The sequence below is a fragment of the Scatophagus argus genome, chromosome 18, assembly GCF_020382885.2.
Source record: "Scatophagus argus isolate fScaArg1 chromosome 18, fScaArg1.pri, whole genome shotgun sequence".
In the NCBI taxonomy this organism is placed as follows: Eukaryota; Metazoa; Chordata; class Actinopteri; family Scatophagidae; genus Scatophagus; species Scatophagus argus.
In genome coordinates, this window is record NC_058510.1 from 8,225,201 (window position 1) to 8,447,966 (window position 222,766).

Consider the following 222,766-nt stretch of genomic DNA (forward strand, 5'->3'; position numbering starts at 1 on the left):
GATTGTAACTGACAAAGTTAATGCAGGATGTTATGAATCATCCTCAGTGCGTAATATACTTTAGCTTGCTCATAGGCCTTTTAAGGGCTAATTGAAGCTTTTAGGCTTGTTTATTTTGCTGCAGTGTGAGGAAACCTAAAAAATCAGCTGAGGATAAGTGCAGATTGTAGCCTAACTTTGCACAAAATTACTCCAAAAGTGCAAAAAAGTGGCCAACACAGAGGCATTTCTGACCAGTTAATCAAACGTGATTCAGTCTTCAAAGAACAAATAACAAATCACGAGACAGATTGACATTCATTGGTGCTGGTTGCATCAAAGAGAAAACGTCCTGCAGGCCTTCCATCTTTTTGTTATAATGCAGTGCCATCTGGTGGCCGACCGTGGTACTGTATGGGGAACATTTCAAACAGTAAGCTTTTATCATGAGCGTTCTTCTGCCTCATCCAATGTTAGATAAATGAAACTGATTAAATTAGAGCTCACTGTCCTGGTGACCCCTTGGAAACTTCTTGGGCTTTCAGGCAAGCTTAGTGATTAATCTGGCATCACGGCGCATTGGGACAGTATCACGTGTGACAGTGCAGCGCTGTGGGTGTACTTCATGCCTGTCCAGACATGAACAGGGAGTGGGCCAACCTTATTTCAGGGTTTCAAAAGTCTGCATGTGAACAGAAGTTCAGCGTGTTTCGGCCAACTTTACAGTCTACATTCACAGAATTATCATTGTCTGTCTTTAACCTTCCACATTTGTCATCGTAGTTAGTAAGCCTCAGCCTGCAGTCACAACAATGAAAGAAAAGATTACCAAAGTATACGCGAATATGAAAGCTATCGACTATGTGATAAAAATGACCTGTGCTTGACTGATTATATTGCCGTGATTCCTCCTGCTCGATGAGTCTAATTAGATAGTGACTGCCCATAATGTCCAGTGTAATTAATAGCCATCTGTCATTTTCATTGGGCCTTGCTTAGCTGGCAAAGAGCTCTGGGTGGCCTTAACTGCAAGGACGACCTTCATTTTCCATTTAAAATCAATGTGAGTCTGTAATTCCAGGCTCGGTTTGGTTCAAAATTGCAATAACCCGCACTGCTTCAGTCTGTTTTCTTTGGGTTGTGATGAGTTCAGCTCGCTGATTTTCTGAGTTTTGGGAGCTGCAACCTGAAAATATGACAGCTCATTCCTGCCAAGAGAGTCAGGTGGGCTATTTAATCTATTTTGACCTGATATCATCTAATACAGACCCTATACACCAGTGGTGCATCCACTCAGGTCTTTGCACTTATTTTGCCTGGTTATGCCTCTTCTGTGTGGGCAGGTACACAGTGACATCACCCCTGACTGTGCTGACTTCACTTCACACTTTATTTGTCAGAACCGATGACCCTCTGCTCACAAGCCACTTCTCCAACCTCTAGACCCCCCTCCCCAATGGTAATATAATGATAAAATGTGTTTATATGGCACTCAAAATCAGTGAGAACAGGCTGCTTTCAAACATAATGCAATTTGAAAAACAAACAATGAAGTGTGACAGTGAACAGTGCAAATTGAGGTTAAATAGCAAGAACAAAACAAGGGAAAGGCCTAAATAAAAGCCTTTTGGTGAAGATTTTGGTGATCCCATGTATGAATTAAAAACTGCACTTAAATCATGTTAGTGTCTCTAAGTTTTAACTCAATAAGTCAAAATTATGTGAAGAGAAAAGAGATTTTTTTAACCTCTAATATTTTGCCATAGTATGAAAAGCTAGATCAGTGATGTTGTACACCATTTAAGTGTCTCAGTAAGCCATAGCAGTGAGCTGGCAAAATACAACAACCCAACCTAATACCTGTCCTTTCACTGTGTCAAAAACTCCCCTGTGAAAAAGGACTGTTAAATACCAAATAATATTGCGACATAATTTTTTGACTTACTATGAGAACTTTTAAAATACATATCAACATAATAACTCCTAGCTTTTCAGAATTTTTTCCCTCCTTTATTGGCAGGGATGGTCTTTCATGGAAGCATCGTGGAGGCAGAGGCTAGTTATTGGTCATAGGTCACCTGTTTCCCACACCGCACGACAGATGGCGCAGAAAGTCTGGTCTTGATGTCTTTACGACAGAAGTTCCGATAACTCACACAGTTTCTTGACTCCTTCACACAAGTCTCACTTCATGCACATGTGTACAGTAAAAACTGTCCTCTGCGCTCGTTGCGCTGGTTGTGTTTAGTGTCATCACGGGCTGTGAGAGCAGGGCAGTCACAGGGGGGGCTGCCGTTGACACTCAAAGTGACGTGGCGCTTTCAATTACCCCTCGTAAAAACCTGCGTCGTTTGATCATAGTCCCAAATGCGACTTGACAAGCAATGCCTTCTCAGGGTACGAGGTGTGACAAAGGTCAGTGATGACACTTGATCAGGTTTCAAGCACTCTAATCTTATTTTGCTTTCCAGGGCCAGAACACAACAGCAACAAAACAGATGAAATGTCATAGCTGAATGTAGACCATAAAATACAAATAAACTATCACAGAACTGAATATCTTAAATGCAACATTAGCCTTCTCGAATATTCCAGATTTCTTTTCTTCACCTTGTGTTCGTTTGCTGTCAGTGCATTTGCAAATTATTTTATTAGCTTTAGCTGTGGATTTTCTGTGTAGTATAGTAGTTGTTTTATATAACTTAGTTAACATGGGTTTGTTTAAGAATATGCACAGTGAAAATATTGATATTTCTGATATAGGTTCTGATGTCCGACAGTACTTGAAGGCCACATCACCATAGTGGGCTAGTCGGTGTCAGTAGCCACATCACCAGCAACCAGCCACCACCAGCGGCTGCAGTAGGTACAACACTGAGACGAAGACAGGGAAATTGCAGCAACACAGAGGGCGGTTGGCAGCGGACATTTCCTTCACATAGGTGAGCTCTCGTCTGCTTTATTAGCAGAAATCAATAATGAAAGCCTTACGTGTGTTCATGCGGGTTTACTTGGCTGAAAGACTGCTGAACGTGTTTACCATTTCCCGTCGCATAACCTTGCATGTGGGGATGCTGTGGTGTCGCAACCTGATGTCTCTTACTATCGTCGCTATCATAAATTATGTATGACAATTATTTTACCGCCACTGTAGTTTTCAGTGAAAGGACAGACTGCCCGCTAATGTTAAGTTGGCCTAAAACATAACAAATGAGTGGATCTCCCTCGGTATTGCTTGGCTGTAGCTATCCCCAACCACCGGTAATGATAACTTAGCAACAGCTAGCTTCTGCGTTAGCTTTACCAAACCCTAATTCAGTAGTAATTATGAGTAAACGAATTGATGCTAAAAATGCTAGTAGCTAGCATATGTTTGTTACCAGTCCAAACGTTGGTATTGAAGGTCTGGCAATACGAGACTACAAGTCCAAAATTGAAGTAACGACGCCACTATTTTTAGAGATGTTTTAATTTGTTACGTAACGTTTTTGCGATATTATTAATATCCTCTCACTGCACGTCAATGGAGAGCTGGAAAATGTTAATTCGGCTTTAAGACTTTTCTGGAAGTTTCTGTTTATGTGATAGGTCTCTGCTGTGTGTCACAAGTGAACGTTACAGCAACGGCTGTGATGTCCGACTGGCCTGTTGATGTTAGCTTTCAATAAAGTGCACAGACGTTACCTACAGGAGAAAAACTCCTTTTCGGCTGCTTTTTTCCTCAATGTAGGCTACAGTATGTTTGTTTTTTTACTAATAGTTGCCTTTGGTTACACAGCCATGGGAGAGAGGAAGTAGTTAAAGTAAACGTTACATTTGCTAATATAATAAAATGTTGACAAAAACACCAAGGTAAATTTGGTATTTTTACTTGACATTTGACTGAAACTGTTGACTTTGAATTTATTTCTATTGTATGTTAAAGTAAACTACAACACAGTGTAATGACTAACAACAGGATAATGACTAACAAGTAGAAAGATAATGCATGTGAGATCAAACAAACCCTTCAGAGAAATACTGTGTTTTGCAGTATGTTCTGCAGTGTCTCTTCTTGGCATTTGCGTCAGAGTTGGGTAGAAATATTGTGTGTACTGTGTAAATACCAGTATTTAAAGGCTGGCAGCTATACAATGGCTTGTCATGCATTTGTCTTTAAGTGACAAAAAATAGGCTGTTTTGCCTCATGAGGCTGACCAGTTTGACTACTTTTGTAAAAGAAGCTGGTCAGGTTCGACTTGTGGTCGTCCCATCTTTGTGAGGTAAAATCTAACACAATGCTAATAACTATTTGGAGAACCTGTGTTACATGCAATCTGAAACTGATTATAGTCATTTTATATACATTTGACCAGTTTTCACAGAAATAATTCTCCTCCCTGGATTTTATATCCCACGCATGCAAATTCATGACTGTACTCCATGTTCAGTCAGACAATGCTTCCTGCTGTTCGCAGTCCAAGAAGTCTTCTGTGGATGAGAAAGTAAAGAGAAAAATTAACATGAGTGGCTGATCGTGTCCACAGTGTTTGAATAATAAACACTCCACTCGTTGCTATGAATCATTTCAGGTAAAGCACCAGCTTATCACTGTGTTGTGTTCAGCTGTCATCTCTCTTCTGTCAGCTGCGATTTGTGTTACATGTTGGTTTCCAGGAGCCTGTTTGTCCGGTGCTCTTGTCTGTCCAATGCCACTTTTTTAGTGGTGTTTGAGTGATCTGGGACACTTACAGACCTGCTCCAGTCGCCTTTGTTGATTGCAGTCACAGTGGGGGTGACTATGTGCTTACTCAGTGTTGAGTTTGTAACAGTGTGAGGCTGGGATTGCAGGTAATTATTCTAAAAATGAAGTCTGTAGGGACAAATTGTGCCTGAAACCAAAAGGATCTTGGGGAATCTAATCAGAGACTTTAATCAAGAGATAAGACTTTGCTTTGCAGGTAGTTATCTGGGGAGTTGCTGCGCAAATGGGAATCGTTAAAGCTTTGAAGATAGTGTTGTGTCTTTTTTATGATCCCATACCTGAATTGTCCTCTGAAACTGACGTGAAGTTCCTACAGTAAGTTGCAAGGCATAACTTTCAGCACTGGAAACTTGTGATGGCTGTCACTGTTCAGGAAATCAGTCACATTGTTGCTCTCCAGTCCTGGTCTGTATACCACTATACAGAGTTTTTGGGGTTACTGAGTCTTACCCAGCATTGATTTTTATTAAGTATTTATTTATTTTGTTCTAAATAACAGTGAATCTGTGCACACTTAGCCTTCAACGGACCTACATTAAATGAATAACTCAATGTAAATATGCTTGATAGCCGCTGAATGTCTTTGCATTAAGAAACTTAACATGCTTCACAACTCTCATTTTAATATATTTTGCATAGGAAATAATGTTTTTGTATCCTTTGTCAGTATGGGAGTGTTGTGAGAGGAAGGTTTGGAAATATCTCAGCAGGCTGATTTTATTTAGCCACTGTTTACTTATCACTAATATATCACAGATGATGGAATTCTTTTTTTGAGCCTTAATGTTCTGTTTTTAAATTAAAAATATATCTCAATTTGTGGTTTAATAAAAGTTATTTATACTTGCCAATATAAGTTAATATATGTAGCTCACCAGTCATAATTGCTGTAAATTTTAGTTCACTGTTTAATATTTAACAGTAAGATTCATAATTTAACTGCAAAATATACTATGATCAAGAATTTATATATATTTATAGAGAGAAAGAGAGAGAGAGAGGGAGAATATTGTTTGTAAAAATGTGTATCCCAGCTACTACAGAATGTTTTCAAATTACTATCTACAGTAGCCTAATATTTAATATAATGTCTAATATCTAACCTAATTAGCCTTACATCTTTGTATTCTTGGCTTTCCTGTTTGTGATTCAGCATTGCAAGAATTTGACATTAAGCTGAATTTGTCTCTCGCTGCTCAACTTGGCAGGCAGTGTTTGCTCCAAAATCCCATGTAGATTCCTATAAAGTCAAAGTTTCACACTGACATTAAACCATTGTTGACTTAGGTTAACTGGCTCTCCCCCATTATCCCATGAAAACTAGTTTCATGATGACTCATAAGGTCTTCCTCTGGCACACTTTTAAAAAATACAAATATTGCAAATAATAATTTATGATTCTTTCTTCATTCATGATCCATCCATTATTCTTGGGATTGCTTTCTCCCTTGCATCCTGCACCCGCTGCTTCTGGAAATTCCTGATTTCAAAGCCAAATGAGTGGTGTTTTGTTCTGCTCTGAGATACTCGTGCAGCTTGTGGTCATACATCAGGGTTCAATTCAAAATCACCTGCTAAGACTTGCTTTGCGATTCATCTGTCTTTAGAACCATTATATGATACACTGCCTGCATATTGCATATAGTTGGCTTTTATTTTCGTGATTACTTGAAATCCCAAAGGTACTTAGTCTTTAATTCAGCCAGTTCTGAAAGCACAAGAAAAACAGAAAGAGATGCTTGAGAGAGACAACCATGAGAGTAACTAATAATCACTGTAATTTCCTCTTAAAATAGGCTTGCATGGGAAAATGACTGTTTAGATAACAACAACTGTTCCCAAAGTCAAGTTGCTAATAAAATCTATAAAATCATTTTTTTAAAGACTGATCAAGGATTACTGCATTGTCAAAATTATGGTATCAAGTTTATCTTTGACTATGCTCAACATATGTCTTGACTTCTGCTAAAGTAAGTCTGTGAACAAATAAGTTTTATAACCATTGCCTCTGCTTTACTGAGGCATGTCTGACCCATGTCTGTTTTCTCACACTGAGGCTTGGTTCACGCTGAGTGGAGCAGCAAATCATCGGATCTGGGTTAGCTGTGTAACGCTGCTGCAAGGCATCAATATGCACATACATGCATGGATACACATGCTGCTCAGAACCATGAGTGAACTGCTCTCTAGCAGGCACTAGTGTCCATTAACCCCCAGCTACTGCAGGGGACTGGTGACAGGTGAGTGGGTCAGTTAGCTAGTAATGGCTGAAGTAAAGGGGATAAAAGAAAGTATGTTTAATATGATATGAGTCAGAAAATTGGGTTGTATGTTTTTACCTAGAGGAAAATTATGGCTTTCTGGGTCATATCTTTTTGTATTTATATTTAGTTCTATGTACTGTCCATACTATGTTACTGAGGTCCATAACAGATAGAATTAGATAGATTTTAAATCAGTAAATGTAACACGAAAAAAGGAAGGTTTGGAGTTTTGTTTGGTGTCTGTGCCATGTCCCAGCCAGGAGTCACCCGCTGGCACTGCTGTGTGCCAAACACCCATACCACCCCCCATCCCCCACATGCTCATAACACACACACAAACACAATCTAACCGCAAAGGCCACAGGTTATAAATAGCAAACAAACAGGACACAGTGGACTCCCAGTGTAAGTAGTCCTTTAGTGCGATAGCTAAGGTATCTCTTAATGAATAATGCTTGACTGGATTTGTTTGCCATTTTCCTCTTTGTTTTAGTTGGCCTGTTGCCGTCAGATGAATGATTTTGGCTGTCCGAGAGAGACATACACAAAGCGTTGTTATTGAGATTGTTAAGGTCAAGGTGTGGAAGGGAAGGCAGAAGGTCTGTTTAGATGTCGCCCTTTGGGTGTGATTTGTCAGGTTTGTTTGATATTTTGGGTTCTGTTATGAAGATGCAGATTTTTACCTTTTAAACAAAGTGTGTTTATTAATGTACAAGAGTGTTGTCTCTTCTTAACTATGTTTTAGTATGATTTAATATTTAAAAAGTCCTAAGATGTTGAGTTATCCCTTTTTATTAAAGTGAAATAGGATATACAGAGTCAACAGATGCAGAGATCAGCCTTTAAATTATGTATCTTTAATATGCGTATCTCTCACTTAGCTCCTCTTAAGACACACCACAGACCAGAGACTGAAAACCACCGCTCACTCTCTTTGTATCAATGCTGAAAGAAAACTTTCACAGACATAAGTTAAGTGTTGAAGTCCAACCCACAGTAAAAAAAAAAGTGCCATTGCAGTGGGAAGTCCTGTCTGCGTATTTGCAAGCAATTATAAAAACTTGTTTCCCAGTGTGATTTGCATGTCACATCAGTGGATTACGCACAATATCACTGACAAGTCAAGCAGCAGGACCGATCTAAGAGGGGAACAAAGGTCATTATTAACTGACATTGGTGTTTTAAGAGAAGATTTCCACTGTGAAATGATGTTGATTTTCTGTGTGAATGACCGTTCTCACACAGCACGTTCAGTTTACCGTTAACAATGGACAACAATTAACACAATTCTCAGTGTTTTCTGAAACAATGGCTGCTTGATATTTGGTGGAGAAAACATTTCGGCAACTTTATCACTCATGTGGTGCTGGTAATCACATTTGTGTTATGTTTTCTCTTTCTGCATAAGCAGCTGTGAACAGTCTAATCTCTGCTGCTTTTAGGGGCTATATAATATTCCCTTGTATCAGGAGTATGTTGGCTGCAGGTTTTATTATGAACCCAGATAGGTACAGAGAGTGGAAGATGATATGTTGGTGCAAAAAAAAAAGATGTCTTTGGTTGGTCGAGACATCTTGAATATCTTCTGATACTTTTTTATCAGACCTGTTCAGTCTTGTTTTTGAGAGCCTATACTTCATAACTTCAGGGTTAGATCATGTTTTTTTTTGTTTATTTTTTTTTAGCTTCATGGATTTTATCTCCAAATTTCAAAAGCCAAACATGATTCACATTTTCTCTGTTACAGCAGCCTCAGGGTGAGGGATGATCACCCACTTATTATGTAATTTTTCTGGGCTTGTATTAGCTTAACTGTCGTCCAATTTGCATCTCTATTTCAGCGCAATTGATTGCATTCTTGGGTATTGCCACCCCAGGTTAATGCTGTTCCCTGCCTCCCCTTTACAAATTTACCCCTAAGGTTTGGAAGAGAGTTTTCTCACGTCACACATGGCTACGCTCACTCGCAGACTGTTGGGCTTTATCTCTTCGAGCTAACGTGTCTTAACAGAACTTAAATTTCTTTCCACAGAGGTCACGCAGAGGACCCTCACAAAGGCCAGTCACTGCAAACCCACACAGACAGAGCCATGGTAGAATACTATCAGATATTAGGAGTTCAGAAAAATGCAACGCCAGAGGACATCAAAAAAGCGTAAGTACCCTTGAGTGTTTTCCTGTGCTGGTTTTCCCCTGGTGTTGTTGTTAGAGAGAGACTGCAATCACAAAGTTTCCACTCATCATCCTGTAACCTTGCTGCTATCTGTCTTCCCCTGACCACCTCCAGTTAATTACACTTGCTCAGGTTTCTCACTAACATGTTTTGTTTTGACAAGTGAAGTTTCCATTGAACTGAAGTGTCTATTTTTATGTCAAGGGCAGAAATAAGCCTGTAAAATTAGGCATATGTCCAGAGGAAATTCAAAGGTATCAAGGATAAATCAGATGAAGTCCAATCTTCTGAGAGAGTTGAACATTGCTGATTACTGCTAATCAAGTCAACAAATGTAAGACCAGTCAATTTGCCAAGAGACCAACACAGAAGGTAGTGAATATGCACAGTGGGCTATCTGTATGCACTCCATTGTGGGCTGCCAAAGTCAAAAGATATCTCACCTAACACCAAACAGTAAGTCTTTTTTTAGCCTGTGATCCCAGCTCTGTCTTTGAAACTCTGAATCAATCATTTGCCATGCCATCCTCATGGCTGTGGGATAGCATTGTTGGCCGATCGCAACACCGCTTTGGTCCAAACTGAATATCTCCAAAACATTTGGATGGGTTGCCATGAAATTTAGCACAGACAGTTATGGTGTATGGAGGACAAATTCCAGTGAAATTTGTTATCCTTTTAGATTCTTGTAATGCCATCAGCAGTTAAAAATGTTGACTCATCTGGTGAAATATCTCAGCATGTAATGAACGATTGTGGTGGGTGTGAAATTACAGATAAGAGAGCAAGAGTTGATACTGTCCTCTTTTGAGTATTCAGATCAGGATAATGGTTGCTGCTGCTTTTACTAGAGAACATACATGCTTCTAACTAAAACCCTGTGTCCGCATTGTTCAACTTAGCCTGGGCGATTGACCGGGCTTTAGACAGCCAGATAATGTCGCGGATTACAACAAAGACACGGACTACAAAGTCTATACAATATAGATCCATAAGGGAGTCAATCCAGGGATTGTGTTGATTCTCAGTCCCTGGTGTCGTCCACAGCATGTGCGTGTCCGCTGCTGGTGCTGCTGCTGGGCTTAGAAACAAACAGCTGATGCAGCGTAAGCTGCTGTGTGAGCCTACACTGTTCAGTTCAGGCTGTCTTTGTTATTTCTGCTTGGGTGGGGAGAAGGACGCTGTGCGCATGTATGCATTTGTGTGTGTGAGCATAAGGGGATGATGGGAGTCCGTGTGTGTGGTGTAGGAATGTTTGCCTCCCTAAAAAAAGACTTGCATGTGGATGTGTGTCACTGACAGGGGAACATCTGTTAAGCAGACATATATGTTTTCCATTGTCCCATTTCTGTATTAAGAACTGACCATATCTGCAGTATATGTCAAGCATTGTGTGTTTGTCTCCATTTCGACGTCGATGTCCTTATTTCAATTATATGATATTTGTGTCTCAGCTACAGAAAATTGGCACTGAAATGGCATCCAGACAAGAACCCAGACAACAAGGAAGAAGCAGAGAGAAGGTTCAAAGAGCTGTCAGAGGCATATGAAGTGCTCTCCGATGGTGAGAAGAGTCTGTTACTTACAGTGGTCATGTTGATGATGACTATTTGAACATAATGAACTATTTGATATTAATGTTTCTAATGTTAGCACCTCAAATTTAGCAGACATTTTTGGTCATCCCCACTGCACTTCCATGTGTGAGTACTAGGAAAGACTGTTAGTTTCCATATTTTCAAGTGATTAAAAGTTTGTTATCTGTAGGTTTTGTAACTTGTACCAGAATCATGTTTTTCTACAGCAACCTTTTTTTTCTTTATTAAACAAAATGAGACAAAGTTTTTAAATGTTTTTAAATGCTTTCTGAATGTGACATTTGAAAAAGCTTTTCAGGAAAAAAAAAAAATACAGCATAAAATTGATTATGAAATATATAAGCAAAACTGATTTTGGTCAATAAAATCGTTGAGACCAAGCAGTTGACATGATGGAATCAGTCTTGGAGGTCTTGTACAGCGTTATTGTGTGGTGGATTTCATTTTACTTTCTTTTTGATGTCATAAACAGTTATCAGTTTTAAGTTTTGTGCAGCAGCTTTGCAAAGTTACAAATACTCTGCATGCAGATGGTCATGCATAAAACACACATCAGCTGGAAGTGTCTAACTGAGGTTTGAAATACCACCAGAAGGAGAGTTTCTCTTTCTGTTCTGTTCGGCCCTGTTTCTGTCTCTCTGCCTTATCTGTCTGTCTTCTCTGCTCTTCCCACAACAGAAAACAAGAGGAGTATTTATGACCGATACGGCAAAGAAGGCCTTTCAGGAGGAGGAGGAGGAGGAGGTAAGGAGACAACTTTTAAAATAACAAAAAGCCACGGAGACCACTGTTACGATTTCAGTGGTTAATTCTAAAATGGGGATGGCAAAGTATGATGAAGATTAGAAATAAGCTGTGATTTTGAATGAATTTATGCTTTTATTGGCCTGATACAGGTACAAAGAGCTTGGCATTGCATTGGGGTTTTTTTTTATGACTTGCAATGATAGGCGTTTGTAATCCTGCATTTAATGAATCGTTGTATGATTTATGAACTTTACCCTTGTTTATTGTTTTACAGGAGGCCATTTTGATCACTTTGGCGGCGGCGGCTTCACATTCCGTAATCCTGAGGACGTTTTCAGGGAATTCTTTGGTGGCAGAGATCCATTTGGAGATTTTTTTGGTAGGTCCATTTGCTTCTGCTGAAGCACTGATGGGATTTCTTGTTTTCTAAGAGCTGGAAGAGTAGAGGGACTGAATATAGTCCTGAGAGTGGGGGAGTACATAGTGACTATTATTAACTTTGCGATTTTGTCTGGTCAAAAATATACACAGATGAAGGCTCAAGAGAGATGAGGCGAAAAGAAGGATATCCTTTATGTCCCAGTTTTATATAATGTAAAATACTGTTATTTGCTAACTAGTTGGTCTGGTGGCTGTTAGCCAGCAGCTCCTGCTGGGTAGAAAAGTGGAAGGTGGAGCAGTAGACCCAGGAAACCTTCTGTAAAGCCTGGTGCAAATCCCCCACAGCACTGCAATGGGAATCTCTAATACACTAAGCACTGTTCCCTTTGCGAGGTCATCTGTCACTAAATGTCACCTGATGGAAAACACTGAACACTCTGCTGGATATTGACCTCTACTTCAGCTTGTGGCCTTCATCTACTAAACCAGGGTTTAGACCTCCTAATTTTTTTTTTTTTTTTTCAAGAAAAACATAATCTTTAATTACGATTAAAGAGGACTTGGATATTATCTTTATCATCAGGTCACACTAGTGTGTGATTACAGAACAGTTTTTCAGTTTGTGAAGAAAGTTTTTAAAAAATGTATAATAAAAGACATTAGAAACATCTACCTGTAGAGGTATGAATAAACAAAGCAAGTTTACCAAACCCAGAAGATGATAGATCATGTTGATTTAACATAGCTTAGCTTTTTCATCAGTTTTTTGCTACATCTTAATAGAGTGATGGTCATTTTTCAGTGTCATCTTTCAACCTCCTCAAGTTTTATTGATGGATCGATTTTAAAAAAAAAAAAAAAAAAAAAAAAAAAAAAAGCGAGATTAATCACTAATAATAATAATATTTAATCATCATTGGCAGCCCTACCTCTTATGTTTTATGCTCAATCTACATTTTGAATTTGCTTTCATCTCTGACAGTGGTGGACATGTTTGCCTTTTCAGTGATTAGCAGTTGAACAGATACTCTTCTCTTTTGTCCTGCATTTCTCTCTGCATCTGTACAAAATGATCATCATAATTATAAAATTATACACGGTAATTATATATGATTATATACGGTTGACCAGTGGCTGTTCAGTTGATTATAATCACATCCTGATAGTTGATTGTATCAGAAGTGTCCATAGATGTGTTTAGTGTAGTTACAAGTGTTCAGCTTTCATAGTCCTTGGTTGTCTGGGTTCAGCAAAAGGCTGATTGGAAGGCATGTGCAGTTCACCCCGTGTAGCTCTAAATATGGAGTTCAGACGCAGGCAGAGGATGGATTTGTGCATCTACATCACTCAACTGGAATGCTTTCAAAAATAGCTTCCGTATTAAAACAAAAGCAGATGTAATAACGGCAAGTGTGTGCGCGCTGTGTGTCTCCATGTTTGTGTAACGCATGTAAGACGTGGTGCGATGTGAGCGCTCGGGCACAACATGCAACTTTGTGAACAAAGTGTCTGATCTGATATGCAAGTTATTAGTTATACGTGATGCTTGACTTAAAACATGTAGGAAAGTTAAGTGCTCATCTGCCATCATGCCAGATTGTATATATAAACTGCTGTGTGTTACCGTTGTGTTTGTTAACATGGATAAGAGAGAGTGATGGAGCACAGCTGTTGTTGTTGTTGACTGTGTTTAAAAAAAGCCGAACCATAAAGATGTCTGCACCGTCGTGCAGAGGAGTTAAGTTCAAGTCCTATTTTAACTGGGGACAGCCTTTTATTGTGCTTGATTAGTATGAAACAGGATACGTCCATCCATCTTGTCCATTCTATTTCAGTTCTATATTAAGTGTTGTCTTGGAGTGTTGAACCATTTTGGTTTACTTGACTGTCCTTAAGATGGCAGACACAGAAAGAGGGTCCGGATTGGTCTTTAACATCCTATCCGGGCCTCGAGTCCTGCATTGTCCAGGAGCTCGTCTCAGAGAGCAGCAGCTGGTCCTGTAGATCTGTCACTCAGTCGCCAACAGATTGAGGGGTGTGTGTGTGTGTGTGTGTGTGTATGTACATGCTGTTGAAGCAAATAGAGATCCACACAAAATGACTTATTTATATGTTCTTTTCCTTTTTTATATTATGTTGTTCTAAGCTTTTTTTTAAATTATGGTTCACATTTTGAAAAACCTGCTGCCGCTTTCATTTGTCATTTATTCTTTGCTATTACGCTCTGTGTAATGTCATATAGGTGTGGCACATTCTTCACAGACTTTAGTCTTAGTCTTGGTGCTTGACTGATCTCTTAGAGAGCGCTTTGCCTTAAGTTTTCTCCCAGCCACGTCTTTGTGCACACTCGTAATGTACACAGGAATTAAATCAGAAATCCAGTGTTTAAGCAGCCTTTCTCGGGCTTTACATCTCCCTCTTTTCCTTCCACGGACGTCTGCTGTCTTACTGACAGCTTTGTAAGAGCTGAGCTGTCGCCTCTAATGTCTTCTTCTAAGTAAATGGACAGTAATGCAATTACAACAGTGGTCAGGGGACACTTTTATTTTAAGCTTTCTGTCAGAAGGAACAAATGAAGCTTTCTTGTCGCTGTCTCGGTACATTCAGGATTGAAAGTCTTTTTTTCTGCAAATGGTGCCAGGGATCCAGCCTTATCCTGCTGGGGTGACCCAGATTGGTAGTGCACAATTAGTAGCATGTCCATGGGGGATGAGAGGATGAGAATCAGGTGGTGGGCACTTTGACAGTTTAGGGTTAAGGTTGTTCCAGAAAATGCAAACTGTCTGCATGAGCTTTTGGAATCTAAAATCCACCTTAAAGCTTCTCTAATCACTATTCTTAAGTATGTATCAGATGATTATGTGTAATGTGAAAGTGGTCAGTCACAGTGATAAAAACCCACAGAGAATTTTCAATTTCCAAATCCGCAGTCCCCCTCACGAGTGTTGAAACGTCCTCCAGCTAAATGTTTTGGTCCAATATTGTAGATGAATGTGCTGGTTATGTAAAAACTGTTTGCTACCAAATTCATATCAGGTACAAAAGAAAAAGAAATGAAACGTTCGCAGTGACTTTGCAATAGAACATGTGATGAAAAGCGCCTGAATTTGTACTGCGTTTCCTTCCACAGCTGATGACCCCTTTGACGATTTCTTCGGAGGCGGCCGCAGTCGCCAGAGGGGCGCAAGCCAAGGCAGGATGGGAGGATCGCTCTTTGGTTTTGGTGGCTTCCCAGGGTTTGGATTCTCAGGGTTTGATTCAGGTGTGGACATCCCTGACAATAACTCCATATGTACTGGATTCATCACAAATTTATGATGCTTAAGACGCTGAAGTTTTGGATGTGTGTGTGTTCTGTTGCAGGTTTTACCTCATTTGGAGACATGGGTGGAGGAGGAATCACTTCCTTCTCTTCTTCATCTTTTGGCGGTGGGGGAGGAGGAATGGGTAACTTCAGATCTGTGTCGACCTCCACCAAGTTCATCAATGGCAGAAAAATTACTACAAAACGGTAAATAAATGTCAGACTCTCTAGCGTGTTTAATCGTTCCACATTGAGAAACAGGCCTACTTTCTCAGAGGTAGATGAGAAGATCGATATTGCTCTTGTGTCTGTACAGTAAAGATGAAGCTACATCCAGTTAGCTTTGTGTAAAGTGTGGAAACGGGGAAACTGTTGCCCAGCCGTGACTTGCTCACTAATTACCTTATATCTTGCTTTTTAAATATGTACAAAAACCAGCTGTAAAAATGACCAGCTGTGTTTTTCGAGGGGATAATGTTCAGGACTATTTCTTGAGAAGGCTCATACCAAACTTGTTGATCATCTCATCTAACTCTTGGCGAGAAAGCGAAAAGGGAACTTTCCCAAAATAACTATTTATTTAAGACCTCTTCGACAGCCTGACTTCCTGATCTCCGAAGAACCTTGCCAGCTCTTGTGTCTTGTTACAGGATCGTGGAGAATGGCCAGGAGCGGGTGGAAGTGGAGGAGGATGGTCAGTTAAAATCCCTAACAGTTAATGGTAAGGAGCAGCTCCTAAGACTGGATAATAAGTAATTATTCTTACCACCACATTTGGTGAATGTGCAGCTTTCACACCTGGAAAAACTCGCCCAGTGATTATGTTTGCTACTGGCAGTTGGTCTCTCATCTCTCTGTCCTCCTGCCTCTCATTCCCAAAGAAGAAAATTTCGTATTATAGCTTAGCTGCAGTGGAGGCGAGAGGAGTGTTCACGGTATTTTGTATATTTGTATTTATTCCATTATTGTTTGGGGGGAGGGGGGTGGACCATCTTGCTGGAATTTGTGTTTTTTGTTTACTACAATAATTGAATTGTGCTTTTTATTTCTGCCATGCAAAATGCTGGGTACCTGATATATTTATATAAATATTTTTTTTTTTCCTTTGGGGTGTATATTGTCTCTTGCAGGAGAACAAAATGCTGTACATTTAGACTTAACGTGTCTTTTTTTTTCACTCTCTTTTCATTTGACCAATTTAACAAGTGAATGATGAAAGCTTAATCCCATTGCCCTAATGTCTTTGACTTGAACTAACCTGTTAGCTGTTTCCATGTTCACACGTGTGTAATATGAATGACATAGTTTATTAATAATTAATTATAAAAATGTGCATTTTTTTTCTTACTTTTAAATTTGTTTGTGTATTTGAGTAAAAAAAAACAAACAAACAAACAAAAAAAAAAACACGGTATGTTTCTTTTGTTTCTGCATGACTGCTGATCCCGGGAGGCTGCTTTTGTAGTTTCACTGTAACTGTCAGCAACTCAAACCACACGTAACAGTTAACGCTGTTTACCGGACAGACAGGGGAATTTTCATTCTTTGTAAAAAAAAAAAAACAAACAAAAAAAACAAACAATAATAAAATAAAACCAAAATAAAAGAGTTCAGATTTGGTGAATAAACTTCAGTCGGTGAAACAAAAGGCTGCTGCAGTCACCTGGTGTCTCCTGAGTGATGTTTCTTTTGGCTTGAGTGGCTTTTTATCTTCTGGATGTTTAAGGTGTGTGCTTCCTGTGCCTGATTACATTCTAAACCTGCTTTCACACAACCGCTCATAAGGGAAACCACAGCGGCTGCATTTTTTCTTTTTTTTTTTGTACACTCACCCCATCATACAGCTCACCGTGTGTGCATTGTTTTAACCTCACTAATGCCTCCATGTCAGTGTAAGTGACTCACGTTAGGGCTTGGTCCGTGACATTACAGAAAACTGGTAATGTGCTTTGTGTGCTGTGGCTAAAATAATCCTTTTAATTTATCCAAGAGGTCACATGGAAAGAAACAGTTTTCAGAAAAGATACTCCTCTACTATAAGCTTTTCTTTTTCTGTGTGGTAAGTAACCTTCCCCTTTATGATCCAGGTGAGAGAGAGAGAGAGGAAAAAAAACACCACTCTACTCCTTCCTCATGCTTTGTCATTTCTCTCTCTTCGCCCCTCCCAAATGGACATTTATGGGCTTGTAAAAGTGCTGATAGTGCACTTCTTTTGAACACAACCTCAAACAGGAACTACATCCAGCCAAGCTAAGGAGTCAAAATTTAACTACCTTCAAAAAAAAAAGAAAAAAAAAAAGGAAGATGCATCATCTGCTAAGTCTAGAAAATCCAGTCGGTACTGGAACTTAAAGGTCTGCCTTGCTTGTGTGGACAAACTCTGCGTCCTGTCTAACAGTGGGAGCGATAGGCTCAGATTCAGGCAGCTCCGAGGTCACCGCGTACAGAGAAGACAACTTGTGTGTGTGTGTGTGTGTTTCTTCAGGAATGTGCTCGGGGCTAGTTTATTGACACAAGCCTCGCTGCATATTTCTGAGAGAGAGAGAGACGAGTCAGGAGTGGGGAAACAGAAGAGAAAGAAAAGGGCAGGGTGAGGCCTTTCGCAGCGCCGAAACGGTTTACAGAATCACATATAACTTCACGTCTATGAACGTGTTCTGGTGGTGTGAAGGCCCCGTCCTCCACTGTTTGGTTTGTATTCGTTTCCTTCATTGAATTTCCCTTTTCATAAGCGTTGATTGAGGCTGCTTTTGCGCTTGCGCGGTCCTGTTGCTAGGTGACAACGGGAGACCCTGCGCCCATCTTTATGGTCTGTGTTGCTTACACGGTCTATATGCCCCCGGCCCCACCCCAACGTATTGTGTGTGATTGTGTATGATGATCGATGAGTAAATTAGGGATGAATGTTGTAGATGAGGACTACTACACGATCTAACAATAAAAATTAAGCAGCAATATTTTAACACAAATAAAACCTTAATCTTAAGGTCTACACAAATGTCAGTATTATACTTCCATGTTTTAAATATATATTTTACTTGCTAGAGGCTGTAAAAGTCACTCAAATGATTAGATTACTCTAAAGAGGAACAACTGGGACTACAAATAGATGTTGCAGAAGCAGGGATTATATTTGTGGTGCAAGAGCGCCCTCTCCTGGATAAATAAAGTTTTTATGACAAGCTATAAACTACAAAATTACTTTTGATAACTAAATGGTATTATTCCATGTCCTACTTTTATTTAGGGGAAAAACAACTTTTACTTTTTAGAATTATATATCTTCTATAATTTGATGGTGTAAATCGATGGAGTCAGTAAATTATCTGTGGGCTACAACTTGAGCCCCGTTTTTATTTATTTATTTATTTTTCTTTTGCCTGTGTTTACATTTTGGTAGACTTTCACCATTTACAAGTATGCCGAATTACCTATTAGCAATTTCCATTTACAGTGTACGTGGATACATACGAACATCTGTCGTTAAATTACTCTGACACACAAAAAAAACTTTAAAACGAGAAAATTGTTCTGGAGTGTGGTTTGCAAGTGGATTTATACATGGACACTGGAGATACGGATGTTCTCAGGAAGTTTGAGTCATACCGAAGTTGATAATATGTGCGTCATGTCTGGATGTTCTGATTAGGGTCGCCTATGACTCCACGAATGAGTATGATGTTTATTAAGTTACCTCCATGAGCTGCATGATTGTGGCGGTTCCAACTGCTGACCGGGCAGACTACAGCAACTAATTTATTCATTCAATTCATGTTTAGATGCCCCCCCAAAAAGGCAAATAATAGAGAAAAATTAGAGTTTTTATCTTTCCCTCCTACCTCTTACTACATTTTGTAAATCAGACCCATTTCATTCGTACATTTCCCTTGAAAAGACGAACTATTTCTCAGACGTTTTAATTTGAAGGTGGACCTTCATGTGGCCACTAGGTGACACTGTTCACATACAAAAGACAGCGTAACATCATGCAGTTGAATGATCTTTTCCACATGAGGAATTACAAATATTGAAGAAACCAGACAGTGATGTGGTAAAAAAAAAAAAAAAAAAATACTGGAGAAACACGTGACTTACGAAGAGATTTATTCAAATAGATTTTTAATATGAGAAATTCAATTTCAACCTTAATTTAGTCATCATTACTCATATTTAGGTGTCAGTATAGCTGTTATTAGCGGAGATAATTTCATAAAAAAATCTCTATTTCTTGTTGGAATTAGCCTTGCAGCCTCTTTTCCTGAATCCATCCATTCCAGTATGACACACAATAGTGTGATTTCCTGTTCTTGACTTTCCCCATGTAATGAAAGATGGCTTCCTGTTAGCAGAAAGCAGCATCCGGTCTCAGCTTCCACCTTGGTGTCTTGACAGCTTAGCATGAAACATGAACCCGGCCCAGAGCCGCTAGCTACTTTATTGACGATGGCAAAGATAAGCCACCAGTTTCTTTTTGGCCATGTCTGACCAAGGACACAGACTGTTATCTCTCTGTGCTCAGCAGCAGAATCGCATCAGGATGACACAGCATGTCTTGAACCAAAGAGAGGTGGACTGTTTAAAATAATCTGGTCCACAGTTGTACTTGTCATGTAGGGTTAGCCTCCTCCTGAACAGTGATTTATTTTGGGCTTTAGGCTGCAGCCTGCTGCAAGTCAGGCAGCTTTTGTCTGCCACACAGATCTTGTGTCTGTGTGTGTTTAGGTGTTAACCCGGGTGTTTGTGCCTGTGTACACGCTCCCATATTGCAGCCTGGACAGTGTGTGGGAAACAGCTTTTACAGATACGCGCAGCATTGTTTAGGTCGGAGACAAATGACAGACACTCCCAAGACAATAGCTGCAAATTAATGCATCCAGGAACTCAACTGTGTTCACTCTGATTTTCAAATTAAGTCCAGGAAATAAAAGGCTGTCTTTATGAGCACTAACAGATCTCATTATCATCAGTGCTCTTTGATATTGTTTTTGTTGAAATTAATTAACTGATGATGGATTATGTGACTTGATAGCGGAAGGAATCTTATCACCCATGATAGATGCAAATATTGATCCTCTGCAGCAAAGGATGGCTCGGGCAAAGTGCACAAGCCTGGAGTCACATAAATGTTGGCTTAATCAGCTGTCGAACTCCACTTGTTGGGATCTCCAGACAAATGCAGCTTTTGGGATTAGTTGTTTCTCCAAAGCTGGAGAGACGGCGAGCAGCACAGCTTTGAGAATGAAGGCATCAATTGTCCTGTTTCTGTTGCTCCACCGGGCGCTGGTTTCTCCTCGTGTTCGATTTAAAAAGCTGAAGTGTTTTCAGCGAGAAAATACAGTTTCGACCTACGACACACTCAAAAAGGATTTGTGACAAAGAAATAGACTTGGTCCTGCACTAGCAAGATGCACAGTTAGGGAGAACTGCAATCCAGTGATGCTTCTGCCTCTGAGTCGAGCACATGTAGCCTCTAAACCCTCGAGCTCCACCTGAAAGCATCGAAAGAGAGCCACCTCCCTCTCAGATCCAATCATCAAGCATAGTGTTGCAATGTAGCCACAATCCTCTGTGTTGAGTTTACTTTCTGCATTAATGATTAAAACGACAACGTGTTTATGTTGAGGCTCCCACAAGTATATGGCAATATGTCAAACAAAGCTGCCGTGTCTCTAATGACTTCTGACGTCTTTAAGGCCAGGCTGTTACACACTGTGCCGGGGATTTTGAAATGCTGGTGCAGATCCTCCTCTAAATGGGACCAGGTTCAGCACGGCAAGCATCTGGCCCCCTTTCTTCTCCTCTCCACTGCCTTAATTACACAACACAATGGCGATGAGATCTGCCTGTAATCTCACAGCATAATAAGTCACCCCCCGCCCTACTCCCCACCAACACACGCACACACACACACACTGTTTGCCACTAATTCAATATAAATGTAAATTACCTAGAGAAAAGAATAACCAAATCTCATTTTATTTACATGACTAATCACAATAAAGTCAGGCAGATGAAATATGAATGAAATATACGGTTGGCGTTTGAAAGGAAGGAGGGGTTTATATGGCCTTAGGGACTCTTTGAACTTCTTGTTTTATATCATCTTTGTTGTTTCATGTTGGTTTCATCAATATCCCTTTTTGTGCTCAACCTACTGTAATAGATGTGTGTATCTGTTTTTTTCCCCTATCTGATTGTACTCACACTGCCAAGGGCATCACGAAGTAATATGTTTTCCTTTTAGCTGACTTATTTTTTGCACCACACACACCTCGTGTCAGGAGGCTGAAATTCAGAGATGCTACATAAGGAAAAAAAAAACAGATTTAATGTTGGTTTGAACACCTCAGGCCGTCCATCCAGACAGCGAGACGAGAGGGTTTTAGGTGTGATTCATTCCCCACTCTGCTATGCCCACACTCACAGACGTTGCAACCGAAGACCCCTTAGAGGAAGAGTTTCGTCGCCGCAGACAAAACACACTTCCTGTCCTTGGCTTACACCAACGCTACCTGAGGAACTCCGCCCAAAACCCCTCAGAGGAAGAGGAGGAGCACAGCCTACAGAACATGGGACTAACAAGAGGTCTGCCCACCACCACCATCACTACCACTGCAGGGCTGATTAATTACCAGCACACAGAGCTCTGCTTTAAAGAGTGGAGTCTTAATAAGCGCAGCTAATTGTCTGCTTTTGTGTCTGATGGCCACACAAAGGACAATGACGAAGAGTGGTGTGTCAGATTGGCAGATGTAAACACAGAGGACAAAGGTGTTCATTAGGCAGCTCTGTTCCTTGCTGCAGTAACGACCAGGGGTCAAAGGTCATCCTCTGTGTTTTTTTCACGGGGTCAGGAAGCCACACACAAAGCTGCGCAATTATCTGCAACACACAGTCGCTGACTGTTTTATAAGACCAGTTATGCTAGTTTAAAGAGCGAACCTTTCATTTAGCCGTGCATATTTCCTGCTGGAATGCAAATTAAGGATGTAATTTTACTTTTGAGGTAATGACGCAAACTACTCCAATACACTCAGGGAGTGTATTCAAATACTGCTGCTGGCTGTAACTGAGAAAAATCTACACTCTGTACTCCCTAATAATTCACTCTTTATATAGTCCTTATAGCTCATGGCTTTATTATTAGTTAAAATCAAAGATAAGTTACAAATCATTAATTAAAAAGATAACAAGATAATATAGTGAATAATGGCAAGATTCTTGATGAATTATTCAGTTGTTGAAAAAGAGTTGGTGTTCAGCTAGAAAAATTCTTAAATTCTTAAAATATTTTAAAAAATATTTCGCATTGCTTACAGAGAGGGAAAAGACGATGGTGTACATAAAGTGCAATTGGTACAATAAACAAGACAAACAAAAATGCTAAACAGGAGGGATATGTGTTGGACTGTTTCTTGGTCAGGTGCTGTAACATCCAGATTCTGCACTTGGTCAATCACATAAACCCCTGTAACATTGACAGATTAGCTTTTTCCCCCCATGTCCAGTCTTTATGCGAAGCTAAGCTAAGCTAATTAGCTGTTAGCATCACATGTAACTGAAGGACATAAGAGTATTTTCAATCTCCTTCAATCTAATCTAATGCTCATATTTCCGTAAATTGCATAATATTTTTTTCAGAGATTCTTGACAACCTGGCAATCTCAAGTTGATCTTATTGATGTCTTCTAACAGATCTACAAAGATTTATTTTAATTAATAAAGTCATTAGTTACAGATAAAATACTCTACACTGAGAGACTGAAAATCAAAAATGATAACATTTGCTCTTTTATTTTGTAGGACACACAGACACCAAGAGGAAGAAACTGTGGCTGAAGGAGGCAGAGTCCAAAAAGAAAAGGGGTCCTCGACTCTTCCCTCGGTTTGGTGGACTTGGTGCCTTTTTTTAAACACCCTCAGCCAAACATTTAGACACACACATATGCAGTATTTGTTGGCAGAAGTGCCACCAGTCATACGAGGCATTAGTACGTTGTTGCTAATATGTATCAGAGGCCCAGCATCCTGACTGCTGCACCATATCTCCCTTTGTCTACCAGCATCACTCCTGCCTGCTTTCATCAGCCTGCAGAGACCTGCCTTCAGCGTTTTGTTTTGTCCTGCATTGTCCTGCATTGTCCTGTATATTTACTTCTTTTTTTTTTTTTTTGCTACATTGCTGTATTTATTGTGGTGGGTCCTGTGGATGTACACTGAGCATTCAAAACCTTAATCAATCTCCTGTGAAGTGTGTCTGAAACAGTTTGGGTGGAAGTAGAATTACTGTAGCAGCCTTGTTTGTGATAGGGCTGAAAATATTTGCAGTAATATTGTATAGCATGTGAGAATATGTGAAGGTCGAGCTATTCAGTGAATTCTTTTTTTTTCAGTAGAGACATGGAGAGAAAGGTCTGTGAAGGTAGAGTAAGAGTAAAGCAGAATGAAAGCATTAAAGAGTGAGTTTTATGATGGAAAAGAAGTAAACATGTTGTCTTCACTCCTCCATCACACATGGAAAGTGACTATCAACACTCTGGCAATAACACTCTCCATTCATTTACTGCTACCCCCACAGGGTCAATAACAGTTATTATCCCCCTTCAAATTCATTATTTTCTTTTTTTTGTGGGATTCTTTGTACTGAGTGGATTCAGCAACAAATTAACCTTTCATAGGTGTTTTTGTAAAGGATTTCTTAAACTAAAATGTGGTCTCGTTTATGTGATTTGTCCTTGACACGAGGTGGAAGTGTGGAAATGTTAAAGATATTTTTTATGGACTCCTCTCAGATTCTTGAAGAAAAACATTTTCTCGTGGGTAGTCAACTTTTTCTTGTTTTGTATATCAAGGTTCAATTCAATTATAGTTACATGACACAGGATTGTATAATGTACGATTAGAGCCCTCCCGTTCCGTTCTCATCGCATGCACAGGGACAAAATGATTTTGCTGTAAATTGTTCTGTGGAGCCTCTGGGCATCCATAACTGACACTCAACATATTTTTAGGTAAGTAAAACAAACATTTAAAATAAAAACTGGTTCAAACTCTCCTGATTCTTTTTTCCAAAACTTTTTTTTCTAAAGAATCAGTTGTTAATCAAAAGAGTCAGTTGTTAAACATCATCTGCAAATTTGTTACGTCAAGGGCATAAACGTCTGACCACAAAACTCTGATGAAAATAAAACAAAACAAAACATTTTCTACTTTACAAAGTTTTTATCTGAGGAACAAGAAATTGTTCTGTGGGGTTGATGAACAGGCGTATAGTTTAGCTTCATCATAGGACATCATAGGTGTTTACAGGGCAAGCTGTAAACTCAGCCCTGACATCAAAAAATTGTTTGTTTATTCAACTGAGAGCAAACATTAGCAACAGTGTCATGTTTTTAAACAGTATTCTAAAAGTCCAAACTCTAATTTTGGCTCAGGTTTTGGTCTCTACCAACCTCTGAGGGAAAAGCCTGGCTCTTTAGGTGCTAGCTGCTTTAGCTGCTCCAGCTAAGTGCTAACTTTAACTGTTTGGTGCTGGTCAGGTGGCATACAGTGTTTTTTTGCTTTGTTTTTTTCCCCTGAAAACACTTGTTTGCTGTGCTGTGAGAGTAAACCCTAACAGTAAGGTTGCTCACCCTACAAAACCAAAACAATGAGCTGAAAGACATTAAACTTCTGTGTGAGAACTTGAGGGGAAGTGCAAAGTCTTGTCATAAGTCTCTGTGGATTTGTTGCTATGGAAAACCCTTTTCACATTATGCAAGGTAACTTGCTCCACTGTTCATATAATTAAAAAAAATCCCAAACTTACAGCATCAACAATACCTTTTACACAAACTTAAAACCCTACAGCACAATAAGTTTAATCAAGCAAGAAAAGCATCAAATATTGCTATCTTTAAATCAACTCATATTTCTTCTCTATTAAGCAGAGATGCAACAACCTGGATTATCCTGTCACATGGGCAGAGCCCTGAAAGGAGCAGGATTCTCTTATTTTGAACGAGACTGCAGTGGTTTGTATTATTCATGTGGCAGAACGCATGCACATGACCCAGCAACTCATTTGGCCCTTGTTCCCATGCAGCCAGTAGTCTCTGAGGGTTTAATTAAACAGTTTGGAGGCAGTGGCCCATCTCCCTCCATTGCCTTACTTTTTACAGCCATCCTCCTCCCAGAGTCATTACACAACTGTTTCTTACTGGGTTAAAAAAAAAAGAAAAAATCAACTGTGAAATCCTCCTATTGAGTTTCACTCTGAGGGCGTCTGCCTCCTGAGAAGCGAAGAGCAGAGTGACAGCTCACTGTCAAGTTCCCAGTCAGTCGCTGTTTGCCTCCTTTCGGAGACAGACAGAAAAATCACCCAGTTTCACCCGTGCGAAGCAGAGCACCTATCGACACACATCACTACGTGGGAAGGATTGATGTTAAATGTAAGTATGTAAGCCCAATACAACAGAACGAGAGTAAAAAGAAATGACATAACCCTGTATGCTGGATAGATTGATACATAATATGACACATAATAAAAACACTAAAAGTTAGGGACTGTATAAAAACATAAGGCAGGAACACTCTACCTTTATATTCTTGGCACACTCTACTTATAAATAGCAAAATTTGTGGTACAAATCAGTAGTGTTAGTTTGTATTACTTTGAGATATTCTGGTTAGTATGCAGGGCGTCATGGTGGTGTAGTGGTTAGCACTGCCGCCTCATAGCAAGAGGGTTCCAGGTTTGACTCCCGGTCCGGGTACACCGGTTTCCTCCCGCAATACCAAAAACATGCACGCTGGGTTAATTGACTACTTTAAATTGCCCCTAGGTGTGAGTGTGAGAGTGTGTGGTTGTCTGTCTGTGTGTTGGCCCTGTGATTGACTGGTGACCAGTCCAGGGTGAACCCAGCCTCTTGCCCATAGCTGGGCTGGGATAGGCTCCAGCTCCCTGGCGACCCTGATGGATAAGAGGTATAGAAAATGGATGGATGGTCAGTATGCTACAGCATGGTAAAAAAATTAGGTGCAAGGTAAAAAATTATGTGCAAGCAGCTCAGTGCAGTGTTAGGTGGTGACCCCTAGAGGTCATAGTACTTATGGCGGTAGCAAAGGAGGAAGTCAGGTGAGGTAGTATGAGAGGAACGAAGTCCACGTTCAAGTCCTGTGTGAAAGCAAATGGGGCTTTTCCATCACCAGTTTAGGATATGTTGGATGTTTCTGTTAAGGCCCTTTTACATTGTGTGAATTGGGCCCATCAGAGACAAAAGCTGACAGTGGCACCATGAGGCACGTCCACCAAGAGCCCATTTGAAGTTTTGCCAATCAAAGACAGCTGGTGGCAGCAAAATAACAACAACAACAACAACAACGACAACAACAAAACAACATGAAATGATCTGGAACTCACTGGTCAGTGAGACATTTGTGAGACAAATGCCATTTTTGAAAAAAGTTCAGGAAAGAAATGACACACATGGAATAACACAAATCAAAACAGTGGACATAACAGGAAATGATGTTTCCTGTGATTCTCCAACTACAACTTTAATTTGTATTAAGACTAAATCAAAAGCTTATTTATTGTTTTTCTGCCTTTACAAAGCATAAGATTATGTGCTGACAGATATATAAAGGGATAGTCCACAAAATGCTGAAACCGGGAAGAAAAAAACAAGCAGTTGTATTCATCGATTCTCAAAAATAGGATCTGTGAAATCAGTTAGCTACACTGTGCTTACACAAATAAAATGCTAAAACAAGGCGCGATGTGAAGAAGTCAAAGCTATGTCCCAGAATATGATGAAAAAATATCTAACATGTATAATAAGTACACAGAAAACAACATAAAATGAACCAGATAAACAAAACAGGCTGTTGTGAGGCAACAGTTTGATTGAAGCACAAAGTTTGTCTTCTGCAGTATCCCAAATTGCATCACCCATGTTTTATTCATATTATGCAAAAAGCAGGGAAGTGGGTGCAGTTCAGTGGGTCAACACTTATTATAATAAAACGTGCCATAGCTTTTTCAAATAGGGGGTTGTGACCGCAACAAACGTATAGTGCTGTTGAAATTAATAAAAGTAATTGCATTTATGACTGGATTAAATCAACATGAACCTGAACAAGCCAATAGCACTTAATTGGTTTGGTGCAAAAAAAAAAAAAAACTGCTCATAAATTCACTGTACATCAAACAAGCTTTGAGAGAGAATTTGTTACTCATCCACTCGTCAGAAGGCTTTTGTTGTGCTCATGGTTTGGTTTAGCTCAAGGACTTAAGACGACTTAAGAAAAGAAGAAGCCAGGGTCAAAGAAGCTCGAAGCAAGAAGATTTTTTAACCGTATTTTGTTCAGAACAATTTGGCTACCTGGTGCCATTGAAAGGAGGAAGGAACAGGACATGCAAAGTGAAACAAAAAGCCACCTGTGTGTGCTTTATTTCGGAACAGCTGTTAGACAGGGATTTAGGTGGAGCTAAATTTGAATGAGGATTTTTTTTTTCCAAGGGTGCACTCAGCAGATTAGGAGAGAGGAAACATCACAGCAAGTGTCCTTTTGGTAAACCAGTGGAAAGATTCACACACCAACCTACAATAATGGCTTCCAACAAAATGGTATGAAACAGTTTCTCTGAACTGTCAAATGAATAACTGTGAAACATAATTTAACATCAATCTGTAGACATATGGGTAGACTCTTCTATTCTTTTGTGGAGCACATTTTGGCAAGTGACTTGTTCTTGACTCTGGTCCAACTGAAACATAATAAATCTCCAAATTCTTCAGTGACTTATTCTTCAGACCTTGTCTGTGTGTTTGCTTGTGCTGCTTATTATTGAATTAGAGGTATTAATGCTGCTTTGTCTTGGGAATGGAGAATGGATTTATATAAGTCTGAACAAAAGCCTTAAGTTTTGTATACCAGCTGGATGGTTAGTACAACAACGATGGATCCCATGTGGTTAAAGTCAGTCTACAACTGTAGAGCACCAGACGACAGCCTGTGGGAACTCTGTGACTGGAGAGTAAGTGACGTTCTCGTCCGACTGAGGTGGCTGACAGAAATCTGTCTGGACAGTCTGAGTGTCACTTAATCCCAGTGTAGAGGGGCTCAGTGGGACCAGGATGTATTGCATGTACTGTAGGTGGGATAAATCTAGGAGGAGACACAGAAAATAGAGTTTAGATGCTGTCATAGTCTCTAGGAGGAGGAGGGGATTCAGAGCCAGAAAGTCTAAGTCTAAGGCTAAGTTTGGTGCTAAATGCTAATAGCAATGTGCATCAGACTGACGCTGTTGACATGCCCAGTTAGATACATTGAGTCATCAGCACTGGTGGACTCCCATTTCACTGTTCAGTACAGCAACATATTGCTCTTAAAGCTCTAGAGTACCCTTCCAGTCCACTGACTCAAGTACCACAGTATTTAATGCAATGTTGAGTATTTCTTTTGTATGCTGCTTTACACTTATACATTTGAATGGGAAATACAGTACTTTTTACTGCACTACATTCATTAAACAGTGATACTTAATACCTAAATAGGAATAGTGTTTAATTTGGCCACCTTTTCAGTCTAGCCAGTTAGCATGCTAATGTTTGCTAATTGGCCAGAAACACAAAATACAACTTAGATGTGCACTTATTAGTTTTGCTGAATGTCAGCTTTGCTAGAAGAAGAGTCAGGGGATCACCAAAGGCAGCAGGATACATCCAGAAGGGGGTTTGTTCATACAAAATTTCATGTAGCGATTATCAAGATGATTTAGTCTAAATCAAAAATGCCTATATGATGAGCAAATGTCAGGGATTCACAGTTATTGGGATTTGCCATCTTGAGAGAATGGATGTCCATATAAAATGGGAAGCCAACCAATAGCTGTTGGGGCATTTAGTCTTATCACTAAATTCAATTGTCATTACGCATTTATACCTTCTTCTGTTTCTTGAATAGTTTCTCCACCATTGTTTTGTCTTCTTCAGCTTTTCTTGCTTGTATCCGTCTCTTTGTTTCCCCAAGGTCTTCAGGACAGCATCTGTTGGTGATGACATTGTTTAGTCGTGTGACCCCCACGCCATCTCTATCAGTTATCGATTGATGGATTCCCACAAATGATTGACTCCAAGCCACCATAAGAACCGAAGATTAGCAGGTCAGAATGAAATGCTGCAGCTGCAGGTGTGAGAAAATACAGTCAAGATCTTACATGAAATGCAACTCATGTTGCTTTTACTTTCCTGCTGGCAAAGAGTCACTTCTCTCAAATGTTGGATGCTATTTTTGGAAAGGAATGATCTGGGATGTGTTTCATAAAAGACAAGTAAAACAACAGTCTGCTGATTGAGCCAAGCCCTCTGCCAAAAAAAGTGTAGGCTCAAACTGTGAGACAAAAATATAGAGTAATCTACAGGCTACTTTAATGACAAAAAAGTCCCTCTCCTGCTGCGTGCAATCAGCAACCACTTGTAAGAAAACATACATGCAGTGAGATGAAGAAATGAGAGGAAAACAATGTGTAAATCATTTTTAGTTGACTCTGAAATAAGCAAATTTACACACCATATGCGGAAGCTCTTATTAGAGTTATAGTGCTGTGAAATTTTGAACTTTTTCAGGAAGTCTTTATGACTTTTGGCTCCTACTGTAGCTCACAAAATAAGCTGGAAACATATTCAGCCTCATGCACGAGACACAAGTCAGTCGACATTAACGTGCTACAAACTGACCGAACACAAGAAAGCTGTAGAATCTCAGTGTTGCTTTCTATGTGATAATGATTCAATGACTCCGTATGACCTGTTTTGTTAGTGCCAGTACTCCAGAAAAACATCCGGTGTAGAAAATTACAGACCTATGGCACATATTTTTCAAAGCGTTATAGAAAATTCTCCCTTTAGGTTTCAAACATATATAATCACAGCTGACAATAAATTTCGTTTTAGATATAAACGCAGCACACACTTTTGTATATACGTGTACAGCACTGAAAGAAGCTGTTAGTAAGCATTTAAGACATAACTTCAGTATTTAGTGTTTTAGTGTTTCCTGGATTGAATTAATCATGGTAAAATGTTTGTTAAACTTCAAGAGTGAGGGTTTCAACCATATCTGATAAGGGTCTTGCACTTTTGGTATTTGCCTCAAACCGTGCCAGCTAAAATATCACCAGCCTTAACGAGTAATGTTTGATGACCCCTTCCAGCGACCTGGACATGATTTCAAAACAACTGGTAACATTAAAATGGGAGCACCTTGTCGCTACTTGCATAATAAATGAGTCATCTTTCAGGGTTTATAACTTGAACAGTCCACAGATTTCATGTGAGGACAAACAGACAAAAATGATCCCAGGACGTGTCAGGATGCATAAAATAAGTGTTTGGGGATCAAGTGGTGGATTTCGGATGTTTGGATTTTAAGGCTGACAAAACGCAAAGTTGTGAGGTGGTGATTCTTCAGTCGGTTCCTCCAGGCCCAAATGACCTGCAGAACCACGTACTGAACGGATTTTTGACCATTTTGCATATAGTTTTCTTCATTTTCTGGTTATGCTGGGAGATGGGAACCCTGCCTTTGTACACAGCACAGCAGGAAGACCAACATCACTCTGAAGTGGAGAGAGAGACATCAGTGAACATTATCAGACCATTTGGGCCAGCACAGAGCATGTCCCTTTGAAGTGAAGATCAGGCCTCTCTGACATCAGATGACGGTCAAAGCACTCTTTGAATAATGATGTATGATTACAGAGAAGTAGGTGAACAAACATCCTACACTTTTGGACCATTTACATGGGAGGGGAGTGCATGCTGTAAATCACCATTATCACCATTATGTTGTGTTTAGCCTGCCGAGGAGACGTTTACAATCAGGTACAGAAAGTGAGGAATTCAGTCACCAAATGTGTATGCACAGCATGTAGGAAATAAAACAGATTTTTCTTGCAGGGCTACATTTTCAGACTACATATGTCCTCATCAATCATCCAACTGAAGCAAAAAAAATAAATGAATCTAATGACTTTTTATAGTTTATGTTTGTCACCTTTTGTTGGCAGTACGGAATGGAGTATTTTTTTACACCCTGGCAATGTTAGATAACAACATTTGGAGTGATTAAAGATTCTTTAACATTTTTATTTACACCTGTCATTTGTCATGTATTTTGGACTCAACATGGCAACTTTACACTTTGTTAAATTGATAAAATAAGAAGTCAGACTTACAGCTGAGATGAAGGAGATCATGTATGTGGAATTAAGGCTATTTAAAAGGTGTCTAACAAAGACAAAAATTAATGCATATAAACTTCAAAGCTGGCGAAAATGAGCAAAAATCAACCTGGATTCCAATGCAGAATTTAATGAACCTAAATCTAATTCTAATCCTAGATCTAATCGGCCTCTCTGATACATAGCTAAAATGTTTATAAAACACAGCTAGGCGATCACTAAATACACAGAAGACAGTAGTGAATATTAGTTTAACACACAGAGGCACACAGTTCAGAGCCCTAAACACACACACAGTCTGGTCACTAGAATGAGGAAGCACATCATGACGCTTTCCGCATCTCCTCTCCTTTTCATTGGCTAAATTTTGATCAGGCATCAAAGTTTCTGATAGGCTCCTGCAGCAGCAGAGTGTTCTTGCTGTTGCTAGGATCCTTTTGCGAGGACGGTTGCCATCTCAGAGGCTCAGCAGGAAACATGTAATGAATCATGGATGGTTGATTTTTCTCTAAGCACCCTAATCTGTGATGCAGATGAGCCCAAAGCTCGCCTCCCTGTCTCCACCCTCGTCTTCCCAAAGGCAACACCCCCACCCCCATCACCCTCAAATCTCTGGATGGATTCATTAGAAAAAAAAAAATTAAGTTTGAATTTTGAGGAGTGGCATTTTAAATAGTCCTGCAGTTGGATATAGAGGAGGCCAGGGAGGGGGGATTGTGGAATACTAATATCAATTCTCATGCAAAAATACGGAGGTCAAAGGTCATTATCAGTTATTTGTTGAAGGAGAGCCAGAAGGAGAACGGCCACGGCCCCCGCTGACCTCGGGATTATTCTTAATGCTGTGACTTCTGAAGTTTGGACAGCCTCACACCTCCTGAGGGGGAGATATGTGCGAACTGCAGCTGCAGAGCCGCCATTCACAGAATGCCACTTCAGTGCTTTTAAGTCAGAAAAGAAGACAAGAAACTAATAGCTGTATGTGCAAGATTATGCTCTGCAGAAAAGTGTGTTTTAAATTCCTGCTCTTCCCAAAAGCCTATGACTGGAAACTTTTCACACAGCAGTTATTATTCTACATGCTACTGTATATTTTGCTTTTGGAAGTCATGAAAAAAGCCTCATTAGGATTCACAAAAGGTCATCCATCGTGGTGCAAATGTGCCGCTGTGACTTAACAATCGCTGTGGGCATTTTTAATATCATGCTATTATACTCTGCAGAGGGTACACAGGCCTGTGTTTAGTGGAGAACACGGGGAGGCCATTTCAACCCCCAATTGAACCATAGTGTGCATGACTTATTTATTCCTGTCCTGTAAAAACTGCAGCTGTTTCATATAAAGTGGCAAGCAGTTAAACTATTCATACGAAACACTTTTCGTATAGACGCTGAACATTATCCACAGAGGGTAAGACAGTGTAAAAAGTGGTAATTACTGACAACAGATGACAGACAATATGGGCCTGCTGCTTTAATGGTACACAGCAGAAATGCTGAAATGAGCAGCTACGGTGACTCTGCTGTATGTAAACATCTTGTGTTGTTCACCACTGTGGGTTTTGCTTCTACCGGAGCATTATTTTTTCTTTGATGTAATTATATGTTATATTTCAGGCTTGGCTCTTCATTCTGCATCTTGCTGCTCTGCTGCTAGACTTAAATCCTTTGAGTGTTTTGAGATTTTTTTGCTTATTATTTCACATTTTTCCTGTAATTGCATTCGTCTGCAACTTTATATTCTTTTTTTTAAGTTTTGTAATCTTTTTGATACACACTCTAAATCTCAGTGGGGCTTCCTGGGTTAAACAATGATGTTAAACCACAAAAAAATATCACACTTCTCCATATTTTCCATCCGTGGCCCTTTAATTAACCTCTTCCCTTCATGCGAAAGTGCATCCCTTGACAGTGTTGCTCTCCTCTTCCTACCCTTTGCCCTCATCTTTCCTCCAGCCACGTCACTAAACGTATCCTTTAGAATCTAGTTGTATACGTGATGCTAATACCTTCTGACACATTTGTTCACCGTCTCTTTATCATTAATAATTATGCAAAGGAGGCGCATTCTTAGCGGAGCAAAAGAAAGCAATCAGTTAGTATGCAAATGGTTAAGGTCCCTGCGGAGTGTGGCGATTAGATGTGTGTTGATAAACTCACTTATGATGAGTGACAGTGAGCAGGATTGAAGTCGCGCTGGTCAGCACCGCCGCAGACACTGATGAAAACACCGCCACCAAATGCCAGGGTATCCCCAGATGCATGATGGGACAGGGATGAAACAGTGTAAAATGTCATTGTGGCTGCTGTGCGCCCATTAATAACCAGAGAGGAGGAAGCAAGGCATGTGGGGGAGGCGAGTAATGAGGGGAGATTTGCTTCCTGATTGAAAGCTTTGCCTTTTTCTGCTCAGCCAGATGTTGGCTCTTGTTGAAACTTTTCACCTTCAGCTGCAAACATCCAAAAACCTTTCACTGAAACTATCATGACTGGACCATAAATCCCATGAAGGATCCAATTTTACATCTGACCCTGTAGTTGTACACCTGGAGGTGGCTGCACCTGCTAAATCCTCCACAGAGTTTGAGTGGTCTTAGTAACATGCACATTTTTAGTAACTAGCTTGTAGCTGGTTTCAAACTAAGGGGGGTTACACCATAGGAACATGTTAACTGTCTGAGCTGCTAAAAATGTTGGCAATGTGTGAGCGGTTGTTGAAAACATGCAGCAGCTTTCAGTAGAGAGAAATCAACTAAGTAAAGATGCAGTCACATTAGAGCTGACAAAAAAAATCTGATCTATATTGTGTTTACTGTGAAATGTTATGTAAAGTCCCAATTTCCATCTTTTACAAACAGTATTTAGATCAGGTTTTAGGTCAGATATTCCCTATTACCTCTACATGAGTTACATTAGCGAGTTTATGTTAATTCTGTCAGTTTAACTAGTCCAGTTAGCTAACAGCAGCCTACCAAACAGTTACAGCTGGCAGTTACTTGTAACCACTACATGAGAACTAGTTGTGTAGTCAAACCATTATAATTTAGTAGGCTAATCTCTACTTTGTAAACACTTTGGTCATAACTAGGCTAACTGGTGCAACCAGCTTCTGAGGATAAATCATCTCAGGAATGATGAAATCTGTGTCTGCTTAATATTGTTGCCAGTGTAGTTTTAATCTCTGTTTGCTGCGAGCAAGTCAGATGTTTGAATCATTGTTTGTAGCTGATTAAAACTCTTTTGTTTGTGGGCTCAGTAGTTCAAAAGAAAATAAAAAAAAGAAAGAAAAAACACAAGCTTTTTCAAATATTTTTTCATAAATCTGCACACTGTTGTGCTGTGTTAAAATGTGCTAAAATCACTTTTTTTTTTTAATCTCAGCTATGCTTACTTAACATTTTAAACCACAAATCATTGCATCAGCATTGGTGTGCAAAACTATTCAGGCAAGATCAATTTTCTCAGGATCAGCGTTTTGAGCAGAGAAAGAAGAAGAAGAAGAAGAAGAAGAAGAAGAGATACTAGCCGGGAGTGCCAAGTTTAAAAGCTTGTTTGTTTCTTAAGAAGATCAAAGGTATCAAGGCCTTGGACAGACATGAGAGGCACAGCCTCTACAATCTGCTCTCCATTCACTCCCAACAACATCAGCAAAGAAAAACAAGGCTTTTCTCTTTGGGAAATCCTGGAAAGCATCCCAGACAGTTTTTCCAACAAGCAAACACTCTGGGATCTCCCAACCCTCTCCACAGGGAAATGACATGTTTGTCAGCATGTTGGGTGTTATCATTCAAAGGTTTAAAGAATCACAGGTGTTTTGTTTTTTTTTTTCAGTGCAAAAAGTCAATAAGAACGCTGAGCGCTTTTTTTATGTACTCAGCAATTACTTTTTAAGCAACCAAGTAAAACTGATTAAAGCTGCAATCAAGTTCTCCACCATAATTCAGCAGGACGTGGTTTAATAAGCAAAATCAATTATTTTTGTTGACTTGCCCACAATATCTTAAGGGGATATTTCACCCATGAGGCTATCAGAGCAAACACTAATAACAACATTTCTCTGGAAGTCAACTGAAGTATATCTAATGCAGTGGTTACATACCCCCACAGTCCTATGAGATGGGCTCAAGTAGACACTCCTCCACTGAACTGTTCATGAAACTAGCAGCTGTGGTTGATGGACATGTGCACGATGACATTGCAACTGTACTAAACCTTGGGATGCATATAGCTTAGCATTTCCCTCGGATATGGTTGTGGTTTGCTGAAACTAAAGATCTTGAAAAGGGTATGAGATTGAGGCTCCTGAGGCAGCATTTCAACCACTTGCATAACATTTCCTTGTTTATGGTTATCCGACCAATAGAGTGAATATACATCCCCTTTTCATCATTTTATTCAAAGACTTCACCTAGAATGGGGTGTAAATTATCGATAGCATTCCCTAAATTGTATAGTACTGAGGATCATCCCTTCAGAATTGAGGTGACATCACACACAGAGCTCTGTTTGGATGATTCCTCTTTTCTGCTTGAGCTCAAGCTTCAATAAGTATCTTTAGCATAAGACATCTGGGCTTCCAGCACTCTTTCTTCTGTGAGAAACCCTCTACTGCCATACAAAGAGTTTCTCTCTGACACCTTTCAACTTCTCACTCAGCTTGCTAACTACTTTTGCACTCTCAGTTGCAACAGTTATTGCAACTGTTATTGTGTAAGTGAAAAATGAAGAGTTTGCTATATGCCAAAAAACCTTAATTATGGACAAACCATAAATGGATATTTGTACTAATTTTTGGAACTTGTTAGCTTACAGTTACATATTCAGCAGATGGGGTGCAAGATTAACATTCACTGGAAATTGTATTTGTATCTGTCTAATAAAGGTCTCCTTTTAGCTTATTTTTGGTCTCCACCAACTCAACAAAAAAAAAAAGACTCTTTAATTGCTAAATGCTCCACTATAGTCCCCCGCTAGTTGCTAAGTTTGTTTTTTTTTTGTCTTTTTGATGCTGAGCAGGTGAAGTGGAATCAGTTTCTAGAGCCTTTTCACTAAAAACAGCTGAATGTTTAATCTGTAAACTATGTGATCACGCAACAGTAATGTTTCAAGTTGTAAAATCAATGAGCTGAATGACACTAAAAAACCTGCACTGTGCCCACGGAAACTGCAGAGTATAGGGATAATTACTTCTGCCGAGGAGATCATGTTTTTTAGATCTAGTTTGTTAGCAACATCATAGAAAAACTACTGGTCCGATTTTCATGAAATTACGGTAGATGGAAGGGTGTAGCAGGAGCCAAGAAAAAAAAAAAAAACAACATTCAATTTTGCTGCAGATTCCAATCAACGAAATTATTTTTCACTTCAAATACAGAATGAATGAAGAGAAAGAAACGCATTAGGGACAACAAAGCAGTGAACCAGAGAAGTGAAACATTATTTTCTGATTGTTTCATTGTGGTTATGTTCAAACACAAATAAACATGACCGCACCTCCACACAACCCTGCAGGAAGTTGCGTGAATTCAGACGAAGCGTATATCAAACAGACCTGCAGCTCTAGAGATCTCTCTGCTCAGTAGCGATCAGGTGGTGGAGCCATGGGATTGAGATGTGGACTACTGGCCTCTGCGGGGTCGTGAACTCTTTCAGTTCCCTTCTTGTTCTTTGTCAAGTCATCACTACAAGTGACCACTTTGTTGTACAAGTTAGACGACACATTATTAATATAAAATTATTGATTCTAGCCACTTGCAAGTTGAAATGCTAGCATTTAATACGAAGCTAAGTAGTCTGATGTTTGTTCACATAATTGCAGAAAATTCATAAGTAATTTTAATTTGTCTGCAGGTGAGACTTTTTGTATTACAGCAAGCAGCTTCTTCATTTTTGATTCTTTTCATAATGCTTCTGATTGAGCAGCATCTGTATTGTATTCTTACTCAAAGGATTTGGGGATTTGGCTTGGTATGAATGTGTGCAAAGTGACTCAATTTGGTGATAACAAGTTTACCAAAGATCAGCTTCATACCATTTTGAAATCCTTTTTGCATATTTGTTGCCCTCCTGAACACAAATATGCCTTATGTTGTAATACATGAATCTATTTTCTTAATCAAATTTCTATTTTTTTTTAAATTAGCTGAGCTGCTTCATTATCGTTCCACATACTAACTGATAACTGCAACCCTGGGCTACAAGTACTCCTGGCTGGGAATCACTACCTCTAATGAAAACAGTTATCCCTACTGGTTGATGCATTTCCTTTCAAGACTGCATGAATATACAAGTGTGTCAGATGACCGAGAGCCAACAGTGATTACAACAAACCATAGAGAGATCATCAAAGAGTGGGAAGGGGCTGTAAGACTCACTGAGGTCCATGGCTGAAAGGGCCCACTCGACGTTCTTGGCGGTATGGAGGCCCCTCTGAGGAACCAGGCCTGTGTATATTTTAATCTGCTTGTTTCGGGACTGAATGATTCATCGGCTTTGAGATGGCTCTACTTCAAAAACTCTCTCTTATAAGACGTGTTTTCTCATTTCATGCATGTGACTTTTCACTTTTGTGTTGCTCCTGATTTCACAGCTGTTCTATTGGTGGTGGAAATTTAGTCTCCATGATGCCAGGCAGGTTGTGTGAGTATTTTCTGGTGGCATCAAGATTACACAGGCATTTGCCTACTTTGCAGTCATTTATATCCCTGCGATATGCCAGCACTCCCTAACAACAGTGAGATATGCTGATTTTGACGGATCTCTCTCCAAAGACTTATCCGAGCTTAAGCAGTAATTTAGAAATCCCTAAATTAAAAATCACTTTGAGTTAAACCAAGCATCCAAAGAGATGCACAGTATCTAATTTTGTGACTTTTTCAGAGCGCATTAATCCTCCCAAATGGGAGCTGACATGGTATTGTGGCATACCAGATACCTCAGGAAGCAATTACCATGAATACATTTTCTAATAAACTTGTACCCATCAGATGATAAGCAATTAAACATGCGTAATTATGGTTTCCATACAGTAATTTCTAAGCTGATTAGGTTTGTGTGCTTTACAACCTGAATAGGAGAATATTAATAGGGCTTTGGTTTGGTGTTGCTGGTTAGCAATGGCAGCAAGTCATCAGCAAATCATATGCAAATGAGGTCTCAGGAAGTGCATGAAGCCTCATTCCTGTAGCTATTACAACTGTCAGGGGAGGGAGGGACATGTCAACGGGCAGCACACACACACACACACACACGAATATGAGTCCATCCATGAAGGACACAAGCACACTGCTGAAAGGTAGAAATTATATATTCTCTACACATGCTAATTGCATTCATGTGTTTGCACGTCTCTATTCTATGGTAAAAGAATCCTCATTGTACTTTGTGTTCATTTTATTTTGAGTTAGAGATGCTCCCTTATTGAAAGTTTTATTGATGATCAATAAAAATCCATGGCTGTAGACAATACATGGTATCACGTGATATGTAGTGGAAACAGATACCAATACAGATACTTTTAGTTTAATTCCAGTATTTATTTTTCTACCACTCTTGAATAAAGCGCCGTTTATAAACAACTTATAAGTTGAGGGTAATGGCTTTATTTTTGGTTTAAAAATCATTTAATGATGCTTTATAGATCAGTTATAATACTGTAGACATGTTGGCTTATTTCTGTTTAGTACTAACTTTTTTTACTCCAATGTTGGAGGATAAACACAAGTAATAACACCAAGTTACAACTATCACACGTTTGAATGGCCTATGACTCATCCATGAAGCATTGATAAATGGATTATTAAATGGTTTGTTAGAGCCATTAGTTTAATTTATAAACTGATAATGTTTCTAATCACAAAGAAATTTACTTCGCTCAAATGTAGAAAACACATCACATTTACAAAGCATTATCATAAGAAAACTAAACCATTTCCATCATCTGACACAAACCCAATACTGGACTGATTACTCTGGCAAATTTAACTGATTAGAAAAGTGAGCGCCATCCATTGAGGAAGGTTGTGAAATGTGGACAGAAGTTTAGTGGAGCTGAAGCTGAAAGCCTCATTTACAGATGTTGACTGTCACAATGTCATTTTGGGGGTGAAGAACATCTTCTTGTTAATATAAGAACTGGGGGATCTGCTCCCTTTAGTTATTATAAAACAACATTAAATGATTGTGGGACCTCTTGAAGGCCAAAAACTTCTTTTGGCCAACACAGCTGCATAAAAAGTTGCAGACAAAACAACAAATAAAATAAAGAAAAACAATACTAACATACGCAATTACTCTCTGACACAAGCAAGTTAAAAGTTACATCGCTCAGTAAATATTGATAAAAATTGGACTTGGAGCGGCTAAGCCTCCTCTGCTCTGTAATATTACGAGAGGGCCTTGGTGGCTGAAATACATGACTGATTTCATTTCCAATCCCAGCCTCTTTCTCCTCTGACAGAGCTGGTGAACCAAACATTTCATCTGTGCAAACCTGCGAGTCTCTCCCAGACACAAACCCTCAGGGAGCATGATACATCTTTTCTTTGTGACTTTACTAAGGCTACCATTCAATCAAATGCCGTTTGCTGTAACAGCAGCCTTCTCCCTCCTGTTCGTGCATGTGTGTGTGTGTGTGTGTGTGTGTGTATCAGAAACAACATTAAACACCAGACAGGAAAGCAGTATAATCTGTTCTGATTTATTATCAACCTGAATGTTACTTTTCACACAAAATATATAGTTCTCATTGAGGCTCTCAGTATACATTTCAGATAGCACTATATAGGGATTCATAAAGTCATTCATTGTCTCTACAGTACATAGAAGGAATATTCTCTCATGTTGCACAAAATATCACAATATACCAGTGATGGACGGCCAAACAAATTCAGCAACAATCCCAATATAAGTTCTGCTTAAATATATCATATTGTTTCTATGGATATATAGCATCTATATCAGTTGGTATATTCCTAACACATTTAATATTAACAGAGGTGTTCATGTAACAAACAACTCATGGTGTAAAACGTAAGATCGATGCAACGAGGAATAAAAAACACAAAACAAAACAAAACAAAACATCTGATATGTTGTGAGAATCATGACCTGAGAGGCTTTTCTAAGAATCAGAGCCTCCGCAGGCTTGAGACATGAGTGAGATGTGTGGATGCGAAATACAACAACACACACACACACACATACACACACACACACACACACATACACACACACTTCAACATGTGATGATGAGTATACAGTGTTTGATTCAGATAAACATGTGAGGAGTTTTACATCCAAAAAGCTATCCAATACATTGATTCAGAAAGAGAGATGTAAGCTGTACAATATCAGGATCTTTACATATTATTTTTCTTGAAGCGCTATAGCTGAGAGCTGCAACCATTTGTCGATCAGTCGACAAAGTGGCAAAAAAAAAAATGTCTGACAACCGTTTGTTGAGAATGGATTACTGGTTTCTGTCAAATTTTCAAGCAGAAATGCCAAATAGTTTCTGGTTCCGCTTTCTCAGATGCGACAGTTTGATGTGTCTCTTTGTCACATGTGGCAGCAAATCGAATATTTAAAGATTTTCGACTGTTCATCAGAAAAACTAGACATTACCGTGGCCTGGAGAAATTACGAATACCAGTTGTTTTAAAGATTATTTTTAGGGCTTTTTTTTTTTTTTTGCTTTTATTTGACAGAAACAGAGAGGAAAGGGGGGAGAGAGAGACACAGGAGGAGGACATGCAGCAAAGGGTGTCATAAATGCCATTTTGAATCTATTTTAAGCATTTTAAAGACTAAACAATTAATCGTGGATAAAAATCAGCATATTAATAAAGAAATTCTTGCAGCCCAACCACAGTTTGTTTAAAAACGTGCCTCAAGTCATTATTAGAAGTGTCTGTATCAGTTTTTGTGACAGCAGATAGCTGATTTTGGAACAAAAACCTTCACTTGACATCACGTAAACATCTCGTCAGTGGCACTAAAACGATATGTTCAGGTACAACATCACAGTTAAAGAGGACCAGGGTTCATATCGACAAAAAGTCTCACAGTAGGAGGGCTGATCTGATGTCCCACATCAGGTCTGCTCTCTCCTCAGAATCCCTACAACCACACAGATCCCAGATCAGCAGTCGTACTCTGAGGAAAAATCTTTGCGAATATGGATCCAGGTGAGATATCTGGCACGACATTCATAAGTATACAGTATATATAGAGGTGAAGAGGAGGCAGAGACAGAAGAGAGAAACAGAGCGAGGAGAACGAAGGGCACAGAGAGATGTCAGTCTTGAGTGGGCAGAGGAAACCGGTGCTCAGCGAGCGAGGAGAAAGTGGGGGATGCGATGCCTTCACTGAGGAAGTGCTTTCAGGATGGCGTTCACCTCCTCTGCCACGGCTGTCAGCGCAAACTCAAACTGCTCCTGAGGAGGAGGAGGAGGAGGAGGTGGAAAAGATGCAGGGAGAGAAAGGAAAAGAAGAAGGAAAGTTTAAGTGTGTAACGGCTCAGGAATGCCATTTCAGAATGATTGGCAACTGCTGCCGAATCCTCTTACTCCTCCTCTTCCTCCCTCTCTCCTGACCCTACTCTGGATGTGTTTGGCCACAGACTTGGGGTGAAGGTGAACCACTCGCTGAGCTTTCAACTCGGGAGTGCACAAGCACCCGGCACCGCCATCGATCCAGCCAGGTGTGTCTTAAAATAAAGCTTTTGAGTCAAGCTGTCTCTCAGCTCTCAGTGTAAGTGTGTGTGTGTGTGTGTATACATGTGTGTGTGTGCATTTGTTTGTGAATCCGACTCATAGTTTTCCCAGAGGAGCACAAAAGGGGCTGATTGATGTTCGCCCCATGGACCTGGTGTTTTTATATTCCTCTCCTCTCCCCAGGCTGCAGGCTACGGCGTCCTCTCACAAAGAGAAAGTATGTAGGAGTTTGGAGGGAGCAGTCTTTAGATGTGTCAACACATAGCCTGCCATAGTCTGGCCTGAGGATAGGCTAAATCAATACGGAGGAGTCACCGGTGGCCGTGCCATTCGCTTTGCAGTAGAGATTATGTGGAGTGATTAGGTTTCCATTTCTATGTGTTCTTATGTTGTGGTGGGGATGTGAGTTTGTCCACCTATATCGACAACAGAGTTATATGCACCAGTATCTAATCTCAAATTGAGTTTAAAGATCTGTATCTTAAAAAAAAAGAAGAGAAACTTTTAAAACCGGGGTTTGTGCATGCGGTGCTGTTCACATTTACGCCACTAGGGGGAGATCAATCTCTGCTTGACAGATGAGAAATGGATGGTTAGTGAGGAAGAAAGATGGTCACGCATGCTGTAATTACTGCATGTTGATGGCTGTCAAAAAGGAGTAACCAGAGAAAGAAGGGAAATAAATGTTCCCTCTACCCAAAAATAAAGTGGAAACATTAGGATGGAGGGGAAAAAAAGTAAAAGGTAATTGGTCGTCCAATCCTTGAAACCTAATTCTAAATTTCTTACCTCATTACAGTCTAATTTCTGTGTAGACCCAGCGTGAAGCCACAAAGTGGAATAAACAATACCCCAATATAATTTCACTTAGACTTGTCAGAAAACAAAAAGAAAAGAGTGCTTGAAAAGCTTTTCTGCACTGAACAAAACAGGGCTGTAAAAGCAGCATTAATGAACCATCCAGGAACACTGGAGTCTGTTAGCAAGCGGCGTCCATAAATATTATCGCCCACTGCTGCATGAGATTTATTATCATTATTATTATTATTATTATTATTATTATTATTGTTCTTTCCAATTACAAGAGAGAAACAAAAGAGACGTTCTACCTGTTGTTTGAATTAGTTAGGAGGAAATCATCTAAACTATCGCTGAAAATATGATGGTGGGGTGAGGGGACTTCTGTGATAAAAACAGCTAAGACTAAATAAATGTATGAAATCTACAGCACTGAACAGGTGAACTGAACAAAGGTGAGAGAGCAATGAATGACAAAGAGAGAATTATTTGATTAATTGTTTTGTTTTTTTCCAAGCAAACATGCCAAACCTCAACTTGTTGTACCTTCGCAAACGAGAGGATTTGCAGCTTTTCTCTGCTATATGTTGTTACAAACTGAATATGTTTTGGTCTGATAAAAACAGGCATGTGAAGACCTCACGTTTTTTTCACTATTTTGTTCATATTTCACAATATACTGCATTAGAAAAAATGTAACACTCAGGATTCATAAAGTGTGTTTATAACATTTGTTTAAGTGAAGAGAAAATCTTAAAATGCTGCAGTTTCAGAGATAAAATATTTCTGCAACAGAAGATCTTGGTCAGTCTCTCTGTGTCTTGTGATAAATGTGGAACAGTGAGTTATTATCTTCCAAGACAATGTTGCTTCTAATCCTGAAGCAGTTATCAATTACCACATCATTTCCCCTGATCCTGTGCACATGAAGTAGACAATCGTCTGTTTGAATGACTGCAGCCCCTCCTCCCTTCCTCCTTCCCTCCCGACTCCCCTCCCCTCCCCTCCTCCCAGCTCCCCTCTCCCCCACCTCTCTAACTCAAAGCTGGGGACCTTACCTTTGTCTGGACCATGCCAGCTCTCTGGTCTCTCAAGTGCTCCAGGGTAGCGGCAATATCAATCTCTTTAGCACCTGCAACAGACCGAAAATTGGACTGAGTTCAAAGCAGAGGAGTAATCCAGCTCACATCTGTCAATCTCTCTTTATACTGGGCTCCCTTTGGAACAGCACAGCGAATGAAAATTATTACATTCATCCCTCGAAAGAGTTGGACGAGAGCCACAGACTGTTTCTCGATAAAATATGCAAGAGAATATTTTTGGGGTTTTGGGAAATATGCAATAATGCATTGAAAAACCCTAAGCGCTGGCTTCTCTGTGAGAATCTTGTTCAAAAATTGGTTAAGATTATGTTCAACTATAAAGAGCGCTAAGAGCTTTTTGATATTTCAACAATATCTGAGCGTGTGTGCACGTGTGTGTGCATCTGAGAACCAACAAAGTCTAATTAAAATGATTTATGGCCTCTACAGCAGCCATTCTGATGATTCACCTGTGCAACAGTTGCTCGCCTTCAATAGTGATCAGGTGCTGCCAAACTAAGTCTGTTTTGGCTTCAAAAGGGTGCGATGTTTATCTGAAAATCTTATTCTACTTTCAGATTTATGGATTTCAAGCAGCAAGCCAAAGATGGGGTGAAAAAAACCAGGAGGGACTGGCTCAACTCTCAAGATGCTTTTTTGAAAGTGAGGCAGAGAAAGGAAGCGAAAGAGATGGAGGAAGAGTAAAAATGTATGCAAGTGTGTGTGTGTGTGTGTGTGTGTGTGTGTGTGAGAGAGAGAGAGAGAGAGAAAAAGAGGGATTTAATGCTGCAGGACTTAGTACTCAAAGTACTTCAGTGCTCCGACAAGACTTTAATGTCTGAGAAAGGCTGGATTCCAAAGTAAAGCTGAAGAGAGGCTCTTTGAGCAGAGGGGGAAAAAAAAGCTTTGGAGTGTGAGATTATGTTCATTTTATAAATTCGATGCTGGAGCAGGAAACAAAAGGTGAAAAAGAGACCGGGTGGCACCTTTCATCACCGCGGACAACGGCGCATTCGTCACTGAACCACACGAACTCCCACCAGGATGGGTCAGTCTTATTACTGTTATTACAGACAGTGAGGGGTATGTCTGCGCAAGAGGCAGTCGTCCTCCTAACGTGCTCTGACGGGCAGGGATTGCAGGCGGAGGCCATGCAGGGGGTGGGGGTAAAGAGCAGAGGTCAAAGGGCGGAGGGCAGAGGGCAGGCTGAGCAATGGAGGGCTTTAAAGGTGACGTAAGGCAGCATTTGGAGGAGCCCAGCAACAACACAGCACATGTCCACACCCAGATGGGTTTGTAAGAAAAACTTGGGAAACTTCTATGCTGCTTTTTTTTCTTGTTTATTCATACAAACTCTTCAGCTAGATCTGCTGCTTTAAGATTCAACTCAAAACAAGAGTTTGTCTTGTCACAGCAGCCTACAATTTAGAGACAAATTCACCTTCAAACCATTCCTGGTTTACACGGAATGACACCCGCACAAAGATAATGTTCAAGGAGCTTTTCCTGCCCAGCGTTTTAAAAATATGTGTTTTGTCTTTTGGATAATAATTTCTCCGTTAGAGGTCCAAGATGGCAGCAAGTTACTGTGATCTGTGACCAATTGCAGATTATCTTCCTTGGCTGTGTTCCTTTGGTTATGCAATGCAAACAAGGGTCTGACTCGATAGATCAGAATCACAGAAAATAAATTGCAAAAGTGAGTGGATAAACTGGAAATCCTGGGCAGTTTAATTTATATTTGTGTAAAACAGGGAAAACAGATAAAAGTCGGGAGAGTAATTCAATGATAAAATAAAATAAACCTACTGTTCCCATTAAATATTAAATATTGAATCAAACCATTGGAGCATCATTTTCAAATTCTGATTTTCAATGTATTTTGCCTTTAAACATTTAATTTCCATGCATGTGCTATCTAAATTCATGTCGCAGTTGTGCTGCAGGTCAATACGGTGTGACGGCAGCTTAAATAGATAATTACTAATGTGGGTGCAGGTTTCTTGCTCATTTTCCTTCACTCTGTCGTCTCTTTGTTCCACTCTCACCACTCCTTCCAGCTCCCTGTGTGTCTGCTTCTGTCTTCGCTGCCTCTCCAGGCCTCAGAAAAAGTCACCCTCTAATGCATCCCCAAGACCCTCTGTTGAAAATGAGGGGCTTTAGCGTTGCCAGGGAAACACTTGAACGCAAGCAGAAAGGGTGAAAGAGAAGCCATTGATCGTTACCTTTAGCCATCCTATTGAGGACCATGTCAATCAGGATGTAAGTCCCACTCCTGCCAGCTCCATCACTGCAGAGAGTCAGAGGGACAGAGAGATGGAGATCATTAAGGTGGCAGAGTGATGCTTTAATCTCAGAGTGTTTCTCTTAAAAGAAAACAAATTTACGGCCGCTGTGAGACTGCAGAGTACATTTAAACAGAAACGAATGCATACAGATACACACACTTTAACTTAACAGTAAAAACAGAATACTTAAATGGAAAAAAAAATCAATAACAATCTTCAATATTCTTATGAAAATACCTGAACAGATCTGATTATTTGATATTCAAATAAATGAGACTATGTTAAACCTTTGCACACGAGTGCATGTGTGGTCTTGAGACTTGCTCGGCTACTGGGGAGAGGGGAATGGTTTCTGAGGCACACTGGGGACAAAGGCTTTTAAATGAATGCACCTCAGGAGCAGAGGAGAGGTTGAGAGGCCAGGGGCGGTTCGAGAACAGCTTTTGGAGAGCCTTGCTTTTCCATTACTCCAGAGATAGTCTTATGAAAAGCCTCCCTTTGTGCCCGCTGGCCATTCAGCGGCTCTGCATGTTAATTGCAAACAAGGCGTGCACATTTCTCTAATAAAGGCGAGGCCAATAAAACAGGAGAGCTGGCCTGAGCACCACTGCTTCATTAATCCAGTGCTAGACACTCCGTACAGCTCCCTGAGAGGGAGAGCGGGCTGCCTGAACCCACGCCTGACTTAACAGGATGTGACTATTAAAACTGGTCAGACAGATACCTGTGTGCTTAATACAAACCAATCAAGGCCAGTTAACTAACTCAACCAAATGGGAAATGGATGTGTCTTCGGCTGAGTGTCTTCGCGCCACACCATTTCCATAAAGACCCAGCCGGTGGAATAAACAGCAGCTCCAGCGGACTCACACAGAGTAAATGGACTGAGCGAGTTTAAAATAAACAGCCTCTCCCCTCCAACACACAGACCACGACAAACAATCGCTATCCCAGTTCAGCAGGGTCAGCCACTGTCACAATGTCACAATAGTTATACTTGCCTGCAGTGAACGATTATCGGGCAAGATCGACCCCGGTAGCACTTGTTAACCTTTCTGCAATAAAAAAAAAACATAAAAAAAACAAAAAACAAAAAAGAGAGAATTGGATGTGATTGCAAGCTTGATGGCAAGTGGTCTTAAATGCACAGGCTGCTAAGTCAAAATCTGAAAGCAAATTATTTTTGCTGAATAATAGCAGTGATAATTAAAGACTTCTGTGCTGTGGTCAGGATGAAATCAATGACAGCAGTAATCAAAGGAACAAAGAACGCCCTTCTGTCAATCAATCACTTTAATTTGAGGATGGAGGAAGAAATCCGTGTCGCACCACCTAAATAAATTGAGCATCATTTCGAACAGCATTATTGTGACATGTGGGGCTGATGGATGTGCTGGTGTGATGTTGTGATTGCCGACCGCCGACGCACATTAACCCCGGCCAATTATGAGTGTTACACACCACAGGCACGCTGAAGGCCAATGAGCCTTTTCACACCCCGCTGTTGCCATGGAAACTACACCGAGAGCTTCCCTCATTTTTCACCTTTCAACGACAACACGAAAAATAAATGTCTGAATATCTCATCATATCCCTGGTTTATCTTGCCTATCTAGTGTTCATTGTTAGTTTTAAAAATCACTAATACGTATTATCTATTATTAAGAGATCTGTAAATAAAACAATAAATAATGGATGTGTCAGTTGTACTTTAGCACTTCTAATGCCGCTCATGGTAATAATGCATTGTAGGTTAAAATTTCATTACATTAAGTGTACGCAAGTTATCATACTGACATAAATATTTATGTCAGTATAATAATTTTATGTATATTGACTGATGCTAGCCTGTGCAATATTTTCTTTCTGAGTATTTCTTCTGATATGTATTTCCTTTTCCGGACTCTTCTCTGTTGTTTCACCCTCAGCTTTTCTATTCTGTATGCTGCATTCATGAGCTTATATGGAGCTTAAGAACTACAACTGTGGACTGCATTTCCCGCATGTATGTGCACTTCAAAGCACAGGTGTGCTCTATTTGATGTCAGTATGGGCTTTGAGGTTTTTTTATGTCATGGTGTAGGTCTGTAGTGACCGAAAGCTTGGCTTCATCCTTCATCATACATGCACTAATCTGACTAAATATTAAAATATGATAAAACTGCTCATGTTTTAAGAAAAGCACTGTTCATTTGGCAGGAGGCAATGTTTTCTTTCTGATATTTTATGTATGTTGTGCACTCACGTTTGTAATTTTACATAAAATCACAACACATCAAATTCATATCGTTTGTCTTTTAAGCAAACAAAGTACAAAACACCAGAAAAACCATAATATTTCCTTGGTTAAAGAGCAAATAGAGATGTTTGAGGTTCCCATGCAAGCCAGAGGAAGGAGCAGTGAGAGGAGGAGAGGGGAGACAGAGTCAGGAGTGAGAGAGAGACAGTTTGTGCACAGGCCTGGCTGAGGAGACACAGTTTCCAATGATCACTTTTGTGACTATGCAACTGGGCTCATATTACTAGCTGCAACATCACAAAAATGACACTGGCAACCGCAAAATACCGAGTTGGCCGAAACCGTGAAAGGAATGAGTGTGCAGGTACATTGTGTGGGTCTGAGACCTCTAAATCACATAATCAGAGAGCTTTAGATTCCCAATAACCTACAGCAACATTAATGAGCTTACATCAAAGCAATCTAGGCGTCCTCAAAATCACATACGTAACCGAACATCAATAAATGATAATAAGAACTGACTGCAAGTTACCCCCCCCTCCCAAAAAAAAGCAAAGGATGACATGATAACACTGCACATCCTCTTTTTCTCTCTCTCATCTGCATTACAAACCGAAGGGACAGACTTCCATCCACAAATCAGATGCACCTATTCTCATTTGGAGGGCTTTTCCTATCCCTTCGGGTTCTCCCAGAGGAGCTTTTGCTGCTCTTCTGCCAGAACACATTATATGGAGAACAGAGAGAGGTTACTCAGTCACACAGCTTCCCCCCTCTCCCATGTTTTTAGTGAGACAGCTCTCATTTAATTGGGTGTTTGAATTAGGTGTTTTTTTCTTTTCTTTTCTTTTCTTCCCAAGCCAAGCCAGGCAGTGCGGGGCTGTTAATTTGCTGCATCACATGTGCTGGAGGGAGGTGAGGGAAATAGGCCCACGATGAAAGAGACAGTACAGAAACACAGTCCTTATTAGAACAACCATTCTCTAGGACACCAAAAGGCAGAGGGGCAAAGGGGGGATGGACCAGAGAAGCTGACAGAATACAGAATATAAGGGGAACAAGCTCAGGACAAAGGCCAGTTGTAAAGTTGGAAATTTGCCTGAATTCTGCTGAGCTCCAGTATCTGAGAACAAAGAAAAAAACAAAATCTACAGGATCGTTAATCTACCTGCGGAAGTCTAACAGGGTCCTGGCCGAGTTGGGGATCCCGCGGTCCATCCAGGACAGGAAGTGAAACTGGGTGACGGTGCGTGTCTCGTTGGTCTGCAGGTTCTTCAGGTAGAAGCTCCGCACCAGGAAGTCCTCACACCAAATATGCTCTGACACCAAGTTGACCTAAAGAAGGAAAAAGGGATAAACAAAGGAAGTTTCACACTAGGAATTATAACCAGGAATGCATGTATAACCATGCAACCTCCTGCAGGAATAAACTTGGTATAAGGGCTGGTTCACCCATGTTACTAAAAACATATTACGTGACTTACTCCTAACTAACTTCTGTGGTGATATGAGATGTAATTACATGAGATGCTAAAGAATGTGCGAATAGTTTGCTCATCATGAGATCCTTTATGCTACAAAGAACTGAGGGATTACTGTAAGAGCAATCTGAGAAATGAATATGCACTTGGTGGCCACTGTTTGGTGGTCATATATTCTACCTTCACAGAGAAAATGATGCTCAGTTTTGTCTTCCTAAATGTAGAATTTTGTGGTGGGATCTGTTTTACTGGATTACATTAAACTGTATTGGCGAACAGAATAAAGTGGCCAGTGTGGAGTGTATGTATTTCATTCCAGACTGCTTGACTTTGATTGGCTGGTTTAAACTGGAAAGGCGAGCTCTAATACCACATGAATATGTTTACAAGGGAGTCTGTTTTGACTGCAGCATCAATACAGGATTCAAAAGTTACTCATTTACAGTCAAATTAAAACTGTTGGTGAATGAATTTTGTTTTGGGGGGGGTAAAGTTATATTTGAAAAACTCAACAGCAGGCCCTATTTGTAAAAACTGTGCCCTTGTTAACTCAACAGCCACCATAGGGACTATTTTATTTAGTAGAAAAGCATTTCCATTTCCATTTCCTCACACTGAAGTCTGTAAATCACAGACGCTGTATTCTGAAGAAGATGTTGCTGTTGAATTTTTAAACATCTTTTTGCAATGCTGTGAGCACCACAAATAAAATTAATCTTGATTGTACTGGGGTGGAGACAGAAATCTCATAAACTTGGAACATAAAACCTAAACTATATGCATGGCTAGACACCACTAAAAGGAGAAAGCATGTTTTTTTTTTTAGCAATTTGGGTGACCCGATTCTTCAAACTTTACGACATCCGAGCTTCGTAGCTCGCCGTTAATCTCTCGCTGACGTACCTCGTAGATGTGGTAGACATCAGATCCTTCATCGGGCCAGTAGTGGTGACACTGCTTCACCCCGTTTTCAGAAAGCGGGGTCAGCATGACGATAACAACGCAGCCACTCTCCCACACCATCTACAGACAAACGTCAGACATCCCTGAAACAGCAGCCCCTTTTATACCCATCTGTGTGACATTACAACAGCACTAACATGTAGCTGAACTGTGCCACTAGGAGCAGCATATTGCACATTAGCATTTCATGGCAGCCTTGTATTAGAGTGAAATTGATTTGTTAATCTTGGTCCAGGAAGTATGAATAAATGTCACCTCTCTGCGTGTGACAAATGATCAATGTTGGGCGGAGCAGCGGGAGGGCGCGTCACGTGTCGCCGTTGCGCTCTCAGTCTCAACATCTACTGAGCTGCTGCTCCATTTCATCTTATCACAATCTAATGTGTCCTTGGGAAAAAAAAATACAGGCCCACGGCGGCCATTAGGAAAATGAGGAGGAAACACGGCTTTTATGATTGCTATAAAACCACAATGGCCTTGACAATACACTAATCACAAGCTTATGTGATCCAACCCAGTGGACACATTACATGCCAAGTGTGCCAACTGCGCCAAGATGTGATGATATTAGGCAAGGCAATAATGTGAGGGAATATGACCCATTTACTCTTGTAAGGTTTGGCAAATATTTGTAAGGTAGTGGGGTTTTTTTTATGTGATAAACAAAAGGGTACACTTACCATACATGATTTGTGTAAAAGAAGATAAGATAGAAGAAAAAGAGGCCTGAAAATGACCTGAAAATTTGCTGCTCTGTGAACTCTGATTGGCTTTTTTTGTTTTTAATTCTTAGCGGAAGTGAGCAGGGAGGCAAGGCCTAGCAGTGCTAAGGTAATAGCCGGGGACGGACAGAGAGGGAGGGGGGACAGATGAAGGAGTGAAGGATGAAGGGATGGAGGAATGAGGAGTGGAGGATTAGAGCAGAGCCGCCATTCACAGAGCTGCCTGGGGCTGCCGTGGATTAGATAGGACAGAGCAAAAAGATTTGCCTCATGCACGGTCCATTTGCATTAGAGTGGCAGTGTTTCCCCTGTTTGTTTACTTTTAATGGGGGGAAAGAGTGTGTTTTTTTTCCTCCAAGGTTTACCATATTGAATAATGAAAGGCTACTTCTTATTCCCAGACACAGAACTGATGTTCATTGTGTCAGTCAATCTGTGTCTAATTTTCCATTATTTTCTGCTTAATTGGGATTTAGTTTAGTTGAGTTCATGGCTAAATAGTCAGTTTGATTAGATAATGGACATGCATGTATTCATCAGACACAAAAAAACGGCAGACAAACAAACAAATAACCAAACCAACTAAGAGATAATTATCAACTGTTTCATATGAGGCACTTTACAAATTAAATACAGGAAAGAGGGCTCCTCTCATTCCTATTTGTCCTGATGTAGTCAATTAAGATGCACTTTTTTGGATAATAGGGACAGGATGGATTTTTTTTTGGTTTGTTTTTTTGGGTTTAAAAGGTGATTTATAACAAAAATCAAAGGCTTTTTTTAGGGGGTTAAGGAGAATCAAATTAGGCAACCACCCTTCCCCAATCACAAACTGGTGCCAAAGTCTGCGGCAACACAAAGTCAGCATTATCATGACGACTTGAAATGAGTACATGACGCAGAATGCAGGGCCAGCTGGTCTGCCAGGATTTATGCTTCACACTTCTACATCCTGGTCACGGCCAGCAGAGTTACTTCACCATATGGAGGTGATGGGCCCACTAATTACTACAGTGCTGTCCTATTAACACATAAGAATGCCATTTGGCAACCATGCATCATTTAAAGCATATCTCCACACAAGAAAACATGTTTTACAATAGCCTATATCCAGTGATTAATGGCAGGTTCATCTGGCATTTATGGATAAGAGTAAGGAATGCATAAAAGAATGGAAGGAAAATGCAAATATGAGCAAACATCAGCATTCAGCATTATTACCAATAATATTAGACTTCCTGGGGGTGTAACTGGACAACAACATACAAATATATGCTCCAGGTTTAGGAATACTCCAAAGTTTGGAACCGTAGTTCCATAATCTGGGGGATGTAAAGTAAAGTATAAATACTGCCATAGATTCAGTGTTTTTATAGCCTTTATGTGATTGTACTTCTGTGATCTGTCACCACCAGTATGCTGAATTAGTATTTAGTAGTTCCTGTTTACAGTGTAGCCACAGATGGACAGACAGCTAGGGACGGATTAGTTTATTACCTGAGAAAACTTTAAAAGTGATGATTCTCAGTGATGTCTTGGAGTTATGAGGAGTGACCTTTTTATAATTTCCAAACAGGTTTGTCAATGTTTATGTGTAAAGGACATGGAGGTGATGAGCCACATTCAATCTATATGTGAATCTTGTCTGTGAGTTCACTGAGTTTTACTGAGTTATGAGTTAGAGAAGTATGAAGTATGTCTTTTTTGCTGCTAATTGCAGCAATCAGGTTTTAAAGGTTAATATTTTGCTTGTTTTTACAATAAAGGGCATAAAAGCATATGCGATTTCCAGTTACCTGGATGAGAAAATACAGTCACAGCTTCAGAAAAGGATTAAAAAGCAGAATCCAGATGATTGGAAGAGCCTAAATACCTGTTAACTGTTGTTAAATGACCTTCAGGATTTTTCGAGGTAGAATGGGATGCTTAGCTTTTTGTCTTGAGAGACACTAACTGACACTACATCAGCTCACTGATCCCACAATTCTACAGTTTCTTAAAAAAGAAAGGGAAAGAACAGTAATCTAGACACTCTTGTCTTGCACCAAGAAGACATGAAAATCACACAAGAATTGGTAACTCACACAAAACCAGAGACAATGCAGCTCTGCTGTGGTTCTTCCGCACCCTCATCTCCGTAGAAACAAACCAGTAAAAGATGAAAGCCCACAGTGAATGAAGATGAGTATTACCTGCCAGAAGTCTGCGACGGTGGAAGGAAGCGGGCCCTGCGAGGCGATGTAAGTAGGGTTGCGAGGGTCATGGTCCATCTGGGAGAGAGGGAGCAGAGTGTGACACAGTGTTTGGGTGGAGACCGGTGGATGAAAACACACAGTACGGGTAAAAGACTCACATCAAAGCCTCCATTTGGGTGGAGGACTGAAAACGTTTTGCCTCCGCTGTTGTCCTTCTGTTTTATTCATTGATTCGCTCTCTCTCATTCCTCCTTGTCACTTCACTTCTGTCCTCGAGATCTGACAATTTTTTTAATGGGCCTGATTACACTAAATTGGAGTAACAGAAAAAGACTACATGCTATAATTGGTAAACTGTGAACATCACACAGTCCCACGCTAGACAAGATTTGAACACGTCTGAAGGACTTGGTTTGTCTGGTGAACTTGTTTTTGTGACTCTTGGACTGAGTGGTCTATGTGGTAGAAAAGTATTTGTGAGAATTAATATTCATCAATTTTCAACACAAAGTCCTATTTATTTATTCCATTAGTGCTACTTTTATATACTTGGTTCTACTTTATTTTTATTATATTGTAATAGAGATATAATTGTTTTGTACAATGTGTATGGGGATTGCACAGCATAATGGCCATAAAGCAGAACCTTGAACTAAACTGAATAAGCTTAATAAAACACTTCAATCCTTTTCACCCTCAATAACGTTAGTTTTCCATTCGTTACGTCATCATTAAGGAAGGTTTTCACCTCTGTTTTAACGAAGTCGTGTACAGGCTTCTCTACAATGTCCACAAAAGCTTCATGAAGTAGCTTTCAGATCTCAATTTCTGCCAGGCTTTGACATCCTTTTGCATGAAACATGATGTTGTGGTGGGCTTTTCAAGCCCGTAGGTGGCTTGAAAGCCCCCCCTCCACCAACCACCACCACCAAAATCGATGATCAAATTTACAGAGGGGAGTTTTTATGCACACCCTCGAGTGAGTGATGCATCAATGGAAATGTGTTGACATATTTTGCAGGAAAGCAAAAGTGTGGCTACATATGTGTGCACTTTTGATGTACATTTGGCAATTTAATGATGGATGAGGCACCCAAACAGGGCTTATTGTTATAAGTCAAATATTGATGGTACACCTACCACAGGTAGTCTTATATATGGAAAGTTCAGTAGAATATTTATAAAATTAAGGTGCACCAGACAGAATTTCTTTCCAGATTAACGTGACATTGAGTGACATCCACCAATAGAAATGGAGGCTTTTTTGCAGCACATCTCCTGTTTGTAACAGAGGGATTTAGGGAAGGAGACATCTCTGAGCGTAACAGCAAAAAACACTATGACAGTAAGCCACAAGGTTGTACTTAATGGCTTTTTCATACTTTTTTTTTTTTTTTTTTTTACACTGATGAACAACTTGTCAAGGACACCAAACATGAGCTTAGGAGAACATTTTGGTTTTTCATTTCATGTTTTTTTGTTTTTATTTGACTCATTTATCAAGCTCATAGACCTTAATTATGGAGCATTTCTTTATGGCTTTAATATTGCCATAATGCTTTTCTCTCATCGTGTTTAATAACCTCAACAACAGGATTAATTCTTAATACTCTGCTCACAAAAAAGAACATACAACTTCAGTCCAAAATTGAAAAAAAAAAGTCAATTCTTTTATTATTTATCTCTTTGTAATTTATTTTCATTATTGTGGATTAAAAATGTCAAATTGTTTTCTTTTATAAATGTACTTATGATGTAATTTAAAGTGATGCTCTCAGACTATTGAGCTCGTTTTGATGAGTCACTTTCTGTTAAATACCTTTCATAGTACAGTAAATTATTTCATTTTCCATCACATCTTTGGTAATTTTTGGTAATTTATGATTTCCAGCTATATTATCTGTATCATGTGTCTCTGGTATGTAGTTCAGGATGCCAGCATTCACTGTAGTTGTTGTAGATGTAACTAAATGGACAACAGGGGCAGAAATGAATCAAGAGTGACTGAAAATGTTCTTTAAATACACCTACACAAGGGCTGGCAAATTTGAAAATGTAGCCGCCTCTCTGCTGAAGAAAATTTCCCAAAAGGACACACAGGAATCGTTATGTTCATTACCCAGCGTTCTACTTCAATTAGGTATAACTATGTTGTTCAATTTTCTCTTCATCCTTCCTGGTTGAAATTCCTCTCATGGGTTTGTATCAAAAAAAAAAAAAAAAAAAAATCCCTCCCCAACAGAAATGAAAGGGTGGTGCCGAATGCTAGTTTAGCCAATCTCAAGGACACAGACATGCTGTAGCTGTGTGTGTTGACAGCCCTGCATGAATACTAAGGCACAAACATTAAAGAGTAGTCCTGCGTTTCAGCTGTCCTCCCCTTGCCATTGTGGGTAGAAGATAAACTACAAAAGAAAAAAAAAAAGAAAAGGAAGTGCTCTTTGGTTTGAAGTAAAATAGCTTGTGCTAAAATAGCTTGCACAAATATCTGTTCCTGGAGAACCGTCTCACCTTTCAACACCTCGCTGTAGCGCCTTGATCCTGTGTTTATGAAAGCTACAGAGTTCGGAAGCTAAACGCCGGATTGAGCTCGTCCCAGATAGTTTGAAAACAAAAGCATGGAGAACTGGTGGGAAATGGAAAAAAAATCCACACAGTAGGAAAAAAAAAAAAGGTCGGACAAGACAAAGACAGCCAGGCTTTGACTGCATTTTGTACCACTGCGCATTCCTTCAAAACCGTTCAATGGTGCACATCTGGGAGCCCCTGCATCATTTGTGGTCAAGCATTAGCCAATGTCCCCGCTTTTCCCTGTGCACATCACCCTCTGCTTTGCAGGGAGCTCCTTCCCTTTGCCTCTCTGACCCCGCATTCCCAGAAAGAAGCGACAGATTATTTACTTGTAGGCCACTGCCCCTGAAGCTAATGAGGAGGAAGAAGCCGCATTGAGAGACATAATTATCACAGTTTTGCTGGGCTCAGCCAGGGGTCCCTTTTGTGGTGTAATTACTGTCCTTTCATCCACACACCACTGCATCCGCCATTACTTCACCCATCTTCAACATTCGTTTGTGTTTCTAGATGCTTTTTTTTGTTTTTAAACTACACCAAAACAGTCTTGGGTAACTTTATACCCATTTGTCAAAAGCACCTATCTGATGTTTTGCTAACTTCTTACCCTGATTGATTTTGTTTATTATAGTATTATTCTATAAGATGGCAAATATCACACATCACACCACTGTTTAAATAAGCTAAAAAAATCTCTATGAATATGCCATCAGAGAAAATGGAGGAATAAATATAGCATCTAAAAGTCTCCATTGTTTGTTTCTGAAGAGTAATAGGCTTTTAGTGCCCCCCCCCCCCTCCCCGGCCTATCTCCTCAGAAATTTTGGCACTGTATTTGAAATGCATAGTTTCCTGTTCCCTTTGATGGAATCCCTTTTCAGCAGCCTCAGGGGAAATCATGACTGGCAATGTTTGGAGGAAAATATGAAAAAAAAAAAAAAACCCAAAAACCTTAGCCTTCTGTATTTGTGGCAGGATACATTTGTTTAGTCAAAAATAACATCTAATTTTTTTATAGTATGGATGAGAAAAAAAAGGAGCTCCAGGGAGCGGCCATTTTGAAAGCAGTGAAAGTAGCAATGTGATTCAGCAAAAGACAATGACTACACTGAGGCTCCCAGCACGGAGAACAAAGTTTTAAAAAAAATGATCAATGCACTTGGATCAATGACAAGTCCTTTGAAAACTGGAACTTTTTTATCTCAAAGTAAAATGTAATCACAACAGGTGCTCCTGCTACTTCAGAGACAACAGATATTAGCCACAACGTAGAGCTATAATGAATAAACATTACTCACGATTGGACTTGCATTGATGTAATCTGAGTTGCCGTGGTTATTCTCCGCTTTCAAGGTGATCCTGGAATGATCGTCTGTAATGGAGATGCATAATTCATCAACACACAGTTTTTCCTCCCCCATACAATAACAACAGAATTCTTAGCAGCAATGCAGGAATATGAAACTGAAAGGGCTGCAGGGGAATTTCACCACACTTTCATCATATGCACACACACTACTCTGAATTGCTCCACCTTCAATAAGGAATGTTCCAAGTGAAATAATAATAAAATATTTTATTGTAAGAAGTCTGTTAGTATTGAGCCTTAAAATCCTGCTTTTTCTTTAACAAGTGAAACTGTTGCAAGATTCATATAATATCTTTCCACTGGAGCTTAACCCACTTTAATAGTCTTCTTAAACACAGTTGCTTCGAGTTAAATGGTCCAGAAACTTGGCTCCAAATCTATTTCTTATATTCATGACTAAATAAGCACAAATCAAAACCAGGAGGTATTATTTTTGATCAGAAATGTGAGTTTAACAGTTAAAAACTCTTCTTCATCATGACTGTGCGGGTGTGGCCTTCTCAGATTTGACGCACTTTAACCGAGTGACCCACTAGCTGACAACAGATTAAAAAGTTTTGTTTTTTTTTTAATTTAAACTTTATTTACACAGTGGAACTCATAACAGGTTTATCGTACCAACAAACAAGGCAATGTATGCTTAAAATACTGCATAGATAATAACAAATAAAAATCACACATAACCAAGTGTGACCAAGTATTTTAAGATATGAAAACAGAAATGCTGGCTTTCTGTTTTGCAAATTTGCTGGCGCATATCAAATGTTGCTACATCCTGATTGGTTCATGGCCCCGCCCACCTCAAACCAGTGAGGGGAACTCAGAGAAATACAGAAATCACATGAAATAAATGAAAACTGCTAAAACTTCGGAAGAAATTAGTATGCTCTTGTAGATCCTTTACAGTAATAGGCTCATTGAGGAAATATATTTAAATAAATAAATGATTCTTTGCTAAGCCCTGCGCTGTTCCCTTGTTACTTATACTTATTTGCATTTTCATACAGAAGCAAACAAATGTGCCTCATTTCTGGCCCACAACAATGGTTTTTGTTAGTAGAAAGACGATTTTTACTAGCTGATTTTATTGCCTGTAGCTAGCTAGTTAGCGTAGCTGACTTTTAAATGTTTCCAACTGACTCATTTAAAAAAATGAGGATCCTATAAAGGATTCTTAAATACACAATAGCACACTAAAATTCTGAGGCTAAAGCTACATGTCCCCCAAAAACGTTGTGGAATCGAGAATCTGCACTGTTCCTGTATAAAAACCTGGTGGTTCGATTTATGCTTTAATAAACATATTTTCAAACAGTAAGCCTCACTTTTAGAAGAGAAACAAATTTGAGATGAGAGATAACTTCTTGGCAAACACAACACTAATAAATGGAGGTTTGGCTATAGATGTTGAAATTTAAACTTTCCCAAACCAAAATAAGAGCATGATGGAACCAGTATGGCTCCTCTAAACTCTAAGTTGATTTCCATTGACAAAATACAGTTTTCTCAACAAAAGTGACAGAGGCCTTACTAATTTTCAATTAGTAAAGTAAAACAATACAGATTATTTGTCTGTAAACATATTTTTATGGAGTAATTTTGGCTTGTTTACCCAGCTGTCAACAGCGGTGACAGAGCTGCTTTAGTTGTGATTCTCACAACTGACGACAGAAAAAAATAAATAAATGAATGATGAATGGACATCTGAATGGACTCACATACGACGACGGCATCTGAGCGGTTCCTCTTGGAGTTCTGCTCGCCCCGTCCCACACCGCAGGCGCTGGGCTCTGCCTGGTAGGAGCACAGGGCCTCCCACTCACGCTCCAGACGGTTCTTGTTCTTCAAGTGGTCCTCCATGTATGACTAGAGGAAAACAGACACCACCTTAGCCACCATTTCAAACAGCAAGACAGAACCATGCAAAAGTCAACTGAATTTATCCGTTAAAAAAGACGTTTTGTGTTTGGTTTTGCAGCAAATTTCAATTAAATAAATAAGAAATCCGGAAACAATACATCATCACTATCCATAGCAGCCTTGAGATGGCTTGTTGTGTTTTCACTGAATCTTCTTTACCATGAGCAAACCAATAAACAAAGTGCAGCAAAACATTAAACCTTTGACAACAGCATATCTCCATTAAGGCCATGATCAGCTGTCATGGAGCATTGTTGTCCTAAACCACTATACAGCATAACAGCTGTGTGAGGAGGAGGCCGCTGAAGACCTAGGTGGGGAAGGTGTGCTAATGCGTCTATGTGTGTTTGACCGAGGGAAACACATTCACACACACACAATTAAGACTCCTGAAAGGTTTGTCTACATTGGAAATACTTCAGGGGTGTTTCAATCACGTCTCTCACTGCTTGCACAGCCACTGATAAGATTGTCTGCATTTAAGCCGTCACTTGGAGAAGACAAAATTGAATCCGCTAGAGAGACAAAGATGGAAAAAGAGAAGGGGGAGGGGAACAAGCCTGTGTGTGTGTGTGTGTGTGTGTGCATTCTCCCAAACCAGGGCAAGTCTTAGGGAGCTTAGTGGCTCTAGCTGGCAAGACGGTCTTTTTTAGTGTAACGCGTGTTTCGCTTTCACTCCTGTATCATGGCTCCCCTCCCAATGGGGTTAAATGGTTTAGTCCGCTATTGTGTGAGGCAGAAGATTACAGACTCATAAACTGATGTCAGGGATCAGCTGGCTAATACAATGAAAGTGATACCCAGATGTGCTGGGTTTTTATCCCATATTAAAGGCAGTATAGGTAGGCTGAGCAGAGAGGTGACACTCCTTTGTTACATCCGACTTATTCACTCCTGTCTGTCAAAAGGAAATCCAAGCCTTTACAGAATATATACAATTCCTACCTAGATGATAATCACAAATAAGCTTGTCCAACACATAATAGGCAATTACCCTTTGATGGCTCATGAATTCAGACATCTCCTGCATGCACACAAAAGATATTAGGTGACTTATAAGAACATTACAAATCCTACAGACAATGGAAATCAAGGTTTATTGTTAGATATGGCGCCAGAAGGTGTCACTCAGGTCTTAAAAGCCACAGTGAGAACAAAAAAAGCAACACTTCAGATTAATGCAGCTGCATAATGAGAGAACACAACAGCACAACGTGTGCTGTCTGAATCCATTAATGACATCCAGTGATATTTCTGAAACATTTCTGTAGATTCTCTTTTTTTTTTGTCCTGTAGCTTTTAATTTCATGCAGGCAAAATTCTCAATTGCAAAAAAAAAAAAAAACCCAAAAAAACCCACATCTAGTTAATGTCAATTTTAATAGCAGGCAACACACGTATATTTGCATGTGGGTTGTTGTGCATTGCCTACGCAAACACACAGTGCTGTCTTCCCAGAAAAATGACAGCATGCCATTATGGCCACTTGACAGGGCCTGTCACCACTATGCTCTTGTCACCCTGTACAAGTACTCTCTGCATGCCAGCCTGACAGCATTCCACCTCCCCTACCAATATTACATCTCCATGTACTTGATAAATCCACTCTGAATTGCATCCCATTCTATTCAAACGATGCCCTGAATCGATTGCATTCCAAATTCATATTTTTGCAGCTTAATGCAATGCAGCCAGCAGGCCCTTATCAAGCCCTCCCGTTCCTAGGGGGAGGCAGTGGACCATGGCGTATTCCAGAGACAGGGTAACGAAGGTTTAGTGAATGGGGGGATTATGTCTGCCAATCAGAGGGCTGGGATGGGAGGCCTGGGTGTCAGGGAAACAATGTCTAATCCTTCCTAAGCAGTCTCCTCGGCAGCAGAGGGTGCCGGGTGAAATCAGGATGAAGGGACAACCAGGGGAGCCAGACACAACAGGTAACACATTACTGTCAAGCTCCGCTGTCAAATTAAAATGAACAATGCCGGTAACAGTTTGTACCTGGCGCTTTATCACATGACAAACAGAAAAAAGCTACTAATGTGTATATTTTGTGTGACTAATAATAGTTAAGAACACACTGCTTGGACTTAAATGGAATTTGGTCTTCAACTAAATTTAAAATTGTGATTAAAAGCCACTGAGGGCAGAACATGTTGTGCAAATCAGTGGCCATTTTCCTTTTCCTGAGCCTGTTTCAAAGTTTCCAAAGAAAAAAGGACAGCAACTACTCAACATAATGAAAAAGAGCCTCAAGCTTGTATAATTATTGTTTTTTTCTTTCTTCGGTGGAAAGGTGAATATGCCAAAGGAACACCACAGGAACCGTATCAACATTTTGACCCTGTTTGTGGACATTAGATGTGTTTTCATTTGTTTGTGAGGAAAAAACAAAACGAAACAAATTTAAGTGCTGTCCATGGTGCTGAATGCACTTAGCACTGCAACAGTAAGCACAGAAATACAGCAGCAAAAGCAACACATGCTTCAGTGCTGAATCTAGCAATAATTTTTCTGGATTTTAATCAGGTAGGGTAACATTTGCATCATACTTCAGCCAAAAAAAAGATGAAGAAAAGAGAAGATAGAAAATTCAAGACAGATAAGGTGTGTCAGAGCAGATGACTCAGCGCACGGACGCATCCAATTTCTGTTTTCAAGTTAGATGTCGTTGTGCAAGTCTTTTCAAGTCTTCAAGTGGGCTGAACAGCAGGCCGCAGTGTCGTAGTTCATTTATCCTGACGGCACTTAAGTCTTGCAGTAACATAGTTGTTATTTGTGTGTGTATACTGCACACTGTGTGTGTGTTCGTGTGTGTGTGTGAGCCCTAAAAAAAAGGACCTCCAGCATATGTGCTTTGGAAAGCCAGGTATTCATCATCCTTCTCCACACGGTGTGAGCTCCAAAGAGCAAGAGAGGGGAGATGAGATGAGATGAGACGAGGGGAGACCAGAGATGGGAAAATACAGGTCTGAGATCAGTGATAACAAGGCAATCTCACACATGGTTTCATGAGAGATGGCAGTGGAATTTTAAAGAAGAACCCCTATAGGAGATCTGTATGTCAATCAAGGCATGAAAGAGAAGTAAAGGTCCTGTGTGTTTTACCTTTCTAATTTGCAATGCCTGTGCTGCTGCTGCTGTGAAGAAACTGGGGCTAATAATAACAGCTCCTAGAAATGATTCACAGTGCCTCTTTTGTTATTGCAGGGCTAAATGCTTTTCTATTGTCAATGTTTTCAAAAGGGGCTTCACAAACAAGCCTTGACGAGTGCAACAAAACCCATCTATTACCACCAATACAAGGCATTACTCAGATTCACTCTCATTCATTATAGCCTCCCAATATAAAAGCTAGACATGCAGTGTGATGAATGCTCTCTCCATTAATGGAAACACTGCAAGGCATCTATCCATCTCTTTTATCAAGCTTGTCTCAAATGAATGAAGCGAAAGTTGTGCAAAATTAAAACAATCCATTGTGTGTTTGTGGAAGCATTGGCAACCAAAAGCTTTTTCACCCAAAATAAAAATATAACGAAATTTCTAACACATCCAAATGACAATCAGATGGGTAATGTTATTTCGGTTTTGAGCGGCTCCCATCACACAAAACAATGTCTTCCTTATTTTGCTGCAGCAATGAGAGAGAAGGAGGGGGTAAAAGATGGAAATGACAGTGGGGAGAGAAACAGGACGGAATGATAAAGGGGGAAAATGACACAGTAAAGGGAAGGAAAAGTTGGGGGAGAAAAAAAACAAAACTAAGACAACAGAGCCAAGATAAAGTAAGAGGGAGAAACAGCAGGAAGAGTGATGGAAAGGAAAAACAAAGATAACAGGGTTCTGAGGGAGATGATGTGAGAGAGGGATGAAAAGGAGACACATCCAAACAGATAAACAGAGAGAAATCAGGCTCTTGGTTTTCAGTGCAGAGCCTAGAATATTCATAGACACAAGCAGCTTTAAAAGCTTACACATGAAATATCTGAATAGTCTGTAAATCTGTGGTTCCCAACCTTTTCCATCTAATATATCCTCAAAGGCCCTCACAGATGATGTCAGCTACTCCTACATGGTCACCTCCCATCATGCTAAAAATGTCTTCATCTGCATTGATTTTCAGTTGATGCTTATTGTTGCAATATTTGTTTTAAAAACTGAACTGTTTAGCTTCTGTTTATGTCAGTGTTTAAGTTGTCTGCCCTCGTACTACACCACTTGGAGAAGCAGAGGACGTTTCAAGCAGTAACCCATTATTTTGAGCTTTCTGTTTCAACCGCTTAGCCATGACTTTTATTTAACGATGCCAATCATTCAATCATCGCTTCAAGCTAGCGTGTAGCTATTTAGCGACTTTTAGCCAACTCTGTCAATTATTGTTCATTATTTTAAGGTGTACCAAATGTTTATCCGTTATTTTAAGCTAACTGTTTCAGATACTTTGGCTTTTTAGTTTTTTAGTTTTCTCTCAGTTGTGACACATGGTGTACATAGGTTACAGCTCACTGAATATTTAGATGCATTTTTATTTTTCTAACTTAAATCCAGTTTTAATAGCTATACATTTAATTTAGCAACTCACCTAACCTGTGAGAACTGTAGTCTACCTCTTGGGGTAAATGTAGCTCTGGTTGTGAATTGCAGATCTATGACCTAATGTATTCTTACAAAGGCATTAGAGTTTCTCAAACTACACTAAACCCATCCTGGGAGGTGCATAGTCAATGAGACATGACATGTTGTGGTTGTTTGGTTGTAGCAATCTGATGGTAAAAACCACAAAAAGTCTCTGAGGGCCCGACAACAAACCTCAGCTTAGCCACCTTCCATCTCTTCTCCTCCCTCCACACTGTGGTCAAAGTGAGGTCCTTACCAGTATCATGTGACCAGTGGAGATGTCCATGTTGGACGGCACTGGCTCTTCGCACCAGGATGAGGTGCTGCTGCGGGTGGATGGGCTGGCTGCGGGGCCGTCGCTGAACTGGGACGAGACGCTGTTGAGCCGCGAGTGGCGCAGGGTCTCTGGCCGCTCGACGCGTTCTGACGTCCTGATCGCCATGCGCTGGCGACAAAGCTCCTGGGAATTATAGGAGATAATGGTGAAATGCTGTTCATCAGAAATGCAGTTTTTTCAGACTCTTTGAAAGGTTTCATGTTTTTATCTTCCTTTCATGCATATAACAATAGTTTTGTGTCGGTTATGTGCTTATCCTTGCTGTTAGGGGCTGAGCTCTTAAAGTGCACCTTGTAAAATCTTGTATCTCAGCAGCCTTGATTTGTCCTCATTCGTCTGCAGATTAATGGCTTATCCTCATATATTGTGGAGCTTAAACTAATTATGTCAAAAGGCCATGGTTGAGGAACCCTATATGATTTACAGAATAAATTCAGCAAGTCACACCTGGCTGCAACATACTTCACTGTTAATGAATAGATTTTGTTGTAAAATCTTTTGAAGTAAAATCCTGCACAGTCAAGCTCTATAGAGCAAAAACTGTAGCCTTGAAAAAGAGGAATTTGCAAAGGTAGAAACATAACAGGAGGATTCATCCATCAATCAAATAGGAGTTCCACTGTAAATATACAAACCACAGAGAACCAAAGGATATAAAAATGCATTGGCACAATTGTAAAGTATAATTTTCTATTTTGATTGATATCTCCAGGTTTCTGAGAGTTGCTAAAAGACCCACAGCGACAAAGATTACACTTCTCCCAATGACTCAGCTGTTCTCCCATCATACCTCACAACAGGGCATCAAAAATTTGAAGAGTAGGCATTATCTACTCTATACACAAAATGAAAAAGGGAGGGAAAAAATGAAAGAAAAAAAGCCTTTAATGCCAGATTTGTGCAATCTTATGAATGTGTGAACAAAACAAACACAGTAACAGTGACACACTTTGTCTGGTTTGGTCCATAAGGTGTGGTCACACTTGGTTTTTCTATGTTAAATTCATAAACTGCAAACCGCATCATGTTTAGTTTTAGGGGGCAAAGCCAGTCATCTCCAGAGAATCAATTTCCATACTCAATTAATAAAAGCAAGGGCAGGGCAGGCCAGAGAAAAATGCCCTGTGAAAGCACATGCTATCTCATGATCCATCATAGTGATATTTCCCTCTGGAGCACAGGCCTCTCTAAGCCCTGGTCTTGGATCAGCTTTCCCGCCGTCAGACTTTAATGATTAGAGCCATGAAGTGGTGCCCAGGGCCTTGGCCTCAGGGCAACATCCAGGTCCACCTCATAATTCATCCGACTTCTCAACATCTCTGCAAAGCTCTGCGCTGTGTGCTGGCTCCGAGAAATCGTCCCAGGAGCAGGCAGGGAGATGCAGTTAGCACCGGAGATGGTCAGAGGAGGCACATATGGAGCCCAGAGAGGAGCACTGGACACGGGATTACAGATTTACCTGTCCCCCTCCACCTCTAATAGATGACGAGTAAGAATGAAAACAGGCCAAGAGGAAGTCCATGCATGTCATCAAACAATACCTCAGTCCCACAGCACACAAACAACTGTATCTGTCAAACATAAAGAGCACACCCACAAGACCATCTGACAGAGCGGTTATCCCATCCCTAAAGGTGTACTGAAAAAGAGCAGGTGATTTATATAACCAAAGATTTGCACAGAGGAAAAATATGATAAAAATATACACTTATAATGAACACAAATTTATATAATCCTGGTGGAAAAATGAGCTCATGTTTTTTGCTAAGAATTCTTGCTTCTCCGTGGCCATTGTTACCACACTGTAACACCTCCAGCTTTTGATAGCTAGAGCAGTGCTGTCAAAACCTGATTAAATATTGAAAATGTTAACGCGACATGCAGATAAATATGTTCTGAGTGCCATGCTGGGCACAGCTGAGCCCCAGCACTGAAAATCAATACAGCCCTGGCTGCCCATGGCCCTGGAGGAACAGAGGGAATAGGTCACAGTGGCAGCCTGTCTCCCTGTCAGTCTGTCTCTCTCTCTTTCTTTCTCTCTCTCTCTCTCACACACACCTTCTCAGGCAAGGGAGAGTATTGAATAATTGGATTTAGCAAATATCTATTGGAACATTCAGTCAAACATGCAATAAAGCACATAAAAATGTTGTAAATAAACACAAACCAGGGTCTTCCAATGTATAAACTGCTGCACTGCGCAACAAAAACAATAAATTTAATCAAACAAAGCCAATCACTATCATCACCAAAGCCGAGAAAGCACGTCATAAAAGCAGGTGGAAGAGAATCACTCAAACATATACACACATTAACAAACACACCCTCACAAACCAATGAGAAAATCTGCCGTATCCAAACCGAATGTGTGTTCACCCAATGGCAGAGTGCAGGGAAAGTGTCCTGGCCCTTGATTGGCTCATAGCGAGGGGGCTGGACTAACCTGATAGGTTGCGGTGGCATCAGTACTGGTGTCAGTTCCCAGGCTAGCCAGCTTCTCCTTCATGCGGAGGTGGGAGCGCTGGCGCACACAGAAGAAGGTGGCGGACACAGCCAGCGCCACCAGGATGAAGAGCATGCAGAGGACGGAGAGCAGCAGGAACTGGCCCGACTCCACCCTGGTCTCTTTCACCACGGGGATCTGGGTCAGGCTGCCCCTCTGGAGGACACACACAAACAGAGAAGCACACAGTTAGAGCAGTACAGGATGCTACTCTGTCATCTTTCTGATTGATGTGGTCTATTTTTGATTTACGGCAGCCTCCGTATCAAGTCTGCAGTGCATCAATTTTCACCTGAAGGCTTACCCTGACTTTCCCGTGAAAAACTCAACAACACCATGACAGCTACCTTACCTTACCTTAGCTCCGCTTCCACTCACCACTACCATCTGACCTGCGCCCACACTTTAGCCAGCTCTAATATTGGCCTTATAATATGCACTCAGGCACAGTCAACCCCTATTACCAGCCCCTGTACAGTGCCGCCTCCACACTGTGCTCCACTATAGATATTTACAACCCCATTTAGTGTTTGCATGGGACGGGCTGGCACTGTGCAGCTACAGGAGGTTGGGATACTAAAAGCTTGTGCTTAATTAGCTCCTCTGGTCCTGAGTTTGGCTGGATTAGGCCCTGAGCCCAAGCCGCACAACTAATGGCTACCAGGACTGGAGAGACTGAGGCAGCCCCAGACTGGACCTTCATACATCCATCAGCGGGTGAATAGGAAAGCCTTTTTAAATATTCACACTCGCACTGCATGTTAATTCAAACAGGAGGGCATAGGGTTTGTCTCACTATGGGAGACTTGCTTTATTTAATGTGCTTCACTATCAACAGAGATTTGTATCAGCACAGGTTAAAAAATTGGCCTGCTTGTTGATAACTGGTCCACTCATGTCCATTTACCGTAATGATAAAATCCCTGTGGGCCCCAGTGATATTCTGAGAGCATAACAGTGATAATTAGGAGCAATAACTGGGAGGGATAATTAATGATATCTAAAATGTAGCTACTGTTAAAGATTGTGTTTGCTGATTGCATAAAATATAGACATCACGCCAGGTTAGTTTTCATTTAACTCTCAAAAAGAGAAAGATACTTCACATAAATCATCCTTACTGTCCCCTGTGAATGACACATCAGCCTTTGATCTAATTTTATCAGATGCATACATGCCAATAGCTATACGTCTGCAAAAGGGCAACATCAATAACAGTGCACAAATACATCAGCAGGCTCCTAATTGTCTGCATGCAATATTGAAAGACGGACGGAGAAAGTGAATCAAATCTGCAACATGAAGAAAAAAAAAAGAATAGCAGAGCTCTGACATTAAGCCTGAGGGGTCTAATGGGCTGGCTGAGGGACAGCTACATCTTGTTATACCATTTTCAAAACAAGACACTTTACCTCGGACCAGTAACAATATGGTTTGACCTTGTGGCTTGTAATTGCCAATGTTTTAGTGGTTGTGCCGATGCCCAGGTCTTTTCGATTACTCTGTTGGGCCTGACGACAGTTGCTGCTGATTGCATTTGCTATGGCTCGAGCATGTAGTTTCAATCAAGCATTAAGAGGTTAGTCAACAACTGAGAGCTTTGAAGAGGCTCGTGTACGGGTAGCAGAGGGGAGAAATGGCCTCGATCCAGTGACTCATCTGCGTTCGGGTGATCAAATGAATATACAGACAGCAGGAACAATATTTAGAAATTAACACAATTATCGTGTGCTAGAGTACTTGTTGAGAATGCATTTCAGCCACTACCCTCTCTGACATGATCACACAATAAAAGACTGAATATGTAACACCTGAAAAACCCTCGGTAGATCTAACATTCAGCATATTTTGCAATGCAGAAACAGTATGTCATAATGGTGTAGCGCTTCAACACGCCTGCTTCTGCAACCAAAGTCCCACCTTACAGACCCACTGTTTCGAACCTGCTCATCAACTCCAAGCTGTCTGATTTGACATATATTTTCTCTCTTTTGAGGAAGAAGAAGAAGAAAAATCCCCGGGTCTTATCGAGTTAACCAACAACGTGGCCCTCTACAATCTGTGGCTACTCTTTAACACTTATTCAGGTAAACACTGTAAAATGAATGAAAAAGCATTTCAATCGTGGGAGCAAAAAAGGCTTAAAATACACTGCGAGCATAAAAGAGTGTTTGAAGGCCGTAATTGTGTTAGACAGAAACCAGAGGAGATAAAGACAGAGAAAAAGAGAAGGAAGAAAAGGGAGGAGGAGAGGCTAACAATCACCTTCATGGGCCTTTAGACTTCATCCATTTGCGTTTTTATTTTGTTTGTTTTTGTAATATTTTATTTTACCCTAACTGGAACTCATCTTAAAAACAGATTTGTCAAAGTAAAATGTTTAAAACATTTGAAAACACTTAACTAAACTGAATCACTTTAACTGTAAAAAAAAATTAAATAAATATATATATATATATATATATTTGAGTGGTTCAATATCAATTTGTGAGAATTATTTTTTCACTAAACCAGACTAATTATTAGCATAATCAATACCTGCAAAAATATTTTGATGTGAATGTTATGAGCAGGATTTTGCATTGACATTTAAGCTCGACATGAAATAATCAAAAGATTTTTTTTTTCCCTCCATGAATTCTATTTCCAATCAAAATTCACCTCCAATAAATTCTTCACTCTTTCTTTCTTTAAAATGATGTTCCTCTGTGATATTTGAAGGATCCACACTCAGTGGACATATTACTCTCTGGCAGACTTTCCTCTTGTGTTTCTCTCTTCTGTTCGTTTTGCCCCTGTGTGGTGAACTGGCCAATCTGAGAGGAGACAAGGGGCAGATGGATTTCGGTGCTCTGGATTATTCAAATGGTAGAAAGAGGGTCAGGCAGAGAGGTGTTGTTGGAGCGGCTGGCTATCCATTCACACACCTCACAATACTTTTAAAAAGTATAGGAGGAAAATGATCCCAAGCACACAACTGCCAAACCTCAACCCTAAACCAAAGGTGTTTCTGTTTCCGTTTATTTTTTTTTTAAATTTTTTTTATTTTTGCCCTTACAGTTGGAGATTTAAGATATTTGAAATCAGCTACATTTAGATTGGTTTCTATGCAATAAAATACGACTGATAGCCCTGCAATTAATAAAACAGATTATACATGAAGTGGAAAATTCATGCCAATTTTCAAAAATCTAGAAAAGCACTGGCAACACCAAGTGCCTGATAAAATTTTTTAAATGCAGAAATTGTTTGATCCATTTTGCAGACAAAAAAAAAAATCAGTGAACCATTGAGAATAAATTTTTAAAGAAATAAAGCAATTTGATCAGGAAAAATTACCACAAAAACTGTGATATTTTTTTTTAATTTCTGCCAGTCCTGCTCAAGATTTTTGGAAGTGAGAGAACAACAAAAGCTCATCTGCATCAGAATTAAATTAGAAAAAGATAATTCAGTGTATTTTTTTAAACTAAACAAATGATTGAAAGAGGATAACTTGTGCAAACACCGGGCGGATTAAGCAGCTTTCAGTTCTCAGGGTTTGAGTTGGAGCTGCCGGGCAGCATCAGGCAGGTTGATCCTGCACACAAACTTTGTCCCCTGCAGCCAGATGTGCTCACAGCAAACCACCGGACTCAAACTCCATTTTTAATAGGGAGTTTAAATGAGCTTAAGTTTAGATTGACTATATTTTCATGCATAAGTTATTTTTCCGAAGCTCGATCATATTTTATCCCATAAGCTTTTGGAGAGTCACTCTCCAGCAGACTATCGCAGCAGGAGGGATGAAACAAAATGAAACCACGTAACCAGTAGCTCCTGAAAATATTCTGCAACACACTAAAAATCATGTTCATTCACATGGGAAACAAGACCAGCCTTGACAAGTTTTCAAAACCGGTCCGTTAAGGCGCCTTTTTACGCATAAGACACATTAAAACTTGCACAAAAAAGAGACAGAGAAAGAGAGAGAAAGAGAGAGGGGGAGAAAGAGAAAAGAAACAGGACAGACACACGTCTGAAGCCAGGAGATAATTACCCAAATCCATGTCGCGGGACAGAGCGCACATTTCGCTGCAAACGGAGGATGCTATGTCTTGTATTCCAGAGAGCTTGGTTAACCACTGACGCCCGCCGCAGCTCCAAGAAGCGTCTGTGCGTCCCGGCCGCCCCACAGTCCGCGTCTCCAAAAAGTTCCCCTGCGAGGGTCCCATGCGTCCCCCAGCGCTAACAAAAGACCGCGGCTTCAACACGAAGATGAAGAAAAAAGAAAAAAGGGGGGAGAGTCGGAGAGAATAAGAAAAGGGAGAAGAATGCGGGATATGCCCGCCTGATTTTCCGAGCCACGGAAGAATGTGCAGAAGCCCCACTAGTGAGTCCTTTCAGCGTCTCTGTGCCAATGAAAAGAGATGGGGAGGTGGTGGGGTTGGGTTTTTTGCGATCATTTAGTTAAGGCTGAGCCCCTCCTTATATTCAGCAGCTCAGGAGTCCCCGTCCATTGCACATGTCATATCCACTGGTTGCTATAGCGATGCCTCCACATGTTGTCGACAGTGAATGTTCAAGGAGCGATGCCTGGCTAATAGGCTTGCGGACCGAGGGGCGATATGAATGGACATAGGGCTAGACACTCATTTGTTGAGCTACTAGGGGTCTCTGTGTTCGGTGTGTGAATTGCTGTTTTCTCAGGCTCTCCTTTTCCTCTGCTCCCTCTCCCAGGGATTCAGTTATGTGAGCAGAATAAGGGAGATGGGGCAGTCTATTCTTCAAAGTAGGCTTTTACATTCAAAGCTGAAGTGAACACTTTAATAAGAGGCTACCACACAGTACAGTAGTTGTAAACTATATGAATGCTGTATGGGATATTGGGTGCAGTCTGAAAAATGCCCAGCCTTAAGTAAATTGTGTATAATTGGCTAGGTCTTTTCTCTGCTTCCCTCCAAGATTTGCCAGAATAAAAAAAAAAGAGGGGGGGAGAGGAAATTGCAAGTTTAACAAGTTTTATAGATAAAACTCACCAAAAAGCTATCCTAATTAGCAATCAGCCTGGAAAAAAAAACAGAATCCAATGGAGAGCAACAGCTGCACTTAGCAGGGAGAGAGAGAGAGAGAAAGGGGGATTATGGAGAGCACAGGGAGAGAAAAGGAGAAAGAAAAAGAAAAGGGGCGGTGTAGAGAGGAGAACGGGGGTCCTGTCAAATGCAGATGACGAGTCTTGGGGAGGGGGGGAGGGTGGTTTAGCTGTGTGATGGAGGGGGGGCTCTCCAGTTTATTTTTTCCATTCAGAGAGCACCCCCCCCTCTTCTCTATTGTCCCTCTGTGTGACAGCTGGAGTTGGCAATGTGAAGGGGAGAACAAAAACGAGCTCGCTGTCCAGCCTGAGTCCGTGGCCGCATCGGACGCCACCCCACCTTCAAAAAGCAAAGCCAACCAGGCGGTCCGCAGGGACTAAATCTAAAGCAGCACACACTCAAACTGACTCGACAAATTTTTTTAGCACCTCTAAAACTCTTCAATACTAGACTTAAAGTATGATGCAGCTGCAAAACTGAAATTACCCATGCATTTTGTTATTTTATGCTTTTTTTCCTAAAAGAATCTACACAAAGGAAAGCAAAGCAGCAAAATTTTGTTCCTTACTTACATGCCATAGAGTGACACTTTCCACGTCATGCTTTCTGCACACTGGCATCCTAATTTTTCAGGAATTATTCAGAATCCAAATTCAGTTTTTCGACTGCTGGAGGCCAAAAAATGATCCGACCGCCCGTCGTTGGTGAGGCAAGGTTTCTATCTTGCAGCATTCAGTTTAAATACAAGAAAGAATCGGCTGCAGTGCTCGCTGTTGCATGAATGCACGATGCATACAAGTGTAATGCATGGTGCGAGTCTTTTATCATGACCGCCAGTGAGTGGTTTTATTACTGGAAAGAAAGAAATAGTGGCCCCCAGAAAGTTAATCCCCAGAAAATCAGTCCTTACATTAAGTCAACCATACGATCATATCTATCCTGTTGTCTGGCGAACTGGAAGAGAGCCCTGTTCGTTCTTTTTCATACGAGATAGTCTGGTAACCCACCTGTCAGTCCTATCTAAATCCACACTCATCCAAACAAGGGTATTCCCCTGACACCACAGTGGATGGAAAAAAAAAAGAGGAGGAAAAAAGAAAATGTCTACCATGAACCAGACACCATCTTCACCTGCTGTTTGAAGGAAAACCTGACTTTGGCACCTGTTGTTTTCCTTCACTTGAACTCTGTGTAAATGGACACATTTTCACACATTTCAGCAACCACTACGCACTGCACGGTACGATTTCACAACTCATGTCACAGCCCCCATTGAGGCCAGTGCTAATGGTTATCACACCAGGGAAGGTTTTGACGTGCATTGATTCATTCTCACAAAAAAAAAACCCCAAAACAAACAAAAAAAGACCTATGAGCAGTCACATTCATGAACGTACTAAAGTCATTCTTATGGTCACTGGCAATAGTCGCTGATGTTGTCACGCCTGTGTGTTCCTGTGGTAAGTACTTCCTCGGGGGTAACACATGTTCGAACAGTCGCTGTGAGTCCTGCAAGGCTTATCTGTCATCCCCTCCTGTGCTCACTGCCCTGGTGTTTGCCTCCATGACATACTTCACATTTCTAATAAAAAAAAAAAGACGGAGAGAGCAGCAAATGTGTTTAAATAACAGGGGAAAAAGGTATATGGCACTTTGCCGTGTCGCTCAGAGAGGGAGGATGAGAAATGTTAAACAAATGTCAAGATCAAGTGCACTAGCTGAGATGGCAGAGCAGAGACAACCACTAACGTTCATGCATGCGAGTTGAGAAAAGGGGTGAGGAGACAATAACATGCTTAGGCATGTGCTTGAACAACCAGGCTGCCCAATTTTGAATTTATTTACATGCCTGTCCCTCGGTGTGCAATCTGAATATGCACAGCTGTTAGTAGATATTTTCATCCAAAATGCAGGTACGCATACATCTATGAGTACATACACCTGCAAGGATACCTCAGCCTGGACACAGAGACTGTAATATGTTTGAGCAAACAGAAGAGAACACCAGACTAGCAGCACACTGAGCCAGTGGTGGTCCACACACCAATCGTACTATAATGATATCAGTGAGCGGCTAATGGCATTTACACTGCTACACACCACAGTGCTCACAAGAAACCAACAGCTGCAATGTGTACCTGCAGACTTAACGAACGCATGATACCGTTACACCAAAAATAGTTGGGATTTCTGCTCGGCTCTTTGAAATGGGGTGCAATAAATTATTCATAATAATATCTGAGCAAGACTGTTTCTGCAGCTCCATTTGGGAAGGTGTTGGAGGATTAGCTTCGAACTGTAATGCAGAGATAAATGCATGCAAAACAAAACACATTTGGGTGTTCTGCATTTTTTTTTTATCTGATCCACCAGCTGTTATTGTTATTGCTGAAATGATATTACAAGATGTACGTGAGAGTTTAAGATCTAGAATAATCTGTGTAATGAAACAACGCGCTTAAATAGGCAGAAGCCAAAGTTTGTGTGAAAGTCTATCTATTTGGATTCACAGTACAGTGATGTCATTTTGGTATACTGTTCGTTGATTCACTGCATTTTGATTTTGCACTTATGCTGAGATCAAGCAGAAAAGGTGACACTTGGCTCTCCCATCTAAACTTCCTTTTAACATCACTTAAGGTGCAGAAACTTGACAGCGAGGTGAGTGTCTTAAATGCATTGTCTTGATGAGTGTGTGAGAGGGAAGGGAAGAGAGGGGGAGAGAGAGAGAGAGAGAAACACCATGTTTCCTAATGGATGATGTTCAAAGACACGAAAAGGTCCCATTTCTGGGTTTTACTTGAAACATCTGAATTGCTGTGTCTTATGCTCATCACTTGCTCAGAGAGGAACCATTCAAAGCCTCTGTGTGTCAGCCATGTCATTCTGGTATTTTCCCCACATGAGCTTGTTCAAATAGGCCTCTTTCTTATGTGAATCCCAGCCCAGGCATTGCCCATGCCAAGTAGTTCAAAGCCGTAAACATCAAGGTAAATGCTATGCCTGTCATCTTTACTATATTTAAAGCAGAGAGGCAAACCCACACACATGTAGTGCACTTCAAAAACAGTGTTGTGGCGTCATAGCCTGGAGTAGAAAATCACACCATATCTGTAAAATGATAGAAAATGTTGTAATCTATGAGGATGACAACAGAATGGTACATATTTAGTGCTTGTTTTAATCATTTTACATGTGGTTTGTACTATAGTTTTACTGATGATTTGTAATGTATGGGCTTAGCAATACGCCAGAAAACTCAACAAACAATAGCAGATGTACTGCTCAAAGGTCTTATAAAATTTTTAAACCGAGGGTCCTCATTTCAAACAGGCTGTATTGACAATTGTTGCTAGCAGAGTTTATCAGATGTAGCATGCTAGCTAATTAACATTAGCTTGTTTAGTTGATTGAAAACATTGGCTTTGGTTGCCTCATTCTGAAGCAGAAAGCCTAAAAAAGGTCTTAGATATACATGATGGTTGCATTACATAACACTGTGGGAAAAGGCTAAAGTTACATTACAGAGGAAAAGTTAGCATCCTCGTCAGGTGATGGTTCATCAGGTGATGATGCATCCATGGAACTAAAGATGGTGCTAATGTTGCTGTGTAGAGCTTAGTCTTATTACAATAACTACCGTATGTTTTCACTTTGGACTATAAAGGTTGACTGATGTGTTGTTAGCGTACTGCTAACGTTACACTAAACTCTGATAGCACCCGGCATCAGCTTCCACACGGGGAAATACAAGACACAGATGTGCTAGTCTGATTTTTGCTTTAATTTATCCTTTAATTCAAGAAAGTTGTGCTGTTTTAGATCAACGTCTCCCCTCCCCGCAATTTGTTTATGGTTCAGCCTTAATTCCCAACTGGTTTTAGTCGACAATTATGATCCTTCCTACCTGCTGCTGTGTTGACAAAAACAATATGTCTGACAAGGATAATGTTGAAGTTTGCTACAATGCCATCCAAAATTAATTAAACTAAGTTAGCACCCAGAATTTAAAGTAAAATCAGTATCAGTGAAGATGAGTGCACTGTAGTCTGAGAAAAAACAAATTATGCTCAGATTTGCATTACTCAAATTGACAAGAATTATTTTCAAAAATGTAATTAGTTTTTGATGAGGGATATTGGGGGTGAAAAGTCATTAGACAACAAATAAAATGGTCAGGGCCAGAATGTGATCTGAGTTTGCTAAAACACAACTCAATCCCAACAGGTAATTGAAGGTAATGCTTCATTCTATTGAGTGAAAAGATAAAAGAAGAGCAGCCACTAAAAATCTCATCCAACACTTTCACAGACAGAAACAGCCAGAAAAACACCAGGGTTTTAATTGTTTTGTTTGAATAGAATCCACACTACTTTTAGACTATTATGTTCTCAGGAAGCTTTTTTTTTTATCTTTGGGAGAGATAAAACTGCAATTAATTTTGAAAGGGGAAAAACAGTGAAACAATACATCAAGTCACACATGAATGGTGGCAGGCAGGGATATGTGGGCTGCAGCGGAATAACAGAGGTAGTCAAAGGTAGCATTCATAATTGAAACCCCAGTCACAAGAGACTTAGTGGGCTGGGAGACTCTGATACTGAGACTGACAGTAAAGGGACAAAGAAGTGTTCAGAGGAGAGCACAGAATAACTTCACGGGTTCAGTACGATGTGTCCTCTCCACACCTGGGTCCACATAACATCTCAAAGCCTCTGAAACACAGTATTTCTCCGTGGTGCAGAATTTGATTGTCTATAGAGTTGCTATCACAATCTCAGAAAAACATAGAAGTGCTGCTCCTGGAGATTGAAGGCAAGTCTTATTTTGTTTTGGACGAGTGCTTCTTCCACTCCACCCTCCAGGCAGCCGATTCAGCGTGCTGCCTTCAATGATTTTAGAGGGATTAGTCTACAGGATATCTGCCTGATGATGACTCAATTCCCGATCCAGAAAGTGAGAATTCTGCCCACTAACTTATGCATGACATTTACTTCATGAAAACTATAAGTTCTAGAGTTTGATGTGTCTTGGCCAAGTCATGGAAAGAATTTAAGGAACCAAGATCGCCTAATCTGAAACAGTCACCATCTTGAAAGACATTAATGTTATGCTGTCAGCTACTTGAAAAACTATGCATCAGTAGCTCTTTATGTTGTGTCTGCTAAGGTACTGACTAAAGAACCTCACAGGTGTCCTTCTATTTGCATCCACACTAAGGTCTGCAGTACATTTTAATGTTGATTTGTTGGACTGCTGTTGAATGTGGTGTCCACTACAAATGCCAACACACTCCACAAGATTTCTGGCCTGTTTCATTAGTGATGGTCATGGCATATATGGCATCTTGCAAGCCACAACTTGGACTACTCAAGACAACTGGAAACAAGATGCCTGAATAACATCTGCCTGACAGCAAATCAAATGACTCTACTAGTCAGTGACAGTGGAGGGTGTATTGATGGCTGACGAGCCACGTTTTGGCAATCAACATTTTTTTTCACTTTATGGTAAAATTTCAACTATCGCACCTCAATGAAAACATCAAATTAAATTAAGTCTGGGGGATACAACCACTCTCTTGCAATTTGTATTTAAATTACCCCTACGAGAATCCCTCTCAAGCAGTTAGTCCTATACTGATTCTTTCAGCTTAGACAAAATGAAAACAATATATATTGCTAATCACAGTGGACTGACTTTATTAGACAACCAATGACACGGGTCTCCGACTGTACCTGGGTGTTGCTGGAATGCTGTAGCATACCGAGGCCGCCTGCCTGAGCATATGCCCCGATGATCAGCTACAGCTTGCGTAAGTGAAGATATAGATGTAGAACCAGGAGGCAGTGCGTGATGGGCTAAGGGTCGTATCCCTGTAAATGCACACAGCCACAGCCTCATAAATTCTCATCAGTGTTTCCGTTAGACGTTTTCCCCTGTTATCACAATGACAATGCCGGCCCAGCGTGCGCCCACCGGGAGAGGCGTGTGTGCCTGTGTAACCCTGGGGGTTACTGAGGGGGTAACTTGGCACAGACGCCAACACCCCATACCACTACTCCAGACTCACTCTTACTATAGGGACTGGGCGGGGGGGGGGGGATTGTGGAGTGGCATGCGGCCAGGCAACTAGATCAGCTCGATCTCACTTGACAGGCACTGGCTGTGTCTGGACTGGAGGCAAGTGCTCTGATTTCTCTCTTTAATTACTGCAAATCGGAGGAGCCGCAGCCCATGCTAATGAAGCCGCACCAATCAGCTGGGGGAGAGTCAGGGGCCACGTACTGCAAAACAATCCTCTGCACGAACAGAGCTGACACTCTGCCCAGCGCCGCAGCCTGCCTGCATGTCTCTCTGTCTGTCTGTCTCACAGCTCCAGCAGATTTATAAGAGTAGTCTGCCCCCGAGCCAAACCAAGCAGTGTTGCTCATCGAAAGAAACCCCTGTGAATCCTTAATGAGACTGCTGCCACAGTTGTAGTGCAGTATCAGCTGCCTGTTTTCCTCTTGCATCTCCCATCGCTTCCCTCCACAACCTCTGACAACAATACAAAGTATGGCTGATCAGAAATTCTGAAGGCAAAATTAATTACGATTTATGTCAAGATTTTGATGGCCCTGTAACATAATAATACATTGACGTCTCATTATTGTAAATGCATATAATCAATCTATCCTATTTTCACCCACAAACATAATTACACCGTATAGCTTTTTGTGAAGCTGCGATGATGTCTTTTTCCCCTCCTTCTTCAAAGTGAATAATGTAACGAACAGTGACTGACATGTGATTGCATGTGTTCATGGACCTGGATTGCAGAGATCCTTTTTTTCCTTTTGTTGTTTCCAACAATGAAATGTAATTCTTTCTGTTAGTTCTTCATGTTGATGAATTCGTCCATATTCATAATAAATTATACTAAAATATGCAGGGTTTTGTGGGAAACAATTACAAGACATTTCAAAATGATATACAGTATTTATCACTGACTGCATCAATAGTACTTGACATACTTTTATTGTGCATGTATTTAAGCTACATACATTTAACTTTGGGCTGATTTTCATGCGTTCTTTATGTCTGTTTCAAGTGTGCATTAGTTGGTTTTGGTTTACTCGTGTATGAGCAGAAAGTCCGTTTTTCATTTACCACCACTGGATTAAGAGTCAAGGGGGGCCACATCTGAATCTTTGCTGCTAATATCAAACATGATGAGCACGTAAACAGGCATGTTGGCAAGCATGTACACATGAACATGACTGTAATATGTAAAGCAAAAGTCTCATCACAGGAGGATGGTGTGCTGAGGAAGTTCACAGCACACTATCAGCATCTGATCTTTGCCACTGCTTTTTACCTTCACATGTACACCAGGTTTGCAACGATTGCATCATGCTGTATATTAGGATGAAAGACAACATTTATTACAGCAAACACATTAAAGAAATGTCTTCAACTCATGGCTGAAGGGTCTAATTGGTCCTAGTTATTGAATGCTGTCAGATTAACTGTGCAGATTCAGGTGAAAAAACACAGTTTAAATTTCTGCAAGTTTCTGCACTTAGTTTTGATTTAAATTCAATATACTTTTGCTCAAGAGAAAACCATGCATTCCCAAATGTGATTATTTTTTAATTCTTAATAAAAAACTGAAGATAAATAAACCTTTTAAAACCCACTGGACTGGCTAACAAATGCAATATCACAAAGATGAAGACAAGGCTGCTTTTCTTAGCTCATGAAACACTGAAGTTTTGGAGATGCACAGTTTTCACAGTAATGAAATAAATGAATGAATAAGTATGTATTCATTTATATAATACATTTTGTATATATTTATTTATGTACAGAAAACACCTGTTTTGAGAAATATATGAAATGAGCTGATAGATGAGGAGTGGTTTTATAAGTATAATGTGCAGATTATTTGTCATTTAAATGTTTATTGCCACATGCAAATATTGCCAGGCCATTACAGCTTAGCAGTGAACACAAGCAGTTGGTGCTGCAAAGCCACTTAGAAGCAGTGGTCTAGTTTCATTTCATGCTTTAACACCACAGATGGAAGATATTCATACACCCACCCAAATCAAGGTCATCATATAAAATACCATAACAGCTCATCAGGCAATTTAGTTGACCTTGCCATGCAGAAAGTAACTAGCAGTTACAGCAGGATTCACAATTACAATCAATTAAATCAATAAAAGATGATATGACAGCTGATTACATTTAATTTACCGAGTGCAAAGTGGTTTATGTTTTGTGCACTCACTGAGCAATAATTAATCTACTGCCTCACATCAACCACGACTCAAAATGTTGCGTGTGCTGAAAAGACGACTATGACTTTTCATTGAATATCTAACCTGTCAACAAACACAGCAGATTTCCTCACTCAAATTCAACTCTCAAAGTTTTCTCAAACTATTACTGCATTTCATCTGAACCATAAGACACTCTGGACTATGTTTTTTAAACAAATACTACTGTCCTAATTTCGCTGTGTTGTTGAAAATATTATCACAGACCACTGCTTAGCCTGCAGCAGCGGCTTTTGCTGCTGCTGTCACTGCTAAGGTGCCAGATGCACTAGGCAAGTAGCCGCATGATAAATGGCAGAAGGTGAGAGCTCTGTGGCCGGGACCGGGAGCACCCTGCCCCTGTATCCTGCTGCCAGTCCCTTGGCATGCAGCTTGTCAGGCCAAATGGCAGCCACATCCCCCTCCAACGCTGACATTTAAAACCTCTGCCATGGTATCCAGCTGTGGACACCACAGGTCCCCCTCCTCCTCCTATCCTCAGCCTCCCCCAGGAACCCAGCCCTCAACCCCACTGCTGCTGCTGCCAGACACCAGTTGGCAAATTACCGTGAACTGAGTTTTTGTTCAAACACTAAAAGTGCACCACAGTGTCATACCTGTAGATATAAGTTATCTTGTATTTCCTTTAAAAAATCAGAATCAGATTACTGTTTCCATTTTAGGCAAAGCAGATATTGATTCAGACACCCAAAAAACACAGTAAGCTTATCAGGTGATCGATAGCTCAATTTGGACTATATCAGTGTAACTGACGTAAGCAGGTCTGTTCTGGTCTTTACTAAAAGGATATGCCACCAGCCTCAAAAAAGCCTTTTCTCTTGTAAAATCACAAACAGTAAAGCATCGATCTTTAGCATCGGTATTGCTTGTCCAGATTTGTAAGTTAAGCAGGATTGTGTTTGAATGATATGAGTCCGATACATTTTTCCTTATGATAATTATAGTGCTATGACCAAGAGCATATTTATAAGCCTTTTACAGGATCCTCATTTGAAATCGCCTTTTTAACCGACTCATAAGGCTAACACTAGCTTTTGCTATTGCTAGTTTTGCTAGCTACAGCTGATAAAATCTGTCAGCAGCAGCTGTCATTTCAGTCTGTTGCAGATGGTCACAGACTAGAAATGAGAAGCCTGTTTTTGTCTGCGTCAGTCTGAAATCAATTTGTTTTAACAGTTACTAAGAATTTTCAAGTGGTGAATCTGCTATCATTAACATTATATTCAGTGAAAGAACGGAGACAGCTATATAAACAGTAAGGGGTTGGGTCTACTATCAGAGTATGCACTTTTGGGTTGCATTAAGAATAATTAAGACAAGAGTTCCAACAAACTTGAGAGAAGTTCTAGTTAGGGACCTTACTGATGTATTTTCACCCATTTTATAGACTTATTTTTTCATTATTACATTATTAATATTATTTCCAAACCTGCAGTCAGCTCTATTAGCAGTTTATCAGGTACTACAACAATATAACAGCAGCAAAGAAATCTGTCCTGCACCCAAGGGCAGCTGAATCCAGTGATCACCACATTGGGAATACTGTAGCAAAGAAGGAGTGGAAGCAGTGGGGTGTCCAGGGAATTGATGGCTGCAGTCAAGAGTGTCATTATTTTTTCTTAAAATATACCAAGCAGGTCAGCCTGCACCCACAAGGATGTCACTGAAGCTATTAAGTCTGCTTTCAGAATCATGGAAGTATCCAACAGTTGAATTTTACTGAATGATCAAGATGGCTGAGCTAAACCAACCATCCCCTAAGGATCCAGAGCTGTGAAAATTTTAGATAACACATTTATGTCATTCCAATCACATAATTATTGCACATGTGTATATACTATGTATGCTTAAACCACAGAAACAAATGTCTTCTTAGCCTGAATGTCAGGAGTAATTACTGTTACTCTGATCTGTGTATTTTCTTTATTCAACTGTCCAACAGTACAAGCCATGATGTGATGAAACCACAGCACAGCTGCTATGACTAAATCAGAAACAACAGATTTTTTTCCTCAAACCATCAGTATCAGGTTTTGGCGTCTGCATGTCAGAGTCAAAGCTCAAGGGTCTCTCTCTCTCTAGACTCACAATTTTCTACTGACATTTAACAAATAAAAAGGGAGACATCCACTGTACAGGAATTTAAAACTGCTCCACTGACAGCAGCATCGACTGTCCAAAATGCAAAGCAGCTACAGAACACATTGAAGTTTGAGAGCAGCTCACAACTTCAACTGCAAAAAAAAAAAAAAAAATCTTATCTCATCTTTTGCTGCAGCTGTGCTTTATGAAAAGTAGGCTACTGCTGTCTCAACCCACACCATCTGAATACAGAGTTAGCAAAAGTCTATTAATTCACTATTCTGACTTATTGCTCTCTAAGTTTAATGGAGAGTAACCCAGTATCAAACAGTAATAATTGCAATATGCAATCAAAGAACTGACACAACTAATTCTTTATGTAGACTAATGAGACCAGCTGTGTACAACAACAGTTAGTCAATAAACCTCTTTCTTCAGTGGCAGTTTTGGGCCTTTTTCTGCCTACACTAATTAATATACTAATTAATTTGCTTTTTTGATTTTAATTGCCTTAAATAGCCTTTCATTCAAATTTAGCGCGCTATATTTTTATTAATTACAAAACAGTAAAACAAAAACTTAAACCTAATTTTATCTATTTGTACCTCATAGGTTCTTACAATTTTAAAATCTGCATTGGCACGACGGTCTTCAGTTTTGGTTAATGAGCAACTTGTTTAACGTGTAAACAAACTCAAACGCAGGAGTCCGTAATGTTTGCAACTACTTTGATCACTGATTATTGGTTTAGGCATTTTTCAAGTTTAAATGCCAAACATTCTCCGGTTCCCTAAATATGATGATCTAATGCATTTGTTTATCATATATGACAGTAAACTGAATAGCCTATCATTTAATATTGGACTAATGGTTAGTAAAACCAGCTATGTGAATTCTTCGTTTTGAGGTTCGGGAAATTAAAAGAGGCATTTTACAGACAAAATTAAGAAGCCAGTAGTGTAAATGACCTGACAGCATGCAGAAAGGTGGCCTGGAACCCAAGACCGTTGAGCTTTGAAGAATCAGTGCTAACCAGCGAACTACTGCACTACTCTGAGTTACTGCGAGAAATGCAAGAATGTATAAGAATGGATATGTGAAAGCACTGACTGATGATTTATAACAGTTTTCATCAGTGGATTTTACTTTCATTTTAACTAAATCTCCATAACACCTCCAAGGCCACCTTGGCCTTGAGCTTTTTCTTCCAGGAAGAGATGAATGCACCAGAAAAAAGTATCTAATTTAATTCCTTACAAAAGGCTGAGGAATTGCCCTTCAACAATCTGAGTAAAAATACCACTGTCAACTATACAGAGTAACCGTACCTCTCTTTAACAAAGGCAGCAGAACATAAAAGAAGCAAAAGGTAGGAGAGTAAACACTTTACATTCTGACACTCATTAAAAACAGACAAGTCCACCCTTACCCGTGGAAAGCACGCGTCATGATATAGAGGGAAGCAAATACCAAACTGCATGGCATGGTATCAAAGGCATTTCTGCAGTCCAAAGGTCAGGTGATGGTAAAAGGTTGCTGAGAAACGGAGCTGCTGGACGGTCTTTCATCAGTGGGAGGCAGCTGGAGTCTCCACAGAGGCAGTGTTACTCAGGGCTGCAGGCACAGTGGGGCTGCTCCAATATGACATTTCACATCCAGATCTGCCACAGTAATGGCATTTTAGCCACTTTTAAAGCAGCCAGATTGGCCTTCCTTCACTGTTGAAATTTTTATAGGCGGCAATTTTTTCATTGTTTGGGTTTATTACAGTGTCTGAAGGAAATTGGATAGGTTGTCAATGCGGAAAAGGCAATTGAGGGGCAATAAGGAATTGATTGGCTGATACAAATACTCACACACAGTGCACATATACGCACTATACAACACAAGAATGGGTAGAAAATATATCCTGCAGTGCAACTGAGCCACTCTTACTTCCTCTGAGGAACTGCATTCACACTTGATGAGAACAGGAGATCTCAGTATTAACATAAAAATATATATTTTTTTCTGATGTCGTGATTCTGAAAACAAAACAAAACAAAACAAAAAAAACACAGTTTGAAAAACCAACATGGGAAAATATGTTTTGAAGTGCAGCACATACTCATGCCGTTACAAGATCAATTTGTAAAACCCTCTCTGGTAGGAAATGGTCAGCGTGGTTTTCCTTTGAAGTCCCCTCTCAAATGATTTGTCCCATTCGCTTGGAGGAATTGCATTCGCTGATGGTTGCACATGGTATTTGTTGTTAAGTGGTATATGCTACAATATTCAGGCTTTGTTAGATTAAAGGAAAGCAAAATGCACCGATATTGCTTGATAACCATGCGCATAATATTTTTTAAAAAAGTGGAAATAAATATTCATGTGAAAAAGAGTTGGAGCAAAACAAAATGCAAATTTAAAGTGATCATCCCTGAAGCAGAAACCATTGGATCCTACTGAGTGCATTAATGGTGACTGTACAAATGTAGTTTTTGTTGCTCAGGTTCCTATTGTGTTGTATTTTAACACAGGATGATCAACTGAAGGGACAGACAATTCAACTACATAACAGATGTCGATTAAAACCGAGTCAGGAACAAACGCTTAGGCCAAGATTTAAAGAGCACAATGACATCACAATGAGAAGGCTAACATGCTTGTGTTTAGCAGGTATAATGTGAAGATCATGCGAGATGCACATCAAAATCTTAGCTTAGCATGTTAGCATGCTAACTATTCCTAATTAGCACTATGTATAGCTGATTATGGTGGGAATGTGATTATTTTTGCAGGTATTTAGTCATAGACCAAAGAACTGAACTTCACAGGCGCTAAAGGAAAAATTAGGATATATATATCCTCTGGCCACAACGATATCTGTATATCTGTGTGTCTGCAGTACACAAGCTGAGTTGAAACTCAGCGTAAACCATGTTGCATGCTTATCTAACTTGAAATTTTCAAAAGGAGAATTTATATGTATACAATAACGCTTAACGAGTGATGCACTACAGCATTTATTTTGAGGAAAGCCTCAACATTTTCAAACAGATGTGGCCTTGCATTAATCATGGCACAGGATATTGGACAGAAAGCCTTCAAATCCATGGGGAGAGGCCATCATTACATGTGACCTTTCTCTGAGATGAGTTTTACCGCTGTGCATCTGCACTTAGTCCTTTGATTAGAAATATAATGTGAGCTTTTGACCATTCTGCAACAGCTCCTGTAGACTGACACACGACAGGACCATTTCACCTACATGTGTTTCAGCTACATAACTGTCGTGTGGAAATCAAGTGGAAGACCAGTGGCACACAGACACACACACACACACACATATATATATATATATATATATATATTAAAAAAAAAACGAAGAAAAAGAAACATGTGCACTTAGATTAAGCCCCATAAAAATCAATTACAGCATACATTATGGGCAGAAATTATAGCCACAGAGATAATAACACTGTAAACATTAAGTGTACAGTTGTGCATGCACAAACAATACACATAAGCACAGAGCAGACTCCCTGCCTGCCATATATGATTTACATTTAGTGGTTGAATAATCAGTTGACATGCAGCTCAGGGAATTCTGGGCTTAATAAGTGCCTCTTCACATGAGCAGTATACCAGAGTTATCTCGAACATGAGACCACTGTCAAAATGTCAATGAATCTGAGCTTCCGACTTAATCACACGGGGGCCATCTCATGCAGAATGTGGAGATTCCTATCACAGTGTATTTGGGAATACTGGCGTAAAGAAAATGGATGAAATCTGGGAATAATTACTGGGTCTTTACAGACATGTGGTTTAAAATGCTTTATGGCTCATTAGGCATTCATTGTAACTGTTCTAATTAAGCAGCAATATTGGTGGATATTTTACTGTAGTAAAGAACATGTTTATTTTGCGCTTGTGCTGCATGAGGCAATATTTCCTCAGCTTCTGTCTGAGAGGAGTTTTATCGTATCAGCTGTCAGAACTGTTATACTTTCTTTTTATTTATTTTTTAATATTTCATTTTTAATCCAGAGGAAAGCTTCTGCATACTTACATCAGTGTGAAAATGTATTGGCAGACCATGACTTTGGTCATTAAGACCTTGATTAGGGCAACATTAGTAGGGAAATGTTTAACCTCAGAAAATATTTGTAGAGATTAAATATCACCTCATGAGCGTTAAGTAAGATTTAAAGGTCATTTACCATTTTTTTTAGTACACTTGAAACTACTATTTATCTATGTTTTAACCCCATATACTGTAGGAGGAGGACTTTTTTTATGACTACTCATAACTGTCGCTTCCAAAAAACATCGGACCAACATGTCTTTCCTCTTTCTGAACCTGTCTTTTGTTTCCTTACTTCCCCTCTCCACGCTCCTCACTGGTACCAGCCATGCTGTGGCTATGGCTGCCAGCGAAAGCAACCCTTTTCCCTGATGTTTGGTTGCTGTCTCCAACTCGCGGGGTTGGTTGGTTAACTCACCGACCTCCCTCCTGCAAGGATGAAGATACAAGTGGGCAGGGGAAAGCGGCGGCGAGGGATCAAAAGGTCACAGAGCTTAGAGTCGAAGTGTCTGATAGTCGCACGGGTATGTATTTATATGTATGGTTTTAATGCTGTCTGAATACAGACAGTGGAGCCAGTTGCTGCTGAAGCTGCTGAGGCTACATGAACCTTGAGTTTCTTGCCGCTTCACTTCTTTTTCCTCCTCACAGTTTTTCACACATTTGCAGGACTCATGAATTGCTGTGAGAGGACCTCCATTTGCCTTCTGGGAGTGCAGCTCCCACTTGGGAAACATCTGTTAATAAGAATGCTACTCAGAATATGCATTGCTTATGCCCCACATGCACATCCATTATTCAAAAAAAGGTAGAATTGTTTTTTTCTGTTGTTGTTTCTCTTTAGGAAGCCGCCTTCCCTGCAATGTATAAAGGAGCAGATATTGCTCGGCCTATTGATTGATGTCTCCTTCCCCCCACGTTGACATTTGCTTATCCTCATCCGCATCTACTGCTATTGACGTTTGCTCTATCTGGACATCTTCCTAAGCTGTTTTGTCATTTGTCACCTCTTAAATAAAAACGGAGGAGCGGGGAGTTGTCAGTGATAAGACTTAATGATGCCAACTGCATTGATGGTTTTATACAAGCTTGGGGAAAGCATGTGCTTTGGCTTCATTTCTTGCACTATACCACTTATGGATCCACTGAGCATTTTTACCCAGCATATTTCTATTTTTGCCATGAAGAAGCAGGCTACAGGAGACCCATTCTGCAACCTCCAGCATACATACACTCATAACTGTGGTCAATTTACTGCAAATTTACTGAAAGCAGGGATTTGGTTTAGCACCTTTTAAACTAATGTATTTGAAGAGCCCACTCCACAGGCTCTCATGTCCAATGCTACTATTTTGCACAACTTACCCTCAACTCTCCACTTCTTCGATACAAACTAGTGAGATCAACACTTCCACACTAGAGCTAATAAAACGCCTTCTAAGTGAGTTTTCCGGTTTTGCCAACTCTTTATTTGTAGCACAGTAAATGCTGCGCTTCCTTAACATGCATTTCTACAAACACAGTCTGGCGCAGATTTTCTCCCCATGAGGTGGAAGACAGATTTTTCCTTTCCTCCCTCCCTCTTCCCATCCATCCCTCCCTCACCCTGGCTCCTGCAGAGAGGCTATTATTGCAGCTAATTATCTACAAATAGGCCCAATATGACAAACACAGCCCCGTACCAGTGCTGGCTAAGCGCAGGAATCAGTCTGAGTGGGAATAAAAGACTGAAAAGGAGGCGAGGAGAGGCAGACAAAGAACAGGACAAAAGTCACAGCGAAGAAAAAGAGAAAAAAATAGTGAATCAGAGATAATTGAGAAGAACGTGATAAAGACACAATGTGGAATAAGATGAGAGAAAATGTGGTGCTAAAAAAGATATAAGTAGGAGGCAGATGGGCGAAGAATAGGCAGTGACACCAAAAGGGAGACAGCATAGAAGGGACAAACACGGGAAAATGATCTTGTCTATACAGTGTGTGATGGTTGTTGCCAATGGCAACTGTCCTGCAATGTACAGGCCACATCCATTTAGCTCCCAGCATGCCTCATGATCAGGGCAGCTCAGGGGTCTCAGGCTGGCTGTCTCATTTCCATAGAGAAACTCATTTACCAGGCAAGCATGGAGGGGCTATGATGCATCAATGGGTGCTTGATTAGATCCTTACCGCTGATACATATGAATATTTATCAGTGTTGAATGAATACACATTTACTCTCCTTTCATCTGGATCTTCCTGAGTGTCCTCCTGCTCTCCTCTTAATTTTTTCCAATGAATATGTCACTGGAGCATCAGGGCCCCCCGACAAAGTGACAGCACTCAAGATAATCTGGTTATTGTTGCCCTGCGGTGATGATCAACACTTACTTTAAGTTTTACAAAATGCATCGGGCTTTTGTCTTGTTGTGTGTGTGTGTGTGTGTGTGTGTGTGTGATTTTTTTTTCTGCCATGGCGACAGCGGCTCTTAGAGACTTAAAGGAAATGAACAGGGGGATGGTAATCAAAGGAGCACACTTAAAAGGACGTGTGTTTGGAATTCATTGCTGCTGACGATTAGTACTTGGCTGCACAACTGAAGCTGCAGGTGTGATATGAATGCCAAGACAAGTAGGAATCACAGTTATTCCTGTCCAATTTGAGGCCAAAGCACAGAAGATGCACACAATCACATCACACCCACTCTGGCTCTTTTCTTTTTTTCCTTTTACACACCACCAATATATTTTTAGAGAGTATAACTTACATCACTAACTCCGGCCTCCACAATCTTCAGGCCTGTTTCCTTCTCCAGCTGCTGCTTCTGTTGGACTGCACGGGAGACAAAAGCAGAGGAGGTGTTGAATATGAGCAGTGGATGACAAAGTAGCAGATTTTTCAGTTCCTGAGGCAGAACAAGTCGTCAGTGAAACTGAGAATGATGCAATGGATGTTATGCCATGAGTCAGATGTCAAACTGGTCATAGAAAATGACCAGCCCACACACACGTGCACACACACACACACACACACACACACACACACACACACACACAGAAAATCCTCATCAAGACGAAAAGCCGAACGATCTTGAGGGTTAGACAGCAAGCAGCTCAGCACCAGCTAACAGGTGTCTGGTGGAGGAACGATATATTGTGTGGTAATGCTAGTAATACCAGTATGTCAGCGTGCTCCTCATAATGACAATGCTAACACGATGATGTTTAAGCCGGATTTATGGCTGACACGGGAGTAGGTTTGATTTATTGTTCAACATCTGGTTTCACCCGTTGATATCAGCTCTGCAACAATAGACGTATGAATCGTACATGATTTCATTGAACTCATGAATGTCCAAATTTTATAGCCATCCTTCCAATAAATGCTGAGATTTAAAATTTGACCAAAGACCTCATAGTATCTCCAAGTTGGGACATGATCAAAAATGAACCGTCCATGGAGTCACGCTGTGAACGTAGTCAGAGCTACAAAATGCCAAGAAAACTTTACCATTATTGTCACAGTGGGCTGATTCAGATCCACCAAAGATTGCCAGAAAGCAGCTGAAGTGCTTGTAGACTCAAAATGCACAATAACTTGAGCTCCTGCCTTTGTTCTTGCAGTAATTAATACACCACCCGAGTTTGATCCTCAGATCTATTGATCTAATCAAATATGGCAAGCTATTTCCAAAGCTTTGTTCACGAAAGATATTCTCATGCAAATCAAAACCAAAGTGGGGCGATGTTAAATATCCATCGCTCAAGATCACACATTTCGCCGATTTTTTTCCTCTCCTGTGCTTAATGCCTATTCCTCACTTTGATGGAGACGTTCATATTGAAAAACAAAATCAAAGGAGCCTTAATAGATTATGCCAAATTATAGAGTGACAGGAAAAAAATGGAGCATAATTTTAATTGAGTTTGTTAGCATGTGAATGTGATTGGTAATGGGTGAAAGAAAAAAAAAAGTGAGAGTTGAAGAGAGAAAGAGAGCAGGTCCTTTAAATCCTATTTCCCCAGATGAAGGCTATGCAAATGACCCTGAAGAGCTGAACCCCACCTCACACTCCAAATTCGGTGAGGGCCTGTTTAATTAGTATTTTAATCTATCCCAATGATTCCACTCAGTCCACAATGTATGCAGCATTCCATCTAATTAAGCACGCTACTTTTAGGATAATAATCCATCTCCCTTGCTCTCCGTCTCTCCCCTTTTCTCTTTCTGGTTATTAAAGATCCTGCAAACACTGATCATCCTATCATCTCATCAGCATGGCAGCAAAGGGGACATCTTACATTTAGGTGTCAGCTAGGGTTTTCTGAATGATGGCTAAAAGGAGGATAAAGGACGGCGAGAGAGAGAGAGAGAGAAAGACAGAGAGCGGGAAAGGTCAAATATACATTCAAAGTCTCTAAATTGGAGTGCCACATAAAAGAAATAGACAAGAGGAGAAAAGAAGGAAATCGTCTGCCATTAGTGAGAAGAGAAAAGTCTTCAGCTAGCATGTCTCAACTCACTTTCAATTCATGTTACCGCCCCTGTATTTAGTCAGACATATTGCCGCTCCATAGATAGCTAGAGTACCTGCATGGTCCTGGTGCTATTTAGGAGGGGGGTAATGAGCGAATTAATTGGGCCCAGCTGCGTGAGGTCGTAGGTGGTTGGGGGAGGCGAAGCCGCTAAAAGGTCACACAACGTTTTGGTCCTAATGAGGACCCCTCTGGGGACGCAACACATCATGAGTCAAACTACCAGGCTGGAATCAACACGCGTGCACGTCACAGTGGCTGCAGCTCGGGTTTTTGACTGACAAGCTGACATTAACCGACTTATGGCGAAACCAAAGAAGCCTGAAGGTCAGTATTTACTTGTAAATCAAAGCTGAGGACTCTCCAATCAACCAGAAGCAAAGGACAGTCCCACAACAGCCACTTTAAATGTAAATACAACGTACTTGCCGAGCTCATTAATGGGTAACTGGGTGGATCTGAGCTGAAGAGAGAATCCGGCCAATGGATTGCTTGTTCTGTCACTGACTGTACAGATAACTGCCCACAGCATCTCTTTTTGGTCACCCCTTATATTAACCTCCCTCTGGAGCTCACTCTCTTTCTCTTTTTCTCTCAGACACACGCGCAGATTTTGTAAGCTTCAAATTAGCCACCGAACACTCCTGACAGACTGTGGAAAAGAGATGTCAGGTCTCATTTCAGAGAGGCTCCTCCAGCCATTTTAATAGGCATTGTCTTAGACTATCTAGTCTGAAGTCTAATATCGAGATCTGATCCCTGCTGCTCGTCTGATCTTTCGGTTTCCGAGTCACATATCATCATATGAGCCATATCATCTGATGTTCAGCAGGCGATAAAGAAGAAAGGCACAGCAAAAGTGCTCATGCGTGTTAAAGTGTGCTCCATTTTCATGTACTCTCAATTGAAATTACATTCCCATACACACAACAGTTTTGTTGGAGATTATAATTGCTTGGGACTGTTCAATATAAAGTCAGTGAATGTGGGTGATAATAATTTTGTGAATAAATGCCTTAAGCTAGACAACAATGTAATATAAAAACAACTGGACCTGGTCCATCTTCAGTCAGAAACAATATAATTGAAAGAACTTCTATTAGTAAAATCCTAGCAATTACTCTGTAAGAGAAAGTGGTTGTTGAATCTTTAAATACTAATCCTTAGGTTTTATGATATTTGTGGTCACTAGGGTTAAAAAAAACTTCTGACTGAAATGTTTTTCCAGGCTAAGTCATATACTGTATAAAACAAATCAAAGAGGAGGCCCCACACTGACCTTCAACACCTGCAAAGCAAATAGCACGACGTTAGCAAATTAGGAGATTTTCAGCTCCGTTGTAAAAAGGCTGTAACCTAAATTTTGTTTAAATGCTCCAGACAAAGAGAGGTAAGGGATGGAGATCCTTTTGAGCAGTTTTTGTCCTGTCAGTTTGCTTTTACAGAACTTTCAATGCTGTCTTGAATCTATGAAATATGACTCACACTTCTTCTTTTTTACAAGGCTTGGCCTGACTCAGTTTTTATCTTACAAATAACCAACCATCTAAATAACATTCAAAAAAGTTCTGGTTTTATGTGAATCTTTTACCATTTAACAGAAGAAAAAGAAACAATACAAACACGACCACGACAATTCTCTTCATGGTATACTGATTACCCACATTTTCATAGCAGCTCTAGGCTCTCTTTCATCCAGTGAGACATCAAATCAACATCATCCCTTATTTAAATGTATTGTGAATGCACATCGCACTGACAGTCACAGGATTTGTCGCTGTTTAAAAATAAAGTCGCTAAGAAGGTCTGAAAAGGTGCTAAGTTGGCAACACTATCAGGTTGTTGGCGGCGATAGCTGCGTCTGCCACAAAAGATTCTCTCACTGCATCAGCTTATAATTCACATTCAAATTAAATGTTTTGACAGTCAAATTAAATATATAAATAAAAAAAGACCTGTGGCTATAGCCCAGTAGCCAGGTCCCAAAATGCGGCCCTGGACTACCTGTTCTGGGCTGACAGAAACGGCTTCAATCACATCTTCTTTCAGTGCACAGTGGCTGAACAATGTCCAGAGAAACAGAGGAGAAACCAACGTCATATAAGATCATCAATGATAACACACTCCATTTGCAGAGCACGTGATAGGCTTCGTCCAAGTAGACTGTATACTAACAAGATACTTAGTGCAAAAGTCCTGTAAAACATTGCGTAATTGCCTATAAATAAAGTAGTTTTCATTAGTGGCAGAGTCTGCCATGAACACACTGGATTCTGATTGCCTCCCTGCACAGGAGGGAAGGGAGACGATACAGCATGTCACCCGGTCACTCTCTCTCAAATTTTACAAGTTGTAACTTTCAACTAGATGTTTTAAGTTGGCCCTTTCACCCGCTATACTCCTCATTGTATTGTATTTATTATGGGCGCATAAAATACTTCATCATAAACTTGAACTATGCCTTATGCTGAAGGACAATTTTCATTCTTGTGAGAAATTACACCGGTGTTCAAATCGAATATCAAATATTAAAAGTGCAATAAAGAATGTGCTCTGATTTAAACCTGTTAAGCATCCAAACATTCAGCCAGGTGAACAGGAGGAGTGCTTCAAAAACTCATCAAGGACTTGCTGAAGGAGAGGAAAAGGCCATTTCAATCATCTAAGGAATGATTCAAAACATTTTTCACAAGAACACTAATGAATGAAAACACAGCAGAAACACGCAAGCGCACATTTAAGCTTGATTTTATGTGACCTTTAAATTGCTCTGTAGCATATGCGCTCAACGCAAATGATCTTGTTGCAAGACATAATTTGATTAAAATGTTGCTTTTCTCTGCCATATGCTGCAAACTGAAGCAATTGTGCACTCGTCATCATAGATTCTAATAGCAATTCAGAAATGATTATCATGAAGTCATCAGAGCTTAAAGTCATGAATATATATATTCATTTTTCTGATATACGAGGGCTTGTTATTGTTAGAAGCAATATAAATTCAGCAACGGGAGACAAATCACAGACCGTTGGCTCTAAGTATTTTGTATTTCAACACGGCACAGCAGCCAGTGCTGTCACATTGTAATGTTGCCTCTTTGGCCAAATGGGGGTATATAGTTGACAAAATGCATATTTCACCACCCTCTGATTGATCTGTTAATATTGAATAACATCCACATCCATTCCATCTATCCCCCCCACCCCCACCTCCTCTGTTCCTCAGGTCGTCTATTCACCACTTCCCTCTCTCCATCCGTCACTCCAACCAAACAAAATGAAAGTGTTTATTGTGGAGGAGGGCTGACGCTCACGCCTCTCCACAGCCGTTAGCCTTATCAGCAGGCAATCGCTCCGATATTAAAGCTGCCATTCCGCCCATCACTTTCCCCTTGCACATATGATGGCTGTCTCTACCTATCAGAGTGGAGAGAAGAGGAGGATGGGGGGGGAGGAAAAGAGGGGGAGATGCACCTGATCCCCCTGACAGATAAGATTCACGGCAACCCATTTTTCAGTCAAAATCCTAGGCGGGAAACAGAGACAATAATACTCCCTCTCAGATCGGAGTATGAAGAACCACAGCACGGACTTCCGAGCAGCAGCGTATTCATTGCACGTATGATATATATAACACGTGTGTGACCCCCCTTTACATCTGACTTCTGCACACCAGGTGCTTATCAAAATGTAAATCAGTCCGCTGATATTGCTGCTGCTTTTGTAAAGCTTATTATTTCATCTTCTTGGCTTTTTTTTTGTTTGTTTGTTTGTTTGTTTTTCCACTTCTACTGTATCTTCTAGGAAATTCATCAGAGAACGGATATCCTACAGGAGACACAAACACACTAATAAAAAAATGGCTTTCACACGAGCTCTGATGTTTCGCGGTAAGGATAAACATACAGTAAATAACTTAATAAATACTACTATCTGAGCATACACTCCCGACCAGAAAATGCCACACACCTACTCCTCTCCTCTGCCTCTTCTGGTTCATGCGTATCAATTGTTATTCTGCTCCTTCTGGCTAATATAAATCAAGACACCAAATGAAAGGGCCCGCACCTCTGAGAAAACCTCCAAATGAAAACGCAGGGACAAGGCGGAGCTCAGCTGGAGGGGAATAAAGAAAAAAAAAGTGCAAAGGTAAAAAACAAGATAAACATCCACCACCTCCATCCAACAACATCATTATGTGCTAATATCTAATCAAGATGTGATTATCTGGCAGAAACTAAATCAAAGGAGATGAGATGTTGATTAATCTCATTTTATGTTATTTTTTTATTTTGATCGATGACTTGATTAATTGCTCAATTTTTATATTTATACACAGGAAAGTAAACAGCGATGTCTTGTTTTGTCTGATCAACAGCCGAAAACTGAGTGTTTGGTTTTGAACTGAAAGGATTCATCACAAAACAACAGTTTTGATAACTGATTAACTGTTTCAGCTAAAGAGAATCATTCAAAAGAACAGAACATTTTCAAATGTCAATATTAGTTGGTTTTCTCCAGTCTTTGAAAAATAAAATTTCAATAACTGCAAATAGACTGTTGTTTAAATAAAATAGATGGATTGGGTTTTGGGAAATTGTAAAGAGGATTTTTGTGAACTTTTAAAACCAAAATCTAAATTTGATTTAGTGGGAAGTGAGAACCAGTTAAGGTTTGGCATTTCTGTTTGTAAAATGACTTTTAAAAATTACTGCACTGGTTGATATATTTTGCAACACCACCACAGCACTCAAAATGTTCATAATAGTAATAATAATCAGACACCATTTTAATATAACAGTTAAACTTAATCCCTACAAAATAAATGTAGAGCTGCAATCAGCCAAATAATTTAGCAGAAAAGAAAACAAACCGTCTTTTCCCTCTCAGTGTACCCAACATGATGATAGCCATGACATCATTAGCTTCTAATGTCCAATCAGCAGTGCCAATCATACGCCAGCATGTCTGTCACATGGTTGGACCATGCTGTTCGCAGCAGGGGGTCCTGGCTGGCTGACTGTTTATTCACCCTGATCGATTGTTTCCTGTGGATAAGCCAACAGTGCTCCAAAACAAACCGACTGCTGTTATTCAGCCTAAATCAACACATCAAAAACCTCGGCCATGTATGACTGAAAACATTCCGACTAAATACTGAGCAACACACAGAGCAAAATGTTTCCTTTAAGATGCCAAACTTGTTTTCTAGTTGAGGCATTATAGTCAATATCAAAAGACAACGCAGCAGAAAAACAGGATAAAAGATACTGCTTAGTTTCGACTCCTGTAATGGCTGTAGTTGTGTAATCAGCATGCGCCTTGTGTCCGCTGCAGACCCTGCCACGGCCTTTGGTATTAAGCACATTACAGACCCTTTCCTCTCTCAAACAGAACCCACATGACACATTTATAATTGCATCCTCCCTTATTAGAGGCCCCTTTCAAAGATGGTTGAATAACCCCCACCTGGATGAGGCTTTGCTGCACATGTGCAGACACACGCACGCACAAGCTCAGACACGCAAACAGCCGCAGACACATAATATCTGTTTCTTTGCCGCCTGGTTGATTAATAGATTGTGGCTGCTCCGACACTCTGTGTAGAATAGGCATTTTGCCTTTGATAGGTGCTGACACCAATTCTTCACGGACTGCAGGAGATTGGGGGAACAGAGGCAGCACCGGCAAATGACTTGGATGGGAGGCACCTCCAGATGTGGGAGAAACCCCACGGATGTCACTCTGCATTCTCCCTGGGACACGTTTACATCATTTACGCTGCCTTGCAGAGATGACAATCTGCAGATGTGTGACATACGCGATGTGAATGGCATCTGACAATCACTCAAAGACAAATGGACAGGCCTGAAGATTACAGTGAAAGTGAGGTAAACAACGCATATCTGAAACAATCACGGTCATCAGAAGGCCAGCATGCTGCAGAGACATGCTGCTGGATCTTTTTCCCAGTAACACAAGCTAGACGTTACATAAAAACATTTACTGCAGTCGTCAGGGAAACTTCAACAAGTGAAAAGTCTTTATGCACTATAGAGTAAAGAGCACTTTGTATACACAAAGGTATGATGAAAAGTATTACTCAGAGGTCTTTCCTCTGGTGAAATTGATATCCGAACAATTTAAGATTGAACCTCTCTGTAAGAGATGCTTCATTTCTTTCCCTCGATGTGTGTGATACAAGATGAAAACATCTGGAAGTCTGCAACTGTCTGAAGGGAGCCTACTGGGGAAAAGCTTACTGGAGGAGGAGATGGTGACGCCGACACACAGAGCTGTGCGCACACACACACACTCTTGTTGCTTCCCGACTGAGGGAACTCTGACAGAGGCAGCCCTACCTGTCACTGTGGCAGCAATTATCCTGCAGGCTCTCTCAACGGACCGTCTCCTGCAGGTCTCCACATTACTAACCACATCACTGAGCACACACATACTGAATACGCACTCTGATGCACACCGCACACTCACAAGTACACACACTGTACTCATAGAGACACAAAACATACACACACACACACACATGGCTGCATACACCCGGTTGTGCTTTTCATCCACAATTCGCTCTCCACAAGCTAATGGCTCGAACGAATCGTAATGATGTGTTGGTGCAAACATCCTGCTCAAGCCAGGAGAAACACACATCATTACGTGGATGTGAGGGCTCATGCAAGCATGCACGCATAACTCCTCTGTTATAGATAAATGCATTATCATAGATGAGAATGCTAAGAGGTTCGCAAATATTCACTCTAGAAAAACTAAATAAATCAATAAATATGCTAAGGATGTCATAAGGCAGAGTTTGGAAACGTGCTGGGCGGCACTAACATGAGGCCCGGATATGAGCTCCAGTGAGTCAAAAGATAATAAGTCTTGGATATTGGAGAAAAAAAAAAAAAAACAGACATGCTCAGAAGGACAGGGTGTCCATTTTGGCTGCAGGGAGGTCTTTCCAAGGAAGGAACTGATCTGTTTCGCGCTGGTTCACTGGAGCTTGGATCCAGGACCCAGTCTGAGTTTCAGGAACAGGTTGCCTGTGCGGAGCTGTGAAGGGTGATTTCAGAGAAAGGAAAAAAAAAAAAAAAACCCAACCCAATGTGACCTCATTACTGTAGATTTGTTCCGACTGTCATTAGGAATCACAAACGCCATCACTCAAGTCAGGAATATGAGGGAGAGGATGAGAGACGGGGGCTAAAGTACGCAGGGGTGGGGCGGTGGTGGTAGTCTGGGCTCTGACAGTAATCAAGTGGATTTGATCTGAAAATCTATCAACAAGCAAGCCATAGATAACAGAGAACAGAGTCTATACATGCCGTATGTTTAGGAAAGCAGACACTTGGGCCAAGGACAGATTTGTGCCCGTAAGACAATTACCACCATGACACATTAACATGGTGGATTCTCCATGTTACCATTCACAATCCACCGTAACACGCAGATGTTTAAGCGAAGCATGAGACCGGAGCCTGTTACGTATAAAGGTAATGTAACTTCTCCCCGAGTGCTTAACAGACATTTTCCACTTTTGTGTCATACAAACACATAAAACTCAGTGTCTCTAAGGAAATTATCGGGTTGTGCCGAACGTAATCAACTATAGTAATCTGAACAACGCAAGACGTAATACGCTTGAATAAGCTGACAAGAACCAGCCTTCGTAATGAATAACACAAAACTATCCAATGTTTCTGAAAGTGGTGCAAATTTAACACCCAGATATTTGAATGTAGCCTTGGAATCAACATAAAGCACTCTGTGACAGGATTTATCAGTGTACCAATGGACACAACAACAGAAAAATGGAGCAGATTAACACATTTAGTTTAACCGTTTCAAACTGATGTCTTGGCTAGAATCAAATTTCTTTTATTTATAAGGATTAATGTCTCTCTTCCTTCAGGAGTGATTCCTTGTTATTTTATTTTATGACTACGGCTGAACATGGCGTGGTGTTTAAAGCGTGTACATGCTCCTTGGCATGCCCCTGCGTCCCTGTGTCTGTCGCTAATGTAATGAAGTCAAAACGTTCTTTTGTCGTAATATTCAGTGATCAAACAGGAGGTCAGTGTTAGTCAAACATCATCGTGCTTGTTTTCCACACAAATTAATAAAACAAAACACATCATGAACACCGACGTGATGTCTGCAAATTGCTCATTTTGTCCGACCTTCAGCCCCAGATCAAAAGATACTCAGTTTACTGTAACATAAGACAAAGCCAAGCAGTGAATCCTCACTAATGAAAAATGCCCAGCGTACATTTGGTATTTTTGCCTAAAAATGACTGATTTGAGTTTTAAATTAACGCAGCAGTTGTTTTGTCTACACTTATTCTCTTTTTATTGCATAAATACATTAAAACCTTGGCTCTAACAGACCAGTCAGTAAAAGATGCCACCATTTTCTCCCACAATTCAAACGACAATCCAAAATGGATCCCAACTAAAACCTGCAAGGTGCTGAGCTGCTAATGTAGTCACCAAACCAACAGCATAAAAACCTTCTTTTTTGTGACTTCTTTCATCCCTTAAGTTCCTGCTAATGCACTGTGTGAGCATCTAGATTACATTTCCGAAGCTCTTTTTCCTTTTCTTTTCCCCCCACTGAGGTATTCAAATGCTTTCAGCCAGAGGAGGTTAATGTCAAAGCGAAGGCGTTTGCTGTCAGCGGCCTTTAAGTCAATCTCTCTAACCACGTCTGCAGATGTTAGTGCAGTGCGCATGTTTCCTCAGAGTGGCCAAAAGTAACCTGGAGCTCCGTCCTCTCTGTCTTCTCCTCTCCGTCTCTGTGAAGCACCCTGGCTGCTCCTCAGATCGCAGCGTTAATCTCACCGTGTTGCTTTCCTGTGTACAGCTGGGAGTGGTGGGTGTAAAATGAAAGTGTAACACAACAGTCTCACGCAGGTGTCAAAATGACAAATATGACATTTCCCTTCTGAGATTTTATTAGTTCTGATATCATTTTGTATTCAGTCTGCCTAATGTGTCACCGGGCTCCTTTTTTTTTATTCCAACTTTGCTTCAGGACAAAATGTGATAATCATTATTATATGTGTAAAGCGGGGCAGCTGTGACTGCAAAGAGAAAGGCAAGAAATGCATTCAGGATGCAATTCAAAAATCAAAATACACAGTTTGACTGGTGTGTTTGCTATTGTATAAGCGCCCCCCTCCCTCCAACTCTGAATCAATCATCTTACTCCAGAGTTTCTCAAACAATTCCCTTTTTAAAGTGAGGCAGCGATTCAGAGTCACAGCATGATGATTAAATCTATACACAAGAGAAGCGCCGACATACTGTTTCTTTTTTTCAGCATTAATTTCCCAAATAACTGCAGAATCTCTCTATATATTTCAAACCCTCCTGAGACTGAACTCAAGTAGTTAGAGAGGAGAAAGACAAGACTGTATAAGCACACCTCCCTGTCTTTTTAAGGACACCTGTTGGGCTGCATGGCTCATCTCCTCCTCATTTAGCCGTCTGTCTGGGCTCCGCGGGGCTGATTACCAGGAAGAGCTGATTCCAGTTGCACTGCTTATCAGTCTAATTAGAGCCCCTGGCAGGTGACTTGAAGGAAGTTGTGTGTCTCATGGATGTTCAGGCGCAACGATTTGTACAGGCATGCCGGCTAATGCATGTTACAAGGAAGACGGCAAGAGAAAAACGCAATAAAAACAAATAAAATAGAAGGGTACAAAATGTCTTGAGAATTGTGACAGATCAATCCTAGAAAAAGCTGTTCTGTGCGGGGGATGTATTTTTAGGGCCTTTCCGGGGAACAGGAGGTGCCTTGAGGATGTTTAATAGAGTATTTTGCATCACAGTCATTTTCAAAGAAAATTTCAAGTGGTGACAACAAGTCAGGAGAAAGAGGCGACATCTTGACTAACATCCTCTGGTGAAAGTATAAACTGTCAAAAAATGAGAGAAAAATTGAGACAGGCCATGGTTCTGTGGAGAGTGCTTCAATAGATGTAGCTGAGAAAATGGATGAAATAAAAGCTTGACTAAAGGCACAGGGGGGAAAAAAGGAGAACGTCAGACATTTAAAAAAAAAAAAAAAAAAAGATAAGAAAAGAAGGGCAAAGAAAGTGAGAGGCAGGGGCAGCAAGAAAATGAAAAGAGTTAAGGACAGAGGAGGAAGCTACAGGAGCCGAACAAGTTTTTCAGGCAGTGTATCAGTCACTGGTAAAAGGTCACTAGTCTGCTGTTTGCACATCCAGGTGCTAATGTAACACCTCTCACACCTTCCTCAGTCGCCTGTGTCTGGCAGCCTGCAGGTTGGTGGGCAGAGAGACTGTTGTTTGTGCTAGAATAATATGTTGTAATCCCCCATCTCAGATGTGGCCTTAACACAGGTAATTGGACTTTGAGTGTGGGGGAGCCTGTGGCTAGACACAAGCACACAGCTGCGACACACAAAAATTGCAGTCTGATTTGAAATAAAAATAGAAATGCTCGTATTTTCTTCAAGCTTAGGATTTTCGTATTGAAGCCGTGTGCATGGGGCTGTAGTAACAGCAATACTTTTCTTCATAGGAAGAAGGGTAGACTCGTATAAACAGAGGATTCTTCTTTTAAAATCCTCTCCACAACCAACAATACAAGAGCAATAGCATGAGGAAAGGATAAAGTGTGTTTATCTAAGCTACTCTAACATTAGCAGCAAACAGAAGCATCCTGTTAGATTACTACCTATAGTAGCATCTGGAATGTCACTTCCAAGGCTTAACTATGCTAAAAACAAGAAGCATATCAGACATCCCAGTCACACTCTTAGATTATCTGAGATAGTGTTATGTCAGCTAAACAAACTGGCTAGTCCTCATCCGAAAGCCAATTCTCTTATTACATTGAAACTGACAACGTGCTGTTTGAAAGTACAAACAAAAAAAAGCATAAATCTGACATCCATCTGGAATGTCCTAATGTGTCAGCTAAGCAGCAGTGTTAGAATCAAACAACAGTCGAATGTTTTTATTATCGTACTTATAATACACCAAGTTTTACACAGAAATAGACCAGATCCATCTTATATGTGGATCACCATCTGGCAAAGATGTTTGTAGCCATCAAGTGTTTACTTTACAGTCTTTGTCCTGGGTTCACATTACAAAACCAAGTCAGCTGGAGATGGCATTTTCCAAACTCAAACTGAAGGATTATGGTTTTCTTATTATTACTTCTCTCCAAAATCAAACATGTACAGAATGGATTAAACAGTGTGTTTGTCAGCTTTAGTGTAACTAGCAAACGTTAGCATGTCCAGTTAGCTACACTGCTACCTTCCTGCAGAATCCAAATGTTACCTCAAAGGAAGAGGAGCATTTCGTTTTACATTTTGTGCAGTTATGGGTTATGTTTACAATTAACATGTCAACTGACAAAATCAACAGTTGCTGGCAAGAAATGAGAAGCCTGCTTTTGTCTATCTCTATCTGAAATCAGGATACACCACCAGGAAGGAAGTGGGGCAGGTTTTAGATGATAGTCAATTTAAGTACAATATAATCCACAATCCGCAGGCCGAACTTGGGCCTATTTCTTCCTTTCAGTCTATGCAAAAATTTAGCTCCAAGTATTTAGGAACTCTCACTTTTTCCTCCTGGATAAACGGTGATCATATATACTGTATATTCCTTTCCTTTGTGTCATCCCAAGTCGGTTTGAGGTGAATATTGGAGTGAAATTGAAAGCGGGCGTCCCTTAAAGAGAGGTTTCAGATAAGAGCGAGTTATCACCTCTACAGAGAGCCCTGGGAGACACAGCACTCCTCTGTTGCAGTCCAGTCTGATGCATACAGGCCACTGACCCATGACAGTCAGCCGGTATCGATTTAAGAGGAGGCAGAGGACACAGAGAAAAAGAGAGAGGCATTTGGAAGGAGTGAAGGAGGAGAGAAATAATAAAAAAAGAGGCCAGGGAGCAGTATCCCTCTTAAAGCCTATCCATAATTCATTGTCCTTTCTTTCTTTCTTCCTTCTATACTTTCTTTCTCTTTCAAATGGTCGCATGGCAGGGGAATGTTCATTTTTAAGGGGGATTAACAATTACCTATTTTGAAATGCATCCCTGTGGTATTCACACACACACACACACACACAGAGTACACAAAGTATGTGGCTACACACAGACACACTTGTGGTCAGAAAATGATCCCTATTAGAGCATATTATGCATTAGAGCAATGATTATTCCACTTTTTCTTGAAATTTGAACTTGCTATGAGTACAATAGGAGGAACAGTACGAACAGTGAGATCACAGTGGAGCAATAATCATGTAATGCAATCTTCACCTCATCTTAACCACACGCATGTAGTTTACCATGCTCAGACACACACAAAAGAGTTTTTAAAACTTACCATTACTAAATGCAAGTTTTACAGAATTATCAACCTTCCTGTCTGAAATTACTTGTCTGTTATAACACGCACGCTGAGTGACACAGCATTATTATTTGAGTGAGGGCATTTTTCCTAAAAATCCCCAAAATGCAAAGGACATTGCTGACATTTCATTAAAAATACTCATGTTAATTTTGTGGGTGAGTCTGGCAAAAAGCAAAATTAAAGCCTAAACTTTAAACCAGCATATTTTGTATCATTTTGGCAACATCTCAGAAATCAAATCATTCTTCTTGTGATCAACAGTATATTGCTTATACCAGGTGTTAAGACAAAGTGGTACCAATAAAACCATGTAAATTAAGGAAACGTCTTTGACAACACATGTGCAGCATTTAGAAAACGAATACACACAACACAATAAGCTCTACAACACAATAAGCTCTACAACACAACAACGCAAGGACGCTCGTGCTGAACACGGCTTGGACGCACCTGTGACACATACATCAACAGCTCATGTTTCTGTGATGGACTGACATCACACCATGATATTCTTACCCTAATCAATGATCCATTGCTTGTGTTTGGATTGTCTTTGTAATGCTGCAGTGCGTTATAGCTTGTTACACCCAACAACAAGAGAATAAAAAGACACAATTTGAACATAATTTACTGTTTTTCAGTCAGTGGATAAATGTTTCTTCATATCCATGCTGTTTCATGTTGACAGTGGTGCACAAACTCAAAGGCAACAACAAGGAGCCTACGGTTAGTGGCGTCTATGACTCGCCTTAATTACTGCTTATGCTGAACTACAGGGACACCACAGTCTGCACTACAGGTAAAAGGGGGCAAGAGTGGTCCACAAGCACACAAACAAATACAGAGAGATGCACAAGAGAAGTGAAAATTGAACATCTGTGGGCTTTTTTTTTTTTAACCCTCTTTCAAGCCCCTTGCCAAAGAAAGCTGGTGCTGCACCTGGACATAAATTATAGAGAGGCACTTGGATGAAGAGGAGGAGGCAAGAAAGAGACAAGAAGAAGATAGACGAATGAAAATGAGGGGACGGCGTGGATTTCATGTCTCCCCCAGCTGGAGACACTTACCAGGTGGCTCTATTGGGTCAACAATCGATTCACCGTCAATAGCTGCCAATAAGGAATAACACTGTCATAATGTGTACCCGCGATACAAAAAAAAGATAGAAAAAAAAGCTGTATTAAATTATACATAATAGCTAATAGTAGTGGAATAAATATTTTTCAATAATAATAGCATAAAAAAACAGACAGCTCATTGTGCAGATGTTAGGCCCTTGAATTCTACAGTATGTTTTCAGACAGCTATAATCCTTTAGAAAGAAAAAATATATACTGTATAATTATTCTCAAAGAGCAACTACAAAAGCAAATAGTGCTTTGAAGATGGAAAGCCCAAAATGTCACCTACTCGCTTTGAAGCTCTCTGGCTCTCTTTGTTTCTCTACACTTGTAGCTCACAAAACCACTGACAGAGCGCACTGCATTCAGGGGCCAATTTGGTGCGGATGTACCATTAAGAGGAAAAACACACACATACAAACACATGCTCATGAGCTCAGACCGATATACTGCCTGACCATTAACGCAGACGCAGACACACACACACACACACACACCTGAAGAGGCTCCATCATGCAGCAGAAGTATGGCCATGTCTCTTTGTTTTGTACCGTAACAACCCTTTGTAGCTTCAAGCACTTTAAGTGTCATCTGCTGCCTCTTTGATGCACTTTTGTTAATCCATTAACAGCCATATTCAACAAAAACAATATATATATCTTCACACACGTCCCTCAAAAATCCATATAGGGAGTTTCTGTAGCTGTATATTAGTCAGTCTTGATTAGATTTTGAATGTTTAGGGAAGACTGGAGGAGGTTTCGAGGCACGCAAATTTAAGTTAGACAAATGTAGTGTAAAGATGTAATAATGAGTGAATCAATCACTTTGATGGCTAATAGAAAAATAATCTGAACTTATAGTGATAATCATTTATTTATTTTCTTTTTTTTTTAAAGCAAAAAATGTTAATAACTCCCTTGTTGCAGCTTTTTTTGTATTATCTGATCTTATTGATTAAAAATCAATACAGTGTTTTTGAGAATCAATATCGTATCACAAGAAAATTATATCACAATACTTACTTCTATCAATATTATCTTACACAGCTAGTTTGAGGATGTTGTGAAGTGGCGTGTGATCATGAGAGTTCTTCAGTGTTACCATTGCCAATGAAAACGTCAAATCTGATGGGACTTACGGGACTTCCTCACTCTGTGACTCCCTCACAGACGCCATAGGAACAGCTGACCAAATGAAATGCACCTCACCATCATTTGAATGCAGAAAACGTTATGTATTACACCTTAAAGTATATGCGATGCACAACTGAGATGCAAGTATGCAAGTTTTTGTCTGGAGAAAGTGAGACTGTGGATAAAGAAATTTCCATGTATGGTGGTTTGATGACCCATTTACACGTTAAACTTAAAGAAAACATATTTGTATCCTTACAAGTCATTACAAGACTGTTACTGAGTTTTAAGTTCTGCTTATGCGGTGAGAAAATATCATCTTTCAAGACATTTCTTAAATCAAGCATTAAATTAGTAATATTAGGATAAAGACTGTATGTAAAGTAAGTCCAGTTAGGATGAAGGTGTCATTCCCAAACAAACAGGAACATGAAGCCTACGACTCCTCTGTAAGGCCACAACCTCACAAATTTTCATACATTTGGAAAGTTTTTCTTTTGTTGAATTATGACTCATAGCAGGAAATGGAAGGAAGCTCATTTACACAGCTGTTTGTATCTGCTGCCTCATAATGCAGCACCCACTGAGTTTACAAACCACTGTGCATTCAACAAACACGACGCACAAGTACCCGGCGTTCTCGACATGAGGGCCATCAGCACATGGCCTCTCGCTTGGAGTACAGCGATCACTGTGGGTACAGGCATGGAGGACGAAGGGATGGGCGGGAGCATACAGAGATGATGGCTGGAGAGGTGGTGGTGGGGGGTGTCAGGATGGAGGGGAGTAGGAGAGTACTGGCGGTGGCAGAACCAAAGAGGAGGCTGGATTTTCTACTCAACACTGTGCTCAAACCTACAGCATTCAACAAGTATGCATCATATCTACTGGTCCCGTCAGTTCATAAAACATGAAGCTAGTGAGCCATCGTCTTATTAAGTTCACCGCCGCGTGAGGAAATGTGCTGTTGCCAGGCGTTTTACTTGGCTCAGATGGACATCAGATCACTTTAAAAGTCTTGGTCAGTTAAAAATCACATGATCGACACCGTGGCTCAAACACAGGGATCATCAGTCGCAAAAATCTGGAGCAACATAATGACGATCCACTGGAACTGTTTGTACCTCTGCATGGTGAAGTGTAATACATGTACACTGCGGATGAAACAATCTATTATGGCAATTTATATACTTCTGTATATTTATTCTACTTCATATACTTCAGCACATTGATGCAGCGGCCACAGAGGAAGACATGCTAGCAGTTCTGTGAGGCTACAACAGCAGCATTTTTAGCTCAGTGCTAATATCAGCATGCTCACAATGACGATGCTAACAAGGCAGGAATAATATTTACTGTGTTCACCATCTTATTTTAGTGTGTTAGAGCAGGATACTGCATGGTGGTCCTCACTAAAATGACTACGAAAAGGACAACAGGCTAATTAACTAAAAGCTACAATAAAATGTGTCTTAAAAAACTGTCCACATGACCACAGAGTGAAGAACAGGAAAAAAGGCTCTGCCACAAAAATAGGTTTTAGTGGTGGGGTCTCGCTGTTGCTAAGTTAAAAGTGAAATCAATGTCAAACAAAGTCACAGTTGCAAAGTGTTACTGATGGGTTTAGAGCAGGAGTTTAGACACGACCACAAAAATATTCATAACTTTGTCAGGAAATCATATTAAAAATATAAAAAAACATTGTCAGGACAAACAACATGTTGATTCAACTTGCTCAGCATTGAGAAAAACTGAGAAAACCGAACCTCAATACCACAGCATCATGCGCCGACACTTTTCGCATTTAAACATATTGCAGTATTTCTTTCTTAATCCACATCTTTCTCATTTCAATGCATATTTTTTTTTACCTGATGAAACAATGCATATTCAATTTTTGTTTACAAACTCAGGGTCTCTGCGGGTGTCTGAGAAAGGTTGCTCCGTTGTTCCAATTTGCGTCGTGTTTCACCCCCTACTCATTAATCTCCCTCCGTTTGCTGATAGCTTCGTTTCGTCCACTAGAAATCGCTTTCAATTATTCATGCCTATTTTCCACAAATACCTTGGAGATGGAATTAGCAAACAAACAATGCCAGGCGACACTAATCCTCGTCTACAGCAAAGATCCTTTAATGCACTGGAGATCTGGCCGGCTGTTGACAGGCACCTGTTACTGTCTTCAGCTGCTTCGCAACAGCGATGTTGACACAGTAAATATGTTTACAGGAGCAGTGCAGCCCTGACCCTTCGCCGAGGTGCAGGGATAACAGTGAAGGGAAGAGGAGAGGAATAACTAAGTGCAGGAGAGCATGGAGAAGCGGGAAAGAGCACAACTGAGAAGGATAAACAGGATAAAGAGGAGTGTGAGACAGATCAAGATTCATCGGCTGGAACATTCTTGACTTCTCAAAGCAACAGCAAACGTTTCCATATGACACCTTTTTCTGTGAGACGAGCACAAAGAGTCTGTGGATGATGAAAGTTCACTGTCAGGGCCAGGGAAGGACGAAAACTATATATGAGACTGATTTCCAGATGCCAGAATGTCCTTCTAGAGCATTTTTAATGACTGTCTTTGACTATTTGAGATATTTTCTCTTCCCAGAGGCACTTAAAGAGACAGAAAATAAAGAAAATAAAGCATTGTGACCTTGGAATTAAAAGACATCTGACACCCTGGTAGAGACGAAAAGTTTAGGGCAAAACAAAGCGAAACATTTAGTGGCTTACTGTGACTCACTCAGCTCTGGTTATCTAGCATCCTGCAGCAAGGCAACACACACACACATCCACACACACACACACACACAGACGCATGTGTGGAGTGAATAAATTGCGGTTTACCTATTGCAACAGACAGCAGAAGTTTCAAAGATCAACAATGCATAAATGTTAAGGAAGACAGAAAAGTGAGATGTGTCAAATCGAATAAGCATCAAGGCAGGTTTTTATGTTTATGTTTCTCTGTGTTTGTGTGTGTGTGTGTGTGTGTGTGTGTGCCCTCTAGCAGACGGGAAGATGATGCAAGGGAGCCTGGCAGGGTACTACTGAGACTGAAAGAAGATAGTGAGACTGTCGGTTTAGACGACTGAGAGCCGGGCTTGTGGCTGGATGGCACACACGCACTTTCTCACACTCCCCCCCCCCCCACCCAACACACACGCACACACACACACACACACAGAGCCAGGGGCAACGGAGGAGAAGAGACTGAGGAAGACTTTGATCACCGAACTGAGCACATTCAAGCACTCAACCAGAGAGGGCAGTCAGTGATGAGGAGAGAGGAGAGTGCCCAGGGAGAGGGGGGGGAGGAAGAGGGAGGGGGAGGAATCTGGGTTGTTTTCTGACCTCTACGCTCATTGATACAGATGTTAAGGCATGAACACACAGACAATCAGGCATCCGACACAGACACTGCTGAGTTCTGTTGCGTGTGAGTGTGCTTGTGTATATATATATATATATATATATATATATGTATAGTACAGGTTTTCTTGATATGTTTCTTGATCGAAGAAACTGTGTCAAACCCATGCTGACAAAACTAATTTCATTTTAGCCGTATGAATGCTGTGTCTGGACACGAGCACAATGAAAGCGTGTGGAAATATTCTGAGAATTTAATTCACACTTATTTCTTTAGCCTCTGGTGGCTTGCAGACTTCCAAATGGTAAATATTACAGTAACAAGCAGGAACCACACACACACACCAGCCTTTGTCACGTAGGAATCCGGGCGATTTCCACCTTTCCAAACAGCGTGTGTCCGAAAACAGGCAGCTATGGCACCGCAGATCCGTCCTCCACGCCTGAGATGCAGGTGGATAAACCATTGTGCTGTTTGCGAAGAGAGCAGGTAATTATCGTTGGCATTTTGACAAGTGTTTGCCAGAGTGAAGGTCAACTCTGTCTGCGTGGGAGATCTATGCTAATCTGCTCAGCTGGAAAAGACTACCACTCACCACTCAAATGGTAGCTAGCACCATTATGGAGCTACCGTGTTTTCACTTTAGAGTTGTCTGCATGGCCGTGTGTGTGTGTGCGTGTGTGAGAAAGAGAAAGAGAGAGAGTGAGAGAGAGTATGTTTTTGTGTGCTTGCGAGCAGATCAGAGAGAGTACCAGGCCTTCCCACCGAGAGGAGAGAATAGAAAGACAGACAGACACAAACGGAGTAAGATGGAAAAGAAACCCAGTTATATTTAGGCTGGCTCTCTTATCTTTTTAGAACAAAACAATAGACACGGTGTGGGCGGAGTACATTTCACATCTGCCCACAGGTCTCTCCTATTGGCTTTAACGCAAACTTCTCATCATGTGCATTTCCAGCCATCTGTTTTAATGCAAATGTTCAACTTGCAGATTAAAAAAACAAAAACAAAACATAAGTGTAAACAAGGGAAAAATGGTGTTTTTGTGCTTGGCTGAGTTGGAAAAGTTGATGCATGGAAAAAGACAAAATGAAAACACACAAATGAAAACATGAAACAAACATAAGTGGCTTATTTCCATCACGCTCTCCACATGGTTTTCGTCTGAGGTTTGACTGGTGCCATTTTCTTCTCCAGTGTTTTAACAGCAATGGTGTGGAGAATCTGCATGGATGGAAACCTGACTATTCTTTTCCCCAAGAAAATACACAAAATATTTTCCTTCTCACTCCCCTCCATCTTCTTTCTGCTGTCACTTACATGTGAGTAAAATTGTGCATGTGTGTGTGTGTGTGTGGAAGCTCGAAGCAGAGGCAGAAACATGGACTCAGACATTGTCTATGTCCATGTCTCCGCATGTCTCCCCCGGGTGACAGCCGTGTGTCAGGGTCTGTGCTCTCTGGTCCAGATGGCCCAGTCAGTTGCTCCCAAGGTCCCCAGGCTCCCAGCGCTCATTGACCAGGGCCGGGGTTCTCACGGCCTGGGGGCCCGTGGACTCATTGCTGTGGCCTGGCCTCTGGGGCCTTTGGGGCCTCCAAGGGGCTCTGGGGTCGCCCAGCCATGACAGCCAAGACAATAGAAGTATCCTTACTCGGTTCCCACCCACCACCTACCAGCCTCCCTTAACACACACATAAACACTCAGTCACTCATGGCGTTTGGCCTGGCCACCCTTGACCACAGTTGGCAGACAGTGGCCGAGTCGCCAGGCATAAGTTTTCATATCAAACACTCACAGAAACTGCTGACCAAATAAATGACATTACATAACAACCACTACAGCCATTAGGAAACTTAAAGTTTTATAACTAGTTTCAGGAGTGAAGACGCCATCTTGAACACAACACATTTTCACACAAGTAATATTAAGGAACACCTTTTCCCTTCCTCTGTGACTCAGTTTTTACCTCCTGTGCCTCTCTTTTGTTTTTGTTTTGAATACAGCGACCACTGGGTGCTCTGTCCAGATCAGAGTACACGAAGAGATGGCTCCCCGCTCAGAGTCTCGACTCCCCTTGTTCCCTACTGTCTTCCCGCCACCAGCTAACCCCGGCCCATTATCCTTCCCCTCCCTCCATCGATCGATTCATGACCTGATTTCTCCCCTCATCCCTTCATCTGCACCAACAAGCCATTCCTCCTACATCATCTCGGCTCTCCTCTGTCCACATTATGCAACAAACTGCAGATTTATGAGATTTATAAGTGTAATTATCATAGAAGTAACACACATGTGTAAGCAAATGTGGAAAACGATCAATCAAAAAAACATCTATACTTTCAATTTAAAAAAATAACGACAGGACATAATTATAGACACTTCATAAAGCAAAAATATTCTGCCTACACATAAATCCACTGACTCACTGCGAAGAGCACAAACATGTGAGTGGAAACAGTGAGTGGATCACATCCATCATCAGCTACAAAATACTGCTTTACAGTGAGCAAAAGTAACTCCGGCAGATCCAATTTCCAACAACTGAAGGTGATTTTCATGTCTAGAAATCACATCTAGATTGAGAGGAAGGAAGAAGGCCAAAAAAAAAAAAAAAAAAAAAGTAGACTTCTAAACAACACATCTCAACACTGGTTTTAACAGCTTGGCTGCCACTTCATCAAATATTGAATAAATCATTTTCTTGGCACAGCATGAACACAGCTGCAAAAAAAAAAAAAAAATCACACACACACACACACACGTGCACAAATATGCACACATCCACACACAAACACGGACACACAGAATGCCTTGTAGTTTTGATAAAGCAGCAGCTTTCTCTTTTGTTTTGCAGCCGAGCAGGGATTAGGCTGTGCGGGTCTTTGTCCTGCTGTTTTCCAGTTGAGCAGAACACAAGAGCCTCTACCTCCACTAATACAGTCAGACCTCCCAGCAGGCCTTTCACTGCACCGCTAAGAACCTGCTGCCCAAAAGATGCTTTTCAATGAGTTATCAAATCTCTTCTATACTGTCCATGCCTTTCAACCGAGCCTCTTTGTCTATTCTTTGTCTATTGAACACATCAAATAGAAGTGATGGGCAGATAGATGGACAGCAGAATGTATGTGAGCCATATTAACCTCCTTCAGACACTGGCTGAGTACAGTCAGAGTAACACCAGTAAAAGGTTGTTGTTTCATCAAAATGCACATGCAAATGAATGCGTGTAGAAACACATCTACAGGACAGTTAAAAACTAATAACAACCATTTACAATAACTGTCCAATATAACAAGTACATTTTCAACAGGAAAATCAATCCACTACATATTTGACAACTGATTAACTAAGTTTGAGACATATTTAATGAGCTATATTTAGCATGTGCAATAAACATTTCCTGCTTCAAGTTTCTCAAATGTGAAGATTTGCTGCTTTTCTCTAGTTTGTAAAACCTTGTCTTGGGTTTTGGGCAGTTGGTCAAACAAAGACATTAAAAGATGTCTGGGCTCTGAGAATTATTTTTATCTTTTGCAGATCTAAGATAATTAAAATAATAGCTAATAGCTGCTCAAACAGTAAATATAAAATATCTTAAGCAGTGTTGAGTAGTCAACAGGAAAATTAATCAACTACAACTTTGATAAGCATTCGATCACAGCAATTTAATCAAAAGATTATAAACATTTGATTCTTCCTCTTAAATGTGAGGATTTATTTATTTCTGTTATATCGCTGTAGAAATATATAAAAATGAAGGTTTTGGATGGAACAAGGAATTTGAAGACATCGTTTTAGGCTCTGGGAAAATCTAATGATTCAATCATCACTCTTTTAGAAATCCACCCATCTACAAGTTTGATATCAGTATTTATACGAACTTTTAAATGGCTTTGAATCACATAGTTAAGGATGCTCAGAGCTGCCAACTTTCTTGTATATAACCGATGTAATCTCAAAACCTTGTGTGATCATTCCTGCATCACATGTTGCATTTTTTTCAGTTGATATGTGCACCAACTTTCTTTCCCTCTTTATTGTGAGAGATAAATGTTACACGAGCAAACATTTAGTGGTATCTAGTCTTGACATGGTAGGCTGCAACCAGCTGAATGCCCTTAGTCTCAACCTTCCTCTCCAAAGGTGCAGGAGAAACTACAATGGCCAGTAAAAACATGAGGGTCCCCCTGCAGAGCCAGTATTTGGTTTGTTCAGTCCGGTTACAGGTGGTGCAACATGGTAGACTGTATATATATGATATACAGATATAAAAGACTCATGAGGTGATTATATTGAAATGACAAGACACTTATCACATTCGATTCCTTTTCTGCCGGTAGCTCCCCTAAATCCTACACAATGGACCTTTAAGCCTCAAAACGTTGCTGTACAAAATTGCCACAAAAGTGTGTAATAAAAAAAAGTGCATTTATCCCTTGCTTTCCTATGCTGTCTGGCTTTTAGTCTTGACCACCATGTAAAAGGTGCAATCCTGTTTCAGCCACCTGAGAAACATCGCGAAACTCCGACATTGTTTGCGATGATTATTCACGCATTTGTTTCATACCATCTCGACTATTGCCATTTTCTTGTCACCTACCTTAGCTAGATGCCCTCGACTCGCTTACACAAGTGATCCAACATGCTGCTGCCAAACTGTTGACCAAGCTGACCAAAAGCTCTCATTTAACACTCTAACACTAATGTTCTTTCCTTTACACAGGGTAGTTCAAACATTTCTGGGGTCTTTGCGTTGTCAGGTACCTGCCTTTGTTAAAGAGCTATTGGAGCTTTTGAGGTTATAGCCTAAACTTTGGAACTTTATTTCTGCATTTCATGTCTGTTTCTCTGTATTTATTTATTTGTCTTTTATTGCAGCATCTGCTCTTGAAATGTGCTATAAATACATCAGCTTTCAAACTACTTACGTTCTTTTATTAATAAGCTATAAAGAAGAATATGTTGGCTGATTTCTCTGTGGCATTCTTCTTTTTTTTTGGTTTTCTAGTTTAATGGCTGCTATAAAGCACGCGGTGAAGGCTCTCAGCAGCAGGTTGAGCGCGGGATTCGGCAGGGGTTTTGATGAGTTCATTAAGAGGCCGTGTCATTTATGCACAGTCACACATAAGGCAACGGTCAGCCAGGATTACCCAGGTGGCCACTGCATGTGGGTGTCAGTTTGATTTTCAGACTTCTTAAACCATGCTGTTGCTGCACAAGCTGGTAACTGCTTTGAAATCACTATGCCATTGCCATACTGTATTGAATTCAATGTCACGCATGCATATGTGGAGTTGAAATACAGCTAGTGAAGGGTTTGAAACATTAAAAAGGAGAGTTTTTCCATTCACGTCACATTGTTTCTAATATCAGGAGGACAGTGGGAATTCCACTTCACTTCACACTGTGGTGGAGATTGGGGGAGGGGTAACAAGACAGCAGGGGGGCAAGAGGAGATAAGGCCATAGGAGGATTAGATCTGAGTTCAGTGGAGACACACATGTAGCTCCAGAGACCAAGGACTTAACCACCAACTACATTTTTAATACATATCACAGCCACAACCCATATTCAGTTGGGACTGAACCACAATGGCGATGCATCTGAACCTTAAGTGGTTTGATAATCTCCTTCTGCCATATTTTACAAATCACTATTCAGGTGGGCCGTGTTCACAATTTATCAACACGGGTCAAGCTGATGATCATGTTGACTTAACATTTGGTCTGACATTTCAGCCGTTCTCGTGCCCGTCATTAGCTCTCGCCACACGCCACCTAATCACAATCAGTCACACAAAGCGGAGGGCAAAAAGAGACGGAGAAGTAGGAAAGGGATGGACAAGAAAGAGTGAAAAGAGAAGGATAATATGACACAGTTTAACTCTTACACCTCATGTGTAAGAGCTAAATCTACAGCACCTGCAATATTTGCTCATGCGATCATTCTGTCAAACAAACATTGCAAAAGTGGGGCGACAGTGAAGTATACATACAGATACACACTGTAATCCAACAAGCACACACATGTTCGAAAACCACTGAACAAAAGCTCAACCCCTGGCCCAACTTTTCTTGCGGTAAATCTGTATCAACAGCCATCAGCCAGCACATCCCTAATAGGAAACGAGTTGGTGCCAAAAAATGTTGCCACGCCGAAAAACTGGAGCAGCGACACATTTCAGCCAATAACAACACCACCATGTTGATTCCAGTGGGGTGATATTGGATGATATTGACTGTCGGCAGTATTGCTGCGCTTCTCAAAGTCATTTCCGACCAAAGCAAGGACAACGACACACATCACACACACCCCGACACCAGCGACGGGCAGATCGGAGTGCAGACAATGAACAGGGGAGTGGAGGCAGTGCATACTGACAACCCTCCTTTCTGTGGGTGACAGCTCTCCATCAGTCGACATCAAACAAGTGCATACATGCATGCACACACACACACACACACACACACAGCAGAGGATACACTCTAAATGATTGGCGCAAACCTGTTTCAACTAGATCGCTGGACATAAGACCAAAGAAAACAATACTGTTCGCTGTATATGAGTGTGTGTGTGTGTGTGTGTGTGTGTGGACAGTAGACTCATCATCTCAGTAATTGATGGTGATCTGTCATTGCACTGTTGTTGATAATCTTCTTTGGGACAGGGGTTTGTTTGAACAAGATGAACACCAGCCTATCTACTGTATCTGGAGAGGCTAATCGGTGTTCTCATTTACCGAGACACAGACGGTGACAGAGTGGTGTGGCTTTTGAAAATGAGATGAATGGCAATGAAGATTGTCTACGGGATCATTGTGCAAATGGCGAGCCAAGAAAAAAAAATATAGACTACGCTTACCTGCAACTTGAACCAGATCTGCAGTGGTAACGTTCTTGGGGTTGGCGCCAATTCTGAAAGTCAAAGCTGGACCCAAGACACTGCAGAAAAACAGCAAAGAAACACGAGCAGTTGTATTTAAAGGAATAGTTTGACACCATTTGTTGTCACTGCGATAGCTTGTCTACACAGGAGGTGTTTCATTTTCCAGTCGTCTGTCTCACACACTTCTGATCAGATATATACGCTCCTATTCTAAACACAATGATAACTTCAAATCTATTTTTTTCCGCTTTAAGCAAAGAACCACTGATTGTGTGTTGGACGGGGTGATGTACACTCTGAGACTGGCAGAGAAGTTTCTGCTCCCTGCTAAGCCTGAACACAACCCTCTGCAGAAAAGCAATTCGTCAATTTACACTTCAGTTGTTTCTTTTCTATTGAATAAACAATAAAAGTTAGGTGGATCTTTGTGCTAAGCTATGCTAACTAGCAACTGACTGCAGCCTCATATTCATTAGACACTTACATAGAGTACATACTTGATATCTTCTCATTTAATTCTCAGGAAAATGTGTGTTTGCTAATCTGTAGTCAGATTACCAAGCAAAGTAGTGCTAGATATGTTTAACTTTTAAACAATGTAATGCACAAATAACAAGTGTGAACGATGCAAACACAAGTTGCCGAGTACCGGATGCTCAAAGAATCCTGAATTCTCCTTTCGTCTTCAGTCTGAATTTGACCAACGACCAAAGTACAGTCAACCTGCTGAGCACCTTGTTTTCATTTCACCTGCAGTAACCTGCCTGTACTCTCCTCTGTCTGGTCAGGAATCACCAACAGACTTCTCTCCCTGGAGCAGAATAAATTCATAAGGTCCCTGAGGTCGGCCAAGAAATAAAATCACCCTCCCAGACTTTGTAAGAACTCCCAGCAGTGGTAAAGAAGAACTGCATGTTTTGAAGTAAAGAAGTCTACTGTAACCTCCTAACATCCCAAATTGAAACATGTTTTGTAAGAAGCACAAGACATTTTTGACAGCGGAAAGAACAAATAAACAGTGACTTCACAGTTCTGGGAAGGGCTGTCTTTCAAAAAAGGTTTCAACAAGGCAACTATACGCATGTCAACCCCCACGAATGGCGAAGGAAGACCCTGTTGGGGCCAATCAGTGACAGACATGGCACCGTGTTTTGCTGTAATTGTAGTTCCCCAATGGGCCAATCAGGGTAATTCTGAACGCTGAGATGTGGCTGCGAGCTCATTTTCCTCAAGTTTTTGTCAAAATCAAAATTAATCAATGATGTCTGTGATACCGATAATGAACACGTGTTATGAAGGAGCTGATGATCAATGGGGGGGTCAGATGTATCGCTCTCTCAAACTGTGGGAAAATCCGATTAGGTCATTTAGTGACAATTTTAAAATGGCAGAAATGAACAATGAGGTCCACAATGTGAGAATCTGCCTGTGGAAAATTTAATGAAGTTGGTGTCTCCAATACAAATCAGCTTGTTTGAATAATTTTGTATAATCAAGTTTTATTTTTCTTGATTCTCAGTGCAGCCTTAATTCGTCTTTTTACAAATATTTTAAAATGCTGAAATCCGTGGGAAAATTATTCATACAAATTGGGCTGTATTTCAAACAGTTTGACAAATTCTTGAGGCACAGGCAGATTTTGTCTGACTTCTTTTAAGAGCATAAGGCTTTGGGGCTCAATAAAGAACTTTACCTCAGAAAATTAATATTCTTTTGCAGTGAGTCATTCAGTCTTTCTTAACCATTTGAATCAATGTTCTTGCTTGTTTCAGCTCATTCATTCAAATAAACTTTTCATGCTGCTGCTTTGAGTTTCCCATCCATTCCAGTTAGCCACTGTTTTCCCTTCATTTTGATTCAGAGCAATTTTTTGTTTTTGTTTACAATATTGTTGCTTGGATACACGGTTTACATGTGCAGATTTGAAGTCAAGGGTTTGTCCGCCTTACAAATGTCCAATATTCACTCTTCTCTTTAGTTTAGGTTTGGTGTCTATCAACTCCTCAAGGAAGTATCTGACTGGAACAGGTTTACAAGCCGGTTGCACACTGTGTCCGTCTGCAGTTTGGATAGAAATGATGATGTGCATGTGAAAAGACACACCATCTTGTCACTCCTGACTGGTCCACTCCCACTGAGATTACGTAACTCCACCCTTCAGGCCTGCATGGGCCCTCTTTTCTCTCCAAACCAGGCAGAATAAACAGAACTGATGTGAGTTTTATACAAACCATAATAATTTATAAGAATTTGTTTGGTTGTTATTGCATGTATTGATTTAAGTTTGACATGCTGTTTTGTATTTTATTACACAAGATTCATGAGTTTATTTTTTTGTTCAGCTTTGTAATATTTACTTTTAAAAAAAAATCCCCCAATCACCAACCATTCAAATCCATCCTTCAGTAAACTGTTTGAACGGCTTCCTGCGTTCCGTGTTATAATGTGCACCACATCAAATGTACTGTGATCCAAAGCAAGCGTCACAAGCATTATAGCTTTTCCATTAACGTTTCATCAAGGTTAAACAGTGACTTCTGAGATAATGTACGGAGTAGATAAAATAACAAACTTGGATGGATGGATGGTGGGTTGAGATGTCTACTTGTATCATATTTCCATCAGCTCTAAATCACAAACCCATTAACGTAAGTCATCATGTCTTAACAGTTAAGCCCTGGAAAGCATACATACATTTAATAGGGTGCTTCTGCAAAGCACACGACAGAGATGGAGATTCAGCAGACTGCTGGAGTACCGTGACCCCAGACCCACTCAACAGCAGTCAGCCCACTACCCAGGTAGCTACACTCACTCGGCCAGAGGCAATACATGAGCTGATACTACCAGACGGACCGATCCAACCGTGCGCGGGTGCATTTGTGAACATGATCACACATACACCCACACACAGCTCTAAAAGAAATATGTCCTTCTCTAATGCCTTCACCTGGGCTCTGTTTGCTCTCGTAAATGTCAATATTTCCACAATCTTTACCCCTGCCTCCATTCTCCCTCACTGATTATGTTCTGCCAGAGATCTCGATGCATCTCCAATTGAAATGACGTGATTTTTTTCTTCTTTCCCAAGCTGCACAAACCCTATTTAAATACACTGGTGGAAAAAAACACCATCACAGTTGGGAGGTGAAGTTAATACAGATAAGTTATCTGGAGGACTTCACACTGTCTCCTGTGTTATCGGATGTAGAGGCTTGGACTTCATATTAGCTCTGCTGCTGGGACATCAGGAGTGTGTATGTGCAGACTGGTTGGCGGGATATTGACATGGGGTGTGTGTGTGTGTATGTGTGTTTGTATCCCTGCACAGACTGTGTGTGAGGATGTACTCGTGAGTGTGTGTCCCACTCCCCCTAGTGTCTCTGACGGGCAAAACACTTACGTCATCTGAAAAAGGCTCATATCATAACCCCGGCCCATCATCATCCAAACTACAATTTGAAATCTCTTTTGAAAAGGGAATATTCTGTGCTGATTACTGTAGCAGCAGGCTTGAACATAATTGTGTGCTGCGTCTCAACAACATCGAAACCTCCAGCCTCCTCTTCTCATATTCTCCGTCTGAAATTCCTCTCTGCCTCGCCTGTTGTCATATTTGAGTATCTCTTCTCCCGTCTTCCCATCAGGGCTCATCAGAGCGAGCGAGAAGCGAGCGGCCCCTGAAGCAGGGCGCCGTGTTCTGACCCAGCTCTCGTACTTGAGTCTCGCTCATATTCAGACACAGGCTTTCAAAAACTCACCTGCCGTGGCCACACAGCAAGAGCCACAATGGGTTTGCGTCACGTCCTCCGTCTCAGCTATTTCTACACGAATGCGCTTTCATTACTTAGTAAAAAGAGAGAGAATGGGGACAAACAAGCCTGAGAAAGAAGAGATTTTCTCTATTTGTCTTCAGTATTGAATACTGTTATCAATATGAGGTGTAATAAGGTGTGGACGCTTCATTTAAGGCATCTATCTGTGGTCTTTACACTGACTTAACAGCTCAAATGCACTGTGATCACGGATACATGCAGCAGTGGAAAAAGGTACATTTACTTGAGTATTCCCATTTCCTGTAGTTCACACTTACAGGGAATATACTGTACATTATAGTCCCATGAAGCACCTGCTCCTAAAATATAATTTGCCGGATGAAACCACAAAGCTTAAAGCAATAGAAAGCAAAGATGGAGGAGGAAGAAAAAAACAACAAACAAAAGAAAATTAAAAACAAAACAGATAGATAAGTGGATAGGAGATTGAGAGAATAAATAGATAAATTAATAAACCTTCGGCCTGACCCAGAAGTTCTGACCTGCGCCAGTCTGACACCAAGAGACCAGAGATGCCCCTTAGGAAGCTTTTTGTTTTATTTAACTGTCCCTCTCCATATTGTTGTTATCATTTTTCATTGCTAGTCTTTTTCTTCTCTTTCTTGTCCCCCTTATATCCTTACGTACTCAACTCCAATATGCTCACGTACGTATGTGAAAATCTAAATGTGTCTAGTCGGTTTTCCTCAAGTATTTTTATTATCATAATTTAATTCATTACTTTTTTGGGCCTTATTTTGTTGTTGTTGTTTCTGTCTCTTGCTTTGTCATGTCTCATTTGAGTTTTCTTGTTAATCACTTTTCTTGTCCCTGAAGTTGTTGGTTCCCCCACCTGACAAAATTGAGACAGTTGCGATTTTTCTTTTTTTGCAAAATGGCACCATTAAAAGTATGCCAAATTAGCTATGAGCAGTTCCCGTTTGAAATCTACCAGTGGATGTGCAGAAAGCTAGCACTGGATTCCTTTAATAAGGAGAGAAACTTAAAACATGAAGTTTCTCAGGAAGGTTCTGGTGTTTGAAGGAGAGTCTTTTTGCTGTGATTTAGCTGTAGAGGTTTCCAGCCACTATTTCACTTTAGTTTAGTTTAGCATTTAGTTGTTATGCATACAACAAATAAAGAACTTATCATCAGAGGTACTGATATCTTTGGAAAGATTAAGCATGTGCAGAACTGACACAGTTATAACTCAGAGAAGTGTGTCAAAATATCCCCCCCTCACAGTTTGATACCCTCTGAGTTAATGTATCTGACCATTAGGTTGGAATCAGTATCATGATGTCAAAGGTTTATTCTTTATATTTGAAATTAGCTGCATGAAATTACTTTATATTTGATTAAAACTTGCTCAGTATTAATTCAGTCTTGTGAAAAGATAAGAAAAAGTCCTTTTCACGAAAAGTAATAATGACCGGTACTAATATTAAATACAGAAAAATAGCATGCACGTAATACTGTATACTGCTTACCACTATGAAGAGGTGGCACTGTGCAAAATGAGCACTTTTATTTTTGATACTTGCTACATTTTGTTGAAAAATCCTGTATAATTTAACTTCGAATCCCTGACTTGTGACTGTACTTGTATTTGAGCAAATGGTCTGAATACTTTTTCCACTAGTGGGCATACGAATGACTGTACAATGCAATAATGTCCCTGGCCATCATCATCATCATCATCATCCTCCAGACGACAACATCAATCATCATGTGCATCGGGAGTTGATTCTGAGTGATACGAAATGACAGGTGTAGTAACGAGATTAACTCAGTCATATCCTGGTGTTTCTGCCTATCAAAATCCAAGGACTGAATTTAAAAAGAGCGATCAGACTGTCTCCTTGGTTGCATTTACTTTGAGGTCACTGTGTGTATTTTCAACACTAGACCACAGAGTACTGTCAGACAGTTTTTCCCCTCAGTAGCTATTATCTGTGCCAGAATACTATGTATCTACAGTTACAGTGCAGCCGCAGACTGCAGTGCACCGGCTTTGGTGTTCATATGCTGCGGGTGTTACTGAACCACCCAGACTTCACTTCTCCTGCAGGAGCATCTTGAAAGGCTTGTCAGATCTTAGGCGAACACATCTCCTCTACCTCCTACATGGGCTGACACCAAATGTACAGCAGAACTGTGGTACAAGCACAAGCCAAGATGGGTTCAAGGACAGTTCGCCGGCTCATTAATATATTAACAGCTTCTTGCTGGACTACTTTCTCTCTTTCCATCTCTTGATCCACTGTTGCTTCCCCTTCTCTCTCGTTCTCTCTTCGCCTCTAACTGAGAGTCGTTTGATGGCTTGACTGCTCTCTTTTTGACAAGGCGTACAGTGACAATAGAGGCAAGGCAGTGTTTTGAATACAGTAGAGACATCAGTATGTGTCTGGAGGTAATTAGGCTTGATTTCTCTCCCTGCAAAAAGTCAAACACTCCAAAAGGTCAGAAAAACAACAAACGCCTCCAGTCTCTGGCAGTGTGGCTCAGTATTTTCACATTAACAGTCCTTGCATTGCCTGGACTACCTTTACTCTGTTTCTCCAACCTCAAAAGCACAAAACAAAACCATTTCAAATGCTTTATAAGGGGCCAGTTAACCTCTATGTGATGTATGGTTTGTAAATTGCAAGCTAAATCATTATTTGTGACAATCAGTTTGTGTGTTCGGGATGTTTGTGTCTGTACATACGAGAGCTGGGTGAGGTCTGTGGCGTGGAGGTTCAGCCTCTGCATCAGCTGCTCCATCAGGTTCGAGCCCTGGTCAGTGGTGAGGGAGCTGGGGGAGACACACAAAGACAGCTGGGCGTCACATTCGGAGGTCCATACCCATACGAGACACATGCAGCTATTCAGCCGTTAAAATGCTATTTTTTTAGGGAGATACTGCCACAATTCATATCCACAAATGGGTCATTGCACACAAGCAAAAGCTACGGCTGTTTGAATGGATGCACTGCACACATGTACACACTCGCAGACAGACACACAGGGCATGCACAAACACAAATAAACACACAAAGAGCTGTGCCAAGGGAAAAGGGATCAGCTGCCTCTTCAGGCTTGGTAAATCACTCGCTTTTTTCCAGCAATGAGACAAACAATAAGGTGCAAATGGAACCTGCATGAGGTGTAATGGTTGTATCATATGGACGCGCCTTTCTCTCCCTTTCCTTCCCTCATCTTTCTTTTTCTTCGCCCACATGCACTTTTTCTTTCACACGCGTGCGCGCGTAGGCTCAAAGTAAAACACGACAACACAAAGTACACAAACACGTCGACCGCGCGCGCACCCTTACGGTGAGATGAGAATAATAAGGTGCAAATGGAATGGAGGTGAAGTGTAATGGTGGTCTGATAAAGCCATGCCTCATCTCAGCTCAGTCCGTGGCTGCTCTCTCACTCAGAGAGTAAATCGCCAAGGAAATAGACCAAACAAAGGCAATCTGCAGGCCAACGCGCTGGATGAAGGAAATGAGAAGGGCATACACACACACACACACAAGCAGAAAGCTACTTCATTGTTGACAGCTTAACCTGGAATCAATGAGAGCGCCAAGTGACTGCAAGGTGACACGAACCAAAAAGTCATGGATCATAATGAGACATTGTTCAAATTTTGTTGCCACTCCATCGTAGAGAAATGTGAAATGAACTGGGAACCAATTCCATGCAGTGCTGGGTACCGACCGAGAGCATTATTTGTTATATGTTTTCTTTTTTTTTTCCCCCCTCAGATTTCCTCAAGTTAAAAATTTACAATCTTAAGACGTGTTTAAGTGAAAAATGATGCTGAGGTATTGTTTTGTTTGGCCTGCACTTGACACCACAGTACAGCAGCTATTTTCTGACAGAACACTGAACAGTGTGCTGTGCACGAGCGGCTGATTCACTTCACCTTTGAGAGAGTGGGTGGCTCTTTTTTTTCCTCCTCTTTTGGAGGGGTCTTGAACGTTAAAGATTCGCTGAAGCAATTCCAGACACGTTTGCATCCCTCTGCGGTAAATCTAGCAACTGGAGAGCTCCAGGAGTGACTTGGTTGTTGATGCTAGCACTTTTCCCCTTGGGTTTCTCTCTCTCTGTTTCTTTCTCTTCTATTCATACCTTTCCACTACCGCCCCCCCACCTCCACATACCTACCCTCCCTATTCCCCAAACCCCCACCACAATGTCAGGAGCTGTCAGATAAGCAGGTTTGCATAGCCTCACTGCAGGGTGCGAAGGAGCTGGGGATAACAACTGTGCAAACAAGAGGTTTGGAGTGAGTGCACACGCCTCTATAGGCCAGCTATAGGTGACCACTGGGTGGGCTGAGGACAGACGAGGCGGAGGAGGAGGTGCAGATGTTTCATTCGGAAGGTGACCTGCTTCCTTCCCCAGCCACATAATGAACAATATTGTGTTTACGTCTTAATCGGCGCTTCTATACATGAGGCAATAAGGTGACAAAGATTGTGCCCACCGGACGTTTATGAGCCTACGTCTGTTGAACAGGTGAAGGACAACCCACTGACACCGGACTTGATAACGCTGTAAAGGGATTTGAGAGAGGGCCACAGGCGCAGTCGATAGGAACTTATCTTTGCTGAGCCTGAGCTGACTGAGAGGTGAGCGCGAAGGAGAGAGAGAGAGACTTGGCTACCCTTCCTGACAAAGTATCATCATTAAAGCTATAATACGGCACAGTAATACCCACACATTGAGGGATTTCTCATCCCTGCTATTGTAATCAGGTGTAGCACACGCTGAGGATTTCAAACTACGGTATTCTTTTCCATAAAGACGTGATCGTGTGGGTGGTTTTGACAGAAATTACGTCTCTTAAAGGCAGTTTTAAGTAAGTGAACAAAGACAGACATATGCTTAGTATTAAGGTATGCAACATCTGTCTGCCTTCAAACAGGTCCAATGGCGAGGCTGACAACTGGTGAGTAGAGCAATAGACTATAATATGAGGCCGTGAGCTCAAGTGAGATGATGATATCCATTTAGGAATGAGAGAGGAGATTTTACAAGATTGTTGATGAAGTTTTCAAGGACAAAGACTAAGGTAACAGAGATTATAGACATACAGTAGATCAGTCTGCACTGCTGTCAACAGTGTCATGCAAAGCTTAGGTTAACATATGTCTACATCTATGATTTTGCGAAGGACAGCAGCTACTCTTTATTTTCTCTTTATTATTCTTTAAACTCCAATGCAATGCTTATTTTAAAGTAATTTTACTTTATTTTTGAGTTTGTCTTCAGTGGGACAAGTTCATATCATTGGCCAATGTCCCATACCACACCATCTGTAGTCTAACCAGCAAGTAACACCCACAGCTGGACATTAAAACACAGACCAAAGAATATGAAATACAAACAGTATAGAAAAATAGTGAAAAACAGTAGAATAAAACACCTAAAACTACTACTAATTCAAGACTACTCATCTGATCACTCAATCAATCAAAATTTGAATGACTTCACCAGGCAAGTTCAAACTGCTAACAACCCCATATTCAACAGATAAGATATTTTTACATAATAATAATTATTATTATGCATGATATATAAAACATAAATATTGAGACACCTACTATCTAGTGTAATTCTTCAGCTTTTAAACTTTTTTTCTTTTAAATACACTTTCAATTGCAATTCTGTGTACAGAAGTGAAACACTAAAATTTCTCAAACGGTAACTTTCTGAGCTGATAAAATAGAATATTAATTCTGAATGTTGTGATTTAGAAATGACATGGCAATCTGATCATTCTCACATCAATACGTTTTATTGTGTATGTGAATCATACTCACTCTGAGCCAGTGATAATGTAGCCAAAGTGTCTGTCCTTCCCTCTGCTGGAAAACTCTTTCACCCCCACATGGACCAGCTGAGTCTTGACTCTCATGTCCTTCTTCTGCGGCTCTTCCAGCTGCTTCTTTCCTGCTGGAGTCTGATGCTCCTCTGTCCATCTCTGGATCGCTGAGTCCACCTGAGTGTCAGGTCCCCCTGCATCACCAGTTAAACGCAGGATGGAGCCTGTCTTTGCAGGCATGGCCACAGCCTTCTCCTCCCACTCCTGGGGTACGGGAACTTGGCCCTGCTTGGTCCGGCTTTGGACACTTTCCAGCCCGACCATTTTCTGGAGAGGAACTGGTGGCCCAATGTTGACCTCTGGTGCGTCACCAAAGGGCTCCAGGTTGAGGTAGTCCAGGAGCTTGGAGAAGAAGGCTGCATGCTGTGTTGAATCAAAGAAGATTTCTTTTTAAAATAGTGAAGGCATTTTCTACTTCATTTTACTAATGTCAAAATGAGATAGCTTTTAGAAAAGAGTTCAGGAAGCTCTGAAAAAAATTTAATTATCTCCTTGAATAGAGACTTGAATTCTATGAGGTGTCAGTCTTTGAAAGGGTAAGAATTTGTGTTGCTTTCACTGTCTGGGTGCTGGTCCTAGGTCTGATGACATCCTTTTTATTTTATTAAAGGATGCATTCAGTTGCTTTACTTGTTTGCTTGATTACTTTCTAACAAAAGACTCACAGCATCATGCAAAACTATTTTAATTCATATCGCTTTAAAAGTTCCCACAGGAGTAAGTTTGCTTTCAAGTTCTAATAACTTAACTGCAAATGTTAGTCTACACAACTTTCAAATCATCCCTATTTGAAGTAGCATTCAAAAGTGAATAAAGTGTAAGTTTGGACATGTCTTGCTCCCTGAGAAACCAATTTGTTGGTTGAGCAGAGGAATTTTAAATTCACCTTGTCAACAGGCTCTTTGTCTGCACCGTCTATTTGTTCGCCTGGAAACAAACACAATGTATGTGAGCAGATTGTGTGAAAACTCAAGCTCTCTTTTGTATTTAGCAAAGAAAAAAAAAACAGTAAGGACTCAAAATAAAAGACTCAGAAATACATTTGGCAGCACTTTCTATAAGGATCATACAAACAAAGCATTATTAAAGCACTGATATATTTAGAATGCCTCATACGCTTACATCTACGGCAGAAAATAAACACATGACTACTGCTCGTGTTCTCTTTCTCAACAGAAGAAATGCACCTTTCTGTTTCATTCTCAGTGTGTCTTTCTGGTTTAGATCCTGCCCTTTGTCTGATTTTAGGTCCTGGTCTCGATTCAGTTGCATGGCTGCCAGTGGCTCTCGGTTACCCTCCTTGTCCCCTCTGGAGACAGCAGCTTCTGGTCCTGGCTGGGCCCCAACCACTGGCTGCTCCTCATGCACCTTCTGCAGCGCTCCTGTGATGACCTCAGCCAGCTGGTCCAGGTCTTTGCCCATCAAAGCCTCCATGTTGATGCTGTGACTTCCCAGCTGGTTCACCATATTCTGGATAAATTGCTCTGGACAGGACAGAGAAAAGAATGAGAACAGAAAATAAAATAAATACATATATAAATACACAATTTCCTTTGAAAATAAAATAAAATAAAATAAAATAAACTGAGAAATTGTTATGTAAATGTAAATCCAGAATATGAAATATCAAGAACAAGCTATATAAAAAAAGAAGAATTTACCGTCCATGATGCTAAGAGGCTCTTTGGCAGTCAGTCGGTTTGAGCCGGCCTTGAGCAGAAGTCTGTCTAGATTAGGTCTTTGGATTTTGGAGTCATAATCCACCTGGGACTGTGGCTCTACGTGGTCACTTGGGGCTGGCCGGATGTAGCTGAGGTAATGGAGCTTTCCTTTGGGCCACGCAACCTTATCGCCTTGCTGAGTGCTTGGTACCTCAGCAAGAAGCCGTTCCAGATGGTTGGACAGCAGTTTGCTCCTTCCTGGATCCTGCTTAGAGTAGGTCGTGCTGAGCATGGGGTGTTTGCCCTCTCCACTCTGGGTGAAGACTTTGGTGACTGGAGGTTGGCCATCTCCTCCATGGAGGCTATAGAGAGTGGTCTCCTTCCAGCTGTGCTGTGGTTTGGACTTGCTGGGCTCCAGATGATCAGACTTGATTTTTTCAGTCTGAAACACAAATGCCCACTTAGCACATTTAGAACATTGTTAACATAATTTATAGCCCTGTGAAGTGTGGCTTTAGGGATGACTGATGGTCCGATAATTGATCCACCAGACTGAGACTTGTGCTAAACAATGAATGTTAATGTTCTGACTATGATGGTAAACACGTTAAACATTATACCTGACATCAGCACGTCAGGATGCTACAGTTAGCATTTATCAGATAGATATACTGGGATCAATAAAGTATATCTATCTATCTATTTCTCTAAAGCTAAGGTGACAACATTCACACGATTGATCTTCCATCTTGCTTCAGCTTTGCAATAGTCCCCCCCCCCCCCCCCCCACAAGAGGGGTTGTGCCCGGTCAGCATTGTTGTGACAGGATTTAGTATAAAAACAGAGGCAACCTGCGCTCGACTAGACAGGACAGGATATGAATAGGGATTCTAGATCAAAGACAACTGCCCTTGGAAATTACATTATGGAAATCATAGATGAGATAGTGTCACTCAAAGAATAATTTCATGCATTTCCACAACACGCAACAAACTTTAAATGCACATCACTTCTGTCAGAGAAGTAGCAGCAAACCCTTATCTGAAAAGAAAATATTATGAGTCATCTGATTTCAGAGATGGCCATTTAAGTTTATATTTGACACATGATGAATTATGTTTTTACATCACAGTGCGTTGTAACGCAGGCATCTAGACGCCTTTAAACCATTTGGCAATTGTAATCGGTATTAATATTGGCATCAAAATGTGTGATTTTGTCCTTTCTTCTCTCTGTGAGGGAGAGAGATCATTCTTCTTGTCTGAATCATAAGGGCCCACGCTTCAATTCAGCATACAGTATATCCAATCCACAGAGCTGCATTATTATCCATGTCACTGCTGCACTAATACTAGCTATCTCCCTTGGTGCCATTTTCTGTCCTTCAAATGTATATAGAGAAAATGTCAGTCTTTCCAAGCCCCGCATACTGAGAGGCCATAATGGCATTAGCACAGCGAGCTGGGGGTGCTCTGCCATTCATGCTAACCATGTTTGCTTTTTTCTATCACACTACACAACAAAAGACCTCATCTCATCAATAAGGAAGGTCCTGAACTCTTCAACTTTGCATTATGGCTGCACTGACACAGCAGCAGGAAGCAGCTCGGCTATGAAGGATGCAGAGCACATTTCACACAAAGCTGGGGTTCCACCCTAAATATGAGGCCTGAATAATGTAAAGAGGTGATGGAAGATCTTTGTGTAAAAGGGTTGCGCTGCTCAGTGGGAGAGGGAGGAGAAGACAGAAGGATAGAAACAAAGGCTGTTCAGGGACAAGAGGGAGACCCTGCAAAAGACACAGTGACTCTTTTTCAAAAGGAATGGGAAGAGGCCCTTCCATAATTCAATTTTTTGTTTGTTTTGTGGAACAGTTCTTCTAGCCTTAACCTTGGATGTAAATGTTATATCTTTTGCAATCTGATTACATTATGACATTAAAATGCAGTTACCTAAAGGACTTCAGCAAGTCACTTTCCTAAAGTTATGGTTGCCAGAGATGGATTATAAAAATGGTCAAAACTGAAGCTGGTGAGACTGAGGTATCTTGACTTATAGTATCTTGAGCTTCATTAAGCTCTGAAAATACTGGATCCTACATCTACGACACCATAATAGTTAACTGCATGATTTTTTTCTGATTAGACTTTCCCTACCTCTTAAATATGCTTATTTTTCTGGTAAAAGTCTAAAGCACAAGAATAGATGCCCTGATGACATCAACAGGGTTACTTTTTAAAACTTTAGGAAGCTCCCAGATTCTTCATGAAGAGTAAACTGAACTTCATGTAAAATCTGTGGCATAAGTCTTTATGTCTCTCTTTAAAATTAATTTGGTGCACTTGTCACATCTGTCCAATCCACTCTAGTGTAATACTAAAAGTCTACACTGTATGACATTTTTACCTGAACGTTGGGTCCCTGATATTGAACTCCTCTTTGTCCATCGACCTCAGACTGCAGCAGGAAGCCCAGGCCAGACAGGTACTGAGGAAGGTTTTTGTTCAGGTTTGCCTGAGCAGGCCTCAGTTTCCTGTCTCTGGAGCTGCTGTAGGCGGTGAGCGGGTTTGGAGGTGTGGCCTGATGGCGGAGAGGGAAGTTCCTTAGTTTAGAGAGCTCTCTGGAGATGACCTGCTGAGTGATGTCGTCCTGCCATGTCAAACCTGCAAACAAAAAGGTCACGGCGGGGTCTTTCACTGGAATCTGAAATCAATATAGCCTTGTGAAAAAAAAGATTTGTGAATATATCTCCCGGTCAATCACTACCGGTACTTGGTAAAGGTGGATAGTGAATCTATTTTTTAACATTAATTTAATGCACCAAACATCTACTATTTAAATCATACAATAAAATACAACATTTTGACAAACAACAAAACTCACCGCGGAGATAATTAAAAATGACTGGACTAATACATGGGAAACTTAAAGGTTAAAACTACCAAACCAAGTTCCTGCCAAGAGTTGACTGAAAAATTGTTTCCTGGGACAAAATGAATGCTGGAGACAAAATGGCTGACCTCTTCCATACTTTCTGGGCTTCTCCTCTTCCTTTTTCCCATATACTAACACTTGACAATGGCAAAGAGATGAGATGAAATATGTGAGATAGAGGCTAACTGATCTTAGTTTGACCTGGTAAAATTAACTCTGTAAAACACTCGCCAGAAAGACAACACATGGAAAGAGCTACAGACAAACCCTCCAACAGTGGATGACAGGTATGTAATTATCAACAGAATAAAGTGACAAACTGATCTTCATCCTAGGACTGGTATCACAAAATACTGTTAGAAATGTCACCGCACAGTATCTATGTTCACTATTTTTGGAAGATTTTTTTTGTGGTTCTCTCAGCTTCACAGTATTGCAGAAATGAATCAGAATGGTAGAGTAGAGGAGGGCTAGAATGATGACACATTAACAAGAAGCCATGACTACACATTCAGAGACATGTATACACAGACATGTACACACACATACAGACAGCTAGTCAACAAGCCCAGGGAGAATGTCACAGTGCGGCCTGACGTCTTGCCAACATCTCAGCTAATTGCCAACACATAGTTGGGATGCAGAACTCCTGGGCAGGGGCAAAGCACAGTGGTGCCAGGACCAGATGGAGCTACCCAAGCAAAAAAGATACCCAAAACATGGCCCCATTCCCAATGAGCCAAGAGGCGTAGCATTCCATCGGCAAAGAGCATAGACATACCAAGGATATCATACTTTTGTTGAAGGAGCCAAGATGTTCACTGATCACATTTCATGCCAGTGCAGAAGCATTTTTTTAATTTAAAAAAAAAAAAGTCCTAAAATTATGGCAAGGACTTAGATTCCTAGCTGCCACATACCTAACCTTTTACCAGACTCATCTAAAGAAACAATGCAGCTCTTAATGATGCAGACATGTTTCATGGCGATAAACTTATACAAAAAAACCAAAGAATCCACACTGCAGAATGTCTTCATTAACCTTTTTTCTCACCCATAGACATTGGGTGTATTCATGGGATATTCATAAGCACCAGATGAGGATCTGAGCAATGCAGAGCGGCTACAGATGCCTCCAGTCATTCTTGGCAGCGCTGAATGGAGCACAAAGCAGCGTATGTTGTCAGTGTTCTGGAACGCAGCTCAGCCATCCATCCGTACAACAATGACAGTTAACTACCCATGGCTTAACCGATGTGGTGTATACTTGTTATATATCAGCACGGTGATGATCATTTATGCTATCATCAGTCGCAACGGGGAAATCAGGTCTGATTTCAGCCCTAAAGGATCCATATGGTACCTGCGGATAACTGCAGCTGGTTAAATGGGTTCAGAGTGTGATGGCGCCACAACAGGATGAGACTAGCTTCATTGAGTGTGACACCTCTATCCCCTCTGTCTCCTGGGGGATGCACTCATTTCCATACATACCATGTTTTGTGTGTCGTTGATGGGCACACTTGAGGGAAAAGGTATGCCGGCGCAAATTACAGACTCAAAGTGAGCCATTTTGCAAAAGAAAAAGTCAGTAAGAAAAGCAGTGGGGTCTTTGCGGTTGGATTCCTCTCAATCAACCTCTCAGCTGATTATCCTGGCACTGAGGAGCTAAATGTTATGCAAATTCACCTGTAAGTCAAGAAAAAGTGCAGGTTCCATCACTAAGTGCTGCCTTTTTTGTTTTTTTAATTGTTTTTTTGGGTTGTTTTATTTATTTTTTTTGCCTGTTAGGGATAGCGTGTTGTCTCAGGCAAATGCCTCAGTTAATTAACGCTTTGCCATTAGCGCAACAGCTTTCAAACAAGCAAGATATTTCTCTTGGCCTCCTGTCTGTTTTCTATGACAGGGAGAGGGGGGAGGGCTCCTAAATATTCAAAGCCTATTAGATGGGATCCAGTCTACATGTCTTGTAGTTTCATCTGGTGTTTTTGAAATGCAGATTTTCCCCTTTCCTTTACTTCTGTCCGCCAACTGATTTTAAAGACATTAATGGCAGAGAGCGTGAATAATTTAACAGAAAGTTCTGCCTAATTAGTCAAAATGAAACATGTCAATCCAAATTTGACATAAAAATAAAACCACTAGTGTCGGCAAACCCACAAATACGATATTTTTTTAAAATCTTCTTAACATAATTTCATCATACATACATTATTTGTCCATAAGCAGCCTTATGTTAGCACTTATTCCAGCAATTCACTGGAGCTATAGGATGTTTATGGTCGTGAAATATTCAAACCATCAACTCCATGTTTAAATGACTGCACTATTTCTTTTTTTGAAAGGGAATGTTCTAATTATCTTGTGCCTCATTTTATACACATTTTCCCCAAAGTCCAGAGGGAGATACTTGCTATGTAGGGGCTCTCGAATGGAATTTAAAATAAAGTTCTGTGGGTTTGAACAAAGTTTGACCACACAATATGAGTTGGTGATGACTGACCAACTAGCAAGTCAAGAAGGTCAAAGGGATTATTGTAAGCCTACTCTGAGATGGGTGCTAGTGAATAAAGGCCAAAATAATATGCATTGTTACATGTCCTACCTAAGTACATAAATATTTTAGTTATTGCAAAACAGTCAGTGAATATCACACTGACACAAACAATTATTTCCCCGCAGAAGAAATCATTTTGCTCAGAGCAAAAATCTGCAGCAGAATCCTTTGAAGTGATCCTGCCCCCTCCACAGACATGACTCACACTGAAGGATTCAATCAAAGCATGCTTGTTTTCACATGGCATGTTAGTTTGAGAGTGTATCTGTGTCTGACTTTTTTCTCTCTCCAGTACTTGCAAGGTTGTCAAGGAACGGACAGAGGAGAATATATGGAAGAACAACAACAGAAAACATGTTTGTGCAGGAAGTAGGACCACAAGTGACATGGTTTCAGTGTCACTGTAGTGACAAGGTAGATAGAAGATGGTATGGTGACAATGTCTCTTTATGGTCACTGATTCTACCTGATTGACACTTCCTGTCAATGGAGCTAATGCAAATGTCGCAATGCATCATCTTACTTCACTTGTCCGTAGTTGAAGACGATCCGCTGCTCTGCACAGGGTCAGGAGGTCAACCGAAGGCATGTTAGTGTAGTCTAACGTGGTACATCAGGAACGTCACAATTAGACATAATTCTTTCCGATGTTGTGAGTAAGGAGCTTGACGGTATAAATGTTGCCCAGGAATAGAAAAATATGGCACAAACCATCTTAAAAACACAAAACTAACCTTTGTCTGTCTCATTTTTAGTCATCCACCATAGATTCAGACGTCTGAATCTATGGTGGATGAAGTAATGCTAACGCTAAAACTCCATAAGTTGATTTTGTTGGTTTAGCTTTATAGTGAGAATCCTCTAAATGGTTATTAAATTTGCAAAGACGACATGCTTGATACTGTGGTAAAACACTAAGGCTTAAAAGCTACTTGTGCCAAGCAACAAGTCTTATATGAGGACAACAAGTCTGCTTATATGAGGAACAGCATTATCCGTGTTTCTCAGGCTAAGTTAGCGCTAGTTAGCCTGAGTCCTGTGTCATTTGTTAAAATGTTGTGTTGCTTCTAGCATAATCCTTGGATGGTTTGGATGGTTACTATGAAAGAAAAAACATGCTTGGACTGTCGACGTTCCTTTTGCCTGTAAATAATGCTACTGGCTGAGCTACTTTGCAATGTTACTGTTTGCAGCAGATAAATAGAAAGTTTCATGCACATGTCACACTTTTACTGGTGTGTTCTTGGTTTTTGTAACAGCAAAAAAAAATAAAAAATTCAAAGCCAGACCTTTCAGAGCCTAGTAACATGTTATCATCTATGACTGGACAATTGCTGTATCGCTAATGAATTAGCTTGTGCTTATTTTCACACTGTAAACACTATACGTAGACACACTGTGGTGGAGCTATTACTTGATCGATTGATCAGTCAATTGAAAGAAAATTACTCGCCAACTATTATGACAATTAATCATTTAGATTATTTTTCACACAAAATTGTCAAACTTTTGCTGGTTCCATCTTCCTAAATGTAAGGATTTGCTGCTTTTCTCTGTCACCTTTGATAGTAAGAGTCTTTTTTTTGACACACAGGCCAAATGACGAATCGATTAATCGTTAAAATAATTGGCAGATTAACTGATAATGAAAATAGTATTCAGTTGCAGCCCTACACTGTGGCTACACACGCTGAATACTGAAGTTGCTTAGCTTTGGGTGTTGCTATGCAGTACAAACGTCATTTGCAGTTGGATAATGGGGCCTTACATTTAAAAGGTATTGTGGTGAAAATTTAATACCAGACAATATGCTCTGCAAATGGGGACACATCCAGACAACCCAAGCCCCTTTTGTACAAGGGTCAATTCCTATTGATCTGAATGACATTGGTGTTGCGCAGTGAGCAGAGATAGTGTGATTTCTACCTGCGTTTCTGATGCAAGATAAAGAGGATTGTAAATCGATTCCATTGATGTTCCTCCCCATTTTTCCCCCCGTCATCTCTTCAAATTAGGTTACAGTACAATGGGCCCAAAAGGGAAAAAAAAAAAAAGAAAAAAAAAGAAAAAGGGTCCCGCACATCTCAGAAATGACACTTCAATAGCTGTTGAGCTGATAAGAATGATGTGCCACCGAGCACTACCAGTGCATTGTGGACTCGTCCGAAGATAATGCTCTGTCTGTGTGTGGATGTGATTCTACAAGACGGAGAAGGGAGAAGTGATTCAAAGTGATGATGTCATGTCTGCAGCGACTGTAAACCGGTGTCTAAAAACACAAGGTCAGAGAACGAAACTCGTGATGAAAAACATCTGAAGAATTAAACGCCTCTTAAAATGAAGAAGGAAAAAAAATTACGCACCGCATCTCCTCTCATCCTCCTCACTTATCATTTGTTTATTTCTGTGCAGTAATTAGAATAAATGTGTGGTCTCGCCTGGTCTAATATTCATCACTGCATTTTTTTCCTGCTTTCTTTTTTTTTTTTTTAATTTCCTCTGGCCGACTGCTTACTCTTAATGATTTTCAACACTGGTTCATGCCTGTTAAAAGATATTAAGCTCAGAGTGGCCTGCAAAGCCAATTATGTTTGGAGGGCTGATGTTTGTGGTCACGGTCTGTGTGAAAGGTGTCTACTGCCCCCTGGTGGCTTATGACTGCAGTTACTAGCTGCTAAATGTGTGGAGGAAAATATATAGAGAAAAAAGCCCTGCAATTTTCTCACATCTTGCTTTGTAACACTTTATCCTATGGGTCTGTAATTCCACAAGAGCTTCCTGGAAAGAATTATGTAATTAATGTTAATTATGAACTCACACTCAGGACACTGAGCTTATAAGCAAATGTGGATTGAGAGAAATTTCTTTAAAGAATTGCAACATTCATCTATCCTTTATTTATTTTTGGAAATAATAATACTATAATGTAAATGTCTATATGTTTCACAATTCTAGATATTCAGCTATTACATACCAAACATGCAGGAAATCTCTTAAGAAATTATTTAGCAATTCCACACCCATGAAATAAAGTATATATATTCACCTATGCATGACATTTGAGATATTTTTCACTGTTGTTTGTCATGACCAGAAAAACCTTTCCAAGAGTGCCAATCTTACTCTTTGAAACAGACAACCCAGAGCCATTTGTTTAGCAGTTACAGCAATGGATCCATAACAGCAGACAGCCTGGAGGTTCCAGTCACTTCTAGCTGTCGTTCACACTATAACAACCATTAGCAAGAAGAAGGAGCTCTGTCTACAACAGCCAGTATGAGACATGAATATAGATATTAACGTGACAGAACCGATTCCTGCTGCAACTTCCTTCATAATGAGCTCTATAGTTACTCCTGCCATGAAGACATCTTATTGTAAATTGACTGTATGCCCTTGAAGATGTAACCTGTTACAGGAAACACATTAGCTGCTGCCACTGATTGAGTAGGAGCGAGTGTCTGATGGGATTACACTGCACACCTCACAGTTACTCATCCACAAAATTAGCTCTAAATGTCCAACCTGCATACAAGCCAATTAGATTGGCTGCTGAAGTTAGGCAATGATGGCAAAACAATGGCTCGATATGACTCAAATGACCTGTTCTAGCTCAGTGGTGCCAAGGAGACAGCTTGGCTTCTTTGGCTCGCTTCACACAATCGTCGTTGACAAGCATTTGCTGAAAGCCCTGTACATGATTGATAAAGGCTGCTGAACAGAAAATAAAAGACACTCGGACAAAGACAGACAGGCAAATGGGCAGCGTGTACCTCTGTGCGCCAGTTTCTGTAGGAGGATCCTGAGGCGTTGAAGAGCAGAGGAAGAAATATCGTATGTGTACAGGTCTGCACCAGCCAACTCCTGGCACCTTCCAAACACTCCATCTATGTAAAAAAGAGGGAAATGGTGAAAACAGGTTTGGTAGGGATATGTTTTCATGGCTAAAAGTGAGAAGCACACATTGCAAAGATGTAAGAAATGTTTCTGGCCACTGATTGTTCTCTGATCAAGTCAAAGTCACCTGCCCAGTTGAAATGTTGTAATGGTGTGTGGCACCTGTAGTTTCTCTGTACCTCTAACTGCCTGTTTTGTGGGAGCTAATAGCTGACATTTTTCCTCTGACAGCACCACGATAAGCAGCCGTTCATGGCAGGAAGGACTTTATCAGGGACCCTGGTAATCTTCCTATCAGCAGGCCTCCCGCCTCACTCAGTACAGGTTGCCTGGCAACCCACGCCACAGAGTCCCTATCAGCCCTATAATTCAATGGCTGGTCTAGACCTCAGAAGGCTGCTGAGGCTCAAGGGGTCAGAAAGCAGTGTGGAGATGTAATGTCTGGAATATAAATGACCCGCGTTGTCACCTTCTCTCAGTCGGAGAGACAAATCCATGCAACTTGTTGGCTAAACTCCTCCACCTCACAGATGATGTCTGCAGATTCGCTCTGAGCCATCTCCTTTCCTGTGTGTGTATGTGTGTGTGTGTGTGTGTGTGTGTGTGTGTGTGCAATCATGCATACTGCAGTATGAGAGTGTATGTGAGGCTGCCACTGTGATTAGATGGGATCTAATGACGTGAATCAACACGTTGTCATGCACCACATCATCCCATTAATTAGCCCTGAGATGTCGGACAACGACAGCGAGCATCAATGCTACGATTGATGCACAGTGACACGTTGGGCACCAAAGAGAGCATTGATGACCGTTACATACTGCAATTTTCTGTCTTCTAATCCAGTGGCATTTTAACACTGGGGATATAAATACAGACAGGCAGGCAAAGCCTTATGATCAATAATATGACACAATCATCCATGTGATGTAACATTTTGACAGAGAAGGTCATGTTGAGCTCCAGAGTGAGAAGAGTGAAAAAGAAAGAGAAATGTTTTATTTAATCTATTTAAACATCATTTTCCCCTTTGACTAACAAAATGTAATTACTGTACCATGTTTGGTGTAAAATTCCGTGACTGGTAATTAATAATGTAATATCAGACGAGGCTCTAAATTGAAATCTGAATAAGAAGCAAGTGTTTTCCTGCTTTCCCTCCATTTGCCTGTGACCTGTTAAGTGACAGCTCTGTACAGGAGAAAGCCAGTGGGAGGAGGAGAATTTGTGCAGACAACATTGTACAATGCTCAGGAGTTATTTTGGGAGCTCAAACAGCACAGAGGAAAAGCTTCCCACCTACAGATGCACAGATCATCACAGACGTGTGTGAATCACAGCACGTCAGCTGTCTCGATACTCGTCGCCATCAACCCCGCGTTTCTAAAGATAATACTGAAAGGGACACGGTCAATATGACCAAATAAGGTTTTGTAAATATATTGTAAGATTCTGCAAAGCACTTCTGGTATGATTGTTCCCAGTTAGACGATAACAACACATATTATGTAAGAAATGAAGGGAGGCTGGTGACATAGACTGGAAACTGTTAAATGTTTGATGCTCTGCATCCCTCACTGGTTTCCATGGCTACGGCCACTGCTAAACATGTTATTTCCTTCTCCGTTGTCAGGGACATTTCCGATTGCAACCAGACACACAGACATGCAAACACACAGGGATGTAGTGCATTCCAAACAGACGTCAGAGGCATTTTTACAGCAAAGAAATCCTCACTGATTGCTTTATCGAGGTGATGCTGAACCATTCGGAGCCACATGCATGATGAATCACCAAGCACTTTTCTGTCACTTTATAGTGTGTACTCACAATAGTGAGATTATCAAAACAAGCAACAATGGCTCATTGTAGCTGACAGTTTGGAAGAAACGCAATCTTTTTTCCCCAGTACTTCTGACAGCTAAAACAACATTTTAATTTCAGGCTTGGAGGAGCGCAGCACGTGTCTGGTGCTTTGAGGTTTGTCCATATCTGAAAATAACACAGAAATGCAGCGCAATTAAACATGGAGGTCTCACTAAAATATAGCAAGAGGTAACAGACATCATTAGTGCCAGAGATCTGTGTAGGTACAGCACATCCAAGATGCACATCCACATCCCGTTTGGGAACAAAGCTATCAGGCAGGGCAGAACACAATGATCGCTTGTCAGGTGGGTTTAAGGAAATATTAAGCTGACAATAGATCAATTTGTGCCTCCTTGCAAGACAAGACTAATGCTGTCACTGTGCTGAACAAACAGCAACTGCAATGCAAATGAACTTCAATCAATGTAATCAATAATGCATAAAACAGTCCACACAATCAGTCAATCAATCAATCCTTAGATATTCAGTCCTGCGGCGTCGTTCCCTCTAAGGAGAAGCTATAGCTGGATGAGTTCAGTGTTGACAGGAATAAAGAAGAAGATTTTCAGCCAAAAAAAGGTAAAGAGCTCTAAATCCAGACGCCGTCTCTCCTCCCACTGTGACAGACAGTGCGACACCCGACCGCTGCTAATGCTATTTAAACTGTGAAAGCTAATGCTCTGGGATAACAGGGGCAAACACTAAAGATGACAGTCAGCAAATCATTTCTAAAAGACTGTAGGTCGGTGGGGAGGGAAAGACGGACCCTGGAGACAAATTAAGACATACTGGAGCATGTGTATTAGCCGTGCAACTCATGTCATGAAAATGAATAGGCCCAAATCAATACACCGAGTTCAGCAGGATGTAGCCTGCTAACAAAGAAAAGAACAGAAACAAAAGCCAAAGTGTTTAGGATATTATTAATAAAGTGTTTACAGGTGGTTCAGGTCTTTTTTATATGAAAATTGTGGCTTTGAAATGATAATTACATTATGCATGCATTGTGAGCTACGTGTAAATTAATAAAGATAAACCAGACTCTCAGAGCTACATCAGAACACGCTGCCTATTCGGCCTGGCTGTGGAATATAAAGTAGGTCTATTACTGTATTTATTTTTAACATGTCCCATCATATCCCTACATATCTGCAACCAAGGAGCTACTTAACCGCTTCTTCACTTCAAGTCTGATTATTCTTGGAACAAATTGCTTGGGATTATAGATTTTGTATTAGTTAATTAAAGTGTGTAAGCTGCAAGTTGAACTTGTTGCAAACTTTGATCAATGGGAGCATGAACTAAATAGTTTAAATCTAACATATAGCACGGATGTTTCAGGCAGTACCGCCCCAAGTGGAGGCAAGATAACCACCAATCGATGAAACACTTAAGTGTTTAATAGGCCAACCGGTGCCCTCAGGGAAACACGTAGCACTTATCCATTGTATTTTAGCTTAGCTTATCGCAGCAGTAAGCCACAGACTCCAGAGAGCTGAATCAAATTAAAATGCATTTCCGGTCTCAGGGTAACCACATTTTAGAGGAACCTCTATGAAAGTATTGCCCTGAAGATGGAAATAAAGATTTGAAGAGGTTGGCTCCAAAATGAGACACGACAGCAGAAGATCAAATGATGTAAGGAGGGTGGTAATTGACCTACTTAATCAATGACACAATAGCAGCTACAGAAGCAGAATATGAATGTATTATATTTAAGATACTGAGGGAACTTTTTCCAAAAAAGACTAATTTATTTAGCTCTTACGTTTATCATCTAAACAATATGTATTCACACCCTCTGGTCAGTATGAAGTATATGTATGAAAAATTCTCCCAAACAGACCACAAACATTTCTGAGAGGTTAAGTTCAGTAACTCGAATTAGCGGAGATGAAGCCTAGCAGACAGGTCACAGATCGCAGGTTAATTTGTGTTTAGAGCTTTTTTGGGGGGAAGCCATGGCCTAGAGGTTGGAGAAGCTCCTTGTGATTGGAGGGTCACCGGTTTGATTTCCCCACCGGACAGGCAGGAAAAATTTGGGTGTTGTGGAGTGATTAATCCCCACCTGCATTAGCCGGCTGATGTGCCCTTGAGCAAGGCACTTAACCCCCAATTTGCTCCCTCGGCACTTGATGCTGCCCACTGCTCCTGTGTGCATTTCAAGGCATGTAATTTGCCGGGTGTTGCATGTGTGTTCAACTAAGGATGGGTCAAATGCAGAAGACAAATTCAGTGTGTGTATGTAAAAATATATATACTGTCAATAAAGCTGATTCTTCTTCTTCTTGTTTTTTGATAACCCTATGCAGTGAGCATTGAACGTGAAATCGTTTGGTTGAGCGGTTCTCGAGAAAGGTGCAAACAGCAGCAAGATGGATGAATGGCAGCAACAGTAGCTACAAGGCTTAGCTAAAGATCAATTGACCACAGCAGTGATATTTTAGACAGTAAAAAAAGATCATCGCTTCATGTGAAAGACAATACATTTCATGCTTTACCTCATCAAGTAAGCAACACGTGCAATAAGTTGGGACGGGAGCAACAAAAGACTGGGAACTGGAGTTATTTTAGATCACCTTTTTAAACATCTCATATAAAATGGTGCTGAAAGACAGCACAGAGAGCAGCTCCTTGCCTTAACCCTTCCCTCCCCTTGGCCACCTTGCATGGCAACAGCACGGGTGAGGAAGCGCACGGTTGGCCCAGCCCAGAATAAACCAGGTTACTCCTTCAGGGAGCTGGGGAAGAGTTCAAGTGGCAGACCTAGTTACTCCCACTCATCCTGTGCCTGTGCCATGGCTGCTACCCATCAGAAGCCCGATGGAGAGTGACAGAACGTAGACTGAATATGCATAGAGGGTTACGAAGCAGCTAAATAATGTCTCATTACTTGCATATTAGGTAAAACATTAATCCAACACTAGCCTTTCTTTCCTGTACACATTAGCCTTTATCGAGCATGTCGCAGTTATTACATTTCAGTGCGAGAGGGATCATGTGAGTGCTGCTCCAAGGGCCAAAGCGTGGCAAAAACCCCCCACACACATTAGATGGTGCAAAGATTAGGGAAAAATCTTAAGAAATGACCACATCATGGCCTTACATGACAGTCTAATGTAATATGAAACTTCCACCATCACCACCCTCCTCTCTGCCTCTTGGGCTTTTTTCTGTCGAGGTGTCAGCAATTTCCCTCTATTAGGCTGCACACAGCTCTGTACCAATGCAGTCTGTGTAATTAAAGTCAGGTTTTTATATTTCTTGTCCGCACTGTTACCTCCTAAACTGGGTTAATATGGAAATAATTTGCTTCTCAGACAGACTCCTGACTACTCCTCACTATTAGATCTTGCTCAAAATTTCAAAATCCTGCAACCAGCGCATTGACAGCACAGGAGCAAGTTGTTTCATGGCATGCTCACCTTCCTCTTCTTACTGACATATTAATATTCATACTGGCACTGCATGTTACTCCACGCCGCTTCCTATAACTTACATCATGTACTGCACATAATTGTATTGTCTGCAGGTTTTCCCTTGTGCTGGATTCATCTTATTTGTGAAACTGATTGTTAGGATAAATCTTCAGAAAGTCAGTGAGGTGAACCAAACTAAGTTAAACAAAACAAACAACCTCGAAGCACAGGCGTTTAATGCTTGGGAAGCTAAAAGCAAACATGCGCTGGGACAGATGTGGATACCCAGTGTGCACGTAATAACAATACGCTATCCCGAACCGCCGCTCCTGTGTTGAAACCGCTCGCCATGGGGGAATACATTAACCTTTCACGGCGGCTCCGCCATGAAGATGATCCTCGATATCGACATGCTATCAATCCAATTTTAAATTCTGAGGCCGCTGTGTGATTCGGCTGAAGGCAACACGGTGAAAAGCCCCGACATGTCCTCCTCCATTCATCAGGTGGTGTGTTGTCATAGCAACCACAGACACAGACACATCTGTCTTCACAAGAGAAGACGGTTTGTAGACAAGGTTGAGGGGGTTGGGGGAAACCTTGAAAATACTGTAAAGGGAAAAACATCCAACTGGCACAGTCAAAAAGCCTTGTAGTTGGTGAGATGAGCTGTCGTTTGAGTGAGCGGCGAGTGATTAAAAATAGCCAGGACGGCTTTAGAACCGAGATGGATCGATGACGGCTGTGCACCACAGGAATTCAATATAATGAAGTATAGTGGGTGTACACGACTCTGAGTCTGACTTACCATTGACGCAGAACTCGTATGGTTTACAGAGCTCATCTTCGAACAGGCAGCCTGGAGATGAGACAGAAGACAAACAGTAAATTTAAGCAGTCAATAAAACAACAACTTTGATAATTGATTAATTGCTTAAGTCATGTATCAAACAAAATGACAGCAATTGATTATCTTTAGTTTTGTACTGCTGGTTGAATTCTGAATATGTCACCTTTGGGCATTTTTCACCATTACCAGAAATTTCATGGTCTAAAATAATGAACACATTTATCAAATAAATATTCGACAGATGAAAGAAATGGTTCAGCACTTTGGGAAGAATGTTTATTTGCTTTCTTGTCAAATGTTGCATGAGAACAGTGATACCACAGAGTGATTGATACCAGCGAGTGATTTCAATCTTCTCATCCAAATCCCAACATGAAGGTGAATAGCCTGTCGTAAGCGTATATCTCAAAGTGTCAAACCACTTCTCTGATCTGTAAATAAAATTAGCTACAGCATAATTTGATCGTGTGAATCACAGTCAGCTTCAGATGGGAGAAGTCCAGCAGGTTTTACCTCAAACAGCTGTGAGGAAAACATAACAAATGACTTAACAGTGGATATAAATGGAGTCCATTAGCATACATAGTTTATGCACAATAACAAGTGGATTTACAGAAAATGTGCTAAATTGCAGTACAAAATCATCATTCCACCATCACAATTTCTAAACATGTCACCGCTCTGCAGAAGTACAGCATAGTACTACATTAACTCTGGCTGTGTGCCTTGCTGCTAATGGCAGAGCCATCAATCATCAATTAGTTCGACTTCTCCTATCCTGTCCCTGACACTAATGCCTCAACTCCATGGGCAACGTTTCCATATATGAATGTTGTATGAATATTAATGAACTTAAACGCTCGGATGAGGGTTGGGTGTTCCAGACTAATAAATGAACAGATGGCAGGAGCATTATGGGTAGCTGTTCCCTGTGTTCATATTTCACACGTGGGAGTTGCAGCGAGCAGAGGACTGATTGTTCTGCTTGCCGATCTGCACAGGTGATCCTCAATGCTTACAAGTTTCCGGGAAAAGATGAAGTTGAGGGAAAAAAAAAATGATAAAACTATTAAAACTAATAAAACAATGCTGTGGGATAGAAACTTGAATCACTGCCTCGCAGTTGTACGCCTCTGCACTCCAGTCAAGATGCAGTCATGCATCCATCTAGACGCAAATATGCAGTCTTTCATCTTTGTTACTCGCCTCCTTCAGCTCATCATTAGAAGCGACATGATTGGATGCACCCTTCTGGCCCGGTGGCCTCGATGGACAGCAATGAGCAACTCATGACCATGAATAAAGAACAGCCTGAGTGGGAGGACAGGCCTCTGTCAGATCTCTTTAATAATGAGAAGAGATGGGTGCGAGAAGTCTGTTAATCAATTCACACAGAAAGGACAGATAATCAGGACAGGAGGGGAATGAGACGGGAACTTTCCAGGCATCACTTGTTCCAAGTTTGTTCAAGTTTCTTCACAGCAGATTCATCGTTTGGGTTATAATTATTAAAGTCCAGTCCTGCGTGAGAACTTGATTATACAGACACAATATGCAGCCATTTTGTTTGGAAGCTGAGGGCACATTTCATGAAATTACACCTTTTGGAGATAATGGCTTCAATATGTCAGCAAAATGGCTATTTAATGATGTAGAGTGAGACATCATAACAAAGCTGTAAGGTCACTCAGTTCTCCAGAACAAAACTAAAAGGCAGAATGTTCTGAATGGAAGAGGAACAACTTACTGCTCGAAGACCGCAAATTGCTTTTCTGACAGCTCATACCTGACTATCAGCTTGTAACCCAAAGATCCCTCATTTTCACGGACAGATTAAGCAACGTTTTGTAGGTTAACCATAGCTCTAAAACGCTGCTGCTGGTTTAAAACTGTTCCAAGATAATTAAATTCCTTCCCTCAGATATTATACTTAATAACATAGAGCAGTAGATAAAACAGAAGTACACAACAATAAGAAACGGTTTTCAACAGCTTTGGTAACTGATTAACAATGTAAGTTACTTTTCAAGCAAAAATCCCCCAAATTAACTGCTTCTAAAGTGTGATGATTTGCTGTTTTTCTTTATTACATGTGTAATCTGAAGATTTTTTGGTTTTGGACTGTGTGTGAGACAAAAATGATTTCATCTAAAATTATTTATTATTGTTGCTGGTTTTTTGTTGGGTTTTTTTTCCCAATCTTAGATTTAGATTGAAGATGACAACAATAACATATATGAACTTAGACAGAACAGCCATTTGAATCAGAGTCACCCAATCCGTCCTGATCTAGCGTCTCGCCGCCCTGCAATTAGTGTCAGTCCATTCAACTTTACCTCCTCATCACTTCCCTGTTTAATTCATTGGGTTCTCCGGGAGGCCTTGTCAGCTCTCAATATTAATTACGACCTTCCATTTAATGAAGCATCCAGCCAAGCATAGTTAGTCAGACATTGTGTGTGTGTGTGTGTGTGTGTCTGGATGCGTGTGCACGTGTGATAGGCAGGGACACAGGATTGATAACGCCACATCCTCTTTCTCCAACACCAGGCCAGAGATGATTAAAATGGCGGCTTTTAATTAAAATGCAATCACAGTGGATGCTGCTGATTACCTCCAGAGGGATAAAAAAAAAGGATGCTTGACTCAACGTGGGTGAGGAAGAAAGCTAGTGGAAAAAAAGGTGTGCAGGCTATAGTTTAACAAAGCTCCTGACAAAGACTAGCTGCACAAGAGCCCTTTAACTGTCTCTTCTATACCACTGTTAAGGACAAGTCTTTGGATTTTGAACAATTTGTTGATTTAATCAATTAACCATTAAAATAACTGTCAGACTGATTAATAATGAAGGTAATCGTTAGCTGCAACACTAGATGTGAGCTGCCTACAGGTTCTGTGAATGTGCAACAGCCTCCCCTCCCAAAAATAGGCACAGTCTGACCTAATTTACAACTACAGTATGCAGGGAGAATCCAGAAGGTCAATGGATGCAGTCAGTTCACAGTTTTTTAAAATGACAGACTGGTAGTTAGTGGCCTGAAGACTGTGAAATAAGAAATAGTTCATAGGTTCATCATAGGTTTTGCATAGAAACACTTCCAGATACGCATACAGAAATGGGAACCTAGATCAGTGTGGCCTGAACCTCTCGAAAGCCTCCATCAACAGCTGTGTAGCAGAGAGACACCCCCTGCCTGCTTTATTACAACTAACTGCTATTAAGGGCAGCAAGTGCAGCTTTTGTACAAGTAAGCAAGGACCAACACACTCACACACACTCACACATACTCACACACCAAAACAGTTCACCTTCAGCTTAAATCTCAGTGCATCAGGGACATCTCCCCTCAGGGGAACGTGAACTCAGACGGGAGTTAAAGCGAAAAGCTCATTTAAGGTCATTTAAGGAAAAGCTTTTATGACTGAGAGCTCCTCATTAGAAAATTTTATAACCATATTAACATCTTAGATAATCATCACGTGTACATTATCAAGCCATCCACGACACGTCTCAGATTTAAGTCTGCATTAGCCGCAGACTTCAGACTTGTTTCAAGCATTTGGCTGTGATTGGCTGACCTTGCCTGGGACATTAAATGTGTCCCGATGAGGCTAAACCCAAGGCTGGACAAGCAGTCAGAGACTTGATCGTTCACTTTCCCCTCACAGGTGGTTGGCCAGTGCTGGGATACCATCTGTGATGTCTTAGGGGCCAGGGAGGATGCTGGGAGTCTGGCAGCGAGGACAGCCACTCCCAGAGCGTTGCTGCAGTTAAGGACATATTTCATTCACTCACTGGGGCCACCGACTTATCTGTTATTATAATTCTGCGACCAAGGACACATGACTCGTTTTTGCTCACGCACACCTGTACTGTCAGCCAAAAAAGCCATTTTAGAAAAGTGCAGCTTGTGACAACAGCAATAAAAGTGGGAGTGAATTGAAAAGGGAGCGTGGCTGGAGCAGGGACAGCACAAGAACATCACCTGCAAGCAAATTAGCGTCGGCTTGACACCATGTCTGCAGATTTAAACAGCTTGTGTCATTAAGGCGCTCTGCTGCTAAAATTAAAGATGGCTCCAAGCTTTTCTCTGCTCCAAAAGGTCTGTTCTTGTCAAAAGCTGCATGCCACACGTCAGCAATTCAGCCGTGGTGAGTTTATCACTATATTGAACATTTTCATTTATTCCTCGTGCTTTTTTTTTCAGTTTAACATGACAAGATTTAGTTTTAAATCTTGTTTAAGTGAAGCCTTGACATTCTGTGCACCCACATTTCGTGTTTCTAGGATGAATCACAATGTTAAAATTTTCTTTCTTTCCGAGAATCGGATGGGAAGATTAAGGACAAACCTACAGCAAGCAGCAATTTAGCTTAGCTTAGCATAAAGATTGGGAGCAGGTGGATACAGTTAGCGTGGCTCTGCCCTGTGTAATAATTTTTTCACTGTGCAATTTATTTATTAGCAAACTGCTTTCTCTTGTACCTAGTGTTTAGATTTTATATCATATTACTATTCTCTCCTACACGTATGTTGTTTAGTACCGATGTCTGCCTCTGTTTTTTCACTATCCACTTGCTGCTGTAACAAGGTGAATTTCCCCAGCAATAAAGAAAATCTTATCTTATCTTAACTGTCCAGAAATGGCAGTTTGTTGCTTTCCCTTTTTTGGCTTTTGTATTGGTTAACATACAAGATATCCCATGTTAATTGCTGAGCTTTATGGGCAACGGTAGGACAGATTTTGTTCACTTAGGACAGCACCAGGCTAGGTTAGCGGGTTGCAGATTCATATTTAGCACACAGACTGACTCTTGGCAAAAAAAGCAAATGACCGAAAATATGAAACTTCTCCTTTAAGGCAAATGCAAATTTAAAAGTCTAAAAGTCTCAATCTTAAGTTGCTTAACATGAATAATTAGCAGGGAGTCAGGCGGTTTTCAGGTCACTTTGATTGAAGAGGGAACCTGACATGAAACCACCTGACATCCACAGCAGTGTAACCAAACACATTTCTCACTGACTTTCCAGAGAATTTGTCTCAGAATTCCCAGGCAGGCAGGTCACTCTCAGTCACTCAGCTGCCAGCTCCAGGCTACAGCCCAGACAACCACCATGAATTAAAGATGGCAGGCGTCACTGCAGCAACAGAGGACCCACAAATAGGCTGGCTTGACCTTTTCTCTGACCTGCAATGAATGATTCAGACATTTGATTTTCTCCCCTCTTCTGAGGTGTGATTGGGTGTTGAAGTGCAGAACCAGAGCGGGTGAAGCACCTGAGCGTCCTCCTTCTCACAAACCAACACAACCTGGCCCTGAGGGAAATCTCCAGTCCTCCAGATGAAGAAAAACATTTAACTCCTATGTGTGCAGCACAACAGCGTCTGAGCAGTACTTTCCTGCAGATGAAAGTGGACATACAAATGAAGGTGGAATGACATTTTTATTTTGTTGCGCTGAAACTTTTTTGGCGCCTGATTGTTAATTTCATAGTTCCAAATGAAACTGCTCACCTGTGGAGTGAAGCACCTTGTGTTTATGCAGCTTAAGGGCCTTTTGGGTACTCACTTTAGCATGAAACTGTGTCCGCACTCAGACTGCCTCTCATCACCAGGGGGGAAAACACACTTTTTTTCTGGCTTGAGGAAACTCCACAGATCTTGCCGAAATCAAACAAAGCCATCGGTTTTGACTGTTTCACTGAAAGAGTTGTTTTCATTAAGTACAAATTTTAATACAATTTAAAAAGAGCATGTGCTGACTGAGATTAATGGGTGATTCTTACCACTAGTGTCATCCACAATTATATGTAAGAAGACCTCCGTTTCAGCTTATTAAATCTTTGTCCTTTTTCTTACCCTACATTTTGTATGTGTGGCAACTGACTTTCCACTTTACTGTGAGCATGACCTGAAACTGTTCATCTGATGTATTATAATCACCCAGTGGTAACTTGATTATCAGATTTAGAAAAAACAAATATAGTGCAATACACTATACGCCAGTGAAAAGTAGTTACCAGGCTGCCACAAGCTCTAGTCTCTGGAGTAGCTAAATGTGCCGCCATGTTTACCAGGTAGTCGCTACCTGTCATTTTGTCAGTCGTTTGGTATCGTGCAGGCCATGCTTTAAACTGCAATAAAGATTTGATCCATAAAAAAATACTGATGTGTGTAGCTTTAAGTTTTGGCAGGGTCCAGCTGCATTGCTAGCCGATCGTATCGTCAGTTTATGAATAATGCTACAAACACCTTGTTGCATTATAGGTGGGTGAGCAGTGCTGCAAACCAAATGAGTTGTGAATGAGAGCTAGGCTTGCAGGGAAAAAAAAATCACTGATGTACTTCACAGATTATAGCAGTCATATAAATTGGTCACAAAAATAGGAAAATGCCTCCCCTATTACATTTTCAACATCTCCCCTTTGCCTTGCCTCTTCGTCAACAGTCATTTTGTTTTCCTGCTGCACTGAGAAATGGTCGGGAGTATTAATCAGCATCACCCGAAGCAGACGTAGCAGACACATTACTGCTTTAATCACAGCTGAAATAGTGTAGATTAATTCTTGTGCTCGACTCGAAGCCTTCAGATCCCTCGCTGGTGTGTTATTGTCCTCATTATAAATCTCGGCTCTGCATACAGAGGTGACCTTCACACTGACCCCTTTACCAACACCATTTAATTTGAACTGAATGAAACAGTGGTGAAAAGGGATAACGGGGCCGTCAAACCCCGCCGTTATTGCTCAAGGATATCTTCACGGTCTGCGTCGTGAGGCAGCACAGCACAGGTATATGGCGAGGTGAGACAGTACAAGGAGGACATTCTTTGCACTTTCACGTGCAAGATGTGGGAAAAGTTGTGCCAACGTTGTATTATAAATGCACAATATTCTCACACCTGACAAGTCTCCTAGGAGCAAAAAGCCTCAACTGAAATGTAATTTAATTTAAGACTGGGATGGAAAAGAAGAGCAGCCCTTCCCCAAAAAACTGTAACATAACCTTCCTTCCCTCTCTGGTGGCACTCTCCCTCCTTGACCCAGAATATCTTCAAGGTTCACCTTGAACCGAAGCAGGGGAGATAACGAGATGAGAGAATAACGAGATGGATTGCCTCAACACGTCTGTTTGACACAGTTCTGACTTCCTTCCTCTCAAGAGCTGCTGACATTTGTCGGGAAAGACACAGAAGCGCAGCCAGCCGCTTTGCTCCCACTCCCTCGTCTCAATAACCACTCGAAGCCAACACACTCCTCCGAGCATCTGTTGAGTCACAAAGAAACATCGCACTTCGTCTGTTATCACACCAGTGGTGGCAGCATCCCAAGCAAGGACCATACAGACTGCTTTGTGTCGCTTCTTTCTCAAATTCAGTGCTTGCACTTTAAAGGCTGCAACTTGGAAATTAACTAAAACAATCTCTATGAATTTGGAAAACAGCAACACTTCTTGAATAGTTTATCAGTCTACGATTTATGTCAAACCTCTAAAAACAAGGCAGTAGCAGCTGCACTGTATGTTGGTCCAATGCAGCTGAGAAGTCATTTGTAACACTGTATACGTTTATTAGCTAAACTCAGTCGGCATATATTACATTCAGCAACAGATGATAACTGATGACTTGACAGTATACTAGTTACACTCATCTGCAGCTGCTGAGATTATTAATTTAGAAAAACAGGCATCGCAAATAACAACAGAGGTTCACTTAACCACCCTGCACAGACGTCAAAGAAAGAGCAAAAGAAGAAGAGCATTATTGCAAAAATAAAACCTCATCCAATAAATACTTTGTCGTTTGCCGGATGAGTCAAAGCCTTTATTGAGTTGTTGAAAAGCATCAAAGTGTCAATAAAGTCTGAGCTGGGTACTGGTACTTCAAGCTGACCCTTTACCAGCTTTGTCAACATGATTCAGGCATCCTAAGAGATAAACAAATGCACTGGAAACCTTTACCGAGAGCATGAGAAACACCACAGCAGGGTTATATTAGCTTTGGCGGCCCTATTAGCTTTTATCCTTGGATCTGTTTTACTTTATTTATGATTTGGTCTCTGCATTCAAGCAGAGTTTAGAAATGGAGTTTTCATTATTCAGAAACATCTCTGCTTTTAAAATCTAACATAGAGTATGAGGCATTGTGAGGAATGTGTTGCTTGTTTTGGTGTTGAAAGCATATTGATTTGGAGCCTGAATGGACAGACCATGTGTTTAGACATTCAAAATTTTGAGCAACGTTAGGACTCCACTGATGGCAATGTTAGTCTATTTTGGTACAAGCTGAAGAACATCAACAGCTATCACACAGACTCACATGATAATTGTTGAGCTTTGTTATTGGTGGGTTTTAGTTAAATGTCTGAACAGATTTTTAAAGAGATTGGCCCTTCAGGCTGAACTGTAAGAACTCTGATGACCCCATGACATTTTCCTCCAGCGCAAAACTCATCAACCTTGTCCTTGTATTTAGTGCTAATTACCAAATGTTTGCATGCTAACGTGGTAAATTGAGAAAGTGAACATGAAAACATTATACCTGCTACACATCAGCATTGTGAGTATGTTAGCATGCTGAAGTTAGCATTAGCTGAAAGCACTGGGTGCAGAGTCACAATGCTGCTAGCATGGCTGCAAACTGTGCACATCAAAAGACTAAATGTGAGACTTGTTCATGTTATCTCTTCATACACAGGATATAAACTAAACCATATTTGTAGTTATCTCTTATATATTGCTCCCTTCACATAAATTTGCTCAGTGTAATGTTGTCTTAGTGAACTATAGTAAGCTTGCTCCCAGGATAAACCACATCGAAATAACTGCTCCTCTGGGACAGACAGACAGTGTCGCAGCAACACAGGAAATAATGAGCTGACACAAACCACACCACACACACGATGAAAACAAACCACTTCCAGTGAAGCAAAATATCTAACGTCATCTGGTGTACAGCAGAACACCGGGTTCATAATCTGCACCATTGTTTATCTATCCTCATATCGCACCACATTTCAATCCTCTTAGATGATTTATAACCACTATAAGATATTTGATATCACCACTCAGTCCTGATATCTACGGGATGACAGAGGCCCGTGGCAAAATAGATAGAGCTCAGCAGCCTATGAATCAAATCTAAGTTGTCTGAGTATATTAGGCGATGGCTGCAGATAGCCAGCTATAATGAAAAGACCCAGCAGCACAGCTTTAAAGAACAACGTCTGCATGTACATACTGAAGATAACCGACCCTGTCATATATCTCTATCCATCATTTGCTACAGTTCCTAATGCGAGTGCAAAAGACAGTTGTTTCTATGAAGGTGAGTTTAGGTGAGCTGACACAGAATCCTTTAAAAGCTACCTATCAATAAAGTTTGATTACAGCCTGAATTTTTTTCATTTCCATGCACTCTCACTTTTGAGAAAAACATTAAACTCACACCGATGTGTGTGTTGTGTGATGTGTGGATTGATATTTCTATTTTCATTAAATCCCAGACGCTAATCAGAATTGATGTTTAATTAGATTTATACTTCTGTATTTTAATCGATTCAGTGTCTGTTCAACAAACTTGCTGAAAGTAAATTTATCTTGCAAACAAAAACATGACCTTGCAGCTGGAGAATGGCCATCTAGTTAACAAACTGTGGGATTTTCACTGGTTGTTATTGGGATTCTGGATGCTGCCAAACCTCTGCAAACAGAAGAGAGATGCTGGACAGAATTTTAACAACAGGCCTGATAGCAACACTCATTGCGAAGCACTAGAGTGTTGATGTGCAACAAAATCAATTTCTGCTAACGTTCCTTTGGCAAGACTCACTTCGGTAGTCAGTGAATTCATTATTCAAATTCTATTCTTCCTAACTTAGTGTAAACGGGACATTAACCTCTCTGCACTCTTAAAATAAAGCTTAGTGGAAAAAGTGCCAATCTTAAATTAATTTACCCCCCCCCCCCCCACCTTTCAGTTTGTAGCAGTTTTGTTAAGATTGTCAAATGCCTTTTACTGGTAGAAACACCACCATTTGGCTCATTGTCAAACATTCTGTTGATTTTATGCCTCACTTGAAGGCACCAGACTCAAGGCTGATTAGTGAGTTACATTAGCAGGAAATACAACATGTTAGCACGTCCATGACCTCTCCAGTTCATTGGAGGAGCTTGCAGAGATGTCATGATCAGATCAAGGTGACCAAACAGAATGAATCTGAACTGAAGTGCACTTTCACGTCGTCCTCTAAGACATATGTGTGTGAATCTAAACCACATAAGGCAGATGTGACCTTGGTTGTAATGCCTTGATTTGTAGCTGATTACCATCTACAACAGACATAAAGATGCAGAAACTACACTCTCCCTTTGGGTAATCTTCAAGGGAAAACACTATCTACAAACAAAGAGAAAATAAACATATTTAGATTATGTTCAGGATCACATATATATGTTTTGGAAGTGTATGTCTTCTTATCAATTAGTCTACAAGTAAAGACGTTTAAATGTATGATTTAAAGTTAGATTAACAACACCAGGTCACATAAACTCCACTCAGGTCGAGAGCTGAGGTGGCAGATGCTGCTGCTCTGCTGGATGTAGCTACTGCTTAATTAGTCATGTGGATTAACAAACTGAATTACCAAGATGTTGGTCAAATCAACATGGATATGTTGCAGTTGAAGGATCACACCCAGGGAATTTAGCTACATAGCCTTATCTAAGACTAGCTGTGGCTAGCTCACACTTTACCCTCCATGATCTCCCCTTCTTAGCTTGTCTGTCTATGTCTGTCTTCTATCATAAAAAATATACACTTCTAAGGCATATTGTTGTTAATTCGGTAAAACCGATGCCAAAAAGTCAGATGCAGGTCTTAATTCAACTTTATCAAATATTTTGGTGTTGTGGGGTAGCATAGCTGAGCTTGAATTGCTTTTAATAAATCCATACGTCATGTATATGTAATATCTGGACCTTTGTGTTCTGTATGCATATCTGTAATGCACACTTATCTTGTGCATTAAAAAGTCAAATTCTGTGAACTCTTAATGGGTTTGGGGGATTTTAAAGTGCTTCAAAAAAATTTTACAGAGATGATTACCTTTTGGGCACAATGAATTGAACAAGACTTTTTAGTCTTTTGGCATATGGCCAGATTCATCACACTGTTTAAATTTTACAGCACTAATTTCCTAATCAGAGCATGCAGCTACAGAGTTATTTCTACCCGTCTGGCTTTCATGTGCTCTCAGACAAGCAGGACACACACACACCCACACACAGCACACTCCGACTGTCTCTCTCTCTCTCCCACACAAACACTCCCACCCATATAAGCACTGTGTTTATGTTGTAATATATATATATCAGCTACATCACTCCACTACACCTCGATCTAAAGCTTCCCAATGACATGCCGTAATGCACAGTGGGACTCATTAAAAACAATAACCGCCTCTAACTCCCAGCCACACTAACAACGAAGCCGTCATCCACACACAGAGAGAAATGCACTGAGAATTCAATGAGAAACGCACCAGGGAATTAAACACTGACTCATTCACAGGTATTCTAAGCATAAATCAGCTTAACTTGCAGAGAGAAAACACCACATATGACCTGACAAGTCCTGTGCACACTTTCTATATTTTGTTTGCTATCCTAACATCCAAGAGCAGCAAAATGTGCATTGAAAGATAGAATGATGTACAGGGGATGGAGCAGGTTGAAAAAGGACAGACAACCCTCTTGTTCTAAATATAAAGAATATGATGCAGCTCGGTGCCCGTATGAATCATCACTGAGCAGAGTGCAAGCCTGAGACCTATATTTGCCTCTGGCTCATAAAGTTTATACTGTCATATGTTCTGACTGCTGGGCCTAGACCAGTAAGTGTGATATGAGGTGTAAATTGGAGGTGGTACGTAATTTCTGTCTGTCTTAACAAAAGGACGGTGGCTTGTCTAATATGCCATACTTTAACAAAAAAAAAACACAACAAAACAGTGTAGAGTCTGAGGCAGTGCTGGATGAACAAATCAAGAGTAATGAAAACACAACCCGACCGAGTCTGAAAATGAAACACGGCTGTATGAAAGATGCCCTTTTCCCAAGGAGGCATAGGATACTATTAAATATTTAACTAGATTTAAAATTTCATGCTCCTTATGGGCATGTGTTGAATAAGTTTTATGGGCATGGAGACCATTAAATCTGTATGGAAATTCAGTACATTATATTGTGTCAATATAGGCGTGAAACTCATTGGCTGCAAAAGTTATTTTTTTTATGGCAAAGTAGTAAGTGATGTCGTTGTGCATTTTTTTCTGGATTAAACGGGTAGCTAACATAACTAACACAATTCGTGATAGGCGTAATAAGCCTCACAGCAAACATTATATCCATTAGGCCTGACATGTTATGTAACTTTACCTGACGGCTCTTCAGATCTCATGCAAACAGCTGCACCAAAGCACAAGTTCTGGAAATTGCAAGCGGCATGTGGCATGCACTTCTAAATGATAACTGCAATAAGCTGTTAAATAAAAGAACTTTTGCAAAGAGAGCAAATGTTTTTGTAAAGCACCCAGACGAGCTGACACACACAGTCAGGTGGATTTAGATTCACAAAGACTGGGAATAAAAACGAGAGAAAAACAAGAGGATGTTTTGGAAAATAAAAATGAAATAAACTGAAACACAATTCCTTACCAAATTTCCTGTCAGCGAGGGCAGGTGAGAAGCAGAGGCTGACAGCCAATGCAGCGAAGAGGATGGGACACCACAGTGAATCCATACCGCTCCCGCCTGGTCACAGTAACCACTAATCCATCGCACACCTCCGCTAAAACTGCATGTTCAACGCAAATTCAGGTGCGAGCTGCTCGGACTACAGAGCCATGCCTGAGGGAGGGAGGGAGGGAGAAAGCACGGCAGAGACGCAGCGCGGGCGCCACAGAAATCTCTAAGTGGCAACACAGTACAGGCGTTGTTTCAGCACCACAAACAGCAACCAGCTTCACGGCGGAGCCCCTCCCCAGTTTGTGACGTCAAACACGCACGGTGAGGGCCGATGACGCGTGCAGCATGCAACAGCGCCTTGGACGGACGCACGGACGGACGACAGAGGAGGCAGGAGTAGTCTACTCAATGATTACTGGCCACGAAGGGAACACACACACACAGACAGGGAATAAAAGAATATTGATTAAACATTGATGGTGCATTTCATTAATTTGACCCTCAAAATAAAAGAAAGAAAAACACGAGACAACATGCCAAAAAAAAAAAGCCTATATAGGAAAGCTACAAATGACCATAAATCTCAACAAAATTACGTTATTATACGTTATTCTTTTAAACCACTTATTCATTTGATTTTTTTCTGTGCAACCTTCACAAACACATAGATACCAAAACCACTCCGTCCACATATTAGCTTAGTTAATAAACTGATTAAATGTAGTAAAAGTATTCCTTAGTGACAAAACATAAATGATGAAGTGTCACTATAGTTCGTTTAAATCTGTTGTAGTGACTTTAGAGCACAAGAGCATCCAAGACAATGACTGGACATACAGAGATCAAGACCTACAACATGTTATCAGAGGAGGAAAAGTATTCAGACACTTAACTTACAGAATAGTAGTAATACTGCAATGTGAATGGACTCTGTTACAAGTACTGCATTCCAAATCTTATGTACAGAATTAGCAAAATCTGGTAAAAGTACCAAATGTAGGAGTACTTATGTATAAATTGGTGTTATATGATTAGATCATATCAGTTGTCTGTCAATACTGATGCATAAGCACTATTTTACTGTTGTAGTAGTTTACAACAAAATTTGCCTCCCATATGTACACAATGACAAATACAGACTAAAGCAACAGTGTGAGTTCTCAAAATGAGCGCTATTCCCCTTTAGGAACGAAGAGAGGATGATTTATTACTTCTTTGTGCAGGGTTATTACTTGGCAAACTGCTGTACAGGTAAGAAAAAAAAACTGCACAGGAAATAAACAAGTTTTGGTTGATTGATTGTTTTATTCTTATGAGCAACACACTGCACTCTTCATGCTGACAGACCAACAGATACATAAAGACAGGGAGGGAGACGTGAAAAAAATATATGCATTTCATATGAAAGTATATAAACAAAAGAGAAAACGCACAGGTGGGAAGAGGAAGCTTTACAGAAGAAATGCCATTCAGTTTGAGAATCCGTACTTCTGCAGTCTGGAACATTTAATCAATATTTCTTAACACTACCAATGCACAAAGCCTGAGAGACAAGATTGAGCAATGTGTGCCATCAAGAAATAAATAAACACACAAGTAGAGCCAATATGGAAAAGACACAGTAACCGGCAGGCATTTTAAAATACTTACTTACTGTGTCATTTCTGTCTGTAACGCTAACAGAGAAGCGGTTTTTATGCTGCTCTCCTTAGCGTCATCACATACAAATGTGAAGCAGATAACAAACAGCCCAACTTATAAATCCAGAATTTCATTCAAGGTTTTCACAGAAGATTCGTAGATTACCCTGTGGCAGAAAAGCATGAAAAAGTTCAGCACAGAGCAGGCCATCCACAACAAAGCTATTAATTTATTTATTTTCACATTATCTAAATATCTTCCTTCCACTTACCTCTGGATGTCTCTGCTGTCTGCAGATGTGACTGCATGTGTGTGAAGCTGCTGCTGGACAGATGTGGCTGCGCTCTTCAAGCCAGCTTTCGACTGCCCCTCTGTAGGTTGTTTGTTTGTTTTTTAATGTGCGACATATAAGAAAAGGTGATTCATCTTTACTAGCAAAAAGAAAAATATCTGATTCACTTATCATGCAAACTCACTGTGTTTGATGACCGCCAAGACGTGCAGGACGGCAGCCAGCTCGTTCAGACAGCCGATGGCCTCAGAGTCCAAAGATGAGCTGACCTCCGTCAAAAATGCCCTGAGAGAAACATTCAAGAACAAACACTTAATTACATTTAGGTCAAGATAGGATATTAAACTAAACAGAAGAATGAGGTTAAGCTTTCCAACAGGACAAAAAAGTTGACTACCTACGCTGCATGTTAAGCTGGCCCTCGCAGGTTTTGGGTGCGAGTAAGAGAAAGCGGACAGAGGATGTTTACCTGGTAACAGAGGACGATTTGAGGATGACCGACAGCAGGACGCTGGACAGAGGAGGCATGTCCTCTACTGACTCTGGGATGATCACCTCCTCAGGATGGGTAATCTTTAAAAATGAGAGCACAGCCGCATTCATCATTCCCTTAATTGAATTGCCCAGGAACGTAATCAGTCAAATCCCTTATCAAGGCCAGGACATGTGGGATATTGGGTTAAAGACAAATGCCGTGTCGCGTCTTTGTTGTAGCTTGTACCTTCTGAAGTGAATGTCTCTTTTCCACGATGATGACAGCAAAAAGAGTAGAGAAGATCCCGCTGAGAGGTGCCATATCCCAGAACTGAGCCACTTGGAGGAAGTCTGTCAGGCCGCTAACGGCTGACTGACACAGCTGAGTCAGGGCACAAAGATGGTGATATTCTTATGCTACAAGCTGAAAAGTGCTGGAATACTGAGGGCAACTGAATAGGAGGTCAAGAAGTGCCATAGCAAATTATCACAAAGCTAGATTAAATAAATAAATAAATAACATACTACGTGTGAACATGTCTACCTGTTTTCCCTCCTCTGGTTTCTTCCTAAGGTGACGTGCCAAGAGCTCTATGATCTTCTGGAAGATGTTGGCCACCACACCCAGGACGACAGCGACCGGGCTTTCCTGATTGTCCTGAGCCTGGTTGTTGTCCTCAGGTACATAACTGTCCACCACCTCCTTCAAAATCAGCAGCACTGCAGGAATGCACAGGTAGCCTGCCTCTGAAACACAAGATGTAGAGATTTTAATAAACATGACGCAACAGAATAAAATAAAAAATAAAATAATGTCCTTAATGTCCTTCCTATATGTTTTGCTCAAACATTTGAAACACTCACCTGAGAGGAGGGTGAGCGAGCACAGGTGGAGGATTTGACCCTTGAAGCCGTCGTCGCCCAAACCCACGAGCAAAACGTCTCGACACACTGCGAGGAAGCTCTGGCAAAACGCATTATCGTCAAGATGAAGAAAAACTCACACTCACACTCAAAAAAAGGAACTCTTATTAAAACCAACAAACAGAAATGTCAGTCTTAATAAGGGGACAACACTTCAGTTTAATGTCCTTTTTTTACTGGTAGCTGCTGACGACCCCCCAACACTACACAAACGACGGGGTTCATTTTCAATATCTGGTCGCAGAGATCATGTGGTGACAAGCTCAGTAATAATGGCACAAATAAAGGAAATAAGCCCATTTCACTATCGCAGTATGAGCAGGAGGAGGCTTGTACAAAGGAGAGTGTACAGAGTGTGTGTGTGTGGACTGGAGCCCAACAATCTATGAGGAGCCTAAATTTACTGAGCGGAACCGAAAGTCCTGAAAGCAGGAGGCAAAAATGCTCCACAAAACTTAATGATGCTCTGGATGACAACATAACCGTGTATTTTCATCTACAGCCTTGGTACAGGCAGCGTATTAGAGTGAAAATGAGTCAAATAATCCCTAAAATGGCCATTTATGAATGAGGTGATATGACTTTCCTGCAGAGAAATTTGATTTTGCCAAGTCACAAAAATGACCTTAATGGCAAAAAACATTTTCTGGAGATACAGATGCAGTCAAACATGGCACTCGCAGCCATCATACGATCCATACACGATGATGTTCAGTATCAGAAATAGTCAAAAAATGTCCCAGACTGAGAGCTCTTGGATATTCATTTGAGGACATTGGCTCAGTGTTGGTCTAACTGTGTGGTGAAAGATGTAATGACCAGACAAAAACTCACATAATCACAAAATGAAACACATTTTCACATGCAGTTGGCGTAGTGTCCCATCCAACTTAATGAAGACCGCATACATTTGAAGTATTTCCCCAAATCAAATACTGTTGCTTCTTCCAGCAATAAAGTCATTTTAGCTTCACTAATGCAGTCTGGAAAGACTCAAAAGTCACTCTGAATATGCACAACATACATTTCAAAAGCTTTCCCATCTAACGTCCTCTCCTAAAAACACAAGTAAATACGTTTTCTTAAGTAACAGTAGAGCTCACCTCAGTTATCTGCGCTGCCAGTGGCTGTGACTTCTCCAAATCATCATCATCATCATCATCGGGACGTTTAGCCAGGAAAGGCAACACCCTCTCAGCTACCCACGCTGCCACATGCTCCAGAGAGAGCAGGTAATCTCGACCCTGTGAGGACTAGGAAAGAAGCAAACAGTTTCATATTTGTTACTTTTGTAATTTAACAATGAGAACAATTTATGTTTGGACACAGAAAAGTAGAATATAACACTTCTATATATAACGCTTCTGAACACAAAGTAAATGGTTCATATCTGGAAAAATGTGGGCAGGTTATAAGCCCTTAGCACAGGGTGACAACAATTTCAACAAATATTTCCTTTATCACTTAATCTTATTATTATTTTAATTTTTGATCATTTAGTCTACACGAAAGGTCAAAAATGCCTGTCGCAACTTGGCATAGATCAAAGTGACATATTCAAATGTACTGTTTTGTCTGATTTAAAACTCTAAAATCAACAGATATTCAGTTTATTATTACATGTAAAATAGAAGCTGAATGGATTAATCAGTCATAAATTTATAAATAGTTTTATAAAACAAAGTGTGATCGGAGCAAGCGAGTATTGCTACTGGATGTGAAGTGAAAATGGATGACCAAGGGGAGACAAAACGTAATGAGTGCTCGATGAGAAGCTCACATTGTGCTGCAGATGGGCACCGAGACGGCCATAGTACGTGAAGACTTTGAGTGCCGTCTCCACACGGGGACTTTTAGGCTCGTCTGTGGTGGAGCTGAGGTGAGCGTACAGCACCGACTGTTGACAGAAATGTCACACTGTTTCACATGTCACAGAGGAAAGATATAAAGTACATTTATGCATTTAAGTAGGAATATGAGATGTGATGGCATATGCCTCATTATGCTTCTAAATCTGACTCTGTTTGGTCTGTTGAAATACTAACAGAATGTATCCCACTTACCCTCCAGTTTCCTAGAACTGTATGGAGCTGCTTCAGTGGCCTCTCACCAAGAGCCAAGACTTTCTCCCGTGTCGAAGCGTGGCTGAACAGGTATTCCAGGTAAGCCAGAGCCAGGTCTGGTTTGGCCTCCACCGTCTCTTGGATATGCACCTTTCGACTGCCGTTTGCCTTGTCCTGAATTTAAAAGGAATTTTTTTTTCAAATAGCAACAAGGGACGTGTTTGGTTTCAACACACTTTGCATGAACGTATGAAAAACTCAATGTTAGTTTCAGCCCTTCATGTCCATGTCAAAGCCCTCTGGTGTTGTGCTGACTGACCCCTTGTTTGGGCAGAGCCTCGCTGAGCCAGTCTGTGACGAGTTCGAGGATTTGGGCTGCCTGGCCCCAGCTGCACATGCAGTCTAACAGCTGGCTGTACTGTTGTGGCACTGCTCCTGGGTCCATCCTCCTCAGTCTGGACAGGACGCCACAGCTGGGGAAGGGAGAGCAGGGTGAGGAGGGCATGTTAGACGGGACCAAGTAAGTGCAGCAGAAAAAAAAAAAAAAAGGTGAAAAGCAGAATGGGATTCAAACACCTGAATGTTGGAGCTGCAGCTGGAGGCATGAATGAGGCCAGCTGTATGAGAGGAACAGTACATTGTTCATCCTGAAAAACAACCAGAGAAAGTTTCAAATACTTGTTTACACAAGAATGAGTAACAAATAGAAACAACGCAACACATGCAGGTTAAAGTACCTCAAAGGCCTGGAAATACTTGGCCATGACATTCCCAAACTTGGCAAAGGTGTACTTCTGGGCCTCTTCATTTTGTCTCAGGGCCTTTTCAACACTTCTCCACAGGATGACCACGACCTCCAGCAGACGGGACGCAATGGCCGTGTCTTTCCCCAACAGAGGTTCAGCCTGCTAAGATAAGACTTTCATTTTGATCTCCTTGATCTCAGAAAGACCAAAGGCGCAATTTTCATCTTATCTCATTAAGGTTTAGACTGACAGCTAAATTAATAACTACAACCTACAAAGCTCAAAAAACCACATTTTCTTTTACAAGTGCACCTAATAAATTGGCCACTGAAGGTCTTCGTATAAACACGAGATACCACACTTTCTGTCTGATTTACTCAAGGTTTAGATTCTAGAGCTAAAGTGGGACTCAATTATCTTTCTTTTGAACAACAACAAAGTACAAATAACTTAAAGCTAATCCACACTCAAACTTGTTCTGTCAGCTCTGAACATGAAGCGTCTCTCTCTTACTGCGCTGTTCTCCTTGTTGCTGTCATTAAACACAGACTGGTCACAGTCAGCCTGGATACAGCTGTTCAGAACACGGCGAATAGCCAACATCAGCTTTACTGGAAGAGAGAGAGAAAAAAATAAAACCCTAAGTATTACAAATAAAATAAATTAAATCATTTCACCTTTAATAAGAGTTACAAACACTCACTTATGTTAGTGGGGGCTGTGTGGTTGTGGGCATACTGGTAGAATTTCCTGGCAGCCATTGGGTTCATCTGGATGAGGGTGATGCAGCGACAGCACCACTCCCTCTCCGACTCGTTGACGGGGAAGAAGGACTTGAAGAGCAGGTCGACAATGCGCTTGGAAACCGAATGGGAATCAATAGCCAGGCGGGCCAGCAGGTGTTCTATGGTGCACACGTCCCAAAACTGGAAAGTGACACACAAAAGACTTTATTGTTCCCCTTCATTGTTGTTTTTTTTTTTTTTTAAATACACTTAATATTGCATCTTGTTGATTGTGTCTCAGTTTATTTTGGTTGCATCACACCTATGCATTCCCGCTTGCTTGTTAGTGTGATTTATTTTATTATTATAAATAATTATAATTTTCAGGCCTAACAATTACATTGTTGTTATAGATTAATTCTACCATTGGCATCCTTGCAGTACATTCCCATTCATGTATACTTAAAAAAACAAGAGTCCTCTGCAACGTTACCAGGCTTGTTCAGTCACTTAAATAATATTGACTTCAATCTTGAAATAAGAAGCCTGCGATTGTCAAACAGAACTGTATTTTTGTCTTTGTTTGTACTGTTTAATACAGTTTTGTTTTGTTTAACCTAGAAAAGCAAATACATCATATAGAAAACAAAACAAAAAAAAAATTAACTAATTCTCAGTCTAGAAGTGAGATTTCTGTGTACTTTAAATGGTTATACAATTTAAATAGGTCAATAGAAACAGATTTCAAAACCTGTAATAATCACACAGAGACAAAATCGGCACCAGAATGAGTCTGAAACAAAACATAAACAGTACCTTGGCAGCACGCACTGCCTTCACCTTGATAAGCATGTCAAGGAAAGCTGTGCGGACTTTCTCTGAGTTGTCATGAAGACTGTATTTGAGAGTAGGCAGGAGTTTTTCCAGCAGTGGATGGCTGAGACTGTTGTCCAAGACAATAGTCAGACACTGGGGGAAAAGATTACAGAATTACAAGTTAACAAAAATCCTGTCTCTTACCAGCAAAATCATTGTGCTAATTCTGTTTGCAGTGGCAATAATCCTTCATATTTGACACCACAAAACCTTTGGACAAGATTTCTGAACTCCTGTAATAATTATTTTGTTCTCAGCTTAGATCCTGAATAAGATATAACAATGACGTGACTCCATGATGCTCTACATGTCTACATTTTCCAAAGCAATACACATCAGAAAAGAAAGAAAACAGCATTTACCTTGAAGACTGAGCACCGGACATCAGGGGAGCTGCTGTCAGCTGCCAGCTCCACCATCAGCTTCTTCAGGAAGTCTGTGATGATTGTTGGAGGGAGGAGCTCCCAGCACTTAGCCAGGATCTTACAGACTCCCAGGGTAGCATTAGAGCGCACAGCAGGATGAGGGTCACCAAAGAGGTCCTGAGGACGACAGACAGATGGTTTGTAAAATTGATTTTGATTATGTTTTGCTCATTTTTAAACTCTGAAAAGCAGTCAAGCAGCTGTTAAGGCTCTCACCATTACTGTGTCCAGCTGCCTCTGAATGGTCTCATCGATATTCTTATTGCTCTGATCCGGGTCGTGGACTGGAAAGGCCTCAGTGAAAAGCAAAGTGGCATTTGCACGTACCTCAAAGTTTGGTGCCTGGAGAAATCAAATAGGAACACATCAGACTAGAACAAAGTAGTAAAATAGTGATATGAAGTCAGTTAGAAAAAGGTATCCATACACTTAAAGCTTTCCAGAGAATAGGCTTGTAGAGATCACAGAGCATCTTGTCGACTTTGTGACAGTCCTTCCTTGAGTGGAAATAGCTCACGATCTGCATATGCGAGACCAAAGAATTAACACAAATGGCATATAGCACGCGCATCATGACAAAAGGCGACATGTCTACCTGTCGGACTTTGGCATGGACAGGAGATGCTCTATGAAGGAAGATCGCATTCTGCATAAAATCCTGAATGCACGAGCTCTCAATCTGCTCCTGGAAGTCCCCGCTAGCCTTTTTCCATGCTCTGAAGTAGATCTCCATAATATGAGCAGTCATAGTCCTAAACAGAGCAATTTGGTAGTAAATAACATGAAGAGAAAATTGACTGCTGTCAAACAAAACAGAGGAAGCATCTTACTTGCTATAAAACTCCAGCTGGTTTTTGATGGTGCCGTGAATGACCCAGATGAAGCTGATGTTCCAGCTGAAGAGAAACACCAGAAATCGCTTTCCCTGTAACAATACACACATCAACAGGCTGACAGCTTACAGACCATTTCACAGCAATGAGGGGGAAGATAAAAAAGAAAGAAAAAATGAATAGAGACAGTGACTGAAACACACATGGAGGGTAAATACCACCATACTCACATCATCGTTTCTAAGGTACACAGGACGTTGAAAACACTGAAGCAACAAGTCAATAATCTGCTTGTTGTCTTCTGAAGTGTAGTCCAGACTTGAAAGCACATCATGGAGACTCCAGACTCTTTGGATCTCAGCACCCTGACAACACATTTGAATGATAAAAAAAGAACATTTATAAAGCTCAATATTGATCAATTTGACATATAACTGTGGTCATATACTGACTGGTTTCTTCAAAACGAAGCTCTTCTGCAGAGAGATGAGGAAAGCAGCGCGACCAAATTTTTCTTTCTCCATCAGGCCCTTCTTCCACCAGGCCTCATACAGTGTCTGGATATGAAGCTGCAGAGGTGCCTCTGAGACAGGCAGCGACACCAGAACATCTGGAGGAGAGACAAACAAGAGGCTCACCTCAAGAAGGGAAAAATAACCATCCACTTAAAGACATATCAGTTTAGCGGAGAGAAATATTCGCAGGACACGGACCATGAAGGCTGTGGGCAATTTGCAGAAGGGCACCGTAGGTGTCACCATCTTGTAGGACCTTTAATGACACCACAGCCACTAGTGTCACACCATCCACAACAGCCATGACATGTTTCTGAAGAATACAACAGAAAGAACACGTTAACAAAAATATAGATACAGTTAATATGAAACAGCTGTACGTATACTGACTGGGAAACTCACAGGGTCTACAGCTGACTCCACTTCCATGCCCTCCCCCCTGTCCTCCTCCCAGCGGTCTGGGGGTAACTCCTGCAGGACGTCCTGAAGGAACGAAGCTAATTTTCCCCACAGAGTCTGTCTTTGGTCTCTGGGCATCTCCTGAACCACTTCCTCAACATCGAAAGGCTCAGTTTTGTCCTTCTGCTCAACAATACAATACAGACAGGAGTTGTAACAGACACAGTATGTAAATATAACACTTAATATTAAGCTCTGGTATGTGTCATTTTTTTTAAACATTTAATCTAAATCGTAAACACTGAACATAGCAAAGTCACTTGCCAAAACGGTAATTAAAGTAGAGACTATATAGAAAGTAGAGATTATATTCAAATCACAGAGGTCGACAGACGATCTTATACTTAAACTTAAATTCAATCAATTGTGTTTTAACTATGTAAATTTGGTTGCCAGTTTGAGTAGAACATGCAAAAACTGATGTAGTAAGATGCAACAGCTCAAGGGAGTAAAAAAAACAACAACATTATTTTGGAGAGTGCAATTTGTGGTATTATTTGCGTAGCGTTACACAGAGATGTGAGTGGTAATCTTAAGTGTAAACGCAAAAACACGTAAGGTAAAAGTACTGAATTAACCCAAGACACATCCAGTGGAGAACTGCTGTTCAGCTACAATAAACTATCCACTTACATGAAGCTGGATGAAGCGAAGGAAGTCCTCCGCATTCTCCTTACAGGCGGCCTCTAAAAACGCCTCTCGCTTGGACATGTTTTCGGTTTTCCAAGCGAAAAGAAGCAACGTGAAGATTTCCAGTAAACCTGCGATGAAAACACAGTGCTGGTCACGGTCATACTGCTTTAGCTACATGGCTAATCTTATTGTAGGTTCAAAACAAATATGGTGGCAGTCCGTTTGCCGTTAGCGTTAAAAGTGTGCTTGTAACCGTTACTCCTACTTTATCCACTGAGACTGGTAGTGTTTTGATTTACAATCACGAGCGCATAAAATAGGAAGCAATCGCTTCGATTGTTACCGTTTTATTTATATCTCTTTGAGTAGACAACAGCCAGATGACAGCCACACACAACAACAGCGAACCCGCGCAAATTTGGATGAAGACGTCTCCGTGCGTCAAGACGTCGTGCGTCAATTTTTGACGCTGACGTATTTTGTCGTTCGCTACTTCTGCCTCTTGATGGCGACAAATCACTGGGTATTTCGTGCGTACCTTACAGATTGCCGTGTCTTGTCTTCTACAGAGCCAGGTCTTTTCATGGGCGTTATACTGTAGTTGTATTCGTTATTTATTCTGTAGGAAAAATCCACCTTTTCGATTGGGCCCCAGTTCTCAAGGGAAATCGTGCTGCAATGTTGAATTCAGTGATTTGCTCAAGGGCACTTCAGCACCAAACACCCCCAACCCACATACGTAATATTTACATCTGAGTTGGAATAATTCCTAAGTCTTTTCTGCTGGACAAGCGTGACCAGTTTAAAGAAAAAACAAAAAAAAAAACAGAGAGACCATTTGCATGAGAGAAATAATTTATTTTTCAAAACCCATGAGACGTCACATCATTCAAAAAATAATAACATAAAGAAGACAAAAATTAATATTTTTTTAAGGCACAGGATAGATAACAAGAAAAGAGTTTAGAAACGCTCCAATAAACAGTTCTGATCACATGGCAAAACATATACAAGCCTCTGACATAGCTGTGTCATCTTAAAAACAAATTTTGGCAGCCCTGCTCATAAAATGCAATAATCGTTGTCTTTGCTCATATCATTCAGCTTGTTGGACTCGCTTTTGGTTTGAACAATCAAACCATGATTCAAGTATCCTCTGCGTTGTTCATACCATACAGCTTTTGTTCGTAGCCCTAAATGCCTCAAGGTCCTCAATATCTGACACAATGTTCAGAACATCCACTATTGCACAAAGTCCTCTTAAAATACACAGAACAATCATTTCACCTTTGCATATGTGCATTCCACATTTGCAGTCAAGCATCGAGAACAATAAGAGGTAAACGATCAAATCAAAACACTGCATGACAAAAACATAGCAAAGTCAAGCCTGCTACTTATGCTTACTTTTGTGATTGCATCTGTTCCTTTGGTAAAGAGTTTTCTCAGCGAACAAAACAGAATTTGACACATTTTAACAGAAATCAAGTACAACTGTGACAGATTCATATAATTTATATATAATTTTTCTCAATTAAATAAAACCCCTTGAAAACCCCTGTAAATTCTTTTAGCTGTATATTAGCAACTCAGTATTTACATAAAACAGTGAAAGCAGAGACAAGGCAGTTAGTGTGTTTCAGTCAATTACAATATGTCACAATATTTTCCAATCATGATCATTAGTGAAATAATGACTGGAAAAGTTTGAAAAACTTCTTGCCTGCTGAAATAGATACTGTAAACTAAATACAACAAAATAATGTGCCCTTATACTAACAAGATAGATTAAAGCAGGGGGTCTTGAATACTTTTTATGCCTTGAGACGACAAACCATCTTCGCTCAGATCATACCTGTGAGAGAAAATGATAAGAAATATACATTCAACCATTAAAATAGTCAGTTTATTAGCAAAAGAAATCACCCAGTGCCTCTCAAACAAAGCCTACCATTGTGTCCATCCCTTTGATATGTCCTCCCCACTTAAATCTACCAGCACCTGCAAAAAAACAAACAAACAAAAAAAGAAATTAAGCTTCTTGGGTGTACTTAGAACTGACCTTGCTGCTGGATAATAATCATAATAACAGCAAGAAACAAAAACATGTCGGAATTACCTTTCCCAAGAGCCCTTTGTGTTTGGACAGGATGCTCCCTCCGTTCTTCACTGCTACATCCAGAGTTCTCCTGTGGAGCTCCACCATGGATACACTGAACTCAAACCTACAAAAACACACATTTATCTACATGATACCTCCACTGAAAATAATTCATTAGTAAGGAACATTAAGCATTACTAAACCTATAAACCTTCAAGAAAGCGAGATGGTAACCTGAACTCACGTTTGATCAAAAATGGGGTTAAGGGTCCTCTTCATTGTGCTGGTCTTCCTCCTCCCCGTCCGGCTCTTGTCAGGCAGCAGATAGAGGCGAATGAAGGGATCTGAACCGTCTTTGGTGAAGGCTATCAAGTTACTGAGGATACACAGAAAAAAAGTTTCATATTTTCTCTGTTAATGGTGCCTGTTCGTTCTTAGATGTTAGTAGCTCCGCTGAAAGCTACCGGACACTGAAGAATCACTTCCCACTAATTACAATAAGTGGCAGAGACTTGGGCCAAAAAGGAGGGGACGGGAAAGTTTTTGAAAATGAAATGAAAACAAGTCTACCGTATATCTTCCAAACAACAAATTAAAATGCAGTGTACCAAGGCGGCTGTGGACCTCACCGGCAAGCGTGCACCACCACGATGAGTTTGTTCCTCTGGCAGCTGTGTCGAACCGTCAGCTGGACCTCACCCAGAGGGTACTGGCTGGGGGCCGAGCCACTATAAACACACCGGAGTAAGACTGTGTCACTTCCAGTACATTCAGCTGAATTTACACAGCAGGGATCATGCAGGGACAGATGGATAGCTTGACAGGTAGTCCGATAAAATATTCATTAAAATGCATATTTTAAAAATGACACTCCATCAGAGGCAACAGCAGAATTTAGACGTAGAGTCAAAACATAATGTGATTCCCTAAAAGGAGGAGAAGAAGTAAAAGTAAAAACAAAAGAAATTAAGAAATGGGGAACAACGTACCACGAGGGACGGGAACAGTAGGTGGGAAATAATTATAAAAACAATGTATCATATGTTTCATTTACTTCTGTAGCTGACGAAGCCTTTGTTGAAGTTCCAAGGTAGCGAAGGGCAGGGAAATATCCGATGCCAGGCTCGGTGTGGACTCCTTATGAGGCAGGTGTTTCTGGGAGCTGGACATGGAGATGCTCAGGTTGGAGGTACTGCGGAGGGGACTGGCTGAGTAAGGCTCGCCGTCCCTTTGTTGGAGGGTGAAGGTGGAGGCGTCTATAGGCGGCGGAGGCGTTGGTGGAGCAAGTGGGGAATCTGAGACTGATCGTCTCTGAGAGGGGGCTGTGTTTGGCTGTGGTAAGCTGGACTTCCTGACCCGGACAGAGGAGGGCTGGTCTGAGGATACCTGCTTCTCCAGGGAAAGGATCTAAAGAAAGACAGAAGGACATTACTGGAAATAATGAATGTGAACTACAATGAAGTACCGGAATGTGTTCTAGAATAATAATCGCTGAATACATACATATATGTTTCCTGTCAAAATACAGTAACTCCAGTAAAATGCGTTTGTAATCCTCCATTTTGTTCGGCACAATAAAGGCAAATCTGTCTGTATGGTCAGTAGAAGGTCAGTAGGCTTGTAAAGCCATTTCCCTTTTTGAGTATCCATAATGAATCTTGATAAGTTGATTGTGATCCAATAAAGGAAAACTATTTTAGTGCAGGTCAATATTCTAATACGGCTGCAATCATTTTTTTTTATTGGATCAGCTATGATGATTTAAATGTAATTTTTGATGTTCTACCACAAAATAGATTCTCCACCACTTTATTGGAGAAATTTCAGAGTGAAGCATTTCTGAATAATATATGTTATATTCATTGATGACTAATGTCTCTATGAAGTTGCAGCTGGTAAAAGAGGGGGTAATTTCTCCCCCATGATCAATAAAATCTTATTGTAATCCACAGTTCATCATTTATTTTTTGAAAAAAAAATGTCATCACTGATGTGAATCTGTTAAATATCTATTGACTAGAGATCAAAATGTACTTCGTGGAGTAAAAAGTACAGTATTTCCCTCTGAAATGTGCAGCATGTGAGTAAATGTACCTTGTTACTTCCCCCACTGCCTCAAAGACAATAATACAACACAAAGTATACCGTATATATCTACCTGTAAAGACAGGTAAATAAGTCAGATGTCTACACCTTACACCACATGTTGACGTTTTGACATGTTGACATGTTGACGACATGTATTTCTACCCTCAGTCTTTTGGCATTTTCTCAGAAATGTAGCAATCACACGCCTTTTTAAGAACTTTCAGAAGATTGTTTGTTTCTCAACTGGAAACATTAAATGTCAGCCAGAAAAAGCCTTAACTGGAGGAGCTAACTTTGGCTTAATTAGCAATTTAGCTACAATTGATAACCTCAGGCATTTCAGCCAGAAGATGTGAAGATAATACTGGAAACAAAGACAATACAATTGAGCTGAGAGCATAAAATATTAAGACCATTATGACTTCAACAAAACACTTTTTAGTTTTTTGCTGACAGTGCAACGCACGAGTTAATTTGTACTGTGCCACTCATTACGCAGCCTTCTCACAACCCACTCTGTTTGAATCAGCAGATCTCGAACGTCTGTTCTGGTTTCCTGAAATGAATAACCTTTAAATAACTAATGCATACAGGTTCATTTTTTACCCTCAGGGCCATCTTAAGTTTGATGGTGGAGCTGGGCCCAGAGTTCCTGAGAGGAAAGCACTGAGTCAGCGTCATGTCCTCCTCCACCAACAGGCCACTCAAAGGCACCGTCAGATTACCCAGGGTGCATTTGTGCTTGTCATCTTTTACCTGTTTGTGAAGAAAGAAGAAGACAAGTTGATTTAAGACAAGTCAGACACTTCCGTCATTTGGTGGGTGGCCTTGCGAAACATATGAGTTTTCACTGAGGACTTGTGCTGCATTACCTCCACCTCGATCTCCTGCCTCCTGGGATTGTGAACGAGGAATGAGAAACAATCTTCCCACAGAGGCTCCTTGGTCTTGTACCGGATCTTTACAGACAGACAGGCAGCTATTTGTTAGTTGTTAATGAAGAAACGCTTGAGAGCAGCTAATTAAAAATGCAATTCAGGAGTAATGGAGAAATGTCTAATTTATTTTCATATCGCGTGTGTGGATCATTTTCCGACTTCTTCTTCATGGTGATGGAGGCCAAGAATCATGGCTGTTAAAGTATTTTGAGCTGTCCACCATCCTCAACTGACAGACATGATTGCTCTTTGAAACCGTTTAACCTATCTTTAAAAAGGATCTAATATAACAAACCACCCCATACTCATTAGATGCTTGCAGCAAACCTTCAGCATCAATAAAAGTGAGGACCACTTAAGTGGTTCCTCCTCCTGAATAATTTCCCTTTTGAAGTGTGCGAGAAATAGGTGGCAAACAAACTTACAATACTTCATTTCACTTTCGAGTTTTCAGTTTGTCTCTCTTTTAATTTCACAGTCAGAGGGTCTACAATAACAAACTCCAGAGAGAGACAGTTAAAGAATGAGGTGTTCTGGCTGTTAGACCTCAATGTGTCTTTGTGAGGAAGAATGTGAAATATATTCTGGTAGAGGCTACTGCCAACTTAAAAAAAAATGCAAGATTGTTCATAAAACCCTGTGCAGATGTAAAACTTTTCTTCTCATCCAGAATGAAATCTGACAGTATAATAATACTAATGGCCACTTATACAACTCACCTTGCTCTCCTGTGTTTTGTGTCCAACAGTCAACTGTACGTAAGGACTGGGTTCGCTGCTACTCTTCTTTGCAGACTATTGGAGAACCAGAGAAAGGAGTGTTAGCCGATTCTCCTCGCTGTGACAAACAACGCATAAACGATGGGAACGTTCAACGTAATTACACCCAAACTCAAGCACCAGCTCCTTGAGACTTCGTATCAAGCACACTATGGTGAAAGAGTACGCAGCTCAGAAGGGAGGGAACATTACCATACCCTTTGACAAGCAGGGCTGCAGGCAGAGAGGCTACCGAGGAGACTGCCAAGCTTTGTCTCTTTTCCTTTCTAATTTTAGCATGCTGGGCTTTGACAGCTAAGTATTATTCAAGACTCCTAACAGAATAATAATATCCTTCATATCTCCAAGCTGGAGGGGAAAGTCTTGACTCTCTTTTGAGGAGGGTGCTTACATTTGACATCTATTTTTCTCCGTCATTAGAATTAAGCTCCACTTAGCACATGCAGGGTGATTAAAACAATCCCATACTTTGATATGCCACAACTGAAAGTGAGAAAGCATTGAAAAAAAAAGAAGAAGAATTTCACATCATTGATATTCTATGTTTGTACTTAATTTGACTAAAATATTATGATGTTTCTCAATACGATAATTCTACAATGGCAACACCTAAACAACACCTGCTACATTATTTTATCCTTTCTTCTATGGGGGGACATTTTCCTTATCTGAATCAAAGGTCTAAGGATGCAGGATGTTATGCCCTCTGAGGCAAATCATTTTGGAAAAGATAGATAAAACTACAACACATTTGCAAGTGGATTTTTAGCAAACTGGTGTGCACTTTGTGTATAATCAAAAAATTGTCAGTGCTCTCCAAGTCTCTAATCTGACGTCAAGTAATGCAGAAAGACCTGCAAGAGGAGGAAGTAAAAGTCAAAGTTTTAGATATCAAAATAACTTGACAATATAGACACAATAAAGAAAATTCGAGAAAGCTGCACATAAGCTGGACAGGTTAATATCAACTGATGGGAAAATGCAACAACGAGGTGCAGAAGCTCAGTCTGTCACTCTGCTAACAGCCAGCCCAGTCAGGTAGTGGCAGCACTGCAGTCAGGATAACGAGGAGTAAACCAATTAGAGTGAACCAGAGGCATTTTACTACAGTTGCCCTCTAGTGCCAAACGAAACTGGCACACAATGCTGCAGTGTGTGCAGAGTGTCACTGTGAGGGAGTGTCACTGCATGCTAGGCTTCAAATTTCCTGGAAAAATTCAAGGAAAACAACAGCTTACGCTAACTGGAAGAATGCAGCAGTTTATTTCCCAGAAAATGTTTGTGTCGCCAGAAACTGGAGGCGGTAAAAGTCATGTTGTAACGCAACATTTCATGATGTTGCTGTTGTCATTGTTGTGACAGCAGGTTAATGCTGGTTACTTTCTTTCTGTAATGTTTTTACATTATAACGCCACCTTCAGTGCTTACTGCCTCTGAACTTGTGTTGTTCAACCGCATAAAAAAATGCAGAAATGCTGGCCTGCTGATGATAAGTTCCTGTTCCATACCATAAGTTCCAACACAAGGTGAGCATGATAAGCTTCCTGATGAACTAACACAACCCAGGCTGCTCTGTCGGTTTGCTCTGCAGAACCTGCGGCCCAATTAATTTCCAGTGCAATAAAAACAAGCTTGTGTAGGGACTATTGAACAGGCAGGGGAATTATAATTTCTCTTTTAATGTGAACGCTACAAAAGGGGTTCAATCATCCATAAAGACTGAAGACATGACTGTCATTCCCTCAAGAAATGAGTGCAATATTAGACCGGTGCATGCAAGATCACTTTAGTTAGAAAAGCTGGAAAATCACTGAAGAAAGGAGTGTACAGCACAAACTAGCATAAAAATACAATGCAATCATCCATCTTCATGCACTTAAACATTGTTTGATAATCATCACAATAACATGACGGTGGATGGTGCACTTGAGGGAGCAGACAGAGATCAAAGTACGAGACACGAGATGTTATCTGCACATGCAATCCATTTTTCCCACATTACCTTCAGGGCCTTAAAGACTGAGACTTGCTTCAACCCATCATAGGTGAAATCTGACAGGTTGCTCTTTAAGCCAAAAGGAGATTTAGGGGAGAAAATCACACCCACAGTTAGTAGGACGGGATTGTATGTGGTTAAGAGGTACGACAAAAACCCACACAAATATGTTGAAATATGTACTGAAACATGTGGTAATAAATAAAAAGCAGCATGGGGGCTGATATTGCCAACACAGCGGGGAGCTAACAATGAAAACGCAGGTCGCAATGTGTGACTTTTATTTTTTTTAAATTCTACAGGTTTTCTGTGGTTGTACAGCTAAGGCATTAATTGGCTCACTAAAACATTATCGGGCTCTTTGCACTGTAGACACTTTATATTTCAGCCTTGAACTAAGTACCCAATTTAGGAGAATATGCATCTGACTAACAAGCTGGCATAATTGAGTCCTGTGTTTTGAAGTGTCTGCTATGTGTTAATGGTTACAGGGGACCCGAGATAATTTCCATCAGACATTAAAAACCGTGCAGCTAATACATGCTTTAAAACACGGGTTTTAAGGACTCCTGTTACTGTTCAACCCACACCATCACACACGGCTAATGCTATCTGGATGCAAAAGTACTGGGGGACTCACACATATCGTTCTATACTCTGAGGTATTGCTTTCGCAAAAGACTAGACCAGATGCTCTCCTCTCTCTTAAGTTTCCACAGCCTAAGCTGCCTGTGAAGACGCTCTTGGGTGAAGAGAGAAAAGGTAAAGAAGAAAAGGTGGAGTTATGAAGACTGAGATGACTAAAAAGGCATTATTTTGTATTTGATTCTGATTCTGAATTCTGAATACTGTTTAGATGTTTGAAGTTAAACTAAAGGACCCCAAGTTATTTACAGCTTACAAGTAAGTTATACCTCATTTATTTGATAGACGCAGAAAAAAAATACAAATTTCCTGAGAAGATGTTCAGGGTTCTGACAACAGCTACAAAAATCGTGATACAAGACGAATTCCCTAAGCTGGTGTTTATATGGTTAGATTTGGAGCAGCTGAGATAATGAGCAAAATAATAAACCATGGCTGGTAGGTTCACCTGGAGGTCATAAAAGTGTCACAAAGCATAAGACATAGTGGTAACAGGAAGCACACTGTGCACGCTCATCAATAATCCCTATTTAAACAAGTATTCTATGCTGGCATTTCTTACCAAACTGGTTCAAAATGTTGCTAAATGTGGTGTGTATACTTTTGGGCAAAGAAAAAGAAGCCTGCAAAAGCCTAATATTATATTTTAGCCCAAGCTGTAGAGAGAGCAACAGCATTGCCAGCATGAACTGAACTGAACATCGCAGAATCTTACTGGCAGGTTCTTTGCTGAGTCCAGATAGACCACAAGCAGTGCTGACGATAACCCATCGTTAGCCAGGCTTCTGTCTGCACGCACACTTCGCAGCACCTGATTAGACAGAAAATACAGAAAAGGCGGACATCATGGATAAAGATGACTGGTATGTATCAAACCTTCATTATCAGAAATAAATGTTATCAGAGACAATATTTGCTCTGTTAAGTAAAGAAAGTCAGTGTTGTACCTGGTCCAACTTCTCAGGAGTGGAGAGCAGCGAGAGCCACTCCAGTTTTAAGTGAAGTTTCCCTGTAGGGGCTTCTTCCAGATCAAACCACTGCAACAGCGTGACAACATATCAAATTTAAATCATTCAGTTAAGTCACGTTTTTGCTTTCTTGTCAAGTTTGATGAGAAGATTCACCCCACTGTCCTGTACACAAAGCTACAACCAGCAGCCAGTTGGCTCCGTGGGGAGGAAACAGTTTGCCTTAACACAAATGAATTTTTCTTCACAAATAAACCCCCCCACACCATATCGTGTTTGATCCATTCTAAAACACAAGCAGTTTCATGTGCTGGACTATTTCCTTGCTTGGCTGTGTGACCTCTGTGACCTCTGCGACCTAGTGTAATGTCGTCACTGTGAAGTTGACTTGTGAGGCTAGCTATTTCCCATTGTTCATGGTTTTTATGCTAAGATACGCTGCTGGTGGTAGCTTCATATTTACATTACAGGCACAAGAGTGGTATCAATCCCCTCATTCAACTCTCTCAGAGGTAAACAATAAGCTTATTTCCTAAAATACTGACCTATTCCTTTAAGACGTACAACATATCAACTCTAAACAAATTGCAAGCACACGAGTGCTATAAACTGTTAGCTGAAATGGTTTTACCTCATCAACCTTCTGTTCTTTGTGCAGCTCAGTCATATCGATCATCAGGCTGTGAATAATGACAAAAATGACTCAAATTGAGATGACAAACAGTAAGCAGAGAAATCACACCAATTAATCCGAGCAGAGGGGGTCCAGTTATCGATTCGCTGCTTTGTATTGTCAGCACTGGGTGTAGTGTTGCAGCCTTGGGGAAAAAAATCAATTGACTTTGCCCTTGGGCTTGGAACTATGGGACAACACTTCCACTTCTTCTTTACTTTAACGAGTATCTACTAGGACAGATACTTTTGTCACATCGTCTCCTCCTCCGGTTTCCAACGATGCCACACGAGATTGCTGGCTGATCACAACAAAGCTTGTTCTTACATATCTGCCACATTGCTGAGTTGCAAAGAGACCCTGGTTCCTATGAAGTAGGTGCGATAAGATCAGAGCAGGGCAGGAAATGAGGTTAACTCACCTTCCCAGGAAATCATCTTTGTCCGGATCCTCATCAAACAGCTCAATCTCAAGATGTTGGCCTGAGTGCTCATACACCAGCGCCTGATGATGAAAAGCACCTGTTCATGTTTGTTCGAGCAGGCACATCCAGTCAATAGGCAGATTATCGAACACAGGTTGGGCGAATACACTTGTTTCCACTTGTTTGTTAACAAATGATAATATTGTTCAAACTGCGCCAAAAGAAGCGTTCACCCCCTGCTCCAAGAGTCATCCCAAACTTGTCACCTCATAAACTTCATTCCATTTGGGATGGAGGCTCGCCTTGATCGTCTTGCTCTGGAACAACTGGTTGCCAATCTGCAAGACTCCATATGGGTCAGACTTCCCCTTGATCAGCCCTCCCAGAAATTTATCTTTCCCTTCCAGGTCCTGAGCTTCCAAGAAGTGAATCCTCAGAACTCCCTGGGGAGACACACAGCTCACAGCGTTAAGAGGGGGAACTTTGTTACAGCAGCCTCTGGCACTTCGAGGCCAGAGTCAGATGAGTCAGAGTTTACATGATGTGACATTTCCTACTGGTGTCATAAAGCGATCCAAGAGGAGTTAATTCTAGGCTCAGGTAGTAACAAAATATTCTTAACAATGCTATTTATTATTTACATTTTCATTTGCTGTAGAAATTATTTCACATTAACTATTGTAGGAAGTAGAGACAAAAATGAAAAAGACAATCTGATAGCAACTGCTTAGCTAGATTGTTTGTGTTTATGTAAAGTGTCCATATCTCTGAAGCTGTGATTAACAATTAATTTGATTGTCAGTGAGTCGGTTAATTCTATATTCAATCAAACAACTGATTATTTGGTCTACAAAATGTCAGAAATAATGATAACAAATGGTACAAAACATTGCCCATCGCCAATCAAAAGTCAAGCAATTTATTTTTTATCCTTTCTGTAGTGATATAAATCAAACTAAAGCGGCAGACCTTTGCATTTAAAAATCTGACATTGTTGCTTGATAACTGATAAATGCAAGTAATAATTAAAGCCTAAAATATCTTCAACATCACAAAATAGTATCTCCTCCAAAAGGACACAGCTTGCATTGAATTACACTGAAGCGTTTGCCTTGTTGCCATGGATACAGCTTCTAGACAAAGCCTTGACATGTTTTCTGGTGCTCTTTCTCATGAAGTGTTGTGATACCTCTAACCACGAATTCCACAAGAAGAAAAACACGTCATCTTTAACTGCATTTTCACACTGCATTTGTACCTTTGGCATGGGAAAGCGTAGCTTGGCCATTTCCACATCCCCCACCAGTGGGATGGTGATACGATTGGGTAAAACCAGATTACTGTAGATAACGTCTTGAATCAGACTGTCAGAGAAGCCACTGCAAAGAGAAGGGAGGGTTGCAAGAGGGGACGAAAGCAAGATAAACAGAATGAAGCAATGAATTATTAAAGTAAGGGTGCCCTTGGGTTATAAATATTCTCCTTTAATCTCAGCTTAGTACAGTACATTTCTGCTTTCCATATGAGAAGGTAGTAGGAAAACTGGAGTCCATTCAAGCATGTTGGTGCTGCACGCCAACAAACCTCTGAATGTCTCTCTGATCCACTAATGATTCAACACGTAGTGACAGCAACAATAACAGTGAGGGCAGAGAATGACATCACTGCCAGGCTTCCCTTTATTCATTTACCTGCTGTGGCGCAGCCAGAAATTTGCAACCACGGCTAGAAAAAAAAATGGCATTACAGTAAAAAGTCATCATCCAGGTTTATTGCTCCGCCTGTGCCTCGAAGGAAAAGAGTTGTGATTGCAGAACTGCTGTCCACATAGCACGATCTAGATGTCATAATCACTGGTGTTTGTGCCTGAGACACCAACTGGAGTGATCCCAGAAAAGACAGCAGCGAAATCTACACAGTGGGCTGTGAAAAACACCAAAGTGCTGCCACGAGAGATACAACAACATGATCTGTAGACAGGTAGCCTTATAAATGGAACATTTACTAATACGTGGGACTTAATGTACCTGTCCCATGTGCTTCCTAACTGTCCACGAGTGTAGCAACTTACAGTAACTAAATGACAACCTGTATGTAATTGGCGTCATAAATTGAGAGAACTCCAATCCAAGATGTCTTGTTGAATGAGGCCCAGGATGTTCCAGATCACCGCTCAAACCAACAACATTCATTGTCGTTAATTAGATTTCCTGTGCTGTAAAGTAAAAACGTACTGACTAGCAGAGACTGACTTTGTGACATGTGTTTCGCCTTCTAAAATCATAATGAGGCATAGAAATAGAAAAAATTAAAAAATTAGCTGTCATTGGTAGATACTGCAATTTCTTTCACCTTTTAGATTTTCAAAATATCAAGTGAAATATCTTTTTTTTTGCTTGTTTTTTAATATGTATGTTAGTTACTGTTTTATAAAGCTAAATTTCATTGATTTAATCAATGTGAAACTGAGATAAAATAAAATGCTTGCTGTTCTACAGAACAGATCACTTCTATGGCAGTCAATATTACCACTCTAAATAGGACATGTAGAAATGAAAGAGTATCCCCTTATACATACGTACCTTGAATTCTGGCTCAATGACAAAGCTGTGCTTCAAAGAATTTGATATACTGAAGTCCTTAATTAATGCATGCATCAACAAGAACCGCAGAAAACAAATTGTCCAATCAACCTTTTTCATCCATCATGGAGCCTGGTGAGGTAATTTATATGCACTCTCCTGCCTCCCACTCCTCCAGCTCTCAGTGCAGTCTTTCTTTCTGCTCATAGGTTCATAACAGAGGATGGCTTTAGAACACATCATCGTTTGCTGTATGAGAAAGCTGGGTGGCCTCCGGTGGCAGTGAGAAAAGAGCAGCAGCACAGGTAACTTACATGTGCCCTAATACTGATCAAGTTAACACTGTGCAGGGTCCCGAGACTCTCTGGCCCTTGAAATTAAACTTATTAATACTGTTGTATTGGGAATGTGTAACAATTTGGAGAAACAAGCAAAATTAGCAAAAAAAAAAAAAAAAAATCAATTTAGGATCTTTTCCTCACTGTTTCTACAGCAGCTGTTTTTTTGCTTTTGTAATGCTGTGTCTACACAGCATTACAAAAGCAAAAACAGCAAAACAATGTCTTCTTATGACTTTTAGGCTCACGATCACTCCACAACACACACTAATTTCCTCTGTGCTATCAGCCTCAGTAGTTCAAAGCACATCCTAACACAAGCAAGCCTGAAGGCCAGGTCATCAGTCAGGCTGAAAGCACATCGTTCAGCAGCTCAGAGACCAAAGTCCATAAGCAAACAGTGAGATAAATTATGTAAAGCTTTCAAAATGTCAAATCTCTCCGATGTCAGCAAATTACAATTAGCCCGAAGCTATGTGGCATTTCAGAGCAAAGAACTGTTTTAAGCTTACTGGATGCAGGTGTTGTTCAAAATAAATGCAGTAACAAGGTTGTGAATCAGGGATTTGCAATTTATCCTTTTTAAAAACAATTATTTTTTAAATAATTAATAATTACAACGTTTACACCAGTCATAAAGGTAACTAACCAGAACTGCCCTGCATATCCAATTAAAATTCCTTCAAAAGCAAAACCCTCCTTTGCTACACTAAAACTCTCCTCTCGCAAAAACTACAATGAAATAAAGTCAACTGAGTTTGTGTCTGGAGTCAGGAGAAACATTCATTTGATCAGTCCTGAGTTCTTCTGATGAAATGGCAGGATGCAGCCAATTAGAGGCTTTATAATTCTCTGGAGGAGGACGGATCAGAGCTGGTGCTTTTCTCAAGCTGAGATCTGAGGGTGTAAAGGGCTTCCTGCTGCATCAGCACTTATTGCTGCATTTTTGTTGCTCCCCTGACTTTAACGCTGGAACAACCACACATACCTGCTTATGAGTGTGCACACACAGTAACAAAAGGGGGACTGTTTATTCAGTCATTTTAAGACAACAGTACTGACTGCAGAAACGCACACGTTATAATATATAGAAACTGGAGCCGTGTCAAAGACAAATTTCACTTATGCTTTGACAGAGAGTGATGTTTTTAGCAGCAGGGCTTCAGGGCTGGTAATGCTGGCCTGTCAGTGCACCATTTTGGCTCAGACTGGACTATCTCAACAATTACAGAATGAACTGCACTGAAATTTTGTACAGATGTTCAAAAGCAACTGGATGGATTGGCACCAAAGTTTTTACAAATTTTCATAGGTCCCAGACTAATGACTTTGGTGATCCCTTGACTTCTTCTCCAGTGCCACAATGAGGTTGGTGATGGATTGCCATGGTACATACATTGATTGTCCCCTCAGGATGAAGAGCTTAATAACTTTGGCGATGCCTCTGTCACATTAAAATGTAATTTGTTCAGTATTTTGGTTTATGACCAAATAGCAGCAAAACTAATAACATTCCCATCAGCCTATGAAATGCTACAGTGCCAAGATGCTAACCTAAGATGATGAACATAGTAAACATTACACCTGCTGAAAATCAGCATGTTGTCATCGCAAGAATGAATTAATATAAACTTTTTCTGAGTGGACTCTGGCTGAAGTCTTGCTTTCATTCTGATTCTAACACCAACCCAATTGCAATGACATGTCATAACATGTAAACAAGTCATTTGTTGCATAATAATACTCCTTCACCCCATTAGGTGAAGGAGCGACACACTGGGCGAGCCTTCAAGCAGGCAGCTGATGCTGTCTGTCTGTCGGCTGCCACATTCAAAGAATCCTCTCGCTTGGAGCTACGATTTCACCATCTGCGCCTCCAGCCCACCAGCTCCTTTTCAGCACGTGTCCCCCTTCCTCCACGAGAAACACACACAGGGGCACATGTGCGCACCCCCCCACACGCACAAGCACACACACAAACACACATATATTGCATTGCACAAGTTACATGTATCTGTTTCACCACAGAGGGGGCTAACGGAGACCGGCCAATGAGCACAGCTTGTGTCAACATGTTTGCCCGTGTCAGCAGGGTGTATGACAAGCAGCTGTAATCTCTGAGAATCACATCAACATTCATGTATGTGACACTTTATTTGGGGTGTAAATAATGTACGAACCACTCAAGACAGCAGCGGTTAATGGTGTTGGGCTGTTAGCAACTTTTAATCGACTCTCATTGACTGTGTTCAGCCCACACAACTACCCGAGGGGAAAAGGCTTTTAATATAAGTGAGACACAATAAGCAAGAATGAGGAAGCAGGCTGCAAACAGCACATTTCCTGATCTGATCTGTTTAACCTGGTTGTTCACAGTGATGTGTGCATGCAAGCATACTGCATGTCCCACATCATACTTCATCTCAGTGTTTGCTTGAGAAAGGATGGATTAATATACATCAGCTCAGTCCAGTCAAGCTCCTAATTACAAAAGTAACAAGGAAAAGGACACTCTAAAAATATTTTCGGAACACTTGATGGACTTTATCTTAGGTTCTGGAAGAGACAGCCTCCAAGGAAAATACAACCAATAAGTCCAAGATTAAAGTATGATGTGCAAAATAAATTGGTGCCCTTTGAAATATGAGTGTCTGGATGGACTCCATTTCAATTTCGCTCAACAAGACATTTCTTGATGAACAACAAAAACAAGTTTTAGCCCACTTACTTGAGCCCAGGAATGTCAAGTATATTGGTGAGGCCCGTCCAGTTTATGTCCAGAAGCTGTAAGTAGAAAAAACAGGAAAGGAGAAAGTACCAGTTGGTCATGCTGCAAAAGCAGAAAGTGTGAATTAAATTGATTTAGACACTTAACTTTATTGTTTCCTGGCCCCTGTGCTACATTTACCACTCTTCTTATTGTTTTCTGGCCAACAAACCCTGCTGATTAATAACTGCAAAGAGTCCTACACAAGTTGCAGCACAATACTATATATCAAAAGTTCTATGAAAAACTCACTACAATTTTGGTCCATTTTGAAAACGAAGCACTACTTCACCTGGCCTATTATATTGTTGATGTATCAATTATTTAAGAAAAAAAGTGACTTATCTCATTGCACAGTTTGGCAATGGAATTAAGGTAAACTATAACTCAGCAACCTTTTGTGGGCTTGCGTAATTAAGTTCAGTGTTTTCTCACTTTACTTTTTATTTTTATCCTTAGAGAGAAATGCACAAAAATCACTCACTTACTAAAATATTTATTAAAGTAACAGTGACCCTGTGGGGTCTCATTAGTTTTTATTGTATAATGAGGTCAGGACCAATGCTGTTTTACATGGACAAAAGAACCAGTTTGTACAAAGTTTTGCAAAGCAAACCAATTTCGATTTACTTATAGTGGCTAATACTGGCAGCAGGTTTTCAAAATTTCAGAGGAGGAAAAAGAGAATCACCTCACATCAGCTGAAGACCTGAAATACAGGCAGATCTTGCCTCTGACTGAGCTTTGATCTGATTCTGCCTCAGTGTGTTTTCTTAATGAGTCTCTCCCACTCTTCTTTCTTGCACAAGTTGCTTACACTGCAGCAGATTCACTGAGCCTCAGTGGGGAGGGGAGAGCACTGCAGGGCTCTGAATGATGTGGTGGGGATGTCTGAGTGTTGTGGGAACGTAAAATGGAGGGACACACCCCTGAGCAGGCGCAAATCGCTTAGAAAAAGCCTTGTATGTCTGTAGCAAGGATGCGATATATGAGATAACTACAACAATAAATCTAGTGTAATATAGTGTAGTAGTATATAGTGTAATAGTGTAAAAATTAATTTATCAAAAAACAACAGCATTAAGACTGGCAACACAGGGAAACAGCTAACCTGGCTGAGTCCAAAGGTAACAACAAAATCCTACCAGCACATTTATCTATCTAATACTTTGTGTCTTGTCTATTTAATCCACACAAAACCCAATACACAAAAAATGACTTTTCAAAGTCTATAAGACCTTTTTCTAAAACCTTTAGACAGAGCCAAGCTTGTTGTTTTTTCCCATGTGTCCAGTCTTTATGCTAAGCTAACCATCTCCTGGCTGCAGCTTCATATTTTGCCTGCAGACATGAGACTGGTATAAAACTATATATCTAATCCTTGGAAAGAATTTCTTATACACTCAAGCGTGTATAAGACTCAATTTATATATACGAATGAAACTTCATTATATATTGTTGGAACCTGCAAACGTTTTTTTGTTGTTGTTTATAGGGATAATAATCCAAAAGAAGATCATCAATACGTTTAACCCAAAAACTCATAATTAAACTGGTGGAATAGATATCCTCCACTGCTGGACTCTGGAGCCTTTTTTAAAGTGTAAGTCCATTCAACTGTGCAATGAAATCTCTTCAGAGGTCTATTAGATGTCTTGTCTATTGCATCATTTTATTAACACTGCACTGAGTCACATTAGTGCAATCAGAAAGACCCGCTGTGGCCAGGACCTCTTATGGTCTGGAAATGTTTCTATTTGGTTTGGCACTCAGAATCAGACCTTGTATGGCAGGCGAGCTGAAAGAAGGATGATGAATTATTTGGATTCCAGGATATAAGCTGCCATCATTTTTTTGCTTTTATGAAATTGCTTTCGCAATTTACTTTCTCTGCTCCACTATATCAATGTAATATTCCTCAATTAGAAACAGGCAGAAGATTGCAACACAAAAGTGTGTGTGTGTGTTCGTGTGTGTGCATGTGTGTATACATGTGGGACTGCACCACAATTTACTGACTAGAGCTGCCGCCTTCTCCCTTCAGCCTCCTACAGTAATATCTCCACCTTGAGCTCAAGCTGAGTGCCTGGAGTAGAGAAATCTGCCAAAGTAGGGCTGGCTTGATCTCAGGCTATTTAAAGCTCTGCTATAGTTCCACTGAGTCCTCCTATTTGGTAGAAATCGGTCAAACATTTTTAAGCTCCAGTAGTGGTTCTGCACAGGCACTGAACATGGAAACTGATGCACCAGAAAATACAAGCAACTGGCAATATGAAATGCAAATCACTTCACAAAGTTGAATAGCAAAGGTGAAATAGCAAAGGCGATGTTAACAGCAAGGCCAGAGAAGGAAAACAAAATAAACTGCAAGTTCAGACTGTAAGATGAAGATGCACGAAGAAACACACTGCACTGTCATTCAGCTGTGATTTGACTTTTGAAATTAACATTTAATGGTCCAATTGAGGCAAATTATTTCTGCTGTAAAGAGGCAAGCAGATTAATTTAGCAACAAAACAAGAAGCAAATTTGTTCATATTCATATTTATGAGATGCAATATTAAAACATTTAGAATGTAAAACACACTGATAAAACTCAGATAAAACAATCATTTTGTGATATTCACAGAAAATGGGCCAACCTCAGAAAAAGTATTGAATTTTCCATGTAAAATAACAGTATAACAATGAATATGTTGCACTGCTGTCCCATCTCAGGACCTGGAAAATATCAAAGGGGAAGCTGGTTTTGTATTTCAACATACAAATCCCAGTTTAATACCCTCTTCACTAATCATAAAGCATTTATCAGACCGCAGCGCCATTTTAATTTCCACTGTGACTTCATTAAACAGGTTTAATTGAATCAACTAGTGTCATGTTATCAGCGCAGCGTCACAACTTACTGGTTTCTTGAGAAAGAACACAGACAGTGCTCCAACAAGAGGCATGTCACCCAGCAACGGCTCCATCACCACTCTCAACACGCCGTGCATCTATGGAAACACAAGAGGAACACAATGACACACACACACACACACAAAGGAAGAGCTAAAGGGAAACTAGCACCTTGCTGGCCCTTGACATTCCCCAGCAGTGGAGCTGTTAGCTGTAGCACATGACAGGTTGGAAACTCGATCAGCATGATTTCGCACCTGCCCCAAGTCATCCTCCACCTTCTCCATAACATATTATGACAATTAAAGGGATTATAGCATTGGAATAGCTTTACATGTGTCATGTGGACACCACGCAGCTGCTGAAATCCACACCAGAGGACAAAGGATGTTTAAATTCTCCAATATATTTGTTTTGAGTTTATATTTGTACTTTCAGGACGGATAAAGAGAAAACCTTGTCCGACCAATACAATAAAACTCTCTCTGCTGTTTACATGAAGCTCTTAAAATGACAGACAGGAAACCAGCAAACCAAAATGAACTTCATATCCTTGAATTTATAAAAGCTATGAGCAACAACACAAACTTTGTACTAAATGCAATGTAGGTTTAATAGACTTTTATGTGCAGCAGGTATGTAGTACTGGTAGTAGTGTTGTAGTAGTGGGACCACATGACAGCTTGTTATTAAATAAATAGTAAAAGACCAATATCAGCCATGGTTTCATGTGAACCAGCTCGGGAGTGATGGACTCTAATGTATTAGTGGTTCATAATGAGCTGGGGAGATATGTGGGACTGTGCGAGTTACATAATGGGGACAGTGAGCAACAAATGTCCCCTGGGGACAGTCCTAACAGCACTCGGTCTCCAAGGAGGCACATTGATTGTTTTTTTTTCCCACCTGCCTTGTTCCATAGCAGCAACTCACAAAAGGGTCAAGGACATACAAGAATAATACAGCCTCATTAGCTCTGTTTTCAACTCAGTATAAGCCGAAAAGGTCTTGAAAATGATCACATTCTGTTTTATTCACGTTTTATACAGCGTCCCAATTTTTTGGCATCGAGTTTGAGATCATTTTAATCTTTTAGAGCAACTGAAAGTTAAATTAGCCACTCTGTTTAATTCAGTTATCTCTTGTCTCATAGGAGAAAATAGGCTTGGTTGGACTAGCATGTGCTGCTATTATGCACTATTTTGAAGGTGTCTTGTCAGTATGAGTACACAGTTAGCAATCACATAAGTAATTTATACTCTCATACCAGTGTACAGATGTCAACTGTAGAGGTCAAGAGTCATGCCACACAAAAGAACCTCTGTGAGAATGTGAAACAAATCAGACAAAAAACAATTTCCTTACCTGGATGCTCTTAATGCCAGCTTTGCAGTAGTAGCGTTTGATGTCAACATCAATCTCAGTGTTGCCCACAAAGCTGAGCCACAAAAACACAAAGCATGTTTGTTTAACAATCCTGTACCAGGCTTCCTTCACTTTTTCATCAATTTCAAAAGGGTTTTCATGGTCATGTTTGGTCATATAAGTCATAACATGATTACATTTACACATCACAGTGACTCCATGTTTTGATTCATCATGTTTAATTCATTCGTTTATCATAATTTTAATAGACTTGTTTTAAAACTCCTTTAAATTTGGCAATTTTAAAAAATATATATATTTTCCAGACCCTTGAGGTTATAATCCTTAAGATTTCCTTAAATCAAAATGCTGTTTTGGATGCTATTTATGGTTGCCATTTTTTCACTGAGGATGATTCAGTGTATTCACATTCAGCAGTTGTTTTTTTACTGTTTGTGGCAGAGTCCATGTTTGGCTAGTGTGTCTGTAGACAGACACACTAGCTGATCTTCTGTTTGATTTCTCAAAAAGTAGCTGCTGAGTCTTTGTTTTTTTAATTATTTTGCACTTCCTATTAGGGACAAAACTCTTAAGGATTACAGCTTTAACTGCATTATTAATTTCTCTCAGATCAGCATCCCTAAAGGGATCCAGTTATTTTACAAATCAATGTCTGTTTACAGTCTGGGGAAGTACTACTGACTACAATAACAATAAATGTAACAATAACGATTTAAACAGGGATCTGGTAGGCTCACCTGATCTGCAGGTCCATGATGATCTGTCGCTTATCTACATTCTCTGTATAAACCTTGACCCCGTTGACCCTCAGGGGCTACAACGCAACACAAGGAAACATTATGGCCTCTGCTCCACTCCAGTCCATCAACACAACACCAACACTTCCAACCCCCACAAACCCCCACGTGGTTAACACAAGCACCCCACATGGAAACTATTTATGAAACAAGCACATATGTCAGCGACATGCGTGTATGTTCACGTTCAAGCTCCTCACACACCCTGACCAGCTGTCCCATCGGCACCTGCTGCCAGTGGTCTGTTTTGTCACTGCTGCAACGACACATGATCAGTCTTAGAACACTGGGAGGTGCTCACTTTGTCTCCTATGTCGATCTTACTGAAGCAGAAGGTGCTGAGGTGGGAGTTGGACTCCTTCACTGCTGGCTCGATCGTCTCGCGGAACAGTTTCTCCACAAATTGGCAGATGTAGGGCCACATCTGTTTCACTGTCTGAGGGGATACAGGAGGGAAAGGCTGAACTTTAAAGTGAAATCATAGTAGAGTCTTCACTCTCTTTAGGCTTTTCTTGCTACCTCACAAGAGTACATCTCTCACACTGTGAATGATATAGCTACTTACATATATTCAAAACATAGCTCTATTTACAACACTCATACACATCTTGCACTAAATTAAAATTTGATGTCAGCATCTAGATTACTTTAACTTGTACTCGTGAGTACTTCAAAATGCACGTGTTGCCATGGGGATTCACATGGGTTAATGCATTTCACCGTATTGCAGAAATGGGGATGCATGCTCAGTCAAATGTTCTGCAATGCAATGTGGCAACATTCACAGCTCCAGAGGGAAGAGGAGTGACAGACATCCCATTTTCCCCACTTTATAAAAAGCAAGTGGGGGGCATCACTCAAGCAAAAACAAATTCAAGAGACAGTTGCACAATTTTTTATTTTTTTTTTACCTTGTTCAGCCATTCCACACGCTCTACGTCTGGGAAGTGGACCTACAATAAAGAAAACAGAGCACATAATCTCTATGGTGGTTTCTGTACGGTTCCCCATTCGATTTGGTTATGTGTGGTGAGATTTGTTTCACTGGCAAAGACACGTCCAGTATTCTGGTCTAATTACTAAAGTCACTTTCTGGAAAGTGAATTTGTATTTATACATGTGAGATTCTCTTCATTATATAATTAAATTACACCAGAGTATCAGCTCTGTGAGGTTGTGCTTTGCGCTAAGTGCTAATGTCACCATACTAACAAGTTCACAGTTTGATGTGTAAGTAGGTGAAATGCTTTCACTTGGAGTTCACTTGGAGTTTAGACTTATCGTGCTAATATTTGCTTACTAGCACTAAACACAGAGTACAGCTGAGGCTGGTTATGAAAAAAAGTATCGGACAAATTTGATCTAACAATGGTAATTAAAAATTAATGGATTACCAATGGATCAAAAGATTGCATTAAAGTTCACTGCCAAACCCAAATGTCAAATTCTAGTTATGAAAAGCTTTCAGTGGGTACACAGTTTGACGATGACTCATGTTCTTGGGCATCCAAAATGCTGAAACAAACCTGGCAATATGCTTTGCTGTTATTACACCATCATTACAAAAACAATCAAAATAAGAGGGCAGAGTGTGTCTCTATTGGTTTTGGTGCATGAGACCAGTAGCTGGAGGACCTCTTTGATAGGGACTGGTTGTTTAAGAACGGAGATGAAGGAAAAAAGGAGACAAAAACAAGAGTGGAAGGAAAGCTCAGTGAGTTTCTCCAAGATCATCACGTCTGCCTGAAGAATGCATTGATCGTATGGCCTTTCTTTTAACTTTGTGTGTTATCATAACTGACTTGTATTTTCCTTCACATTTCGAATGTGAGCAGAGTGCATTCACGCCACGTCATTCGTGTTGTTTGCCCAAGTCTACAGAATTACAATCAGGAAATAGAGTTAAGATTACCTTAAGGCTGTTTTTTTATAATGATACTACATTTCAAAATGAATCCAATACCAATAGTTAATGCCAGTCTCACATTTCTAGATCTCCACACTACAACTGTGCTGTGACACCGTGAGCTGCAGTTTGACTAATCTTCTTTAACATCCAAAGTAAACCGGGCATTGATTTTAAATAGAGTGAAGGAAATGCTGGGAATTAATCAATAACTTGTACAAAGAAGCAGCAATGCACACACCACTAAATAACAGATAAACATCACTGCCTCTCCATTCCACTGAACTGAAGGCATTTAGTTCCCTAATCTTAACAGTAAGATAAAGTGACACATCTGGCTGCGGTGCTGCTGAGATGTGACATCTTGCGTGACAGCTACAAGGGACAGCACTATTCCTAATAGAGGCTGCAAAAGTGCTTATCCAGCATTTATGTCAATATGTGGATAAAGCAGAGACAAGAGCAGGACAATGGGGAACAGAAAGTTCTAGTTAAGATGACTGATTCAGGCCTATAGTTTATGCCGTGGGGTGGAAACAACATAATCCTCTGGTTGGGACGCTGGCCAGGCTTCATTATTACAGCTGAAACAGTGACCTTATTCAGAAAATGTAGGTGAAGCAATGGTATACTCAAAAAGAAATGCTTTAAGTGCTGGTGAGAAATCTGAGTTGTGCAGCAGAGAGTGGGAGCAAAGCATCTTAATTATTCAGCTCGTTACTCTGTTGTCATTGGGGATTTTGTCTGGGGATAATTAACGGTGTTCTTGGGTTTTCAAACTAAGAGGGTTATTCTCCCTGAGTTCAAACTGCTTGAACTAACACACAGAAAAGTAATCAGGACAAACCTGAAATACCAAATGGCTATTAATTAGACATTACATAGTTAGTAAGGTATCATATTCATAGTTTGAAGAAGTACAAAAGTATAGTAGTATAGTCAGAGATACAGCAGACAAATGCCAAATGACATATAACGCTTACCTTTCAAACTTGCACTTACAGTCTACCTTACAAGTCACACGGGGATAAATGCATCAAAACATCTGCTTAAATGCAGACAATCTGACAATCCTCTCAACAACACAGGCATTAGAAAACTGACATAAAGTAACACAGTAGTCTCCATCTTAACTAGCGCTTGTGACTCGTGACATTTAAAAAATTACTATTTAATCTTTTATGTATAATTTAGTTGCAAGCTGATGAGTCGTGGCACTTCTAACCCTTTTCTAATCTGTCTATAGTACAACACAATGTTTTAAAGAAGGAAAAAAATCTAATTTATCTAATTACCGAGCTGGCAGAGTGCATGTGCGCGTGTGTGAGTGTGTGTGTGTGTGTGTGTATACGTGCTCATTCATTCACCAAATAGTCCTCAGATCGGATAATTAAGCTGGCATCAGTGTATATAATGAAACAGTTGCGATGCTCGTCCATACTTCTGACATACCAAAACATTAATAAAGCAGTTAGTGAGTCAATACATCATATTCTTCATTTCCATTTCATTTTGGTACAAGTATAAACCAGCCAGCCAGTGACTCACTCTGAATTAATACATCTGAGGTGTAACTGGAACAAGGAGGAGTGCACTTCAGCAATAGAAGCTTAGGAAGGAACTATAAACTAAAAAAGCTTTTGTGAGAGCAGTGACAGGCAGGAGGTGCTGAGCCCATTCGATAATGCCTTCTTCCTCTAAGTGGGATGCTGATGCTCGACCCCATCTAACTCCTACATCCCAATTTAATAGTCTCATTGCCTCCTTAGCCATGTGTCAGCAAAATAGGCTTTTTACTGTTTGCAAGAAAACATGAGGCTACACTATACACCACAAACCAGCTGAGAGATGCGTTTTTTTCCCCTTAACTGTTTCATTTCAGAAGGAGGAACAGAAAATGTAATGTGATCAGTATTTTGTGTTTGGCTAGCACTTGATTAAATGTTATCTAAACTGTTTTCTAAATGATCTGGGGTCCGAAGAAAGATTTTAGCCAAAATACATCTCAAAATTTCACTTTCATTTACACTACAAAAGACACACAGTAGCAAAAGGCAACTGCAGTCAGTTCATCTCTGTCCATTGGACTTGATTTAATTTATTAGCACATAAAATAAATAAATAAATGAGAGCATTAAAATTATTAGATATTATCATGACCATAAAAAAGAAACATGGTCTTTTAATTTGAGATACTTCCATCTGATGTGTGCTATTATCTCAGTTGTATTTTATGTTTTTGTACCATTTTGATTAAATGTAATTAAATGTTAGCTCACTGATGTACGTACTGCTGGAGTCTGTGAGGTTTCAGGAGACTCCCAACAAAGCCCCAGACACTAATCCATTAACAGTGACAAGGAAAACTTAAGAGCCCCTGTGTTATCCAACAATCAGAAGTGTTACAGTAGCAAAGTGAGTTACAGCAAGAGAGACAGCAGTCTGAATCCCAAAATAACAGGGGCCCTGTGGGCATGTTTCCCTTCCAGCGTGGTGTCTGGTTTACCATTATAACCTGCTGTATTTAGACTGGGACTCAGTCTCATGTCACTGCTGGGTTAACAGCTGCTCCATCACAGCTTTACAGCTCAGCTCTGCTCCTCCTGCTCTTGTCAGCTGATTGCTTTTTCCTGGAAACTCAAAAATGTGTTGATCACCAAAATACCACACGCTCTTCAGAGAAACAACTCACTGTAGACGTGACTTATCTATTCAACAATGTCTTACCCATGGTGGTAAATCAGAAGTCGTCAGACTCTGCTTGACGTTTCTCTCCTCTTGCTCAAAGAAAGCGAGAGCTCGGCTTAGTCGGCTGAGCTTCCCTCCTGTATTTCTCCTCCACCAGAAAAATATAACAAGTCCGATCAACAGCCAACTGAAACTGAACTCAAAATAGCCCAGGGCGTAAATGGGGAAAATGAGAACAAACGTTTTAGCAAGGTGTACCCAGGTCTGTGTCAGCTCGCTCGTTAAGGACAGCGGGGTATCATCGGGTATGTTCCCCGCTGTGGGATGGGGAAAGTTGGGTTGACCAGTGCTCGGCACGGTATGTCCATTCTCCTTAGGTAAAGCGGTCGTGTTGTCTCCAGACATGTCTTTGTGCTCCAGAGTCCGTCTTCAAACTGCTCAAATAAGGATAAGATAGAGAGATACCATTCCCATGTGCGAGCGAACCGAACCGGTTCCTTTGGGGACCTTGTTCTCACGTTGGCTCACCTGCACACCAGCCCATCGCCCTATCGTTGACATCGAACACTTGAGTTTCCGCAACGACAGAAAGCCTGGGGATGCATTGCCTTGCACAGAATGGCTAGCTGGATCCACAGCTCTATCCGCTCTGCCTCTACACTGAAATGAACATTTCCAAAAACGCACAGGGACCAGGCACTGTATGCAGCCAGCGGCGCCAGGAGCCCAGCTAAAGAAGGAAAAACACCGCCATCTGGTTCTCACCAGCGGTAAGCACAACCTGCAAGGATCATCTGTGTTTGCTACTTCGGCAGCTGTAAGTAAGAGTGAAATAGATATTCTTAAAATGCATTTAAGAAAATAAACATATATAATACTATTTTATTTATGTTTCAAACAAATGCGTATACTACTATATACACTATATGTTACTATCTTGCTAACTCTATCAAATGCCACAGCCGTTAAGATATGACCTGGTGAAAATTGACGAGCACAGAGAAATCGATTAACAGAGGAGTAGCAAACATTGACTATAAACACAAATTGCAGCACTAAGGACTTAACTACTTTCAGCCAGTATAATTTTTGGAACAATGTTTTAACATTTTAACACGGATTGTCGAAAATACACATTTAGTAATAAAGTCGTTGACCGTTGCCAAGGCAACTGGCTGGTGGGTTGCTCTGTTGCTGATTAATAAGCCTGTTGTCAAGCTGAATTGACGCGATCGCCCTAGTTTCAACGCACTGCGCTTGCGCTCCAGGAACTTACCCATTATGGCGGCGTCATTACAAAAATATGTGATCATTTTCGGCAGTTGAGAGACTTCGGAAATAAAAACACAGATGAGAACATGCACAGTGACAAGGTAACTACTTTATCTTTGACCGTACCGTGTGCTGACTGAAGCTGGGAAATGTATTTTCAGAAGTTAACGTAATTTATGCCGTAGCAGTTAGCAGACGTTAGTTATATTTCTGCAGAAATGAGTATTGTCTTGCTAATTGGCATAGAATTGGTTTGATGTCTTGAAAACATGTCGATGTTGTCTTTGAGTGAGCGGTGTTATGATCATCTTCATTTAGTGAACACAAAGAATCTATTTATTTAGAAAATTACCTTGGAAGACACATGGAGAGCAGCTGACCTGAGAAGGCAAGTCAGGGTAAGTTTTCGAGAGAATCTTATAACATTGCAGAAGGCGGTGATTCAAGATGAATTCATATCAGCGGACAAAATCACTTCCAAATAATACAAACGGTTTTGTTTTCTTAAATGTTTAGAAAGAAGCACATGCTGATGAGAGAAAGCACCGTGGTGGGGAATCCATAGAGAGACGCCACAGAGACCCAGAGAAGGAATCCCGACGCGAAGGAGACAAACGAAGGGAAAAGGATAGTACAAGAGAAAGAAGAGATGAAGATGACAACGACAGATTTGCAGATCGACGGAAAGAAGGCTCACGGGACAGGAGAAGTGATAAGGAAAGGGATAGGAGAGATGGAAGGGAAAGAGACAAGTTGGTAGATGGAGAGAGGAACAACAATGATTACAAAGAGAACAGAGACAAAAGGCGAGATAAAGAAGAAAAGCATGAAAGGGAAAGAGACAAGGAAAGACACAGAGACAGGGAGAAGGAGGGGGAAAGGGACAGAGAGAGACGTAACGAGAAGGACAGGGACAAAAGGAGGGAAGAGAGAGACAAGGAAAGAAGGAGAGAACACCGGGATAGAGAGCATCGGATAGAGAGGGAGAGAAGGAGACATGAGGAAAGCGGACAAGGAGAAAGAGATTGGACAGAAAAGCACGAAAGAGAGAGGAGAGATCGGCATCGGGAGAGAGAAAGACACAAAGACGAATATGAAGATAAGAGGAATGACAAAGAAAGACGAGAGAGACATGAAAACAGAAAACATGTGGAACTGAAGGAGGAAAGAGGCAAGGCCGCACTAATGTGTACTCTTAGCTTGCTATGTTCATGGGATTATTATGTCCATATGGAGTCAACATTCATATGTTTCTTATTTTAGAGTACAAAAAAGAACATAGAGGACATAAAGAGGAGGGAGAGAGGAGACACAAAGAGAGAGATTATCACGTAAGCATCTTCAGTCACTTTGATTGTCTGTTGCTATATTGCAATTTAAATAAATTAATTAACACTGTGCCTTCACTGTAGTCTCATCTCATTGTGGTCGCATCTTTTCATTGTGTGGATTTTGTGCACCTCAGGACGAAAAGCGGAAGCATGACGGCGAATCCAGGAGGCATCGAGACTTGAGGGAGTCAGGTGAAGAGCTCAGGCCTCACCGTGGGGGCAGAGAGCGAGCAGAATGGGACAAATATAAAGAGAGAAGACACAGAGAGGAGGAGGAAACTAAAAGAAATAATGACAGAGACAGGACGACCGCCAAGAAATCAGTATCTGACAGAAGTCATAGACATGAGATTAAAACTGAGGTTTGTATGTGCATAAATTTCCTGTATACTTTAGTCTGTGAATCCTTTTAAGGTTCCCTGATGGACTGTGTGGCTTCCCCCCACGTGTGTCACTTTTGTCATCCAGGATGCAGCAAAGGTATCCGAGCACTGGACAGCTGTGGAAGTTGAAGGAGACACAGAGGAGCCTGTAAGATGCTTTGTTACTTTGCTGTGCGTTTGTGGGGGACTTTTGTTTTTAATTTAATGTTGTGTCTTTCTTATTCACACTGATAACTGGCTGAACATAAACAATATAATATCACGACAGTTGCAAAGGAAATACACAGCTTCATACTCCTGTTACTTTCAAACCATGAAGTTTTGTGCTGAAACTGAAAAAATAAGCTTGAACTGACTGCTGGTGAATTGGTTTTGTGAGTCCTCTGCTGTGTGCACTGCATGCTGTGCTCTCTTTTTTTTCACAGTGCTTTCAGCTTTAGTCTCACTGTAATGCTGCACAGTCTCAAAGAGTTTCTGCTTGCTTCTTTAAGTATTTAAGATATTTTTGCATCTTCTTTTTATGTCATGTCTGCAGGTTGTCCATGATGAACAGTTGGCTGAAGTGGAATATGAGGATGACTTTGAGGTAATAAAACAATATTCCATATATGAAATAGACCACTTACTTTCAAACAAAATCCTCATGTCTTTTAGTTTTCTTGTCTCCATTCATTCTTTAAAATATTTATTCTTATTTTTGTGTAAATTTTGCATGCTGTAATCAATTAATGTTCGAAGAAACTGGTGAGTACCCTTTCCTAGTGCATTCATTTTTATTCTTGTATGATGCATATTTCAATAAAAAGTGATGGGATTTCTCTGTTCAAAGGATTATGAGGAGGATTTTGAGGAAATTGATGCAAGTGCAAATGAAGATGAGGATGAGAAAGAGCCACAGCATTCAAAAATGTGTGAAGAGAGGGAGGAACTCACAGCTCAGAGGAGAAAGGAAATTGAAGCAATTCAGAGAGCCATGGATGAAGAGAACGAGAGAGTCGGTACAGCTCAGTCCAGAATAATTTCAAACAAAGACGAAGAAGATGGACCTAAATGGACCAGAGGTGCAGTTAATTCTTTTGTCTTATATATCCAAAATATATCTTCTGATTAAAGACCTTTATGTTAAAGCATCTTACAGTGTTCCCAGATTTGTTTGCTTGCTCATTTCTGAGCTGAAGAGTATTTTGTGCTGGGTTATAGGGGACATAATGCTTCTTCTCTGTCCTCTTAATAGGGTCTGAAAAGAACGAGAGTAGAGCCTCTCAGCGTGGGAAGTTTATTGACTTTGTGACTGCAAAGCAGCGCGCAGTTAGCAAGAAAGTTGCCACAAAACAGAAGTATGTTAACTCGCAAAAACATATTTGTGTTAAATGGATAATTTTAGTGTGAATGGAAACTGATGGTGACTCATGTTTTATGATCTGTGAGCACAGTGTATGTGTTCTTTACTCTTGTACATACACAGTGTGTGTATGTTTTGTGTCTTGTTTTTTTTAATTGTACCTTTAATGTGTATTTTTTCTAACTATAGGAAACGCAGCACAGAGCTTCTTCGCTTAATTGATCTGGATTTCTCAATGACATTCTCCATTTTGGATCTGCCACCTGTTAATGAATATGACATGTATATTAGAAACTTCGGAACGGCAAATACTAAACAGGTCTGTATTTGTTTCTGTTACTTCTTTCACACAGATATCAGTAGCCAAATTATAAAAGAGAAAAGGAAGATATGAATAAGTCTGAATGACTTTGTCTTTGTCAGGCTTACGTTCAGTGTAATGAGGATAATGCAGACAGAGACATCCAGACAGAGGAGATAGAGGTGTGTGAGAAGTGGACACAGCATCCTCCAGAGCACAACGGAGCCTGTGGAGGTAAGGAACAGAGTGGATTCTCACTGATGAACTCAGTGTTAACATGTCAACTTCAATAACTGTTTTCATTTTGACAGGTGCAAACATGTCCCAGGAGACTCGAGACAAAGCCATAAGTGAAATGAACTTTGATTCACAGCGTCTGACAACATTTCTGCGCTCAGCCTCACAGGTCATCTTTTTTCTCCTACAGCGTTTTTAGTGATGATTTGAACAGTTTTCGACCTCCTACTACGTGAAGGTTTTTGTGGCTGAAACTAACGCTCGTTGTCTTTTGTGACTGAATTAAGGTTATGGTGGTTCTGTTGGAAGAGGATCAAGCTGAAAGAAAATCCCTAAATAAGCTGAGCTCTCAAACAGACATGTTGTCTTTCAGCGAAGGAAGTTTACAACTCAACACTAAGTTGCCTTTTCTTTATGGTACACAGAGTGTTTTATCTGTTGATACTTGTACTTGCTGTATAAACCAGTGCATGCATGTGATTACGCTACTCGGGTAGCTCTTCCTGTGGATTATACCATTTCTGATCAATTGCAGGTCGAACCATCAGCTTGGTGCACTTTTCTCAGGTCCAGAGGCACACCATGATGTCAGTCCACTGCCCCACAACTAAACCCAGTGCTGTGCGTCTTGACAGCTGCACCATCATCTGCATCTGGAACATTTGGGAGCCATCCAGACCTCAAAAAGTCCTTGTCTATGAATCTGAGGTGATCAGGATTGCAGTTTTAATGTATTTTTAATGATTTAAATTTTCCCTAAAGGCCAGTTTTAAAATGCAGTATGAATCAAAACCATTTTCTGGTCTGAAATAAAATCTGCCAAGAACTTGCAGAAGAACCAAGTCACCTCACCTCTAACGTGCTTAAGATCATCTACCAAAATGCTGACTAACCCTTTTTAATGCTGCAGGTGCAGTGTTGTTGCTTCAGCCCTGGAAAGGCCATACTGGTGTTTGCAGGCAGCTCTGTCGGCTCTGTGGTGCTGTGGGACCTGAGGGAGCATGCTGGTAACCATTACCGCTTGAAGATCGGGGAGGATGAGTGGACTTTCCGACAGCCCACTTTCTCCACTGGTATGTTACAGATGTTTCTGTTATTTTTCTCGGTGCATTACAATAATACCACAAACTTATGCTCGTACCTCAAATCATAGTCATTGTATAAAGGAGGTGGGGATTTCCCTGTGTGTTTTTGGAAGGTTCACTAGGTTAAATTTAATTAAGACTTTTAAAAAAAACAAAAACATTTTTAACACCACATGTTTATAATTTAATACCTGTTTCACAGTCACAGTAGCAAAAGTATGAAAAAGGTTAGGTGCCTTGCTCAAGGGAGATTTTTCAGCCAGTTTTTGCTAAAAGTACATATAACAACGGTTCATAACATTCATGAATTTACAAACTGTTCTTGATCAATTCATTAATATCTTCTAAGGCTTCTTTTTGGTTTGAGGGTATTGAAATTGTTCATTTTTAAGACCTGCAGGTTCCCAGATTCCCTGTCCCATGTAATTGCTCATGCTAATTTCCAAATCCTTACAGCAAGCATGTGTTTACAGAGCTATTTTTGTACAGTTTTACTTTTAGAATATAAAGCTCCTGGATCTTTCACTGTATTATCATATTTCACTCTTTGTACTGCAGTGCCAGGGAGATGAATGTCAGCACGCACTAAATGGCGAACATCCTTATTTACTGTATATGTTCAGTACAGCCCCTGACCTTCCTTCCACTTAAAGATCAGAGGCTGTTTTATTACGTAACTGAGGCGTTGATTCAGTGTGTGTTGATATCCTCTCTTTTGTCACCTTGTCGACACAGATGCAGTGATGGCCAGCTCAGGCCATTTTTCATGTGTGACATCTGTAGAAGTTGTCCCATCCACTGTAGCAGGGGGGCTGGGGCCAGAGGTCCCCCTTTTGGCATCTGAGGAAGGTAAGGAATGGTTTAGGAATGACAAACCCATCTATGAGGATCACGCGTATCATGTTATAAATGTGCCATGTATGAATGTTTTTTGACATTTACAGTTTCATGGTATTTAATTGCTATTCTGTTTCATAATGCAGAGTCATCAGGATTGTCATTCCAACTGGCGTCTCTGGACGAAAGCGGGGTTTTAAATTTCTGGGTAGGTAGGGCAACATGGTAGTACATGTATAGTATATATGTTTCAAACTGGGAAACATTCCAGCCCTGGTGGGTGCAGAGGGAGAGATGTGAGGCTGAGATACTGAGTGAGGTGAAAGTGACAAGAGCATCCCAGTGTTCTGAAAACAACAGGAAGTTAGTTTCCACTGGTTTTCTCGATGAGTTGGTAACATAAATCTCATGGAGGTACTTTAAAAACCCTTAATGTCTGAGTGCCGCAGTCTGAATCAGAAATTGTGCTCCTTCTCAAAGTCATAAACCAGTCAAATCTAACCACACTGATATGATGCACACAGCTTCAGACTCAGCTTGGTCTCATTAACTCCAGTGTCACAGATTGGAAGTAAATAACCACAAATCTGCTTATCAATCACAGAAAGATAAATGCTCCTTATAAATCCAGAACTTGCCTGAGAATCATCACATTTTCTAAACTCACTGACTCCGTGGCACCATTATACTTACTGTCTATATTATTAGGTATTAATAGGTGTGACTATATCCATTTATATTTTTGACATTACCAAGGCTCAGAATGGCAGTCTTGTTGATCCATTCATATACAGGTATTTGCCCTATGTTGAAAATCTGTGGACAGGGTGACTTTGCTCTACACAAACAGCAGTTATGACCCGATGGACTTGCATGACTCCCTCTCTGTGTCCTTTAGGTAGTAGTGGAACTCCCAAAAGCCAACGAGGCAGGCTCTCCAACAGATCTAGGTAAGGCGAGCACGTGTTAGGACACTGCCTCTTTCAACACAAACATACTCAGCTTCCTCACACATGGTAGTAGCTTCACCCTCTCGTTCTTTCTCGCAGGGCTCAGGCCTGGGGGCAAAGTAAAGTTACTTCACAGCTCCTCCGTCCTCACTGTTGAGAGGTGAGATTTATAAACAACTTGAGATGATCATCCATCACTGCCAGTCACCACGCTCAAAATACCCCACAATGTCTTTCCCCAGTGGAAAACAGCTCCTCTGTCGTAGTCATACGATCTTGTTTGTTATGTACCGCAGGCTGTTGTTTGTGTCACCTCAAGATTTGACGGGAACATACAGCATCTGTGGTCCTGTATGTGCAGCGTGAATGCGATGCCGTGTCGTGCTCTGTTGCGGCACTGTAACCTTTCACCTGTTGTTTGGCATTTTTCTCCTTCTCTCAACCTGCTGGGCTCTCAGGGTGTCACCACGAGATGCCGCGAAGACGGGGCCATTCCAAACACTTCATTTAAAATTCCTCCCAACTGACTCCAATCATTTCTTTATCGGGACCAATATGGTGAGCATAATCCTGTCTGCTACAGCGTGATATTCTTTCAGATGAGCTCCCTTGACAGTATTTTTTGTCATTTGTGACAGTGTATTGATATAATTTCTGTCTAGGGTCTGGTCAATCATGGAACGAGTCACGGTTTGAAGGCTCTACCAAAGTTTTACAGGTTCCAGGAGGCGGGAGTCCGACCTGCTGACATCAGCTCAATCCACTTTTCTCCCTTCATGCAACACTTGTTCTTGGTGAGAGTACAAAGATCATGTGATGTTTGTTTGTTTTCCCCAAATTAGAAAATTATATCTTTTTTGCTGCTATAGAAATGTTTAAAAACAGGAGAAGTGGCTGCACAACAGTGGCCTGTAAGGATCCAATGCTGTGCACAAAATTAAGGAAACTGATCCAGTTTTTCAGGGTAATTTGATTATGAGCCATTTCAAGAATTTTTTAATTATTTGAGTTTGCTTTAGCTGTACTGACATTACAGGAAATATTTAGAACATTAAATTTGCCTTAGAAAGCAAGACAGATAGGACAACATTAAATACAGAAGAATTATATAAATACAAAATAATTATTTTTACCTTATTCCAGGTGGGTTGTGGGGATGGCAGCATCAGGCTGCACACAGTCAGTCATGAGCAGCCTGTGGCAGAGTGGAGGAATGGCACAGCTGGTGAGCCGGTAGTCTCACTGCAGTGGGCCCAAACCAGACCGGCTGTCTTCTGTGTGCTCGATGCAGCCTCCAACCTCCACATATGGGACCTGCTGAAGAATGATGCAGAGCCTGTGATCACTGAGAGGATGAATTCTGACAGGTAACGTGAGACAGACAGGGATGATGTTTTGTTCCTGAGGAAGTTTTAATTTGTTGTATTTACATGTGGTGTACATGTTCTGCTCTGTTCTCAGGGTGACGGCCATGGCTGTGTTTGGAGACTCAGGACGACAAAACACATATTCAGGAATAGCTCTGGCGCATGAGTCAGGAACAGTAGAAGTGCAGTATTTCACAAAAACTTTCACTGCTCCCCTTACTGGTGAAGTGGAGAAGTTGGAGCATATGATGACTGAAGGCTTCTGAAATACTTCATGTTGTATTGCTGCAATTAGACTGATCTTATTGTATTTGTTCAATAGATTTGCTGCATTTTTGAACCCTAAAGAGCAATTTATAAATTGTTTTTTGTCTCAGTCATATTGTATGGTATATGTCATGCTTCAATTTGGTGTATGTTTTTCCTCTTAATTTATTTACTGACAATTTTACATTAACGTAGCTATGAGAAGAATGTGGCTACAGACCAAAGATCTTCTACGTCATATCCATCCCCTATTCATGTAATGTTCTTTATAAATACATTATGGCAACATATAATGTAAATGTTTGCCGATGTAAATAGCTCTACTGATTGATTACTGTAAAATATTTGACCGGTATTAATAGGTTTCATTTTTATACAATAAAAGATGGAGTGTATCTAGCTGACCCCAGTTTAAATATGTTATGTTTAAACAGGGCCATATCCAATACTTTAGAAATACAGAGTTAACAGTACAGAAAGATTTAACCTGACACAAAAAATCTATTTTTTTATTAATCTGTATTTTTACGATTTCATTTATTCAGTTAAGAGAAAAACTGTGTCTCGAAAATTTAAACTTTTCATGATGTATGAAAAACAATCTCTCTTTTCAGCTATGAAAAGCAGAATTTCATATTTCATAAGAATTAATGGTAAAGCAACGTTAGAGGACAAAAGTTAAATCGGATATAAATATAAAAAAGGAATCACCAGTGGGTTTTCCGTGGCCATACATTACAAGAACACATTTCTGACGGTGAAATAATGAGTCTTTATTCTTTGTCTTTATTTATTTAGTCTTTATTTATTTTCCTAGAAGTCGTCAACATGTATTATACATTTCTAGAGCAAACAAAACATCTCGTAAAGAATGTAAATTCCCAGGTCCCTAAACATCCCAAATTCTAGTTACTTTGGACATGCGCTCAGTGTTCTCAACGGAAGACTTGTTTAAATTCAGGCTATTGCACTCAAAGACGAAAAGAATAAAATTACAGATATTTTGTATACGTTTTGTGAAAAACCGTTTTGCTACTAAAAGTCGAATTTGTTCGACCAAAAGTTGTGGATGTAGCCGAGCAACCCGTTGCCAACACAGACTGAGCTCCTGACGCCGGGACCTGAGGGTACAAACTTTAGCGCACTTAACGCTAGCTTTCGTTGTTTTCATCTGAACTAACCAAACATTGAACAGAATAAACAGACACACTGCTGCTTCTGGGCTACATAAGCACAGGCTGGTGGGAGGTAAACACAAAGCTTAACTTCGTTTACCCACATTTACGTTATAAATCTTCAACTTTATAGAAGAACTTAAAACAAACTGATTTAAGCTCTTGTAGCTCAAGGAGTAACGTTAGCTAAAAGGCGAGTTATTTTTTGTTTGTTTGATTGCCTTATGCTGATGACCTGAATTGAAAACGTGTTTTTTCCACATTTTAAGTAGTTGACCGAATACCATTTAATCTCTTCACCAGATATTCTGACCTAACATGTATTGACCTAACGTGTTTTCTCCCAACTTTAAGCCTTAAACTCACAAACGGATAATGGACACCAAGGGACACGCTGGCTTTTAGATGTCAAAATTGTGTAAAACAGAAGAGATTAAAGAAAATTGCAGAATGATGGTCACCATCTTTTACTAACATAAGCATACTTTTTTCAGTCCAACAAAGAAAATGTCCCAAACTCAGGACTGTTTGGTATAAACTTTTATACCTAAAAGAATCACAAAAGCAATTAAGTTGTTAATAAATTAATGGATTTCACAAGTGTAAGATTGACTCCCAAGGGAAGTAAATGTAGCACCTGCAGGTGATTTCACAGGAAATTAACGATTTGTCTAATTGTTGCCTGTTTCATTCTGTCAACTGCCTCTTTAAAGCAGACCAGAAAACAGTCTTTGAATATTTGTTTTTCTTGAGTGATCTGCACTGGGAAATGTCACACAGCCATCAGCAAAACAGAGAATTTTATTGCAAAAGGTCAGTGCATGCAGGGGAGATCTGTGCAGAGGCTGGTGGAGATGGTGGGCCCAGGCGAGGAGATGAGAACAACAACGCTGGTCCTCTCCAGTCCTGCACTGAGCCTGGGCTCTCAGAGGACTGGGACATCAAATGGAAGGACGCTTGAAAAGCAAAATGTTTCCAATCAGGATGTGAAGCAAGCTACAAGCAAGGTAGACCATGTCGACAGGAAGCTTACCTGCTTTAATCACTTCCAGAAGTCTCACATGCCTTATATGCTTTTTCTATGTCTGGCTGTTTAGGTAAAAACATCTAAGAGAAAGCAGCATGTGTTCACTCACGGCCTCCATCGCCTACAGCATTTCTCCTGTGACAGCCCTGTGCGGTTCATGATGTATTCTGAAGCTGCTGCAGCATTCATCAGTCTCCATTCAGACAACACAGTTTGCCTTTACAGCACTGACGGCCACAAGCAGACTTTCTCAGCACACCTCCCCTTCATGGGCCTGACCAACACAAAGATCTCTGGCTGTCTGGTGGGTTGGGGTCCAGGGCCTGTCTTCGCTCTTCTGGACAGTGAGTTACGCCCACTGGATGCTGCTCATGATGCCCTGGACATACGTGTTTGTCAGGCAGCAGAACACTCCACAGAGTTGGTGACTGCAGGTGTGGGGAACGTGTGTGTGTGGTCGGTGCGGCTCATGACGTGTAAGGTGAAGATACAGGAGGGGCTACAGCACAGCACGTTCACTCAAATGGCCTTGGTTCCCCCACGATCTGACAGGCCCCACAGAGCATTTGTTGTGAGCGGGCAGCTTGTCACGGTGGTCGACGTTGATGCCGGCAAGGTTTTGGAGCACGGGAGGGATCTCTACTCACGGTACGTATGGGAACATGTGATGTGATTGGTGGGCCGTTGAATTTCTTAGCATAAAGATTAACGCCTTATGTTTACCAGAGATATCACTGCAATGCTGTACTGCTCTCACCTGGACCGTTTGATCACTGCATCTGAGCACTCCATTAGAATATGGGGTCCAGATTTGGAACTACATGTGGTTTTCCTCGGACATAGTGGTAAAGTCTGTGCACATTGTTTGTATCCCTTGCAATGACTATACTTGATTGTTGTGTTGTTTTTAAATGTTCTGTTTCTCTTTGTGTTTAGGTGTGGTGAACTCACTGTTCTACTCCCCTGCACTAAGCATGCTATTATCAGCATCTGTGGATTGTACAATCCATTGCTGGAACGTTGAAGAGGGTGATGTGATTGAATGTGTCCACACGGAGCAGAATTCCCCTCCGTTGTGCATAGGGGGAAATAGAAAGGGAGAGACTTTCTTCTCCTTCTCTCACCAGGGAGTTGACTTCTGGTCCATCAGAACCTTGTACACTCTCCACTGTAAACTCAAAGGAGATGAAGGAGCCCCACTGAGACAAATCTTGGTTTCCTCATTCCCTGCTCCTTTCCCTACACGAGTCCTCTGCGTCTGTGGGGACAGTGATATCATGCTTGTGGCTGGAGAAACGGGAGCAGTGTTGGCTTCCTTCAAGGCAAAGCAGAGGATTTTGTGTGCTGACTACTGCCTGCAAAAAGAGATTCTGTTGGCTCTGACTGAGACAGGTACGGTGCTTCAAGCCAACGCACTCACAAATCCAATCACTTTAATGCAAGAGTGGGAAGGGAGAGGCCAGGGGCCTTGGCTGCAGAGGGACAGTGTGACTGAGAGTGACGGCCAGAAGCTTCCGATCCCTGGCCCCGCTTGCTGCCTTGTGCTTTACAGCTATGTGGCTGAAACACAGGGAGCTTTAGAGGAGTGGATGAGCTTGCAGGAGAGAAGAGGATGCAGTCACAGGAGGAACAGGGCAGCGCTAGATGATGCCAAGAATAAGTGAGCATTTTTTCAGCTTTTAGTAAATATCGTATGGAGAAAATGTCTTTAATTCAGCGAATTTGTACTTCTGTGCTTGAGGCAGGTTTTTGATCATTCTCGGCCAAAGTGGAGGCTGTGTGAGTGTTCTCAAAATGGATAATGGAAAGGTCTTGTACCGAGCACCGGCGCACTATGGCCAGAGAGTCACCACATTGCAGGTGTATCCTGAGAATGGCTACCTTCTCTCCACAGGTATTTTTCCAGTGTAACTTTATTGTTTTTGAATGCTTGTCAGTGTTTGCATAACAGTTTTACCCTAATCCCTAAGGTGAGGACATGACAGTTGTGGTGTGGAGAGTAAACCCCTATGTCCAGGAATGTCTCAGCCAGCACCTGAGGCTGCACTATGGCCAGCCTCACATCTTCCTGGCAGTACTGGGGCCCCAGCTGGCCTTGACCTTTCATGAGCCCAACAGTGACACCTACAACCTGATGCGCTTTAGCCTGCTCAACCAGAGTCACATCGAATGTCCATCCAAAGAAGGACATTTAGACCACTTCACAGGTCAAGAAAACATAAGAAATAGCTTTGAGTGATAGTTTGTGTGATGAATTGATTGTTCTGCAAGTTTGTGTGTGAGTGACTGGCTCTGTTTTCCTGCAGGACTGTGTGTATGTCCTGATCTGGAGGTGTTTGTCTCCAGCAGTCTAGATGGGACACTGTGTATCTGGAATGAGAAGAATCACATCATCGAGTAGGAGCTCATTATCTGCCGCCGATCCTTTACATTACAGTTGTGAAAAGCTTACAGTAATTCAGAAAGTATGTCCAGTTGTTTATGTATCTGTGACCCCCGCAGGACGTTACAGCTGAATGCAGTGCCTGAGTGTCTGGCTTACGGTGGGTTTGGAGGGAAACTGTTTCTTGGCATCAAAGGGGATCTTTACAGAATGAATTGCTCAGAGTTCCTGCCACACTTCTACCAACAAATGGTAAGTTATCAGCATGCAGGGTAGCTGATGGACGCATGGGACATAACTTAGACCTTTTCACCCAAAGCTGCAAAATACAAAAAAATATTTCTTTAAAACCCTTTTATTTTTACAGCTTCTCTACACTTATTGTGCTGAGCGTGTTCCCGACCTCCCTATCGTTGAGAATGAAGACCAGCATAGCAAAAGAAAGTAAGATTTATTTATATTACATACTAATAGTGATCCAAAGCGGTGGTTATAAGCTGTGAGCAATATCGATGCTAACAGGAATGCCAGCCCAGACAAAGAGGAGGAAGATGGATTGCCAGCCATCAGCAGCAATTTGTTATTGACTGAAGACACGTGGAGACAGAAGGTGTGTAAGTTGATAGAATTGAACGCCTGACAATTGCACTCTGAAAAATGTGTTCAAATACCCTGTTGAATATCTGTTCCATCTGTCTTGTTCCAGGAGTTTGAGAGCTTAGTGACCAACGACCTAACTGTGCTCCTACAAGACTCAGTAAAATGCAGAAAAGGGAAGCCTCCTAGTACAAAGGAAACCAAGAAAGAGGCTTTTGATCGCTACATGAAGATAATATATAGGTTGCCCCCCAATATTAAGGTTTCTTCACCTTTCTTCCTTCACTCACTTTATCTGATGCTTGCACTGGTGTGCATCAGCTTAAAGGTTTAATAGGAAACTGATTTCTGGATATGCAGGCGAAACACAGTATAAATCTATAAGCTTCTTCAAGAAGAAAATCACGATATTTCGTAAAGAAGCATTTGCATGATGTAAATGTAGCAGTATTTTTGCCTCAGCTTTCAGAAATCAGCTTTTGATTTAAATGTTTTGCACATTTCATCAATCAGAGAGTATTATGTCATTGATAGCATAATACTATCTTTGCAGATTGATTTGGAAGACATCTTTGACCCAGATAAACTTTCATTTTATCCTGCACCATATGATGACAAGCCCCGTAACCATCCTGCGTCAAAAGAAGATGTCTGCCCTGAATTTAATTTAGACATTCCTGTGGCTGTGGACGAAAAAAAAGTAAAAATTGTTAGTGTGATAAGCAAAACTTTATTTTCAGTCATTTTTGAATTTTATTGCTAAGATTTACTATAATGTGTGACTATGTCTGGAAGCAAAGTTACGATCTGTTTCTCTAGCTGCAGAAGAAAAAGACTCCAGCAACAAACTGTAAACCAAAGACCCTAATGAAAGTCAAGCCATGGCCTGTTGCCATACCCAAGAAACCCATCATTGTGGAGAGGGATCAAGAGGTAACTCCATGAATTGTCTCATTCAGTGTCTCATTTGTGTGTGCACCCATGTTTATATCTTCAGTTGTCCCTGTAGACTTCAGAGATCATTTCTCCAATAAAGGAACCCAAACCCAAGACTCCCATCCCACCTCCTCGCAGTCCAGAGATCCTTTCTCCAATAAAGGAACCCAAACCCAAGACTCCCATCCCACCTCCTTGCAGTCCAAGGACCACAGCACCACTCATACAGCGGGAACCCACTCCAGAGGAGCCGGCGTTCCTCAAACAGTTTACAGATGCAGGCTGGTTTAAAGACCTATATCCTAATAAAAAGGTTTCCTATGCCAAATATATACATATATCGGCTGTTCCCCGGGAATTATGCCATTCACAATGATAAAGTTGATCCAAGTTGAGACCTTCATGAATATGTGTGTGTTTGCGTGCAGTGCATCCCAAGCTCCCTGTCTCCAGAGGACTTCTCATTGCAGCTGTTGGACTGTCTAAACACCTGCAGTGTGCCGTCAAAGCGGGAGATCCTCTCTGCACTGCAGGCTCTGCATAGCCAAGGACTTTTACAGAATACAGACAAGCTTTATCAGAGCCTCAGTGAAATGATGCCCAAATTAGTGAGACCTCACATGGTACTGTGTGTGCAAGATCATGACTGTCATTGTGAATTATAAGAAGCAGATTTGTTTAATTGTTTGTCCTGTGTGTTTCAGTCACATGTGGAGCGTACTGTGCTTATTGAAATGCTGAATCTGTTGATGCATCTTAAATCTGCTGGCCGTGACCTTGTGACGAACCTCCTCACTCTTCTGGCCTTTAAAAAATTGGGTTTCCGGTGAGTCCATCAGTGTTACAATAACAATTTATGACAATGCGAGCAGCTTTACCTTTACATTTAAAGTGTCTATATAATAATGCATTGAATGACATTGTGTGAAAACAATGTAAGAGTTTCAACTCATTGTTGGCTGTGTGGCCCACAGCTTTACTGTCATCATCTCATAGTGCAGCTGTCAGACACAGTTAGCAACAAGCTGGTGAACAGTTTAACATTTGTCAGCTGACATTTTCCTTAGGGTTCTGAGGCCAAAAACAGCTAACAAGTGTTAATTGAGTTAATATTGTTCATCAGGTGAACAAAAACAGAAAACGTGAATGATAATGTTGCTGCTGGATGTGTGAATAAACTGCTTGCTAACATACACTCATATCAGCTTGAAAGGGTTCCATATGTCAGTGTTGTGTTCACAGTCAAAACTTCTTCCTTCAGTTTCTTATCCAGGTTGAATCTAGGAAGCTTCTCATGTGAAATTTCAACTTTTTTAAATGACTGGAAATTTGTATCATCGTGTTGTCCCGTCAATAGAGAGACAGTGCTTCACATGCTGACTGCGTTAGGGGTGAACGAGGCTGAGCGGTGGTTGTGGCCGGAGCTGGAGAGCTGGGACTCGGAGCTACAGGACCCGTTTGATATCTGGAAGAGCCTCCGTGACAGAGCAGATTGTTGGCTGGAGTTGCTAAATGCCAAGTAACAAAGCTTTGTTTTATTTAAATCTTAAATTCTCTGCCTTCAGTTTTTAAGTCTGGGGGGAAAAATGAAACATCTTTCACATTCATTATCACCCATCCATTAGAGTATTTTTGAATGTGACAAAAGGACAGAACAGGTGTTTGAAAACTGAGAGGCCCTCCTGTGTATCAGCTCTCTACTGCTTCTGATGTCCTTTACTGTGACCTGAACTCCTCTAAATAGGAGCACATGAGAATTTGTCACTGTGTTTTTGACTGGCATGGCCTGTGGTGTTGTGGCTGGTTTTGGCTTGCTTCTCTTAGTGATTAATTGCTTTCTATGTCTCTCTTTCCATACCATCAGGAACATGACGGGTATCTGTACCTCAGGAGTACAGCAAAGTGCAAGCCTCCAAACTCCGGTATTGTGGATGTGCTGAATTATTTCTGCTCCATCCAAAAAGACGAGTTCATTAAGGCCCGATGTACTGCACCTGCTGGTTGCAAAAACACAGTGGTCTTGCCTCTGTATGACTGGTATGTAAAAGTAACATAAATATGATAGAGAAATCTGCACAAAGGCAGTCGACTGTTTTGGGTTTCTTTTTTTTTTTTTTATCTGATCTAATGACTTTTTCTGTAGTAGTTCTCAACCAATCCTTCGTCTTGGAGAGACTCATAGCATGACCAGGATATCCCGGCCACGAGGTAACATTTCACTGTACTTTGGAGAAGATGTGCAGCTGTGTTTGTAGAAGTCTACTGGTTACTAACATCCAGCGCATTCTTGTCATACAGGTTTAGCTCTGCCTCCCCTGAGAGACCGTCCTTCCCTCATGCGCTTTCCCAGTTTCATCTCCTTGCCGTTACCTCAGGTCAATCTTCGCCCCTTTCACATCAACTCGTATGAGGACCAGGTGAAGAACTTGTATCGTCGCTACTTCATTCTAGACCAGTCACGCATAGACTACTACTACAGATGATGCCTGCTCCATTGACACCTGATGAGTCATATAACAAACAGTTTGAGATATGTTTGTTATTTTGACCGTTAAATGACTCTTAACACTTTGCTGTATGACTGATTTATTTTTTTAACTTTCAGTACGTAAATTCATTCGTGTGGTACAAAGCTGATTGGTACAGTCGCTTCCTTATAATCGTGATACTTTTGGATAGATGATGTACAAGTTGAACGAATACAAAAGCACATCATCCTAAACATTTTAAAACAGATATTCAAGAAATACAGAATGTAAATGAGAACAGCACAAAGAGAAAGCACGACTTGGTAAATTAAGCAAAAAAAAAACCAAAACAGTTCATTGGTATGAATTTAAAATAAACCTCAATATTTTTGTAGTTACATTCAAGGTCTACTAAAAGAAAAATTGTGCAAATACTTAGCAAGGACACATTAGAAAAGAATACCAGTCGAAATTGTAGGTTTGGTTGTTGACATGTAGTTTGCGTGTGTAACAGCTGATCAGATACTGAATCTGAATGAGTGCTTTGTAGAGGCACAAAGGCAGACAGCATGCACTCCTGAAAGAGAGGGATGTTAATCTTTTGTAAAGCACTGAGACTTTTGTGAGTTGTTTTTTTTTTTTTTTTGTGCAAAACCAGCAGTGACCGAGGCAGTAATTTAATTTATACAGTCAACATGCGAATATATTAAAGTGTAGCACCGCTTTATTGAAACATGGATTAATGCTGTCTCCTTCATTAGTCCAGCTTTTCTGTTTAACGAAGTGTGTGCATAAATGAATAATTCATTCTTTGCTTGGTGATACTACAGATAACCACACACTACAGCATTATTAGATTGATAATTTGATTGTCAGGTGTATCTACATTGTTCTGATACATGTTAGGACCTGTGTCCTTCTGCTCTAGTCCGTAAAGTCTTTATCATAGTTAAGCAGGTCGCATGTCAGAAAGAGGTCAGTGCGTCCACCTTCTATCAGCAGCCTGTTGAGCTGACTGCTGGTTGTGTTGATGTTTGTGGCTTCATCCAGCGGCCAATCTAAAAGCTGAGAGCTGGAAGGCAGGTCAGGAAGGCCCGGCTGGTAGTCCTCGAGAGGGTTGGGGTAGAGGAGGTTACGGAGGGAAGGCATTCTCATAGCCGTCCTCATCAGGTCCATGAGGCCTGCCTTGGACAGTGGGTTCAGGGCCAAGGCCAAGCTCTTGAGGGCCCAGCAGCCTCCTAGTGAGGGCAGCAAGAGTCCCAGCAGGCTATCGGTCAGGCCGCAGCCACTTAGTGAGAGGTGCTGCAGGCTACTGGAAGCCTGGGAAAGGAGGCGGCGGATGGAGGGCAGGGTGCTTTCATCCAGATGGTTCTCACTTAGATCAAGTTGCTGCAGTGAAGAAGCATGATGGCTGCAGGACAGATAGGCGAGGTCAGTTGGGCTCAGGCTCAAATATGGCAGCTCCAGTATCTCGAGTGGCTGAGGCAGTGAGCTGTGAGAGGAAGGACAGAACATTTAAATATTAATGAAAGAGGTCTGATTTTATTCTCATACTGTTAATTTGGGCAGGTTAGCTTTTTCTGGAGGGGACCAGACCTTACCTAAGCAGCACACGAAGCTGTCCAGGCAGGCGCAGTGCAGTGAGGCTGAGGCGTCGCAGCCCTTGTAGCTTTGCCAGACCCAGTGACAAGTCCCTCAGGGCCTCTTCCAGGCCTGGGTGGTCTCTGCGAAAATCCAAGTTGCAGTAGTGCAAGTGAAGAGAGTTCAGTGCGGGGAAAGTGGAAAACAGAGGCAAGAGCTCAGCCAAGCCAACCACCCCGAGGCTGCTGTAGCGAACATCAATGCCCAGAAGACCCTGGCGAGGCAGGAGGTCTAGCAGGGTCCTGATACTGGACACTGAAATCTCTTCCACACGCAGGTATCTGCACTGAAGCTTGAGGGGTCCCAGTGTGGTCAGAGCCACGCGAACACGCTCCCAGGATCGAGCATTCACAAAAAGATCAGCTCTCACATTCACCAAAACGTCACTATTTACATCTTTTTCTTCTGTCTCCTTTCTGCTGCCTCCTAAATCTGTTATTGAAATCTCTCTTTTCCTCTCTATCTCCATCCTCCTCCTGACACCTTTAATCAACTCCTCTTCACCCAGGATCTCATATGATCCCATTTTCTCTCTGTGTTTTCCACCCAGCTCCTCATCATCTGTGCTCGCCGCATCCCCATTTGGTTCCTTTCCCCTCATCCACTTCCCCCTCTCTCTTTTCACATCCTTTTCTCTCTCCAGAGCTGAGAACCTTTTCCTCTCCCGATCTCCCTCTCTCCTATGTGCTCTCTGTGCTCCAGCTCTTCCCTGAACAACCATGGTGCAGAGAGCTACGGTCAAAGACCAGCCTCCCATGGGGTCTCCTGTACCTCCTTCATCCCCTTGCAGTCCACAGAGGTCCAGAAATCGCAAGGCATACCTAGTGAAGAGGAATGGGTCTTATGTGTTGGTCAAAGGAACATTGCTAAACAAGATTTAAATCATGATCCGAACACTAACGAGAATAGGCGTACCTTTGGTCCGACAGTCCTCTGGCAACTGCAAGTAACAGAGCCTGGATGCAGAGTCGATTTGGCGCAGTTTCTCCTTTCTTCCTCTGTCCACCGACACGCAGTGAGCGTTCAGGCCATCTCTGCACCAGTTCACCCACAGCCAGCGGTCTGCAGCTGGCGAAGGCGGCTTCCAGCAGCGGTCTGTAAAGCTCCCTGGGCACCCACCTCAGCCAGCAGGGTGACGAGCTGTGGTCACTCACCACCTCCCTGGCACAAAGGCTCACCAAAGGCAGTAACATTTCAGCAGAGAGCAAGGTGAGTTTACACAGCAGCCGGAATACTGTTGCGTTTAACTCCTCTGCAAGAGATGCGGACTTGACGCGTCTAAGAGTTAGCTAGCTGAAACTAGCTACAGCGAGAATAACTTTATGATAGTAACTTGATGCGGTCTTGTAAAAATCCCCCAAATAAACTTTATAACATCATCTGATATCTACTTTGGCTGAACAGCTATAACGTGTGCAGACTCGACTGAAAATCTTTAGCGAGAGAAATATTAGACGCTGGCACATCATGTTAGCTAACTCGACAAAGACTGAGGAAGCAGCCGCCACAGCAGCAGTGTTTACAATCGAGACAGACGCATGCCAGTGACGTAGCACGTAAAGGCGAGACGTCACGACTGTAGAAACGAGATCATAGAATCGGTCTTGTGCACTTGCCATTTCTTTACTGCTATTTTATTATTGTTTTTGTGCCGTTATTTCCCACAAAATCTTGTGCGGCTACTGTCACATAATAGTATTATTTAATTAATAGCCTAGTTAATTAAAAGTGTGTACGGCTACCTTTCTACAATGCTGAACATCAAGTTCTGTACCCCACTAAAAAAAGACATATGCTAATGAGATGTTTCTAGGAAAATGTTACGACTTATGTAACAATAAACACACGGGGTTCAACTTAAGTAAAGCTATCACACATGTTGAAGCACTCATGGCTGCCAAGTTTATCCCTCAACCTTTAACCTACAGTAGGTTTCAGGATGGATAATTAAACAGCTTGACTCTGCAGGGAATTCTGTGTTTACTCTGAAAGAAACACTATTATTTTCTAAAAATGCATCACTTCAAATTAAGACCTCGCATTCAGAATCTAAATAAACTACTGATAAGTAGCAGCAAGCATCAAAAGGGCAAAATATTACAGTAATTGGGTTAATATAATTAATATTTAAATTTCATTATTGTGTTTTCAGCAGAGAGCAAGGTGAGTTTACACAGCATTATTTATTGTGTTTTTGTTATTTATCTAAGACTTCCTGATTCCTTCACATTAAAAAAAAGAGTTAAAAATAAAGTAAGAAATAGGCAAAAGAGCTATGAGCTCTGAAAAGAGAAGTATGTTTCATCAGAAGAATTTTGATGTCTCTCACTGTTTCTGGTCCTTAAAACGAGCCTGTGGATTAATCACTAGATGGCGCTAAAGGATCATATGCTGAATCCCTTCTGCCTAACAGCAAGCCTGATTTTTTTTTTTTTTTTAAATAAAAACATAACAAGATTTTTAGATCTCACTTGCAGCTGTTAGCCGCTACTTATATCAATATGCTTCTTATGCTTCTCTATCTTTAATTTTCGATCATGACAGTGGAAATGTTTTATGTGGGACTTTTGATTACTGATTACGATGATGATGATGATGAATACTTTCTAAACAAGTGGATTCATATCATGCAAGAAACTCAAACTGATGTCTTAGCTTTAACCAATGCTTTTGTTTTTTTATGTAGATATGCTGGAGGACTAATTTTACAGAGGGCTCAGGTAACTGTAATGTACTCTCAAGTCACACACACACACAAACTCAACACAAATAAACATGCTTTTACTTAATTTATTGCTGCAATCCCTTCAGATGACTTGCAGGGATCTTTGTTCATTTCATTACTTCTGCCTTTGATATAAAGCAGTTTAACGGCACTTCCATCATCACATTATTACACATTGTGAAATGTACACGGGTTAGTATCATTCTGTCTGGGTGATGTTGTGGTCTTCGCTGATGCTCATGTATAAATTACGATCCACGGTGTTTGCTTTTTTTCCATCACACATTCTGAATCGTCGTAGTAGGAAAAGCACAGGTGTTAGTAATAATGTAATGACACTCATTCTCAGTTCTGTCCTGGTAAACCGTGACAGTGCGACGGTGAAGAAGCACGCAGGATACCAGGAACCCTGAAGCCGAAACGGCTAAATGGAATTCAGCCTTAATTAACTTACTCCCTTTGTTTTTCTGATACGTCAAAACGTCTTCCATGAAAAGTGCTTATTCTCTCTCAGATTCGTTCACAGTGCCGTCATGTTTTTTTAAATGATATTAACACACGTAGACTGCGAAATGGGCAGCTATGAAACATAATGACCCCCCCATATACGACAGATCTGTCAGAATTCATTGTAGTTTGAATTGAGACCAGACAGATTTGTTGTTCTTAAACTCTGAAATAAACAGCATATGTTCAACAGATTGGCAGAATAGAAGCCTCAGGCGTTTGTGCAACATACTGGAGAGGAGAGAAAACACCTTTTCTGTTTTCTCGCTTGCTTGTAGTCCAACAACACCTCCAAGAAATATCTAAATGAGATTAGAGCCTCTTAAAAACACCTTCGTAGACATTGTTTCTCATACGCAGGGTACACATAAATGGTAATGCTCCTGCAGACTCGTGCCTGTGATTTATCAAAGCAGCTATGTGATTAGAAAAACTTGACGGGCCAGTAATTTTCTGCTCCCTCTGGCCTCCTTTGACAGTTCAGCATTGTTTCATCCTCCTCTCTCAGTCTTTTGTATTGCTGACTGAACATATTTTCATCCTTGCAGCTTTTGTAACTAATCTCTTCTAATTTAATTTGACATGCAATTCTTCCTGGTGTCTTTTAATCCTTAAACACAAATATCCGCACTTAGGGATCCAATATCTTCCTGATTCCTTCTACCCGACCAGTCAGTCAGAATTAGAATCAATTATTCGCATTAATGCTGATTTTCACTTGACCACTATTCTCCGCTCAGAGATAATTATGGCGCCTGGGCCGCTGATTTATTCGCAGAGAATTAAATTTCAGCAGCAGCCGCTCTCATGACATTTCCACTGTCACTTAAGTGTCAGTTTAAGCTTGTCTTCTTTTGCATTATGCGCTTTAATTTGCATTTTACAAGGATGTGTTGTCACTGAACCGTGACCTCCCCGACACCCCTATACATCCATCACATATATGCATAGTATAGGATGCTTGTATCAGACACGTACAAAATGTCATCATGTCTTATACACAGACGTATTTTCTGTAGATATGTTACAGAAGTTTAATTCTTCAGCGGCAGACCAAATGCAATGCACCAACTCTCTACTTCCCTGAAATTCCGTTTTGGTGTTGAAGCCAAATTTCTCGTCTATTTGTCATTTGTTTTTGGGTTTTAGCTGTGTGTGATATTTCAGGTGCGGTCAAGTTAAAATGCCAAACATTTTCAGTTCGTCCCTAGAAATAACAGTGGTTAAATAGCAGCGGTAAGCAGTGACATTTTGACATGTTTGTCTAAACTGTGATCTGGTTTAGGAGCATTCCAGTGTATTACCACATTTTCTTTGTGTTTAAAACAAAAGTCATTAAATATCCAGTTGGAGCAATGAAAATGCTGTAAATGGTGTGTGACAACTCCTGCATATCTACGCTGAATCAGTCAAGTTAGTATACCAATAAACCTGACATGTGGCTAGCAAAGGAAACAAATAAGAAACAGCAGTTATAAAATGTTTTCAAGAAGAACAAAATGTATTCTTCAGAATAAGCAAAAATGTAAACAGACGTAAAAACAAAAAGTAAAAGTACTGTAAGAGTCCAGGCTCAGGACCTTTGCTGCATGTTATATTCTCCATCTTTCTTCCTCGATTTCCCGTCACCTCTCTGCTGAATTCTGAAAATGTGCTACAGGATAGTTAAGCTTCCCTGAGACTTGTTGGAAAGCTGTTTTAAATTCAAGGTGCAGCAATAGCAATATTACAGTCACATTTGGTTTTTAGTTGTGACCTTGGAAGTCCCTGCTCTGAGGACCTGAGGCCTCTCCCTGTGGTGAGGAGGGGCAGCTCTTCTCAGCACACAGGGGGGCGTCTGACCGTGGCACTAAAGTGCTTTGTCAAGGGTAACATTTTTAAAGTGTGTGATTTATATCTGTTTTGTTTTGTTTCTTTTTTCTTTGACTGGTAGAGTCACTGTATGACAAAAGCAACGTTGACACTGTCAGCTTTCTAGCTGAAGAATAAGCTTGATGTTTGCAATAAGTTGAAGTGAAACTGCTTGAAATTTTGACTGAAATTCATTTTTTTTCTTTTCATAGCATGAAAACATTCTGTTCAGTATGGCTAATTCGTTTTGGATAATTGTGCTAAACGGCATCGAGGCCGAGAAAACAAAATCAGTGTTTTGTCATAATTTAGGTTAAAAGTCTGGGACATCTTTTCTTTTACGACACAGAGGCTGTTTAAAAGTACTGCAATTAAAGAGAGATATACCGAGTGTTAATCATGCAACAAAAGGCCTCACAGTATGGTTTGTTGTCAGGGAAGAGACCAAGAATTAAACCCTGGGACACAACACACAGTATCATGAAAATATGATAAAAGATAGAGACGTATCATGAAGTCTGCACCATCCCTAGTAATCCTGGAGCTTTAGGTGAAGACAGAATATAAAATATTCTGTGTGAAATATTTATTTTTATAAGAATATGTGATCTCTCTGCTTGAGCGCATTTCATCTAAGAAGACAACTTTTTTTTTTTTTTTTTTTTTTTTTTTTTTATTTTCAGGCATGAGAAAGCAGGAGGTCACTTGTGATGAACAAGATACGCAGAAGTTCAACACAGCAGCTGTGAGCCCACATCAATCACCAGACATGGTTTGTAGCCTCACATAAGCCTTGACTTTTCGCTCTGTTATGAAAGCATTCAGAATTTCATATCTGTATTGCTGATCAGAAGCGGTCCCACGTGTAGCCGTTGATTCCCCAAATAGTGGCTTGTGTTGAGTAGGATACAGGCGACTGCAAGTTCACCCGCAAATGTTCATAACCACACAGACTCAGTGCCCCTCTGCCACGACGAGATGCATGTAAATGCCTCAATTACAGCAGATGTTCTATGAATTTGCCCTGATGTCAGCTCATTATTCATACACACACACACACAGGGCTGTCATGGTCAAGGATTCCGCCATTTTCCCACCCTTAAGATTTATATGCTGCAGCACTTGGATATCAAAAAGGTTGTCGTATTCAATTTTATTTCTCAGCTTCAGAAACACGATAAAGTAGACAACACTGAGAGTGAAGTACCAGATTGATGTTTTGTAACGGAAGTTTAAAGGTGAAACTTACAATGGAAGAAACGCCACTTAATTCAGGTCAGACTTTTATCTTTGGGGTCGTTTTGGATTGCCATAAGACCCGACTTCTCCTCCTTTCTAATGAAACTCCCTCCTAGTCATTAATCAAGATATAATTATTCAGGTGATTTACTTTGAGGGCTAATGACCAGAAGGAGAGAAGGCTCGAAAGACTTCATTATAATGTGACACATTATTTACAGTCTGTTTCACTAATCTCACTCTTTTATTTTAATTTTATTCTCTTTAATTCTTAATTTTATTTCATTCTGTCACATGTTTCAACTCCACTTCATTTCAGAGGGCCATATACATTTTACTCCTCCACATTTATTTGGCGGCTTTACAGGTATAGGTTTTACAATCAAATCATATGATGAGTGCGTTGAATATGACTGATTATTCGACAAGTTCCGAACAAACAGTCTGACTGGGAAATTTGACATGTAGACTGCAGTCAAACCAGCATGACGACACACTGTGGTTTGGTATCCAACAATACTCGTCATATTATGGTGCTGTTAGATTGCTACTTGACCGCCATGTCAGTGAAGTTTCAACAGTTTCAGGGCCATTTTCCTGCATTATGGGTGTTTTTTACTTTTCATACTTTAGTTACATTCTGTCAATGATAATTACATATAAGTCTTTAAACTGCATTTTCAGTTTGCATGAAAGGGCCTCTCCAGAGCCAGTGTTTGCTTTGTCCTTCCTGGGCTTCTGTAGAAACACGGCAGTGCAACTTGACTGACTCCATGGAAGAAAACCTGAAAGGCTCATTCTAAGGTAATGAAAATAATTCTGAATATTATATTCCATATCTGTCCCCAAATCCTTCAGCGCCGGACCTTTATAGAAATTATCTCAGTACCTCCTCCACCACTGTTTCAGTGTTGTTGCGAAATATCCTTTTAAAAATAAAACGTGGTAGTTTGCATGGGTTTCAGGTGAATAGCTTGACTGATGATGCATTCCAGCTAGAGGAAAAAACAAAATAAGGTTTCCCGTCAGTTCAGAGTATTTTGGCAGAGAGCCTCCGTCATTTGGCAGCATTGTGGCAGGACAATAATCTTGAAAGATGCAATGCATGAAACTGAGGTATTTATTGCAGTCAGGGTTTCTGTCTCATTCCTCATATACAGCTCATTTGTCAGTGCTTTGTTGGCTGCTTTGTGCGCAGTCACACATCACCGGGCGATGCAGGATCTACCTGCTCATACTGTGCTGATGGGAGGTGCTGACTGAAGCATCTCCTGCAGGTACGCTGGCAAGATTAAACCCCAACTGTTAAGATGACTTCACGCGGCTGTGAATGACAAAATTCAATATGAAAGAAAATTAGCAGGTACTGCAAGCACTGTGAGACAGCTGAGAGTAAGACAGTGAAAGCAGATTGGCTGCATTCAAAATGCAATGCAAATTTTCTTTGCTGTCAATATGTTCTAATTAGCAGACTGTCGAAGGGCACCAGCGTATGAAAAAAGTTATTATGAAGATGAATGATGAGGCAACACAACTTCACTCGGTTTCTTTTTCTCTGCCAGAGCAACAGCTTTCCTGCTGCCGCTGAAACAAGATGTCTTGGAACAAAACGTGTGTGCTTTGAGGTTTTGTTTCCTTTGTGTTCACTTTTGCGCCCGTCTCTTTGCTACAGAAGGGGATAATCAGATTTTTTTTCTTTTTCTTTTTTCTAACTCCACATTAAAAAAATGACACCAGGCAGAATTTCGTTTCCCATTTCATTGCAGGCTACGTGCAAGCGGATGAAAGTAACCTCCCACTCATCATTACACAGATGAAACAGAGGGGCAACAAGTTGAGGTCAAAGACAATCAGTCTGGTTAGAAACAGGAACAGGATTTAATCACATTTTTGGTTTAATATGTGCAAGACTGTGTGTGTGAAATAGATTAGTTAAAATCTTTGACAAATTGTTGCACTGGTCACACCATTGCCAGGGATATAAATGATACATTTGTGCGTTTTGCCCTCCGTTTCACTCATGAAGGTGAATTAAAAATGAGTTCTTAAGGGTTCGTAAGGTGTAAGACAGAAGAGGAAGGAAACAGAAGTACTTTCATAGCCATCAGTGTGGCTCTGTGGATGGTAGTGCTGGTTTGTTTGTTCCACAATTGTACAGACCGAAAAACCTCCACAAATATTAGATGGATTGCCGTGAAATTTTGTGCAGACATTCATGTTTCCCAGATCATCAATCCCAGTGACTTTGATGATCGGCTGACCTTCCCCTGAACATCACCTTGAGCTTGACGATTGTTGTTTGGAGTGAAATGTCTCAACTGTTGGATGGATCGCTTTGGAGTTTGGTTCAGATGATTGTTGTTTGCCTCAGGATGAAATGATGATGCCCATACTTCTCATCTAACATCATCTGCTCTTGCCTCCCGGATGCTCCACTAGCTCTAATCGCTTAACGATTCTCTTACATAAGTGTGTTCCAGGCGTTTATGAGGTCGCCACTACAGAATTTTCCATCAGAAGTTAAAAGCTGTGTGGTTTTAACAAAGTTAAACAACTCCCTTGAAAATTTACCAGCTTTCCACCATTCTTATAATTTATTAAAGTCTTCTTCTAGTCATTTGTTGTTGTTTTTTGGCTTTAGCCTCAGCTGCACCTTTAGTTGTAATTAGTACATGTGAGGTAAATTCAGACACAGGAGCTTCAGTAAAGAAGCCACTACAGTCAGTCTGGGTTTTCTGCTATAACTGGCCATTTATTCAACTGTTTATTATAATCCTAAATAACCACCCACTGATCACTGAAGTATGCTGTCTGTGGTAAAGTGTGGACCAAAACACACTTCAAATAAAACAAAGCCACATGGACTAAAATGTGCCATCAAAAACCATACTACCATCCAAGTGAGTAAACTGTAAACAGTTATCTCTTTCCAGTACGGTACCTCAGGGTGTTTGCTCCACTATAGTAACCAAACTATAAAAATACTAATATGAATATAAAACAATGATAATAAACAAAGATTTTCCACATTAAGAGGACACACAAAGCTCCATAGCGCAGAGTGTGGAGGATACCTGCAAAATCCACACCTGCTGCCCATAAGCCTACTTTATCAGTTTGTGACTTTCACCTGATTGGCTAATGCAAAGGTCCTAGTGTCCCTGCGCTGTGTTGTGCATGGTAACACACTGAAGGAAGAAGATAAATACTGTAAACATATTATTGTCACTGTGAGCAGGTTAGCATGCTGACGTTAGCGTTTAGCTCAAAGCACCACTGTGCCCATAAGCACACCACCACAGAGCTGCTAACAGGGGTGTCAGTGTTGTTCTTTTGTTCAGATCACAATCATTTCCACGATTTACTGAACAGAATTTTTTGAATTTTCTTTACATGAGGTTGAAAGTTTGCCACAGTAATGGACTGCTCATATATCCTTCTGTGCTGAATATTATGTACCTGTATGAAAATAATCATTTTTAATGGACTTCCCAGCTTTATTTAGCTTCAGCTGTAGTCTCTATTGGCAGTTGTTAAGGCGACCATGCAACTAATCGCAGCTATGAGTCACCGTGACTGACAATGTTGCTATTCTGTTCTCTTGCACCTTCCTGTTACATGTTATAATTGAATTAAGATGATTAGTCTGTTATCATCCTGACCTCAAAGTGCTCCCCGTCCCATGTATTTTTACATCGTGATGTTGTTTTTCCAGTGTGTGTGACTGAGCTTTGATAATCAGCAACAAAAACTCAACAGGACACATTTCAGCGTGTGGTCTTCTGCACTATATGTGTCTCATGCTGCCAGCTGCACTCTGTACACTCTCTCTGTCGCTGCCAACAGAGGTCAATACAGATGCAAACTCTTCCTTGTTCCACTGGCCCCTCGTCCCCCATGGTGCTGTCGAGCTTGCCTTTTCTCTCAAGGTTAATTTCATTTGAACTACACCAGCTTCTGCACTGGCTCACTACTTGTCTGTTTTAAGGCCCTGTGTTTATTGATTGCTGTGAAATTAAATTATAGCTCACTGTAATGTAGGACTGAGCCCTGTTGGACACAGTTAATGGTCCTCTTATAGCAGTTCATATTCCCCAACTCTGCTCCTCTCTTCCTGGGTGCATACATTCAAATAGCTAACAAGTAATTAGTTAGACCTAATTTGTTTTATCTTCTTGAAAACAGTGAGCTTGACTTGTCACGCATGTCTTCAAATTTTTTTTTGCACTCAGATATTTAAAAGTCTTTTGTGCTTAAAGGCATACAATGCAGGATTTGTCATTTGCTATTAGTAAACACACCATTCAAAGGTGCAAAAAGTGAGAATGATTGTTGTTAATTGTTGAGTCTCATTCGCAGGCTGTCAAACACCAGCTCTTTAGGATAGTTTATCACTGAGTCTTGCCAGGAGGACTGTCAG

At 40.7% G+C, this 222,766-nt stretch overlaps 7 protein-coding genes across 23 annotated transcripts; 3 read left to right on the plus strand and 4 right to left on the minus strand.

Annotated features, from left to right (window-relative positions):
- Positions 1 to 2,742: 2,742 nt before the first annotated feature.
- dnajb6b (DnaJ heat shock protein family (Hsp40) member B6b) lies at positions 2,743 to 24,278 on the plus strand. Of its 4 annotated transcripts, XM_046371455.1 has the most exons (10): positions 2,743 to 2,921; positions 9,020 to 9,142; positions 10,615 to 10,724; positions 11,437 to 11,502; positions 11,780 to 11,884; positions 15,017 to 15,148; positions 15,250 to 15,397; positions 15,841 to 15,911; positions 21,617 to 21,775; positions 22,994 to 24,278. In XM_046371455.1, exons 2-10 carry the CDS (start codon positions 9,078 to 9,080, stop codon positions 23,101 to 23,103), a joined length of 966 nt encoding a protein of 321 aa, XP_046227411.1. In that variant the 5' UTR covers positions 2,743 to 2,921; positions 9,020 to 9,077; the 3' UTR covers positions 23,104 to 24,278. The 4 variants fall into 4 exon arrangements, with proteins under 4 accessions (XP_046227411.1, XP_046227412.1, XP_046227413.1 ...); XM_046371456.1 differs by lacking the exon at positions 21,617 to 21,775 and having other exon boundaries at positions 2,753 to 2,921; positions 11,437 to 11,503; positions 11,778 to 11,884; XM_046371457.1 differs by lacking the exons at positions 21,617 to 21,775; positions 22,994 to 24,278 and adding an exon at positions 16,643 to 16,852 and having other exon boundaries at positions 2,759 to 2,921; positions 11,437 to 11,503; positions 11,778 to 11,884.
- Positions 24,279 to 41,095: 16,817 nt separating this feature from the next.
- On the minus strand, positions 41,096 to 156,121 carry ptprn2 (protein tyrosine phosphatase receptor type N2). The gene is made up of 22 exons (XM_046371747.1): positions 155,816 to 156,121; positions 143,058 to 143,108; positions 136,838 to 136,951; positions 129,980 to 130,236; positions 127,574 to 128,015; positions 127,100 to 127,396; positions 126,799 to 126,839; positions 125,851 to 126,275; positions 122,742 to 122,828; positions 116,193 to 116,272; positions 89,515 to 89,579; positions 67,159 to 67,374; positions 64,635 to 64,838; positions 59,560 to 59,707; positions 57,771 to 57,844; positions 53,899 to 53,976; positions 50,925 to 51,044; positions 49,709 to 49,875; positions 47,303 to 47,356; positions 46,239 to 46,303; positions 43,990 to 44,063; positions 41,096 to 41,854 (listed from the first exon to the last, which is right to left on the minus strand). Exons 1-22 carry the CDS (start codon positions 155,898 to 155,900, stop codon positions 41,783 to 41,785), a joined length of 3,216 nt encoding a protein of 1,071 aa, XP_046227703.1. The 5' UTR covers positions 155,901 to 156,121; the 3' UTR covers positions 41,096 to 41,782.
- Positions 156,122 to 157,328: 1,207 nt separating this feature from the next.
- Positions 157,329 to 166,955, minus strand: ncapg2 (non-SMC condensin II complex, subunit G2). 2 transcript variants are annotated; one of them, XM_046371972.1, is made up of 27 exons: positions 166,795 to 166,955; positions 166,452 to 166,579; positions 165,762 to 165,941; positions 165,558 to 165,672; positions 165,297 to 165,454; positions 165,075 to 165,209; positions 164,842 to 164,936; positions 164,607 to 164,763; positions 164,439 to 164,531; positions 164,228 to 164,353; positions 163,949 to 164,128; positions 163,527 to 163,679; positions 162,689 to 162,911; positions 162,499 to 162,596; positions 161,977 to 162,144; positions 161,816 to 161,886; positions 161,559 to 161,712; positions 161,240 to 161,413; positions 160,957 to 161,073; positions 160,280 to 160,429; positions 159,117 to 159,216; positions 158,797 to 158,999; positions 158,500 to 158,634; positions 158,248 to 158,351; positions 157,963 to 158,063; positions 157,758 to 157,857; positions 157,329 to 157,652 (listed from the first exon to the last, which is right to left on the minus strand). In XM_046371972.1, the coding sequence occupies exons 2-27, from the start codon at positions 166,527 to 166,529 to the stop codon at positions 157,601 to 157,603; spliced, it is 3,420 nt and encodes a 1,139-aa protein (XP_046227928.1). In that variant the 5' UTR covers positions 166,530 to 166,579; positions 166,795 to 166,955; the 3' UTR covers positions 157,329 to 157,600. The 2 variants fall into 2 exon arrangements, with proteins under 2 accessions (XP_046227928.1, XP_046227927.1); XM_046371971.1 differs by having other exon boundaries at positions 161,977 to 162,147; positions 166,795 to 166,954.
- A 333-nt stretch (positions 166,956 to 167,288) lies between these two features.
- esyt2b (extended synaptotagmin-like protein 2b) lies at positions 167,289 to 192,830 on the minus strand. Of its 3 annotated transcripts, none has more exons than XM_046371372.1 (23): positions 192,465 to 192,830; positions 188,743 to 188,784; positions 188,133 to 188,267; positions 187,772 to 187,848; positions 187,014 to 187,086; positions 185,657 to 185,746; positions 182,712 to 182,767; positions 178,322 to 178,442; positions 177,330 to 177,506; positions 177,061 to 177,143; positions 176,598 to 176,646; positions 175,946 to 176,035; positions 175,714 to 175,809; positions 174,360 to 174,422; positions 172,298 to 172,372; positions 171,513 to 171,599; positions 171,247 to 171,396; positions 169,607 to 169,959; positions 169,182 to 169,280; positions 168,797 to 168,928; positions 168,571 to 168,676; positions 168,403 to 168,452; positions 167,289 to 168,306 (listed from the first exon to the last, which is right to left on the minus strand). In XM_046371372.1, the coding sequence occupies exons 1-23, from the start codon at positions 192,828 to 192,830 to the stop codon at positions 168,240 to 168,242; spliced, it is 2,637 nt and encodes an 878-aa protein (XP_046227328.1). In that variant the 3' UTR covers positions 167,289 to 168,239. The 3 variants fall into 3 exon arrangements, with proteins under 3 accessions (XP_046227328.1, XP_046227332.1, XP_046227331.1); XM_046371376.1 differs by lacking the exon at positions 192,465 to 192,830 and adding an exon at positions 192,244 to 192,402; XM_046371375.1 differs by lacking the exon at positions 174,360 to 174,422.
- A 295-nt stretch (positions 192,831 to 193,125) lies between these two features.
- Positions 193,126 to 202,192, plus strand: dync2i1 (dynein 2 intermediate chain 1). 2 transcript variants are annotated; one of them, XM_046371370.1, is made up of 23 exons: positions 193,126 to 193,242; positions 194,042 to 194,095; positions 194,214 to 194,868; positions 194,961 to 195,028; positions 195,163 to 195,390; positions 195,497 to 195,559; positions 195,947 to 195,997; positions 196,241 to 196,472; positions 196,646 to 196,748; positions 196,943 to 197,072; positions 197,177 to 197,288; positions 197,366 to 197,460; positions 197,579 to 197,708; positions 197,827 to 197,999; positions 198,202 to 198,364; positions 199,112 to 199,225; positions 199,360 to 199,421; positions 200,112 to 200,163; positions 200,263 to 200,323; positions 200,622 to 200,721; positions 200,826 to 200,957; positions 201,307 to 201,530; positions 201,625 to 202,192. In XM_046371370.1, the coding sequence occupies exons 1-23, from the start codon at positions 193,129 to 193,131 to the stop codon at positions 201,794 to 201,796; spliced, it is 3,288 nt and encodes a 1,095-aa protein (XP_046227326.1). In that variant the 5' UTR covers positions 193,126 to 193,128; the 3' UTR covers positions 201,797 to 202,192. The 2 variants fall into 2 exon arrangements, with proteins under 2 accessions (XP_046227326.1, XP_046227327.1); XM_046371371.1 differs by lacking the exon at positions 193,126 to 193,242 and adding an exon at positions 193,649 to 193,798.
- A 492-nt stretch (positions 202,193 to 202,684) lies between these two features.
- wdr97 (WD repeat domain 97) lies at positions 202,685 to 211,971 on the plus strand. Of its 10 annotated transcripts, XM_046371561.1 has the most exons (22): positions 202,686 to 203,045; positions 203,786 to 203,979; positions 204,070 to 204,647; positions 204,726 to 204,844; positions 204,936 to 205,659; positions 205,745 to 205,893; positions 205,970 to 206,206; positions 206,306 to 206,396; positions 206,502 to 206,634; positions 206,750 to 206,826; positions 206,905 to 206,992; positions 207,089 to 207,241; positions 207,533 to 207,688; positions 207,799 to 207,912; positions 207,989 to 208,228; positions 208,344 to 208,538; positions 208,620 to 208,741; positions 209,273 to 209,434; positions 209,780 to 209,952; positions 210,059 to 210,123; positions 210,214 to 210,332; positions 211,953 to 211,971. In XM_046371561.1, the coding sequence occupies exons 2-19, from the start codon at positions 203,794 to 203,796 to the stop codon at positions 209,853 to 209,855; spliced, it is 3,600 nt and encodes a 1,199-aa protein (XP_046227517.1). In that variant the 5' UTR covers positions 202,686 to 203,045; positions 203,786 to 203,793; the 3' UTR covers positions 209,856 to 209,952; positions 210,059 to 210,123; positions 210,214 to 210,332; positions 211,953 to 211,971. The 10 variants fall into 10 exon arrangements, with proteins under 10 accessions (XP_046227520.1, XP_046227523.1, XP_046227517.1 ...); XM_046371564.1 differs by lacking the exon at positions 211,953 to 211,971 and having other exon boundaries at positions 202,685 to 203,045; positions 208,344 to 208,523; positions 210,214 to 210,487; XM_046371567.1 differs by lacking the exon at positions 211,953 to 211,971 and having other exon boundaries at positions 202,685 to 203,045; positions 204,225 to 204,647; positions 210,214 to 210,487.
- si:ch73-174h16.4 (leucine-rich repeat-containing protein 14) lies at positions 210,983 to 213,557 on the minus strand. The gene is made up of 3 exons (XM_046371568.1): positions 212,940 to 213,557; positions 211,985 to 212,845; positions 210,983 to 211,875 (listed from the first exon to the last, which is right to left on the minus strand). The coding sequence occupies exons 1-3, from the start codon at positions 213,215 to 213,217 to the stop codon at positions 211,308 to 211,310; spliced, it is 1,707 nt and encodes a 568-aa protein (XP_046227524.1). The 5' UTR covers positions 213,218 to 213,557; the 3' UTR covers positions 210,983 to 211,307.
- Positions 213,558 to 222,766: the final 9,209 nt, after the last annotated feature.

Bases quoted from the DNA above. Each gene is read 5' to 3' on its own strand.
- dnajb6b (XM_046371455.1), top strand. From the start codon at position 9,078: ATGGTAGAATACTATCAGATATTAGGAGTTCAGAAAAATGCAACGCCA. The intron at 9,143-10,614 runs GTAAGTACCCTT...TTTGTGTCTCAG, and splicing joins CCAGAGGACATCAAAAAAGC to CTACAGAAAATTGGCACTGA. The intron at 21,776-22,993 runs GTCTGCCCACCA...TTTATTTTGTAG, and splicing joins GAACATGGGACTAACAAGAG to GACACACAGACACCAAGAGG.
- esyt2b (XM_046371372.1), bottom strand. From the start codon at position 192,830: ATGTCTGGAGACAACACGACCGCTTTACCTAAGGAGAATGGACATACC. The intron at 187,087-187,771 runs GTGAGCCTACCA...TTTGTGGCTCAG, and splicing joins ATCATGGACCTGCAGATCAG to CTTTGTGGGCAACACTGAGA. The intron at 174,423-175,713 runs GTAAGATTCTGC...TTTGGCTTAAAG, and splicing joins ACTCAGCAAAGAACCTGCCA to AGCAACCTGTCAGATTTCAC.
- ncapg2 (XM_046371971.1), bottom strand. From the start codon at position 166,529: ATGTCCAAGCGAGAGGCGTTTTTAGAGGCCGCCTGTAAGGAGAATGCG. The intron at 159,000-159,116 runs GTGAGTGTTTCA...CTTGTGTTTCAG, and splicing joins CTCGCTCACCCTCCTCTCAG to AGGCAGGCTACCTGTGCATT. The intron at 158,635-158,796 runs GTAGACATGTTC...GCCCTGACTCAG, and splicing joins AACCAGAGGAGGGAAAACAG to CTGTGTCAGTCAGCCGTTAG.
- dync2i1 (XM_046371370.1), top strand. From the start codon at position 193,129: ATGCAGCCAGCGGCGCCAGGAGCCCAGCTAAAGAAGGAAAAACACCGC. The intron at 195,560-195,946 runs GTAAGATGCTTT...TCATGTCTGCAG, and splicing joins AAGGAGACACAGAGGAGCCT to GTTGTCCATGATGAACAGTT. The intron at 197,461-197,578 runs GTCATCTTTTTT...GACTGAATTAAG, and splicing joins TTCTGCGCTCAGCCTCACAG to GTTATGGTGGTTCTGTTGGA.
- si:ch73-174h16.4 (XM_046371568.1), bottom strand. From the start codon at position 213,217: ATGTTACTGCCTTTGGTGAGCCTTTGTGCCAGGGAGGTGGTGAGTGAC. The intron at 212,846-212,939 runs GTACGCCTATTC...CCTCTTCACTAG, and splicing joins AGAGGACTGTCGGACCAAAG to GTATGCCTTGCGATTTCTGG. The intron at 211,876-211,984 runs GTAAGGTCTGGT...TTCCTCTCACAG, and splicing joins CAGCTTCGTGTGCTGCTTAG to CTCACTGCCTCAGCCACTCG.
- wdr97 (XM_046371561.1), top strand. From the start codon at position 203,794: ATGCAGGGGAGATCTGTGCAGAGGCTGGTGGAGATGGTGGGCCCAGGC. The intron at 206,207-206,305 runs GTCAAGAAAACA...GTTTTCCTGCAG, and splicing joins ACATTTAGACCACTTCACAG to GACTGTGTGTATGTCCTGAT. The intron at 206,827-206,904 runs GTAAGATTTATT...CGATGCTAACAG, and splicing joins GACCAGCATAGCAAAAGAAA to GAATGCCAGCCCAGACAAAG.
- ptprn2 (XM_046371747.1), bottom strand. From the start codon at position 155,900: ATGGATTCACTGTGGTGTCCCATCCTCTTCGCTGCATTGGCTGTCAGC. The intron at 116,273-122,741 runs GTATGTACAGAC...GTTTTTCTGCAG, and splicing joins ACAGACCTCACCCAGCTCTC to TGTCTTGGGTCCAGCTTTGA. The intron at 57,845-59,559 runs GTGAGTCCATTC...TCTCCATTACAG, and splicing joins CTCAGATGCCGTCGTCGTAT to ACGATCATTCCAGGATCACC.